This window comes from Acanthopagrus latus, chromosome 2 (assembly GCF_904848185.1).
Source record: "Acanthopagrus latus isolate v.2019 chromosome 2, fAcaLat1.1, whole genome shotgun sequence".
NCBI lineage: Eukaryota > Metazoa > Chordata > Actinopteri > Spariformes > Sparidae > Acanthopagrus > Acanthopagrus latus.
Genome location: NC_051040.1, coordinates 31,483,402 through 31,771,759, shown reverse-complemented (window position 1 = coordinate 31,771,759; position 288,358 = coordinate 31,483,402). Strand labels below are relative to the sequence as shown.

At 40.9% G+C, this 288,358-nt stretch overlaps 6 protein-coding genes across 14 annotated transcripts in view; 3 read left to right on the top strand and 3 right to left on the bottom strand.

Annotated features, from left to right (window-relative positions):
- The window catches only part of cuedc1b (CUE domain containing 1b), a 51,201-nt gene extending 15,550 nt beyond the window's left edge, over positions 1 to 35,651 (bottom strand). The window contains exons 1-4 of one of the 2 annotated variants that reach the window (XM_037073659.1): positions 35,453 to 35,651; positions 11,384 to 12,007; positions 7,363 to 7,490; positions 799 to 925 (exon numbers count right to left, since the gene is read on the bottom strand). In XM_037073659.1, the coding sequence (XP_036929554.1) occupies positions 799 to 925; positions 7,363 to 7,490; positions 11,384 to 11,677 (549 nt within the window). In that variant the 5' untranslated portion in view covers positions 11,678 to 12,007; positions 35,453 to 35,651. The remainder of the gene's footprint in view (positions 1 to 798; positions 926 to 7,362; positions 7,491 to 11,383; positions 12,008 to 35,452) is intronic. The other variant, XM_037073650.1, reaches the window with a different exon arrangement.
- Positions 35,652 to 37,697: 2,046 nt separating this feature from the next.
- On the bottom strand, positions 37,698 to 70,651 carry akap1b (A kinase (PRKA) anchor protein 1b). 2 transcript variants are annotated; one of them, XM_037073553.1, is made up of 11 exons: positions 70,480 to 70,651; positions 62,696 to 64,290; positions 60,066 to 60,190; positions 59,094 to 59,220; positions 57,267 to 57,394; positions 55,553 to 55,730; positions 50,362 to 50,512; positions 42,974 to 43,041; positions 42,650 to 42,723; positions 42,501 to 42,566; positions 37,698 to 41,812 (listed from the first exon to the last, which is right to left on the bottom strand). In XM_037073553.1, exons 2-11 carry the CDS (start codon positions 64,263 to 64,265, stop codon positions 41,750 to 41,752), a joined length of 2,550 nt encoding a protein of 849 aa, XP_036929448.1. In that variant the 5' UTR covers positions 64,266 to 64,290; positions 70,480 to 70,651; the 3' UTR covers positions 37,698 to 41,749. The 2 variants fall into 2 exon arrangements, with proteins under 2 accessions (XP_036929448.1, XP_036929455.1); XM_037073560.1 differs by lacking the exon at positions 70,480 to 70,651 and adding an exon at positions 68,882 to 69,015.
- Positions 70,652 to 100,657: 30,006 nt separating this feature from the next.
- Positions 100,658 to 260,564, bottom strand: nf1a (neurofibromin 1a). 7 transcript variants are annotated; one of them, XM_037073420.1, is made up of 58 exons: positions 260,322 to 260,564; positions 231,281 to 231,424; positions 221,693 to 221,776; positions 219,325 to 219,393; positions 217,628 to 217,818; positions 216,508 to 216,614; positions 215,487 to 215,554; positions 215,146 to 215,221; positions 214,275 to 214,432; positions 214,011 to 214,184; positions 213,677 to 213,805; positions 213,490 to 213,564; positions 213,271 to 213,402; positions 207,257 to 207,394; positions 207,026 to 207,139; positions 204,070 to 204,149; positions 202,014 to 202,137; positions 200,254 to 200,500; positions 197,562 to 197,635; positions 196,471 to 196,554; positions 194,196 to 194,585; positions 193,475 to 193,614; positions 192,685 to 192,807; positions 190,581 to 190,664; positions 190,309 to 190,425; positions 184,742 to 184,923; positions 184,418 to 184,629; positions 184,179 to 184,340; positions 183,958 to 184,055; positions 182,709 to 182,844; positions 179,256 to 179,318; positions 170,610 to 170,768; positions 168,226 to 168,323; positions 167,531 to 167,677; positions 167,265 to 167,411; positions 161,303 to 161,413; positions 134,215 to 134,647; positions 133,727 to 134,067; positions 133,406 to 133,608; positions 132,638 to 132,831; positions 132,425 to 132,565; positions 124,371 to 124,650; positions 123,900 to 124,114; positions 122,894 to 122,955; positions 120,630 to 120,771; positions 116,913 to 117,014; positions 116,513 to 116,653; positions 115,521 to 115,647; positions 114,989 to 115,120; positions 114,579 to 114,714; positions 113,677 to 113,837; positions 113,444 to 113,566; positions 113,236 to 113,354; positions 113,007 to 113,107; positions 111,066 to 111,208; positions 110,793 to 110,839; positions 108,043 to 108,259; positions 100,658 to 105,694 (listed from the first exon to the last, which is right to left on the bottom strand). In XM_037073420.1, the coding sequence occupies exons 1-58, from the start codon at positions 260,379 to 260,381 to the stop codon at positions 105,552 to 105,554; spliced, it is 8,400 nt and encodes a 2,799-aa protein (XP_036929315.1). In that variant the 5' UTR covers positions 260,382 to 260,564; the 3' UTR covers positions 100,658 to 105,551. The 7 variants fall into 7 exon arrangements, with proteins under 7 accessions (XP_036929315.1, XP_036929324.1, XP_036929332.1 ...); XM_037073429.1 differs by having other exon boundaries at positions 194,196 to 194,582; XM_037073437.1 differs by lacking the exon at positions 179,256 to 179,318.
- Positions 129,235 to 136,750, top strand: LOC119005792. Its single transcript, XM_037073758.1, has 3 exons — positions 129,235 to 129,356; positions 134,851 to 135,013; positions 135,286 to 136,750. The coding sequence occupies exon 3, from the start codon at positions 135,292 to 135,294 to the stop codon at positions 135,949 to 135,951; it is 660 nt and encodes a 219-aa protein (XP_036929653.1). The 5' UTR covers positions 129,235 to 129,356; positions 134,851 to 135,013; positions 135,286 to 135,291; the 3' UTR covers positions 135,952 to 136,750.
- LOC119005739 (cell wall protein DAN4) lies at positions 138,010 to 142,353 on the top strand. Its single transcript, XM_037073625.1, has 2 exons — positions 138,010 to 138,151; positions 138,662 to 142,353. The coding sequence occupies exon 2, from the start codon at positions 138,698 to 138,700 to the stop codon at positions 139,943 to 139,945; it is 1,248 nt and encodes a 415-aa protein (XP_036929520.1). The 5' UTR covers positions 138,010 to 138,151; positions 138,662 to 138,697; the 3' UTR covers positions 139,946 to 142,353.
- Positions 146,379 to 155,495, top strand: omgb (oligodendrocyte myelin glycoprotein b). The gene is made up of 3 exons (XM_037073637.1): positions 146,379 to 147,873; positions 149,704 to 149,916; positions 151,277 to 155,495. Exons 1-3 carry the CDS (start codon positions 147,869 to 147,871, stop codon positions 152,265 to 152,267), a joined length of 1,209 nt encoding a protein of 402 aa, XP_036929532.1. The 5' UTR covers positions 146,379 to 147,868; the 3' UTR covers positions 152,268 to 155,495.
- Positions 260,565 to 288,358: the final 27,794 nt, after the last annotated feature.

The following is a 288,358-nucleotide window of genomic DNA, read 5'->3' as shown; positions in this document are numbered from 1 at the left end:
GAAAGACAAGTGAAGTTACTGATTATTACATCAATCAGTGCTGTTTGGCTATGGAACACTTATCCAGAAGATGATGAAGTTGTTTTAAAAAGTCTTAATACTATTCTGAGTGGGACACACCGTTTTTCCTGGAGCTGATAACAGAAGTTACTGATGAGTGAGACATCTTGCTTCTTTCTGATCTCTGATGAGTTGCACATGTGCAGTACCTTTCAGGCTGCTGACTAGGCTCAGACCACACACAAGCCACAGACAACAGTTTCTTTGTTTAATATCTTTGACTTCAGTTTCTTTTTCAAAACTCTTGACAGAGATGGATGGAAAGATTAATGAACCAATGATCTTGACCAACATGTGTTCCCTGGGGGCATTAAATATCCATGACAACATCAGGGTCCACTGACCCAGGAGTAAATCCCAGTAATTTGCACATTGGACGCAGAAGCTCAATGTTAGCGGGCGTAAGTGTTTTTTTGTGTGTGAAAGGGGTATTCTACTCCTTTGTATCTGGTACAATATTAGCAATTTTTCAATGGAATCTAAACTCTCTAGTTCTAGACCCCCCTGTTCATAAGTATCAAAAAAAGGAGCCACTTTTGTGCCCTCTTGGCAACAAGACATCACACAAGGACCAGTAGTTCCTTTGCACTCACCAAGTGACACTCTAATTATGACTAGTAATTACACTACAACCCCTGTAACATCTTTATCTACACACAACAATGCTTAAATTGTTGAGGCGTCAATGCTTTAAAACCAAATGCACCCACAGGTGTATGCTGACTTTTTTTTTTTTACCTTTATACTGTCTAACTGCTGTGGCAGGATCCGCAAGAAATCATCTGGGAGATTTCCAAGCAAAGGAGGGTTCCAGTTCCGGTAGCTTCTGACCTGCTGGTGACCTGGAGGTGGCTCTGCTTCAAATCTATGAGAGCCCATAGAGTAACAAGACACATCAATAATTCTATCAATCTCATTAGGTACATAATAAAGTCATTTCTAGCAATCTCAAATAACTATTAATTATTTAAATAATTTAAATTACCCACACAAAATCGCATAGGGTGTCCAGGACAAGGAAACTTCATTAACAGAGAAAACAAATATCATGAGTGAAGAAATGCCTGATGGTTTCTTGCCGATAAACAAGATAAACATAGAAAGATTGTAACATTGTCATACAAATCAAGCAGGCTGACTGAATATCTGTTATAGAGGTTATATTAAGGGTTTTTAGAGTATTCCCTTTTCTTTAGTTTGTTGATTTGACTTTTGCAAATATATATTTTTGCAAAGTTACAAAGCCCCAAGTCCACACCGAAGGGAGTTATGGTCTCAGACAGATTAGACTGCTCCCTGAACTGTCTAAAACACTTTGTCATTAGTCCAGCCTTTTCTTCTTTTATGTATACATCACTATGTAACACAGCACACCTCTAGCAAGGGGACCATCCTCCGCCTAGGTGACAGCCCTGGCGGCCGCACTGTGCCAGTGCTATACAAGAATGTGGAAGATACAAGCAAACAACAAATATTTTTGAAATTTGACAACTTAACAAAAATAGAATTTTGTCTGTGTATTTTACTCTTCAACTAACTTTTGAAGTTCAAGAACAGACTGATGCCAACTGTCTGTGACCTGACATCAAACATGACTGCCTTAAGTTTTGCTATGTTTTATGTTGCTTCACTATTTTGATTTGTAGTTTAGCCTTTGTGTTTGACTGTTGCTCAGCTAATGTGGCAACTCTAAGGCAAATTAGGACTAATAATGTAATACTGAGGACGACTCAAGATAAACTTATGGACTGCAATTTTTGATAAAGGTTTAAGTGTTTGTTTGGTACAGACCCTAAAAAAGGTCACATCATGATTTAAACAGATTTTTCATGAAAATTAAAATCTTAATGTAAAATATGCCCAAAACATTATTTTGACACAATGCAATTGTCAGTCAGCTCACAATTACATTATATGTCACAAGAATGTTTTAACCACATTGTGTAGCCCTACAGCTTGCTGTTTGTTTACATTGCATACACTGCAGCACCAGCACAGCAACTGTTAGCTTGGTTGTTATAGAAAGCCATTTTGCTTCAGGACCCTTGCCGATATGTGTGTGTGCATTGCTACTGTGCCCTGACGGTGATATGGCTTTGAATAAAAAATATTTCATTTGCTAGGTATCTACAGTCATGGAAAAAATTATTAGACCACCCTTGTTTTCTTCAATTTCTTGTTCATTTTAATACCTGGTACCACTAAAGGTATAATACAATGAACACGACAAAAAATGCAGCTGATCACATAATACTTTATGTCCTATTTGACATTCTTACGCTTAATTGTATTCCCAGGGTATATAAGAGGCCATTTCATGTCATAAGCAGCACTGCACATGCAAAGGCTTAGAGTGGTTTCCTGCTTACATTCAAACCATAGCACAACTCAGAAGTTGTCAGCTCTCACATAATGCCTAAAACAAAAGAATTATGTGAAGCCACAAAGGCAGCCATCTTGGCACTGCTGGAAATTGGCATGAGTGAGAGACAGGTAGCAAAAAAACTAAAGATCTCCAAGACAGCTGTTCATTACAACAAGAAAAAACAAGCCGAACACGGCACTACCAAATTGCTACCTGGCCGCGGCAGGAAACGTCTCTCTACCCCACGAGATGACCGTGCACTCGTCCGTTCCTGTGTCAGGAATCGTCGTCAGACCTCCAGGGACCTTCAAAATGAGTGGGCACTGTCGAGAAATGTGACTTGTTCGGCAAGGACAGTTCGAAACCGACTTGTTGAAGCTGGTCTGAAGTCACACAGAGCACGGAAGAAGCCCTTCATCAACGAAAGGCACAGGAAGGCCCGGTTACTCTTTGCTAGGGATCACAAGGATTGGACTGTTGATGATTGGGCTAAGGTTCTCTTCAGTGATGAATCCAATTTTGAGTTGATGCCCACTCCAGCTAACTTACTGGTTAGGAGGAGGCCTGGAGAAGCCTACAAACCAGACTGTCTTGCCCCTACAGTAAAACATGGGGGTAGATCAGTGATGATCTGGGGTTGTTTCAGTATGAGTGGAACAGGGCAAATGCAATTGTGTGAAGGGCGAATGAACCAGGTCATGTACAGGGCTACTCTTGAAAACAGTCTTCTTCCATCAGCTGGAAAACTCTTTCCTGCCTCGAATGACTGGATTTTCCAACAAGACAATGCCCCTTGCCACACAGCAAGGTCAGTTAAAGCCTGGATGGAGAACCACAACATTCGCACCATGCCTTGGCCTGCTCAATCACCAGATCTGAATCCAGTTGAAAACCTATGAAAACTCATCAAACTCAAAATGGAGAACCACAAGCCCAAAAACAAAGCAAATTTGTTTGAATTTGTGCAACAGGAATGGGCTGCTGTGACAGCAGAACAATGTCAGAAGCTGGTGGAGAGCATGCCAAGACGCATGGCTTCAGTCATCAAAAACAATGGTTACGCAATCAAGTACTAACTCCTGTGTGTATCATGTGTTTAAAGCAAACAGAAAAGAAAACATGGAATGCTTAAAAGCAGTGTTTTTGGCAGTACAGTGCCATAGCTATTGATGTAAGAACTTAAGTGATTTTGGTTACTATCAAGAAAACCATGGAAAATGGCTAGATATCAGCTCTTAAATTAAACTCTTACGAGCTATTTTTGTTGTTATCATTATATTTGTCCAAACAAATGTACCTTTAGTTGAACCAGGCATTAAAATGAACAAGAAATTGAAGAAAACAAGGGTGGTCTGATAATTTTTTCCATGACTGTATATGAAACTTTGATTAACACCCAGCAGTTAGCCTGCTAACACAATAAAAAGATTGTTACTGTAACAGAGCTGTAATGTTAGTGGCCTGCTGGGCATTGAGGCTGAGGCTAAAAACATCCTTTCATATGTTCAGTGCTGCATTACCGTGGAGAAGCAGTGGCGGTAAAAGGGGTGGCTGAACTTGATATCTGTCGACTCTAGATGGCAGCAGAGTGCTGGAGATCTGATGAGTACAGTAAAATCCTGATATAGTTTACTTTATACCGCATTTGACTATAATGTTTCAAACATGTTCATTGGGAACCCAATCACTTAACAGAGAAATTAACAGTTGACAGTTATGTTTCCTTTGTTTTTTACAGAAGGTGAGAAAAAGTAAGCTTCCTTAGCCTCTCAGATGTTCCCAGAATTGTTAAAATAAGATCTGGGTCTAGTCGAATCCCCAAAATCAACGAAAAGAAATCAAATATTTCATGCCAATAGTTTTGAGGTTTGGGGCAGAGTGCGAAACTATGAGATAGGGTAACCCCCATGGACTCACATTTCTCACACAAAGGAGAGAGTTTAGGAAATATTTTATGCAGCTTTGTTTGGGAGTAATGTAGTAATATTTTAAATTGAATCAAACAGTGTCAGGCGTTTATAGAACATTCATGGATGTGCTCCAAACTCTCTTCCCACACGTTGGGAGGTATCAGGGCTCCGAACTCTCTTTCCCACTCCTCTTTTATCCAGTCCAATCAGGGGAAGGCACGTGTTTTGTAGTATCTCATATAGTTGCGAGATTATTTAGCGTGGATTGGGGAACAGATTAAATAAACTGCATTTGACTATAATGTGGTGCAATGGCAGAGTGGCACTTTCTGTGTTTAAAGTGTAAAGTAAATGTATATGACTGCGTCAGCTGATATTTAACTCTAACAGCTCCTCTGTGAACTAAGTTAAAAATGGATATGTAACCTTAAGTTAAGCCTATAAATGGCACATGCAATCTGAGGTATACCCAGGCATTGACTGGCCATCTGGCGTACCAGGCAATGCTGGTGTGCTGATGCATGTTTTTGGGCCGGGCTGTCATAACTGAATCAAAAAAGTATATTATAAATCATTTTTATCCACCGCGACGCCCATTGGTTGATTTTCTTGAAGGACATTGGGCTAATCCAATGAAATCTCTCAGCTCTCCGCTTTTTTTTTTTTAATTCAAGTTTTTTCTAAGAGCACAATTTAGAGGGGACAGCCCAGTGGTCCATCTTCAATATAGACATCGGTCTGAACCAATCAGGATATAGTACAAAAGAGGCCCCACCCCTCCCTGCGCTGTCCCCCACTGTAACTCCCACTAGTTTCACAGTGTTGAGCGTGAGGAGCGGCAACGTGGATCAACCAAAGAGAAAGAAACTGGGCGCGGAGAAGTTGCGTGCTAAAAGACTGAAAAATCTCACTGTAGATGCTGCAATGTGCAAAGATTGGGGGGCAGACAATTCATGCTGCTCAGGTTCGGGCTTAAAAACCTCTGGGCCAGGTCGGGTTGTAACTTTCAGGCCCGTTGAGAGCTCTAATTACATGAGAATGATGAGCAATGGCGATTGATTAGTATCAATACTAACTGGTATTGAATACTTCCCAAAATCTGGTAGCCACGGCACCTTATTCTGATAAAATAGTGAATGGTCAAGGTTGAGAAGTGTTGATGAGCAGCAAGTGTCCATTTTAGGCTTATCATAGCATTTTAGATATTTAGGTTAAAGATGTGTTGAAAAGCTGCATAGTTTGAATTTGTAGCTATCCTCTATGCTGTGGTTAATCATGTTTTAGAAAACTGATTTTAAAAAAAGCTTTGCAATTTAAGCATTACTAAAGTAAGTGTAAAAAAAGTATCAAAGTTTTATTAGCAAAATGTTTGCCCACATTGAATAAGAGTAAGACAGTGTCAAATGCTTTTAAGACATAGTTGCTTTGCATGAGTTTATAAAGCAGTCCTGTTTTTAACCTGATACAAATGCATGTTCTAGTTTTTAAAGGAGGGAGCACCTTTTAACCTAGAATTGAGCTGCTATATTAGGGAAATTTAGAAAATACATATCAGCGATGATTTCAATAAAAAGGATACAAGAATTGAACTACACAGAGCAGACAAAAGTGGTGGAGTTAACAACAGATGCTAAGCTTCAGAGATTTAGGACGTTGATGATGCATTATGCTTGAAATAGGTTTTACCAAAGGAGGTAGAACTATGTGTTGACTAAATGTACTTATTTGCTTTCCACAGTGATTATTTGATAGACTTCTAAAGTCAGTAGGGGTGTAACATATTTGTTCATAGGACTGACAGGGTTTGTGAGCGTTTTTTCCAGTCAAGTGAGTAAACATATGCACACCTTGCCACAATAATTAGAGTTGGGTTTGGGATAATAGTAAAATACATTCCTTCAGGGAGTGCCTACATAAATTACTAGTCAGTTGTGCTCTGCTAATCATGAGGGGCCGGTCTAAGCCAAAAATGCCAGGGACGATTTTTTGAAAGCAGCCTCTCTAAACATTACTACAGTGTACATGCATTGTGAACCTGCCTATGAAGGTGCATCTTACTATATGAATACTGAACCTCTATGTAACAGGTAAAACACTGCGACATTGACTTTAGGGCAACATTCATTTCTGCTGAGGTACAGAGGTACAGCACAACGAGCCAGCCAGGAACCGATAAAAAAGGCCTCTCCATTATCTAATAGGCTTTGCTATGAAGTTATGTTGCTCTGAGCTTATACGTATAATATTTTGAAATAACAGTAGTAATAGCACTGGTAAAAAACTGTAATTATCTATCTATTTATTTATTTATTTATTTTTTAAAAATAACTTCTCCCCCCCGTCTGCAGCGCCCCTCGTGGATGATGCCGCCCTTAACATTCACCTATGCAGCATATGCCAATGGACCAACTCTGGTCTAAATCCACTCGCGTGGATTGTGAATCCGAGAGCATGGATTTTCACTTCCATTTATTTTTTTTTACCATGTGACCCTTGAGGGGCTCCGCAGTTAGAGTCAATTTGGAAATAAAAAAGCATGTCTGGTTCCAGAGGGGAGAGAGACAAACTCCCTGATCGGTTCACTGTAGTCTGGACTGCTCACATGTGCCACCTGGTGGTTGTTGATGAACATTGCAGCTAATGCAAAATCAAAAACCGGCTGGAAAAAAAAAGTTCCCCTTCTTCTTCTTGGCACCATTAATGCTGCAGTAATGGCATCATCTTAAAGGAGAAACATCTGTAAGGATCAGATTCCTGCTCTTACTTGTACAGTGGTGAAGTTTTTGGTTTACAAGCGGCATGCAGCTAAGTGAAAGCTAAAATCAGAGCTGACCAGTGATGGTGAACAACGTTGGCTCAGGGCTCTGTGCTTTGTACTTGTACTATACTTGGACAACTATTACAGGTTACAAATTGTCTACTTGCTAGTTTTTTATCATAATTATTGTAATTAAATCAAATGCACCCGAACAGCTCTCCATATGAACTGTATAAATTATGTAACTGTGGTTGAGTTCCTATCCTTACCTTGGTGGCGGTGTTGGTGGGGCTTCTGGGTATTTCCTGTCATAAATGTGCATATCGTATGCTGGTGGAGAGTAGACTGGAGGCGGTTCCTCATCTGAACTGTCAGGTTCCAGTGTTCTCTCCAGGATCTAGAAAGAAACAGACAGCAGTATTTTAAACACACCGACCCTCATGTGCTTGCCATTTTGTGAGAATTCCACTTTGACTCCAATCAGAATCAGTTATCTGTAGCTTATGCCACAGTCAAATATAACAAGATGAATTTAGACCCTGCCATCACCTTCTAGTTACTGAGGTAGACAGCCAGAAAATGGATGTTCTGCAGCACTCCATACAGGGTTGGAATCCTTCTAGTGACTGAATTTAGATGTTTGGACGACAGTTGAGTAATAACTGAATCTCTTCAAAAATCAATAAGTGTTGGGGTAAGCAGCATCTTTAACAGGTCACTGAAACTCTCGCCAAATATGAGTCAAACCTTCGTGTGAAAGCGTAATTGCAACAAAAGAGGCACTTTTAAGATTTACCATATTTCGTTTTCGTATCAAACTCATTTTAAATGGGAGTGCTAGGGGCAAATTAGCGTTTGCATTGTTTCTTATATGAGGCTCCTTTTTCAACTTCAAGGTCATTATTGTTTTTCGGTAATGACAAAACAATGAGTTATCTGTGCATTTATATGGAACCAAGCTTTAGGAGCGGACTGCACTAACTGTCCTCAGTGTTCTGTCACATTCAGAGATGAAGGAGGCAACATCTGCTAACGTGAGTTGTTCAAAAACTCTCTTTTTAGTAAGCTCTGTGTACACAAACAATGTTTTCAATGCTGGTGTTCATGTGTAGTGACCCTGGTGATACTACCAGCAAAGTTTCATGTTGTGTCGAGATTTATTAGTGTTTTAAAAATAGCGATTCTGATGCTATTGCTAATTTCCACAAATAAAATAATGTATAGGAAGCCCTGAGAAAGTTTTACAATGATTAGTATTATATGTTTCATTAGACTATAACTAATAACATCTAGAGAAGGCAAGTTCTGAAGAACATGCGGATGTGAATGCTCCCTGTTGACCAGCTGAAGCCAAATGCGGATCGCTGGCTGTGAAAACTTTGAATAATGTCCACAATATTTAAAAACTGTGAAATAATGTAGGCTAAAACCAAACTGAATTGGTGGCTTTAATTTATTTGAGGTTCCGTCTGAAGGCTAATAGGCTTTGCTATGAAGTTATGTTGCTGTGGGCTTATACGTATAATATTTTGAAATAACAGTAGTAATAGCACTGGTAAAAAAAATTGTAATTATCTAACTTTTTTTTTTTTTTTTCAAAAAATAACTTCTTCCCCCGTCTGCAGCGCCCCTCGTGGATGATGCCGCCCTTAACATCCACCTATGCATCATATGCCAAGGGACCAACTCTGGTCTAAATCCACTCGTGTGGACTGTGAATCCGAGAACATGGATTTCCACATCCATTTTTTTTTTTTACCATGTGACCCTTGAGGGGCTCCACAGTTACGGATTGAGTCAATTTGGAAATAAAACAGCATTTCATTTGAAGAGAATGAAGCTTCTGTAATAGTTGGGTAAGAATGAAGCATTAAAAATAGAATACAAGCTTTGAGACAAACTGCAATGCTGACTTGAATATGTGTTGAAAAGCAGCTGATGGAGTATAAAGAGATGTTACAGTGAGAATGAATCCAATACTCTGAATCCGACTGAGAAATTCAATAAATCTCAATATATCAATGATTGGGAACATTTCAATATTTGAATGGAGTTCCTGGCTTGAATGAATGAAAAGATGATAGTTAAATACAGTTAAAATGTTGGGAAATATACTGTGTGTGTTTGTGTGCATGTGGGTGCACGCTTAATCAGGGCCATATATGTGTGTGTACATGTGATGCCAATGCATGTAAAAGTGTGAAAACTGAGGATTTTTGAAGATTCTGTAATCTGCTTGAATGGGAAAAAATGGGCGAAAAACGTAAAATATCTCTGAAATTATGAATGATAACAATTAGAAAAACAGATGCGATCGATTCCCAATTGAGATGAATATTCTGTGTTTGAATGGAATTAATCAGTTTAAAAATGTTGAAGGAGTTAAAGGCCAAACCTTCTGACCTGGAAGATATAATAATAAAACAGGAGAACATATGTTGTGAATGCCTCCTGCCTCCTGCATTCACAACCAACTAGTCTAGTCTTTCCAGGCATACAGGATCCCTGTCCTTAAGGATTCGGGACTATTACTCGTGATGTAGGTCTGCATTACAATTAGTGATGCATGATAAATATCAGCCAATAAATTATCAGCCTAATACTGGGAAATGTATATAGAATGGCTATACAGTGTATTTTGTGTATAGTACAATTATAGCTGATGAATGGAGCTAATGATATAGAGCCAAACTGACTTTAACAAGTGCAGCATTTACATACTCCCACAAAGTAGGTGGTAGCATGCTCCTCTAAAGCTGGTTTGCAATCCATCAGTGCACACACAGTGCTTTTACATGCACAGCTTAGTCAGATTACAGCCATAGTTCGACTATGCTACTCAATCGGACAACTGCAATTGTCTGAGTATACATGCCGGTGAGAAAATCCAATTATTGGCCGAAGCGTGTCATACCCCATTATTATAGGTGGCACTGTACCCATTTCAACTAGTGGTAATAGAGCCACCGCCAGCTGACCTCTTTATATCCCAGCAACAACAAACTCTGCCTCGGCATTCGAGAAAGATGGTCTACAAAGAGCGAGGAGAAGCTACATCTTTGTACATTTCGTATATGGCGTACATGATAATTACACAAACTAGATGCACAATGGCGCTCTTGCTTGCAGTGATTTCAGAGGAAAGACGCTGCCGCCATCCTTCTACTTCCAGCTCACGGCTCTGGGAAAAAAATCTCGAGCCTGCGCAGAACGCAAAATCCGAATCCAATCTAATGGAATTTATACATGCAGGAGTAATGCGACTATGAATCAAATAATCAAGGTGTTTTAATACGACTATAAGAAATCCAATCCAGTATGATCGCACTAACCCAATAATTCGGTTTTCTTGAGTGTCATGTAAACATAATGTAGACTAGAAAGCACAACGTGTAGTTGCCGGTGTGTACTTTCTACACAGAGGAAGACAATTTTATTGCAATTTAATCACACAGTGGACAGACAGCGGAGCACCTTCTCTCACAGGCTGCTCCAGCTCCGTTGTCGAAAGGACAGATACAGGAAATCTTTCCTGCCACATGCCATCAGACTTTATAACAATAGTTAAATAATCTGGTCTTTCCATACAGTCCATACGCACTTTATCTTTTTTTTCTGTTTTTCTTTCCTGCTACATGCCATCAAACTGTACAATAATAGTTATATAATCTGGTCATCTAATACAGTACATGCACACTTTATCTGTTTTTCTTATGCCCACCGGTCCACTGCTGATTATTTATCTGTTTCACTGCACCTTATATTTTATTTTATTTTTTGCACTATAATGACTATCTCTTTTTATACATTATCTATACTGTGTATATTTGTACATTGCATTTTATACTGTAATTAATATGTTATTTCTTCTTTTTATTTCAGTGTGTTGCTTATATCTTTTATGTATGTAAATGCTGCTGCTACGCCAAAATTTCCCAGCTTGGGATTAATAAAGTATATCTATCTATCTGTCTATCTATCTATCTATCTATCTATCTATCTATCTATCTATCTATCTATCTTTATGAGACATGCTTCACAGGAGTTTATTAAGAGGTACAGAAAAACAAATCATCCATATTTGCTCACTTCATTTTCGCATTAATTCTGTACCCACTGTGCTATAGGTTAGGAACTTTTAAAATACAGAAATACCAAATTAACATTTATCTTATCAGTCTTGGCCATGACAGCTAATTATCGGTTATCAGTGTCAGGTGAGAAAAAAAATTGCCATTGTGCATCCCTAATTAAAATCACCAGTTGTGCCCATGGACCCTTTCCACTGACCTCTGGTGGAATGCTGTCATCTGAGTCCGAGCTGTCATCTGAGCCCTGTCCATCAATGCTCATCTGGAGCAGCTGGTCAATGGTAGCATCCACAGCTCCATTGTTGGAGCGCAGCACACACTCAATCACCTCATAGTCCATAGAGGGAAACATGGTCTTGAAGTCCTCCATGGCCTGGTTGAACTCGAGGCGTCGGACCTGCCGGTTGGGCCTGCTGTTGTTAAGCTGCCCACCACCACCTCCACTGCTTCTAGAGCCTCCATTGCTGCTGCTGCGCCTGAACAGACTAGTCATCCTCAGGGCCTGGCCACGTTAGGTGCTGCCAACCTAGCAACAGGATGGCTCGTCTAATTTCTCAACAACACAATCACTTTGGCCCCTTCAGTCTCACTCGCTTTTGACTTTATCCCTGCTCAATTTCTCATTCTTACACAAACATGGCAGTCTATTGATGGGAGTTCAGAACAACATCCATTCAGCATGGCTCACTATACTGTATGGTGTCCAAGGACTGGAGTATTCAGGTGGTGACAGAAATTAAATTGCCAAGGTCCTGTCACCAGGCAGAGATCAGAGACAAAATCCACCGGGCAACATACATAGCTACATCACAGTCATCAGCACCTAGAGAGAGAGAAAAGAGGCGGTGTGTTAGTAAGACCTGCCCATACAAACGTTAAATTGTTCAAAACCTCACATTTGAAAAGTCAATGCGCTGTGTAAAATGTAAACAAACAAAAACAGATGGCAATCAATTACAAACAACCTGTGTGTATAGACAAGAGTTTTACAGTGTGTTCCTAAGTCCATTTACTAATATTCTTTAAACAATCATGAACAACAATCAACCCCATCCTTGTTCATGAACCACTGACAAAATGTATATAGAATTGGTAATAATGCCACACGAAATGTTTGGGTAAATCAAGCTTTTATAGCCCAATTAATTTCATTAAAATCTGCTGACTAAAGCTGCTGTAAGCACCACCACTGTTTTGTGCTTTGTGGTCATTTTCAAACAGTTTGTTTACTGCGTGCCAAGTTGGTGCTTATGCATTGCTCTGTGTACATTAATGGAGCTGGGTAACAAAAGGGCAGTGATTTGACTGACAAAATGTGAATCAATTCTGGGTCTTGTCTGATGACCTGAATCATATACTTTAAGGGGGAATCCCTAACCATCTAAAACCATTAAATCCACTGTTGCTCTGTGTGTGTAAATGCAGAGAAGCAGAGCTTCAGAAAGATCTTTCATTTCAGGTTTCAGAAAGCCCAAAGATAGTGTTGTTGCATCATGCATTGGAAAACAGCTGTAACATTCTTGCACATACTGTATAAGGTAGAAGAACATTAAAATATGGTATTCTGGAGAGTTCTGGTGATAGAAGCTAGCCGACACCTTCTTTTAATCTTTTCTTATCTGATCTAGCAATTCCTGTCTTCCCTTCCCGCTTCACTGGGTGTTCATTGTAACTGGTGGCTGCCGAGTGCCACATGGCAGTACCAGGCCCCATCCACAGCTGATAAACAGAGCCCCTCTCTTAGCCTCCCGGTCAGACAAGGAGTAAACAAGTTTCCTGCTGTAATAGCCATTGCCTTTACGTAACACTGAAGCTGTGTGTGTGTGTGTGTGTGTGTGTGTGTGTGTGTGTGTGTGTGTGTGTGTGTGTGTGTGTGTGCACAAAGAACAAAAGACAATTAATGAATGTGTTAAAAACAGTCCAATGTAATAGAGTTGGGCAATCTTTCCATATTGCTATTCTTCAATTAAGGTTAAAGAAGATCGCCAATAGGCGATCTGATTGCCATGGGGCAGTGGAAGTGGGGTGAGGTACACACAGCATACTGTGAAATGCCACCATGGTCTCACCGATGTCAACCCTTCTCATTAATGGTTAGAACTATACACAGCACAACTTAAACAAAAAATGAGCCTGCACAAAGCAGCTCTGGATCCATAATGTTAACTACTCTTTTGAAACGCAGAGCACTTATCACTCTTGCTGAGAAACGTAACTAAGTGGGAAGACCTGCGACATGGGATGTAACGGTATGAAAATTTGACATCGTGGTAATAGTGACCAAAATTATCACGGTTATCAGTATACCACGGTATTTTTTAAAATGTCTTCAAAATGTTGAAAAAACACTGATAAGGACTTCCGGTGGTGACACGCCCAAGATGGCTGCATAGGTGAAACGGGCCGAGCCAGCTTAGCTAATTTCCCCATTTATTCATAAATACGATCTGCCAACGTGCAGTGGCGAAACAGCAACCCAAAAGAAGTATATCGGTAAGAAGTCATTATTTTACTCGTAACGCCTCACAAAATCAACGTAACAAAAACACAGAGGAGACGGCGGATACAATTAAGATGGCGGACTCATCTCCACAAGACGCTACAACCGTGATGACTGAACTGCAGGGTATCAAGAATATCCTCGTGAGCCTAGCTGCGGAAGTCTCGGGAGTAAAAAGAGGAGTAGAGGCGGTGAACGAAATAGTGAAAAGCCTGGGTAGCAGAATTACCGAGGCAGAATCGAGAATATCCAAGCTGGAGGATGAAGAGGCAAAACGGGCCCCGGTGGTGAATGACCTAGAGAGGCAGAATCACGTACTGAAGGAGACAATAACAGCGCTGGAAGGTTTCTCCCGGCGTCAAAACATACGCATCGTAGGTGTTAAAGAAGGACTGGAGGGTCGCGACTGGGATGGCTTTATGAAAACTCTATCGGAGGGTGCAATAATGTGGTAAAAAGAAAAAAAATCCTCACATACCTAAAGCAAAAAAAGGCTGATATAGCCCTCATCCAAGAAACCCATCTTAATGATGAGGAAGCAGCAAAACTCAAAAGAGAATGGGTCGGACAAGAATATCGTAGTACATTTTTCTCGAGAAAAAGAGGAGTGAGTATTTTGATAAGGAAAAATATAGACTGCCAAATACACAAACATGTCTCACATAAGGAAGGTAGGTGGGTTATATTGGATGTCACGTTAGGGGGTCAAAGAATGACTATTGCTAATGTTTATGCTCCTAATTCTGTTATCCCAGATTTTTTTCATGAAGTCTGTAACCTAATAAGAAATATGGGGAACAATAATATAATTATTGGAGGGGATTTTAATCAAATGAGGGATTTAATAATGGATAAAACTTATCAATCTACTCAAACTAACACTACTGGTGTAATGGCAATAGATGTCTTGTCAGAAGAGTTGGGTCTTGTTGATATTTGGAGACTATTGCATCCAAATGAAAAGGACTTTACTTTTTTTTCACATCCCCACTCAAGTTACTCTAGGATTGACTACTTTCTCTTATCCCGTGATATGGTCAGCCAGGTGCTGAATTCTACAATTGGAAATATAGTGCTATCAGACCATGCACCGAACCGAATTTGCCCTTTTCTGTACCAGGCAGAAATATTTTGAGCAGGGAGAGCGTGCTGGTAAAGTACTGGCACACAGAGTAAAACAAATACAATCTCAAAATGTTATTCCATCGATTTTTGATAAAGACAATAACCTTCTTACGAACAAAAGAGACATAAATACCACCTTTAGGGAATTTTATCAATTGTATACATCTCAGGGTGGGACAGACAAAAACAAATTAGAAAGTTTTTTTTCCTCAATTGAAATTCCTACCCTAACACAGGATGGGAGAGCACTTTTGGAGGGTGATATCTCCGTCGTAGATGAAGTTAAAAAAGCAATCAGAAGCCTCAGGAAAGAAAAGGCCCCTGGAAACGATGGGTTCTCAGTAGATTTTTACCAGAAATTCATAGACGATCTTGCCCCTAGATTACTAGTCGTATATCAAGATAAGTTTCAAAGAGGTAGAGGTGGAAGCATGAGGGAAGCAGTTATTACACTACTGCATAAAAAGGGAAGAGATCCACAGCAGTGTGCTAATTATCGCCCTATATCTTTGATTAATGTGGATGAGAAAATTCTCGCTAAAATCTTAACAACTAGATTGGAAGAAGTGGTCCCATTTCTTATTCATCAAGATCAGGTGGGGTTTATGCGGGGTAGGAGCTCTGCAGACAACCTTTGAAGACTGTTACACATTATGTGGATGACAAGAAATTATGATACACCAACGGTTGCCTTTTCATTAGACGGGGAAAAGGTGTTTGATAAAGTGGAGTTCCCTTTCTTGTTTTATACGCTAGAAAAATTTGGATTTGGTCCAATATCTAGGAAGTGGGTGGAATTAATGTACTTGGATCCATCAGCCACAGTCTTAACTAACGGGATTATGTCTCCACAAATCAGATTAAATCGTGGTGTTCGGCAAGGATCGCCTCTATCACCTCTAATCTTCGCCATATTTCTTGAACCCTTGGCCCTGCGGGCTAACTCAACTATACAGGGTGTGCAGGCGGGTCAAGAAGAACACAAGCTCCTGTTGTATGCAGATGATCTGTTATTGATATCTAGTAACCCTGAATCCTCAGTCCCAGAAATTTGTTCAGTTATAAATCTGTTCTCAGAGGTATCTGGTTATACTGTTAACTGGTCAAAATCAGAAGCCATGCCGTTATCACAACTGTGCCCCCCAGATATTAGAAAGAACTGGAAATTCAGATGAATGCCTGAAGGATTAACATATTTGGGCATCAAATTAATGCCAGGTCTGGAAAAAATAATGGAAGCCAACATTTCTCCAGTTATTCAGAAAACTCAAACTCTGTTAAAAAATTGGGATAAGTTGAATATTTCCCTGTTGGGCAGACTCAGTCTAGTTAAAATAATTTTAACTCCCAAGATCAATTACATCATTTCCATGTTACCGCTAAAATTTCCCTCCCCATTACCTAAAACATACAACAGTATGATAGAGAAGTTTATATGGGCAGGAAAAAAACCCATGTTTAATCGGACTAAGTTATATGTTGCAAAAGACAAGGGGGGTTTAGCATTATCACGAATAGACTAGTGTCATTTATCATTTTCTTTATCGCAGTTATCTAAAATTCACCTGCCGCCTACAAGGATCCCTCTGTGGGTCAGGACAGAAGAGCAACTGGTGCATCCTTTTTCTGTGGAGGACTTCCTCTCACAAACAGAGAGACCAGTCCCCTCCCAAGACCCGGTAATGGCTTTTGCCAGAAAGTCATGGAAAATTGCTCATCAAATGACAAATACTGATCCATATTTATCAAGCCTTTCCTCCATATGGTATAACAAGAAATTGTTAATTGATAAGAAAAGTATCTTTTGGAACAAATGGATCAGATCTGGGATTCATATTCTTGAGGATGTGATGGGAGATGAAAACCCCGCATTATGTTTGTTGGGATTACTTCCAGATAACATTCAAATATCGAAACACCAAAAACTTTGGTGTCGTCTAGCTATGAGAACAGGGTGCAGGATAACTTTACGCCACTGGAAATCTCCCACTCAATCCACTTTTAAGGAGTGGGTACAGGTTCTAAGTTCAATGGCCAGCTATGAGCGGGTCACCTATAGAGTGGCTGGGAGGGAAGACCTATTTAACGAGGTGTGGGGCCCATTCCTAGCTCATTTGCTGGAAATGTGAGGATGTTGCCATCCATCTGCATTTTTCTTTTTTTTTTTTTTTTTAGAGGCTGGTACAGGATTGGTATAATATGTAGACTTCCTAGGGTGTTTTGTGTTTTGTTTTGTCTTGCTTTGTCTCGTTTTGTGGATCTTGCTTTGTACATTGTTGCTGGTCTGCATTTATTTTTTTTGTTGTTTTGTTGCTATTTGTAAGAAGAAAAAGAAAAAAAAAAAAGACTGGGCAGAAAGATACTGATAAATACATACAAGATGTAAAAAAAAAAAAAGAAAAGAAAAAACACTGATAAATTGAAATAATTTCATCAAGATTTATATTTAAATATATTTATTATATATCAAGATAGTACAAATCCAAACCCTTAACAAAACACTGCCAAATCAACATTAAATAATTATAAAGAATGTATCAAAACTGTGCAAAATAGGTCATTGGCTTTTTTCGATGAGGGCACATAAGCAGCCTATTTTTAAAACATGTCCTTTATTGTCTGCATTACAGAGGTAGAATGAGATGTAGTGGCAGCAGCACTCGATTGGCCAGCAGACCCTCTCTGCGAAAAAAATGAATAGAAAATGTCATCATTAATTATTACTGTCATTGTTACTTAAAGGGATATTCCGGTGTAAGTTTAATCCATGTTCTAACACACCTTGACACTGAGTATGACCCCCTTCGAGAGATAAAGTTTGCGGCGCGCTAGCTTACGTAGTTTTAGCATCCTCAGAAATGACCGCACAACAACAATACGCTGCAGTAAATGGGTCCAAGTATAAACACAAACACAAAGCCACAAATAATGCTCAGAACAGAACCAAACTTCAGCAATATTACAAACAGGGTCCCAGCACGTTTCAAGGCATCAAACATTTGATATTGTTGTCGGCTTTGTCGGAAAACCTGCTGAGCCACAGGTAGATGTTGCTCTGGTGAACAGAGCTAAGATGAAAGTCAGTCATCTCAGTCAGTTTGTATTCACTAACTCAGTCCACCCAGTACGTGTTTGTCTCAAATCCTCCTCACTGCAACTCTGCATCAATATTTGGGGAATTATTAGGTCGACTTTAAAAAGTGAAATCTACTATTGAGAAGCGGTTCAGATAACGTGCCAAATCACAGATCAACTTTGTTCAGTTATACCACCATCTGGTAAGTTTAAATTAGTGACACCAGCAAATTAGACAGAGAAAACTCGACATACATCATGCACACAAGCTTTAATTTACCTTGCATTCGCTGAACAGTTGATGGTGATGGTTGTAAAGTGAAAGTAAGTAAATTGGATGTGATGCTGCCCCTCGCACCAACTTTCTTCTTGCAGCTCCTGCAGATAGGACTGCCATCCTCGCCCAGCTGCCCCTGAGTATTCTTATAACAACCACAATACGCCCAGACTTCAGATTTGGTTTCTTTGAAGTTGGAAAAATGCCATGAGGGCCCCTACAATCACATCCTCCCTCCGCCATGTCTTCTTCACTACATAACAAGCGCACATTGCACGTTGCACGCTGCACATGCACTGCAAGTTTTCCACACCGTGGTTACCGACCACGGCGGTTACCACAGTAATTAAAACTTAAACGGTAACCTTCACCGTCGGGAATTTTACTGTGGTATACCGTGACACTGGTAACCATTTCACCCCTAAGAGGGACTACTTTTACTCATCATGCCAAAGACAAAGGAAATCAGTCTTGAGCTCTGAAAGAAGATAGTGGAGGCTCATGATAAGAGGGAAGGCTCTGCTGCCATTCCAAGCGTTTCAGTGTCTAGAACTGCGGTATGTTGCATCATTGCCAAGTACAAGAATACAAATTCTGTTAAGAAACAAACCAGGGCGTGGTCGTAAGCACACTCTGGAGAGGAAAATAGTCAGAGATGTCAGCAAGAAGCCCTGGACATCTGTCAAGACGACTGTTGCTGAGCTGGCCTCTTCTGGAGTTGATGTTTCAAGCAACACAGTTGTGAGGGCTCTTCATCGTTGAGGGACTCAGGGCCATCGTCCCAGAAGAACCCCTTTACTCAAAGAGCAGCACATCACAGCCAGACTGAGGTTTGCCCGTGAACATTTGAAAGGTAAAGATGAGTTTTGGGAGTCTGTGCTTTGGTCTGATGAGACTAAACTGGAACTGTTTGGGCACATGGATGTGGTGTATGTTTGGTGAAGAAAGGGAGAGGCCTTCAACCCTAAGAACACAGTTCCCACAGTTAAACATGGTGGTGGGAGCATCATGCTGTGGGGCTGTTTTGCAGCCTCAGGCACAGGGAGCCTTGTTTGGGTGCATAACATCATTAAAAAAGAAAATGATGTTCAAATTTTGAGGGATAACATGATAACTGCTCATAGTCTAGCCTTAGGTCATTGCTGGGTCTACCAACAAGACAATGACCCAAAGCATACATCGAAATTGGTCCACAGTTCCTGAAGAATACCAAAACCAAGGTCCTGGAGTGGCCCACACAGAGCCAAGACGTCAATCCTACTGAGAATCTGAATTGAGACTGAATTAGAGCCAACTCCAAAAGGCATAGGTGTGGGGGCCCTGACGAGAGATCAGAGAGCTTATTCACCTTCAAAAGTGTCACAAAATGTGTTCCAAACCACTGTGGTAAACTTTTCGCTGCTCTAATAGCTTTATCTACATAGGCCGACAACGGCCATGGATTGTTCTTCTTTTTCATGCACTGTTATCTCGTGATAATGACTTATTATCTGGTTATCTCGATTGTTCTCGTGATAACGGATTAATTTATTATGTTATCTCCACTTCACAAAGATTGCTTTATCGTGATAATGAATCAATAACGTGTTCGTCTTGTTTTCAACCTAAAGAGCTGCCATGAACGGCTTCCGTAGGTAAGTTACACTTTACGTTTGTACTTGACTGGGTTTGTTTAGGGGCTCCCATCTATCTAGCTGCTTCAGCTAAGGTCAGATAAATGTAAGCGTTAACTTAGCAATGTAATGGACTTAAGGTTATGGAGTGCGACTGACAGACACGCAGTAACTTGGCTCGTCACTGACTGTCTGAGAAAATACTAAAAGAAACGACTAAAAGTTAACCCAAACTCACTTTTATACTTGGAAAAGTCCTGGGAAAATATGACACGAAAAAACAACAAACAAGGACAACAATCTCCGAGTGAAACAACAACACAGCTATGACCGACCCTAGCCAGGATGCTAACAACAACCACGAGGAGGCTAGCAGACCGTCAAGTACTGAGATACTGAATGCAATACGCTCGATGAAGAAGGATTATGGCCAACGACCAGCTGACATGCTAGAGGCTATTAACAGCATAAAGGGAGATTTGTTGTCCCAGTCGAGGAGAATTGGCGAAACTGAGGAGAGAATATCGCCTGTGGAGGAGGATGTCACCACTCTCCGACAAAAAGTTAAACAACTGGAAGGTACAACAGAGATGTTGCCCAATAAAATCCAAGATCAAGAGGACAGGACAAGACACTCTAACCTGAGACTGATTGGTCTCCCTGAGAAAACCTTGGGCCCTGACACATGCAATTTTCTGGAAAACTGACTTCGGAAGCTACTGGGCGACACTCTTACACCCAGCCCTGTGATTGAGCATGCACACCAGATCGGCCAAGCTAACCCAAGCCGGTCTTCAGTGCCCAGACCAATTATTATCAAATTTCTGAACTATAAAGACCGTGAAAATACACTCAAAGCAGCCAGGAGACAGAGGGAGGTGCGTTACAATGATCAGCGGGTCAGCTTTTTTCCAGAACTGTCAACTGAGACCCGACAGCATCAACATCTATTCGATGGCGTGAAGGGGAAGCTCCGTGCCCTGAACATCCACTACAGGCTGCTCTACCCCACTCAGCTTGTTATTACCCATTACGGCAGGCGCCTTGTCTTCACGTCCGTCTCCAAAGCACAGGATTTCCTTCACAACATTCCATCACAACAATCCACCGGCACTCCGCAGGAATCTGTCTTTTTATCAAAATCTTTTTCTTTCTATATCATCCTACCCTGGTCAATACACAATTGGTGGTGATTTTAACTCTGTGTTAGACCCGACACAGGATTGTTCAACTGGTATTGATGCCTCTCATCAACAAACAAAAATTATCAAAAAGTTCATGAGTGACCTAAACTTGACTTGCTTTTAAATTTGACATGGGCTACTGTCAAAAATTGAGAAATGTTGGTATGACAGTATACTTCTCCTTGATAATACAACTACCTAATGTAATGCCCTCACCCCCTAGATTTCATTTTCAGTCTAGTTGGCTTCAAAACCTAGAATTTGTAAAGTATATTGATGGGAAAATAGAGGAGTACTTCTCTCTAAATACAAACCAAACCAGTGCGTCTGTAAAATGGGAGGCATTCAAGGCCTATTTAAGGGGTGAGATCATAATCTATACTACATGCAAATCCAAAAAATATTATTCACAGCTTAACACTTTTGAACAAAAAGTTAAAAAATTAGAGCAAGAAATTCATCACAGTGACACCCCAGAAAAACAACAAGAGCTCCTCTTACTGAAATCTACAATGAGTACAATGAGCTAACCACCAACAAAATAGCTTCCAGTTTATGGTGGTTAAAACAATCATACTATGACCAGGGAGAGAAGCTGGAAAGCTGTTAGCAAGGAGGTTGAAAAGAACACAAACTGATGGAGCTATAAATTCAGTTAAGTGACAAGATGGGAAAATCCTGATCGATCCATCTGAAATAAACACTGCTTTAAAGAGTTTTATGAGGATTTGTATAAATCAGAATATGGCCCACTAAACAGCTCAGGAAAACAAAAGGAGTTTTTGGATAAACTCCATTTTCCAACATTAACTGAAGAAGCTAAAACTGATCTTGATAAACATGTATGTGTTGAAGAATTATCAGAAGCAATGAGAGGCTTGAGCAGTGGACAGGCACCTGGGCCCGATGGCCTGCCCATAGAACTATATAAAACATTTGCAGGAAAATTCTTACCCCATCTCTTAGAGATGTTTAATGAATCATATGAAAAGGGAATTTTGCCCCCATCTTTAAGAGCTGCTGTTATTTCCCTCCTTTTAAAGCCGGGCAGATGTCCCTTAGATAGAACATCGTATCGACCCATATCTTTAATGTCTTGTTATACTTAGATACTATGTAAGGCTTTGGCCAAGCGGATAGAATTACTAATACCGACCCTGATCACCAAAGACCAGAATGGATTCGTACTTGGTAGTCTAGCTTTTCACAATACACGTTGGCTGCTGAATATTCTATATGTCAAACAAAATGCCAGAGACCATGCGATCCTGTCATTAGATGCCAAAAAGACGTTTGACAGGGTCGAGTGGAGCTATCAGAATCAGAATCAGAAATCCTTTAATGTCCCGCAGACGGGGAAATTTGTTTGTCACAGCAGCGACAGAATATTACAAAAACAGAAACATATTACAGAACAGTACAGGGTGAGGTCTATAGGCTATTGGGAGCGGTGCTGGTTGTAAAGTCTGACAGCTGAAGGAGCTGCCCAGTGCTGTGATAGTGTCCTGCAGGGGGTTGGACTCCTGCACCAGCAGCGATGACAGCTTGTCCATCAAAACAACCTATATAACCTACCTATTTGACGTTTTAAAAAGACTTGGTTTGGGAGAAAAATACCCTAAATGGATTCAATTATTGTATACTAATCCAGTAGCAGAAATTGCTACTAACAACTAATCAAATTTCAAAGCCTCTTAATCTTAGTAGGTCTACACGCCAAGGCTGTCCTATGAGCCCTTTGTTATTTTTATTTGCTGTTGAACCCTTAGCCATGGCAATTCGTCAGTCATCTGACATTACGGGCATGACTATTGGTAAGACAGAACACCATCAGTCTCTTTTTGCTGATGATATTGTTTTGTTTTTGACAAAGCTAGGAACTTCACTTAAGGCTCTCAACAATCTGCTGAAGATATTTGGACAATTCTCTGGTTATAAAAACAATGAAAAAAAATGTGCTTTGCTAATATTGAACAGGGAAGAGAGAGAAGGTCCCCAGATCCACACTCAGTTCACTAATACTCCGGAAGGATTTACTTACCTAGGCATTAGAATATCACCTGTCATTGAAGACATAACACCACTCAATTATAACCCACTGGTTAAATCCATAGGAGAATCTCTAGAGAAATGGAATGTGATGCCCATCTCTATGATAGGACATATAAATATTATTAAGATGTCTGTACTGCCCAAGTTTTTGTATCTTTTTCAGGTGATTCCACTTCCCCTGCCTGCCTCTTTTTTCCTCTACCCTAAAGAAGAACTTTACCTGCTTCATTTGGAGCAACAAGCGCCCTAGACTATGTCTGTCTCTCTTTTATCTGCCCTATGAATGTGGTGGGCTTAAACTGCCTAATATGAAGCTATATTACTGGGCAGCCCAACTCCGGGCAGCCGTATATTACTTTCATACAACAGAGGTTCCAGCTTGGGTAAAGATAGAAAATAATGCAATAGAACTTCCATTGTGTCAGTACCCCTATTCATCGCAAGCTAAAATACTTGGAAAACGCACACAAAATCCTTTCCTCAAAAATACTGTGATAGTATGGCACGAAGCCCACACTTTTTTAAATGACATCCCCAAACTGTCTGGTTTCACACCTATATGAGGAAATGAAAACTTCACTCCTGGGAGGCGTGATATGGGATTCATACAATGGATGGAGAGAGGATTAAGTAAAATAAATGATCTTTATGATGAAGGCATTTTGATGTCATTCACACAATTAAAGAATAAATTTAACCTACCTGGGAAACATCACTTTAAATACATGCAACTAAGAAGCTTCATATACTCCCAGATTAAAACTACCTCAGAACCCTCATTATCTACTACTGAACAACTCATGGTAAACAACCTACATGGCAGGGGTCAGATATCAATCTTTTATGGTTTGCTATTACCATGTTCTAAAGAAAACTCTCTCTCTTATCTATCTGCATGGAAAGATGATCTTCAATCAGACATCAGTATAGAGGACTAGGAGGAGGCGTGTCTTCTGGCTCAAACTCAAACTATAAACACAAGATGCAAACTCCTACAGTATAAATGGTTGCTTAGAGCTTATATCACCCCTGTTAAATTGCACCACTTTGATCCTAATATTCCTGACTACTGCACCAAATGTATGGAAGAAGTTGGCACCCTATTACATTGTATGTGGAGCTGTCAAAAACTGCAGATATTCTGGAAAGAGGTTCTCAACATAATTTCGAAACTCACAGAAAAGGTTGTTCCAGTTGAAGAAAAGATATGTTTGTTGCACATATATCCTGAGAATTTCCCAGCGAGTGTAAAAAAATGTTAACTAATTCATTTTTGTCTGTTGCAAGCTAAACATGTGATTGCTTTAAAATGGAAGGAGATCCAGAGACCTACCTTGGGACAATGGATTACAGAGCTGTCATCTAATTTGGCACTTTAAAAGCTGACTTACATGGCAAGATGAAAACTTGAGGACTTTAAAAAGATGTGGTCATCTTTTCTAACCTTCATGAATAACCTGAATGTGCAACCTAGAACTGGACAAGATCTGTTGCTGCCACCTTTATGACCTTAAAATGGCTCAATAGTGGTTCCATGGCTGGAGTAGTAGTACTGTGAAGTAGAAATAGAGATGAAGAGGAGGACCGAATTATAGACCTGTTGTTCTGTGCATATTGGTGGTCACTGGAATATATGCAAGCTGAATATGTAATGCACATTTTGATATTATTATCAAAACTTTATTTACCATAGATCTTATTGTGGGTGGGAGGAGGGTGGGTTAGAAGGGTTTGTGTTTATGTTTTTGTGTGTTATACTGTTGTTGTTGCAAGCTGAATATGTAATGCACATTTTGATATTATTATCAAAACTTTATTTACCATAGATCTTATCGTGGGTGGGAGGAGGGTGGGTTAGAAGGGTTTCTGTTTATGTTTTTGTGTGTTATACTGTTGTTGTTATGTGTATGAACACATGTTCATTAAAATGGAAAATCAATTTAAAAAATGAAGGAAAAAAACGTAGCAATGTAATTTGAAACGTAATTAATGTTTATTGATTAATTTAACATTACGGTACACATTATTAATTAATTTGTTATCACCAGAAAACAGTCTTTGCTATATGGAGATAACGAAATAAATTAATTCGTTATCATGAGAAAATAACCTTTGTTATATCAAGACTAGAAAAATTCATGGCCGTCCTCGGCTTCCATATTTATCAGCACCACCAGTTTTGTACACAACAAAGCACACTGAAAGATATTTCACAGTAAAAAAAAAAAACAAAAAAAAAAACAAAGAAAAAGATGCCTTGAACAATGTCCTTCACATCAAATCTGCGGTGTATCTGTGCATTTATTGTTTGTATACAATTTGTTTTTACTTTTCTGTTTTCCATCTAAAAATAATACAATAAAAGTAGCCTGCCATGACCTAAGCATGTGCAAAATGTGTCTTTGAATTGTCTTTGGCAATGAATGATTGGACAGTGTTTCCCCTATATGCATCCAACAACGGTGCACCTCAGCTGCTGAAATTTGAACAGCTCTGCAGAATTTGTATTTTTTTTTTCAAGAGAGCAGAGGCAAGGAGGTGTGGCGAGGGCTGCATTTATCTTACTGTCAGTCTATAGTACTTTGCACTACAGATGCTTCATATACATACAGGTCAATTAATACACCTGCTTATAAGAATATAAGCGGAAAAGTGAGGACACATTCCTATGAGTTTAGAAACTAACGTTAAATCATTTTGTGCTGTCACAAACTGAGTAAAGCATAGAAATGTAGAGGACTCCAACTTTAGAAACTTGAGTTGATTTCTTTTCTCACTGCTGATGCTTCATATTCAGGTTAATTCACACACACACACACACGCACACGCACACGCACACACACACAAGTAAAGCGTAAAGCATATAAACAAGGAACTCAAATATGTCAGATCGGCAAGTATAATGACAAGCATCAGGTAGATGTCAACACTGAAGCAAGCAATGCTTAACACAGTCAGAAACTTTCCTACAACTGTGAGTGTCGCACAGTAACATTACAGCCAACACAGTCATCCATCCATCCATCATCTGTAACCACTAATCTTTTACATGAGTGAATCCCCAGCTGTAAAAGGGTGAAATTTTATACAGCAAGGCTGAACACAAAACTTTTTCCCCACTGGCCCACTTGGCCAGTAGATCAGATGTTTATTGGCCAAAAAAAGAAAATTATGTTATTCTGGTGATTTATTACACATAATATATACACAACAGTCAAGTTTTGTTTAGATTTTGTTGTTTTCCTTCAGTTACTGTTATGTAATGTTGTTATAATTACACAAATATACAAAATATAAAATCAGGCACATGTAAATCAATGTGGTGTATGAATGTATGTTTCTCCACATTTCTACAGTGTTAATTCTGTTCTCTTCTCACTGTGTATTCCATACTGTTTGACTTGATTCATTATAACAATGGACTGTGTTGACAGGAAGTTATTTTATTTTGAAGTAACCTATTCAGTGTCTTTATCACTAGCTTTGGTGGTGTTTTAAATACAATACATCAGGTGCAAAAGTCAATTGGTTTACCTTGTTCTCTGTAAAACTGCTGCAGATTTACGAGTAAGGTGTTCAGTTTGAACAACACCTGTTTGGTTGTTATTCAAAGCTTCCACTAAACAACACTCATTAGCCTAGAGCAGGGGTCACCAACCTTTTTGAAACTTAGAGCTACTTCATGGGTACTGAGTCATATGAAGGGCTACCAGTTTGATACACTCTTCTGAAATAACAAATCTGCTCAGTTTGCCTTTAGTTATATGTGATTATTAATGATTAATCATACTCATCTATGTGAAGACACTGATCACATTAATGATCTCTCACAATAATTATCAACAATGACTTAACAAGTTGGGAAACAGATAATATCAATATTCAATTTTCATTTTTAGAACAGGCCTGAGGGCTACTCATGTGGTCCTTGGGGGCTACCTGGTGCCCGCGGGCACCGTGTTGGTGACCCCTGGCCTAGAGTAACACCATCATCTCTTCACCAGGTTCACTGTAGCTGTCACTTTATGTGTGTGTGTCTGTCCCATTTCCAAATGATGAAACTCCAGAAACATGTCTCAGCATAGTTTTTTGTCTGTTCATTCACTGAGGCCATGCAGCCAAATTACAGACTAATGGTAAGGACATCCGGATCTTCTTGTATGCACTCACTGGCACAGACAGGCCAGTTACTAGCCAATAAACCTGCCCTGTGGAAGATTTTGCTAGCTCTGGGCCATGGGTTATGTTGGACTCTGTGCACTACGCAGTATAACAACAAGTCAGTGAAATTTGGGGATTATGCTGTCAATTAGGAAGCACTAGTGATTGTGAATCAGTTTCACCTGCTTTGGTGCAAATGAAGGTCACAACAGGTGCAATGGAGAGGCCAAAGTAAGTCAACCCCCAAAAAGGGGATGTTTTTGCATGTGGTGGCCACGAACAGTTGCTCTCTCTGTATCGATATCCTGCCTGACTGATTCCTCTCTAGTTTTGCTTATGTCTTTGTCACTGCTGGTAGCATGAGGCAGTACCTGTAGCCCAACCAGGTTGCACAGATAACCCATTTTCTCCAGGATGGCACAGCCATATGTGCAGTCATAAGAAGGTTGTCTCCCAGCAGCGCCTCGGGAGCATGGAGGAGATACCAGGAGACTGGCTGTTACTCTAAGAGAACAGGACAGGGCTGTAGAAGGGCATCAAACCAGCAGCAGGACCAGTATCTGCTCCTTTGTTGGAGGAGGAACAGCAGGAGCACTGCCAGAGCCACATGAAATGACTTCCAGCAGGTTACTGGTGTGCATGTTTCTGACCAAACTGTCAGAAACTGAGTCCATGAGGGTGGCATGAGGCAGAATTACAACATAATATGAATGTATTATAAAGTATCTATCTATACATTATGCTATATAAGAAATAAGAAAAAGCAAACCCTTAAAGAGTGTGTTTTGACAAGATGAATATGGGTTTTGAAGAAGTTTCTGTCTCTCTGCTTGGAAGAAAGGTGCTAGCTACAGTGTGTTGATGCTATGACCTGCACCTTCTTCCTGTGCACTTCTGTTTGACAGTGTGCCTGCAGTGCATGGCTGCCTTTGTTTGCATAGTTCATAGCTGTTTTTATACTGGGCACTGATGTGCCGGCAATTGTGTGAAATGGGTGGAGGTGTTGATGACCTGCACTGTTGTGCGACCCACAGCCGGGTCAGTCCATCACTTCATCTGCAGACATTAAGATGAACAACTGGACAGCTGCTGAGATCCAGGAGATGCAGCATCTCCTCGGTCTCTGTAGCTGTCTTCGTTGTCCGCTTGTTGTTGTAGCAGAAAGCTACGAGTGGTCACTATTTTTAAATTAAAAGCCCCCAGCTAAGACCCCAGTTCTAAACTCCAATGGGGTGCAATGTAAAGCTCTTATTTTGAAGACAAATTCGTTATCTTTCTGACAGAGAATGCAACATACTTTACCTTCAACCTCCTGGGGTTTTCATAAGCTGTAAGCCATAATCATCAAAATTATAACAAAGGCTTTAAATATCTCGCTTTACATGTAATGAGTCAATATAATAAATTAGTTTCACCTTTTAAGTTGAATTACCCAAATAAATGAACTTTGGCATACTATTCTAATTTTTCGAGTTTCACCTGTGTATTGGTGCAGCGGTGCATTGGTTGCCGCCATGGCCATGCACTCAAAGATAACTTCCCAACATCATTTTATCAATCTGCACATAAGGACCAAGCTAAATTTTGCACACAATCCAGGACTCTCTGTCCTCAGAGGGAGTGTGTGTCTATAGTGAATGGGACATAATTGCATACCAGCAGAGGGGAAAAAAAGAGTCAGAGTGGTCTTTCACTTGACTAGCTACACTGGTACAAGACCAGTGAGCACATACCCTAATGTCAGCTCGCGACTGAACTAGTCAGCAATAGTTACTACATGGTAGTACTAATGCCACACTCACATCTGATTCATAAACTACACTAAGCCTCAGATGTCAATTGTCTGCTCTGCAAGTTTGAGATCAAAATGTCTTGCCACATGACCATTAAAGTCAAAATGTATATTTACCATTTCTGCTGATTTTCATATATATTTTCCCCTGATTTCATTGCTTTCCTCTACCTTGTGCTGCTTACCTAAAACAGCAACATTAATCTGTAATTTAGTTGCAGTGTTTCCCACACATTAATTGATCAACATTGGCTGCCACATATTGATTTTCTATTATTGAAGGTGTGCATCCTGTTCTTACTCAAGACAGCACACCCATCAGTGAATAGCATGATGTTATATACTCCAATTCAGTGGATGGCAGGGTGGTTTTTAGTCGGCCAGTAAAACCAATGAGCAATTCGGTTCGTTACAATTTGGAAAGTCTGGAAGAGTGATTACATTCTATCAAGGATGCCATGATTTCGATTTTAAATCGAAATTGACCGAAATTAAGTCACAATCTCGAACTTCAAATTAAAAAAAATGGGATCATCAATGCTGCCACACCACCATGTCACGTCCGGTCAGCCTGCCAAGCGGAAAAAACACACACACGGTAAGTGCTGAAGTGCTGCGAGTCAAGCTCCTCTAAACTTAGCTACTAGCTACGCCAGTAGCTATTAGCTACAGCCAATAACCCTAACCCTAACCCACAATAGCATGGTGTTACACCATTCCTGTTCGGCTCCCGGACTGTGGTCGGGAAGCACGGGGGAGATGATTTCCTCCAGGGCCGAAGTTTGTGTTTACCTTCGGGGTGAACCACTTTCATGTATTAAGCTGGTCAGGAAATAATACCAGGGAGCTTTGCTGTATCTGGAGGGGCCATCACCTTTATTCACAGCCAGACTGCAGCCTATATTGTACACTTTATTGCTGTCACTACTACTGCTACTCCTTTCACTTCTCCTTCCTCTCCCATTCATTCACTGTATGCACGTACGCACGCTCCCTCACTCTGGCTCACCCACTCACACCTCATGCACACACACCTCAAGCACCACCCTATTCCTGAAAGGGGCTACGTCACTCTTACAACAATGGCAACTGCAGATGCTGGAGACCCATCAACAGAATTTGAACCCCCTCCTCTTTCACTGAAGTTGCAGGTGTGGAAGTATTTTGGATTTCCAGAGAGTTATGTTGACAACGTTTGCTTGTCGACAAAAAAGCCACAGTTTGCAAGTCCTGCAGAAACTAGATGACAGGTTATTTTGTTTAAGTTTCCAATTGACTGAAGATATAAGTCATTGTTACATTATGTTGTTAATAAATGTTTTAAGTTTGACAATGTAGTGTGATACATTGCGAACAAAGGTAAGATATATAGCATAAAAGTCTAGTCTAAAAATGGAATAGCAATCTGTGCTTAAAAAAAAAAAAGAATGTGACCTTAGAATCAAAAATTGAATCAAATTGAGGATTTGGAGAATCGTGACACCCCTACATTCTATCCTCCATCCAAGTTAGCCAGGCACTAAACCGGAAGTTAGCCTCGGTCAGCGGAAGTCTCGAGTGCGCATGCTCTATGGCAGTGGTCCACAACCATCGGGTAGCGGACCAGTACCGGTCTGTGGGTCGTTTGCTACCGGGCTGCATAGAAAGAATAAATACGTTATTTTATCTCCATTATACTGATGATCGTACTCGAAAAGTTGTTTTATTTTGAAAAACAGACTGCTGGAGACTGCAAATGACGGTGGCCTTGAAGTACGTTATCTTTATTAAGTTACAGAGTAGACTGGAGAAAGGAATACACTTCGGGTGTTTATGTACAGAAGTTAGTTAACTGAGATGCCTACTAAAATGTCTTAGAAATCTTACCACAAGGATTAAACTTACACTTTGGTCTAAGTCTATACCTTGTCATTTCGATGTTGATTCTTGAGTGTCTGATTCCATTCAGGATTGATTTCCAATTTTTTGCCCAACATGGGCATTTTTCCACTGATTGGGGACTGCTAATTTTGAATGTGGACCCAAGCCCAATCATTTTTTTTTATGTCAGAGCACGGATAAGCGGAAAGAAAACAAAATGTCAGAGCACAATTTGTGGCAGTTCTCAGATACACGCGAACATCACGTAATGTTCGCAGTCCAACGGGAACATGTAACATCTGCAATATGACCATTTTACGAGGGGGTAACAAAAGAGCTGCATTTAATACTACACATTTGATAAGATAAAATATTACAGAGAAGGTAATTAAATTAATTGCTCTGGATATCCAGCTCATAAGGGTTTTCTTCGTCACCTGGAGTTGCACTACCATCTCTGCATTCGTGGAGATGCTGAAATAGACAAGCAACACGTCCACATCATTTTATGTGACAACATAAGGAATATGTAAAAAGTAGAGGTGGAATGGTTCACAAAATCCACGGTTCGGTTCATATCACGGTTTTGTGGTCACGGTTTTCGGTTCGGTATACGCTGATCGTTAGGAAAATCAATTATGTCTTGTATAGTCAGGTTAAAACTGAAAAGAATGAGGCAGTCTGACATTTGCTACATCATTGTGACAGTCTAAGGTTAAAAGTAGGTAGATTCTGGCACTGCAAGAGAGGTGATATTGCTAGTTCCAACATGCTTTTCATTTATTTGGCAAGGAAAGTTATCTTTAACAAATGCTAAGAACAAATAGTTATTCACTGTCACTAATGTAATGTAATGGGCAGTCACAGTCAGGAAACTTTCAGTAGCCCTGGAGTAGAGCTGGTAAATACAGTTCCTTTTAGGGATTTGAGTCGTTATGAGTCTTTCACTAAACTGAACTGGGTTGTGCGAGTCACTTGAGTCAGTATTGCTAATCACCATGGAAACTCAGTCCTAGCCCACTGTCTCTTAACCAATAACGTAGTAAAAAACACAATGCAATAAAACATTATATCCATGATTGGAAAAATAAAAGAGATACTAAAATAAAATAAAACAAAATAAAACAAAAAATGGAGTACTGAGGTAGGAATGGTGTAAATATATAAAGTCCCCAAATACAGATAATAGCATACTTACAATATACTTTTTAATATTCATATATAATATTTATATATAAATGATTTTATTTAGCAAAAATTGATTGACGTAATTTCATTTTATTATGCTACATTTATACACCAAACCTACAGTAGCCTCTGGCTACCTGCAGAACATTGTGTAACATTATGTTATTTCAGAAGTGGAAGAATGGCTTCTGTTGTACAATGACAGGTATGTGCCTTTCACACTGACTGGAGGAAGTCTAACCCAGAGACTTCACTCGCTTGTCTGCTACTCATTCAGAATGTAGCCGGCTGTTTGCGCTCTCCTGCTCTGACTCAAGTCGCAGGCGTTTCTGGCATCACGGCTCGCGAGCTAGTGCTATGACGAGTCGGCTGTGTTTCCAGCATTGAAACTCGCAAGCTAGCCCATAAACATAATATATAAAATATACGTAGACGCCTCATAGACTGACGCTGCCTATTGGAGCTGACATATCAGCGCAGCCGCCATCTTGGATGCGACACCAATGCGACCCCACAGCATTTATTTCTACTGAGGAAGGTGTATCCACAACTACAATAATCATAACCTCCTGAATTTTTACCGGATTTTCACACAGTTACAAACGCCAGAGATTTAGTTATGATACAGGGCGCTGTCACAAAAATTATTTAAAAAAAATAAATAAATAAAAAAATCGTAATCCCCCATGATGTGGTAACAACACAGCGCCGGTTATTGCAACCATAAACTGCACAAAATACGGTCATAGTTGCTCGCTCTCCATTGATTCCAATTGACTCTGGTGCTAGCCTACAGTGAGGAGACCCAACCAAGATGGTGGCGACGAGGGATTACGTTCCAGCACGCTATGAGGCGTCTACGTATATTATGTCTATGAGCTAGCCCGCAAGCCGCGATGCCGGAAACACAGCCGACTCGTAGGTCTTCTTCTTGTTTATTGGCGGTTGGCATCCAGCTCAGTACGCCCCCTGCTGCTCTGGAGTGTACACACTTCGCCTCCTCAGTAAATGAGAAAAAGAAGTTGCGCGTGCCTTTGAACCGAGCGGTACACACGCGCCCCGAACTGTGACAAGCGTACCGAACGGGACAGATTTTTTTGATGAACCGTTCCACCCCTAGTAAAAAGCAGTGGATGATATGGAGGTACCAAGCGTGGGCTGCGTGTCACACACACTTCAGCTGGCTGCATATGAGGGTCTACTGTCACAGTACAGCGTCACAGACTCAGCTGCTAACACTAGGAAGGTGGAGACAAATGTTGTTGTTTTAACAAAATAAAAAAAAACTATCAAGAACAGCTTGGATGCAAGTACTTTTTTTTCTTAACGCTGCTGTATTATCCAAGAAAATATTAGTTTAAGGCTAAGTATCAGATCGGGACTCAGTATCGGCATTTACTAAATATTGAAAGACTCAGATTGGGGTAAAAAAAAAAAAAAAAAAACCTGATCGGGGCATCCCTACTTAAAACGTGTCATATCATATTCACATGTACCAAATGTCATGCCTTGAGGCAGAGGGGCCAGTGATGTAGAGTGTAGAGTGAAACCACTGGATATATTCAAATGAGGGGGACACAGCATTTCAACATCTGTAAATTAGTCACTGCTCTTAAGGAGTACATGGGACAATTTCCAGCTCCAGCAGTGTTTGTGATGAAAAAAAAACCTGACATCTTTGCAGGGAAGTTGGGCCATCTGCAACTGTGTTTGTGGTGTATGTTTTGTTTTGAGTTAACTTACAGGAGTTTCTTTCTAGAGGTCAGCCACCACCAGACTCCCAGAGACAGCATCTACAGATACTACTGAGCACCAATGTGTGTAGAGGGGTATATTGATAGGCAGTGGACCAAACCACTATGACGCATCTGAAGGGGAGAACCAATCTTTAAAAACTTGATAGTTTCAAGCCATTTTACAAGTTTTAATTACACATTTTATATTTTTCAAAATTATATGTTTACAATGATGCTAATCAGGGGGACAAGTCCCTGTTCCAACCAGGAAGTGGTTTTATTTAGAGCTAAATATATCTGCACCTACTGCACTTACTACCTCAGTTCACACCCTAAAGCCTTCCCTAAAAAGTGATTTCTGTAGCTCTAAACTTCAGACAGTACCCAGCAAAAACAGGCCAGTGGTAATGGAAGCTGCCCTGGCAGGTATGTGGCATCTGCCCTAAACAACTGTAGGTGGCAATGGCAGGTCTTTGGCTGCTACAACCAGTAAGTGGCAGATGCTAGAAATAGTGTAAGCATCTGTGGCAGGTCAGTGGCAGCAGAGCCTGCCACAGGAAGGAACCATCTGCTGCTGCCACAATTTGAGCTTGCTGTCAAAATTATGGACTCCCATTGAATGATTTAAGATTCGAAATGCAAATGTAATTACTATTACATTAATAATTGTAAGGAAATATGTTTTTTCAGAAGTAATCTTGCAAATGGTGGGCCCTGGTCAGCATGAGCTGATGCTATTTGGGGGGCATTAGCATGGAAAAGTTGGGAGCCTATGATCTAGTTCACATAGGAAGCAGCTGTAGCTAACTGCCTAACATCCAGTTCAGTAGCTTGTTTGTATGTTTATTTCAAATAAGTTAAACTGTGCAAAAAGGAGACATTTTAAGATATAAAGTTTTTAAAGGAAATTATTCGATTTTACTTAAATGCTTTGTGCCTCGTGTTTAACTTGCATATATTCCAAAATAAAAAGTAGGCTAGACCGTGAGTGGCTGTAGAGGCTAACCTGTTTTATCCCGTAATGTTACCCGTATTTGCCGATAACCAAGGTGTAATATATTCTTCTTTATTTAGTCTGGCATAACGTTAACGTTTCCATACATTGACGTTACTCCAAGTGTCTCTCTTTTCATGTGCTCGTTTTCTTTCTCTGATAAATTGCTGCTAACTAGCTAACGGTACTTTACAGCTACTAGCCAACTCGGAATAGACAAATGTTTATCCAAGTATCTTGATTATTTGCCCAAACATTTTTTTAAACAATACTACAACGGTGACACTGTGCTACTATCGCTTATGTCAGCAGCGACCTTGTGTTAGTTAGACAAGCTTTAGCGACGGTATGTTAGCTTTTACAGCTAACTAATCCAACCAGCTATCTAAGGTCTTCCGGACAGGGGGTTGTCATCTACAAGGCCTCGGCCAGTGACTCGCACTCGCAGCATCCAGCATAAATAATCTTGGTCTAAATATGTCATCGAATTCAAGACGTGAATGTTACGAATTCTAGTCATTTACAGGGTAAGAAATGCATACTACTGAAGACATGACCGCCTTTTCCATCGCGATGTTGGTGTTTACGAATCAGACTGGTAAGCCAGACCTAATATTTACACCAGACCCTGTCCATAAAGCTGTGCATTGTCAAACACGTCCTTCGGGCTGCGAAAAACAACGGAGCAACGCTAGCTGCAACGTTACTCACTGTCAGAGGCGCAGAGGGTCCAGCTGAACGGATCATCCACACAGCCTGCCAAAGTGTCGAGAGGAAGCACAGCTGAGCAGCGGGACGGCGGATTTTAGCATTGTAATGGAAACCAGATGGAAACTGTCCTTTCACACACCAGCAGATATGCCATAAAACTCAGCTGGCAACCGGATGTGTCAGATAGCCGGAACATATTCAACTCTTCGAAATAAAATACGTATTTTTGTGTACACAGTGGGTAATGTTATATATGTTACAGATTATACGATACAATGTGTAAATCATATATTAAAATAATCAACACCCAAGTCGTAGATACGTAACGTTATACATTGCTGTGATACAAACACCCCATCATATAAGTGAAAGGGTTTTTTGTATTGAGAGTAGTCCAGTGATAATAAGCGTTTATATATAAGGGGAGCAGCCACCCACTGATGCAAAGTTGCATGATATTATTAAGTTTTGGTTTAATCAGCCATACAGAAGTGACTGCTTAAATAAACGGAGCACTTAACTTTTCAATAATGTTGTTTGACAAGGACAGCTTTGGACTTTTTAAGTGGATTTTCTTTTTTGGACTTTTTTTTTTTTTTTGATGGATCCAGGCCAAGAACAAAACATCTGCTCCTATGTACAGATCACTATGAAATGTGAATAAATATATAAATCTTATTCTGGTATGTTCAAAAACTCGTCGGGTCTAACTAACCATTTCCCACCCCACTGAATATTATTGTGAATTCTAGTGTAAGTCCTAAAATACAGTATATACGACATACCAAATATGAATATTGGAAATACTGGTATAACATGACGCGCGCATTAAATGTAGAATATTGTCATTTGATGTAATAGTATAGCTGAAAAAAAAGGCACCCTGCGAATAAATATTTCAGTGTGAGCATCATATAGCTACTGGAAAAGGACAGAATATCAGACAAATTATCTACTGTCAGAAACAGTAAATGAAATTGCTGAGATAAAGTTTACACTGTACTAAGTAGGAAATACACATATGATTGTGATCAGTGCCTCGATATTCTTTTTAAACAGGCGTTACAAGTTTATTTTGAAAGCCAAATTACTTTACTTCCTGTCCTATTTCATGCAGCTTCACCCTTGGGTTCTTGAAGTAGCACAGCAGATGAATGAACAGTAGATATGCAATAACAGAGGTTACCAATAAATGGGCAATTGGAAAAAGTGACATGGATTTCAGCGACAAGCTGTTCCTGTTGGGAGCTTAGATTTTCCCACAATGTATGTTCAGGCAACCACTCTGTGATAAACTCGAAGCTTCTGATATTCAGTTGTAACTGAGACTGTGTCAGATGGATGGAAGGTAATTTAAGGTAATTAAAATGTGAGAAAATTTGTGGAAGTATTCAGTATCAGTTATGGTCATATTAAGACCAAGATATTCATTTTGTATGATGATTCTGTCAATGTGGACAGTGTGGCTGTTGATTACAGATTTTTACTTGCCACCTGTTCATAGCAGGATTTGAGTAATGCAAAACCAGCCAGATTCTACCGAACTCGGATCAGCTAAACAGCTGATCCGAGTTCGAAATCTCAGTGTGTGTTTACACACTGAGATTTTAAATTAAGATATTTAAAATATGTGTGATTTCATACCGATTACTTAGGACCTCCCAATTCATGGCATGTATTTTTCCTGAAAGAAATCATGTAAATACTTACATTAGATTCATTGAAGGTTATGCATTTTTAAAGTTTGGCCCCCTGATTTATATTTCATTTTTCTTGTGAGTCTTATAAATTAAAAAAGTTTCAAGGAAATTAAAATAGTGTTTCTATGGAAAATCTATTATCAAAATATGTTTAAAAATCTGTGACAGTCATTAATTTAGGCAGGATCATGTAACTTGTTGACGTGATAGAGCTATAATAATACTACACAGAATAACATTTTGGTTGAAAGACAGGGAAAACAAGTGGAGATTCTATATTTTTAAAAATGAAAGATTATTAATTTGGGTCCTCTGCAGTGGCATTAGATTTGAGCCCATGGCCCCTTCACTGCATGCCATCCCTTCTCTCCCTTCCCCATTTCTTTATAAACACTGTAGACTTTTCCATTTAAGTGAAGGCTAAAAGCCGAGCATCTTTTTAAAATGGTTAATAGTTATTCATTTAAAACGGTAACCTATCTATATCCATCTACCTTCAATAAAGTCTACATGAATGAAGACTTGGAAAAAGAAAGTACCATAAACACTTTCAATAACTTTTATTTTTCCTCCTAATAGATCTGTACAATCAACAAATCACACTTCAGATGAGCCTAACAAAAACTGACCTGTACATGTTATAAGCTTTTGGGCACAAGAGCGTAACACCCATTTAAATAATCAAATGATGATTTAAAACACTTAAAAATCAGTCCCATAGCTTGAGAACGTTGAGTGACTGGAAGAGGGGAGGCAGGATGAACCAGAACAAACCAAACAGAAACAAAAGAAATAATAACAATAATCATGTTCCCTTTATATCTCTCTCCAGTGTAATAGAAAAGTACAGTCAAATATCTTATTTACAGTGAAATGAACAAAACTCTAATTTGATCAAACAGGTGTTGCAAGGATCTCTGGGTTGTTGTCTTTAAGAGGGGATATACTTGCATGGCATATTTAATCTGGATTTTAAAAACGATGTTGATTTACAACAGAGGAAGGATGCGCACAAGCCAACAACAGACAATATGGCTACTGCTCCAATTCCAGCACCAACATGTGGACACCTTCAAGAACTCATACATGTTATGTAATACAAAATGCCTAATTTCTTAAATATCAGTTTTTTTTTTCAAAGCACAATCATGCCCCCCCCCCCTTTATTAATCACTAATCAAACACCAAATTAACCATTCCTGAGATACATTATTAAAGTTCTGTATTATTAAGGAGCAAGTGTTATTCACCTATTGACAACCAGTATGCAGTTAACTTTCTTTTGTCAAAATGGAACACTTAGAGGCCAGCCCTTTCCCATCATGTCCTTCAGTTTGTCAAAATAAAGCTGCCTTATTGCTAGAGTAACAGTGATTTCATTTCCACTGAAGAGACTCAATAAAAAAAGAGAAAAGACCTCAGAAATGCATCAAGTTAATGTTATTTAGTACAGTCATAATGGAAAGCAATCCCTTACACAGTTCATTCAGCCCTTTCAGGCCGGATCTTACACTGCCATATATGAATTGCAAACACATAGGTTTAATAGGTCTGACTTCATGACACTGGATAAACATGATTCAATGTCTGAAAAAAATAAACCTATACTACAGTGTCAAGACACATTCAGAAAAAAATGCTATTGTAACATGTTGAGGGACTGTGACTCTCCCTGCTCAGCAGGATCCTTTTCTTCAGATGTGGTTTAACTAATCCAGAGGGGTGTTTCATAAAATCAACAGTGTCAAAAAACAGATTTACTTCATTAAATCAGGCTGACTTTCAATTTGAATTTTGATTTGAAAAATAGCCCTCCATGTTAGCATCACCTTTGTCTGGTTCACTGTCAGGCTGAGCTTTCCCTTAAGGTCCTACATCTGCGCTGTCTTTACATATCTGTTAACTTCACTAAGAACTGATATCACCTGTGCTTTATTTCCATGTTCATAAACCATGGGTTATGGGAGTTTGATTGTGTCCAAGTAATAACTTCTGCTCTTCTGACACTTGTTCATGAAACAGCCTTAAGGATGACCTGATGCCAAGCAGACAGCTAAAATGATCTTGTCAACTGTCAACCAGCAGTTTATTTGCTAGACTTGGACTGGATGTTCTTGAGTGACATTACGCTTTTATTTTGGAATTAAGGCAAAACATTAATGCAGTAACTCATAATTACACCATAACATTTTGATCATTCTCAATAAGGACGCTCTTCCCATCTTGGCGCTGTACCATGAAGTGAAATTTAAGGGTAGGCTGCCTTCCTTTTGGCCCAACTTAAGTTTTCCCACATCACAAACTGGCTCATTTTAAACCAGGGGAGAATACCATGACAACAACTAATGTGTTTATAGATCAGTGGAATTATTTTGTTGTTCCAGGTTGTCCAGGTTTCCACTCTGGGTTCAAGCCAGAGCTTCTACCAAGTAAGTTATAATTTTTCACAATAAATAGCCCATACACTGAATGATCATTCTATCGGCATTTTGATTGCACAAAGATCTTTAAATTCCTGACAGCATTTGCTTTTACACCGAAACGAGGCAACTTTGTGATGAAAACTGACAAAATTTGACCAAAAAAAAAAGTCTTAAAAAAGGTCAGGTTTTTTCTTTTCCTCTTTGCTTTAGCAGCAATACACAACAGAACTGTTTATGTATATCACAGATCTAGGATTTTTGTTAAAACAAGGAGAAAATATTCTATGTCAGGCAAAATAAGTAACACATCACAATGTCTACTATTTATGTACTTAGCCTTACTCGTATTTTGTTTCATATTCTGCTCAAGTTGCACATATATTACATACGTTTTTCCCTCAAAGAATATACTTTTTTGTACCCCCCCCCCCCCCCCAGCCCAGTGAAGCCACTGATTCCAAAGAGAGCCTGACTATGTAAAACTTTCTTCTTCTATGATTCTTCTTCCATTTCTCAGGTTTGTACCAGAGTTGTTACTAGGCCTTTGAAGAAGTCCAGGCTTGTGTCAAATCATTAACAACCAAAGTTAACTCACATGTGAAGAAAAAGGCCACATGAAGGCTGATAGGAGACAGACCACAGACACTTCCAACACTCAGTTTACCAAAAATGTCCACACAGTGAAGAGCATAGAACTCATAGAACAGAGATGTTCCTGGCAGTTTACAATGCACACCAATGACACAAACTGATGTTAACTGGATTTTAGACAGTTAATACGCACTAAAAAGCAGCACTGCAAACTTAATCTTGTGTAGTGTTCTTTTCCCCATGTAAGTCTGAGTTTTTAGTGGTTCCCTCATTGCATTAAGAGTTCAACTTTCCACTATAATAGTGAGACTCTGCTCACACATTTCGGTTACAGAGACAGTAACTGTAAATCTGTTAACCTGGAACTCTAGCAGCTTTGTTTCCTTTCAGATGTAAATTTTACCAAGTGTTTTAATAGATTTAGACAAACTGACTGTTATGCAAATTTCATATGAAGTTCCCAAAGTCCAGAATTTGTATAATGAATTCTAAATGTTAAAAGGAGAATCTTTTGTGCAATTTAAAAAAAAAAAATAATACTCGTTCAGGTCTTCAGGGACTCTAAACTTTGGGATTGGAAGTGCCATGAAAAAAAAAATCAGCATCAATCTTTACATTTATGTCAGTCTTTCAAAACAGAATGCATGTATGCATTTGGCGATTTCAAACTGTGTCGTCAGCCATGTTGCCTTGCTATCAAAGAAAGTGAAAGAAAGTCTTGCCCAACCAAGTTTCAATTTGAAAAGCTTTTCAACTGGATATATTCTGGTAGGCTGGAAGTCCTGGCACTTCTGTAACACAGTGCTATTTGGTGGAAAAGGTTGCACTAAGGCAACCCCATCCCTCTTCTTTCCTATTCAGGAGTTGCAACAGCAGCAGCTCTTGATGTCTGTTGAGGCCACAGGGCTGGGGCAGACCAACTGGGTGCTCTGTGCTCCATAAGGGGCCATCCTCTGACCTCTCCCTCTTGGTGTGCCAACATCCAGCTCTCTCTATAGGAATTGTCTCCCACATTATATCCAGTCAAGCACCCCCTAAAATCAACTTGAAATGTATAGTCCTAGAGACAACTATAGCCAGTTGGTGTCAATGAAACTCAAAACTATGTGTCTCCAGGTGTCTACAAAGACTGATGGAGGTGCGTCCTTTCATACAGCATGATGATCCACAGTCAGTGAGAAAAGGCCCAGAGCAAAAGTTATGGTAGGATGAGGGAGGGAAAATATTGGTTGAACCTTTATTCAATTACAATATAGATTTTTTTTTTTTTTTTTTTAATGTTTTTACAGGTATCTCTTCCTTTCCATCTTTAAGTTCATTGTGGGTACAAGAACCACAGAAGATAGTTGTGTTATTTTTGAAGCAGTGCTGTGTTCTGGTAGATTATGCCTGCAAACAATTTTTAATTTATTTTCAAAGGAATCAGGGAGCGCAACAAAAAAAAAAAAAAAAAAAAGAAGAAGAAAGGAAAAACAATCTTTTTTGATCCGATGGTGTGTCTGTGTGGGCTAGGACCCCAGGAGGACCGGTTTCCTTGCTGATCACAACAAAATGGGGGGATGAGGTCAGAGCATGAAAGGAGTTCAAAATCCATCCACCCAAACACCCAGGCCCCTCTCCGCCACAGTGCGGTTCACTGATATTATCTGGAAGAGAAAGATTCAGATGATTTAACAAAAAATTTGATTTTTTTGTGTGTTTTAATGCTTATATTGATGTACTCAACAGCTCACATGGCAAATTCAGGCCTTTCCAACTACAGAATCTTTTTTTTTTTAAATATTCTTTTGGCCTTTTCTGGCTTTATTGACAGTACAGCTGAAGAGTGTGACAGGAAACGGGGTAAGAGAGGGGGAGTGACACGCAGCAAAGGGGCCCGGCTCAGGAGTCGAACCCGGGTCTGCTGCAGAGCCTCGGCACATGGGTCCCGCGCTACCAGCTGAGCTAAGCGGCGCTCCCAACTACAGAATCTTAATCACCCATCTACTGCTGTGAGTTTCAGCTACACTTTTTGCTTAATTGTGTTCTGTTTTTGTTTTTTTACCAATGTAAGTAAAATTCTACATTTCCCGCAAATGAATCACGTCTACTTATTTTCTTACCTATTGTTAGAATTTGTGAAATATACCCCATGTGTTGAAACAGCAGGTAGAATTATCATGTGCAACTGTCCTCCTTGCTTGGATCTGTACAGCTATTCCACATGGCTACTGAAATCCTCACCCTTCAAACTACCAACATATAAAACCCTAAGGCTGCAAGTATGTGCCACATACAGTAAGGATTGTTAAACTATGAAGGTAATTTGCAAACAAGGTGTATCCATCACTGTACCTCATCTCCAACCATGTTCCACAAGTGGACAAGTGGGAGGCCTGTGTTGTTATCATAGTTTGAGACCTTTACAGAGAGAAAGACAAATGCTCAGTTAGTTTGAGTGGACTTAGACACTCTGGAATGAACAGTTAGGAAGATGGATTTACCTGTGCAAGCAACGCCACTCCTCTGGTCATTTCCTCTAATGCTGATGTGGCCTCCGGTGAAAAACGATCCTCTCCTGATGAAGGATATTAGACATCATGTAAGAAAAATCAAATATGGACACGAATTCCATACAATATCTGCACAATTTTAAAGGAAAAATAAAACTAGCCCATTTAAAATTAAGTGCCACTGAAGAACTAGAATTACATTTGTATGCATTCTGAAAGTGGACAACAAACTGGACAACTAATACGGCCATTGTCAAAATGGTGCTGGATGCTTAGCTCCAGGTTTTAAAATTATGTGTCAACACAATGTTGTACCTGGAAGTGGGGCGATGTTATCAAGCAATACTTCAGCACCTTGAAACGGTAGTGTTACAAAATCAGACCTGGAAAATAAAAATGAGCAATCTGTTAAAGAAAATATGTGGAAATATATATCATACAGTATACACTTATACACACACATGGTAGTTATACAACTATACATATTTCACATATGATAATCCATAATTATAAATTGAAAGTCTTACTTTTTATGCCAACCCTTTTTTCAGCATGTTCTTGAACCACTGGAACAGTAGTTCCTGTTATGACCCCTACAGGGTCTGACTTTAGCAGCTTTGCCATAGCATACCACAACCACAAGCCACATCTCTCTCTGAACAATGCCTTTTCAACAGCTTTGTGTTTTAAAAGTAAGATAAGGTCATGGTGAAGCTTAGAATCAGAATTGTAACATTTCACCCTATGGTGGTGGGAGAGAAAAGGTTAGGGTGTCACTGAAAAAAGAAACCGATTCATCCTCAGAGAACACTTAAGGTATGTTATGGATACATGGGGTAAGATAACAGATCACATTTGTTTAGATGTAGAATTTAAACCCTTTGCCCATGTTTGTAAATGTGTAATGTATACATTTACATGAACTCCAAATTGAAACTTACTAATCAGTTTATACATCTTATATGTATGCATTCAAGTGCTTCAGTAAACTGTCAGTATGTCACTGCTCTTTATTCAATTTCTGGAAATAAACTTAATTGCACTAAAAGTCTGACAAGGTGCAATGCTGATGCTCCTTGTCATTCACTGCCTCTTGAAAAGACAGTACAGTACAGAATTCACAGAGAAGTAGGAGCTTGAGAAAGTGACGGACATTAATCTGGCTGATCTTCCTTTTGTAATTTATGCATGTTTCATGCTGCACAATTACTGTGAGGCTTCCAAGGACATGGTAGACGACAACAATGTTGCTGCGGCAATTCAACACGACAGGGAAAACCAGCCGGACACAGAAGCAGCCACCAGAGGAGACTGCATGACATCAGAAGAGAAGAGGGTCAGGTGAATCCTCACTCAATTCCTGTATCCATTAAAGGGACAATCTTCTCTCCATTGTGTGTGTGTGCGTGGGGTTGTGAATATAACAGTATAACATTGTATGACATCTCAATGTTTAACGTTCTCATTATCATAGTCAAAATATTGTAAACTATGTCCATCACAGACTCAAAAACTGTGTGCTCCTTACATGCCAGTACTTAGGCAGTATGTTTTGGCTATATTTCAAGGTGTTAAGCATTTATTTTACAACACGTTAAAGCAAATGTGTTTACAGTTTTCTGTTCTTTACATTGTACACATTTATAAGTCACTTGGATGTACTGACATTGCCAAGTGTAAATGTTAGTTGTTTGGTAGAATGCCATTATCCACATAAAGAATCAGAAATTCTAAATGGTCTTGTGTGAACGCTTTCTATAATAGGTTGATCTGGTTTGACCCATACTGAATAATCACAGACACACATCTTCATTTTTCAGACATTTTACTTCTGAAGAGATCTGACATTTGACAGAAAAAAAATCAAATTGTCTGTTTTCAGACAAGCATAGTAGTACAAATAAGTGGCATCTGTAGTGAAAATTGTAAAATAAAGTAAAGGCATATTTCAAGTAAACTTAGACTTCAAGAGGAATTCACAAATTGACAAAAGTAATGCATATAAGCTGCCCCTTCAAAAGTCACTTTTGAAGTTAAAAAAAAAACAAACAACAACAACAAAAAAAAACACTTTTCAAGTAAAGAAATACTTCAAGAGCCCTTAACTCGAGGCTACCTATATAGAACCCATTTTTAAACTCTTGGTACAAAAATATTGGATATGCTGAGGGTAACATTTCAAACTAAAAAAAACAAGTCCCCAAAATACAATAGCGATTGGCAAAATCTTTTTTTTTTTTTTTTACAAATCACAACTGCACATCAATTCAAACTTTTTATACCAATATCTCTAATATTCTTTAAGGGCTTGGGTGTATGAATACTGACCCTGCATGCACTAAACAGGTTTGTATGTCAAATCAGTTATGTTGCCGAGTGGCACTGCATTGGGTGCTCTGTTGTCAGTCGACAAGTTGGATGGGAATGAGCTCTGAATTGGCACTGAATTTAGGAAATAGTGTGAGTGTTGTGGTGGCCAGGGTTCTAAATCAACCACCGCCAACCCGCCAAATGCGGGTTAAAAATCCTTTTGCTGGATGTTAATAAAAACTTACTAGCCAGTTTGGTCAGTGATGCATGAGGCAATCATGTCAGTCAGATCCGCACTACCGTTCTCGCTCCCTGGGCAGTACTGACTACATTTCCCATGAACACTGTCGTGATGCTACGTGATGAGACACCCATTGGCTGCACGCAGGCAGTGCAACTCATCAGCATGAGAAACAGAAAACACAAAGAAGAAGAAAAAGAATGAATGAACAGAACAGAAACTATCAAAAGAAGGGAGGGAGCTAGCTAAAATAAATTAAAAAGTAGCCTAAACTTAAACTAAATGCGGCGGTGGTTGGTTGGACAGATGTCTGGGGGCGAGAAGAGGAAGGAGGCAGGGGATGAGATTGAGAATTTCAACAACATTGTGTGCGAAATGAAAAAAAAGACAGTTCAATGTCAAATGGGTGATGGGTCGTGAATGGCTTGTGTTTGATCACGAAAATGTCTCCATGTTTTGAAGGGACTGCTGCATGTACGCAAAAGAAAAAAAACAAAACAAACAATTTCGTAGTGGGAACTACCGTATTTTCACGACCATAAGGGGCACCTAAACGTCTCAAATTTTCTCCAAAATGTGCGGGGCGCCCTATAGTGCAGTGCGCCTAATGTGTTGTTTTTTTGTAAGGCGGATTACATGAGAACGTTGAAGGGTGAAGTGTGAGCGTTATTGTTGTTGTTGTAAGGCGGAGGTAACAGAGGACTAGATGAGAACGTTGTGCCGGTATGTGCGTCATTGTTTTGGCAACCCCGATAATGGCAAAGAGACACGCTTACGAAGCACAGTTTAAACTGAAAGCTGTCAGTTACGCGGTGGAACATGGGAATCGAGCAGCCGCGAGGGAATACAATATCAATGAATCCATGGTTCGCAAGTGGAGGAAGATGGAAAACGAGCTGCGACAGGTCAAGAAGACGCAGCTGAGTTTCCGCGGACACAAGGCGAGATGGCCCGAGTCGGAAGACCGACTCAAGCAATGGATTGCCGGTCAAAGGACAGCTGGAAGAAGCGTCTCTACAGTCACCATACGACTAAGGGCAGTAACGCTAGCGGAAGAAATGATAATTGAACATTTTCAAGGAGGTCTGTCTTGGTGCTTTCGCTTCATGAAACGGTGCCATCTTTCCATCCGGGCCAGGATTTCAATAAAGCACAACCAAACTCAGTTTTGCTCCCGCTGCCTTTTTAAATACACACACTAGCATGCATGTTTTACCGGTGTGTTTTACCATGCCCGCGCCCTATGGTCCAGTGCGCCTTATGTATTTGTTAAATACAGAAAAAGCACCCGTAACTGAAACCGCGCCCTATAACCCGGTGCGCCCTATGGTCGTGAAAATATGGTAATCATTTTAAAGTCGAGGCTGTAAAGGACCATGAGAGTGCCCGGAGTCATCAGGAGAGCCTAAGGATTAAATCTACCAAAACAAGTCGTATTGAAGAGAGCCTTGCTGGGAGAAGCCTTTCTTTATTAAAAAAATGTGAGCTGGAGAAGATGCAGCTACTTTTTCGAAATGTCCACGCCATCGGAAAAAAGGGCAGGCCTTTCACCGACTTTGCATGGATGTGAGTAAGTGAATTAACGTTAACATTACTATTTACATGTTTCAGAATCAGTGCATTTAATACAATACAGAGTGACATACATGCTTCCACAGAGAGTGCTGAAGAAATTTAATGCAGTAGAGCTCTGAAATTATCAAAATTAAAAATAAATGATTTTTTTGTTGTATGTATATGTACTGTATGTGTATGTATTGTACTCGGATTGTGTTAATAAAATCCAAAATGTTAAAATAATTCATTAAGCGGCACTCATCTCTCTTATCAAATCTCTCTTATCTTCACTGGAAAAAATTTGGCTGGTGGAAATTCTGATTGGCTGGTAATCAAAAAAATTAAAGGTCCCATATCATAAAAAACACATTTTCTCTGGTCTCTACATATATAAGCTGGTCCTCCCTGAGCCTGCCAACTCCCAGAATGAGGAAAACAAGTGATTCCTTCATGGTCTCTGCAGCCCACCCACTGGTAACAGAACAACAGAAGAGACAGTGGTTGTGTTTCATTTTTAACAACAACGTGCCGGCTACGGTTCGTGTTAGCTTGTGTGTGTGTGTTAATCGCCTCACATCGGACTACATCAGTAACGAGGGTCAGTACAAAGCTGGCTTTGCCTCGACACTGACCCTCGTAAAAGGATCAGTCCCGACCATACCGGATCCAGCAACTGCACCCGAGCCACTGAAAAGTGTCGCCGCGGTTTAATAGTATTTATAGTTGCCTACGAGTATGGTGAAGTCAGCTGAGAATCAGCTAACTAGTTAGCTCCACTTCGGTCCACTACGCAATGGAGTCTGAAGCGAGTTTAATGTTAATGATATTACAATGGAGCTTGGTTGTCTCTGTAAAAAGTCTGGAAACGTGCAGACTGGAGACAGAGATGATGCTAACAGTGTCCAAGAGTTTGGAGACTGTGTTGGAGACAAACACAGCTTTCGCTAGCTGTTAGCCATTAGCTTCATGGTAGTAACTGTAACAACAGATACGAACAAACTAACATAACAGACACACTAACCATTCTGAAACGTCCTGCTGCAGCCGCAGAGTCTGTACTTCTTGAGGAGCCTCTCCTTCTGGGTCCCATTCTGGGTCAAACTGGTTCGGTTGAACAAATAATTCTCCGCGAGCCATAGCAATACACATATATACACATCCACCGTAAACATTAGCACAATGCTACTGCCAATGCAAGGGGAATCCTCTCCTTGAGAGTGATTTAGCAGGCAGGGCTCTCCAAGTAGGCATTGACAGATGGAGCTCATTGGCATTTAAAGGTGCAGGCACAGAAACAGACGGCTTTGAATAGAGCAACTTTTAGACAGCTGAAATTCAGGACCATGATGAGTTTGGGGCAATGCATATCGAATACAGAGCTGTTGGACCTCTGACAGCTGTGTGAAATTGATGAAAAACTGTATAATATGGGACCTTTAATTTAGAACCCTGGTGGTGTTGTGTGTGAATACACAGATCCACAACGACCTCTTCCCTCAAATGGGATATTGTAATGTGGAGGTGGCGGTGTCTGCACAACTTGCCGCAGGAAAGCAAACCCATCTGCAATCGATGATGTTAGCCTATCCAGGGTATTTATTATTTTAGAGAAATTCTCGGATGCCTTATTTTTTGAGTTCTCAATAATTTCCACGAGTTTCTTCTTGCCATTTCTGTCATCCTCAATGGCATTCAGCCACTGGGCCTCTGCAGGCAGCATCCTCTTTATCCGTTCATGCTGGTGTCCCTTCAGTTTAGCCTTTACAGAGCAGACCAAAGAAAATGTATCAAAACATGCTCATTTCCAGAAGTAGACCTATCCAAAAATAATCACATTTGATATTACCATCTTGAATGACGGCCTATATTTCCCTCAGCATAATCAGTCTATGAACAATTACTTAAAACTAAATGTCACGATTCACAACAGACTATATGAATACAGAAATTAAAAACACACTTTCATTGGAAGGCTAATCTCCCCAAAATGTACATCTGAGACACAGGAAATCTTTTTTACCAATGGATGTTAAAGATGTTAATGATGCTAATGTTGTTGTACTGTTATAGCACATGAGGACAAGTGATGCAACTTCATCTTTTTTTAATTTTTGCCTTTGCTACTACTTTTTTTATGTGTATGTTTACACACTATGGACGGAACTATTGTGACAGGCATTTCCTTCAGGATGAATTACTCTGATGAATTATTTCTTATCTTATATTTCACATATATACATTCTGCACAGCCCCATTCCTCCCTTCCCCAGCCTGGATTAAATTCACTTCAAACCTTGTTGCACTACCATCACTATCATAGAGCACCTTACCGAACATAATTGAATCACAGGGTCAGTCCCTGCCCTGTCACCCTTTCTCACACAGCCTCAGCACATTGATGTGGACTTTGATGTTATTAAGTATCCTTTTCATTGTATCTTTATTGACTATATTATTCATATAGATCTCTTTTTTACAATCCGTCTTATGTTGTATGTGTATGTATTGTGTGATGTCTCTATCTTTAAGCTACTAGGACCCTGAATTTCCCCTAGGAGATCAATAAAGTATCTATCTATCTATCTATCTATCTATCTATCTATCTATCTATCTATCTATCTATCTATCTATCTATCTATCTATCTATCTATCTATCTATCTATCCAAAAAAAAAACAATACATACATAACAATGATATGACAATAAATACATACCTGAAGCAGGTCTCTCCTCTGCTTCAGTGTGGGGGTGATGGCCACACTTCCATCAACATCTTGAATGTCTACTTCAAGACTTCCACTAAGGACGAAGCAGATGTGGCGATGGAAGGAGGGATGGAATCCTTCGCTGTCTGTCCACATGAACAAATCTTGCGCCATATTTGTTGTTTTGAAAGGAACAGGAAGTTGCTCTTGATATTCATTGTTGCCGATTTGAGGATTCAGATTGGCTTGCATGGCTTTATCCTTCTCCCTACACTGTCACCCATAGGTTTTGCATAGTTATAATGGGGCTCGACAGCGTATTTATGTGGGTTGATGTAAATGACAACTTTTTGGAAAACGATGTTATACACAATGTTATTATTGAAACAGAGGGGGGTGAATATTTGTTTTTTTAAATACCCGGCTATGTGTAAATGTGGCCTTGGTCTCTGAATGACTGCCAGTACAATAATGCAATAACAATTAAGTCAGATAAAAAAAATAAAAAAAAATAAAAAAATCAAGCAATAAAACCTCCTCACGTTGGTTTTTAGTAGAAAACAACCCTCTAAATCAAATTCAGAAATTCATTTCTATGATCATATGCATAGAGTATAGATGGTTACTCAGACAGGTATTGGACTTGGTTCAACACTCAAACAAAATTCAGCAGGCATATGTATTTTAAACCATCTTCAGTCTAGGACTACTCCTGAATCCAGTTCAATGAAACTGTCCCAGGTGGCAGAATCAGACATGCTTTCGTACAGCTGTTGATCAGGATAGGAGGGAAACCATACTCAGAGAACCACATGACCTCATGTATTCTCTATGGTGCTGTTCTTTTGGACTACATCCTTTTTTATACTTGTGCGACGTCTGACACTCACCTTATTTGCCGCAGTGAGTCAATCTTAACTCTGTCATAGCCCCCATAATCAACGTATCTGATCTCCACTTCACTGGTTTCTTTATAGAAGGTGATGACCTGAGCTCGCCACCAAGCTCCTTCCACTGCTGGAGCTGCACAGATCACACCAACTGAACACAAGGACAGAAGTACTGTTAAAACCAAAAAGTACAGCATATGGTGAGCAGTAGACAAGGTAGTTATATTCAAAATTGCATCAGCATTTGTCACCTGGGTCTCATGTCATTCGGACAGACCAATGTGGAGATATGCAACACTTTGTGTTTTGGGCAAAATGTACAGGAAGTTATTAAATAACTTGAGTATTGTTTGGAATATTAAAATTATCAATAACTCTTTGCACACAGCATCTGTGGACCCTCCTGACAAAGTTTAGTGGAAATGGGTGAAATCGCCTGGGAGGAATTCGGAAAAGTAGGTTTGTGACATTTGGCGAATTTGTGGAAAAAAAAACAGTAAGCGGAAATGGACGTGGCCTATATGACGATATTCAGCACAATTCAGTTAACGCGTAGATAAAAGGTTTTTGAATGTGCGACAAAGTACATGAGTTAGAAGCCAAAACGCACATTCCTTGATTATAGCACCACCTATATTGGACTGCACCTAATTTCGTTGTACCTGTTATATTGACAATAAAGATATTCTATATTTTATTCTAGTGGTGGAAATGGAGGACGACAATAGATTATGAAATTTTTTCGGCAGGTGTGATGTTTATTTCAGGTTTGGTGAGTTTTGGGGTATGGCCAGGCAGTGAAAAATGGGATCATTTGGGACGAAAAAGTCGTCATTTGAAAAACTTTTATTTGAATGCTTTTATTGTAAGCAAAATGTTTATGTTTATAAACCCTTCACCTTCAAACTCACTTGAAATACTAAATAAAAGTGCCTCCTCTTGACAAATAATGTGTTCCTAACCTTTTTTGATAAAGCATTTCTGTAAACATAAATAGAACATGTCATATTGCATGCTATTACAAAAAAATCAATTTCCGTACCATCAAACTTGTGTAGAACTGCATGGTTTGGCTGGACCATAGGTCTGTTGTAAAACAACAGTGGAGTAAAATGACACCCCCTCCACCTCTCTAGCAATCCTTTCATGAGTATATTTGTAAAGGTAAGGCAAAGCAGCAAAATACTTGTGGCTTGGTGGCACATCCCTTGGGTCCAAAGTTTCAGCATCTGGATAGTCCACAGCTTTTCCATTGGGCACATATCTGTAGTGATATGTAAGGCGACTGCATCTGTAATAGCTGCTTTGTCATATGGGTCACAATGAGAAAATGAGCCCGTAATGTTGGCTGCTTTTTAGCAGGTGTTTGTGGGCAGCCACAGTCTTGTGCTTCTCATAGTGAGAAGCACGCCTCTGTTTGACATGTGGAAATAATCTGGTTGTGTTGCTTTCAGTTGCATCCGCCATCAAACAAACTTTGCAGTGGACAACAGATTATCAATTCTGTTTATTAAGGTATTTATTCTGAGCCTGAACAAGATCTGGTGGTAACTTTGACAGCACTGAGTCTGTGTGGGTAGGACTCAGTCAGGATTGCTCATCTGGAAACTGCAATTTTACTCTATTCTTCTTTGCAAAACTACTCAGGCTGTCAGGCTGCACAGGGATCGGGTGTGAGCAGCCCTTTTCAAGTCCAGCCACAAATTCTCTATTGGATTGTGGTCTGGCCTTTGACTCGGCCACACCATAACATTCACCTTGTTGTCTTTAATTCGTGTCTGTGTAGCTTTTGCTGTATGCTTCAACTCATTGTCTCACTGAAAAATACATCTTCTACCGAGTCATAGTTATCTTGCACACTGAATCAGGTTGTCTTCTAGGATTTACATATAATTTTGCTGTGTTTGGTGTATGCCAAACATAGTGTCTGGTCTGATGAGACAAAAACGAAACTTTTTGGCAGTTTAATGAGCTTTCTTCAACAGTGGCTTTCTCTTTGCCACTCTCCCAACAGGCTTTGACTGGTGAAGAACCCGGACAACAGTTGTTGTATGCAGAGTCTCTTACCCACGACTACTCTGTAGGAGTTGTCTTTGGTGGCCCTTCTCTGACCATTCTCCTTGCATGATCACTCAGTTTATGAGGACGGCCTGCTCTAGGGAGATTTAAACATGTGCCATTAACCTTCCACAGTGTTTCCCATACAGTGAGGAGACTGTGGCGACTCGCCATAGTCTAAAGATGGAATGAAAAAATATTTTCGCCTTTCCAGCACATACCAAAATTCCAGTCAGTCTTTTTTGTTTGCATTACTTTTAATGACTTCAGTAATGCTAATTCAGGGCTGTATTACTGAAAAAAAATAATATAAAGCTATTTTCAAACCTGGAGCAGTGCACTTCATGCCCTAGGAGGCTCCTGCACATGCACACACACGTGCATGTGCACACAAACACATGCACACAAACACACACACGTGGTCTGTGTGTCGCTCCGAAGCAGCCATGAATTAGTTAAAAATGACAAAAATGTCGCCTATGACTGACGGTGAGTTGAAGAGTATCAGAAACATCTAGTTTGTTATTCTATATTCAAAAAAACCCAATTTCATGTAAAACCGTTGGTATAAATAAATCCAGTGTTAGAGAAAGGAAATATTTTACCGTCCTCTTCCACTGCAGACCTTGACGTTATAAGCATGTTGGATATTTAACTTGATAATTAGCTAGAGGATAAAAATGGTCACTTGGATAATTCCTCTCTTGAAAAAAATAATAAAATTATTATTTCTGTACAATAGTAGACAAATTTTCATTCCAAGCCCATGCAGGGGAGTTCATGATGACTGTTTGATAGACACTGTAGCTGCTTGGACAACACTTAAAATATTACATATGATAATATACATCCCTCTATAAAAGCAAGGAATCTGTCTGTCTGTGTGTATGTGCCTCAAATATCTCTGGAGATCAAGATCAGACTGACCTGAACAACATGGCTCAACATGGCTGCTGCGTGGTTCAAGGGTGTACAACGTCGCATCTGTTTGGACTACACTGATACCGTTAATAATTTATTTCAGAAATTCTTTACGAATTCCGCGAGCATTGTTAACCATAGCCATCACAGTCACGTGCGCACCAGAGCCAATCACTGCACACCGTAGCCATGTGCGAACCAGAGCCAATCACTGCACACCGTAGCCATGTGCGAACCAGAGCCAATCACTGCAGCCCGCCTCCACGACACACCTTAAGAAACAAGCGGATTTATACCTGCAGTGGTGTGAGCTGGACTGGGATTTTGCCGGCGGTTCGGTCCCATTTTGTGCATCTAAACTGACTGTTGTGGATTAATGAGACTAAATGGGTCCGGACCAAGTCTTTTCAGGTCTGAGGAGGTCCGGATACATGAGGACAAGAAAGTGGAATTGGAATCTATGGATGTTTGTGTGTAGCTAGCTGCTAGCCCTCCCACACGGCCCACCTCCCGAGTAGACAGACCAGACGCACTGACACGTCCAAAACCGGACTTAGGGTAAATAATGTCGGCCACGCTTTTTCACGGACATTGCCGTCATGTTTGCTTTATGTCTGGTGCAGGAAGAAATGGTAAAAATGGGCTTTTGTCACGAAAGTGTCCAAGCAGCAAGTTTGGTTGCTGAGGAACAGGAAGTTGTGTGAGGGACGCCGGGGATGATACAGACAGCGACAGAGATGGCGAGTTATGAGAGTTAAGAGATTTGTGACATATAGCCTGTTTTGAGTGTATAGTTAGTGTGTTATGTAGTGTTTAGTGTAGTGTGTTTAGTGTGTAGGGGAGTTGTTTTTTTGTGTTAAGATTCAAAACAAGGAGGAGACTGCTGAATGTGGAACAGCCAGGAATGAGCTAAGGAGCCCTGAGCCTGAGGCACTGCATGCATTTAAATGGAAATAGTTATACATAACTTTGTAAATTTCTTGTGCACAATTTTAGCAAACAACTATTTATATTTGCATTATAACTAAAGCAATTGGTTCATTAAACATATTTGTGGTTTTCACAGTAAAAAAATTGAACTTCTTACCTATCCTACTCGGATTTTATGTTATTTTGTGATTTTAGGTCTATAGTGTTAATATAGTATGTAAAAATGAAAAAATAACCGTACTGTCACATCAAACAAGGCAAGGTAACTAGTTTTTAGGGTGAAATATAATGGTGAAATCAAAAGTAGTCAAAAATAGCCAATTATATCGCTGACGTCCCACCTTCAAACACAACCTCATTTGGCCATCCATGAAAAAGCTACTTAAACTCCCACTTTTCTATAGGAATACATGCTTCCTACAGGCAATGCACTAGTTTTATTCAAGCTTTGGTTGGTTGATCAGAAAAGACTTAAAAATGCAATCTAAGTGATAACAGTCAACGGACAGGCCTTCAATTTATAGGCATAATCATAGAAATTTAGTCTCTATTGAGCAAGATGCAATTATCAATTTCATTTCATGTAATTAACATCTGTTGAACAAATTATAAGCCATACTTTAAATGACAAAATGTAAGAAAACACAGGTCGTCTTGCTACAAAGCCTATTCACATGTAGATAGTCGTTATATTTATTTGCTTATATATACACACACATTGTTCATGCTGGTAATTTCAGTAGGCCTGTTAATCCATTTCATATTAACGTGCATAAAACCATTGTAAAAGGTGCACATCACTGAGGAGTATGATATGTAGCAGATTAAAGCAAGAGAAGATTGTAATAGTGTGATTATTCTTTTGGGTTGCAACAGATATCACTGTTGCATTTTTACAGGTTTTAATTTTGACATTTTTATGGCAACACTATTATAATATTGTTATCACTTTAATTTTTTTGCTATTATGGCATTATTGCATTTGGTTGGAGATGTGCAGCATCTTTAATAACATTGCCAACAAACATTATTCCAGCATATTCTAAACTGTAGTTTCCGATTAACTATTTTTCTAATTTTTAAAATTAAATACCTGTCAAATTCCCCTCCCCAACTAGTTGTCATATGTCCATTAATGCAACTACAGGATTTTTTTAGGGTTGTTTAAGATGCCATTCTAGCTGCCTATGGGGTCAAAGATTTACTGGGCAAACCATGTCTAAAACTGCAGATATTATGATGGTATACTTTGACTTTAAACCCACAGTGTGACCAAAGTTACCTTCAGCAGGTGAGGGCAAAGCAGGAGTCCCCGGCTGGGAGTAGCAGAGGAACATCTGCTGGTCAAGGCTTCTCAGAGCATGGTAAGTGGGATGGGTGTGCTGCTGAACAAAGACATGACCAGCTGACACAATGTTTACCACTATCACTTCAACCGTCACTCCACTGGGAAGCAGAAGCTGAGGGGAAAAATTACAGAAGAGAAGAAAAGTGTCAACTCTTCCAGTAAATGGCTTACTGTCTACCCTACAATTAATCTACACATCATCTAAAAAAAGTAGTACATGTCATGGTCACACATCTCCATGCATGTTGCAGTTTACATGCATTTCTGTCAAGACACTTTTTTTTATATACAGTATGTATTAAAGAGAAATCTTTTTTTTTTTTTTTAAAGTGTAGTTATTAAAATGGAAGTTCTCAACATCTTCACTAAGTTCTCTTCACTCTATAAAAATGGTTTCTGATAGAAACATGGTGCAATGCAAATCATCAGCAAAAATAATCTTGCAGCTACTGCTGCACATTACAAGTGTGCAAGTTCACTTTGAAAAACAAAAAGCAGTCAAATTTTGTGTATGTGTTCACATGTTTGGTGAATAAAGCTGATTCTTTTAGAACATATAGAGAATGTACAAATTCTAAAAAAAAACATGGATGATTCAGACACATGTTCAACGTAGAAGCATCTAGGAAAATCTCTACTATCAGCACAGTTTCAAGGTGAGCAGTCAAGGTTACTGTCACCTCTTTCGTATTGGACCAAATCAAATCTGGTTACGGTCTCCCCTTCTGTTTCAAAGTTATGGTGCCTGAGCCCCTAAAACTAAACCAGTTCATTCTTGAGTCAAATTGGACCAATGTGTCAGATTTGAAGAAATTCCCTGAATGTGTTCTGAAGAGATTACATTCACAAAAATGGGATGGACATACATAAAGATGTACAGCCAGACAGGGAACTAAAAGCATAATAAAATAATTTTAAAAAGCAGCATCCTAAATTTCATTATACTAGTGCAGTGCCAGATGCACAGTTTCCTTTGTTTCTGTCCGTTTCGTTTTTTTTCCCCAGAGATCACCAAACATAAAGAAAAGGAGAAATTCAGTGATATCCTATAACATAATGCACTGGTCAAGAAAAACATAGGAATTAAAATACCTTGCGAAGGTTGTAGCGCTTGATGTGGAAGCTTTACTATTAGCCTTACATGTATGGATCTAGATGAAATTATTGCAGCTATCCTGCCTGAAATAAATATAAACCTATCTGCAATTTCTTTGGTTTAATTTTGGGGTTTTTAAATTTTTTTGCATTTTGGAGTTTGACTGGTGGGGAAGTAAGTCAAATAATGAAGAAAAACAAGGGTATAGGGTGAAGGGGCTTTCATCATATATTTTGTCATTGTTGTGTCATTTAATAATCTTGTTCTGACACAAATTTCCTTTTGCTCATCGTTGGCATGATTGCTACATCAGTTACAAACTAAAGTTGTAGGTATTGTTAAGGAAGGCAGCACTGCTACAGATGACACAATCTGATTGTTATAGCAATACAATTATAATCTCCTAGCCATGAAGCCCAGCCATTGCTTTTGGGTTGACATATGCTGAAAAGCATTAAAATGCTGGCATTTTCAGATTTGCAAGCTATATTGTAGCAGCTAAAAGTCTCAAAATAAACAATGGCAAAGAGTAGCCAGAGAGCCTGTCCTTACCCAGGAAGTCATGGGTAGTGATGGTAATGTGAGTGGGGGTGGTGGAGGTGCATACAGGTTGGTAAGGTCCAGATCCTTAAACTTCTTCCCAATCAAGGACAGGGCTTTGTCAACCTGCTGCTGTGTACCTGAAGAAAGATCAAACAAGTCAACGTTTTAGGTGTGGTCCAAAGAGCTCAATAGTTTCTTTGAAATGCTCAGGGCCCGTATTCACAAAGACTTTTATCTTAGCGTTAGTAGTACTCCTAAATTGGACTAAAAGTTTTTATGTAGTAGTCATTTCTTAAAAGCAATTCACAAAGCCGCTGAGACCTACTTTTAGTTATGAAAACAGTGAACTCCTAAACTAGAAGTAACTCTCTGTTGCTATGGATGACGTCATTTTATAAGGACGCACTTAGAGCTGAGTTGTTAGTTGTTGAGTGACAGGGCAGCCCATTGAAAAGTCATTTAGGCTGTGCAATGCATGAAGTGGAAATAAGGAAGCTGCCTACAAGCCCATGACAAAGCCTATGAAAAGATATTGGATAAAGAAATGTATTAATGAGGAGAATTAAATGCACCCCCCCAAACAAAAATGCTTCAGACAAAAATTACAAATTAGAAGATTGCGATGAAAAACGTGAATTGCCAATAAAAGCGGCATTTGCTCAAAAAGCTGCATCAAACCACTCTCCATTAAAATTCGGGAATCGGCTGTTGATCCGGGCCATCTTGCAACAATGTCCAGTATATTGTAACACGTGTCAAAGACATTGATGGAATGCAACTTTTTCTGATTGACAAAAGTCCTATTCGCACAGGACTAGTATAACCTGGGGACCTCCAGTAATTTGTAATAATTGTGGAGGTCATCTGTGATCTTAGTCCCGTGCGAATCTGCTATGTCCGTAATTTGTAAAGTAAAAATTACCGCAAATTACCGTATTTCACCAAACACAGAGGTCATTTGATAATATTAGTCCCATGCGAATCAGCATCTCTGTGATTTGGGGTCGTTTTTTGTTTTTCTTAAGGTTTTTTGTGTTTTCCACACCTTTTTTCCTGCCTTTTTCCGCAGTCGAGAATTATGGAGGTTGCATTGGGAATTATAAATGAAAGTTTTGACAGCATTTTGGGTGCAAATTCAGGAGCTCATCAGAGGAGCGAAATCTCGAAAGATTATTAGATGGATTACATGCATGGCAGCATGCAGTAAGGAACATTTTTCCATCTTTCAACAGGCTCACCACTTATTATATTAAAAATATCCATATCCAACCATTGTGCTGTTCCAGCAAGCGCGTGTGATCGACCTGGGGGATAATGACAGTAAATTCGAGTCCTGTGTGGAGAGCTGTATTTTCCCTGTAGCCAAATACCGGAGTGTTGCCATTTGATGTTGCCAGTGATGACATTTTAACTCCTCCGTTATTGGATTGTTTCGGTTGGTTAGGGATGTTACTGCGTCCCTCACCAACTCAACCACAACTTCAATCCCTTTGCAGTCCATCTGACATCGTTTTAATCGTTCCCTGTCATTTAGCGTCTCCAAAACATTTGGCTGTGACTAGGTCTTAGTGAGTTAGGAGTCCTCTGGACTACCTCTAAGGTCTCCCAGACTTAGGTACTACTTTTAAGCCTAAAATGTTTTGTGAATAACTCTTATGTTCAAAAATTAGCCCATTATTTTTAGACATTGCTCCTAAATTTGCCTGTAAGGAGCTACTTTTAGCCTTGAGATTCTTTGTGAATATGGGCCCAGATTTGTATCATCTAGTAAGAACTCTTCCCTACCCCCCAACCCCTTCAAAACAATGAATATAGGCACCTGGTCCTCTGACTCACCCTCTATGTGACAGATCTGAAACTCCTGTGTATAAGGCAGGGTGGAGATATAGATCTTCGCGCCAGAGTTCTGCTTCAGAAAACTCACGTATCTCCCTTGCTTCCCGATTAATCGCCCTACAAGATGCTGTTAAGACAGGCAGAAGACAATAACAAATCAAAAGAAACGTAAATTCCTACCATTCCTACCTGAAGACTGAGACCAATTTTTGGATCTAAATTAATATTACCCACAATTTGGATTACAGTGTGCACTTGAGAACACGTCACTGAAAATCCAACCAAAATCCTCACAAAGAAATCCATAGTCCAGCAGTATTTGCCCACTAAAACAAAATCATCCACAGTCTTCTATAGGCAACATATAGGTCTAATTTTTCACATCACGTTAGTATCCACTCAGAAATGGCCATCAAATAATCCATTTATACATGTACATTTCTACAAATCTCCCAATAGAGCCCCTTTTAATGCAATCAATAGCCATTTACCTCAAACATGACATGGTCAGACTTAAAGCTGCTCTAAGTGATATATTTTTTTTGAAAGTAGCTGTTAACCGGAGGCTACTCAATGGCTCCAATCTGCAACAGTAACCACTGTTATAAAGTGTTTGATCAGTAACCCGTGTCTGTCCTCCCCCTGCTCATGCAGTAAAATAGAAAGTCCTGTCTGCTCATGAACACAAAGGCCATATCTGGTGATTACTGCTGCATGTTCATATGGTGACACAGAGAGAGGGGAGGGGATTGCCAACTGCAAAATGCACAGCTGGTTAGCTTAATTGATGACAATGTTTTACAGTAGCTTTTAAACTAGCGTTTTGTTAAAGTGTAGAAATCCAGTATGTTAATTCTTAACACAGGACATTAAAAACATTCCACTGTCACTGGTAAATAGGAAGCTTTTCCATTACATTTATTGCTGAAATTATTTGTGGTTTAATCTCTTGTGTCAGTCACCCTGACTCACCTTTGGCACCTCAATTTCCCAGATGATGAGCTCAGAGCTCGAGGAGGCAGCTTGGTTGCTCTGGCTTTCCCCAGCACCCATAGTGCAGCCACTGTCCACTGAGTCCATACTGTTCACATCAGAGCCTGGATGGACAGGTAGGGGTAAACACACAGAAAGCCATCATCACCTTAACCAGCAATAGAGATGTACCGCAATTTGATCTTGTGTAGCCCATTGCTAACTGTGTGCCAGAATTCATAATTTCAGTTGTGTGAGATATTAGCATGACACTGGAATAAACAGTATCTACCTTGTATTTTACATCACAAAATACAAGGTCTCCAATCATGTAGACTATAGCAAACTGTGTTTTCCAAATCGACACTTGGAGTTACCAACTGCTCTCAAAGATTATCTCTGATCTTGGATGAGAATGTCCAGGAGCTTTCTCAAGCCCCTCACTGACTTTTAAACCGTTTACTAAGAACTAATCCATATAGGACATCTGTTTTTTAGTGACTGTAGTTTCCATACTTGTTGACATGACAACTGGGCTAACTGATGGAAAAAAAAAAACACAAAAGAAAACAAGAATGTGACCCCTCAGTTGCATTCCTGCTACTACAGTCAGTAAAGAAAGCATTTACTCAGATTTTGGTAAGAAGTCTTGATGTTTTCTGATCTGCCCTCCTGCTTTTCTAAATTTGCTGTTAACAAAAACTCAACACTGAAAGTGAAACACACTTTGGCATGATGTACATTTCCAACATTGACCACAAGGTTCGCCCCAGACGGTGGAACAACGGTGCTGCGCCACTATACTGCTAGCTCAGCGCCACTATACTCATTTTGAAGTTAGCTGCTTTATAGCAGGTGACGGTGATGAGCGAGCATCCGTCCCCCGGCGGACGCCCCCTCATGCCCCCATCTGACGGTAGCGAGCGTCTTCTCAAAGCACACAAAGGTGGTTGTTAACTCGACAAGTAAAACCAAGTTTCCCCACATGTAGCCATGAGCGCATTCACATAAAAAAGGGGAGGCGAACAGCATATGACCAATGATAAACTTGGTCAAGTCTAATGCCAGATGAGCAGTATATTTTATAAATCAAGAGCAAACTATTGGACAAATAGAGGAAATTAAAACACATACCAGGTCAACGGCAACACAGTTACAGTGACCAAATGCAGGGAAGACGGCTGACAAAAATGAAGTAAACTAAATTTGACTATAATTACATTTGTGCATCCCATTTAATAAAATGTGAAAATATTAAAAGCAGTACTTCCATATCCTGTAACAACTACAAGGTTCCATGTCTGTCGTAAAATAATATCAGCATAAAAAAGCACAGTAATAAGGCTTGACATTGCTTACAGCCAACCGGTAAAAATGAAATGAAGACGGGGGCCCTTTCAACACAGAAGTAATCATAATCTGTACACCAAGCTCCACAGGATTGTGAACAATGATGATATTTTGCAGAGATCTTATTGGTCAGAAGGAAGTGCTTTTACATGTTCTGATCTGTTCTCTTGAAAATGACCTGCTTTGGATAGCATAACTTACTATGGCAATATATACCACAGAAGGAACTGAACCACAGTTGTAGCTAATTAAAACCCAGGGTTAAAGCTGTAGTTACTTGCCTAACAAATTCTGCTTCATAGTATAAATCTCCGGTGCCAGTATTTCAAAACTTGCAATCTGGTTCAGAATGATCGATAGTGATTTCCAAATCCGCAGTCCAACCCCCAGGATCTTGAACAGGAAATAAATGCAAACATCAAAGTTTATCCAAGCCAAACAATAAAATTTTGTCAGATCATTCTGGAATACAGACACCTGGTGTCATGCCTTTTAGACTTGAGAATTTGTAAAAGTTTATAATCCGGTTTAAATGTTATGTGTTGATTTTTTCACTCATCAGGGAACAGCAATTTTGAACATGAACCGAAGGCCAATTTTATTTAATTTTTTACACCAGAGCACAATTTGTGGCAGAAATCATATGCATGCATAATGTTACTCTGGCAAACCTGTGGACCTGTGGACTGCAATACGAGAGAGAAGGTAACTGTGAATCACTCTCTATAGACTCCACTTTCGAGTTACAGCGTGCCACTGTGCGCACTAGTTTGGTGGGTCTCATTCAGCAGAGGATGCAAAACAGACAACCCAAGAGAGGCTCAACGCGTGTGAAATAGACAAGCAACGTGTCCACGTCATTTTACGTGACAACGTAAGCAATATGAAATTAGCAATGGATGACATGGATGTACCAAGCATGGGCTGAACTGAGAATATGAAGCCATATGAAAGTATATACTTTGTTTCAAACAAAATAAAAAACCTATTAAGAACAGCTAGGATGGAGGTACTTTTTTGCAGCTGTATTATCCAGGAAAATATTAGTTAAGGCTAAGTATCAGATCAGGACTCAGTATCGGCATTCACTAAATATTAAAGGAGTCAGATTGGGATGGGTAAAAAAAAAAAATTAACAAACCTAAATCGGGACATCCCTACACTCAAATATCAATACTGGCCAACAAGAAAAAAAATCAAGTGTCTGACTATACTGAGCACACTTCTTAATCACACAATTACTTAGACTAAAAATCAGATTAAATAGATTGATGTCTCACCTCCAGACTGGTCCGTTTCCACTTCACATGTCCCATGAGCTCCATTCCTCAGGCCCAGTCCATTGAGCCTCTTTATGTCACACACAGCATCCACTGAGATTTCTTCAGTTTCAGCCAAAACCATTGCCTCTGTGGCTGTCTCAACCAGTGACTGAGACTGTGTGGCCTCTCTTCCTGACAAGTCTGTAACCTGGATAACATTCATTTGGTTGTCTAACATGCTGTTCTGGAGGTCCTCACTGCTGATGCCATCCTCAGAGTGGCATGTACTGCACGCTGAGTCCTCAGCTACCACAACTGCTTCATCAACTTTCAGTTGCATTATTAGCGAAGGGGCACTTTGCGCTGCTTGGTGTGATGGTGTTGGCCAATGGCCTCTCTGTGCACTATTTGCCTGGTGATCCCTGTGACTGAACAGGGAGCATCCATTTGGCATCCCTTGCTCTTCTTTCTCTACTACCTCTCTAGATTCACAGCCTATCTGTGGGAGGGTGGTCAGTAGATGATGATGCTGCTGTGCTGCTATGATTGGTTCCTGTTGGGAGCATAGTCTGCCACTACCCAGCGGTGTGCTGCCACTGCCGCTGGGCTGGCTGTTGTCTGCAACCTGGCAGCTGGTGACACTAAGGACCTCCTGGGTGGCTGCTGAGATCACCTCATTTATGAGTCCAGATGCTAGAAGTTCCAGGTCCTGCTCCTCACCGCCACTTTGTACCTGTATGTCCAGTGGGGTTGTCGATGGGGTGGTGGAATCTTGGACCGAGGTCAGGGCTGTGGAGGCTTGGGCGTGAAAGGTGGGTGTGCTGGTTAGAATGCGTTGGTGTAAATCTTGCACTGAAGGGGGTGTCTCTAGGGAATCGCCCTCTGATGCGATTACTCTCTGCACTTTGCCTGGAGTGACTGCACAAACAACCATCTCATCTTCTGTATTAACAGAGCTGTGGTGCTTTGAAACTTCTCCCTCTGGCTCAGGTCTCTTTGCATCAGAAAGGTGTGCTGTTACGGGGAAGGAGCTTGTAACTTTGGTAGAGTGGCAGGACAAGATGGCCTCTTCTACTGTTGCTGGATCTTTAACTTTGTGTTCCACCAGCTCCAAGATAGAAGATGAGCTTTTCACTCTGTCTTTCTTGTCTTCCAGTGACACCTGCAGGCTGTCTTCTTTGCTAGGTGATGGCAGGCTAGAGACTGAGGGTTCAGGTACTTTGTCTGGTTTTAGTCTCGCAAGATGAGGGGCAGCTTCTTCAGAGCTTTGTTTCAGTGATGGTGCTGCTTCAGTGTCCTGGATATGGACCTGGGAAATATTTTCATGTTCTTTTCGCTGATTACTGCCCTTTGGAGGTATGTGGGTGGGGCATTCTGTGTCATTTGTGGGGGATACAGTGCCTTTCTCAAGTAAACCATTGCTCCCATCTGCTGGAGATGTTCTAAGGCCCATAGTGGTTGGAGCCCCCTCTTGGCTGTCATGGCTAATGAGCCGCTCTTTCTTCCGCGAAATGTACCACCACCAGCCAATAAGTGCCAGGACTCCAGGCAGTGTGTAGGGCACAACAGAGCGAAACCTCAGAGGCATTTCCTCAGGACGCTAACAGCTACACCTGAAAGTTACAAAAGACAAAACAGATTTGTATTAGCTTAAGTACATTTCATAGTAAATACAATTTATATATACACTTTAGGAAAACTGACAAGGATCCCCCAGTTCAGGTCCAACTGGGAACCTTCATGTAATCTCTCTTCTCTCTTTCATCTCTGATAAAAAAAAGCATACAAATGCACTCCTCATATTGTCTTATTTATTTTGCACTCAGCTGTATATGTGGCAAAACATAAGAGGAGAGAGGAGATTGAGACTTATATGGCTGATACCCAATCCAAAACCAAACTCCAAGATTAGACTCAAATCCTGATACTCAACTGGTTTGGGACATCCCTAATATGAAATATACAAAAGGTGTGACTTGTCTCACCAAGTAACACAAGAAATAGTAGAATGAAGGACATATCAATTCAAGACAGCTAGTACATTCCTACCAATCAGTCCAAAACCATGTTCAGATTGACTTCAGATCTACATTAGAAAACATAGTAATCTCATCATTTGTGACCATGCACACGTTTCAGCTGGATTACCATTGAACATGAATTCTACTAGATTTCTAGTCCTTCGTGAGTCTTGACAGAAACTGTTGCCAAGTTGCTATTGGCAACTGTAACTGATAACACTTTAGGTTCAAGTTTTTGAACATTCTCTTGTCACATTTTCATTACTGAGATGAAATATAACTACATAGTATATCAATCTCTAAAAATGTAAGGTGAGTAAAATGGTAACCATATTTTCAGTTTCTGTAAGCAAGAGCTAATGCCATGTTCGCAGTTTGACAACCATTTTTCAAGGTTTGTGTTGAGTCTTATCGATCTGTTAACATGCCTTCCTCGATTGCAATGTCATCACCTCACCTAAGCCTCAAACACTGAAGTGTTAAAAGGTCCTATTTGGAAGAAAAGTAGTTTCATATTGACACTTTGCGATTGTAGGACAGGTCGGCTTACAGCTGGGTAGCCCTTCTCTTTATTCTTTATTTTGAGACAGCAACACAAATACTCAAGAGGAGAGCAACATATGACCACAGCATTCTGCTGTAAAAGAAAAGTTAACATACAAGACCAGACACTATCCTTTTTTTTTTGTTTGCATAAATGAATAAATGAAAAGACAAAGACCTAAAAGAATGTAACACAAATAGAACACTGAATTAAGACTGGCATGAAGGTCTTTCAGTTACAAAATGTTATTTATTTATTTATTTTTTTTAATTATTATTTATTTATTTTTGGAAATTAGCCAAAATCAAAGACAGAGGAATAGCCCTGTGGAAACACAATTCCTGGTGAGCCTTCTAAGAGGAGGTGACTCTGAGTCCATGTTAAAAAAAGGACATGTGCACATGCCTTTCCTTAACAGACCTGGCCATGTTGGCCTGCACCAGGAGGAATGCATCACATGGGCTGGGTATGACTCAATCACAACCTGCCATGCTTTTTCACACACACACACACACACACACACACACACACACACACACACACACACACACACACACACACACACACTTTTATGCGCATGTTAACTCATATTTCAGCTTTAGTTGCTAAATTCAACATAATGAAGATTATTCCCTCCTCAATTCATGCCCTCAACCCTGATGGACTCGTTGGTACTTTTTTTTTTTTTACCTATGTTTTTGGAATGTACTTCTGTGGCAGGAGTCAGGTGTCCTCTACACTGTCAGATATTGACAACTTTATTATTGATTTTTCATGCTCTTAAATTACTGGAGAATGGGGTTAAGTGTTTGTAACCATTTATATATTTGTGTTAAATCTGTATTGGGTTCATTTTGTGGGGAAGGGGGCTGATCAATCCTGCACAATTAATACTTCAATACTTAAATGCTACTAAACTTGCATTGACTCATTCAAATAAATAAAAAGACAGATACACGTGTAATAATTGCTTGTGTGGTGCTGCTTTTCAGCAGTCAATAAAATTACTGCAAGATGCATTTTTAGTGCCAAAACAGAAGCAACATAATTAACATCAGACATTTAACACCCTGACAGCTAGGAGGCTAAAAAAAACAAGACGCCTAAACACCATCATCCAAATTTCCAGCAATGGAATGGGTGATTCCATCTTCCTAAACTCCTCAAACATCTATTGAAAAGGGTAATGTTTAACAAATCACCATGAATCCTCTCTAGGTGATTACATCAATAACTTCTCTGAAATCTTATGTTTAAATATGCAAAAGATGAAGTATCTAATAATGCAATAACTTCTGTACATTTCCAGAACAGAAATCTGAACATTGGATGAAGTCAGGTTCAAAAACCCTGTTTTATTTTGTAGACAAATTACACCCAACTACTCTAATTACAAGGCAAAAGTCACATTAACATTTAAGAAGTGATCATTGTTGGTATCCTTATAAAATTGTGACAAAAATCACTGGTATTAATTGAGAAAGTTTGGTACTGCTCATCCCCATCCTTACTTTCCAACGCCAACATTTGATCACAAAAAAACAACACCTTTGATATGGCTTTCTAATGAGTGTTAATTATAACAAATGTGTCATTTAAGAAACTCTCTTGACTTATCTGACCTCATTGGGGAGCTATAAAATAAACAACTGGAAATTGTATGTGTCAGTCATCATACTCAACCAATGAATGTTATTCTCAGAGACAAAATCATTATGTTTTCACTTGAGTTTGTTTTTTTTAAAGATTGACAACCATTTCATGTAGTGATGTGAATGGGTGCTCTATTCACATTCACATGAGGGCAGACGCAGATAGAGTCAAGCATGGTCAAAGGGAGGAGAGCAGATGTTCTCAAAAATATAAAATTACATTTTTACTGGAGTGAAGATTCCATCATTTGTGTTTATGATATCAATTGTTAGGACTTAGAATCTGTTTAGTTATACATCAAGACAAGTACAAACAAAACAATGTTTTACAACTGTCTATTCAACTATTGAAAACTAGTCAAATAGAGGAGAAGCATGAAAATTAATGGTTGTTAGATAACAAACGTACCAAATAAAGGGACAAAAAAAGGAAATTCTTACTGAAAATTCTGAAGTAAGCGCATATAAAGCAGATTGCCATTGAGCTAAATCAAACAATGCATAGACTAACAAGAATAAACTGGACTATTATGGTTTATTAGAAAGATCATTTGTGGATGTCAGCACATCCTTGAAGGCATCAACAAGCAGAATTCTGAAAACTTACTGGATAGCCACAGGTCAATCCCAATAGCAGCATCAATGTAGAAAAGAAGGGCATGCCAAATTTATACATTCTATGACAATTAAAATTCCATTATATGCTGTTTAATATATTAATGGTTTAACTGCTGCTGCTCCTAACTGAGGCTACACAATAGATCATATTAAAAAAGGTCAGTATAGAACATTACAGCCATTTGCCATGTAAAGATATAGTGGAGTGATGGCTTCATAATACCCCAGCATTTGCTTTAATCCAAGCCTCTATGTTGCCTGAGTATAAAGGCAGTCCACCACACACATACATGTTCATGCGAGTATGTATGTTGCATCGGAGTCCCTCCTTGTCCTCCCCCTGTACATTTTCAACATGGCAGTCGGGTCACAAACTTTCTCATATTACAGCTCTTTCTGAAAACATATGTGGTGAGAAAAAGGCAGTTCAGTGTAAGGATCCTGATCCACTTTTGATAAGCACTGCATAGAGTGTACAGATGCTGCATACACTGCTAAACTCAAAGCTGATCACAGCATGTTTAACACAACAACACTGTTGGCACCTTTGTACATTGTTGAATTTATGGTTGAACTTAGGCTAACTAAACTACTGGATGCAATTACCTTAGCCATGAACACTTGTTACCAAAACAAGGCTTTTTGTCTAAACTTGCTTTCATGCAGAGTACAGTTGGGCTTATCTTTCAACTTATTTGCATTACAGGAAGAATAATTAAGTGGGGTTTCGCCTGGTGCTGTGGGATTCCTGTGATTTAAGCTTTTTACCTGCAATATCCAAATTGCCAACTATCTAATTCAGTCAAAACCGAAATCTTTCCATGTGGGCACCTGAACCAAAACAGACGAGCCTGTACACGTGTCTAGAAATGGTGGCCCACACTACAATCACCTTGGACAAGGTTACAACAGAAGTTACAAGTAGTGAAACACGTCTAGAGCCCTCGTTATAGGTCAGACTGGTGTTCATTTCTTTCTCTCTCTTTTTTTTCTATTACCTTGCAGTCAAGACTCAGACTGTGACCTTGGTGTTCAGATAGGGGAGTGGCCAGGCAGTATTTACATGTTACAACCCGTGCAACGTGCAAAGAACAGACAACATAAGCAGCTTTCACAATGGATACAGAGCAACCCTCGTCCTGGCACAACTATCGTAATATTTCCGCAGAGACTGATAAAGTCTATGTCTGACAATAACGCACCGCGCTGTTTAATTTTGCTCGCAGTTTAGTGCAAAATATAGCTAGGACGGAAGGCGCCGATGATTCAGTGCTACTAGTCAAGCGTAAACTAACGCTAGCGTGGGTATTAGCCACAACAACGTCAGACTAATCCTTCGATGTAGTTCAAAGCCCAACGAAAATCTTACCATTTCCGTTTCCAAATCTATGACACGATGAGAGGTTGCAACTCGCCAGGTCTGACGTTAACGTTACCATGACCGTCATAATACAAAGTTTTAGCGACGACTTAACATGTGCTAATGTCGGACCTTTCAGCCAGCTACGTGCTAATAACACATACAACGTGACTAAGTGTAGCTCATAATAAATAGTCCCATTGGCGTTGTGACGTGCCTTGAGTAGCTCAGTCCCGGCTTGAAAAACAAACTGGACCACTCCACCAAAACACAGACTTAGGACTGCCGACTCGAATCAGATATAACATCAGTTAGCAAGTACACAACACTATGAATTCAGTCTGTTAGCTATCTAGCTAAAGGTTTGACTGCAATGCAATACGGCAGGGTTCGCTATGCTTATCGACAAGAATGAAATCGTTTTCCTCCAAATTCACTGCTGCAAAACTGTACGCCCCAGCCATCACCATACAACCATTCGTTGAAAGAAAAGGACACAATTAGTGGGCGGCAGCTCAGTTAGCTAGCAAGCAACGAGAACAAGTTGTAGAAACTGAAACTTAGTTATTGTGTCCCACTAGGTGCCTCCTTTGAATGCCGAATCTATCGGAAACAACCTCAGAACTTGTGCTCAGGATTAAAATGCACAACTTTTTGCCAGTATGATGGCACGTGTTAGCCGGCAGATGTCAGGAAGTTTGGCGTAATAGTGTCTAATGAAATCCGGCACCATAAGGTGGCTGTGACCTATCGTTAAATGCTGGAAGCAAAGCATGGCCGGGTAGGAGGCCGCAGTGCAGGAGATACAGTATGAAGCCAACTTAGCAGGCTTGTCCAGCACGTTGGTTACAATGCTAAAACATCGACGAATACGAACAGTAATTACAATGGCGAGCCAGCTAATCACACCTTCGCTCCCCGACATTTCTTTCACCTACAGACCACGAAGGTGGGTTGGTTACATCATTAAAGCCTCGTGTTTAAGGCCACATCAGAGTTTCATTTCACCGACTAAGCGGCGCCTTAGGCCACAACATGACGGTAGTGTATAATACAGCCTTAAACGCAACCAATTGCACCCATGAGGGCTTGTGCAAGACTGACGCAGGGTTAAAGGACATTTTAAGCCCCAGAGTGCTTCTAACGGGCCTCAGACCTTCACGTTAGCTTGCTAGCTGGCCTGGCGAAAATGATAGCCAACTGCATTCTTAACGCTGACAATCTACAAGCATTTCTCTCAATTCAAGACACATGAGCCCGTGGTTAGTGAGTGCATGGACCGCATGAGAGGCGGAATTAGGGTCACCTAAGTTACACAACGGGGAAAGACGCTAGTTAAGTTAGAGAAAGATGAGTAGGCTAGTTGTCCAATGACATGGGATTACTACACGTAGATGGTGACACAGTTAACTGTAGACAGTTTGCAGAGGCGCGTGGAAATGTCAATGAATGGGTTTTTGCACATCGTGAGCGTACTGCGCCCTTGTGTCTTGATTTGAACTAAGTCACGCTGTATGATTATGATGTAGATGGCTAGCGGCTTGCACTGTCTTTCCCCTTGGAGGCTAAATGCGCTCCCCTCTCTCCAGAGTTTTTAGTTTACTTACAGTATTTTATGGTCCTCGGCGCCGCCACGATGAAAGCAATACTATAATGTGAGTTTATCTAATGTGTCCCTGTGGAAAGTCAGCCTCTCTTCCCCACGTGTTGACCGACTAGCACCAGCCTAAAAAAAACACAGACTAAACAGCTGGTCAATTCTCGCGATACCCAGACGTCCAAGCCGCCCGTAGTCTCGCGGCAACTGAGAATGCAGTAAATGTACCTATTTCAGATATGCACCCTTGTATGTTAAACAGATGACAGGCTAACGTGTTGGGCACCCTGTTATAAGCGGGGGAAAGATGGATGTAGATAAGAAAGAAGCAGCGAGAAGAAACCAGAGAGAAAATAAACAGTGAAATAGATGATTGTGAGAACGAAATAGAAATCTACATGACCTGAATTAAATTGATTAGGTCCAAAGGACAAATTTGGAATTCAGTCAGAGAAACATGAAGCCAGCGAGCTGAATTAAGGACAAACTTGGTAATGTCATTCTAGTGGATATTAATGACATGGATTAATCATTGTTGGATGTGTGGCACAGATTCACATTAAATTCTAGCAGCATCCAAATATTACAACATAAAATAGAGTAAAAAGTACAAGTAAAAAGTATAAGGTAGTAGTGCAATGTAAGTAGTGTAAGAAGTGACTTTTGTAAAACACAGTACATTATATATATATATATATATATATATATATATATATATATATATATATATATATATATATATATATATATATATATATATATATATATATATATATGTACTGTGTTTTACAAAAGTCACTTCTCACAGTTGTTACTTTTCCTGAGCACCTTCAGGAAGTGCAGACGCTGCTGTGCCTTCTTGATGACAGCAGAGGTGTTTGCAGACCAGGAAAGGTTAGCAGAGATCACAGTGCCCAGGAAGGTGTAGCTGTGGGCTCTCCCCACCTCAGCACACACCCTTGTGGGGAGCTGTGCTCAGTGTCTGGGTGGAGGACAGGTGGTGTCCCAGTTTGACTGTGTGGGGTTGGTTGGTAAGGAAGTCCTTAATCCAGGAGCAGGTGAGTAGGGGGAGTCCCAGGTCAGACAGTTTGCTGACCAGGATGTAAGGGATGATAGTGTAGAATGCTGAGCTGTAGTCAATGAAGAGCATCCTGACGTAGCTCTCCCGGTGTTCCAGGAGGCTCAACGCGGTGCAGAGTGTGATGGCTACTGCGTCCTCTGTCTACCTGTTCGCTCTGTAAACGAACTGGTAAGAGTCGAAGGAGGGAGGGAGGCAGGTCCTGATGTGGTTTAGGACCAGCCGTTCCAAGCACTTGGTGATGATGGGTATGAGTGCAACTGGGCGGTAGTCCTTGTGGCTGACGATGGTTGATTTCTTTGGTACTGGGATGATGGTGGCTGACTTCAGGCAAGCTGAGATGGTGGACTGAATCAGGGAGAGGCTGAAGATTGTGGTGAAGACCTGTGAGAGTTGTGCAGCACAGGCCCTGAGCACCATCAGAAAAATTTGGGTAGGAAACATGAACTGTATTGTTTTTGTAAGGAGACAGATTAAGACATTGGGGTTTCTGTCCATGGTAAATTGTTGTGCTGCTGAGGTGGAAATTTGAGAGATTAGATATGATTGATGCTGCTTTTGGATAGTGTGGGAATTATTTGAGAGGGAATGTTGAGAGAGGATAATTGTATTTATTAATGGGATGATGTTTAAGGTAGAAAGAACCATTGAAAGTAATAATGCTCAGACTAGTTGCAATTTACCAGTAAGAAGAAGATGATAAGCACCTTATTAACATTTGCATAAAAGTCATGATGGCGATCTCATTAGGTTTGACATAGTAACATGCTCCAGCTGCAAAAACATGCACAGACAATCCTGCACACATGATAACATCCTGGGAACAGACATTGAGATGGTGACATCTTACAAGTGCCTGGGAGCTCACCTGAACAATAAACTGGACTGGACTGATCACACTGCAGCTTGTATGTACAAGAAAGGTCAGAGCAGACTGTATCTGCTGAGGAAGCTCAGGTTAAGCACTCCTGAGGACCTGAGCTTCCTCAAGAGATAAACTTATCAAGAAGGACAGCTCCATCCTGGGATGCCCTCTTGACCCAGTGCTGATGGTGGGAGAGAGGAGGATGATGGAAAAGCTGTCATCTCTGCTGATGAAGGAGTCCCACCACCTGCAGGTCACTGTCACAGCACTGGGCAGCTCCTTCAGCAACAGACTAATACACCCTAAGTATGTGAAAGAGAGGTAGCACAGGTCCTTCCTTCCTGCTGCTGTCAGACTGTACAACCAGCACTGCTCCCAGTAGACCTCACATGTGCACTATGTCAAAAAAAAAACTCTACAGATAACAATTTCTCAATTTGTTTGCACTAACTGGACATTTTTCACACCCATATTTATTATTCATCAACAACAACACACTGTCACACTGCTAACAAGGAACAACACAGCACAGCACTCCACCTGCCTGTCATTTTGCGGACAATAGACTGTTAGACTGTTACATTTTGCCTTCAATATAATTTATTACAATATGCAGTTCACTTAATGAAATAAAAAGGCTGCAAATATTTTTTCTGCCAGTAATGTTTCATATTCTATTTCAGTGTACTAAGGATACCAGAATGATTTGACAAACAATACATTGAAGCAGAAGACTGAAAGCCAAAACACGACAGAAATATCAAGTTCAGTGACTGGCTACAACCTTAATTATGCATAACTTTAAGCCTTAATATAATTTAAACAGGTGAAATGTATAAAAATTCACTCCCGCATAGTTTTTGGACCAGATTGTAAACATTCTGCTGTAAGATTGGGCATTTCACTGTGGGGTGTTATGGGCATTGACTCACTTTTGTATCATGCCTCAGTGAACTGCAGTATTTGGAACTTACTTATATGGTGTCATTCTTTAGCCACCTAAGTTACAACAGAAGAACTAGATAGAAGCAATTTGCATCCAGACATGAAGTGCTTGCATTAATCCCTTCTTTCAGATCCAAATTACTTGCCAAGTGGCAAGGACCCTAAATTGTCACACCGCCAGCTGGCAATATTAACTATAAGGTTTTGTATTCTGGCAAGGGAGGGGCAGCACAGGTTTACTTCCGTAACCTCCTCAAAGCATGTAAAGAGGCAGAGCCTATATCTCTGGGGACCACTAGGGGTGTAAGGAGCCATATCTGTCTATACATTGATTTAACAATTATTGTTGTAATATCAATACTGCAGAGTGACGACATCGATCCATATTGTCATCTTTAGGTTAGGTTACCTTTATTTTGAAATCTGATACTCCCATCCCCTTCACAACAGCGACAGCGCAATAAACAATGGAAATGAGCTCAATTTCAATGAAAGACGGGTCAAGAGATGAAAATAACTGTTATAAGTCTGTTAACTTCTTGCTCTTGCTATGGCATAACTGGCTGCTATGTCTCATGGTTGCAGACTGAAATTCAACTATGACATTCTGTTGGGGGATGCAGTGACTTAAACCTATAGTGAGTAAGACAAGTATACTTAATAATATCTGTGAATAATTACGCTATGAGTAGAGGAAAAGTCTGCTAGCTGCTTGGATAATTTATGCAATGTAAAATGTATTCATACTTTTGTCAAACGACATGTTTTATGTGCTTTAGTGGAGGAAGTTTAAAGTTGATTTTACTGCACTTAACAGTTACAATTATTTATGCATTGTTTTATGCATTTTCTTTTTGGCCAAAAGCAGAAAACAGGTGGCAGTTTCTTTTGTAACTTATCAGGTTAATAAACTTTTTATTAAAATCTTGAAAAATGACAGAGGGCATTCAATGATGTCAGAGCACAAATAAAAAAAACAGAATAGGAGAAAAAAATGTCATAACAAAGGGAAAGAACATCATCACAATGCAAAAATAAAGAATGTATAAATCAAAATGATAACAGATAAGAAGCAATATCACAGAATAAAAACAAAAGGGGCTAAAATTAGCTTGAAAATGATAAGAAACTGCAGCAAACGAACATGACAAAACACAGAAAAAACTGAGGTGCACAAAAGAGAAATGGTAGACAACCATACTGGACTGCGTAGTTAAAGTTATTATTAAACAGTTTTTCAAATTCTGAGGAGTTTGAAATCATTATTATCGGTATTAAACTGACCCAAAGGTATAACCGTATCAAGTTTAACTTTGTAAAGTGTATGGAGCATTTAAACTGAAGGCAGGTTCTCCCAAATGTAGTGTTTACCCAGGGAACTTTAAAATCATATCATGACAGACATTAATGTTGGCAAATGTTGTATAGAATTGATATAATATTGTATCTTGATGAAACTGTTGATTTACACTAAGGAAGGAGATAAATTGGGGCTGAGATACAAAATTCCACCAATACTGCCTCAGTTCTTTGTGATGACAATCTCATACCATAGAGAGCAGATGTTCTTCCCCCTGCAAGGATTCACAAATCTCATACAGCAGCAGATGGAGACTAACCTGGGCGTGACGATGTGTTCACAGCCTTCTCAGTTACCTGAACATACTTATTGTGGATAAACGCGCCCCTCTTCGGAGAACAAGGTACAGATTGATTGTTTTTGAAAGACATTGTGAAGCGTATGACTGTATAAACGATATAACTACTAGGTGTGAGGCTGGGGTAAAAAAGGGAAAACTATGGAAGGGAATGGTGGACCCAAACACAGTAAACTCGGGAGGCAAAGATAAGGGAACAAACAAAAGGCGAGCTTTATTAAAAAGCTGAATACAAAAACAAAAGGCAGACAAAAAAGGGCAAAGGCAAAGTAGCAAACAAGAATCAGACCAAGTAGCAAACAAGAATCAGACAAAGTAGCAAAAGAAACCAGCTTGACAAAGTACAAATCAAAAAATCAAAGTTCAAATCAAACATGGAAAACTCAAAACCAAAAACATACCAAACGGGACAGGAGCATGGAACATGGAGCATGGAGCATGGAGCAGCAAACTACAAACAGACAGAATACAGCAAACAGAATACACAAGACAGAATACAATGACTGGGCAAGGAGTGAGTGGAACACAGAGACTAAATACACAGACACTAATGACATGACGAGGCACAGGTGAGGAGAGAGGAGGAAGGAAGCCAGGTGAGATAATGAGGGGGAGGAGCACAGAGGAACAGACCAGGAGGGAACAAGACAACAGACAGAGGGAGCCAGAGGGGAGAACAAAGGAGAAACTTAAAGGACACATGAGGGCAAGGAAAATCAGACACATGACACACAAGACATGGAAAAAACACAACACAAGACATGATATCAAAACCCAAAACCAAAAACCAGATAAAGAACAAACAGAAACAAGAGTCATGACACTAGGTCTCTGAAACACTTAGAAATGTGCAGTTGGGAAACAGGGTTTCACATGCTGCGTCAGGGTTCCTCCAAAGTTCTGTCTCGGGTTCATTTTTGTTTGCTATGTATGCAAACAGTTTATGTCAAAATGTTACACACAGGTTCATTTGAAGCCAAAGATATTATCTAGTGTTCTTCAGTGACCTTGCAAATACTAATTCAGTGGTAACTTTTTAAGACCATCCTTTCTTCCTGTCTTTCTCTAAGGTTTGCACTGAAATGGGCAAACAAGCCTTTATGTATTTGCAGAGAGTTTTCCAGCGAGAGAGGCTGATCCAAATTAAGGTATTTACAAATATCGTGAGGGGTTTAGTGACAAATTAAAAAGGAATTTATTATCAATCATAAGCTAGGAACGTGTCCTTTTGTGTAAATGGTGGAATTCATTCAAATAGTGTGGTCATACAGCTGTGAAATGATTGAAAGTAAAATGTACTTTAGATACTGAAGCAGACAGGCTGGTATAGCAGTGCCACAAAAACAACTTAACATGTTACAAGAAGGCAGGAATAATTTAGAATTTGCTAGAGATGTTCCAATATATTTTTTTCCTTCCTGATACAAATAACGATACCTTGGCTTTGGGTATCAGCCAATGCAGAGTACCAATCTGATACCAGTGCATGTATAAAGAAAGAAAGAAAGAAAGAAAGAAAGAAAGAAAGAAAGAAAGAAAGAAAGAAAGAAAGAAAGACAGAAAGGAAGAAAGAAAGGAAGAAAGAAGATGTTTTTCTTTCAGCTGTATATACTTCTAACCCTGTATGGATGTAATATGATTGCTGTCATTGTTGTATGGCCTGGCTCATACAATATTCTTTTATTGTCTATTATGACAGTCAGAAGTGGCTTCAATCCCCCAGCTATGAGACTCCTCAATTCAATTGGGATTGAATTACCTTGTATCCTTTAACCTTATCTAAAATATCCCTCATTCCTCAGTGATCGTATTACATCGTCTGATCTGTTCCATACTGAGTCCTGACATAACGTTATACTTCTTTTAAACTGTGATTTGTGTGTATGCTTGTAGTGATCTGGCTATGTGATAACCTCATTAAACAAATAGTGTTAGTGTCTGGTTCATCTTTATGCTTAATGTAGAGTACCTTTCTTGGTGGCTGTCAACTTGCAACATTGCAACAACTAATTAAAAACGTATCAAAAGTCATTCAGACATTTGAGCAGTATCTTGACTGTTCAGATCTGAAGAATCACACTTAATGTCATTAGAACAAAAAATAAATAGAAACGTGTCTATGAGTATGAAATACATATGTGGATTACATACATATTACTTTTAAATTCAGCTTTGATTGATCATTTTTGGCCCAGTACATGTCAAACTGTGACTGAAAAACATCAGTCTCCAGTGATGCATTAATCAAACATGACCAGTTTCACAGGTGTATTCAAGATACACCCATATAAGGTCTGCCACAAAAATGTTAAAGGGATATTCCGGTGTAAGTTTAATCCATAGTCTAATACACCTTGACACTGAGTACGACCCCCCTCGAGAGATAAAGTTTACGGACCTCTAGCTCACATAGTTTTAGCATCCTCAGAAACGACCGAACAACAACAACACAATGCAGCAAATGGGTCCAAGTATAAATCACCATCAAAAAGCCACAAATAATGCTCAGAACAGCACCAAACTTCAGCAACATAAACAAGATCGAAAGCCTTAGCAACAGTTTCTAAGGAGTTGGAACAACAACAGCCATGCAGCATCAGCAGTGTCCTGGAGCTTCAGACACAGCTCATATAGAAGCTGTTCCTCTCTTGTACACACACGACCTCAAAAATGAAAGTGCCAGGAAGGCACACAAACAAAAAGTATTGAAGGAAAGACCAGAGACACTCTTCTCTGACTCCTACAAGAATGGAGACATCAGCAACCTGATCTTCTTCACAGAGCAGCCACTGGCATGGCACTCTGCTATAAAGACCCACTACCCCTCTGTGAAGAAGGAGGGCATCTGTAATGGCTGGAAGCTGAAGCTCAGAGAAGCAGAAGACCCAGACTCCCCCATGACAAAAGTCAACATCTACAAGAATGGGACTGTCATGGTGCAGGGAAACCTCAGGCAGTTTGAGCTGGACTTTTCCCTTATAAAGGACAGAGCCCAGCAGGAGAAGAGCCCCCTGCCTGAAGACACCCATACCCTACCAGACAGAGACATCACCTCCACCCCCACTTGCCATCCCGATGACCAGGAGAGTGAGACCCCTGGACCTGAACAGGCCCAGGACCCCCAGCTGACCGCCATCATCACCGACATGAAGGTGAAGTTCAGTCAGCTGAGAGGGCTGACTAGCCATCAGCTGAGCCAAGAGGAGGCCTGCAACCTCAGCACGGACCCCAGACTTTAAGAAAGAGATAGAAAATTCAGATATCAATGTTTTGCAGGAGACTCGGAGGAGATATGCCCACTGGTTTTCCTTTAGGATATAGAGAAATAATTTTAAGCCAAGGCAGAGATTCAGGAGGGATGTTGATCTGGTACAAGATGAACCTCACACACCCAATCGAATTAATCAAAAAAGTAGATTTTTCAATTTGGATCAAAATAAAAAAAGAGGTGGTCTCCATAGAAAGAGACATATTCATGTGTGCAGCCTATATCCCCCCATCAGATTCCCCTTTTTATAATCAAATTAGCTTCTCCATCCTTGAAGATGAAATCAGCTTCTACCAGACACAAGGAAACGTGCTGATCTGAGATGACCTTAACGCCAGAACAGGCACAGAATCAGTTCTGATCAATGCACAGGGAGACAAACATATACCTGGCCAGATCAACATCCCCTCTCCTTCACACCAAAACAGGAACAACTTTGACAAAACCGTCAACAGAAACGGGCAGCAACTGCTGCAGTTGTGTCACACGCTGAGTCTGTACATCGCCAACGGTCGACTTTAAGGAGAATCCTTTGGTCTCTTTACTCTCCTCTTGGCAACAGCACTGTGGACTACAGCATTACAGACCTGGAGCCCTTCAGTGTAAGAGCATTCACTGTCAGCCCCCTCACACCCTTATCTGACCACAGCAAAATCACCCTATACATTAGGAAGACACCAACTGACCCCCAAGTAGCAGAGCCCATAAAACTCAACCCCTCCAAACAACCTTATAGATGGAGTAGTAATAGTAAGGATGACTACCAGAGAGCCATCACTCATCCAGCAATCCAATCTCAATTAGACCATTTTATCACCACCTCATATCCCCACAGTAACAACGGCCTGAACCAGGCTGTCCAGGATATTAACTCCATATTTGACAGCACAGTGTTTCTATCCAATCTTAAAAAATCTGAATATAACAGTTCAAACTCAGCTAAAGAAAAGTGGTTTGAAAAACACTTTATTATTAAATTAAAAATTATCCAATGAAAAACACTGACAACCTGACAATCATGAGCTCTGCCTCCAGTACTGGGAAACATTGAAATCACACAGAAAAACACTGAAAGCTAATAAGGAGCAGCGTGAACAGCGTCAAGTTGAAGAGATTGAGGAGTCCATTGACCTAAAGAATTTTTGAAAAAAATGGTGTTCATTCAACAAATCTAACAAGGAAGAACTGGCCATTCAAAACGGGGAAATATAGAAGAAACATTTTGAAAATCCATACAGTGCAATCACATTGGATTCAGACCAAAAGAATCTGCTCAACAAACTAGAAATCCTTGAATCAGTCATTAAAGACAACCAAAATCCTTTAGATTATGAGATTAGTGAAGGGGAACTGCTGGCTAAGATCCAGACCCTGAAGCCAAGGAAAGCAAGTGGCCCTGATGGCATTTTAAATGAAATGCTTCAGTTTAGCAGCCAGAAAATCAAGACGGCCATATTGAAATTATTCAATCTGATACTTAACATTGGAAATTTTCCTGACACCTGGAGCCAAGGGTGTCATGACTCTTGTTTGTGTTGTTCTTGTATCTGGTTTTTCCATGTCTTGTGTCTCATGTTTTGCTTTTCCATGCCCTCATGTGTCCTTTCAGTTTCTCCTATGTTCTCCCCTCTGGCTCGCTCTGTCTGTTGTCTTGTTCCCTCCTGGTCTGTTCCTCTGTGCTCCTCCCCCTCGTTATCACACCTGGCTTCCTTCCTCCTCTCTCTCCTCAAATGTTCCTCGTCTTGTAATCAGTGTCTGTGTATTTAGTCTCTGTGTTCCCTTCACTCCCTGTCCGGTCATTTGTTTCTGTTTGTCTTTGCCTGTTCATGCTCCTGTTCATGCTCCTGTCCATGCTCTTCCTGACTGGTATGTTTTGGATTTTGTTTGCATTTTGCATTTTGATTTGAACTTTGGCATTTGGTTTGTACTTTGTCTTGCTTTCTTTTAGTTGCTACTTTGCCTTGCTGTTTTTGATTGTTACTTTGCTACTTTTGGCATCATGGTCTGTTTCTGAAATTACTAGAAAAAGGTATTGGAGGAAAAATCTACAACATTATTAAGACAATGTATATAAATAACTAGACAAATTGCATTTCCTGAGAAAATACAGTGTGAATGCTGAAGGCCGAAGGGAAATCTGCTGAATGTACAGCTGAAAAAGTTGAAAAGTTAAAGGCAGAAAGAGCTTTAAAAGTTGAACATATTGATCGCCGACCAGTTTCTGTAGCGGAACATGAAGCAGAATGTATAAAAAAAAATTTAAAAAAAGCTGCAAGGGTACGAAGATGAATATTTTTAAAAGATGAAAAGGCAGAAAAGCTGAGGAGGGCTGAAAGAGTCAAATCAGGTACCGTCTACTGTCCTCTAGAACTTTAGGCTCAAAATTAACATTGGGGCTTATGGGGCAGCTGCTTCACTTCTTGTCGCTCCAGGGCTTCCACATCCAAAACTGTAACTCCTACATCTAAAATGAGACTATCATCTGAAAGCCAACACGTTTGAGTAAAGGGTTTGGGATCTAAATCAAGCTGAAGAGATTTTTTTTTTTTTTCTCACTTTTGAAGCTGCTCTACACTCTGGGGTGCAGCAGTTGATGATGTCACGCACTCTAGCCGACGCAATACACACCCATTATAAAGTCAGAAGATGGGCTAAAAGTTCTTCAAACTAAAACTGTGATTAGTCCAAAACCGTACAATATCTTTAAAAACTGAATACAAGCCCAATAGTTCACATCTTCAGCATTCACACTAATAAATTCCGGAATAACAATAGTGTGAGTGCCTTCAGCATTCACACTAATAATAAACGAGAAGAAGAAGCATAAGAAACATTAAAAGACCACTCTTCTCTAAAACAATTAAAACATTCGTTTAAAATATTAAAGAGCTCTAAAAGCCTGTAACACTCTAAAAAAAACAGTGGAAAATGGACTCAGGTGATTTACACTAGGGACATTTATTTTTTACAGTGGGATTAAAAACAGAAACCACACTATTCACAGCAATGGCCCCGTGTAGTATTCTCCATTGTAAATCTCCTGGTCTTTTCTTTGATGGTGCTTTATAGAAACTCCTCCAGCATGGTTAATTTCATCCTGTCATCACCGTGTCCTCCTGCTCCTCCAGTCCCTTCTTATTAAAAAACACAACACAATGTTAATAAAAAAAATTGCCAATGGCTGTGTGCAGGTCCAGCTCCGTTTTAAACACCTAGTCCAACAGTTTCCCAGAGGACCCCTCCAGGTTGGCAGTCAGAGTAATCTCTGGGAAGGGGTCTTCCATGTCTGGCTCCTCCACCCTTTCTCCATATTCCTTCAATAAAAGTAGTTCCTCCTCTGTTAAAGCCTTCCTCCATTTGGTCAGCACCAGGTGTATGAGCCTGCTGGACCTCACCCCCAGCCGCTCCGCCACGGCCTCTCCGTCCTGCAGGTCACTCCCTGCCGCCTCCACCACCTGCCTCAGCATCACGACCCCTGCAGCCCTCAGGATCCTCCTCAGTCCTGGAGACAACACGTCCTCCATGTACAGCCTGGCTCCTCCCATGACTAGTTCCTCCAGGAGCCAGTGGAGAGAAACTGCAGTTTCCTTATTTTTCTTTTTATAAACACTCCATGCTTTAAAAAGTTCACAGTAAAAATGAGGTAACTCTGCTGTGTTTAAAAGTCTTACGTCCATTACAAACAATGAGTTGTCGAGTCCCATTTCATCTGCTCTTTTTAAAATCAGTCCTGCCACGTCCCTCCGCACATTCTGATATTCTGTTAAAAACTTTTGTAAAAACTGTTTTCTAAAACTCACCTAATAGTCTGCTCTTTATGTCCACGACACCATGCCCCCCTTCCTCTTTTGGTAAAAAAAGTATTTCTTCTCTGAGACAGTGGAAGTTTCCTCCCCCCAAAAATCTATTAGTTCTCTTTGTATTTTTGTGATCATTGTGTCTAGTGGCTGGACACAGGCCACTCTGTGCCACAGCTGTGAGGCCACCAGGTTATTAATGATGAGAGTCTTTCCTCTGAAGGACAGTTGTGGCAGGACCCACCTAAGTTTTCGTTGGATTTTTTCTAAAACACCCTCCCAATTATTCTTTGTCGCATTCTTACTTCTTAAAAAACACCCCTCGATATTTAAAACCATCCCTTTTCCGGTTTAAATCTCCTGGAGGTTTTAAAAAAAAAAAAAAAAAACCCTCTCCACCTGCCCACCACCAGTGCTTCACTTTTCTCCCAGTTTATGCAGATGATAAAATTCAAAATTCTGTGACAATGTCCTTTGTTCTTTTAATTTCATCCTGCTTTTTGATGTGGTGGAAATTTCTGTCAATAAAAGAGTAAAGTCAGATCTGTCTTTTCGGTAAGTTTAATCCAACCATCTGCAGATGGACTCACCACCCAGTCAAATTCATGAGCCGAGTGAATGAGCCCAGAGTAAAGGAGTGTTCACAATTTATACACAGATATCAACAAGGTCAGGGGAAGAGACAAGCACTCTCGGCGCCAGCAGTGATTAAGCTACACACATACGTACATACGACTATTCCAATCAGACAGGCTTCTCATCGACACAAGACATAAAGTTAAAACTTCATGACGCATGACCTGGGACTCTGTGCGAAGCATAAAACTATCAGACATAAAACATGAGACAAGAGGGCGACTTTCTATCTGAGTTTTGGCTGGTTCGTGACTCTATTACAATCATATAGGGCAGAGGTTAGGTGTTCATACATTTGCATAAGATATCAGTCACATGAAGCAAGTTAGATAAATGTTTTTAAGAAATCATATTCAACAAAATAGTTCAAAATTCATCAACCCATAATGAAAAGGAATTTTCCCATCACATTGATTATAACAATGATGTCATCTGCATAGGCTGATCAAATGTGGTGTCTTTTAAATCCATTTAAAAACAGACCTTCAATGTTTGCTCTTATTTTACACAGCGAGGGTTCAATTGATAGAGAGTACAACATACCCGAGAGGGAGTAGCCCTGTCTCACCCCCCGACACACTTTAAAAGGGGCACTTAGTCCTCCATTTATCTTCAGTACACTCTCAATGTCTCGGTACAAAACCTGTATCATGGATATAAAACCTGGGCCGAGGCCAAAAACCTCCAGTCTTCCAGAGGTAAAGGTGCTCAACCCGGTCAAAAGCCTTTTCCTGGTCTAACAAAATGAGGCCAGTCTCAATGCCCAACGAACCAGAGATGTCCAAAATATCCCGAATTAAGGACACATTGTCCAGAATAGACCTACCAGGCACGCAGTAGGCCTGGTCCTGCTGGACAATGTGGTCCATCACCTCCCTCAGTCTGTTGGCCAGCGCTTTGGATAAAATGTTGTGGTCTGTGCACAGAAGAGATACAGGACGCCAGTTCTTTACCTCTTGCGGATCTCCTTTCTTTGGCAGAAGAGTTATCACTGCCCTCCAGCAACTAAGAGGTAAGATTAGTTCTTTAAAACTTTCATTAAAAACCATTAAAATGTCTGTTCCCAACTCCTTCCTGGGGCCTTGCCTCCCTTCAGACCCTGCAGGGCCATGCTAGATCGTGGAGAGTCAGAGGTTCTTCCAGCTCTGCAGCGATGTTTTCTAGGGTCCTGGGTAGAGTTTCACAGAAAGAATAAAACAGTTCTTCGTGCTCTTGATACCCACTTCTGTAGAGGTCAGCATAAAAAGCTGAAAAACGTCTGCGGATCTCCTCTGGTTTTTTGAGTTCTTGTCCTGTGGCAGATTTGAATTAATCTGTTCTGTCCGTTTTTCTTTTCCAAGTTAAAAAAGAACTTTGATGGTGCATCCATCAGCACGGCACTTTGGAAACGGGAGCGGACCAGCACCCCTGAGCCTTAGTGACAGGTCAATGATAGGTCTTTAAGAGCAGATCTTTTAGACTTGAGATCTTCAATATGATCTCGATTTCCAGTGGATTCTAATAAACTTTGTAACTCCACAATCCCAGTCTCCAGATCCCTCATAGATCTGGCGATGTCCCGTGTGACATTGAGAGTGTACTGTTGACAGGGCTGCTTTATTTCGATTTTCCCACCGTCCCACCACTGTCTTAAAGAATTAAAATCAGGCTTCCTGCTCCTTAAAAACTCCCTAAAAAAAAACCTAAAAACATCCTTAAAATTGGAATCGGATGAGAGAGTGGTGTTAAAATGCCAGTAAGCACTCTGAGGTTTTAGGTTAGTGATAACAACATTACATACAACCAAACAGTGATCAGTAAAACCAACAGGCATTATTTTGCATTTCTTATAAATGGTGTTTTAAAAAAACGGTGTAGTCTGGCCATGGATAAAACATTTCATCCAGAGTGAGTCCAGGTATACTGTCTCTTTTTACCGTTCATCGTCCTCCACACATCTGTGAGCTCATGTCCCTTTAAAAACAGTTCCATTGCACTCTTTGATGGTTTGTGAGGCTCACTGTGATTCCTATCTAAAATATCATTTTCGGTGTAGTTAAATTCCCTTTCCAAAAACAAAAACTCGTCTGCACTGACTTTTCTTAAAACAGAGGTTAAAACCTGTAAAAAAAAATGACTCTGTGTGGTCCAGTGAGAGCGTACACGTTTATTAGAACCAGTTTAAAATGTTCAAAAATTGCTTTCACCACCATCAGTCTGCCCCACCTAAAAGGATGCTGGGGCAAAGTTTTAGAGAAAAGAAGAGCCACGCCCCCGCTGGTGGCTGAGCACCACCTCTCTCCCCCCACTCTATCTTCCAGTCCGACTCATTTCTGGTGTCACTGTGCATTTCCTGTACATACATTGCATCTATTTCCTTCAGGTTCATGAGCTCGTAGAGCAGAGACCTTTTGGATGCTTCCCTCGCCCTGTTAACATTGTTAACACGAGCTAACGTTAAAGTGACTCATGTCGAGGGAAAGAGAGCAGCCAGAGCACCAGCACTGATTTACACATCTTCATCTTCATTGTTCATCTTCTGAACTATTTTCTTTTCAGAGTCTGTACACTTCTGTTCAGTGAAACCTCCTCTTTCTTTACTCCTCATCTGTTGTTGGGCAGAGTTTGCCAACAGGTCCTTATCGGAGAAATAATCCTTCACTTTCATTCCTTTCATATTCTTGGTTTTCTGTAAGAATACTTTGATTTTCCCCACACTGTAACTCTTTCTGTTTCTTTTCATTTTGGAGACTGCAGCTTCCTCATCAGTGTCTTCAGAGTCTTCCTCCATGCAGGATTCAGACTCTGAGCCTCCCTGTTCTTCTGCTTCCTTGTCCTCACTTCCTGCCCCTTTCTTTACCTGAGTATTTCTTCTGTTGCTCTGTGATTTTCTTTTTAAAAGAGGCACTTTTAAAAGCTTGTCCTCGTCTCCCATTTCAAAATCACTCCCTTAAAGCACTTCTTCCTCCACCACTATGTTACCTTTACACTTTCCTTTTTGTTTTACAGCTTCTTTTCCTTCACCTGTCTCACGCTCACCTGACTGTCTCCTGTGCCCTCACCTGTCTCCTCCTGTCCTCTCACACTCACCTGACTGTCTCCTGTACCCTCCCCTGTCTCCTCCTGTCCTCTCACGCTCACCTGACTGTCTCCTGTGCCCTCACCTGTCTCCTCCTGTCCTCTCACACTCACCTGACTGTCTCCTGTACCCTCCCCTGTCTCCTCCTGTCCTCTCACACTTACCTGACTGCCTCCTGTACCCTCACCTGTCTCCTCCAGTCCTCCCATACTCACCTGACTGTTTCCTATATCCTCACCTGTCCCTTCTTGTGCCTCCCTGTCCACCTGTTTCTCCTTTTGCCCCTCATCTGTCCTGTCAAGTTTTTTTTTTTTTTTTTCTGGACATGGACATGCTCTGATCAGGTGTCCCTCCCTACCACACCCAAAACACTTGCTATTGTCAGAGGAAACAAAAACAACATAGTCAAAGTCATCCACTCTGATCTTAAAAGCCAGACTGAGCTCTTCATTCCTGTTGTTCAGGATCATCAGGACGTTTCTTCTGAGACACTAGGTGTTGCAACAGAGGAGACCTGCAGCCTGACGGGAATTTTTTGATCTGTGACACTATCTTTCCGTGTCTGGTCAATTGATTAATTAAAGTTTCATCTTTGATGAAAGGTGGGACATTTGAAATAGTTAGCTTTCTCACCGGTGTGGCGAGCGGCATCACGGAAACATGTCATTCACCGTAACACACTCTCCACCATCGTGTTCAGGGTGCTGTCGAGAAAAATCACCACAGCTCCGTTCATCCGAGCGGCCGATTTCACCCTGCTGTGGCCAACAAGCCTGTCCCACTGCCAGGCTGCAGTCCTCCACCGAGCAGGACGAGGGCAGGAACAGCTTGATGCCGTGCCTTCTCATCAGTCTACTCAGATCCATGCTGGTGTTTCGAATTAACACGGGTCCATGTTAACTGCCGACCGTCAGCCGAATACGTCTGTGGTCACTGTAGCTACAAAAGATTTTGAAAACAGGAAGAGAAGACGTAGCTGTCCTCAGATCTGCCTTTTTGTTCAGGTTTTCTCTGGTCAAAACACACCTGATACGTGTTCGGGCTGCTGTTTGATTAAACGTGTCTGACCCTCAGTCGCTGTATCAAAGTTGCTGGTTGTTACGGAGGACGTTGTAAACAGGAAAATGGAGAGTTGCTCTTCCTGTGAATGTTTATCTCTAATAAACCTTTATTCATTTCATTTTCATTTTTCACATTGTGCATTAACATTCATTGAAAATACACATAAACATATGTATTCCTATGATACATTCACTTCATAACAAAACTTGAAAATCTCTGGGGCATTTTCACTTCTCTGCGAGGTCTCTCTGTCTGTACTATAAGAAGTGGGGGTGGACTCGCTTACACCAGGTGATGGTGCCTGCTCAGCACTTTGACATGTGTGGTGTTTCTGGAGGACTGAGCTCCTGTGGGTGACTCGACTACCACATTGTTACTGTTCTTACTGATTACCATGTGTGGTGTCTGGCTAAATGTCGTTGTGAACTTATCTTGTCCTGCTTCAAAAGCGCCTCGTCTCCCACCTGCACTGGGGACGGTTTGGCTCCACGCTGCTCGTCAGCGAACATTTTGGACTTTTCCTTGCGCTCAGCATCAGTGTCCCGGGCCTCGAGGTCACTCCTCGGTGTACTGATGTCTGGCAGCTTTCCTCTCAGCTTGTGATTGAACAAGAGTTCGGTGGGGCTCCTGCCCGTGGTGGACTGGTCAGTGGATCTGTAGATGGTAACGTACCTCCGTAGTACCTTCTGCCAGTCCAGTCCCTCTGCCTGCGCAATGCGGATCCCTTTCATGATCGATGCGTTTTGCCACTCGACTTCTCCAGTCGCTCCATTAGGTGTTGTCTTCACGTGTTGTATGCTGTTCTCTTGACAGAAGTCCTGGAACTGTGATGACAAGAACTGTGGCCCACAGTCAGACCTGATAGAGACAGGCAGACCGTGACGGCTGAAGATGTTCTCTAAACAGTCTATCATTTTGTCATTTTGTCTGTCGTTGTGGATCGCATGATCTCGTACTCATAGTATCAGCTGTAATAGTCTACAACTACCAGGATAGAATGTCCTGTTGGTAGTCTGTCTCTCAAACAAGTCTGTGGCAATGTGGGCTGTGGGTTGCAATGGCTCTGGTACATCGGGCCACGCTACTAGTTGGCACCCATGGCATGATTTCACATATTTTTCTGTCGCCCATACATTCCCGGCCACCACACCTTTCCCCTCAAATGTTGTTTTGTCCCTACCATGCCTAAGTGTCCTTCATGAGCTAAGGCTAAAGCTCTGTTTTGTAGGGCATGTGGTAGGACAATCCGTGTCCCTCTCAGCACTAACTGCCCAATGGTACACAATTCATTTGCGATACGAGCGTAAGCTGAACACTTTTCAAATTGGCCCGTCTGTATTGCTTTTCTCACCTCAGACAGTTCTTCATCCTCTGTGGAGGCTCTCTCTACCTCCCTCATAGTCAGCAACCTGGGCGTCGCCTGCACTGCCACAAAGCACACGTATTCCTCCACTCCATGTGTGTGTGCCGCCTTCCTCACCGTGTCCCCCAGGAGTCGAGATAGAGGATCAGCAATGTTGTATTTTCCGGCTATGTTGAAAGTCATAGGGTTGGAGGCGGAGCACCCAATGCTCGATCCAGGCACACGGCTATGATCTAGGGCTGTAGATCACCTCCAGGGCCTTATGATCTGTTACCAGGTTGATCCTCTTGCCATATATGTATGGGTGTAGGTGTTCACATGCCCACACTAGTGGCAGGGCCTCACGGTCTGTTTGAGAAAATCTCTTTTCACAGTCTGTGAGGCTCCTGCTCACGTAACATACAGACACCATAGAGCTGTCACTCTGCCTAGTAGCAGTATCCCCTGAGCTGCTATTACTGTAAATTCTGCCTGAGTTTCTCTTTTCCCTGTCTTCACTTCATATGTGAATACTCACTTCACTGGCAGTGGCTCTCTTGATGAGTATGTATATAGTTTATTTGACTTGGATGACTTGCACTTTATCTTTTCTTTCTTTAATCCTTCCCATGTATTTTCATCCACTATGTTGGTTGTAGCCCCTGAGTCAATTAACATTACTAGGTCTACACCCCCCACATTAAATGTCAGTCTATCAGTGCAGCTGTTGTCCTGTACTATAAATGCAAAATCATCTTGCCTTTCTTCATTTCCCTATTCTATATATTTCACTGACCCCTTGCTGGATATAGACTTGCATATTTTGGTGTAGTGGTCTTTTCCCTTGCACTTTCTGCATGTTTGTCCACGTGCTGGGCATTTCTCATCTTTTGCAATGTGGTCTCCGTGCCCACATCTAAAGCACACTTTATCTTTCCCTTTTTCCTCTCCATCACGTTTTCAGCTCCTCTTGTCCCATTTCCCCTTGGATATTTGGTTCACAGTCTCTGTGCCTTCTGTGTCCATGGTGCTACTCACACGCATTGCCGCCATCTGCTGTTCAACTCATTCACACTGCGCAGCGATCTCAAGTGCTCTTGCCAGAGACAACGCTGAGCCCTCCTCGAGCAACTTTCTCTGCACATATTCCGATGTGCATCTGCTCAGAACAGTCTTTGACTGTCTGCCGCAAACGTGTTACAAACTGCTGTACCGTCTCCCCTGTGTTCTGTGATATTTGATAAAAAGACTGGTGTGCGAACGCTTCACCTGAGGTACAAAGTATTCAGTGCATCCACTGCCTTGTTGTAGTCCCTCGGGCCTCCCCTGTCGTCAAGAGTGGAAAAGATATCCTGCACATCTGTCCTGGTGTGATGCAAGAGTAGTGCTCTTCTTCTAATTTTGTCGGGATTGCTGACATTTTCCGCCATAATCAATCGTTTGCCATCTGCGAATAGCTCAAATGCTGTTAGCCACTGGGTCCAGCGAGGACCTAGCGTAGCAGGCTCCTTGTAGCAAGCAAACTTTGGCACAGGGATATTGGCATTCTCCATCTCGTAGACAAACTAAACTCACTTCAGATTTAACTAATACCGAGCTTGTCCTCGTCACCAATGTTACACTCTCAATTGCATGTTATGCAAGTAAAACGAATTAAATCACGCACACACTGTGAGCCAAGTTTCACTATACTTTACTCCATGGTGTCTCCGTAGTGAGTGCACATTACAATGTTGGCCTACTGACGTCATCAGTACATGACAAGTCCCATTTTAACAGTAAACATATATCACAATGGAACAGTTATGATCCAGGGATCTGTGAACAGTCTGGATAACTTTGATAACAGCTTCCAAACACTGAAGACTGTGGCAGCATCAAAAGTGTCACCTCCTCCTCCTCCTCCTCCACAGGAGCTCCAGACCAGGTCACCCATATCCAGTCGACCTCCACCTACACCATACTCTGAATCACCAAAACTCTCCAGCAACCTCGGAGTCCTGAAGGAAGGTATCTCGGTACTCGGACTCAGGGTAGGAAACCAGAGACGTCTGCCACCCAGACATCTTCAGCCTCTCGCCCCCAGATTTCTCGTCCCCTCTCCCCTCTGGACACCACAGACCTAGGGACCCAGAAAAGGAGACCAGAACCTGTTTCACACAACAACATAGAAATAATATTTCTGTGTGATTCCAACTGAAAGTACATCAATATGAAACGTCTCTTCCCAGGCAGAAGATCCAAGATGATTTGGAGTCCCACCATTTCAGAGGCTATAAAGAAGCTGGCCACTACAGACCTCCAGGGTGTTAAACACATCCTGATTCACACTGGAACTAATGACCTCACACACAACAAGGACATACCTCACTCACTGCAACAGGTGGCAGAGAGAGCAACCTCATTGGCCCCCACAGGATAACCATATCCACCCTGTTACCCAGAAGACATGTTCCTCAGCATGAGATCAACAAAATCAATGCTGAAATGTGCTAAAGCCTGCACAGGAATACCAAACATCCATATGGCACATCACACAGAGATCCTCTAGCACCTGTATGACGGCCTACATCTAAGCCAGAGGGGTGTGCGACTGTTCATCAAAGATATTAAAGATACAGCTCTCGACCGCAACAGATCACCACCTCACATCACCAACAAGACCACATCCAACCACCGGAACCTCCCCAGAAGGTTGCAGCACACTAGAGACACCACCAACAATGGCCGGAGCTTTTCACAGAGACTTGGATCCATGTAGCATCATCTTAAGTGATTCTCAGCAGCTGCACTCACTCAAGTTTGCGAACGTGATTCACGTTCATGCTGATTCAGTGACAGCACGAACGTGATTCACGTCCTCAGCAGGTCGTTCGCAAACGAGGGATGCCAGGATGTGAATCACGTTTGCGCTGTGATTCATTCATGATTCGCGAACTGACTGCAGGCAGAGAACTGACGCTGCTCATTCACGCACTGTGCTGAATGTGGCACTGTGTCTCTCACTCAGCCAGGGCAGAAGAGATGATTCACATTCAGTAACCGTGCTGCTAAAATTAGCGCTGTGTTGCTAACATCCGTGTAGCATCATGTTAAGTGATTTTACTGTGCACAGAGGACACTTTCACTGTGTAATAATTTTAGTGCATGTATACCACTCAGAGCAGCTCTGCGTCTCACGAATGTTTGCGCATCGTCCCTCAGTAAGTGATCGTGAACCTTAGAGCTGAATTATTAACTGAATGACGGATCGTTTGGCTGCTTATCAGTTCAGGGAGTTGGAGAGCACTGAACGATTAGGTGAATGAATCCTTTGAAGGAATCATTTTACAGAACAGATTCTAGAGATTCAGTTCAGTAAAAAGAACTGCCGTTCCCATCACTATGCTGCTGTAGCCAGCACCCACTGATCTGAGTCTAAAGCAGATAAGAGACATTGCAACACTACTCTATACTAAATTTCTGAGCTAATCGAATGTAGAATAACATCCTGAATAATTCATCATCACTTGACTTTTTTTTAGTCATATATTTTTGCTTGTAAATCAGTTTTTTTTTCTAGTGGTACACAAATCTCTTAAGGCACAGGAAGTAGCATCTTTTTCAACAAGTAGCTGGAACATTCAGGGCTTATGCTCTTCAGTTTTTGGTTTGAAATCAGCAAACCCTGAATCTCTGAATAATATTAGAAATGTAAATATAATCAAATTGAATGAAACTTGGAATAAAAACAAAAAACAATCTAATTGTCTTAACGATTATATAGAACTTATTATACCCTCTGTAAAACAGAGCCATATTCAGTATGGCAGAGATTCAGGAGGTTTACTCATATGGTACAAAGGAAAATATAAAGATTACATCTCACTAGTTAAAAAAGGTACCAATTACATTTGGATTAATAGTCACTCAAATATTCTGGAAAACAACAGAGATGTCTATTTATGTGCAATATTTATTCCACCCTCAATCTCCCCTTATTATGCAGAGGAGGTTTTTTAGGAACTCCATTAGGAAATTTCCTTCTACCAAAGTTTAGGGTCAATCTTAATATGTGGCGATCTTAATGCCAGAACTGGTAGAGAGCCACTTCATTAACTATGAATGAAACAAACATATCTTCAAATATCCACCTTTGTGCCAAATTTGCATAAACACACAAAGACAAAGCTATGATAGCATGGTCAACAAAACTGGCAAACAGGTACTACAAATGTGGGCTGGGTCTGTACATTGTTAATGGCAGAATCAGAGGAGACTCTCTGGGCAGACTCACACAACGAGCTGTGTTAGGTAGTAGTGTTGTAGATGCCATTACTGACATTGAACCAAAATGCATTCACTGTAACACCGCAACAGCCCCTTTCAGACCATAGCCAAATAATTCTATTTCTGAAAAAGTCACTGTCAACCACTATGAATCCAAACCCTGAGCCAAGGCTGTTTCCTCTACAGGAAATACAAATGGACAGAAGAGAGCACTGCTGCCTATACCGCTGCATTAGACACAAGTTCCAGACAAACAGGAGGGTGGAGGCGAGGACTGGGACCCACTAGAGGCTGACAACAAAATCGAAGGCGTTCTGGAGGCCGGCGATGAAGACAAAGATGTAGGTGTTCTGGGGGCCGGCGACAAAGACGCTCTGGAGGTCTGTGGCGAGGACGAAAGGGCTCTAGAACCCAGCAGATGCGACGTGGGCTGAGACGTACTGGAGGGCAGCGACATGAGCTGAGACGCTCTGGAGGCCGGTGTTTCGGATTAACGCGGGGCTATGTTAACTGGCGACCGTCAGCCGAATGCGTCTGTGGTCACCGTAGCTACAACAGATGTTGAAAACGGAAAGAGAAGACGTAGCTGTCCTCAGATCTGCCTCTTTGTTCAGGTTTTCTCTGGTCAAAACATACCTGATACGTGTTCGGTCTGCTGTTTGATTAAACGTGTCTGACCCTCAGTCGCTGTATCACAGTTGCTGGTTGTTACGGAGGACGTTGTAAACAGGAAAATGGAGCGTTGCTCTTCCTGTGAATGTGTCTATCTCTAATAAACCTTTATTAAAAACACGTACTCGTGACTTCTCCCTGTAAACATGCATCACACAAGGGAACTATAAACCTTGTAAATAAAATAAAAGTTTTAAAAAAAAAAGGAAAAAAAATTTTACCGGACTTGAACTCACATTCACTGTGGGGCAAAAACACAAGCGCAGTAGCCAAACCACTCTGCCAATCAAATCGCTCAGGTGAAATAATAAAAATAATTCTTGGTAAAAACCTTCTATAATGAAGTAAAATGAAATAAAATGCTTGAATGATGGAAAATAACTGAGTCTATATTTTGAGCAGATAAAGAGGAGGACAATTTTCATAAAAATTTTGCATTGTCCAGTTGTTGCATCTTTTGGGCAGCAAGTGTTATTCCTACACATTTAAAGTGGCCTATAACATAATCTTACAGATAAGAACATACACTGATCATGTTTTTGGTGCATAGACACTGTGGTCACAAGCTGTCCTGCCACCTTCTGTGTCCAAAAGGTGTCTGTGCTTATACTAAAAGGTTATGCTGTAAGTGAAATTGTAGTTAGTCTGGTGTAGTGGGTTAGTTGTAATGCTTTTTTTCCCTCACTGAGTCTAAGTTCGAGTCCCATGTTTTATTTATTTATTTTTTTGTTTCGTTTAAAAGGGTTCCATTGTTCTTCTGTGTGAGGAATATTTACTTAAATAGACAGTAAAGACGAGTAAGTGCATTTCATAAAGGTTATGCTTATTTGTGTTATAAATCATCACCGTATAGACACGGTGAACAGACGCTGCGGTCACAAGTTGATCTGGCCTTCTTCTGCGACCCAGAGGTGTGTCCGCTGTGAAGAGAGAAATAGGTCATACTGACAATCACCTGAGCGATTTGATTGGCAGAGTGGTTTGGCTACTGCACTTGTGTTTTTGTCCCTCAGTGAATGTGAGTTCAAGTCCCGTAATTCTTTTTTTTTTTTCCTTCTTTTTTTTTTTTTAACTTTTATTTTATTTACAAGGTTTATAGTTCCCTTGTGTGATGCATGTTTACAGGGAGAAGTCACGAGTACGTGTTTTTAATAAAGGTTTATTAGAGATAGAAACATTCACAGGAAGAGCAACGCTCCATTTTCCTGTTTACAACGTCCTCCGTAACAACCAGCAACTTTGATACAGCGACTGAGGGTCAGACACGTTTAATCAAACAGCAGCCCGAACACGTATCAGGTATGTTTTGACCAGAGAAAACCTGAACAAAGAGGCAGATCTGAGGACAGCTACGTCTTTTCTTTCCGTTTTCAACATCTGTTGTAGCTACGGTGACCACAGACGCATTCGGCTGACGGTCGCCAGTTAACATAGCCCCGCGTTAATCCGAAACACCGGCGACGAAGGTGTAGGCGTGGCCTGGAACTCGCTGGAGGCCGGTGACAAAGGCATAGGCGTGGCCTGGAACTCGCTGGAGGCCGGTGACAAAGGCGTAGGCGCGGCCTGGAACTCGATGGGGGCCAGTGACGAAGGCGCGGCCTGGAACTCACTGGAAGCCGGTGACGAAGGCGCGGCCTGGAACCCACTGAAGGCCGGCAATGAAGGTGCGGCCTGGAATTCGCTGGAGGCCGGCGACAAAGGCGTAGGCGTGGCCTGGAACTCGCTGGAGGCCGGTGACAAAGGCATAGGCGTGGCCTGGAACTCGCTGGAGGCCGGTGACAAAGGCGTAGGCGCGGCCTGGAACTCACTGGAAGCCGGTGACGAAGGCGCGGCCTGGAACCCACTGAAGGCCGGCAATGAAGGTGCGGCCTGGAATTCGCTGGAAGCCGGCGATGAAGTCGTAGGCACAGCCTGGAACCCACTGGAGGCCAGCGACGAAGGCGTAGGCGTAGGCACGAGCTGGAATCCGCTGGAGGCCAGCGACGAAGGCGTAGGCGTAGGCACGAGCTGGAATCCGCTGGAGGCCGGCGACGAAGGCTCAGGGCTACTCAGCTCATTCCTGTCTGTTCCACATTCAGCAGTCTTCTCCTTATTTTGACTCACAACACGAAAAAACGACTCCACTACACACTAAACACACTACACCAAACACTACATAACACACCATCTATACATTCCAAACACGCTAAATGTCACAAATCTTTCAACTCCTCAAAACTCGTCATCTCTGTTGCCGTCTGTATCACCGTCACTGCTACTGTCAATCTTCCTGGCGTCCCTCCCACAACTTCCCCTGTTCTTCAGCAACCAAATCACATGGTTTGCCATATAATTTTGTGATTGGTTGGTGTAGTGCCTTTTTCCACCAATAAGAACGTGTTTTTTAGCTTGCAAAAAGTTGCTGCTTGCGGACACTTCCATGACAAAAGCCCGTTTGTTCCGTTTCTTCCTGCACCAGACACAAAGCAAACGTGGCGGCAATGTTTGCAAAAAAGCGGTTTTGGACGTGCCGGTGCATCTGCCGACTCAGGAGGTGGGCCATGTGGGTGGGCTAGCAGCTAGCTACACACGATCATCCACAGATTCCGATACCACTTTGTTGTCCTCGCGTGTCCAGATCTCATCAGATCGGAACAGACTCGGTCTGGACTCGTTTAGTCTCATTAATCCACAACAGTCAGTTTAGATGCACAGAACAGAACGGGACCGAACCGCCAGCAAAATAGACACACACACACACAGATTCCTTGCTTTTATAGAGAGATATGTGTGCTGTTAAAATTGGAGACAAGCAAACTGAATTCTTCACCCAGAGAAGAGGTGTACGCCAGGGCTGCAATTTAAGTCTGACTCTATTTAATGTGTATATAAATGAACCTGCTGTTGAGTTGGATCAATGTGCTGCTCCTGGCCTCTCCCTCCTAGATAGAGAGGTGAAGTCTCTGTTTTATGCTGATGACCTTACCTTACCTACTGTCTCCTACGGAACTCCCTCCTAACTGCCAAAGTGAGGCACCAGGACCTGGCCGTGAGAGACAGTTTATATTCATAATGTCAAAATGTTTCTTCATGCATTTGATAAATTCACCAAAACATGAAATTCAGTCATTACCCATACTCCCTATGCTCTTGCAAAGTTGGCTGAAGTCTCGATGTCCACAAAACATTTCTGGAGCTTCACAGCAAAACAGCGTTGCAACATTCTCCTAAAAACCTGAAGTAGCTTGTATTAAATGGAAAAAGATGCAGCTGGTCCAGTGTGTTTTTAATTACTTACTTATCTTTTAATTTGTGTAAATTTTATGCTCCTATAGCGCACTTGCTGGCATCAGATTTAAAACCACAGAATCAGCAGTATTTGGGGAAAAAGATGCTATTTATATGTATTACTTATATTTGTATTTAGTACTCATATTCCTTTACATAGTGACCTCAGTTGTGCCCAAGGTTCTCCCACACTTCACACTTGCAACTGAAAATTATATTATATTAATTCAATATTACAGAACAATATAACAATATCAGAATTCCGCTTCCTAATATCTATATCGGAATCTGCCTGAAAAAGTGTATTGGTGGGGCATATTATATATATATATGGGAAAGTCTATTCCAGGGTACTGGAGAGGAGAATTCGGCCGATAGTCGAACCTCGGATTCAGGAGGAACAATGCGGTTTTCGTCCGGGCCGCGAAGCACTGGACCAGCTCCATACCCTCCGCAGGGTGCTCGAGGGTTCATGGGAGTTTGCCCAACCAGTCCACATGTGTTTTGTGGATTTGGAGGAAGCATTCGACCATGTCCCTCGTGGCATCGGGGTCGGAGGCTCTCTGTTAAGGGTAAGGGTCGTACGGACCCTGTACAACCGGAGCAGGAGCTTGGTTCGCATTGCCGACAGTAAGTCAGACCTGTTCCCGGTGCATGTTGGACTCCGGCAGGGCAGCCCTTTGTCACCGGTTCTGTTCATTATTTTTATGGACCGAATTTCTAGGTGCAGCCACGGGCCGGAGGGGATCTGGTTCGGGAGCCACAGGATTTCTCTCTGCTTTTCGTGGATGATGTTGTCTTGTTGGCTCCTTCGAGCCAGGGCCTCCAGCATGTCCTGGGACGGTTTGCAGCCGAGTGTGAAGCAGCTGGGATGAGAATCAGCACCTCCAAGTCCGAGGCCATGGTTCTCGACCGGAAAAAGGTGGCTTGTCCCCTCCGGGTTGTGGGAGAGCTATTGCCTCAGGTGGAGGAGTTCAAGTATCTTGGGGTCTTGTTCACGAGTGAGGGAAGGATGGAGCGTGAGATTGACAGGCGAATCGGTGCGGGGGCCGCAGTAATGCAATCATTGTATTGGTCTGTCGTGGTGAAGAGAGAGCTGAGTCGAAAGGCGAAGCTCTCGATTTACTGGTCAATCTACGTTCCTACCCTCACCTATGGTCACGAACTTTGGGTCATGACCGAAAGAATAAGATCACGGATACAAGTGGCTGAAATGAGTTTCCTCCACAGGGTGGTGGGGTGCTCCCTTAGAGATAGGTTCCTGGCATGTCCTGCCGGGAGGAGACCCCGAGGAAGACCAATATATGAATTGTTTTCTGTGAGAACGTACTGTATATAGACAGCTGTCTGTCTTTCTAAATCATGTCCAATTAATTGAATTTACCACAGGTGGAAGACAATCAAGATGTAAAAACGGAGATCAAGACTCCCAGCCTCTGCGACTAACCCGTTGCAGTGTATCTAGAACACTGCAGTGTGCCTTGTTTTCAATCTACCCAAATTCTCCCATGTGACCCCCTTCCTCTGTGACCTCCACTGGCTTCCTGTCGCAGTCCACATCCGATTCAAGACGATGGTGCTGACCTTCAAGGCTTTCAGCAGAACTGCACCCATCCACCTCTAAACACTGGTCAGACCACATGCCCCAGAGTGAGCACTTTGCTCTGCTACATCAGCCGGCTGGTACCCCCATCACTGAGAGCAAACAAAGCCTGCTCACCAAAGTCGCGACTCTCTGTTTTGGTACCTCAGTGGTGGAATGAACTCCTGACCAATGTCAGAACAGCAGAGTCACTCTCCATCTTCTCCATAAGACTCAAGACTCATTTGTTCAGATTTCACCTTGACCTCGCATAACATGACCCACCCAATGCTCAGAAGAGGGCTTGAAAATTACTTACTTTATCCACAGTGGTACTTTGTGGTTTCTTTCTTGTGACAAAGGGACTAATTGTAGGTCGCTTTGGACAAAAATATCTGCTCAATGCCCTAAATGTGAATGTAAATGTGATCAGTACGCCATATTTTTTCTGCTTTTGCTCTGTCATTAATGAGGATTGAGTGCAGATTTATAAAAGGATTTTAGCATGGGCTGCACATAACAAAATGTGAAAAAAGTGAAGAAGTGGCAATACTTTCTAAATGCACCGAATACAATGTAATGCTGATGCAGTGTTCTCATGAATATATTAATCCACTTTAAAGGTTGTTGGTTGACTGAAAAAAAGTCCAGGACCCTCATTTATCAAGTGCGTACACAGCTGTGTTAATGGATACATAAAATGATTCTGATGCAAAATGAGGAATTTATCATGATCAATTTAACATATTTATTTAGCTCTGACCATTCACATACAGTGCTCAGCGTAAATGAGTACTCCCCCTTCAAAAAGTAATATTTTAAACAATATATCAATGCACACAAAAACAATTTCCAAATGTTGACAAGACTAAGTTTTATATAAGATCTCTTTAACCTATAATATGAAAGTAAGGTTAATAATATAACTTAGAGAACAAAATCTTCCGTTTTACTTAAATTAGGGTGATGCAAAAATGAGTACACCCCACTGAGAGTCTCTGGAGCAAGGCTAAAAGTGAGTCTAATTATTCATTACACAGATGTCCAGCAGACAGTTGACTATAAAAGTGTGTAGAAAACCCCTTCCCATTTCATGTTGTTAGCAATGGCACCACTTGGAAGAGAAATGTCTCAAGACCTGAGAAAGAAAATCATTTCTTTACACTGCAAAGGTGAAGGCTACAAGAAGATCAGCAAAGCTTTACTTATCAGTCAGAATTCTGTAGCAAAAGTGGTACAAAAACTAAATAAAGATGGAACTGCAACCATCTCACAGAGGCGTCCAGGTCGTCCACGGAAGTTAACATCTCGACAGAAGTGTCTTCTGAAAATCGGCATGCAAGTTCACTGCAGTTATTCCAGGAAGTAGAAAGCCAAACTTGGGTGACTATTTCCCGTGACACAATACAGCATACACTGCAGAGGAATGGCATGCATGGGTGCCGTCCCCGACGGAAGCCTCTCCTAAAGCCCAGGCACAAAAAAGCCCATCTAGAATTTGCCAGGGCTCATGCTGACAAAGATGAAGACTTCTGGGACTCTATACTTTGGAGTGATGAGACCAAGATAAATGTTTTTGGAACTGATGTCTTCAAAACTTTATGGCGTTGCAATGGTGAGGAATCCAAAGAAAAATGCATGGTGCCTACAGTGAAACATGGTGGTGGCAGTGTCCTTATGTGGGGTTTCATGAGTGCTGCTTGTTTCGGGGAGCTGCATTTCATTGATGGCATCATGAATTCACAGATGTATTGCTCTATACTGAAAGAAAAGATGCTACCATCAATTGAACCCAACTGAACACCTATGGGGAATTCTGAAGAGACAAGCTGAGCATCACTCTCCATCCAGCATCCAGTCTCTAAAAGTGACCATTCTTGAAGAATGGAAAAAGATTGATGTAGTAAAATGTTTCCAACTTATTCATTCCATGCCTAGGAGACTTGGTGCTGTCATTAAAAATCATGGAGGCCATACAGAGTACTAGATTTAGTATTTTTTGTTGTGGGGTGTACTCATTTTTGCATCACCCTTATTTGAGTAAAACTGAAAAATGTGTAATCTAAGTTATGTTATTGACCTTACTTTCATGTCATAAGTTTAACAGATGTTATATTTGTGTTCATTGAGATATTGTTTGAAATGGTACTTTTCAAAGAGGGTGTACTAATTCACGCTGAGCTCTCTAGCACCCAGTAGAAGAATAGACAAATTGCAAATAGGAAGCACTGCAAGTGTCATAGCACTCATTAGGTATTCTCAACATCTACATTATTTTCTGTATTTTCTTTGATAAACAATAACACAATTTGTAATTTTGTCTAGTTGCAGACATGTAGCCTAATTGGCATCAAAGACTATAACAAACTTCTGTTACAGGCATTTAAAAATGATCTGTTTGTTTGACAGCAGAGAGTGGATTCTGAGCAGATACAGCCTCCCGAATCAGATATGCTACACTTAAGCCATGACTTGGGACTAAAGTTGGCGAAAGAAAGAGAGGAGCTGGATATAGCAATACTAATTTAATCTACAAAAATCTATTAAGTCTTGCTTTTTTGAGATTTGTTTGAAAGCTGCTATATAAATAAGGACTGAGTGATTATTGAAAGGGTGATTGAGAAAGCAAGTCTTCTTAAACATGATGTGTTGTAGAATGAAAACTGGTCTGTGTTATCACACATTTAAACATTGTGGAGAGCAAAACATTTTATTACTAACACTGGAATAGTTCAATTTGTATATTATACAGAAACTAACTGCTTTACAAAAACAAAATGATACAATATCACATGTATGTACAGTGTAGTAAATATACCATCTCAAATTTTACACAAAGTATTTACAATTGTCACACATACTGCATTAAAAACAAAACTCAGACTATTACCCTACAGACATTAGATTTTGCATAACATCAAATAAAACATGCCACATTTTGAGGTTTTTCATCTTTACAAACCCATGACTGTTTTTAAATTAGTGCAAGTCAACCACTTGTTTAAGAGGTTATGGATACATAATCCTTAAAATTTCCATTCACACACAAGTCAAACTAAAACCTGGAAACAATGGCAATCTGCTAACACGGTGCTCAAATAAATCTTGCCTTCATATTTTTCCTGGTTGTTTTAGTTAAAGGTACACTTGCTGATTCTGTTTTGTGGACACCTTTAAGAGGAAAATCAGCAGGTGTAGCTTTAAGAGCAGTTAGATGGTGAAAAGTGGTGAGACGAGATGATGGATTGAGTTATGTGAATCTGTGGAATCTGAAACTGAAATCTGAATAAACATGTACTTTTACAGCTTAAGTGGCCGTGATCCTCAAGTCCCTCTAACCTGAACCTTCATACCCACCCACTAGTCGACCATCACAGCTCCAAACATCTTGTGTATTTACAAAATGTGACTAGTGTCATATAGTCATACTTGACACTGAACTATGGTTTTGCCTATTTACATTGGAAAGAGTTTCATTACATTATAGTTTTCATTACAACAATCTTTACCATATTAGTACATCTGATTGGAAATATTTTTTAGAACTTTCTAAAACAGACATCTGATAGATATCCTGGTTGTGTCCCGTTTACCTTCATAAGAGCAAATTGATTGATAAAAGTGATGGAGGTTTCTGATGGAACAGTTCACCTGCTAAACAATATTCAGATTGGAATCACACCCATGTATACTCATCCTTCCCTTTATGTCGTTCTTTGAGGCTGAATTACAAAATACTTTATCTACGACTGTCTCTAATATCCATGTATCCCTTTCCGTGGAATTCATCTAGTTATCATGTTTTTACTGAATGAGCTGCATGTACAGAAGAAAATAACTCATCTCCTTTGACAACTACAACCCAAGAAAACAAACAGTAGTGAGCTGATTCATAAATGTATCCATAAGGTATCATGAACACGGTGTCAGACTCTGAGCAGCAGATGTGAGGAAACAGTGCTCAGACAAAAAGAAATTCAGAGTTGTACAGCAATGCTCAACTCTTATCATGCATAGGTGATTAGGCAGGATAGAAGCATTTTGACAACCCAACCCTGCAGAGCTGTGGGCAGAGCCTGTGGGTGGAGCACTCATCTGCAAGTCCCATTCTACACGTGATTGAGTGTCCAGTCTATAGCAACATTTGTACACAGCTGCTGTCAGAACTGATTTACAGGCCCAGATCACAGCGTCCGAAGGTCTAAAGCTATTTACTACAAACCATTTGACAATTTCCACAGTAAACCACAGTGTATTAGATCTGTCAGTGTGTTCTACCCTTTAGGCAGCCACTGGTTCCTATTAATTTAATTACAACATCTGAATAAACTTGCAGGCAGTTGCAATCTCTCACAAAGACCATAGTGACTGCTTCTGGTGTAATCGCTGTGTCGGTGTTTTTCTAAGAACATCATTATTAATGTTGCTCAAGGACCAAGGAAAGAGCACAAAATCCACATGCAAGCAAGTCATTGTGGCAGAGTGGGTCACATATAGGACTTTCACTCATGAAACTGGGGTTAGAATCATCTATGGAACGTGATATATTGTTCAGTTACTTTTTTTACAATAAGTTTCCTTGTAATTTTCTTTTTTGTTCTCTGTTGCTGTTTGTTTTTTTAATGTGACATACATACTTGGTTAGATTTAGGAGTAGATAGTTTGGTTTAAAATAGATCCTTTCATCAACAACATATTTAAAAAGAACTTCCCTCCACATGAAGAGGTTGCCTGGTTTTTAGTTTTGTTCTCCTAGTTGCCAAGCTAAGACATTGCAAAAAAGGATTTGTCAGCAGCAATGATGTTTCTTGAACCACAAAATAATATCAGCTTGTGCAACTGCTTTTATTGTCAAAGGGACATTATTGTGACGCAGTGATGCAGATTAAACCTGAACACATACACTGAAGTTGTGAAAGGAATATTGATAGCAAAATTTGAACAGTAAAACATTTGAAGTTAGAGAAAGAATTTACAAAATATAAACTGCTCAGTACTCTCTGGTGAAGAACAAACACAACATTGATCTTAAACTTTTCTGTGGTGGCATTTCTTCTTATTCTTATGCTAACTGTCATAAATACAGATAACAATATATCTGTGTTGAGCTAAGATTGGTTTATGGTGTTCGTTAAGCAGACGTATCTGTTGAGTTCTTGTGCTGATTGTTTTCTCAGTGAGCACTCTTTTATCACAAGCAGTCATTACACAATGTTCGCTGTGATGCCATTAGTTACGTTACACAAGTTTAAACTCTGAACACTGATCTGGGGAAATTATTTAGAATGAATGGAAAACTATAGCTGCCTGTAAGCTTAGAAACAAACTCAACTATCTACTACAGCATGCTTTAGAAAACAATTAGCAAAAATGTATGGTCAAGTGATTTACAGTAAAGTAGCTCAAACCAAAACCTCAAAGAGTATTGTAATGTGCCTGGAAGATGTCTATGAAAGTAGATGGTCTTTTGTGGTGCAAGAGTAGCTGTTTGGAGCTGCTCTCAAAGGAAAAATCCACCATTTTCCACTCTTCTACTGAGAAATCTCTTCAATCTGTGTCCATCTGGATCAGTGATGTGATGACCTGCATCCTGTATGATCAGTGTTGGAGTCTGAGAGACTGAGATCAAATCCAGATATTTACTGTTTATGTTGCATTTGTGAACTAGGAAATAAGAGAATACACTGAACAATAACGTAGAATATTGACTTCAAGTCTTCTGACCACCGACTGAAAGGTGTCTGTAGTTACAAGCAGTCAACTGTCAAGTACTGACAGTTGGTACTAGGTTCTGAGTCTTGTTAGCATCTGTGATCATACATTTTCTGCGCTCAGTTTATTCAAGACGGATGGTGCTCAGATGACATCAAACACCAATGTTTTTGAAAAGATTGGCTTATTTTAAAGTGTGACAGTTTATTTTTGACATTAGAAATAGTGGTTTGAAAGGGGGTCACTTGCTGCCTTTTTTCCTTTTTTTAACCATATCTCACAGTCTGGATGCTGTGACACATTTTGTTCTCTGGTTCTTGGTTCTCAGTAACAATATCCTTATGTAAGAAAATGTGATTTCATCTCTATGTGAACTTTTTTCCCCACTAAAGTGAAATGACGGAAAGCCCCAACACTGTCAAAGCTTATTTTAAGGTGGATTTTCCCTTTAAAGAGCCCAAAGGACAAGGCTCTGATGGTTGCAGGTCCAGCTCAGACTGTTAACATGAAACAAACTGAGGTGTGTGAGTGTGAGAGAGAGAGTAATGGGATCAGACATCACACTGTCCACTGCCTCTGTTCTATTCAAAGGGTTGTTGGAGGTAATCAATAATCTCTTTGTTAACAGGCAACTCAGGAGTTGGCATCATATTGCACCGAGCTGACATAGAGATGTGTTCTCTCTGTTTGCTGTACAAACAAAACTGGTGGTTGACAGAGGAGTTGAGGATTATTGCCTATGTCAAAATTTTCCTTGTCACTTTGTACACAAATTAAAATGCTAGGCTTCTGAAAATACACATATTACTAACAAAAAACATCTAAATAAAAGCAGAACACACAAAAAATGCTTGGAGCTATTTACATGGTTGTGTTTCTCCTAGTGTTTTGCAATCTTCCTGTTAATACAATGAACGTTTCTTTGAAAAGAAGATGTTTGGAAAGTGTTTTAAAAGAAAAAGATTTGTGTTGCACTATCTAGCTGTACAGGATAAATACTTTCAGGCAACAGGGTATATGGTATGATTGTATATTTGACGATCATTGGAGGCCGGTCTTGAGGCAGCTCAGGTGAACTCGTGGTGATATGGACGGCTTGCCTCCATAATTAGTACCTGTTCTTTGTCCACAGCAAGGTTTGACTTTAACTTTACAAATTGTACACATTGAAAAACCCTGACAAAGGCACACCATGGAGAAAACGTCAACATCTAAATTAGCACGAAGGACTAGTTATACATAATCTGTCTATGTAAAATATGTACAGGACTAGGAGAGGGGAGCTGAGATGTCTGAGCAGGTCCAGAATGAAGGTCCTGCCTCACAGATTCACTCCCAACGGCTGCTGTCATTTGGTCCATCTGGCTGACGCTGGAGTGTTTAGGAAGGCCAAGAGACATGTGATGGATTCAATTTCAGCACATGAAGACAGAGTCTCAGGATCCTTTCTGTGTAAACTGTCTGAGAAGTGTCACAATCCATGTCCACTTAGAACCTTGATGTCCAGACTGTAGTTCCTTAAACTTCAGAGGGATTCTTTTCCAACACATGATCTTTGTCACTGCTGAAGTCTCAAACTGGAGGAGAACAGAAAGAAAAAAGTAGATTCTCCTCCACCACAGGTTTTTCAAATGTAAGATTTGAAAAAAAATCTCAAGCAGCACAAAATTCAAGTTTGCCCTTGCTAGAAATCTTCCTCAACACAAAATCACTTGTTCTGCTGCGAGAGCAACAACAATGAAGAAGGAAGAAATAAAAGGAGCAATAAGTAGAGTGCAGCATGAGGCCTGGCAGGCTGGTGGAGGAGTGGTAGAAGTAGAAGAAGCAGGAGGAGGAGGAGGTGGAAGGTGCAGTGGGTGTTCTCTGGCTGATCAGACGATCTTCTTAATGCTGGGTCTCTTGAAACTGCCGGCACTGCGCTGCTTCTGGACCTGACTGGCTGATCCATGGCGAGTACGACCGCCACTGGACAGGGCAGAGCTGGGGGACAGCTGGACGTTCTCCTTATCCACACCTGGAGGAGCACAGGGAGAACACATAACATACTGCATTCCAAGTATGGAATTAGAGGACAACTGAATACAGTAGTGCTGTAAGTGTGGTACCTTCTCAAATAGAATAAGGTCTGTCTAACCATTTCAAGACAGAATCCAAAATCTAAATTAAACATTTCCTCAGACATTTTCCTCAAATCAGTAGTTCACAACTGGTGGGCTATAGTCAAAAAATTGGCCATGAGTTAGTTCTGATTGTATCACACCCATGTGACTCCTTAAATTATGGAGCCCTGGGGGTGACATGGACATGTTTTTTTGTTTTTTTGTTTTTTTTTAACTTTCACATGCCTGAAAGTTGTAACAAAGTCAATAAAGTGTCTTATTGTTATTGTGTAATGTAAGAGGTACATGTAACAGATATTTTGATGATCCACGATGAGTGTCCAGGAGTAGGTTTTATTAGCTATCAAGTTAGCCATGATGATGGAGGAGTTGTCAAGGTAATAGTAGTTTGGTTATAATTAAGTTTTGAAAAAAGCTGCAGCAGTGATTACTGGCAACCAGGACAAACGTTTAACAATGGATGCAGGTGCATATAGTATCATATTCATATGAAAATTTTGACAGAAAACCTCCATTTACTACAAGACCTTCAGTCTTCCACGACATTCTCACACAGACCAAATTCTCTCGGCTTTCACAGCAACACTAAACATTGTATACACCAGATATACTACTGGTCTTTACACCACATGGTGGTGCTGTTGTATAAGGCAAGTTGTAGTAATCACGCTGTGCGTAAGAGGTCAGAGTGCAACAAGATGGCGACTATGTACAATATGACTCTGCTACTGAGAACTGTTACAATATAAGTTGCTGAAGTTAAACGGCACTTGGTCATGATTCCTGCATCACATCATTGTTGAGTTAACACCACAACGTTCATTCAGTTATCCAAGCCAGAGCGCCACTGCATCTCATGACTTACTATCTCGCTCACACAAGAAAAGACATCCATGTCACCTCAAGGGCTCCATATTACATAATCCTTAAAAAATGGCAAAAAATGTACAGAAACTGCACCGTACATTCAAAATGGATGACCTCCTGTTAAGTTTAAAATATGGTTCCATAAGGTGATTGATTTTCAGTCAGGGCATCCTAGATGAGCCAACCAAACTGCGTGAAAATCAAAGGTGGGGGCTTTTACTTTGAAAGCTATTAGAGGGTGGTCCTCCAGTTCGCCACAACCAGTCCTGAGACCCATATCAGATGTCTATTTAACCACTTTTGATGTGTGTGAAAAATCCTAGGACTACACTGGAGTTCTGTAGAATTAGAAACAGAATAATTATTCCCTCAGATACAATAGGGCCATGCACTAGTTAATGCTCAGGCCCTAATGAGCGTTAAGTTAGTTGATATGTGGCCAATGGCCTAATTTTGAAGAACCAGTATAGATCCTGTATCAATTTCAAGGGGATGGTGAAAATAAATTCTGTCAGTATTAGATTATTTCTCATGTTTAAAATCAACACTGATTATGTCTTTCTATTATCAAAATGTTAGTATGCCAGTGTTGCTTTTAAGATATTTTTCTAAAGCTTTTCATTCATAGAACAGCTCAAGAGACAACGGGAAACAGAGTAGAAAGAGGGGGAGTGACATGCAGCAAAGAGCCCCAGGCCGGGACTCGAGCCCTGGGCAGCTGCAGCGAGGACAAAGCCTCTGTCCATTCGCAGGCTCTACCAACTGAGCTGAACAGTGCCCCCAGTGTTGTTTTTAAAAGGTTTATTTTAGCAAACCTTCTCTGAAAGAGATTGTCATTTACATGGTAGCTCATTAATGATCAACCCCAAAGTGTCAACAACCACATGTTCTGTGGTCATCTGTAAAAAACACTATATATGTCAAAGTCTTCCAATTTAAACATCAACATATTACAATTATCTATATAGTTAATTATGCCATTGTAAATTTCATATTATAAACAATAGTTATTAGTCCCACTATCAAACATAGAACACACTATAATATCAAGTTTTTTTTTTTTTTTTTAAATCACCAATTTCAAGTATGGATGTTTTCTCCTCCAGTTCATTATCAACAGGTGGCATTGTAACATAAGCAGATGACTTGCTACCATCTTCCATTTATATACAAATTGAAGTTTTACAGCCCATGTCAGGGGCTTAAATAACATCATAATCTTAAAAACTGTCACCAGTCAGGGAAGTATAAGGGTCTTGGAGGAGAAGCTGTGCTGCAGTGTGGAACTTTCTGGAGAGTGACCAGTGCCCATTTAGTTGATGCAGTGTCAGTATGAGGTTTTGTGTGTGTGTGTGTGTGTGTGTGTATTTGAGACCTGGTGAATGCTGCGAGGTGGCCAGTGAGGTCATGGAGTTGGACAGGTTGAGGTTGGCAGTTATGCTGAGCTGGCTCTGGCTGGTGGGGGGGTAGGGGGAAGTAGGTGTCCTCAGCTGCTCCTCCCCTCGTTCCTCATCAGCCGCTGGCAGGTAGCTGTCAATTAACGCTTCCAGGAACTTGACAATCAGCTCGGCATAGTCAGGTATCTGTGTTTGCTGCACGGTTAGCGCGTGTTGTTTGTGGGAAAGGGGGAGTGGGATGTGGGCAGAACAAAATACATGTTAGACTAATTTTTTAAAGTCAAACAACACAGCTGACTGCACTATTAATGGTCAAATGTGTGTTTAGTCAGTTTAACCTAATGATTCATTTACCGTGTATCCACTGTAAACAAAACAGATTATTACAGCATAATTTTCTATTAAGGAGTTGGGGTCACTGTGAAATACGCAGAAACCTTAACCCCAAAACATGTTGTTGAGGCTTCCTTGACAAACCTTGTAGCCGCAGAGAGTATAAGGTTGGGTCCTCAGGTTCGCAGATTTGTGACGTGCTAGGAGGCTATGATGACAGATACGCTGAGATCCGAAGATGCTTTTGGTGCATTTATTATGTACAAACAGCACAGAGCTATTACAGCGCAGCAAAGATGGATAAACGGAAAAATGAAAACCAGAGGATTAAACAGATAAAAAAAGTGATGAATGAATGAGTGGGTAGTGGTCAACAAAAATTACGGCTACTACCAACCCTGCCTCTCTCATCTGTGTCACAGGTGAGTGCGCACCTTTATGCACACACACTTCCACACGTGCACACGCCCACTCCCACGTGAACCACCGCCTCTACAACACACACACTCTCTCAAGCACACACTGCTCCTCATCTTCATCCTGTATGTCTCCTACACATGTATTTCCTGCTGCCAACAGTTTCTAAATCAAAGTAAAACAAATTAGCTTGCGTGTCAGAGTTAGAATGTTGTTTGAAGAGGGCTTTGGCTGAGATTGGGGAAGACTTAACATCCAGAGTCACGTCTTCTAATTCTGCTGTGATCTGGAGCTGTTTACAGGTGGGAGGATAGCTCAGAGATTACTTGTGAACTTTTGGGAATTTTCCGAGAGTCCAACTTTGCACACCTGAGGGTTGACAGGTGCTGAGGAGAAGACCAAGGGCCAACAAAATCAAAACCGCTGCATATTATCTTAGAAATAACATGATGAAGGTGTGAGAGGCAAAACATTGTCATTCAACTTAATTGCAAGTAAAGTGGACAATATGTGTGGATTCTACTGTAGTCCAATTCATTTTAGCGACAGCATTTTTCAAAATAATAAATAATGATAAAACGTTGTCAGGAGAGATCATAAAAATACCAAAACACTTGAGTGGTGCTTCAAAAATCACCCAGATGGAACTGCTGACAGGAGAACTGTTTTGTGCAATTTATGTAGTGAGGTATTTTTAACCATTAGAGTACTTTCAGCTTAAAATATCACCTCATTTGAAAGCATAGGATGTCTATTTATTAACTGATTCACTCATCTACCAACATCTATTTGAAATGAAACATTTTGCTTACTTATTTACTTGGAATTTACTGTGTCTGACAGAGGTGCTGATCGGGTGGGACACCTGGAGAGCGTCAGGTTTTGCGATTGCCATTTTCAAGGCGCCACATGCAAAAAAATAATTATTAGCATCACAGCTACAAAAATATGCCTGCATTTCAAAATGATAAGCATCTATATTTCATATGAGCTCATTCATGCGTGATTGCGCTCTCCCAGAACTCCCATTCCCCACTCTGGCTTACAGTCATTTTTAAAAATTGCATCCGACTAATCGACTACTGACCAACTTTGGGTGCGGGCCGGCTATAATTTGTGCTACTGTCCGAAAACGGGTTGGATCCTCTAGCTAATTATCAAGCTAAATATCCAACATGCTAGTTAAAGTCAAGGACTGCGGTGGAAGATAATGGTAAAACATTTCCTTTCTCTAACACTGGATTTATTTATGCCAATGTTTTGAAATCAGATTTTTTGTGAATATACACAATAACAAACTGATACTCTTCAACTCACTGTACAGTCAGTCGTAGGCAACATTTTTGTAATTTTCTAACTAATTCATGGCTGCTTCGGAGCGACACACAGACCATCTGTCAGCGTGTGTGTGTGTGAGAGTAGAGGAGCCTCCGAGCACATGAAGCGCACTGCTCCAGGTTTGAAAACATCTTCATTTATTTTTTTTTTCACTAATACAGCCCTGAATTAGCAGTAATGAAGTCATTAAAAGTAATGCAAACAAAAGAGACTGACTGAACGTTGGTATGAGTTGGAAAGGCGGAAATATTTTCACATTCCATAATTAGACTGGTGCGGCAAATTAACTGTGGCAGGCCGCCACAGTCTCGTCAATGTATGGGAAACACTGTTTTTAATTGCTTGACCACCTTAATTGAAATACATTATTCATTCATTTATTATGTATACAGTGTCACAGACAGAGCTGGATACAATGCTGCTCAACTACTAGTTGTGTATTCTGAACTGCTGAGCAATTAATAGATTCAGTATCAACAGATAACCTGCGTTCAAAAGATCCCCCGCCTCAAGCAAACCAATTGGCGGGCTGGTTGCAGAGCTGTCAGGTAATTGCTTAGTAAGCTGAATATTTTCTGTGTAGCAGCCAAGGTGGCTCAGACAAAATGAAAAAATGACAGGAGGAAAGAATAATTTGTACCTTAGAGAAGGGTCCAGCAAACCTCCAAAGTCCATTAAAGCCAAAGCCTGTGAAATTAAGAGGGAGGGAAGTGGTGGAAGAGAGAGATAACAAGGAAGACAGGAGAGGTAGGGTGAAAATGCTTATCTACTCAAAGACACACAGAGTTAACAATTTAAATTAACAGTCACAGCTTTTGGAAAGTTCCTTCTTTGAGCAAAAGACTGTGCCCCAACTGTAAGTCCAATGAAGTTCATGTGCTTGGACAGTACAGAATGTGTCAGCGCTAATTACTTTGTAAATAGGATGGCTGGTACTGGGGGGGTGATTCCTCATGGTACACCACACTCTGGACGATACCGTGGACAGGATTCAGGAGGTTGGTGTCCTGGCACATGGACAGCACAGTGTTGATCTTGGAGTCCAACAGGTTGTGGCTAAGGAGGAGTCATACACACAGACACCTATTGTTTAGTCTGTAAAAGTTATTCTTTATACAAGTGCATGAACACACATTAACTGTTATACTGTGGTATACTGTGAATGAGACTTCTACCTATTGAAAGTATTTTTATATTCGTATGTAGCGTACCGATACTTCAACTAATGGTTCATCTTACATTAAACATTGATGTAGTAACCAGAAAAGCCACATCTTTTAATACCATAGTGAGGTACATATAAGGTGGGTTTATGTTTGGCTCAACAAATGTGCAGACCTTACAGGAAGCCAGTCACACTAACACTCTAAAGTTTGACAGAATGTTTCCTTGTGTCAACGTATGAAGAGCAGCTGCTCTGCCATTTGCCATTTACTCTCCCTAAGGCATACACATCAGACTAGCCCAGGGGTCACCAACCTGGTGCCTGCGGGGACCAGGTAGCCCCCAAGGACCACAAGAGCAGCCCTCAGGCCTGTTCTAAAAATGAAAACTGAATACTGATATTATCTGTTTCTCACCTTAAGTTATTGTTGATAATTATGACGATAATTATATTGTGAGACATCATTAACGTGATCAGTCTTCACATAGATGAGTATCATTAATCATTAATAAACACATATAACTAAAGGTAAACTGAGCAAATGTGTTATTTCAGAAGAGTGTATCAAACTGGTAGCCCTTTGTATGACTCAGTATCCTGGACTAGAGGTTTTCACAGGCTATCTTGAGTTTGTCTCCAAACAGAGGAGCAAGCCCACCAACACGTGATGGATACAACCTCAGTGAACTCTCTAAAAATTGTTTCCCTTCTCGTTACTACCTCCACAACATTGTTAGAAAATCACAAATTATACACTACTGTGTTTTCCATATCGTGTCATTGGTAAGCCAGTCTCAGTGACTGTTACATGGAAACGTGGCTCTTCTTTTAGTTAACCTGTTGAAGGCTGACTTGCATTCTGTGAAACAGTCTGAACAGACCCAAACCCACTGACATAGAAACAAATTCATCTGCAGTAGTCATGGGTGTTTGACGGCTTCAGTTTTGATTGGCTACAGAAACGCCAGCTTTTGGACTGTGTCAGACTATGAAGTTTATCAAAGTAAAAGCCACTGCCTTGTTAATTCCTTTCAATCTCTGTCAAGCAGTGCTTGAACATCATACAGCCGGGTTGAGTTTGAAGGAGAGGCTGAAGTAAGAGATAACTAAAAAGTAACTACCGCTACAATGTGACCGGCGTCCTTGTCTCTACCTGAACCTTGCCAGCTGCTTGCTCAGTACTGTGCATGTGCAACTCTCAACACAGCTGAGAAAGAAGTAAGATGTCTCACTCCTTAGCAACGTTGTTATTAGCGTTCATGATGACAAATGTGACACAAGGACAACACTACACTACAAACACTACATACAAGTCCAAGATGGTGCAAACAGACCCCTGAATAATTGCACCTGATCCAAATTGAGGGTGATCCAAAAAGACTCAAACATGGAGCGACCACCAACACTGGAAACAGTATGCTGCTCCGATATAAACAAGCAGCTATGTGATCAGACCTGGTTTCGAGTCCACTTGGATCCTCTCTGATACCCGATTAGACCACTTACATCATAGGTCAGGTCTCAGGTACTACAAACTGAGTGTACCCATTATGACAACTTTATTAGATTCTAAAAAGAACACAAAGCACAAAGAATTCCATTTCCAAGTATTTCAAGAAACATTGGGAGAAAGTCTGATAGCACATAATACAACCTGACCAAGAGAAATGTTACAGGATGACTACTCACACAACAGGGAAAACCTTTGGGAAGACAACGCTAGCTTCAGCCAAGTACTCGTACAGAATTCGTTGGTCAAAGTCATCAGTGGTATATTTGACCTGAGTAGCCTGGAAAAAAAACAACAATCTGTCAATAAACTGAGTCACTAGCTAGAAAACAAAAAGGGACAGTGTTTGATGACTTTCCATCATGTGCCATTGGTTTTAACTTAGGACCACATAGTGTGTTTCCTCACCAGCACAGTGAGCAGCAGAGCCTGGATCTTTGGGTCAGTCAGCACCTCCTCGTCCAACAGAACATTGGACTCTGATACAGACACCTTGCGAAGGTGAGAGTTTCCAATTCTTTGTGTCTCTATAATGATAACATGGAAGACTTAGATTAAGTATCTCCCCAAACAAATTGCATCATATAAGGTGCAGAAGGAAAGATTGTACTCTCACCTATTTCATAGTCATTCTCTGCTACACGCCTCATCTTGGGAGGTGTGGTAATACCCGACTCCATCTCTGGTCTCTTTGGTGCTTTAGAGTCCGATATGAGATGATCAAAGCTCTTCCTAGTGCCTAACAAACACATTGAAAATTTGCAGGTTTAACATACTAATTTTGCTTTACAATGCTCCACCAAAAGACAGATCAACATGCACTGCACACGCTAAAGGGATAAATCATACCCAAGAGCTTTTTGGTGTTGGCCTGTGAGGGCTGACCCATGTCCAGGCTCATGGACTTGCGAGTTCGTGGGCTGATCTGGCCCACCGTGGGGTACTGATGGGCTGAAAGGTAGCGCTCTGAAACCTGAGGTGACGTCCACGGCTGAGTCTCTCGCAGAGTTCTGACAGGAAAATGGTCAGGTTACAGATAACAACTTGAGGACTCATTTAAAACCTAAAACCTGGACAACAGATGACAGAAACCCATCTATAACACACAGGGATTCTCACTTCTTTTTAATCTTACCTTGTCAAAATTATCTATGAAAGTTAAACACATTTATTGAAGAGAAGTCCATTTTTTATTAGTTTTATTTGTCTGAATGACTGAAAGCTGAGGACAATGCATCAGTGCTTAAAGATGCAAAACTAACTAATGGCTACTTGCTAGCCAGCTAGTAACAAGACTAGTTTACAAGTGTCTGGTTTCAAAAATGTAGCTGAATGTTTTTTCACGTTTAACTTCATAATCATCAGAAAATATATTTTTTGAAAATCTGGGCTATAGTGGCAAAACAAGAGCAGGGGTAGGATTATGAAATACTATGGAAACAAACTGACTGACCTTTATGGCAGTCACTGTGAGGTCAAACCTATTGGCTTTTGCAAAGGGCTCAGTTACAAGAGAAGGAACAGCTGGACACTCCTATGTTGTGCCATGCTCTAGACTGAGCATACAGGAGAGCAGGCATTTGTTCAAACATGCTGTGTACTTTAAACTCTTACTATGCAAATTGATCAGAGGTATTGTAGCAGTAAAACAAACATCCTGCAAACAGAAGTCTACTTCTTCAAGTGGGTAACTCATGTGCCTGCTCATCATTCAACTACATAATTTTTATACCTTCTGTTCACTGCCTCACCTGCAGCTGGGATCAGTGATGTGACTGGAATAGGTGTCCATGGGCACTGGGTCCATGGAGAGGTCAGAAATCAGTAGTGACTTCCTGTGTTTTAAGCTGCAGCGACTTCGGACCTCCTCAGATACAGTGAGCAGTGCTGCACACAATAACAACAACAAGAGATTATGGTCATCATCAACAGCATGCAGACCCAACCCAACAGGTAATGGTTCATGGACTCGCTCTACGTTTATACAGAAAAGGCCATCAGGTGCAAGAACTGACTGGATGCTGCCTACTGATAATGTTGGCATTACAATAAACAACTCTTGTCCAGCTTTTCTTTCATAGCAGAAATCTCCCATGGTGTTATGTGCAAGCAGTGTAGATGTAGATTTATGTATAAAATTGCCACTGAGTGTGTTACATACCAGCCAGATAGGCCACACTATGGGTGTTGACCTCAAACTTGTCACATTTCAGATGCTTGCTGATGAGCGCCAACAGTGTGTGCAGGATTCTCACTGTCCTCGCTACTGTTGTGGGTGATGGGTGTCTATAGCCTACAGACACAAGTTAGAAAGTTAGAAAGACAAACACTCAGGGACAAGATGCTGAACCAGATCTTTTCGGCACATCTGCATTAAAATAATCAGAGACAAACTCCACCCACAGGTAATCCTACATATAGCACTTCTCAGCGAAACACTACCTGAAGTTCACTGTGGCTTCTGTCCTGAAATACTGCAGCTGAACTGAACTATGTGCATAGATTGAAAATAAGTCTCTTAATCACACTGACAGCAGATTTATCTGTGTATTTACCATTGGTCACTGTGTGTTCAAACAAACTACAAACTGTATGTTACTGATATGAACCTCTACAGCTATTGATCCTAACATACTGTACTGAATACTGAATGACTGCCTGCGAATGCTGATCTCTATTAGCAGCTGCTTTACCTTTGAGTAGGTGGCCCACCAGTGCAAAGTTGAAGTTGGCACTGAAGTTCAATCCCACAAAATGATCCATCTGCTTGCAGTGCCATTCTAACGGACGCCTGATCTCCATAAACACTTCTTCTGGACTCTTGAGGAGAAGAGGGTGGTTGGGTCATTGTTTAAAAAACATAAAAATACAATTTTTGCACATAGGTAGGTCTCTTCATGGGTGAGTCTATCCTTATGAAGTTCTTCTTCTTCTTCTTTATTTTCTTTTTTAGAAGAAATGACTTTGTGTCCAGTCTGTTAAAAGGGGCTATTGTATTTCTGATATATTTCACTGTAAGTAGACATCTGCAATCATTCTTACTGTAAGAGGTAGCTAGTCAAGGCAACTTTATTTATATAGCACCAAAAACACACTTCAAAAGCTTGTCAGAGTTGCATGTCTATAAACATTCTCAGTCACCCAGGCCACAGTATATCTAGTGCTCTCTTGACCACACCTCAGCCTGCCCAATCATCCTCCTGGATCCAAACTCTCACATATACTTTGTAATCTGCTTGTCTTGTATAGATATTTTGCCATTGGAATCTGTGTATGCTGTGATTTTGTTGGTCCGTTCTGTACATACGACATCTACTACATGTCTGTCCATCCTGGGAGAGGGATCTCTCCTCTGTGAGGTTTATTCCATTTTTATTCCCTTCTACAAGGGTTTTTGGGGAGTTTTTCCTTACTCTCATCAAGCTTGTCATGCACTGTACAGGTTGTTAAGCCCGCTGAGAGAATGTGACTTGAAACTGACTTAATATTATTTATATATGGGTTAGGTGTAGGGTTAGATGGTATTGTAAGAATGAGTCTGTACAGTACATATGGATTTAGTGTGAAGTCACTTTTAAAATACATGGTTGCATGTGTCCTCATGTGTCTCAGTGTGGTGTGTTCCAAAACCAAATGAGAGAACCAAATGATATTGTTCTTTCTAGATTGTATAGTGTGTGTTTACCTTGTCATTAAAGACGCGCATTGTGTCCAGTGTATGGAGGTTCTGCTCCAGCAGTGCCGTTCCAGCAGAGTAAAGGTTGACTTCATCCAGCTGTAGCACAGCAACTGCCACCCAGAACAGAGCTTTGTGCATGGGAGACTCCTGCAAACATACACATAATGTGTACTAATGAGCTGCTGACTATTCAACTAATTAAGAAGTATTTTTGTAATTTAACTTGGCATTGATATTCCACAAAATAAGACACAGTTATGATGACTGTTCCTATTGAGAAGGTGCCATTCTTCTGCTCACCAACTAAACATGTTCTCTGCTAAGCTTCAACAGAACACTGAGAGGAAAGAGAGAAACAGAATGTGCTTTTGCTGTGCCTAGAATTGGATCTACAGTGGCTGTATACCTTGCTGAGTAGTGGCTGCAGCTTGGTCAGAGCAATGACTGTGGCCTCTATTAACACTTGGCTGTTGTAGTTGTCCGGCCCCTTCAGACAGCTCTCCAGACCCTGACGGAAGGAACAGGAGAAAGAAGTAGGGATTATACCAAATCTGTGACACAATACAACAAAAAGAAATACTTATCAGGAAAAAAAGGGGTTTAAACTGTGTAGTCACCATACTGATTCACTGTTACATACACCAAAAAATTCAAAGTAATGTACTACACATTATATTCATATTAAAAGTCGTGTTTTCAGAACAAAAAGTGAGAAGAAAATCTCTAAAGTTTTGGGATCATAATCTTTTTATCCAAAATCCACTGGATAATGTCAGAAACAGATAACCTCACAGTTACTACGAAAAAAGAAATACACAGCCATGATGATACACACAGCTCATAGGAAGAGGATTATCATTTGCAAAATAAAAATAATCATTACTGTTTATGGCATGTCTGGTTCACTGCAACTTCACAACACAAGTAAGGCTATTTTTTAAAAATATATTCAATTCATATTCGTGGTGGAGGAGTTTGAGCACCCGAATGATCCTAGGAGCTATGTTGTCCGGGGCTTAATGCCCCTGGTAGGGTCTCCCAAGGCAAACAGGTCCTAGGTGACAGGTCAGACTAAGATCAGTTCAAAAGCCCGTGATGACAGAGCTAAGATCGAGGATGCGTACGTCGCCCGGATTGGCGTTACCGGGGCCCCACCCTGGAGCCAAGCCTGGGGTTGGGTCTCGCAGGCGAGCGCCTGGTGGCCGGGTCTTTGCCCACGGGACCCGGCCAGGCGCAGCCCGAAGGAGCGACGTGGGCCCGCCCTCCTGTGGGCTCACCACTCGCAGGAGGGTTCAGAAGGGGCGGGTGCGGTGTGATTTGGGTGGCGGTCGTGGGCGGGGGCCCCGGCGACCCAATCCCCGGATGGTGACTCTAGCCATGGGGACATGGAATGTCACCTCACTGGGGGGGAAGAGCCTGAGCTGGTGCGAGAGGTTGAGCGGTACCGACTAGAGATAGTTGGGCTCTCCTCTACGCACAGTCTGGGCTCTGGAACTGAACTCCTTGAGAGAGGCTGGACTCTCTTCTATTCTGGAGTTGCCCGCGGTGAGAGGCGGCGAGCTGGTGTGGGCTTGCTTATAGCTCCTCGGCTCAGCCGCCATGTGTTGGGGTTTACTCCAGTGAACGAGAGGGTCGTTTCCCTGCGCCTTCGGGTTGGGGATAGGTCTCTCACTGTTGTTTCGGCTTATGGGCCGAACGGCAGTGCAGAGTACCCGGCCTTCTTGGAGTCCCTGGGAGGGGTACTGGAGAGTGCTCCAACCGGGGACTCCGTCGTTCTTCTGGGGGACTTCAACGCTCACGTGGGCAACGACAATGTTACCTGGAGGGGAGTGATTGGGAGGAACGGCCTCCCCGATCTGAACCAGAGTGGTGTTTTGTTACTGGACTTCTGTGCTAGTCACAGTTTGTCCATAACGAACACCATGTTCAAGCATAAGGGTATCCATATGTGCACATGGCACCAGGACACCCTAGGCCGGAGGTCAATGATCGACTTTGTGGTCGTGTCATCTGGCCTCCGGCCGTATGTCTTGGACACTCGGGTGAAGAGAGGGGCTGAGCTGTCAACTGATCACCACCTGGTGGTGAGTCAGATCCGTTGGCAGGGGAGGAAGCTGGACAGACCTGGCAGGCCCAAACGTATTGTGAGGGTCTGCTGGGAACCTCTGGCAGAACCCTCTGTCAAAGGGGTCTTTAACTCCCACCTCCGGGAGAGCTTGGACCTGATCCCAAGGGAGGCTGGGGACATTGAGTCCGAATGGACCATGTTCTCCACCTCTATTGTTGACGCGGCTGTTCGAAGCTGTGGCCGTAGGGTCTCCGGTGCCTGTCGTGGCGGCAATCCCCGAACCTGGTGGTGGACTCCGGAAGTAAGGGATGCTGTCAAGCTGAAGAAGTCCTACCGAGCCTGGCTGGCCCGGGGGACTCCTGAAGCAGCTGACGGGTACCGGCAGGCCAGGCGAGCGGCAGCACGGGCAGTCGCGGAAGCAAAAACTCGGGTCTGGGAAAAGTTCGGAGAGGCCATGGAGGAGGACTATCGGTCAGCCTCGAGGAAATTCTGGCAAACCATCCGGCGCCTCAGGAGGGGGAAGCAGTTCTCCACCAACACTGTTTACAGTGGAGGTGGGGAGCTGTTGACCTCGACTGGGGATATTGTCGGGCGGTGGAAGGAATACTTCGAGGATCTCCTCAATCCCACTGACATGTCTTCCATAGAGGAAGCAGAGGCTGGGGACTCAGAGGTTGACTCATTCATCACCCAAGCCGAAGTCACCGAGGTAGTCGGGAAGCTCCTCGGTGGCAAAGCACCGGGGGTGGATGAGATCCGCCCTGAGTACCTCAAGTCTCTGGATGTTGTAGGGCTGTCTTGGTTGACACGTCTCTGCAACATTACATGGCAGTCGGGGACAGTGCCTTTGGACTGGCAGACCGGGGTGGTGGTCCCCCTATTTAAAAAGGGGGACCGGAGGGTGTGCGCCAACTATCGGGGGATCCCACTCCTCAGCCTCCCTGGGAAAGTCTATTCCAGGGTACTGGAGAGGAGAATTCGGCCGATAGTCGAACCTCGGATCCAGGAAGAACAATGCGGTTTTCGTCCAGGCAGCGGAACACTGGACCAGCTCCATACCCTCCGCAGGGTGCTCGAGGGTTCATGGGAGTTTGCCCAACCAGTCCACATGTGTTTTGTGGATTTGGAGAAGGCATTCGACCGTGTCCCTCATGGCATTCTGTGGGAGGTGCTCCGGGAGTACGGGGTCGGAGGCCCTCTGTTAAGGGCCGTACGGTCCCTGTACGAGCGGAGCAGGAGCTTGGTTCGCATTGCCGGCAGTAAGTCAGACCTGTTCCCGGTGCATGTTGGACTCCGGCAGGGCTGCCCTTTGTCACCGGTTCTGTTCATTATTTTCATGGACAGAATTTCTAGGCGCAGCCACGGGCTGGAGGGGATCTGGTTTGGGAGCCACAGGATTTCATCTCTGCTTTTCGTGGATGATGTGGTCTTGTTGGCTCCTTCGAGCCGGGACCTCCAGCATGTCCTGGGGCGGTTTGCAGCCGAGTGTGAAGTGGCTGGGATGACACTCAGCACCTCCAAATCCGAGGCCATGGTTCTCGACCGGAAAAAGGTGGTTTGTCCCCTCCGGGTTGGGGGAGAGCTACTGCCTCAGGTGGAGGAGTTTAAGTATCTTGGGGTCTTGTTCACGAGTGAGGGAAGGCTGGAGCGTGAGATTGACAGGTGGATCGGTGCGGCGGCCGCAGTAATGCGGTCGTTATACCGCTCTGTCGTGGTGAAGAGAGAGCTGAGTCGAAAGGCGAAGCTCTTGATTTACCGGTCAATCTACGTTCCTACCCTCACCTATGGTCATGAACTTTGGGTCATGACCGAAAGAATAAGATCCCGGATACAAGCGGCCTGAAATTGTGGGAGGAGTCAGCAGGAGAAATTCATATTTAGTGGGCCGCATGACAAGGAAGTAAACCTGGAAGCTTCAAACTTGTTCTCATTGGACTGAACTGTTGCCATCTTCGGGTCTGGTGTATAGATCTGCTAGAAATCTATGACTGAACATGTTCATGGGTAATAGCATAGGTTTGACAGAGAGGGTTGTATAAGTGAACGTGTGCTCACCCGATCTATGCTGAGGAGAGGGCTGGCCTTGCTGAGGATTCGGATGATCTGCTTTATCTGGCCATGGCTCACCCTCTTGCTGATGCAGCCAAAAACCACCAGTGCTCTTGGCTGGAGAGATGGGTTGTACTGGAATGCAAACCTGGAATCAAAACACACAGACAAATACATCACCGATTCTTGAGACTCATCCCAAGAAGAAAAGTGCTAATTCCGCTGAAAACGAAGAACATTTAAAGTGTACAATATTTACATATTTTTGTTTCGAATTTTGTTATTTATATGATTATATGTCAGCCCAGTACCCACAAAAACAGTTGGCCCAGAAAAAAAAGAGAACAATGTTTTGGTCCCCGACATCAGATCCATCCATACTTACAAAGAAGTGTCGATCTGTGAGGTAAGAAATTAACCAGTTAAGAACAGTACCAGAGAGGCTGACCAGGTTTTTCAGTCTATTTAATAAAATGTGATACTACTGTACTGAAGGCAGCGGTTAGATCCAGTGGTACCAAGACTCTGAGCATATGGTTATCCAAGTTGCACCTGATGTCATTTAAAATCTTTAAAAGGGTTGTCTCTGTACTGTGGTTTGTCCTGAAACCAGACTGATACTTCTCTAAAATGTTATTTGCGATTTAAAAATCATTTACTTGATTGAGGCTAAGACTTTTGTAAATCAAAAACTCTGAAAGCTCACTTTTCTAATCATAGACGCAGAGAGTCCTAAGGTGTTCTGAGCAGACTTTTACACTTGCGGTTCTTGTTTTCGATGTTAAAGTCGTTCTCTTATTTGTGTGTGTGTGCGCTAATGAGGGGCAGTTAGATGGAGGTGTTCTCTTTCCTCTTTTGACCAGCGATCCCAGATGTGGATGAGGGTAACTATGCTTCGTTTGGGGAAGCTTTGGGTGGGGGGTTTGTTTGTGTATTTGTTAACTGTTCATGTTATTGTTTTTTGTTTGGGACTGGCTGCCAGACTGAATGTTAAGTTTGTATCTCATTTCAATGCAAAAGGTACCATATGTGAATAATGATCAGGATTTCATGTCCGTGGTCTCTTGGAACATAGGCGAATTAGGTCACCCAGTTAAACGAGGCAAAGTTTTTTCGCATCTGAAATCATTGAAATCTGACATCATATTTTTACAAGAAACTCACGTTAAGGCCACTCAGCACAAGAAACTCAGGGCTAATTGGATCTCACAGGTCTATCAGTTACCATTCACATCAAAAGCCCGAGGAGTTGCCATTCTCTTCCGGAAGACTGTGCCTTTTCGATTTCAATCATCTACAACCAACCCAAACGGCAGGTTTATAATTGTAACGAGACATATCAATTCATTCCCTGTTACATTAGTGAATATATATGGGCTGAACACGGATGACCCAGCTTTATTTTGTAAGGTGTTTGATCTGATCCCAGACAATGACTCAAGCCACAAAGTGATAGGGGGCGATTTTAATTGCTACCTGGACCCATATTTAGATGTCTTCTGCCCCCCGCCCCCTAACATTCTCACTGTATGAACCCTTAACAATTTGTTGAAGACAAAGAAGGTGGTGGATATTTGGCGACTGCAGCACCCATCTGATCGGGATTACTCTTTTTATTCACATGTACACAGATCATACGCAAGGATCGACTATTTTATAGCCGATTCAAGATTAATTTCTAACATTAACCACACTAAATATCACAACATAATTATTTCCAATCATAGTCATGTTACTCTTAATCTTAGATTGTGTTCCTCTAGACAAGCCTATAGTTGGCGTTTTAACCCTTATCTTCTTGAAGATCAGGATTTTAAAACACATATCACTATGCACATATCACAGATCCTAGACACCAACGACAATGGGGAGGTCAATGACACAACACTGTGGGAAACACTCAAAGTGTATATTAGAGGGCAAATTATTTCTTATGAAGCAACACTGAAAAGGACTCAGCGAGGCAGACTGTTGCTGTTTTTGTTTCTCCGTGGAAAGTCAATGCGGGGGGAGGGTAGAGCCCACTATGAACTATGGGAGCCCATGGGGAGTGGCGGCGGAGCAAGTTAAAGAGAAATCAATCTTATTTATTTTTAAATCGTCGTAAACCACAAACTCGAATTAATCGATTTTACCAATTTATCGCCCAGCCCTATTTTAGATTTCTTAATATTAAACTTTTTCTTTTCAAAATTGAAACAGTGACACACATTCCATAATGCACGTTCATGTTCCTAACAAAGATGCATGAGAATGGAGGAGGTTCATACTTCTGTGCGAGCTCTGTCCACTGGTCTAACCACTTGCAGGCGGGGATGTCCCTCATACAAGCCTGGAGGAAAAAAACATTTTTAATGTCACAGATTTGTTAAAATAAAAAATAAAAATAAGTTGTCAGTGTGTTGAAAACACAAGACCCTACAACCTCAACAGGACAAGATCAGAGAATACCACATTTGGCTGATAACCTCCCACACAAAGTCTCCTAATCAATCATTTAAACTGTAGCAGCTTAATACTGATAATAGTGATTAAGAATTGCTTGCTGCATTTCAGCCTTGTTCCATTTCTTTTTTTTTTTTTTTTAGATTCAAATTAAGCATTTAACAAATTAAACAGATTGTGGTAAATTCTGTTGTCCCAGAGTACTATAGAGCCCCCTAAGCGTTATATGTTTTAAAACTACATTTGTGTTCCCTTGCAGTACTGTTTTCCTCCAGAGCCGCTCCTCATTGTGCATGTCTCTGGGCTTTTAAGAGCTGACAGCCTACCAGCTGACCAGCTCTCCACTGCCATCCCTCTGCCATCCTGCCTGTTTGCTCTACCTAACAAGCCCAGAGCAACAGCTCACAATCAGCTGTATCGCCTGCTGTTTGGTGTACCAACCAGCCAAACAACCATGAGAAAAGCTCAGGCACAGCTCCCTCTCTTCCTCTAGTTCTACAGTAGGACTACCAGGGTACATATAGGTATGGACACAGGAGGACATCTGAGATCTGGCACTTGGCCATGGATCATGCCATGCTGAGTGTAACTGATGCTCATTATTTCCTAACTGTCGCTAAGGGGTTAATGGATTATGACCTTATTGCCCCATCTGTAAACACAAGAACACCTTTGCTCTTGAGAGGTAAAACAAAAGTAGTCCTAAAAAAAAAAACAGAATTCATAAACCTTAGGGGGCTCTGTAGGATGCAGACACGTTATTCATGAAACAAATGTGTTGGGGAAACAGAGAAGTGAAAAACAGAAGCTGATTTGATCTTTTCTGCTGACCTCCATGATCTCCAGTAATGCCTCAGTAACAGTCTCCAGGGAGGACAGGGCAAATGTCTCCCTCTCATAGGAGCCTGGTGAGAAGGAGCGGTCTCTGTAGCTGGAGCGGAAGGCGATGACAGCGGCTGACTTGACTTTGCTGATACCAAACAGCAGGTAGAACTTGGGCAGGGAGAACTCAGTAAGGCTCAGCCTCAGAACCTGCTTTGTCTCCTCTGAAAACATTGAACACAGCATCCAACATACATTTTTATAGGACACAAATTGCTTGCATTTTTTGTATGTGCGTCCACTGTGGTGCCTGTTGCCCATTGCTAACTATAGTTTGAGTCTGCTTAGCTTTCAGAATGTCTCATGTAAGTCATCTATACCATTTCAGTACACACTATGAGTGCTGAATTTAGGACAAGACATATCAACACTAGGACAGTAGGCTGCTGGTCTAATCAAACAGTTGAAGTAAGTCCTCACCACTAAAGTTGAGCTGCGAGCAGGTGCAGAGGGAGTGGATGATGTTGATAACCAAACCGTGGGTGGATGCCCTGAGGGACAGTGGCCCAGTGGCTACCAGCAGGGTTACCACATGGAACAGATAGGGCAGGTGGGCTGCCACATCCAGGGAGTTGTTGAATGACAGCATGAGCATGTAGCGTGCCAATATGGCAATGTCATCCCACATCAAGTGCTGCTCCAGTGTTGGTGTTGGCGACAAGCACGTCTTGTCTATGATCTTACACATCCGACCAATAACCTAAGACAGAAAAAAGAGAAGACAAACATTGACAATGTATAGACAAAAGCCAAATTTGTCATAGAAAACAAATAGAACCCTCTGCCAATACTTGAGCTTTCCTTGATCACAATGGCCTAAAACGTCAATGGATAAATATCCCATACAGGATCAACACATCAGAATCAGAATTCCTTTATTTGTGCCATAACCGGGGAAATGTCTTTGTCACAGCAGCCAAAGGACAGTAATATTACAAGAAAAATAATAATAGTATAGTATATTACAGTACAATAAAAAGGTCAGAAACAGAATAGACTCGTATATGCATGATATTGTACAATATGAACATGTAATTATAAACAGTGTGGCAGTGTATTATTAACAAATAATAAATTGGGGGGTATTAAAAAAAATAGAAATGTGTGTTGTGTATAGAGTTTGTATTGCACAGTGCAGAGTACAGGGTGAGGTCTACTTGGAGCAGTGCTGGATGTACAATCTGGCAGCAGCAGGAAGGAAGGACCTGTGATACCTCTCCTTCACACATTTAGGGTGTATTAGTCTGTTGCTGAAGGAGCTGCCCAGTGCTGTGAGGGTGACCTGCAGGGGGTGGGTCTCACCTTGTCCATCATCCTGCTCTCTCCCACCACCTGCACTGAGTCAAGAGGGCATCCCAGGATGGAGCTGGCCTTCTTTAGAAGTTTATCAAGTCTCCTCCTGTCTGCTGCCGAGATGCTGCTGCTCCAGCAGACTACTCCATAGAAAATGGCTGATGCCACCACAGAGTCATAGAAAGAGGTCTGGATGGTCTCATCAAGGTCCTCGTCCCTGATCAGACCAATGATAGCAGAATCGTCAGAAAACTTTTGTAGATGGCTGAGAGGTGATTGGTGGGAGAAGTCTGCCATGTACAGGCTGAACAGGAAAGGGGCCACGACTGTTCCCTGTGGGGCCTCACGTACTGTGACCGGTTGGTGAGGTATTCAAGGATCCAGGAATTGAGGTGTTGGTCCATCCCTGTGCGCTTCAGCTTGTCCCCAAAAAGTGCAGGCTGTATGGTGGTGAAAGCACTGGAGAAATCAAAGAACACAATCCTGCACAGTGCTTCCAGGCTTTTCCAAGAGAGACAGTGATCTGTCCAGGAGGAAGATGATGGCGGCGTCCATTCCGAAGCCGGGTTGGTGGGCAAACTGGAGTGTGTGGAGATGGACAAGGACCAGCTAGTCCAGGGTCATCATCAAGTGTGAAGTGAGAGCAACTGGTCTGTAAGCTGTTGGAGTCCTTAGGGTGAGGGGTCTTTTGCACTGGTACATACAATACATCAAGGCCGCAACACATATGGCCATACAGCTCCAGGGATTCTGCCAGTCTAGTATAGGCCTGGTGGCCCACCTAGCCTAAATTGACCGCCTAACGTATTGAAGCATTGAGAATACCACTTTTAAATGTTGGGTTAATAAGGTGACAAACTTACAGAAAACGGTGGAACTCAACTGTGAGGGCGTGCAGCACCCGGTACATTGCCAACACTCTAGAATTTGTCTTGAAATCCAACTTCAAAAAGGCAAGTGGTTGCAAGTATGCTTTGACTCAAATACTTTTTCAAGAGGAACATGAAGTGTACTGTGATACTTCTATGCCATCAGACAGATACTTAGTGGAGCAGTAAACTTATGCAGTATCAAACAATATCAGTTGAACCACACACCATGCAGAACTTAAAGAGTGTCAACCAACCATGAGGTCAAGAAAATTAGTCAGTGCTCCGTCTTTTTCTGTACCCGTTCAGCATCTTGGACAGCAATGGCTTTCCCTGGACCCCAAACGGTTCAGCAGAGACACACTGCTGGCGGCATCATCTTAATAACAACGCTGCGTAGCACTCCATCTTCCCTTCATTTTTGATTCTCAAACAGGCAGGCGACTGATGAAATTGCTTTCAAAACAATGAATTAGTTAACACAATTAGTAGTTTATCCTAAGTCTCAGACAAGTCTTATATTGTGTTTCAGTGGACTAAGGACACCACTGAATGGTTTGGCAAACAGGTATGGAGGTAGAAGATTAAAAATATTGATTAAAAAATATTGTCCGTTTTTTCATGAATTCAATCCAGATTCAATTCTGAAACATGATTATGACTCAAATCAGTCTGGAGTTTTGAGAAGAAAAAAGGTGGACTTTGCCAGAATATTTGAGGGAGCACAGCTCCCAGGTCCTTCCTTCTTCCTCTCTGCTGAGCTGTAGCCCTGCCTTCAAGGCCCCTCCCCACAGAGGAGCCTGCAAGCTTGTAAACACGGTAACAGAGGACCCCAGATAACCAAGATGGCTCATTTAAAACGACAGCAACAGCATAAGCTTTGACTGTTCTATTTCTGAGAAACACAACTAAATTACAATGATGAGTGCCACATGCCAATCACTGTAGATATCCTGAGAAATAAACAATCATCATCACATTGCGGTAGACAGAGTTACCAGCTAATCATTCAAGTAATCAGCATCATCATGCTGCCTTTCTGAAGCATGAGTAACGTTATTTCTCTAAACCAATTCAACTGCTTCAGAGCGTACTGAACACTAACTTTATAACTGCCCAGTCACCTGAAAGACACTCTTGCTAACCAGTAGCTATAAGGACAGGCTAAACACCGGAGTCAGCATACAAGCTAACAAGGGAGATTTACCAACAAGCTACGCATCTCAACTGCAACACTGTATGGCCATATGTGCTATTGCGAGTATTACTAAATTGCTGCCACCACAGCCTTGTGGTTAAAACACAGATTGAAACATCAAGCAGGGGTCCATACTTGTCCAGCAGTTCTTGGCTCGGTCCAATTCTTTCTTTTTCCACGGCTTTTCGTCGTCAGTTGTCTTATTTCTTCTCTTAGACGGGGCAATGGTGGGACATTTCTCTGCTCTGTTGCTTATCTGCCATAGTTTACAGTTTGGGCTTGAACTTGAATGTATCTGACCACGTAAGAGCAGGCACTGCATCTGTGTGGGGGGAGGGGCACTGCACAGCACACACTGCGCAAAGGAAGGTGGCTGCCAGCAATGTATGCATGAGAATGATTGATACTTCTCAGACACTCCCCTTGACTCTGACTGGTTGTGTTGATCCGGGAATGGTGGATTCTTTCAAATCAAATTACAGCCACTGGGTGGAGCCACAGACAGATTTTTACACAGCTGACCTGTATCTTATTCTACTGTCAGATCATAACGACAATTTAAGCAAATATAACAAAAAATAGTTACAGACTACAGCTTTAAGTACAGACTTAAAGGTCTAATTTGTTTCCGATATTCATAAATTCATCATCTTAGAAAGCATACACTGAACTTTTAAATACCTGGAGGCAATTTTTCTTTCATCCTGTTACCAGTTGCCCTTTTTTTCTTTTCCTTAAATCAGATCCCAAAAAGCAGATTTCTGATAAACACAACAGACATTGGTGAAGGAACTGAATGTAGAATTTAAGAATGAGGTTTGGGATGAATATCTGACAGGCATATATAGCCCCTTTAACAAACGATTACTGGACAATATTCAGAGAATCAGATCAGGATATTGTCCATATTTGCTTGTTCACACATGCGAACCACAACAGAAGACTGTCCATGCCAGACATCTTCACACGTGTTGGAAATACTCTGTATGGTTTGGGTGAGGGGCAGCGCATTGGTGGGATGCTTCAGTTTGCTCCCTAATGATGACTGTTTTTGCTTGACATTACAGCTACATGCATTAGGACATATTTGCAATGTCAATGAAAGAGTGGACAGTAACATACAGGCAAGCAGAGAAGAGTACAAAGCAGCTACACTCCAAGATCCCACCGCAGAAAGAGAGACCAAGCAGGGAAATATTCTGGCCAGATGTTTTGTAGAACTTTTCGCGATGAGCAGTTTAAATTGCTCCGTGAATGTCAGACATTATTTAGAGTTAAGTTTTAAATACAGTTAAAAAATGTATTAATCTGGAATAATGTAATCTTCTTTGTTGTCTAAAATGACTGAAACAACTTTACTGGGAATGTATTAATTTTAATTTACCCCAAGCACCTGTTTCCAAGTTAGCAATCATGCTGCAAAAATCTGAACAATGTCAGACCGACTGACAAATATGTGAATAACTGCAATTAGCACTCAATGTCTTTTTGGATATGGAGCTGATACATATGACAATATGGCTATGGTTAGTGCCAGTTAGAAAATAGCATTGTTCAATTCTTGGGTGACAAAGAGTTCAAGAGCAGCAGACAAGGCCCCATTGTGCTCAGTAGGTTGTCCTACCATGACATCAGACTGTGACCCTATGTATAACACCAGCAAAAACACTCATGTATCATACTACAGTATGTGTACATGTACACTTGTTAATTTGATGACCCTATAGTAAATTCACAATTCTACATTGGTAAAACTACAGAAAGTCACTAAGAGGAGGAGAATTTAATCTTAAACACTGACTGGATTTTTCAGTCAACAATCTTCACAATGGCTACTATTCAGTGCAGTACTGTTGTCTGCCATAATAGGAGCCAGGGCCTGACTTTTCTATTGTGTCTGCTTGTCTATGTTGTGTTTGTTTATCTGAGTAGCGGGCAGAATTTAGATCCAGAGCACACAGATGATGGATACTGAGTGGATGAATTTGTCTCTTTGGATAGTCTAAGGACTGGTTCACAGGTTTGGATTTATTGCTCCATAAGCAAGTAAGTCACTATTGCATTTAACACAAATTTCTCACAACAGTGTCAAACTACTGGTGGGCGTACTGAGCGCAGCTACCAATGGAAAAGTTCAGTTGATTGATTGATCTTGTCAACTGGCTATATATAATAAAATCCTGCCAATGCATGAATTATCAAGCGTAACACTTTAATAATATAGAATGTATTAGTCAGACTAGATGTTTTAACAGGTCGGCAGTAAGATTTCAAGACACAAGTACAGGTTACAGCTATGTTGCCTAAAATACTATGGCAAACTGGCCTAGGTAGCTGAAAATGGTGGTATTTGTATTCAGTCATGCAATCTCAAGAGGAAAGTAAAACTGAAGGGATGTGAAAAAAAACTGAGGCATTTTTAAAATTCAAGCATTCTGGTGCATTTTAAGATTAAAGTGGAGGTAACACCATTCCAGCTCTATCTGTTGTGTCAAAAGAAGTTGTCAGTGGCACAGCAGAGATGCACTAAACTATAGTAATTCAGTTCACCTCTTAACATACCGGTGCATTTCTGTATTTTGGCCAGAATCAGGTTAACAAGTGTTTGCTCTTGCTGCTTAATCTTTTTCTTCCTCAAGCAGAGTGAAACCTCACCCATAGGTGTAACACATACTGTCAGTTGATGCATTGGCACATACTACCTGATCCATACAGACAAAAGCAGTTGAGGTGTAGTAGCAGCCAATACTGAATATCCTTATTGTTGATATTTGCTTTAAATGTAAACTTGCCCCACCTTATTGCAAATGTGGTTTAAAATAAGGGTGAACACAATGCAAGATATACTGGTGTGTGTAACTTCAAAGGAGTAGATGTTATGACATGCATCATGTGCTGCAGGCTACACTGTCCTGAGAAGGAAATCACTCACATTGTTGAGGCAGTTTAGTTGAACAAGCTGATTTTATTGTGACATAGTTAAACAGTAGCATTTACAGTGGAAGCAACTGAGAACAAAAAGGGCTGATCTCAGTTTGTACCTACCTTGTATCTATGTTTGCTCAGGGTGAGCATGGGTGAGATGATCAAATTGTACTTAGAGTGATAACACCATGCAGAGGTTTTGTTGATGAAGGTTCTCAGTCATTCAGTAATTCTAGGTGCTGTATCGTAGGTAACTGGACGCGTTTCAGAGGCCATCCATATGGAAATGCTTTTGTGTGTAAACGCACATGTTTTACAGCGTGTTGGCTGAACATCCAAATGGTTCCTGTAAACGCAGTGCCTGTAAGAGAGACAGCAGAGTCTTGTCCAAAGTGAACAGCAGAGTCTTGACCCGAGGAGTTGGCCCTCCTGTGTTGTGCCATTCGTTAATGGAGAGGTTGTTTTGTCTCCCCAATGTACAAATCTGTGCAGTCCTGGCTGCATTGAACATTATAAACTATATTACCTTGTTTATGCCTGCGTGTTTTGTCCTTAGGATGGACAAGTTTCTTCCTCAGTGTGTTGGTAGGTTCAAAGTGAACCAGGATAGGATGTTTATTGAAGGTCCTCCTGAGTCTCCTCCTTGATGTCTGCGCTGGATCTTTTAGAGGTTTTGACAAAGGTCAAGCTTGGGTAGCCACAGATTTTCAGTGCTCCATTGATGTGCTTCTGTTCCTTCTGCTTCCCCTCCGTCTTACTGAGAATGTTCTCAGCCTGATGGTTTAAGGTTCTGATGACCCTAAGCCTGTGTTCCTGTGGGTGATGAGAGTTGAACAGCAAGTACTGGTCTGTGTGTGTAGGTACACACTGTACACCTCAGTGGTGAGGCTTCTTCAGTGTGTACTGCACAGTTCAAGAGGGGCAGACTGTCTCCTCTGATATCGTCCCCTGTGAACCTGATGTTATTGTCCACAGCATTTATATATTCTGTGTCCACAGCATTTATATGTTCTGTGAAGGCTTACACTTCCCCTGTTCGGATTTTGACCCAGGTGTCTTCCACATACCTGAACCAAAGTCTAGGAGCAGGTCCTGTGAAGGTCATTAAGGCTCTGCTCTCAAATTCTTCCACACAGAGGTTGGCCACTATTGGGAACACTGAGTTTGTGGTACAGTTGTGCTGCTGTCTGTAGAAACTTCCACTGTACTGGAAGTAGGTGGTCATCATACAGAGGTGGCGTAAGGCACAAATATGGTTTGGACTGAAGTTTGTACAGAGTGCTGTTCTGTAGAAAATATTTCTTCACCATCTTTACCATTTCTTGAATGTATGTATGTAAAAAGTGAGGTGACATCAGATTAAACTATTGTTTCATCTTGTATATTATTTTGAGCTGTCACAGACTTCAGAGAGTAAAGCACAGAAACACAGAGCACTCCAGCTTTTAACTTTAGAAACTTAAGTTGTATTTTCATCTCACTAGTGACACTTCATATCCAGGTCAATTCACATGCACAGGTGAGCATTATGCATATGAACTTGTGCTTACCTGAATATGTCAGCTCAACTATTATAACAATAATGTCAACATTCAGGCAAGTAATGCTGAACACGGACTAATGGTTATCATTCTGAGCGGAAGAAAAAAACTCCCCTGCAACTTAACTTAAGTGTGGTACAGAGCGTTACAATATAATACACTCTGCTCTATCGATTGGAGAGACGGCTTTCAGTCATTGGTTTCAATGCATGCAGTAATGCCACTGAAGCAAATATGGTGGCATATTTAATAAGTAAAACTGAAAGCTGTGGTTATAACCCTGAGAGAATAGAGGAAACTCTCCAGTGGGCACAATTCAACTTTTATCTTCTGAAATAAATATTTTTAGACAGCTCTGATGGAGCTCAGTATTTATCAGGAGGATGGCTGCTTTACACCAAACAATTTCACAGTATGAACCCTTTGGGTGTGTCAGCAGACTTGCAATCAAAACATCACTATTGCACACAGATCGATCCTCCTCCTTATATGGCAGCAAAGGTGAGTGTCACAAATAAGACTTTGATCATTTCAATAGGGTGATCAGATGTCAAAAAACAAAATATGTCCATGATAACATGTAAGTTGAGTAAAGGTAACTCTATTGATATGTTCCAGAATGTACTAGCTCAGAGTAGGGAGTCTCACCTTGCTGGACACCAGTTTCACATTCCCTGAAGCCAGAGCCACTGCTGTATCAGCCATGACCTCTGCTTTGATGGAGCCCAGGCCTCCTGTGGCACTTGTCTTAATAAAGCTGTCCAACACTACATCCAACAGGTCTGTTATCTGAATACAAGGAGAAAGTTAGAGGTCAAGTCCAAGTTTTTACTTACCAAGCTGTTAGTGTGGTAGACTCACCTGGCCCAGGCTACCCCAGATCTTGGCCTGGATGGAGGGATACATCTGCTTTTCATTGATAGTCATAGTGATGAGTTTGTCCAAAATTGCAGTAACACGCTGGCGCTTTGCGTCATCATTGTGCTTACAGAAGCGGACCAGGTTGAGCAGCCATGGTGTCATATACTCCAGGCAGAGATGTTTCAGCTCAATACCTGCAATAGAAATATGACACTAATTACACATCTTGTGGTTTACTTGCATGATTATCAGGAAGTCAGCAATATGGCCTGGAGATGTGGAATGGAGGAGCTGTATTTACCCAGCAGGGAAGGTCTAAAGAAATTATGCCATCGTTTGGATTATAGTATATATTGGATCCAGTTTAACACACACAATACTTGCAAATTATAACACACACTGTATTACCAATTTCAGACTTAAGTTAATTTGCTTGCTCTAGTTTACATTGTAGTAATCACAGAAATTGTTCTGTTGTACTACCCACTTAATCATTATATCCACATTTACTTATGATTACTGATAAAAAATCTAAGAGGCTTAATATTTTGTGAAAGTATTTTTGGTCATCCCCTACATTGTGGATATTGAGGTTTTTAGTCAAAGACATCATGATTTTTGAATATGACATCCAGTTCTCGAATTTATGAAAAGCTTTTGATGAGATTTCAAAGCATAAATATTTATAAATGTGTTTTGTGATACAGCCTAAAAAATTTGAAGTATTATTTTAAGGCCACATGGCCTCGCCCCACTAAGAGGACTTACTGGACTTGCTGAAGCCTGAAATGCACTCCTCCAGAAACTCCAGCGTCAGATGGGGCTCATTGGCAGCCAAAGTCTTGCTGATGGAGACTATGAAAAGGGTGTTGTTGGCTGGGATGCAGAGGCCTGACGTCTCTAGCAGCTGGCCCTCTATCTTAAGGTTGAAGGTGCAGGTCAAAGCACACAATAGATTGTAAGCTGCAGACCTGGATGTGGGATGAACAACAAGTTAGTGGTATTTTTTTCACAACAGCTTAGGTAAACATGTTTTTCTTGCGTAAAAAGATGTTGTGAGAGTAACTCTACATGCCCTGCAGGACTGACCTGAGGCTTGGATCAGAACTGCCCAGGTTCAGCAGAGCAATGTTGAGCAGAGTGCCAGGGACATCTTTCGGGCGGATCTTGGTATGCTGTGGAATGGAATCAGGCTGTGACAGTTCCCAGCGTGTCCGGATGTGGATGATGGACTGAACGATGGCGTCACACTCCTGGTGCATGAATGTCAGCGGAGTGCCCTGGTTTGCCATTGTGAGTGTGAACTGGCTTTCATCGACAAGGCAGATCTCTTCAATCTCTGAGGCATAGTAGACATCGTTGAGGAAGACGGGCTGGCCAAGGACACGTGTCCGCTCAGCTGAAGTCACCTGAACTGCTGTTGAGCCCACCTGATCAGCAAGAAAATGTACAGTGCTTTAAGAAACTAAGGGTTTGCTCTCATTTGTTATCAGTGCTTACTTTCTCTAATCTAATCCTTTCAGTCTTCAAGTATGCATAGCTCCTTTTAGTACAAACTGCTATGGCTCATTCCTCACCTTTATTGAAACCTTGGTGTCTTTGTGGGCAAGCTTGAGGGCATTGTGGAACACTTTAAGGTCTTCCTCCAGGGTCAGTGTGGCTGCAGGCAGCTTCTGTTGGTCCGGTTCGATGTGCTCGGCTAGTTTAGCAGGAGAGTCAATGAACTGAAGCCGTTTGCTGCCCTTCAATCCTGTCAGGAGCCGCTCATGGTACTTGGTATACTCCCTTACCCAGGTGTTGCAGTTGTAGACAAAAACAGCTGCTACGTTCTCATAGGCAAAGCCAGGAAAGACGACGAACCACTTGGACAGGAAGTCGGTCTTGAAGCGATTGCTAGGTCCTACATGTGTTAAGTCTACCACTATCTCGTAGGGCTTAGCGTAGTAGGGTTTGAGGGTGAGGAGGACATGGTAGATGAGCAAGTCACCATTAATCTGGCCTGTTTTGAACCTAAAGAAAAGGGAACATGTCAGAAGAGTACAAATTAATATTCAGGCCATCTGTAACAATTGGTGCATCATTGTGTTTGCAGTTAGCTGTGTACACATGAGCCTGCCAAAAATGTGTTCATAGCATGCGACATGTGAGACTAACAAAAGCCATTTTGGTTTCTGATGAACTGCACTTCTTTTTTGTCTCTCATTTCTTGTAAGTTCTCAAGCACCTGTGGTATCAAACCGAAGGCCCTGAAATAACCAGACCAGAAAAAGACACAGAAAGGGGGTCAGGAAGTGAGTTCAGAGCATCTCAAGAGTCTGACTGCAGAAGGCATCTCACTGTATCCCTCCATCAAGACCTCAAATAAGACTACTTGAAGTAAGTATTGTCAAAACAACATCTTTGATCAAACTTAAATGTACTATTTTAGTGAATGTAAATGAAAAATCAATAAGTAGCATGCTTAATTGTAAAATCAACTTTCTGGTCCTAATTATTTGCAATGACTCTGTGTAAGTACCTAAGTAGTAGCTTGTTCAGGGCTAAGCACAAATTAGTACACTTGCATTTACCTTAAACAGTTTAGTTTCAGTCTGTAAAATTGTTTCTGAATGTGAGTTCTCTTTCTAAATTAGTTTTTATAATTTCAGATCATAATGGAAAGCACCAGAACCTCTCTCTGGCTGTTTCTCCTGCTAAACCAGCTACCATTATGTCCTACGGATGCAGACCAACACCTTTCAGCCACGCAGCTTTATTCACACACAACAGAAGGTCATGTTGGCAGCTCAACCCCTGATGTGGAGCCAAGCCTCACTACCATTGACCACACAAACTCTGATACAGACACAAATGGCACTCGTGGTGACTGCTTGATCGACACGGAGATGGGCCTGATTGCTATAAGTTCAGCAGGGGGGCTGATTGTCTGCTTGCTAGTTGCCACCGTGGTACTGGCATTCCAGGTCTGCAGCCTTCAGCGCCGGGTTTACGCCCCCCGAACTTCTCGGTCTAACATGGACTTGGTGACCAGTACAGGCTACTGGGGCACTGACCAGCCAGATGTCGGGGGACTGGTCGGTCCGTGTGATGCCAGTGTCATGCTTGAGGAGGTGAGAGCCGACAGCAATATGGAGGAAGACAAGCAGGCTGAAATACGAGAGGCAAGGGAGGAGGCTAGAGCAGGACTTGAGGAAGGGACCATAGCAATGGCTTTTGATCCTAAGGAGAGGGCCTGTTATATGCCGAGCTCCAGCACCATGGACTCCTGTCTGGAGGTTCCCAGGGATCTAGAGGACATGCCCCTTGTTGTGTGAGATAATCTGACATCGGTAAAATACAGCCCTTGACACAAGTAGCAACTTCTCAGTTCTGCTACGTTGTGGCTTAATTTTGTTTATTTCACCTTAAAGAATTGAAACCTCAATATAGTGAGGGTTGCCTGGGTATTGTCTGAAATTTGAAATATTAGTGCCAATACAACTTAGTTTTCCTACATATTCAAAGGGAGTAAGTAAGTAAACAAGTTTATAAATGGTACGATGTATTTAATGCCAGCTTTCAAGAATCAAGTTGTATTGAATTTTTTTTCAGTAACAAAAAAGTATTGTGGTTCAACACGTCACCCTTGTAATGTGTATATATTTTGATGTATAATGCTACCAGTGGAATTTCAAATTCAAAACATCTATACCTTTGAGAAAAAGGGCATAAGCAGTTTAATCACACATAACATTTTATGCTACACATTCTTTACACACTTGCTTAACGAAATCAACACATCTCAAGCCTGTTTGATTTGGCTCAACTGTCTTGTTTCACAACATAGTTAGGCAGAATCTAAGTAGTTCAACACATTTTTTTGGCGATACCAGTATCTAAGCCCTGAACTCACACCAGGGATGTCATGCTTTGCCAATGCCATGTTGAAATGATGGTAATAAAGTTGTGTACAATATCTGCTAACAGTCCCTATTGTACTTATAAATCTCTGTTGAACTCTGCTTCTGTTCATTTAGCTGTCTGCGATCTCTTACCTGTTGACTTTCTCATACTACTGTTCTATCATTGTTTTTGCGTACAAGATGCACAGCCCAATAACATGTCAGGTTTAAATAAAAGGATTTACATTGTACCAATGTCTTTCATTTCAAATTAATATTCAGAAATTAAGTTTCTGTCCCCTTATTTATATTGGATTCTTCAGGGAGAGAAGAGTTATTACAAAAGAATTTAAGCATTGCTGCGATAAGAGTGAGTGGTAGAACAGGACAAAAATATATCATTTATTATCATCATTATTATTGAAATTAAATAATGGGAAGGACTAGATGTGACTAATCTAAAATTTTAGTTGCAATCATAAAGACTAGGGCTGCCCCAAATAATCGACCAAAAACTCATTAGCTGACCAAAATTTAATTGGTCGATTGGTCGCAGGAAAAAAAACAAACAAAAACAACAACAACAACAAAAAAACATTTGGAGCCGTGTGTCAAAATGTGTCAAAATTAAGTCAAAATCTATGTGACTGGTGGCTGGCCTGTGTATAAAAGGCTGGAGGGCTTTTAATTTGAAGGGCCAGATACAGGCAGCCTTGACACTCACTCACTGTAAGTGTTTATTTTTTTTAACACGGAAGGTCGCTTCAACATTGCGGTTAGACAGCTAACAATTAATAGTCAACCATGTCGGAAAAGGCGTCTAAAATATGGGATCATTTTGCTTTTTGCATAGCTTTTTTTGCAAGAAGACCGTGGCATCCCACAAACACCTGCTATAAAGCAGCTAACACTGAACATGAGTATAGTGGTGCTGAGCTAGCAGTATAGCGGCACAGCGCAGTTGTTCCATCGTCTGGGGAGAACCCTGTATATGCGTCGATTAATCGACTAATCGCTCTAAATGACGACCAGTGGTCGACCAAGCAAATCCTTGGACAGGGGCAGCCCTAATAAAGACATACATTTTAGAAGATTTAACATTTTGTCCTCGCCTTTAGAATGTGGGTTTGGCTTCATTAGAATGAGTCTCATGTCGTAATCACCGCTAAAAAAAGTATAAGTGGGGCTCTTTGAGTCAACGTGGTCTATGACACAGTGGAATAAAAAACTCTGTGAGCTGCAACGAGCAGCTTACGAGTGTGCAAGCCATCAGGTCTGCATGTACAGTACATTTATACATTATTTTGTCTTGAGATCAAGACAAGTTTGAAATATTCGATTTTTATGTTTTCTATTAAGCATTTTAATAGGGCTTTATGTGACACATGCACTGCTATGTTTAGCACAGCAGACTGAGAAAGCATAGGGGTTGTCATCAGTTTCATAGTCACACTTCCTGTAAGTGAGGCAAGAATCAGTCTCAAGGTTTCAGCAGTGAGGAGCAATCCATGCACCTTGTTCCTGCCATAGAGACATCTCGCCTGTCAGGCAACAGCATTTCCTTCAACTATTTCACTTTTAATATCCTGGAATAACACAGCTAACGTGTTACAGAGGTTCTCTGTGTAAACTGGTAAGTACATTTTAATCATTTGAATTATCAATATAGCCTTAGGTCCACCTTATATCCGCTTTAGATTAATGTCAAGTGTTATGGATAGCAAAACTTTATACAGACAACATGTATATATTTGAGTGATTGAGACATTCCCAACACCACAACTAAAACAATCAGTACCTAAGTGCCTTAGAGCGATTTGTGACTGAGAAATTATCATAAAGTTGCTTAAAAAAACTAGAAAAAAGATGTTATAAAAGATGCTCTTGCTTTCTTGATTTAACTGAAGTGAAGAAATGAATGCAAGATATATGCAGCAGTTGACTGCAGTGCAATAAATATACATAGTATATACCCTTGAAACATCTGCCTATTTAGGGACATTTTAAGGGAACTGTTGCAACACCAGGTTTCACAACACTAAGCCGTTTTTGCTCAAACTCATTTGAACTATTTCCTCATTTGGGTTATTGCTTCAGACTGTATGCTGTGCATCTCTGATAAAAATAACCTCCTCTGTTCTAGCTACAGAGAGACAGCAACAGGAGCCAGAAGAAAACAATGATCATCATATTTGTAAGCCTAATTTTTATATGCTTGCTGCCAAAGACAGCAAGCACAGTAACATCTGGCCAGAATCAAAGCTTCACAAATGTGATGACAGGAGGGCTGACCAGACAGGGGACGTCCAGCTCAAACCAACTCTCAGAGGTCGCAGGTCGTGGCATCACACAGTCTATTATAGTGAATCCAACAGCTGAAAAAACTACCAAACCAATGACTGAATCTTTGCACACAAGTCCTTCTAAAACTGCTTCAACAACACCCTCTCAAACATCCACACCAAATATTCAAACAGCACCAACTCTGATCAGTTCCTCATTATCTCAGTTTAACAGCTCCACAGAGGACATGAAGCCCACGACGGAAGTCTCAATATTAACAACAGTGGTATTCCGTTCATCCACGAAACATTCAATACTACGGAGCTCCACCCCAAGCCAAGACACAGGAAAGACGGTGGCCTCCCAATTCACTATTGATAAACTTCCCTATCCATCTACTGGTCTAACACAACCTACAGACCTCATCTTGACGACGACCACATCTACCAAGACTGATGAACACAAGTCTACAAGTACAAGTCCAGCCACAGGTTTATACACGACAAAGAAACCATTCATCCACAGCACCAAGGCAAAAAAAAGACAAGATTCTCCATATGTAAACAGAACAAACCACAGCAAAGCAGTCGCAGGACTGATAGGTGGTGCCCTGGTATTAATGACGGTTGGATTCCTGCTCATTTATGTAAAGAAACGGAAGCTTCAACGGCAGCAGATAAAAACTACTGATTGGGCTGGTCCTTCACCGTTTCTAGAGAGTGGAGCTGACAATGGCCAGGTGACACTAAGGTCATCTAACCGAATTTCCTTCTCCAGCTTCCTGCCTCTAAGGCTGTCCAAAAGGCTGTCCTTGCTCCCGGAAACAGATGAGGAGTTAAAAGACATAAGACTGGGAACGACATTTGGGGATGAACATGGCAAGGGCATGTCTGGTCAAGAGGAGGATGGAAATGATGGACAAGACAGCAATAGGAGTGCAGTAGTTGTTATAGAAAGCACAGGAGAAGCTCCAGAGACAGACATAAACTCTGTTTCTCTATCCTCTTCCCAAACTACTGACTCACTGTGCAAAAATAACAATGTAGAAGTTATAAACCTCAGTGGAGCCCATCCTGCAAATCCCTCTACTTCATCTGGAGCTGTGGAAAATGCACAGCTGAATGATAGCCTGGGGCAACCTTGACTAAACTTACTCCCCACAGCCCCCAACGCATCCTCTTGCATTGGCTTGTAGACAGTTTCCTCTGTGACAGAGAACACAGGAAACTGACTAAATGACTAACATGACATGAGAGAAGTGACGTTAAAGTAGGTTGCTACAGCAAAGAGGAAGAAGTATAAAACATCAGTATAATATCAACAAAGAAGATCAACATTCACATTTTTAGATCTTCAGTTATGCACAAAAAACTTAAGATCTAAAAATGTGAATGAGGATACTTGGCATCACAATGCACAGGACTATGTGAGACCTCATTGGACAGTGCACAAGATTATGTCACACAAACGGGTGATGCAATGACACCCCCAAACTGCCACACAACCGTACTAATAATCATTGCAAGTCTGGATTCTGTCTATTCATCGGCACACAAAAAGAATAAGTATATATAGGGGTGAAACACTTTGACTTGAGTGTTGAGTAATAGCTGTGGATGTCATCAACCAAATAAAAACCATTGTGTTATCTACATCTTGGGTTAGATATGATGATGAAAAGGGTATGCTTATGTTTTATCTGACATAGAAGTTACAGTAAGGTGGCTGCCACAGACAAGAAACATGGACCAACACCCTCTGCAACAGAGTTACACATCTTTGAATTTCATAACTCATGTTTCAAAACTTTCATAACAAAAGATGACATTTCTCAAAATCATGTATGTACAGTCATAAGTGACACCATATTTAAGGCCTGTGTAATAAGTAACAAAAATGGCATTACATATTGTGTGCTTACAGGAGAACCTGTACTAGTGTGTCAGTGAAAGCTAAAATACAGACCCAGCATTTTTCAGCTGCATCTACCACTGACTGTTACGAGTTAAGGCTTTAATTTGTTAACTGCAATGTTTGATATGGTTCAATGATTTTCATAATGTGCCACTTGTAGGCTGTAGTTACTTAAGTGTATTTAATCTAGTTGTTTGGTCATCTTTTTCCTGATAAAGAGATGTTTGTTACATTCCTCTAAATGTGTATTTTTATATCTTCAATTGATTTTGTGTTTCTTTTGTTTTTCTGAATGTTAAGCAATGACAAAAAGCATTGTGAAATTGGTTTCTGCCACATGTATCAATCACTGTGTATACTGCCATTTTCGCTCGCCTAAGATTTCATTTTACGACTTAGGAAGTCATTGTATTGATACTTATATACCAACCTGATGGAGTGCCATGATGTGTTTTGTTGTTCTGATGAAAGAACAGTGATTATGTCATGAACACTTCTAATTGAATCAAAATATAATTTAAACAAGTCTCAATTTAGAATAGTTGTCTTTAAAAGCATCATTTGCTTTTTTAAAATTATTTTATACACATTTAATATCAAGTCACATGGTAATTGCTCTGATCATGCTTAGAAGTCACTTCAGCATCAGGAGCTCAAGCTGATGTCTATCCACTCAAATGCTTTCTTAGGAAGTCAATTACATCAAATGTCCCTTATGATCACTTTTACTCCATCCTATTTTTGTGAAATATCACTGTAGAGCTTGAAAAAACAAAGGTGCTTTAAACTACGTTAATTGATCTTCTAGTACTGACATAGTGCCACCATATCAAAGGGGAATTTTGGTATTTTTAAACCTGGGCCCCAGATTTACAAGGTTTGGTCTGTTAATGATTCATATTCGTACCAAATTTTATCAGTCAGTCCTGTAGTTCATGTCAGCTGCCAGCCACATCAAGGTTGTGATGGCTGCATCACAGTCCTTTGGGGCAACAGAGATTGTCAAAGTTCCTTCCACTTAAAGTACTTGCTTTTGCCAGGCTGAGGTTGTTATTGTATGTGTCAGACTCACAAAAAGACAGAAAGAAAAGGATCACAATGCTGTCAGAGATGGAGTTTACCTAGAAGAACTGTCAGCAGTAATATTTCCAAAGTCATGACCTATCATTTAACTGAGTTTGACAACCGAGATGAGGCAACAACTGTAACAACTTACCTCTCACAAAATTTCAGTAGACTAGTGTTTCTGGTTAGGAATATGATCTTTTTATTCAAAAAAGAGGTTTCAAAAAGGTTTTTCTCTACATGAACAGTTACCATAATATTGTTAGACACTTAAAATAACAACATCACTCAAAAACCACTGTCAGTGGCAAAAACAAGCACTTATAGTCATTTATAGACATTGCTGATGGTTAGAGTTGCCCTGAAGGATTATGATGCAGCCACTGCAGCAGTGTTGCAGCTGCCAGCTGAGGTGATGGTAAACATTAATCATGTACACACCAGTGGGGCAAATGTACAGTGGGGCAAATAAGTATTTAGTCAACCACCAATTGTGCAAGTTCTCCTACTTGAAAAGATTAGAGAGGCCTGTAATTGTCAACATGGGTAAACCTCAACCATGAGAGACAGAATGTGGAAAAAAAAAACAGAAAATCACATTGTTTGATTTTTAAAGAATTTATTTCCAAATTAGAGTGGAAAATAAGTATTTGGTCAGCTACAAAGAAGCAAGATTTCTGGCTGTCAAAGAGGTCTAACTTCTTCTAATGAGGTCTAACGAGGCTCCACTTGTTACCTGTATTAATGGCACCTGTTTTAACTCATTATTGGTATAAAAGACCTCAGTCAGTCACACTCCAAACTCCACTATGGCCAAGACCAAAGAGCTGTCGAAGGACACCAGAGACAAAATTGTAGACCTGCACCAGGCTGGGAAGACTGAATCTGTAATAGGTAAAACGCTTGGTGTAAAGAAATCAACTGCGGGAGCAATTATTAGAAAATGGAAGACATACAAGACCACTGATAATCTCCCTCGATCTGGGGCTCCATGCAAGATCTCACCCCGTGGCGTCAAAATGATAACAAGAACGGTGAGCAAAAATCCCAGAACCACACGGGGGGACCTAGTGAATGACCTACAGAGAGCTGGGACCACAGTAACAAAGGCTACTATCAGTAACACAATGCGCCGCCAGGGACTCAAATCCTGCACTGCCAGACGTGTCCCCCTGCTGAAGCCAGTACACGTCCAGGCCCGTCTGCGGTTTGCTAGAGAGCATTTGGATGATCCAGAAGAGGACTGGGAGAATGTGTTATGGTCAGATGAAACCAAAATAGAACTTTTTGGTAGAAACACAGGTTCTCGTGTTTGGAGGAGAAAGAACACTGAATTGCATCCGAAGAACACCATACCCACTGTGAAGCATGGGGGTGGAAACATCATGCTTTGGGGCTGTTTTTCTGCAAAGGGACCAGGACGACTGATCTGTGTAAAGGAAAGAATGAATGGGGCCATGTATCGAGAGATTTTGAGTGAAAATCTCCTTCCATCAGCAAGGGCATTGAAGATGAGACGTGGCTGGGTCTTTCAGCATGACAATGATCCCAAACACACAGCCAGGGCAACAAAGGAGTGGCTTCGTAAGAAGCATTTCAAGGTCCTGGAGTGGCCTAGCCAGTCTCCAGATCTCAACCCCATAGAAAATCTGTGGAGGGAGTTGAAAGTCCGTGTTGCCCAACGACAGCCCCAAAACATCACTGCTCTAGAGGAGATCTGCATGGAGGAATGGGCCAAAATACCAGCAACAGTGTGTGAAAAGCTTGTGAAGAGTTACAGAAAACGTTTGGCCTCCGTTATTGCCAACAAAGGGTACATAACAAAGTATTGAGATGAACTTTTGGTATTGACCAAATACTTATTTTCCACCATGATTTGCAAATAAATTCTTTAAAAATCAAACAATGTGATTTTCTGGGTTTTTTTTTCCACATTCTGTCTCTCATGGTTGAGGTTTACCCATGTTGACAATTACAGGCCTCTCTAATCTTTTCAAGTGGGAGAAATTGCACAATTAGTGGTTGACTAAATACTTATTTGCCCCACTGTATACAGAGAGCCCAGGTGTAAACATTTTAAATCACATTTAAAAATAAATAAATAAATAAATTCCCCTTAAGTTGACTCGTGTAGTGCCTGTAGGAAGTCTGTATTCCTATACTTAAGTAGCTTTTTCATGGATGGCCAAATGAGGCTGTGTTAGAAGGTGGGACTTCAGGGATATTTAGGTTTGTTGTGAAATCCGATATTCCAGGGTTTAATTGGCCGTTTTTGACTATTTTTGATTTAGCCATTATATTTCACTTTAATAACTATTTACTTGGTTTAATTATTATCAGCACAACGTCACGTGTGACTGTACAGTTACAATATGCAATATAAGTTGTTATTTGCTAAATATGTGCATACATTTTTAAAATTTACAAAGTTATATGTAACTATTTACATTTAAATGCAGGCAATGCTCAGGTCTGCCTGAGCTCCTTCTACACACTAAACACACTACACCAAACACTACATAGCACACTAACTACACACTCCAAACACGCTAAATTTCACAAATCTCTCAACTCTCAACATCACTGTCGGTCTCTACACTGACCGTCGCTGCCTGTCATTCATCCGCCTACGTCCCTCCTACATCTTCCTGTTCCTCAACAACCAAACTTGCTGCTTGGACACTTTCATAACAAAACCCAGCTGTCCGGTTTTGGACCTGCCGGTGCGTCCGTCGACTCAGGAGGTGAGCCATGGAGTTGGGCTAGCAGCTAGCTACACACGAACATCCACAGATTACGATTTGTTTAGTCTCATTTATCCACAACAGTCAGTTTAGATGCACACAACAGAACAGGACCGAACCGCCAGCTAAATCCTGGTCCAGCTCGGGCTGCTGCAGGTATAAATCTGCTTGTTGTCGTGGGTTTGAGCTTTGCAGTGATTGGCTCTGGTGCGCACGTGGCTACGGTGTGCAGTGAATTGGCGAGTTCACGATCATGCAGCAGCAGTGCCTAAAACGTGATGCATGCTGGTTAAAATGTGTCCACGACGACCTGGATGGGAGTGGTTTCTACGCCGCATCTGATGTCACAAGATCTTAAGTTATCACGGGAGCAAGGCAGCTGCAGAGCAGTCGCGCAGTTGCTCTCCAGGTGCTGCGCGACCCTAGACCCTCCTTCATGACATCAGGACTTTGCCCTAATTGGCTCTCATCTACGCTGACATATCTGACGTGTGTTTCGATGAATTTCCATATCCATAAGCGCCTTGTTTGTACTCAAATATCAAATACTTTCAGATAAGTTGCAGCTGTGTGGCCGCACCTATGGGGTAGTCAACATGAAGAAAACTATAAAATCCTAAATGTAATGCAACAACCCTGAAAGATGTCTCAATAAACTCAATGTCACTCTACTTGTGGTGATGATGGAGAAGTGGTTAACTGCGGTGTCCAGTGTTATCTGTACTATCAGATGTATTTCACTCATTGTTGCTATAAGAAAGTGCATCATCTTATGTGTCTATAGTTATGCATATTGGTTAAATGTAGTCAGCAAAATCCCCTCAGCTGTGATATAATCATGCACCTAAGCACAGTTGTCATCATAATAATGAATAACTGTTGTAACTGTATTGTATTGTTATTGGGCAAGACTACTATAATGTACCAGATAGACAAAGTTCAAATTTATTTAATGGTGACATTACAAGGACAACGGATCATGAGCATTTACAGTAAGACAACATTTAGGCTATTCATCTACTCTTGATAAACCTGGACCACTGCGTGACCATTTTGAAGTGAAGCAATTACAAAATATCCAAATCTGAAGTTGTTATTGTGACAACGCTGTCACATTCTGTTGTCTCTAACATAGACAGATAGACAGACAGACAGACATAACTAATCAGATAAATGCACCCTCTGCAAAAGACGCAGTTGACACGGGTCTAGATCCCCCGTCATCTGCATGGAACACAGCAGCAGTTCCACTGCTCTATTCCCTCAGCACACAAGTTTTGATGGACAACTATTTTGAACATCTCAGATTGAATAATTTCCGAAGGAGATTAATATGAGAAAAAGGCCAGCAAAGTTCCCACAGCATCAGATAAGAAAGCTGATTACCGTCATTGTTGATTTTCCTCAAACATTAATGGAATTTCAATTTCCTCCACTTCTAGAAGGCAAACACCACAAGCTCAGCCAAGTCACATCATGTCTTCGGGAAGAGACAGTGTCCGACTTCATAGCAGCGTTTGTAGCCCCGCCCCTGCAGTCGCCAGCAGATCTTGCTACTGTAGTCAGTCAGCAGGTGTTCACCTTGAATGCGCCGATTGGCTCTGGTGCGCACGCGACTGTGGTGGCTACGGTTAGCAATGTTAGCAGAATTGGTAAAGCATTTATGAAATAAATTATTAACGGTATCATTGCAGTCCAAACAAATGCGACATGGCACACCCTTGAACCAAGCAGCAGCCATGTGGAAACTCTCAGGTCAGTCTGATCCTGATCTGCAGAGATATTTGAGGAACACATAAACAGACAGACAGACAGACAGACAGACAGACAGACAGACAGACAGACAGACAGAGATTCCTTGCTTTTACAGAGACGTATGACTATCGCCTATTTACATATTCAGCTAACATGGAGCAACATTTGCATGAATTCGAGCAGGAAAAAACACTCAGCTGATAACTGTGCGTTCTTGACTACCACAGATCCTTTCATATCTATTCACATTGCCAATTCATGTGGAATTATAAAAGCACTGGGGCTGGGCGATAGATCAATATACACTGATCAGCTTTAGCAGCTACTTATACTCATTATACTCTTAACGCTGCTTTGAATAAATCAACAAATGGTGTATATGAAAAACAAATATAACAGCCAACAAAAAATTCACATGCCAGCAGAAATATGCCTCTCAACTCAAGTTTTATTTTTTAAAGAACAAAATCTGACATTTTTGGTCAACATCACAGGAACTTCAGAGGCACTTGGGCACAAACATGTGAACATGTAGGTCATGTCTGTAGATGCATCTATATCCAACATGTACATGCTCAAATATGGCCATGGTTGGGCTGGTGCGTTCGGGAGCACATCGGGGGTAGTGGAAGGGTTGTCCATGACGTGCTTGTGCCATATGAGCACTGCCTTGCTTGGCATAACGACCCACCCACTCTGTGAAGCATTTGAGTGCTGCCAGGGCAAGCCAATCAGAGGCAATCTTGGCTTAGAATGTCATGACATGCTTCATGCCTTTTGAAAAATAAAACAACATTTATATTATATAGGTCTTTTTTTTAATTAAAAAAAAAAAATTCATGTTATTAGCCAAAATTGTAGTTTGTAAATTGAGTAGTTAAACAACTGGCTTTCCATAAAAGGGTGCACATGGTCTGCAACAATGCTTAGGTAGGTGGTACGTGTCAAACATCCACATGGGTGCCTTTTTCCCACAGTGCATCCTGGTGCCATCTATTCCGCAGAAAAGCGACGCATATGCACCCCGATATAGATATCGCTCAAAAATATCGGGAGATTTGATTTTACAATCCTGTATTAGCTTTTATGGGGTTCTTTAAGGAGATTTCCAATCATCAATATATTGTGCATTCCCATATAGCCTAAAAATATCACATTATTTTATATAGGGCATATCCTCCAGCCCTAAAAAGTATGCATTATAGCTGCTTGAATCCAGGTAGTACTTGATAAAACTGGACACACACACACACACACACACACACACACACCTCATTCCAGCTCTTGCTTGCCTCGTCAGCAGCAGAGTGGGCTGGCTCGCTGCTGCAATTCTCTTGTCTCCCTCTCTCCCTCCCCTCCATGCATCTCCTTCTCCTAACCCACACTTCCAGTTGCATCTGGAGCCTGCAGAGCTGTGAGCAATATAGGGCAGTTGCTAGCAGGCAGCATGTTTAACACCAGACAACAACAGCCAGAAAAAAGAGACTGAGACCATTACCTTCAACCATCAGAAAACCTTTAAAGCATAAGGGAACTGGAGGAGGACACAAGAGGAGAAAAGGCGAGATGACAGACCGACACTAGAAAGGATGAGGTGAGTGATCTGAAATTCAAAGATAAAGAAAAGCGTACAACCCATATACACCTGATGGGAAGGGCAGTGAGCCATCTCATTCGGAATCCTGCTAATGCAGTACACTACCATGTAATGTTGTGCTGGCACATGAGGAAACTACTCCTTGCTCATTTCAGCATTTAAGCAAACACAACGTCTTATAGTGTTGTAAGACACAATCACAGCAGGCATCAACTGCCATAAACCGAATAACGCAACAGCAAAGGTAAATTTATGGAACACATTTCAAGGGTGTTAACATGTTCCACAGTTCTGTCTTTAAAACACAAACACACATGGACCTTGAGTGATTAGCTCAAAACAGCTGCAGTCACGGACACAGTGTATCAACCTAAATGGACTCAGTCTCACTGCAGCACTCGGAGCTCCAGTCCCACTGGCAGAGCTTCAAACCGGCTAGCATTCAGGATGACTGGCACCCTTATATAATGCATCAGGAGCAGAAAAGCTAAGCTATCTGTCCGATTCCAGAAACCAGTCCTCACAGGAAGCCAGATGGATAGCATGGGTCTGATGTGTTTATATTCAAAACAGTCAGACTGCCCTACATTTCTGCTGCAGTCACATGCATCAAAGGCTAATTGTTCTCACACTGGTGATTCCATAATACATACCATCAGTGGTATTACATTGACAGCTCAAGGCTCATGTTATTCATACACAGTGGCTCAGCTAGTCCAGGACTGTAGCCTCAGTTTTGGTCAGAATGGAAGTTTCAAACTAATTATTGACACTGCAACAAAGACATTAGGGGGTGGGTAAATTCAAGTTTGAAGTGGATTCCAGTTTTTAGTGCACCAAGAACTTGATCTGAGCATGTTCCATGCCTTCAAAATGCTGACTGCTGAATAGGTTGAATGTTAGGCCACAGTCGAAGATAGCCAAAAACAGTACCGGTACCATAAAAAATAGAAGACATAACATACCTAATTTTAAGCTAGAATGTCATTCAGTAGTGTGCATACCTTTGTCAAGGCAGTTCCCTTGTGTACTTACTTACTCATAAATAGCAGCCACCTAAATAGGCCTATCATGCAATGTTAAAGAAAGTGAGAAAAGAATCCTGGATCCATCCATCCCCAGATCAGAACCAAAATTTAATGGGGTCAATTCTGGGCCGAAACCCATCACTGATTCAAGTTTTGTGGAAAGCTGTTTAGTAGCTCTTGTGTAATACTGTTGACAAACCAACCAACCAACCAACACACATATAAACAAGGGTGAAAAGGTAACCTCCTTGGCAGAGACAGCAAAATATTGATGTCAGAAAGCATTACAACAATGTAATTCCTTCACAGTGTTGTATGGAGATATTTTGGAATTCAACTGTAGTTCGTACTTTGTGTCACTGAATAATTTTCCTAGCTATCCTATATATATATATATATATATATATATATATATATATATATATATATATATATATATATATATATATATATATATATATATATATATATATATATATATATATATGATATGACATATGATGTATACTTGCTTGGTTAAAATAATTCTAAAGCCAGCACACCCCAGGATTTTCTGTACCACTAACAAGCAGTCAGAAATATGTAAGAAATCCAGTGTTCATACAAGTATCACAATGGGGCTGTTTACACTGAGAAGAGAGCAGAATTTGATTAACCGAACTCTAATAATTGTAGTTACCTTAACATATATGTGATTTTGAAAGCATTATACATCAAAAAGTGCGCAACATGGTACTATGTATTATCTTTTCTAACAATCAATTCAAGATGTGTAACCTATTTAACTTTCATCCTATAGAGCCCTGAACATGCCTGCCTGCTCTGCCTCCCTGCTTTGCCTGCCCCTCCTGCTGCTATGTGGGCTGCTGGGCAGTTGGGTGCTGTCCATCTGTCCACCTGTGTGCTTCTGCAGCCGGGGACACCGTGTGGTAGACTGCTCCTCACGGGGCCTAACCAAACTACCGTCTGGTCTGCAGCACAACATCCGCTTTCTCAACCTCTCCTTTAATAGGTGAGTAGCTGCAGCTCTGAAATGTCATTTGGTTCATCGTGTGATCTTCCACAACGACTGAATATATGCAGTAGGTATGAGAATGTACAAAGTTAGTTCTAAAATCATAAAGAAAGTCCAAAAAAATGTTTTCTTTCTAAGAAAGGTGACGGTCAATTTAATTTGGAGTTTGCTTCTCCAGCAAAAAAAATAATAAATTCAATAAAAAAAAACTCCTCAGGGATATTTACATGTAGCAGCCTTCTGTCCATCTATTTTTTCAAAAAATTCATACCATTTAGTTTACAAGCTAGCTATGCTGACTAAAAATGATAGTGATGATGTCTAGGCTTAATCTGAGAGATGAGAGCAGTTCTTCATCTCATCAAATGTTTTCAAATGCACAATGTTAGGTGTCAGGGTGATAGCAGTAATTATACTGTCGTGGGGAAGCACTATGGGTGCATGTATGGAACTTCTGAAGGGGGTAACAACTCATTCCGTTTTTTACAAATGAAAACACATAAGCAACTTCAATAGAGCACATACCTTTGCTAAGGCCCAACAGTCCCCTTTGATTCAACAACAGTCACATTTCTCAATCCCCATTTTATCAGCTGAACATTGTTGGTGTGGCAGATTTCCGTCCCGATTTGTTACCGTACAGCGGCAGAAACAGACCACCCTCTGTGAAAGTATTTAAATCTTCCAGATCTGGATGATTTTTAGGATCTGTATCCAACTGCACTCATTCATAGATACGGTACCAGTCACTTAAATACACCTATTTTTTTTCAATCACAATCTATGCATTATTCTCTGCAAAATAATTGTGGGAATGGTGTTTTTTTAAAAATATATTTTCAATGTTAAAGGAAGTAAAATATCCTGGATCAGTCCCGTTTTCTGTATCCACGCTCAAAGTTAATGGGGTCTTTTCTGGGCTGAGACCCAACCAAGTTAAGTTTGGTGGAAATTTGTTCAGTAGATTTTGTGTGATCCTGGTGACAAACCACCAACAAACCAAAAAACTAGTAGGCTCGGCAAACTTTTCTACTTAGTCACGGAAGTGGTTCTACCTTTCTTGGTCAGGTCTAAGAAGTAGCTTATGATGGCTAATATTTAGCAAACTGAGTGTAGCAATGCTATGTAACTAACACCACCAAATTAATAACTTTACAGTTCCAACATATTTCAGCATTTTCCATTTAACTCTCATTTAAGGACACAATGACTGCTGTTCAATCGAAGTTATATTTACAATACACGACCTTCTATGATTAATTTGTTATTAAAACTAGTTTTCTTATATCATGCTGTTCAACCTCTCTAATAAACAGTCAAATAAATAAGTTTTTTCAACATTACACTCTCCTGAAAGTTTGCAGGCTCTGGATGATCAGCTCAGTCAATATGCCCACCTGCGAAGCCTGGACCTGTCCTACAACCGCCTGGAGAGCCTGCCCTCCTCCTTGCCACGCTCTTTGTGGGACATCAGAGCGGCAGGGAACCATCTACGCTCGTTGGACAAAAACGACACCGCTTACCACTGGAACCTGAGAGTACTGGACTTATCAGATAATGAGCTGGAGAGAGTGGTATTCATCAACAACACACTGCCAAGTCTTCAAGCTCTCAATCTCAGTCACAACAGATTTTGGACTGTGCCAACGAATATGCCACACAACTTAGAGAACATTGATCTGTCGCATAACTATTTGGCGCAGATCCTGCCTGGATCGTTGGATCGGCTACCAAGGCTGACTCATTTCTATTTGCATGCAAATCGCTTCTCCTGGTTGCCTGAAGGGATATTTGATCAGCTGAAGGTGTTGGAGGTGATGACTCTTGGGGATAACCCCTGGGCTTGTGAAGAAGAAGAAAACATAACAAGGCTCCTGAGATGGTCTGAGCAGACCCGAGCAACTGTCTTTGGATGCCCCTGTTATACAAGACCCATCTGTGGGAAAACCCATTCGCCAACACCAGGGAGGGACTGGCACTCTGTACTGTTTACAGAGCCACCACTCTGGGTTAACAGCAGAGGTGATGGGCATGGTGTCCTATCACCTGCAAGAATTGCAGAGGTCACATCTAGTTACCAGGCAAAATCTGCACTTTTCGAGACAGGAGTTTATCAGGACAAAAGAGGAATGAATGAATCTGGGGATCACATGGAATTTGTCTGGACAGCTTCCACAAGTTTGGATAGTGTCTCAACGTACACAAGCACAACAACAAGACCACAGTCTTCAACCAAGAAGCCTAAAGTAGCTAACTCAGAAAATAACGGTCAGGGACTTCTTATGGAGAATCCACAAACTGTCATCATGACTATATTAGTCATGGCAACAGCATTAAACACCATGTGAACTACCTTGACAGGACACGGAATACACTACTACCCAGATGATATACGATGAATGTGTGATCAAGTACCTCCAATTAGCAGCTCCATTTTCATTTCCTTTAATAAACTGTGGCGATGGTTACTGCCTGCTTTAACCGTCATCAAGTGTATAACCATCCCTTCAACAAGCTCAACATGTGCAATGTGACAATGTCTCTCAAAATCCTGTACAGGACCATGAACTGTATAAACCTACAATATCTGATTATGTGGTTCAACTTGAGTGCTAATATCAATGCTCAATTCTCAGTATAATGCTTGCACACTGACAGACTGCTCTGATCTATGCTTTCTTCGTTGTAGTGATGCTTGTGCCATACTTAGTCTGATGAGCCATTTCAAATAAGACTGAAAATAGACATTACATTATCCCTATCTGCACACCAAGCTGCCTCTGTCAGCAAGTGAGGAAGGAGCCTAAAATGTCTTTACTGTACAACAAAACATGAGAAAAGTTGCTAATAAAGGGCTACTGAGATAAAGGGATTACAAAGTAAAACAGAGTAGTCATAGGTGGTCTCCTGTGAAGATTGAATAAATATTAAAAGAAATCCAGTACAGTTCAATAAGTCCTCTATGAGTCCTATGTGCAACAAAGAAATACCAAAGTACAAGAGATAAATAAACTGTCAATAAATGTAGCTGTCTAACTCTGCCTTTTTAACATGATTAAGTTACTAGTCACTTTGCAGACTTGTGTTGACAGGCTGTAAATTGTGACATGCACCTAAGCAGACAGTGTTGTGGGCAGGACATTGGTCATTGGAGTACTTTAACAAATGCAATAATCAGTCTATCAATGAACAAAGGGTTTGCATATTTCCTTTCACACAAAGAAAAAACAGTGGAAAGTCAGCGGTGGCCGGTGGATCCTGAGCTGAAAATATTAAGCAGGTCAAGGGGCCTAAACTATAAAACTGTGGGCAGGTTTCATGTCATAACATGGCTTCGAAACACAAAGTGCTTACGGACGAAAATATCTGATTCTTGACACAGTGCGAAATCACATCCTACCCCAGTTTTGTTTTAAAATAACAATCAACCTCGAAATGCGAGCTACATGTAACACCCACAGTCGCTTAAAAACTGTCAGTGAAATGCCACTAATTAATATTCATTCACACTGACTGCATAAAGATGAACACAGAAAACACAGGGAAAAACATAACTGTCCAACATGAAAGTGGATGCCAAAAGCACACAGACAAGGTTTCTGAGAACTGCCTGATCACTTGAAAGACACTTTTGCTAACCAGTAGCCATAAAGACAGAGCTGGAGTTAGCATACAAGCTAACAAGCTATGTAGCTTGACTGCAACATCGTACGGCAATATGTGCTATTGCCAATATTACTGTAACCGCTGCCACCATTGCCTTGTGGTTAAAACATAGAATGAAACATACATAAAGCAAGGACCCTTACTTATCCAGCAGAAAAGTGTCTAATTCTGTGTTACTCTTGAGAATTTACAAATCCCACAGCTCCCTAAACCTCTGAATGACGCTACGATATTTATCCTAGTTTTCTTTCAGGCTTGGTCCAATTCTTTCTTTTTACACTGCTTTTCTTCATCAGTCTTCCTATTTCTTGATGTGGGCAATGGTGGGGCATTTTTCGGCTTTGTTGTTGATGTTGGATTTTTACACAGCTGACCTGTATCTTATTCTACTGTCAGATCATAATGACTATTTTAGCAAATGTAACAACAACAGGGGGGTTATTATGCTGCAAGGTCTTAGTTGAAATCTATTATCCCAAATGTTGGTTTTTCTTTTAGTTGTGTGTTTCTGATTACACTTTCATAAGACAAAATATTAATCAAGATGGATGAAAATTCTCAAGACAAATAGAAGTTTTTCCAAGATCCAAAAAATAATGTATGATGACATTTCCTGGTAAAGGGTCAACAGAACTGCTTATACACTGAGGCCTTATCATAAAGAGCCTACCCATGCACACTAGGGTAATTAACAGGAGACTAATACATGACCCTGCTTTGTAGTGAAAGATACATCCAACAGTTCAAAGCAAAACCACATTAACATAAGGTAAGCTAAGAGAAAATGGAAAGAGTTTGTTATAACAAATGTAACTTACTGACCTTTAAAAATAGACAAACCTGTATGGTGCAATGTGCTTTTTTGTTGAAACTACACTACACCAAAAAACACTTTCAAATACATCAGATGAACTAATTATTCAAGTTGAAAATATTTACTTCTTATGTAAACTGTATAATTTGTTGAGAACAAAATGATGTAACAACAGTCAATGGAAACTAAAATCATCAACCCACTGTGAGCTGGATAAAAATCACACTGAAAATCAAAGTTAAAAATGACTCAGTGGTGTGAGTGGCCCTCAAGCACCTTTAAGCATCCCTGATAACATCTGGCCATATTCCTGATGAGTCGGCGGATGGTGTTTTCTACCAGAATCTTCTACCAGACCTGGATCAGGGTATCAGTGAGATCCTGGACAGTCTGTGATGGTACTTGGCAGCATTGGATGCACTGATACACAACATCCCATAGCTGCTGCTCAATTGGATTAAGGTCAGGGGAACGAGAGGGCCAGTTGATGACATCAATGCCTTCATCATCCAGGAACTGCCGACAGACTCTGGCCACATGAGGCCGGGCATAGTCCTGCACCAGGAGGAACCTGTTACCCAACATCAGTCAGGGTACCATTGGCTCTGACATGGAGGTCTGTGCGACCCTTTAAAGACCATCACTGACCTACTGCCAAACCGGTCATGCTGGATGATGTTACAGGTAGCATAATGTCCCCCACTATGTCTCCTGACTCTTTTACACCTGTAACATGTGCTTTGAGTGAACCCACACTTTCTGTGAAGAGAACAGGGTGCCAATGACAAATCTGTCAGTTCTGCCAGTTTGCAAGTGGAAATTAGACCTTGCAGTAGCGGTACAGAACTTTTTTTTTTTTTTTTTATTAATGTTATTCCGAATATGCAAATAGAACATGGCTTCCTGATTGCTATTTAACAAATTATTTGAATAACATGTGTTTATACATTTTCTTGAACTGGTTGATATTTGGACTTTGCTTGAGTTCCTCACTTAGGTTGTTCCATAGCTTGACACCAGAAATAGATATACAGAAACTTCTCAAGGTTTTTCATCTGTTTATTCTTTTGAAGTTATGTTCCCCTCTTAATTGATAATCTCCCTCCCAATTTCTAAATAAATTTTGTATATTTTCTGGTAATTGTCTGTTTTTTGCCCTGTACATGATAATTGCTGTTTGGTAAGACACAATGTCAGTGAATTTCAGTAGTTTTGATTGTATAAAAAGTGGATTTGTATGTTCCAAGTAGCTGACCTTATGAATAGTCCTTATTACTCTTTTCTGCAGGATAGTAAGTGACCGTAATGAAGTTTTGTAAGTGTTTCCCCAAACCTCAGCACAGTAATGCATATATGGCAAGACCAGTGAACAGTACAGTGTGCGAAGAGAATTATGATCCAGTAATTGTTTTGCTTTGTGTATGACTGCAATGCTTCTTGAAACTTTGGACTGAACATGTTTGATGTGTGGTTTCCAACTCAGTCTGTCATCTACTATAACCCCAAGAAATCTGTTTTCGTGCACCCTTTCAATTTCAACCCCATCTAATTCTACTCGCACTTTTGTGTTCCTTGTGCATTTGCCAAACAACATGAACTTAGTCTTACTTACATTTAATGATAATTTATTCCAGTCAAACCATGTCTTTAGTTTTTTCATTTCCTCGTTTATAACTGTTTCCACTGGTTTAATGTTTTCTCCTGAGCCAAAAATATTTGTGTCATCCACGAAATTGACCTATTGCATCTGTGATTTCCTCTATTGATTCCATTATTGCCTGTGATGTTGATCTGTTAACCCTAAACCCATACTGACTCTCTGAAAATAATTTGTATTTTTCCAAAAATGCATCCATTCTATTGTTAAAAAGCCTTTCCAATATTTTTGAGAGCTGTGGCAGTATTGAGACAGGTCTGTAGTTTGTAAAGTTGTGCTTGCTCCCAGTTTTATATATCGGAATGACTTTAGCAATTTTCATCTGGTTAGGAAATGTACCAGTTTGAAAAGACAAATTGCAGATGTGTGCTAATAGCTTTGATACCCCTTCAATGACCTGTTTAATTAATGACATATCAATGCCATTATGATCTGTAGATGTTTTATTGTACACATTTTTACTATGTTGATAATTTCATTTTCCTCTATCGCTTTCAGGAACATTGAGTGGGGATTCCTTATTATTAGTTTATCCATGTAGTCTCCAACTGGCCCTGGACTTGGGATGTTTTTCGCTAGCTCAGGACCAACATCTACAAAGAACTGATTAAAACTATTTGCCACCTCATCCATATTATAATTTTCGTTATTAATTATAACAAAATATTTAGGCAATTTGTTTTGTTTAGCACCATCTCTAATAGTATTGTTTAGCATGTTCCATATCCCTTTCATATTGTTTGTTATCTTCTAATTTCTTTTTATAGTATTCTTTTTTGCTTAATCTTATAATATTAGTTAACTTATTCTTATATCTTTTATATTTATCTTCTGCCTCTTTTGTTCTTTGTGTTATGAAATTCCTGTAGAGTAAATTTTTCTTTTTACATGCATTTCTAAAACATTTAGTTAACCATGGATTGCTCTTATGTGCTAGTTTTTATTATATCTCTTAATGGGACAGTGCTTATCATATAATGAAGTGAATGTAATCAATAATTTGTTGTATGTATTATTTACATCTGTTTCATTATATATTGCATCCCAGTCCTTTGCCATTAATTTGTGTTTTAGAGTAGCTATTGTCTCCTCTGTTCTAATTCGTCTATATTGTTTATGTTCCTCTATTTCAATTCTATTATAATTATTGTCATATACTGTGAATACTGGAAGGTGGTCAGTGATATCACTAATTAATAACCCACTTATTGTCTTATTCTCTATTACATTGGTAAATATGTTATCTATCAGAGTTGCACTATGAGATGTTATTCTGCTGGGTCTAGTGATGGTAGGAAAGAGACTCAAACTATGCATTGAGTTTAAAAAATCTTCAATACTTTTCTGATTGTTGGGGTTTAGTATATCGATATTATAATCCCCACAAATGAAGATATTTTTGTTACCCATTTTTATTACCATGCTTTCTATCCATTCCTTGAAATTATCTATATTAGAACCCGGAACTCTATATATACACAACTGAAAATGACATCTTTTTTCTTTTCAATACAAATCTGTATTGAGAGACATTCAAGAAGGCTATCACCTGTGTCATAGCTTCTACAATCTTGAAAGTCAAGTTCAGATCAACATATATTGCAACACCACCACCTCCTTTGCTCTGTCTGTTTTTATATATAAATTCATAGCCCTCCATCTCAAAATTCATCCCCTTTTCAGTGGTAATCCAGGTTTCAGAGATAGCGATTATGTTAAATGGCTGTTGGAATGTATGCAGATAATCCCTGATACTGTTAAAGATTGTATATAAACTTCGGCTATTGAAGTGTATTATAGATAGTTTATCCTTTGCCATAATATCATCATAATACTGATCATTGTTATAGTAATAACATGTATTGTTTATGATAGAGAAGAAGTTATTGTCTGGATCGATATCCTGTTGTCCCGTTGTCAAATGAACTGCTTTCACTGTATTCAAATGTTGTTAGTTCCAGTTGTTGGTGTTCTTGAATCCACTGCATTACGTGTCCATTGTCACTTATTGTAGGTTGATCTCTGTCACTGAGCATAATGTTTGTGTTTGTGCTGTTACCTCCATTCCATCTCAAGACCTCTCCAGTCTATGTTCATAATGGGGATACTCATTCCAGTTTTTCCAGTTTCTCCATGTTCCTCACCATCAGTACCTTGGCCTCTTCTGGTGATCCGTTAAGCTTGATGACAATTTTGCAGTTTCTTGTCCATGTGCTCTGGATTTTTTTCATTCTTCTCAGATAATGTGCTTTCTTAGCAATGTCAGCATTGGTCTTCGTCAGATGTTCATTGATGTACACATCTGTACCTTTGAGCATCTTGCCCTTTTTCAGGAGTGCAACTTTGTGCTTCCTGCTAATGAATCTCAGTATGACCACTGGTTTGTCATTGTTTCTTCTGGGTAGCAGATGGCAAGCTTCAACCTGGTTTAAGTCCAGAGCAATCCCTTTTGACTGCAGAAATGTAGCCACCTGTTGCTCGGTTGAGCTTGCGTCCAGCTCACATCCGGGTTCCCCTTCGCTGCTTGCAGTCACCGCCCTTGCATAGGACCGTGGATTTATTGGTATTCCAGTAATGACAATATCATTCATCCTGGTGTACTCTTCGAGGTCGGCAACCCGATTTTCCAGGTAGGCAAGCCGCTTGTCCTTCTCTGCATTTTGCAAACGGAGCACCTTCACCTCGTCAACCAGTTTCAAGATGTTTTTCTGCTGCGTCCTCACAGCAGAAACTTCCTCTGATAGGAAGTTGAGTGATTTTTTAATGTCATCGACTTCCTCCGTGGTCAGGGTCAGGGTTTTTTTCGGCCCCATTATGCTCCGTTTGATTGGTGCCAGCTGACGACTTGATCAGCTCTTCACCGGCAGATCAGCTGTTAGCTGGCAGCTAGCCAACTCACCAGTATGCAACCTACTTCTCCTCCTGTCCTTTCTGAGCTTTAAGTCATAATGAAGTGAAATATTCTTCATGAGCTCGTCACTGAAGCTTGTGGATGTGGCACAGGAGCCACTTGAGGTTTATTGTTGTATTGACTTGAAAGTTGAATTATCAGTACTAGGCCGCTCTTATCCCATGAATGGACTGAGTGTTTCTCTATTTCCAACCACTCCAAAACACTGAGAAGTTCTCTCTAGCTGATAGCAGTTACAGAAGTCACATTCTCCATTCAGTGTTTCCCACTCATTAACTTATTTGTAGTGGTCTGCCATGATATCAATATCAATATCACATATATTGATTTTCCTATTTTGGAGCTGCTTTCTGTTCTCACTCAAGACAGTGCACCCATCAGTGAATAGCATGATGTTATAAACTCCGATACAATGGATGGCAGTGTGGTTTCTAGTCCGCCAATAAAACCGTCGAAGAGGAGGAGGACTATTTAAAGCAGTTGGCTTGACTGCAACTTCCTCTGTAAATAAGACAGCTGACCTCATCATCAAGGCCAAGCTAACATTGTGAAAGATATGTCTGTAAAATGGCAATAAAAGCCTCACAACCCCAGTGAATTGAGTTGTTTTACTGTCAGAATTTGAGCAAGTGGGTCCAGTCGAGTCCAGAAGAGCCGCCCCATCTAAGTTAGCTTGCTAAACTGGAAGTTAGTTGACTCGGTTGGTGGAAGTCTTGAGTGCGCATGCTCTAGGGCACCCCAGCTGGACAGCCACCGCCACTATTGAAGTCTGATTATGTGGGAAACACTGCCATTCATTCACATGAGATCACTAATTTTGGGTTTATGTATGTTACATCTTTGAGTCAGGACCTTCTTTATTTGAATCAGGCAGCTCATAAAAAATTACGTTTCAGATTTAGCAGCTAGAGCTTTTATTTGACTATGTCATACTTATCTCTCTATAAAAGCAAGGAATCTATGTGTGCGTGCGTGCGTGCATGCGTTCCTCAAATATCTCTGCGGACCAGGATCAGACTGATCTGAGAGTTTCAACATGGCTGCTGCTTGGTTCAAGGGTGTGCAACATCGCATTTGTTTGGACTGCCATGATACCATTAATAAATTATTTCATAAATGCTTTACAAATTCCGCAAGCATTGTCCACCGGAGCCACCACAGTCACGTGCGCACCAGAGCCAATCACTGCAGCGCTCACTTCCACGACATACCTTAAGAAACAAGCAGATTTATACCTGCAGCAGCGCGAGCTGGACTGGGATTTTGCCGGCGGTTCGGTCCCGTTCTGTTCTGTGCATTTATACTGACTGTGGAAACTGTTGTGGATTAATGAGACTAAACAAGTCCGGACCGAGACTTTTCAGGTCTGAGGAGATCCGGATACGCCAGGACAACAAAGTGGAATTGGAATCTGTGGATGTTCATGTGTAGCAAGCTGCTAGCCCAACCCCATGGCCCACCTCCCGAGTCGACAGACCAGATGCACCGGCACGTCTAAAACCGGACTTAGGGTAAATAATGTCCTCCACGCTTTTTCGTGAACATTGCCGTCACGTTTGGCCGCCGGCTGTGATGCAGACAGCAACAGAGATGACCAGTTTTGAGAGTTGAGAGATTTGTGACATATAGCCTATTTTGAGTGTATAGTTAGTGTGTTATATAGTGTTTAGTGTAGTGTGTTTTTTGTGTTGTGAGTCAAAACAAGGAGGAGACTGCTGAATGTGAAACAGACAGGAATGAGCTGAGGAGCCCTGAGCCGCCATTGCCTGCATTTAAATGTAAATAGTTACATATAACTTTGTAAATTTCAAAAACTTGTGCACAAATTTAGCAAACAACAATTTATATCTGCATTATAACTAATGCAATTGGTTATGCAATATGCAAACTTATTTGTGGTTTTCACAGTAAAAAAATCTAACTTTTTCCTACTCTGATTTTATGTTATTTTGTGATTTTAGGTCCATAGCGTTAATATAGTATGTCAAAATGAAAAAATAACTGTACAGTCACACATATGAAGTTGTGCAAGGTTGCACAAGGCAAGGTTAGTAGTTTTTACGGCGAAATATAATGGTAAAATCAGAAGTAGTCAAAAACAGCCAATTATATCCCTGACGTCCCACCTTCAAACACAACCTCATCTGGCCATCCATGAAAAAGCTACTTACCTCCCAGTTTTCTATAGGAATACATGCAATACGGGCAATGCGCTAGTATTGTGAATGCAGAGACACAAACAAAATCCTACACTGGCCTGTCTCAAAAATGTCTTCTTACACTTCTAAATAGCAATCTTTCGGTTGTAATGACTTTGTATGTTTGAGTTTTTTACCTGCGGGCCACGTAGTAGAACACTGGGTTCCCAGTCTTGGAGGTTCCTGCCTGGTAGAAGATGTTGAGGGTCTTTAAAGCTTTGAACTCCTCCTTCTCATGGACCTGGTGCCTACAGAACAAAGCAGAGACCTGAGAATCAGTCACACCTATTTAAATGTGTCAGGGTCTATGACCTGGTACTGCTGTTTCATACATTAGGTTGTATTAGAGTAAGATGATGCATTATTCTATCAGTAGGTTATATCTTAAATCTCAGTGGGATTCTATTCAGTCTATTCATAGCATTTGACTGAATATGAATTTGGCTTGGGGTTCATACCAAGCTCTAAAAAGCAACTTGGCATGAACTTCAAAGCATGAAGTCATGGTGACTTTGGCTTGGAGGAACAAAAGAGGAATAGGAAACTAACCTAAACACAGGAAGTCCATTTAAAATTACATCTGAAAGACTTCAGGACTTCAGGTTTTTTGCCACCTGATGAGACGATAGGCGGCAAAAAAGAGGAGCTCCTGACCAAATAACAAAAAAAGACGAAAGAAACCCCATAACTGCAACTCGAAGTGACAAGAGTAGGTCATGAGCAGAACACAAAGTACGAAAGGAAGAGAAAAAAAGACATGAGTTGAAAAACAGCCCAGAAAGATGCAGGTCGAAGCGGAACATGAACAGGTAACTCAGGTAATGACACTGAGAACCTAGCTGGGTGAAAGTGTGGCAAGCTAGCCTACAGGGTGGCTTAGATAACAGGAAGGCTAAAATTGAGCGTGGATGCTAAATTAAGATAAAATTGGCAAGCAAATTGAGGACAATCTGAAAGGAGTTGAAACAAGGGCTGACAGCTTTCGAGAGGTTGCGAATAGAAAATTCAGGACCGTGGATGTAGATTTGTGGGCTCAAAAGAAAGACATTGAGATGCTGAAGGAGCGTACGGTCGAGTCAAGGAGTGGAGTACCGAGGTCCAGGGAATACTTACAGCTTCACAGGAACAACAAAGCAAACCCCAAGATAAGGTATCTGACTCAGAAGGGAGATCAAGAAGAAATGATATGGGACAGAGAGAATGGCAGGTGTCAGACCCGGGAGAGGAAAGACCTACACTGCTGCAGAGACTTGAGGCTGCATGCAAGTTGACCAGATTTGGAGACGGGAGATAAGAGTGAAGAAAAGACAGCGAGACACGAAGGGGAGTGAGAGGAGAGAGGGAGGTGAGAAGGTGAAAAACCACAGGGACCTGAAATGGACAGAGCACATACAGAAAGCCTACTGCTTTTTATTACAGCTAGTTATTTTGTTCCCTGATTGACCTTTTGGACTACTACAGTCAGTAAGTAAGACACAAAATTGGTATGAATTCTAAGTTACCTCAATTTTGGAGATCAAGGATTTTTTTTTTTGCTCTGTCTAGCTGAATTGCACATATGTGGTATTTTTTCTTATTCCTTCTTCTCATTAAAGAAGTGTTCATGTATCAGATTATAAGCAGAAGGACACACAGGACCACTTGTGGGCAGAGGGTTTAAAGAGAATATGGAAAATGTCCACAAAGTCCAGGTCAGGAGCTCTGGAGTTTAATTTGAAAGTTGGATGATTATAGTGAGCTTGGGAGATTACCTGTTGCGGAGATCTCTGCCTCTATGGGGGGCCCTTTAACTAGGAGAGGCTTCAACGCCAACTCACCAGCAGGGAAAAGGGGGACAAGTGTAAAACCCCCAAACACCTTGCAAGACCAAGTTTTGTTCCTTAATATATATATATATATATATATATATATATATATATATATTTTTTTTTTTATCTAAGCAGTTGCTATTATATCACTGATTGTGTTTTGTAATATGAGTGACAGACAGATGCTCTGAGGGGAAATATTAACATTGTTAATGATATGAAAGAGAAAAGCTGAATTAGAAACTGTGTGAAATATGAAATAAAGAAATTTATGATATAGAGGGGAGGTATGTGGCAGTGAAGGGGAAAATGGAGGGACAAATGGTAACACTAATCAATGTGTATTCACCACCCAACAGTGAGTAGACATTCTTTGAGACACTGTTTGATATCGTAGCTCTGGAAATGGAGGGAGCCCTACTCTGCAGGGGGGACTTTACTATGGTACTAAACTACAACCTAGACACGGCAAGTACGAGGAAAACTAGCACGCACATCTCTAGATACATGAAATTACAACTGAAAGAACTAGGAATCACCGACATATGGAGTGACATACATACACCAGATAGAGACTAAATACAAAAACACAAGTGGAGACAAACTGTTACATGCTCCCTCTCTGCTGGCCAGGATGTGTCACTGTAGCTGGTGGTTGGCCTTTTTCTTTGCCAGGTGATAGAAGTCTGGCTGATCGGGAGAATCCAATAAGAGGGGGTGGGACACTGGGCTCTTGTCTCTCTCTCTTGCTCATGCTCTTACTTCAGTCCACCAGACAAGGTGTGCAGTCAGTCAGCTGGGAGGTCGGCTGAGGTAGTATGATTTTGACTCATGTTTTTCTGATGGGTGCAGTTGTCAAGTTTTCATTTCAATTAGGTTAGGTTCCTCTGTTGTGTTAGTCTAGAGCAGTGATTCTCAAACTGTGGGCCGTGCCGCCCTGGTGGGGCGCGGTGAGGTGTCGGGGGGCAGGACGCAAAGGTCTATTTCCACTGGTTATGTGTCCGCTGTGTTACATCCACCACGCCAGCGGACCTGATAGGTTTCACTTTCACTTTAACACAGTCTGAGTTAACATCCAGCAGGTCCGCTGCGCTGCATATCTGCTCTGTCCCAGCTCTGGCAGTCCGGAGTCCTCCAGAACATAGCTGGCAGATGCCGGAGCAAGACGCAGCAATTCAGCTGAATTTTGCACCGAGCAGACCAGAAGTAAAGCAAAATAACAATAAAACTTCTGGTTACTTTTCAAAATAAAATATTCCATGTTGATACCAGCACACAAATCTAAAAAAAAAGAGACAAACACAAGCTCTTTTGCAAATCCTTCGGTCAGGAACTATGGAGCAGGAAATATGACGATGCTTACATAGCCCTTGGGTTTACCGTGAACACAGTTGGAAATGAGGAAAGACCTGTTTGTGTTTTATGCCGAAAAACTATTGCAGGACAGCATGAAACCATTTTGATAATCAGGTGATTGTATGCAGAATGCTGCAACTCATACAGTGGTTTATAGAGATAAATAAATAAATATTATCAGATTCTCAATAGTATATCAATTCAGGGGGGGCCTGAAAAAATTTCTGTCCTCTAGGGGGGGCATGAGAAAAAATAATTGAGGACCACTGGTCTAGAGGGTTTAGCCCCAGTTCTGATGGCCCTGCTGGGTTGGACTGGGAGGCTGCTCGTTTATTTATTTTGGCAGGCCCATCAGTTTGTTTTTGTTTGATTGTTAACTACTCAAGTTACATTCTTTTAAACTGCAACTTGTTTGTTTGTCTTGTGTTAGACCTCACTTGGAGGGGATCGGAGCAGAGTAGAAAACTGTAGGATTGGAGTTACAGACTTGTCTGTCCATAGTGCAATAAAACGTGAAGTGAATTAGGGCTGTGCGATAAATTGTTAAAATCGATTAATTTGAGTTATAATAAAAATAAATAAATAAAATTTTCAGATAAGATTTTCTCTTTAACTTGCTCCACCGCCGCTCCCCATGGGCTCCTGTAGTTCATAGTGGGCTCTGCCCTCCCTGCATTGACTTTCCACAGAGAAACAAACACAACATGCAGCAAGCTAAGAGCTTGTTCCTAAAAAGGCACTGTCTCATTAGTAGCTTGGTTTTGTGGCGTCAGACCTCGAACAAACCACGGTCCACTGCAAAATTTGTTTGAAGGCTGCTGGAACTAAAGGCAGTGGACCGACACAGTATCCCAGTGGAACACTTGTTGTTCACTACGAGATGCACAGGAGCGCAGCAGCCCACAAACACCTGCTATAACGCAGCCAACATTAGCGGAATCATTTAATCATTCCATATGAGAAGAAAGGATCCCGGTGGCCAGCTGTTACGGATGCAGTCAGGCTGCATATAACTAAAGATATGGTGCCCATATAGTGGAGCCGGAGGTTCACCCACATGATCGACCCCAGGTTTGTGCTATGAAGCCACAGCGGGTCCTCTGCAGAGGAAGCACACAAGCTCGTCTTCCTGGCCAAAAATGTGATAGAAAGACAGCAAGCACACACCTCATGTCCTGTACATCTACCAACACGTGATGATAACTATGCAGATGTTTAATTTAGTTTACATATATTCAGAGACATACAATTCTTTTGTAAACAAAAGGCACCTTTTGCAAGATATTTAATGAAACTTATGTTCACACTTAATACCAATGGGGAAACGGAACTGTTTTTATAATAGCAAGCAATCGAACATGTTAAATTTCTGTTTACAAACACATTTTATCAGAAAGGGACACATTCTTTTCATTGATTGTCTCTGTAGTGACAGCTAGTGTATGTGTAGGTGTGAGTGTTTGTGTGTCTGCGTGTGTATGTGCAAGTGTGTGTATGAGTGTGTATGTATTTGTGTATGTCTGTGCATGTCTGTGGGGGTGGGATGGTTGGGTTGGGTTCTTCTTATTTGCTTCTCTTGATTTTATTTGCTATTTCTCTTTTTCTGCTGTAGTTTGTTTTTTTGTTTTTTTAAATCTATGTAAGGCACTTTGAACTGCTTTCTTTGTATGAAAGGTTCCATATAAATAAAGATTGATTTGATTTGAAAAGGATGAACTTTTATTCAATTTTTTAAGTGAGTTTGAAGGTGCATTGTTAACAACAGCAGGGCAAATTTGTTAAAATAAAAGCATTAAAATAAATCCAATGCAATTTCTTTGTCATTTGAAGTTTGTTTTTGAAAAGGAAAAAAATGATTAAAATCGTAAACCGAGTTTGGTGTGAAAAATTCGGAGATTCAATTTCAGGCTATATCGCCCAGCCCTACAGTGAATCTAACCAGTAGAGACAGGAACACCGTCTGGAGGCTGAATGTCAGCCTTTTGAATAATAATGTGGTGGAAGAAATAAAGAGATATAATCACATACAGGGAGGAAAATGATGACGGGGAAGTGAACCCAACTATTCTATGGGAAGCACTGAAGGCTGCAATAAGAGGTAAACTAACAGCACAAACAGCAGCCCTCAAAAGAACCAGACTGGAACGCTACACAAACTTAACTGGGCAACTAAAAGAACTAGAAAGACAGCATAAAAGTACAAACCATCGAGTGACACTTAACATGGTCAAAGAAATTAAGAGGGAAGGTAGATGGTAACTGGATTAAGAAATGTTAACTAGAAGGGCGTGCTGTCTATCTCCGACACTTTTTGACATCTTTATTGAACCATTGGCTCAGGCAATTATGCAGAATCAGAATATCAGGGGGGTGGAGTTATAAGGTGCAGAAAACAAATTGGGTTTATTTGTGCACTACTTGATAGCATATAAAGGACATCCAGAAGCACTATTCAGGGTATGAACTGAACGTGACAAAGACACAGACAACAGAAGGAGAAAAACTCTCTCTACGATCTTTTGTCACTTCTGAGAATTACAAAATAATGTAACTGGTAGAGCCACAGCATTTGCTAGCTGTGTAGCCGCAGTTTTTTTTCTCCAGTACCAAGAATGAGCTGGTTAGAGAGAAAAAACACCCAAAATCTATTTTGTTTTACTATTAGTCAGTCACTAACAATGCAATGCAAAATTGAGTTTTTTTAGACATCAAAATGCAGACTTGAGAGTCAGAATGTGACAGAGTGTTGGCTCCAATGCAATAAAGTAAACAGTGAGTGTGGAAGAATGCCAATGGAGAAAATGAACGCTTCCTGAAGTCTTTGAGATTATAAATCAGATGCACATTTTTTTGAGCAAATATGAGGCAGTAGTTAAGTTTTGAAACACATTTCCCACTGAGGGTTCCTAAAGTGAACACAGGCTGGTAGATATACCTGGTCATGAATTCCTCAAACTTGGAGCTGGTCAGGTTGAGACTAGACCAGTGAGTGTCAGCTACAGGTTTGTGTTCAGGAGGTCCCAGATAGGCCAGCAGAGTCGCCATCTTGTCAAAAGGTCGCCTGCCAACGGCCTTGTGGTCCCTGGAAATTATAATTAATGAATGATATTAATGAAGAAATAATGTCTAAAATGACTTCATTATCAAGATAATGTGGCAGAACTAAAAAGTGTTCTGCTTTATCAAATAATCTATTCTGACCTGTTACTGGAGAGGTACTGGCCAATCCTCTCCTGGTTATTCCACAGCAGGCGGTGAAGGGCCAGCACATTGCCGTCACTGATAAAGGACAGACTGTGGTTGACTGAGTCGCTGGGCGGAGAGTCAGATGCAATGTCTAAGAAAAACCTGGTGTGGAGTGGAGAGAGGACACGCTCAATCAATAGATACTTTACACCAGGCATTTCCCTGCTTTAACTAGACATACTCTGTGGCAGTCTTTGACACTAGTGGTGTTGTAGGACAATGTTGTCATTCGAAGAGTTTTGTGTTCTTGTACATCAAGTTCTAGGACACCTTTAGGGTGTGTTGCACCAAAAAAGATGAATTTATATTATTAGATTAGTTTAATGAGAGTTTTGCAAAACTAGGTTAAAATGAGTAAATCCAAATTTAAAATGAAAAGATCTTCTATTATCTACTATGTTTTTTTAAAAAAATTTTTTTATCTCTTTCCTTTCCTCCAAAGTCTGCACAGAGAAAATCCATGTTAGTTTGATGGCTCAGCAGAAGCCCTAAGTTCTCACTTGGCTGACTTTCTGGCAAACAGTGGCATTGTGTAGGCTAAACAGGTCTCCATCTACCATATGGAAAAAAAAAAAGACTGAAGCAAGACTGAACACATCTGTGGCCAGAGACTGAATGATGTCTGTCGCACCATGCTCCAGGTGTCTTACCTTCTAGCTGAATCAAAGTTGCTCTTCACAAAGTCATTAAAAGGCCTCATGTGCTCTTCTTTTGTAAACAGGACATGGTTTGCGATGCTCTGCAGAATCTGTAGGACACGACAGAGATTCAGTACACACTTATTCAAACAATACAACTGCTAGACTACGCAGGCGTTCACCACTCAAGTTAATGACATTACACATTATAATGCTGAGTTTTGTTTACTTTTACTTTCGTTAGATTTAGTAGTACGCCATCACTGGAATTTGTGGCCACAGTGCCTGCAGTTCAGTAAGAGTTACATAGTCTTGCTTAGACTCATGATGTGTTTGCAGTCAAACACAGTAACTGGCCCAAATCTTACTCACAGCTTAAGAAGTTAAAGTTGGACTTCTGGGTTTCTGAAGTCTTGCTCTCTCATGTGATGATTGTGCAAGTACCTATTGCAAGTAGCGATTCACACTTTGTACTTGATTTGTAACAGTTACTTCCCAGGAATTCTTGTCAAAAAAGAAGTTTGACCTTGACACAAAACAGTGGACAAGTTATAAAAGGATGTTCATTCCTTTTTTCTTCCTGCTATTTTTGGCAGTGGTAGGGCAGCAAATTCCTGGATTCCACCACATTTTCAATTTCAATCCATATTTTAAAATAATTTAAGATCTAGGATCTCCAGCAAGTTGTACTCACTTACAGATAGCAGTCACCTAAATAAGCCTGATCAGCAACATCCATGCATCATTCCCTGAGGAATTAACCAAAACTCCTAACTCGCAATGTTAAAGAAAGTGAAAAAAAATCCTTGATCTGTCCATTTATTCAAATGCAGAACAAAAGTTAACCTTTATTCTGGACCGAAACCCATTCTTTATCCAAGTTTCACTGAAATCCCTTTACTAGATTTTGTGTAATCCTGCTGACAAACCAATCAACCAACCACCCAACCAACATACATGGGTGAAAACATAACCTCCGTGGTGGAGGTATGTGTTTCTAAATCCAACTGATATCACGCATGTTACTTTTACCCACTGTGGCTGTTAAGTCCCAACCCTCATAAAAAGTTGGACATTCAACATACCGAAGAGAAAGTAAATTAAGCAGAGCTAACTATAGCAAATCTATGGCTCCTACATTGCCTACACACATATTGACCCCTTAAAATACTGAAAAAATATTACTATGCCATTTATAATATTAAAAAAAGACAAGAAAGGGTTTATAATGAAACGTTCACTCTGTCTGTGCAGCCTTGTTTATTCACTGTGTCCATAGAAAGGGTGATGAAAGCAGACATCAAGGTATGGCTTAATGAAAGATAATCTATTTACTTATAACTAGTAACTACATCACTATATAACTCATACATGTTCAGACAAGCTTAACATTTGGTTGTTGTATACAGGCATTTTTAAAATAGTACTGCATTTTCTTTCTAACTAATTTGGTCACTGACATCTGGATTTGGTACAGTAAGAAGCATTTGGGGCAGAACTGCTTTGTAGGTTGGGACATGCAGGTGTGAAGGCAGCTCTGTGTAAGAGTGTATGCTCAGTTGCACATCATACTTCTTCTACTTGCTTCCATGACATTAAGCTTGCTCTGGGTTGTTCTGACACGGTGGTAAACAATTTTTGTGGCTGCTTGCTCTAAACGCCATGATATATACTATGCTTGTATTATCAATCTATGTTTTTGAAATGTATAGCTTTCTATTTCAGCTTTCTATTTTGGAGAAGAATGTTTTCTAAATGTTAAATATGAGAGTAAACTTTGGTGAGGATCCTTGGGAAATAGTGTACAGTGGATTTAATGTTGAACATAATACTAAGGTTTGGGTTTAGTTTCAACACTGCTGTTGATGACAAAAGGCTGTAAAATTATGAATGTGACAGCAGTCGTAATTTGCCAGTCTTTGCCAGTCACAATGACGAATCTAATAAAATCTATGTATTTTACACTTTTGTAAAAAAAATTCTTAGACATTAAGACACGAACTTGTAGTGAGTAAAGCTGGATCACTCAAGATTCCACAGCTCTAATAAGATTTATTGTGTTGTTGTCTTGTCAGTCAGTTTTCCCTTCTCTCCCAACCCAGCATATCCTTCATTGCATGCTGCACTTGCTGTTCTTATCCTTCCTTTTTTCTGTGTTTATTGGCAGATCTCAAACAAATTGTAAAGAAGATTAGACCATCAAAACAATTCAACTATGTATTATCTAATGTTGCATGCTTATCAATCATCTGTAACATATTTTCATATAAACAACTACTATGGAGTGATCTAGTACATTTATTTCTCCCTCCAAGACTATTTTTTCAAATGCCATTACACAACAGTAAACTTAATATTCAGTGTCCCTCTCGTCATCTCATACTGAATGGCATTACCTTGGACATGAGTTTGAGACCCCGTTCTATCCTGGGCAGGGGCTTTTTGTCCAGGATGCCAGCCTCATAGGGAGACACAATAGCTGGGTTGACGAAGCGTAGAAACATGGCACTGCCCACTGCACCAATGCTGTTCTGTGGGAACCGCTGACTCACAACCTGTTTGAAGGATGAATGGAGCAGGGCAAGACATAGGAGGGGAAAATAAAGGGGAAATGTGGAATAGATGGAAAAGAAGGGAAAGGTTTGAGCAGGGAACCAGGTTTGAGCAAATGGAAGGAGAAAATATTGAAAACAGGTTTAATTACATTAAGAGCCATGGAGGGAATGATGGGAATAACAAAATATACATGTAGCAACATGTGTAACAGAGCAGAGTAAGGTGAGCTATTATGAAAACAGTAAACAATGTCAGGTTTAAGAGGAGGAACAGTGGAGGAAGACATATGAAGTGAGACTTAGACACAATCTCAGTTCATTTTGGGCTGTAACAAGCGCAAGAGAGGGTCTCACTCGAGCTGCAGCCCAAGAAAAAGAAAAGAAAGGGAGAGTAGGACAAGAAACCCAACCAACTCCTCTCTGTTGGTGAAAAATGAAAACTGGAATCATCACAAAAAAGAAGGCGTGCCATGATACAGATGAGCCATGAGTTGAGCATCCAGGTATATAGCAACCCGCAAATCACATCTTGGTTTAAGAAGGCTTACAACATAATGTCACAAGTTCCAGATCAGACAAGTCATAAATAAACATACTCAAACTAAATTGGATGAGCAAATGAAGGCAAACTGTGTCTGTTGTAAACATCCAACATCCAGACCAAACTCCTGCTCCAGCTTGAACTTACACTACCAAATCTGTGTGCACAGTTTTCCTGTATACAGACGGATTGTTGCAATAATTTTGATTATGAAGTACTTATGAATGGGGATATGTTTAGAAAGACACAAACTTACAATGGTAAAATAACAATTAAAGCACACTGCTGCTGACGAGGAAAAAATAAATAATAAAAAATAGCCCTATCCCTTCATCTGTTGCCTAAATACAAGCCCTGATAACATAGAGAATATTGAAAAAAATATATGCTAAAACTCAACATAAGTAATTTAGTAAATAGAATCATTTTTGTTTTATAACCATGTTTTCTTTCTTTTAAATATCCACATTTGTCTTTTCCTTCCAGGAGTTTTCACTGCTTTCTGACATTGTAGTGGGCACTGTGGACAAAGTCACAGCAGACTGAAAGCCCTAATGTAATAATTTCCTGAAAATGTAGTAACGCCTGAAAATGTAATAAAATTTGCACATAATTCGATTTAAAATGTAATAAATCCCAATAATGTAATAACTTCACCAATAATGTAATAAAACACCCTGAGTGATCTTGTATTTTTACCGATAATGTAATACCTTATTGCATTATTGGGAATTTATTACATTTTCAGGTGGGTCTTTTGTTTTTCTTTTTCAAAAGTGATAATGTAATACTTGACAGATAATGTAATATATATATGTTAATTTTCAGTCCAGAGTTCTACATTTTTTGTTTTAAGAATCTAAGAATGTTATATACACAGGATTTGAAACATCAGATTGCAGACCTTGAGTACCATACAGCCATATGCATATGTGCAGATACTCAGGGACATGAAACTACATCCTGGTCCTATTGAGTGGGTGATGGACTTACCTCCTTGGGAGACCAGAATTCCAGCTCAGATAAGCTTCTGAGCAGCCCTGGAGACCCCAGGTAACTCTTCCCTAAACGTACCTCTTCACTTCACAGATTTCCAACAAATTACTCCCCCATGAAAACAACCACAAACCAACAAAACAACTTTCAGTGACACTTCATTTGAAGAGGGTATACACAAGCATTAATAGCACCTACATACACATTACATGACACCTGACATAAATACAGGCCAACATATCCACTCATTAATGGTTATTATACCACTTTCTGTGTCAAATTGACATCTTACTCTATGTCGAGTGACATAGTGGTCAGCTGACATACTGTCATACTTACATTACCTAAAAAAAATATAGCTTTTAATAAACATTCTCCATATTCAACATTTAATTAACTTCTAATTATCATGTAAGGTGTGGTCAATAACAAAAATCTAGCCTGTAGCCTACCATTTTATCATCATATTCAATCAAACTATTTTCTGATAGACATGTAGCCACATGGTCAATAAAAACTAGTCTAGAGCCTACCACTATACCACCATTATCAAACTTTTTCTGGAATCCTACAGAAATCTGAAGGTACTGATGCTGAGACACTGCATACTCACTTACCAAGTGATCATATAAAGAGAGAAAGCTTCAATGCTGCAAGACATATTTTCAGCTAGCCACCACTGAGAGAGATCCTGAACATTTTCTCCCTTGCAGGCCCTCTAGTGGCCAGGATGACGGCGTCCGAGATGATCAACATATCAAAAGCATAATTCTTATAACGAAACTAGTGACGATATAATGGAAAATCCAATTGCAGAAATGACGTCATGTCAACAAAATGGGATTTAAATGAACCCCAAAAAGGAGTTTGAAAAATAATCATGTCAGCTGTCATGAAGTTTTGTCATTTTGATGCTGACATTTTTATTTAACCTTTATTTATACAGCTAAACCTCATAACATACTATCAGTATGACAGTATGTCAGCTGACCACTATGTCACTCGACATAGAGTAAGATGTCAATTTGACACAGAAAGTGGTATAATAACCATTAAAGAGTGAATATGTTGGCCTATATTTATGTCAGGTGTCATGTAATGTGTATGTAGGTGCTATCAATGCTTGTGTATACCCTATTCAAATGAAGTGTTACTAAGAGTTGTTTTGTTGGTTTGTGGTTGTTTTCATGAGGGAGTAATTTGTTGGAAATCTGTGAAGTGAAGAGGTACGTTTAGGGAAGAGTTACCTGGGGTCTCCAGTGCTGCTCAGAAGCTTTTCTGAGCTGGAATTCTGGTCTCCCAAGGAGGTAAGTCCATCACCCATTCAGTAGGACCAGGATGTAGTTTCATGTCCCTGAGTATCTGCACATATGCATATGGCTGTATAGTACTCAAGGTCTGCAATCTAACCCAATAGTCAATCTGATGTTTCAAATCCAGTGTATATAACATTCTTAGATTCTTAAAACAAAAAATGTAGAACTCTGGACTGAAAATTAACATATATATATTACATTATCTGTCAAGTATTACATTATCACTTTTGAAAAACTTACACCCTGGAGCCCTGCATTAGCTACTATGAATTCCACTGGTTAAATGTTGTCACTTTGGCCAAAATTATTCATATCGACAAATGCATCTTTAAAAATCTCCTCCACTTGTATACTCAGTACAATTCTACCCCGAAAATGATTAATAAAAGTCTGGTCTTTTTGGGAGGAGTACCAGTTCAAAGTAAAGTAAATGGTACATTGTTACAAAAATGAAGACAACAAAGAACACCATTCAGAAGGAGCCATATCCGATAAAAGGAGTATTGATATTAACCCACAAAAACACATACAGTATCCAAAATTTGCATGCATGAGCACACACAACCATACATTCACTTTCCAATGAACCAGAGTTTTACCTTATGGAGTTTTTTTCTCTTTTAAAGTGATCATTTCAAGCACATTTTCAGTTTACATAAACTAGACTACGATGGCTTTGTTTTTACCATAAAAGTAGGGAAGGTATTTGATGGAATCATTCAGTAGAATGCATGACAATGTACAGCTGCAGATAACTACAGATTAGTAATTTTCCGGGTGATCCAGGAAACTGGGAATCCCGCTATATCTTACAAATGAAGCTATGGTATTGATCAAATACATGTTAGCATGGTGTAAGTGCTAGACATACAGTCAGGTCCATAAATATTGGGACATCGACACAATTCTCTTCTTTTTGGCTCTATACACCAGTACAATGGATCTGAAAAGAAACAAACAAGATGTGCTTTAACTGCAGACTTCCAGCTTTAATTTGAGGGTATTTCCATCCAAATCAGTGTATGTGTAGGAATTACAACACTTTCTATACATCACACCTACTTTTTAGGGGACCAAAAGTAATGAGACAATTGACTCAAAAGCTATTTCATGTACAGGTGTGGGCTACTCCCTCGTTATCCAATCTTCAATTAAGCAGGTAAAAGGTATGGAGTTGATTCCAGGTGTGACACTTGCATTTGGAATCTGTTGCTGTTACCTCTAAAGATGAGATCCAAGGAGCTTTCACTGTCAGTGAAGCAAGCCATCATTAGGCTGAAAAAACAAAACAAACCCATCAGAGAAATAGCGAAAACATTAAGTGTGGCCAAATCAACTGTTTGGAACATTCTCACAAAGAAAGAATGCACTGGTGAGCTCAGCAACACCAAAAGACCTGGAAGACCATGGAAAACAACTGTGGTGGACGACAGAAGATTTCTTTCCCTGGTGAAGAAAAACCCCTTCACAACAGCTGGCCAGATCAAGAACACTCTCCAGGAGGCAGGTGTGTGTGTTTCAAAGTCAACAATCAAAAGGAGACTTCACCAGAGTGAATACAGGGGGTTCACCACAAGATGTAAACCATTGGTGAGCCTCAAAAACAGGAAGACCAGATTAGAATTTGCCAAGTAACACCTAAAACAGCCTTTACAGTTCTGGCAGAACATACTATGGACAGATAAGACCAAAATCAACTTGTACCACAGTGATGGGAGGAGAAGAGTGAGGAGAAGGAGAGGAACTGCTCATGACCCAAAACATACCACCTCATCAGTGAAGCATGGTGGTGGTAGTGTCATGGCATGGACATGTATGGCTGCCACTGGAACTGGTTCCCTTGTATTTAATGATGATGTAACTGCTGACAAAAGCAACAGGATGAATTCTGAAGTGTTTCGAGCAATTTTATCTGCTCATATTGGCCAAATGCTGCAAAACTCATCGGACGGCGCTTCACAGTGCAGATGGACAATGACACGAAGCATACTGCTAAAACAACCAAAGAGTGTTTTAAGTCAAATAAGTGGAATGTTATGCAATGGCCAAGTCAATCACCTGACCTGAATCCGACTGAGCATGCATTTCACTTGCTGAAGACCAAACTGAAGGGAAAATGTCCCAAGAACAAGCAGGAGCTGAAGACTGTTGCAGTAGAGGCCTGGCAGAGCATCACCAGGGATGAAACCCAGCGTCTGGTGATGTCTATGCCTTCCAGACTTCAGGCTGTAATTGACTGCAAAGAATTTGCAACCAAGTATTAAACACTGAAAGTTCGATTTATTATTGTTAATTTGTCCCATTTCTTTTGGTCCCTTAAAAAGTAGGAATCATATATAGAAAGTGTTGTAATTCCTACACCTACACTGATTTGGATGGAAATACCCTCAAATTAAAGCTGAAAGTCTGCAGTTAAAGCACATCTTGTTTGTTTCATTTCAAATCCATTGTAGTGGTGTATAGAGCCAAAAAGAAGAGAACAGTGTCGATGTCCCAATATTTATGGACCTGACTGTATGTGTTGATTAGGAATAATCTAAACTAAATTACAAATTAAGTTTTACTAAAAATCCCTAAGGAAATGTTTACACGTTTGCCATGTTTTCATTTAATGGCAATAGATTAAACGGCTGCATACAAACAGGAGGCCTTATAGAAAAAATCACAACAAGCTTATCCATGAATTCATTGTCTCAAGAACATCCCTTCTGCCCCAGACCTCAATAACATATGTCAGATCACTTTAATCTTTTCTGTTTTCGTTGAATCATTCATCATTAAAAGGGAATACATGAAACAGTAGCCCTTTTTAGATAGAAAAGGCAGCACATTTGCTCCAAGGTAAGTGCGGCAATCTGCCGCACTGTCTTTCTAAAACGGAGGCACAATATTCCTCCTAATCCAAAAGCCGCCTCTGAGATGTGATGTGTGTGAAGCTCGATGTTGGGCAGTGAACAGTGACCAAGAATTTGTCTTGACATTGCACCTCATTGGAGTTTAGAACTGGGTGCTTAGCTACAGAGACCGAGGAGACGCTGCATCTCCCGGATCTCTGCGGCTGTCCAGTTGATAGAGATCAAGGGAATACATTTCACATCATACAATGTATAACACTACTGTTGATGCTGCCCACTATGACAAGATTAACAGAGAACTTAATTACTATAATGGCTCTATATTAATAATGTGCTAATGTACAGAGAAAAGAGCAGTGAAACTGGAATACTGTTGCACTCACACAACACCATTCAGAACTATTCAGTTCTGTGCAGTCTACAGTACAGTGATTAGACATGCCAATAAAACATGGCACCACTGCTTAAGCTGGAATGAAAAGGAACAGAACAATGAGGTATACATTTCTTTACAAGATGTCCATGATGTAGAGACTGGTAAGAAAACAGGGAGCGAGGATGCAAAAAACATCCTTCTCCAGTTTCATCATTGGATGCAATGACCATGCAACTGGTACTGGATTTTCACACGGATAAAGAGTCCAATTTCAGGATTACTTTAACGGTCCCTTTAAGTGGCAATCTGTGAAATCAAATTCACCAGAATTTTAATATAAAGAATTAAAATATATAGCTAACCGTGTGAATAAACAACAGTGTTCATATTATGTCAAAGACGTACGGTGGCCCTGAGGCACAAAACACAACAGCAAATCACAAAACATAACTGCAAATCAAAAACACAACAACAAATCAGAAGACACAACTAGTCAATATGACCGCTTATGGCCAAAATAGGTAAAACATCATAAAACAAACATCATCATATCCATGTCCTGCATCAAAATGTTCTCTAATATCAGCCCGTATGTCGTCACTGGCGGCGCTCTTGTTTTGAAAACATGTAAGTCATGTCCTTCCAGTTCAAAGGACGGACCAGTCCAATCAGTGACGATTCATGTCGGCCGAGGGTACCTACCTTTTCTGTTTTGGTTAATGTGTTGTGTTTTCTGATTTGCGGTTGTATTTTCTGATTTGCCATTGTGTTTTCTGTTTTGTTGTCGTGTTTTCTGATTTGCTGTTGTGTTTTGCACTTCAGGGCCACCGTAAAGACGCCTATGTGCTGTGTTGCAGACATGTCCACTGAAATTAGCAAGCTAATCAGCTAGCCCCAGTGCATCCTGTCTCATAATAACACTTTCTACCTCGAGATGATAGTCTGATAGCCTCCATACTTTCAGCTGGAGATGTAGAGCAGCAAATTCACTACTAAGTCAAACAAGTAACAAAATAAAGTTGCAAAATGTCAAGAAAGGTAGATGTTTTTACAACTACAGAATTTTCCTACACATCTTCTGAGAGTTTCTCTCTTTCACCAAGATGTGTTTAAGTGCCTCGTTAACTCACAGTAACAAACGCTCGTCATCAACTAAACAAAACTCAACAAAACATTCTTGGTCTGTCTTTCCGCAATCACCTCTGGTGTGGTTGAAATAAATCCTCAATTCATTCAAGTGAATTCAGGTAAGATGTTAAATCATTCCAGTGCTACATGATGGCTGATCCAGGTTCCTTCAGGGCTGTGTGTGGCTATGTATAACAGTGGGTCAGGGTTAAAGTGCAAAGGCAGAAAACTTCAGACATACTAATAAAGCTTGTCAATTCATTTCAGTAATCTCACCATGAACAATACAGATACCTCCTTGAGTGTTGTGAATCTGTTTTTCTCAAAAATTAGAGGCCTAATCTGATTTTGGCCAGAAACAACTCAGCTCAGTTCAGATCTACGCACTATGCAGTGTATATAGGGTCGGATTACAGTTTCAATCAGGCATACTGCCCAAATTTGCTGAGCTCCTATTTCAATGCTGTGATGAATGTCTTCATTTTTATATTTTGATCACAAAATATGAAAAAATTTAGGGAACATTATTAGGCCCCTTTACATGAAATTACTTTCAAATGGAAGATTTTAGAGGCAAAAGCGAGACATTTGATGGCAAGTCCAATTTAAAGTGATGTCCACTAATAATCTAAAGTAAGAATTTAAGCGAAATGGGGGCAAGTCTGAGTGCAAGTGGCATGGCTCTGAGGGATAGGACTGGAAACAAATTTGAATTTAGAAAATCACACTCTTAAATAAGAACATTGCTCATTGTGTATGGTGGGAGAAAGGACCATACAGCTGAAGAATCCAACCCATAAAAAAGGGAGGCAAGTTTATCAGAATATTTCATCTAAAGACCATTCATGTCATTTATCAAGCCATGTTGGCTTGTGAGGCATGCAGGTTTGTGTGTGTGAGAGGCTGATCTATTAGACTGATTCATAAAAAATGGGGTAACATGACTTGAGTGTAGATGAAATGTTCTGAGAAAATGTCTCCAGAAGAGCAAAGAGAGAGTCCAGTAAGAAAAAAGAGAATGTCACAGTTTCCTGAGAACTGTTAATTGAAAATACATCAGATGGTGCCGATATTAGTACAATGATTTTAAGAGAGGGTTTTACACAAAGCTGAATATGAAGAAAATATAAAAAAAAACATTTGCAGAGAAACACCAAATTAAAACCAACTTTTTAAAAATGAAGAAATGAAAAAATCAAATGAATAAATGCAAAAAAGGCTTTTTTTTGCTTTAGGGGAAAAGTGTCTGAGGGAAAGGAGATTCTCCAAACTTACTGCTTTTTTGTTTTCCTTTTTTTCTTTTACTGTTGCTTTATTCAGTAGAGAGTGGCAAGTAGCCTACAGAACAGAGATGAGCACAATCATGGTCACAGCACCAGCTATACACACACACACACACACACACACACACACACACACACACACACACCCTACAACCCCCCCCCCCACCACCACCACCACCACACACACACACCCACCCCTCTAACCCTTGGAGGGACACACAGTCAATCTAGTGAGACAGAAAAATCAAAACTGCATTACAACAGTGGTCATCACTGCTCAGGGGACTTAAAGCGTGTCAGTGCATGCGCTGGTGTGGTTTGACTTCAGCAGACTGTATTAGTGTGAGATTTTGTTTTTGTGTGTGTGTGTATGTGTGTGTGTGTGTGTGTGTGTGTGTGTGTGTGCACCACACGTGTGTGCGCATACACACAGATGCAAAAAATCTAAGATGTCAACAAATGGAAAATACTGAATCTAGGATAAAAAACTCAGACCACTTATAATGGGTGTGAATATGAAGCAGTCTGTATTAGTAAAACAATGTAACATATTACCCATAAAGAGCATTCATTGTGTTGAGTGTAAATAGACAGCTGTGGAGCTTTCTTTTTCACTGTAGTAAAGGCAAGGTGGCAGCAGCAGTAGTGTGAAGCTGCTTTTCATTCAGGAGGAAAGGACAGTCAAACTCAGTGTTCAGTAGAAAAAAAAAAAAAAAAAAAAAAAATAAATAAATACTGGCCAGTCTCTTTTCATCTTCCCATGCTGTGATCACACCTAATCAATTGGTAGTTTTCGACATGGACAGTAGGAAAATGTCCCTGCCAAACTTTTGAGCTCCATAATCCATACAACTCATCCAGCGTCATTTAAGTCTCTGAAAGCCCTGAGATCCAAAACTGATTTGAAAAGTTGTTATTTGAGCGCGTTATTTACAGCTCGTGCAACCACTTGAGATGGGATGGGCACTAATGTGTTCAGCTTAGCAGTTATGGTAAAGATTTATTAAAGTGTATAAACAACATCTTTTAAAAATCAACTGGGGGCTTCCTGAGACTTTAAATTTAACCAGAGGGTTTCCATCAAGATTTAGGTGAATAGATAATGTCTGAATTTGTATTTTTAGTTGGACTGTTCCTTCGATTGGAAAGTTGCATACAAAGCTGCCACGGTGGCTGATCTCTGCAAAAAGAATGTCATATTGGTAGATAGAGCAAGAAATGATAGCTGAGATTCCTGACCTGATCTGGCAACCCTCTGGCCAAATTCACTGTCTGTGAGATGAATGTGCAGCAGCAGAGTGGAAGCAGATGGTATTCATAATAGCTGAAAGGATCCAAACATCAAAGACTAAAACAATACCATCTTCAAAATTGTCATATTTCAGTCTTGAAGTGTTGACTCATTTGTGTTCATCAGGGAACTTAATATTGTCGGTGAAAATGCCCCAGTAAGCAACAGAGTGAGGACATCATGGAGGACGTTCTTTTGTAAAAGATCTAATGTCTGAAGAAAAAACAAACCTACACACTGAACCGTTCACAGCCACTTTGGGTTTCATTTGTGAAGCAAATGCAGATCACTGCTATGCCAGTGCTGAATGTATGTGCGTAATTCTTTGTGATAATAGTTGTTTATGGACTAACAGATATAATGCAGATATGAGCTGTTAATCTTCTACCGGGGAGCACCCTGTTAGGGTTAAGGTATCACAGTGACAGGAAACGATCTAGTGTACTTCCAGTCAGACTTCTGCTGCATGTTGTTCCTGTATCCCTCTCTCCTGTTATTTTCCTTTCACAAAAGAATCCTAACTTACAGGCATCTGATAGTGATCAGCTGACATGCCAGGAAAGAGTACAGATTTGAATATGATTTTTCAACAGAGTAGTCTCGGTTTACAACAGTAATGCTCAGGATTAGGTGTGATCACAGTTTTGATATTTTTCAGCAACACGTGTCTGACAGGGGAATCACTGCAGTGCAGTCTTGGAGAATGTGCCCCAGTACCCTATAAAACCTGAAACAGAGCCTGCCTTACTCTATCAGAGCATTTTTTGCTTCATCCAGAGCTGCATTTCACAAGCTTCTGCCATCATCAGTAGGCCCCCTCTCGGCTGGATCTTAATATGTGATCTCAATCTGGATAGCTTACTTCAGTAACAGCGTGCAAATTTGTAATTTTTTTCTCAAACTGCTGTCAGACAACTGAACAATTATAAATGTTGATAGATGCTCTTAACATCTTTAATAAAACAAAACAACTGAGTTGGTAAATCAGCTATATTGAAATTTAAAACATGACATCAAAAGTTATGAGCAACCAAAGAATTGTATATGCTACCAGATGTTGGAAAGCTAAAAGCCTTATCTTATCTAATCAGTAACTTAATTATTTACTCCACACATGGAAAATGTGTTCCAATTCCCCAAGTTCTGCAGAACAACAAATGAACGATCAAAGATGTGTGAAGTCATTTTGGTAAAATTTCCCTTTTTTGGTGTTGCCCAGACAGTCCCTGCACACTCACCTGGCCGCAACTGCACTTTAAGACCAAAGCAGTCTGTACAGCTCGTTTGGATAAAAATAAGGTTGTAGCTTGTTGTTTATTATGAATGACTCTGGCACTTTTTGTGTTTTGACAATGGTTTGCTTGTAAGTTATTCATCCTGGAAGTTAAAGAGGTAATAATAAGTTAAATAATAATAAGTTAAAGAGATAATGTCAGTAAACAAAAGCAAGAAGCAGACTTTGCCTATCCCGCAGGAATGCTCCACACAAAACACAGATGTAAGGCAGCGCTTTTTACATATTTGATATTTTTACACATTACATAAGGAAATGATGATGGGCATTTAATTGGAAAATAAATTTGACATTTTATGGACCAAATCATCAATTACTTTCAACAATACTTGTCAGCATATTGGTTAATGAATATCATTCTCAGCTGCAGCCTTTCTGCTGCCGTTGCCTATTGGATGGGTCTTCTGGTCCAGCTGGAAAGCTGCTTTTCTGGCACACTACAAGGTAAGGTCAGTAAAAAAATACTGTCATGATGGCAAAAGCTAGGAAAAGGAGCTGCTGTTTTGGGATTACATACAAGTTTATTGTCCCATGGTGCCTTGTTGGTTTTCTGCTCTGACTTATTTTTAATGATGAGGAGGAAACACTGAGCATGTGGAGCTTTGGGAATATGAAAATGATCAAACAGAAAGGTCTCGATTCATTGGTCAAGCAGAATGTATATAGTTAAAAGGTATGTATAGCTGTGCACGGATGCGTGTAATGTAGTCAGCAGTGAGTGGAGCAGCATCAGGAGACCTCATAGTGGAGAGGCAGGAGCTTGAAATGCGCAAGTGACACTGCATACACACACACAGGTAAGAGCAGAGAGGCTGGGTGAGCAGCTGGGGGCCATAGTGGATTGAGAGAGGAGGGTCTACCTGGTAAAGACAGTGGCAGACACTGCGAAGCTGGGGGGGGAACTCGCTGGAGGAACCAATGATGGCCTGGAAGAACCGCTCGGTGATCTGCAGCAAGTTCCTCTGGTTCTCCTCCAGGTTCTCACCTTGTTCCAGCCTAACAAACAAACAAGAAGCTCCTGTCAGCGAGGCTTTTAATTATTGTGCAAAGAGGTGCAATGTGCAATAGCCCAGGACAAAAACTTCTAACAAGTAGTCTTAAAAAACATTCCCTCCTGTAAGTGAAACAATGTCAGTAACAAGTATGACTTCATAAAGTCAGAGATTCTTCAGTGCTAATTACAACCATGTCAACACCACTGTAGAAGAAAATAATTTTGCTGTAATTACTTTTGTTATATATTATTTGATTTGGTGTCTTCCCTTCTACATGAGAATGAGCTCAGTTATGTTGTACATAACTGTCGTCACGTTTTTACACGACAAATGTGCCAGAAACAGTTGTGACAGATGAGAAAACATTAAACCCAGTGTGAAAGATGTCACTGCAAAGGATAAATTCTTTTGACAATCATCACAACCCTTGCAACATTACTTGTTTCACCGTCATAATTTGAACCATTCAGTCCAGTAACATTTGGTAAGGAATTTTGAAGAGCTGCACGATTAAATCATACTTCAAGTTAGCCGGCTCAGATGGTGATCCAGGTATTTTCATACGCAGGAAATCAAGCTTTTAGGCTTCAAAACACCACTGAGTAGCTTTCAGAGGAATGAAAGGGGCTCTACCCCCAACACCAGTCCATTAATACAATGTCCTACATGTACTGAATCCTAAATTCCTTCCTTATGTATGTGCCACCATTGAATGTTGATAAAGCACCATCACTTCAAGCGGCAGTATTTGGTGTGTTCATTCAGGTTTTAATTTAGATCAAAGTCAAGCCAAAGTGATAAAAACCTGTGTCTAGTGCGGAGTCAATTACATTACAATTACAATTACACATTCCCATTGCACCCAAAAGCTTGATTGTAGCAGCATCCCTGTTGTCAACTTCTGTCTCGACTGGTCACTGAATGAAACTCATCTGAGCCATCCACAATATTGGACCTGAAGGATACATTTCTCCTACACCACCATTAGGCATTTAACAGAAACTCTGATGATTACTGACCCGCTTTCCATCACTATAGTGTGGGAAGGATTTGCAAATGGGCAATGTTAAGATCTCCATTTTTTCTGCATATGGCCAAAGCTGCAGGTACTCACCTGGTGGGATCCACCTCAAAGCTGATGTGTTCAGGGGTAGTGATGACCCCTCTTAATAAAGGCTCCAGTAGCTTTTGCAAGTATGCAGCACCATATACCTGACATAAAACAACAGAATACTTTTTAAATACAAATACAATATGTACTTTTAGGGAGACGTCTCATGCCAGACGTAGGCATTTCTAATACAGTACATGGCTGGAGTCGTGTGTGATTTCTACCTTGAAACAGAAGGTCATTATTTTGCTGGCAAGGCTGTTTCCTCTGAAGAGAGTCTGCATGGAGTCAGCCAGCTCCACCTCTTTAGAGAACATGTTCCACAGCAGCTGGTAAAGTAGGTGGCGGGAGTCAAACAGTGTCACCAGGACTCGGGCTAGCTCATCCTGGAAATACAACAGATATATAGATAAGCATTATGCCCACTGTCAAAGTAATTATTGTATCAAGAGGAGATACACACCCACTGGGACCCAGGAACGACATTAGCCAGTGCCATGGCGATGGGCAGCTCTCCCTGGTCTCCCATCATGGTGACTAGCTCTACAAGCCTCTCAAAGCGATCAGCCAGAACTGTCTCTGCCAGCGTGTCGAACTCTGTTCCCTGCTGCAGGATCTTGGTCAGCACTTCCATGAAGGTGGCTCGAGTCTGCAGGTCCTTGTGGTAACCCAGACCTGGGAAGGAAGAAATGGACACTGGTAGTCCTGACAAAACTCTGTTTGTATCTGATATGTAGAAGGCAACATTTCTTTAAATGCTGCAGCTTCTCAGTTGTGGCTGGCTTACCGATAGAGTGCATGAGACCACTGTCTACATTAGCATTGAGCAGGTTGGACATGGCCAGTACGGTGCAGTGGCGAAGGGAGGCCAGGCGGCGGGACATTCCTCTCTTTCGTCCCCCCACTGCTTGGCCCTCATCCTCAACCTCACTGCAGTCATTCAGTAGGTTCATGAACAAGGTGAAGTACCTGCAAACCACCACAAACAACAATCAAAATCTTCTATTAAAAGGCAAAGTTTGTCCTACATTTTCATAATGCCTGCAGATTAAAATCAGAAAGTACCCAGTAAACTCACTATCAATATGTCCTGGGAAGGCACCTTTGAAATCATACCTATAAAAAACATGTCCCGTCATCACTCAGTCGCCATAAAGTGGACCAACAGGCAAAGGGACTTAGTTATTTGTGTTCAAGTTGTCAGTTCATTTGAGAGAGGACTTTTTCTGGTCCATTTCAGCTCTGGTGGGGTCTCTATCCTCAATCTATTCACATTTAGTTCCTGTGAAGCTCCTGCAGACCTTTACAGCTTTCACTTATGTGCTGTTCACTGATGACTGCTGCTTTGTGCATCCATACTAGCTGTTCATATCTATTTTGATTTTATTTTTTATGTTGACCTCCTTGACAGCCAGAGCCTCGTCCCACTCATAATTTCTAATGAAAACCAACCAACACTCCCTGCACTTTATTAGTAAAAATAAAAGTGTCAACATCAGAATCTATTGGGCAACTTTTGGAAGATAACGATTATTCTCACATTATAATCATGATTATTCGGTTGGGCCCTATTTGTTTCAATGGCACCTGTCTGTGATGGGATATATTAGGCAGCAACTGTTCATCTAGTCCTCCAAGTTGATGTGTCGGTAGCAGTAAAAATGGGCAAGCATAAAGATCTGAGTGGCTAGACCAGCTAAGAGATAGGCCTGCATGATATGAGGAAAATCTGCAATGTGCGATAACACTGTTCAGTACTGCGATGACGATATAACTCGCAATAAATAAACAAATATTGAAGTTTGCATATTATTAACTATACAGTTAATGATTGGCTAACGTTAGTTTTGAATTGTTCATGTAGGTCTTTATGGTTGTATTGCAGGTGGTACCTGTGTTTGTAAAGCCCCCACACACCGCCCAGACTCAAACCAACAGCTGACTGCCTTTATCCAACCACTCGGTTGCCTCTTGTCGACCCGTTCGGCAGAAAAGTGCATTGAACACACCGCTTCGACGTGCTGCCAACGCCACAGTAGCGTGTACGATCTCCGCTTGCGCGAGATGCAATAAGCGGGTGGCGCTAGTGTGTAAACAAGACGCTGGACGAGAGGTTCACGCACGCAGCTCTCTTTACTTTCGATCAAAACGAAACTTAACTATTTCAGACAAAAACAGCTTCATACTTAACATGAAGCGAGGCATTACCAAACAAACACAGATTAATTCATCCTGAACGGACATAACAGCCAGTCTGTGCCAGTCCTGCAAAGCATGACAACGGGAATGACGGAACGGAGTGCATAGAAAACCAACGCGCACACAGTATTCCGCCCCTCCCACACACCGTGCTGATTCGCTAGCACACCGCCAATCAGAGAATCCTTTGGCTCAGACGTCCGACGGCCCTCCTCCTCTGACTTCTCATATTGAGTCGGAGCAGACAATGTCCCAGCAGCTCCGAAAGCTTCCAGCGCAGCCGAACACACCGAACAAATTTGTTCCCGACCTCGTCCGAGACTCTCCAAATGCTTCAGACGTCCAACGGGTGGGCCGGTGTGTTCCTGCCTTTAACTTGCGGCAAAAAACTTGAGCCCTATTTAGTTAGAGACTGTCTTAGAAACTGCCGCGATCGCCAGTAAAGGCATGCAGGACTGATGATCTACAGCAGCCGACTGGCAGCCGTTCAGGAACTGAGCTCTGAGGGAATGGAAGAGCCGAAATCTGCGCTGATGCAGTTAACATTTGCTTAGCTTTAGCCACACGGTTGGCACAAAGAGACTCCGTTAATGTCTGGAGGTGATGATTGTGAATGTGTTCAAAATATTATTGGTGTTTGCTAAGAAGAAAGGGTGATGGTAGTGTTTGTTATCCATGTGAAGTGGGCCCTGCTAATTTCTAAGGCTTTTAACATGCTGATTTAAATAATTGCATTTTGGTAATGGGGTAAATATGGTACAATGCTTAAATAATTGCACTCTAAAAATATTGTAAAATAATTATGAGAAAATGTTTAAGTAGTGATTTTAAATATGGGTAAAATATATGTACTATAACTTTTTAAAAAAATACTATAAATACTATAAATATATATATAAAAAACTGGGTTTAAAAATGGCTTAATAAATATGATAAAATGTGTTAAAAACCAATGTGAACAGTGGTGTGTATTATCTATATTTTCAGGAAATGTGGAACTGCCAAAATAAAAGGAGGAAAAATGGAAAAGTGTTTGGTCACTGAGTGAAATCCAGTTCATCATTTCAGGGTAGATGAATCAGGCCCCTTTTCAAGCGGGGAATCTGCACGAAAAACATTAGAAGATTCAACAGTAATGTTAATGTAATGTAATGTAATGAAACCAGACGGGACATTTCCAACATGCAAATAGGTGGTTTCTCTTGTGTTACCGTGGCAATACTTATTGTTATGTATGTTGTTATTGTTATGCTTGTTGTTATGTATTATCATAACATTATTTGCCATTTATCTGATGGAAATAAATAAGTATCTATACTTGCAATTCATTTTAAACTTAATGCTATCAGTCAGGTCAGTAAAAAAAAAAAAAAACCCTGCTTAATTATCTCGACACTACTATATGGGCTAAAATTAGCAACCTATGCTCTTACCCTCCCAGTCCACATTGATATAAGAGGAGCAGTACTTCACTGCTGCACAATTTTCAAAGAGAGTAATACGTCATTGAAATACATCAAAAAATGCAGGAGTATCATATACAAGCCAGTTAGTCACCAAAACACCAGTAGAGGTTTTTTTCTGCCTATTATGAAGAAAAAGACCATAATACAGTCTCATAACTCTCTATGAAAGTAAAAATTCATGCAGAAAGATAGAACTGTCAGTAGCTGTACTGCATGGTGCCTCCAGCTGATCAATGAGAAATGACACTGCCTCCAAGCAGGATGTAGAACTTAATCAATTAGCAATATAAATCATCACGTTATAACATGAACATTTTTAAGTTGATACAACATAAATGATGACATTTTAAGCTGAAACTTTACACTTAATACGTGATAATTTTGTTCTTTTTTTTCCTTGTGTGGCAGCTAAGTGCTTTCCATAGCACCAACCTCCAGGGTTGAAAAAAGAAGCCCATGCAGAAGTACCAAAAACTGCAGTCCCTCAAATGACACACAGCCCCCATCTGTATCAACGGAACGGAGGCTGAGTGTGTCACCAGCTTCAAGTTTCTGGGTGTCCACATCTCCGAGGACCTCTGTTTGACCCTCAACACCTCCACTGTGATCAAGAAGGCTCACCAGCATCTTTTCTTCCTGAGGAGACTTAAGAAGTTCCATCTCTCTCCTCAGATTCTGGTGAACTTCTACCGCTGCACGATCGAGAGTATCCTTACCAACTGTGTCGCAGTTTGGGCAGTTTTCACCACCCTCTGCAGTGCTTTCCGGTCAGACAAAGAGCACTTGCCACACCAATGCATCACCGGTACCTCACTCCCCTCCATCGAGGCTCTCCAGAGAAAGCCATGTCTGCGAAAGGTGCTTAGCATCGCCAAGGACTGTTCTCACCCTAACCAAAGATTGTCCACCCTCCTCTGCTCCGGGAGGCACTACAGGTCACTCCATACCCAAAGCAGCAGGTTCAGGGGAAGCTTTTTCCCTGTGTCTGTCACCCTACTGAACTCCACACCAGCCGGCTCCTTCTCTCAGTCATTGATCCCCCCCGACCCCACCCAGAAACTGCACTACTCATGACTATTTCACTCTTCATCTATACCCCACCTTTAGTACTGCTAATTACACTTACACTGTACAAACTGTATCTTCATTTAGAACTGCCAGTAATATTTATAGTGTGCATACTGTACCTAGACCAGCTTCCACGCCATTTATATACTGTACATACTTAAATATCTGCACTATTTGCACTGTACATAGTACTTTGCACTTGACTGCTTTTTTTCACTTCTGGATAGATACTAGCTTCATTTTGTTGTCTCTGTACTTGTGTTGTGCACAATGAAAAAAAGTTTAATTTAATCTAATCATCAAACATGTTGCGTGTGGGAGCCTTTTGCATAATCTTAGTTAGGATACTGGACACATAATATGTCTTTCTATGCGGCTACATAGACTAAAAGACTGGAAGGACAGGGGCTGGTGTTTTGCATTAACAAGCAACCTAACCAGCAGATAGTAGCTCTGGAGAAGTCAGAGCTTTTGGAGCCCAAAGCTTCTGTAGGAGAACACAGAGAATCCAGGAGAGTAGAGTTTGTGTTTTTGAGAATAAAAACTGTATTTATCTTCACTCTTGCCCACCATAACAAGCCACTGGAGGTACAGAAATTCAATGTCATGTCCCAGAACTAGACAAGACAGAGACACAGACAGGATAACCAAGAAACCAAGTATCTGGTGAGTTCTACTTGGGTCAGATTGAACTCAAAAGACACACTGCGCTGTATGTTGCTTGCTATCTTGCAGCTAATGTACAAGGTATTCTGGCTCTTTGAGGCAGATAAACCATTTTCCGTTCATTGTGTGAACACTGACAGCTTGTTGGTATTAGCTAGTGTGGTATCTTCTAGCTAATTAGGCTTGCTTCAGTTCCACCCACGCTCTGCCTCCATTTTGATAGCTGGTAGTTAGGTGGAGTCGGGCACTGCCAAAATAGCTACGGACATCACAGGTGCTCTATTCACTTTCTTATACAATCAATGATTTCTACACATGAACACTTGATTTTTTGTAAAATTCAGATACATTAACATAGTTAGTCTGTCTTGCTCACTGCGCTGACACGAACACACAGTGGAAAAAAAATTAAAATTAAATTAAAAATTATTGATTAAATAAAAATCCAGACCAACCCTGCTTCTTTTATAAGGGAAGCCATGCGTTTGCATACCAGCTGTACGTATGATTTACAGTAACCGGGTTACTACCGTGCATATAAACACCGTGAGTGAATTCTACTCATCTGCTAACATCCCTCTGATGGGCTGTCCCACTGCTAACTGTCAAACTAACTGATTCCTCCCAGAACTCTGCGTGTACACAAATGTCTGTACTGAGCTACATGATTGGAAGGACAGGTATATGCTCTGCTTATCATTTTAAAAATATAACATCAGATTTTGTAGTAATTTGGTAATTAGTGGTATTCATGATTGACCATTCTTCATTTACACTCCTACTCTGCACACAACTCTGTGCCCACATAAATATATTCAGATACATGTCCTCCACTTCAATGTCACATTTTTTGATAGATAGTGATAGAAAGATTTTCCCTGATAAAAACAGAGGGTGTGTGCTCCATCATATGACTGTCAACAGTTGCTAAGGGTTAGTGCAAGTGTGTTCTTACTTTAGGAAGAGCTGAGATTTAGCCTCCATCAGTTCTACTCCATCTCCCTCCTCTGGCTGCAGAGGAAGACCAGCTAAAAGAGACACTACTGCCTCCATACTGGCCTGGTCCAGGTCCCTACATGCACACACACACACACACACACACACACACACACACACACACACACACACACACACACACACACACACACACACGACAACAGTGAGGAGGGAGCCCCTTCAGTTCCCAAGAATGTATTAGTTGACCGGAGCACATAAACAGGACTGTACCTAGTCAGACACTTGATGTCATCATCAGCAGCTTGGTTTGAGGTTCCCATCACCCAGTCAGTCAGATACTCCACCATCTTGTTCCTATAAACAAAAGAGGAAGACGACAGCATGAATGAAACCTTCCAAAAGGGCGAAGGGGAAATAAAATAGTGTCCGTGGGACAAGTGAGGAAAACACAAAATGCAGGGTTTTAATTTGTAATTACTTCCTTACCCAGTGATGTTGATAGTTTTTTCGATATAGTGAGTCCCTGGGACCAACAGTTGGTCATTTGAGTGGGTCCTTGGGAAATCTAATGGGTTCCCAACAAAAATGATTTGACTCCTGACAAATTATTGAACTCATAATTTAAGTTACATGGTTATAATTATGGTTATACTATATGGTTGATGAAAATGTATCTGAAAATAAACAAATACATTCAGAAATTTAAAACACTGCCACCTCTAGGGCTGCCACCTGAAAGTTGATGAGACAGACTGAGATTGAAGTTGTCAGTAAGAGTACATCCCAAAAACAGGACAAAACATGGAAGCATACAAAAATGCAGAGAGACAACACCTCAATGACGAATTATATGTTAGGGAACCATACTTTACTTTAAACTACTGCACAAGTAAAAAAGTCCTACTAGCAACATGTGCTGGTGGTTAGCAAATTAGGGGCACCAAATCCGAATCTGGTCTGGGGCACGAAAATGTGTAGCACTGGCGCTTTTAACTATGCGCGGGACGCACATTTAATAGTCACTGAAATCACAGCTGAAATAGAAAAGCGTCAAAAGGTGTGCCTGAGGCTGCAGGTAAAACATACTGATGTAGGATGAGAAAAAAGTGTAGTGTGGTGCTGAACTGGGAAAAAAAAAGAAATAGTTGAATCACTGTACTGCACAGCAGAAATCTGATTTGAGTGGTGAATCTTAAGTTGGGTAAAGCCCTGTCAAATCATCATCCTGGTACACCTGTCTTCAAAATTCATCTGAAAGTTTATTTCTTTGGTTTCAACAAGGTACATCTCCTGATCGGAAAAGCATCATCCATAACATCATCAGGAGAGTATACAGAATCGATCAGAGCTGATTATTCCTGATAGTGACCCAGTTACCAATACCAAGTTTTGACCATCATGTCAAGGCGATTGAGATATGAGCACAGAATGCAGGTGGTCTGAAACCGTGACCAGCAGATCTTTTGTTTCCTTCAAAAATATTTCTAATATGGTTGGTCACAATGTAACGCTATCAGGGGGGAAAAAAATGGTCCATCCTCCGGACGCATGGTTAGTGACTTCACTGCGTCCTTTCAGATTTTAATGCGTCACAGATGCAGAATGTGTAACAAGCAAAGTCACTGCTTCCACTTTGAATTTGTTTCATTAACATCTTTATACTGTATACTGGCCAGAGTTCAGAAAAAGCCTATCCAAATATGTTTTAAGATGTATAAAAAATAGTCTACTTTGAATAATTTGCATCTGATATGGTTTTTCAACCAATTAATTAGATTTTCTTGTTAACATCCTTCAAATATATCTATTCCTTTTCCCCCTAATTTTGAAATCTATAAATAAAATCACTCATAAAATAATAGCTTGTTTGTCAAATCATATTGGAGTAAATCCTAGGAGGACAGGGGGCATCAGTCCCATCCTGGGAAAAATAAAATTTGCCTCCCCTGTATATCACTGTGGCCACAACTAGCAGTGTTGGCAGGAGCAATGTTGTTTTCCTTAGCGACAGAGTTAACAGAGTTATAGCATTATTTTTGGTGTCCAACTCAGGATACATATAGTTGCGCCCTCCGAAGTTATTACTACAGATTCAGATTCTTTAAAACAACTGGCTCTTCACACTTCATATTTAATTAATTTTCAAATGTCCAAAAAAATGTGAGTGTGTGACACCTCTGCCACAGCTCAATGTTCTGTTCTACATAGTGAAGCCCAAACATTTAATTGTAGGAACAAGAAATACACACTTCTGACTGGAGGGTCTTAGTCAAAAAGGGGCAGCTGGTGTGGAGCCATCAAGGTGACCTTATAATAGACCTGTAAACATATAGAGGGATGTATGTATGCCTAACAATCAGCCGTTGTCACTGACCTGAACTTCATCTCCTGGCAGAAAGACAGGTCATCACGTCTCTCCATCATCACCTCCACCAGCTGGCATAGCTTGGTTTTGATCTGGATCGCATGAACAACGTTGCCAAGGATGCGCACGTACCTGATAGATGGAGCACAGGCCGGTACACCTCAGATCACTACCTTCTGTCTTAAAGTCATAATACAATGAAAATTGCCTGTCAGCATGTTCACCAATTTTCAACAAGTTCTGGCATCTAAAAGCATTTAGAGGAAGTTGATACTTCAAGCACAATAAATTCAAAGCCTGAGTAGGCTTTCTTTTTCAGTCATTCACTGGTGTTTTAAACACTGAATGTTGTATTTCCAAATGTTCCGTTTCCTAATTTTCAACTACAGAGAAGAATAAAGTTGAATAATCTTATTCTATAGGAATTTAAAAAATAGATGACAAATACAGGATGTTCAAAATGTACTGGTCATTTTTCTTTTGGTCAGATGAGAATATGATATGAAGGCAATTTTTCAACAGAAGACCAACTATGGGCCACCAACACCATTCTTAATGTATCATTTCAACAATAAACAGTCTGCAGGAAAAAGTCCCAGCGGTCACCAAAGGCTGTTGCCAAAATCACCACATCACAACTTAGGTATCATAACCTTTTACTTTCGATGCAGATCTTCTGCCAATTCAATATCCAGTGCACTGCACAGAGTCTGAAGGAAGACTGGACACAAGTTGTAGCAATATAGGTGAGCACTGCTAACTCCACTGAGACAGATACTGGGCCATTGGGAGTACTAACCTGACCAAGTTAAGCATCATGGTCTCGATGCTGGCCTGTCCCAGGTGTTCAGAGCTGCCCTCAGTGTGGTTATCTAACAGGTTCTTCATGATGGCTATGGTCTGCTCCACAAACTGGGTGTTAGTGTCGTTGATAGGGACCTGGACACAAGAGAACCACCAAGTTAATTTCACTTTGAAAAAAAAAAAATAATAATAAAAAATAAAAAACTAGGGTACCATTCACATGTTAAAACACCACCCACCAAAAATACACAATATTACCACAATATGGCAGGCTCATTAACCCTCTTTAAATATTAGAGGCTTTGGCATTGGGAACAAAGGATCAGACACTTATCACAAGACATGCTGTTACAAACCAGAGTTTATAGATTTTATGCAGATGGTGTCACTTTTCAACTAATACATCAAACAAAATGAAATGATGAAGCAGAAAGCAGATACAGTCCAAGAAACTTCAAGATTCATAACAGTTTGGAAATCCTTATTCATAAATGAATGAATGTGGGACTGGGTTAATATTTGTCCACCAACAATGTCATAAGTGTATACTATTTGTACTTAACAAATTCAGTTCAGTAAGTGTACACATACAAGGAATTTGACTCCAGTTACTCCTGATGTACTTTCACAAAATTCCAAGCCAAACTGTGAGTTTTCAAGTATTGAAAACTATGGTAAGTATTAATTTTTAAAAGAACATTCATAGCACTACTCACTGGTCCCTGTGTGTCAAAGAACTTCCCAATGCTGTTCCTCAGCTTGTTGAAGAGCATGGGGTAGAGGGCGGGGCTGAGCTCCAGCCCCAGCAAGTCTTTGACGTTAGTGCGAACATGGAGGCCGACCCTGTCGTGGCCACAGACCAGCAGGGCCAGCAGCCGGTCCAGGAAGCGGCTGACAGGTGTCTCACTTGAGGCTGATGAAGAGCAGGAGGAAGCCGAGGTCACTGGGTTGGACACATCGCAGGGGCCCATAGAGATCATGGAGTGTTTGCGCTCACTCATAGGGCCCATAGGTGGGCTGTAGGTGGCTGGGCCAGGAGTGCTGCGCTGCTGTAGACATACACCACCCAGAGCACACAGGAAGCCCGTCATGTTGATCCACTCCTGCTGTGGGGGGATATAAAAACACTGAAGACCAGGAGCACAATACCACAGAAACAGTATCAGTGCATCAGTGTGTATTATTCTACACCGTTTCTCTATACACAATGCAGTTTCACACATTCGCGTGGTTGCCACAAACGCAGTGGGCCCTGGTTCGAATCCGAATGGAGGACCTTTACTGAAAGTCACCTCCCATCTCTCTCCCCTTTCTGATCTATCCACTGTCAAATAAAGGTGTCTATGCCTAAAAAAAAATAGTATCTTTTAAGATTTCATTAAACTCTTCGAACTAGCTTTTTTTTTCTTTTTTAAGTTTTTTTTTATCTTTATTGATAGAACAGCTTGAAGATATGACAGGAAACAGGTTGAGAGAGAGGGGTAGTGACACGCAGCAAAGGGCCCCAGGTCGGGACTCGAACCCAGAGCTGCTGCAGAGGACAAAGCTTATGTACATGGGATGCCTGCTCTATCCAACTAGTTTTAAACATAGAAGATCCCCTGCAGCTGTGTGCAGGTGGATTGGAGAAGAGCAGGAGCTGATCATTAGTGTGAATGCTGCAAGCATCAGAGTTTTAGCTTGAAGATTTTTTAGCATGTCTTCACATTTTATAAAGGGTGTGTATTGCGCGAGCTACAGTGCGTGACATCATCGCTAGAGTGCAGAGCAGCTGGAAATATTGGAGGAAAAATTATTTTCAGCTTGATTTACGGCCCACACTTTATAGATATTTGGGCCATGATCATTACACTTTTTGCTAGACTCAGAGGAGTTTGTGAGGTGTTTGCCCATTCATTCTTCTGGGGCCATTATCAGCTTGGTTCTGCTACTGCTTCAGCATATGCTCAGCTAGAGAAAGTGTTCAGCTATCAAAATGATCAGCTTTTTAAGCTCATTCTGCCAAACATGTTTTTGCCTTTCTGCCTTTTCAGCTTTTGAAAAACTCAAATTCAAATTCCTCACCATTCATTCCTACAGTTTAATGCATTTCAGGCAGCTATTTTCCATTATATTCAGCAGATTTCCAAAATCATTTCAGCCATCAGCACTCACATTGTATATATTCGCAGGAAATGCAAATGGTTCTAGTTTGCCTGGGAAGCTGTCTGCTTGTGTCTGTCTTAAATGATTTAACTCAAATACTTAACAGCTCTATTATCCCACTTCCATTAATCAACTCAGAAAGTTTACAAAAATCAGTTTATACAGGTATCTAAACAGATAGTGGGGGGGGGGGGGGGGGTTTAGTTTATTTTGTTATAAAGTTGACATTTGTATAAAATGATTGTGATGTCATCAGGCTGCAACTGAACTCTGTGATGTTTTTTTTTTCTGAATTTAACTCACTGCTTTCTTGAAACATCCCATTTACTAACACCCTCACACCTCCACCTGCTGACCTATGAGCTGCAGGACCTCCTGGTGTGTCTACCTCTCTCCCTGTGTGTATATTTTGTGTCTATTATGAGTCTTACTATGTCTCTGCATCTCCTTTTCACTTGATATTGAGAATTTTAGCAACAATGAAATGGGTGTATTTGTATCTGCTGTATGTTTGAGTACGGTGGTACCATCTGGGACAATTCACAAAATGGTTAAGACAGGTCTCTTAACAGCTTGAACTTTGATGACAATGGATGCCAATTCAACAAGTCTTGTAATCTGCACTAAACTTTTTGTTTCCCTGTGCTGTGAACTATGCTGCCATGTAACAGCCCATGCATTTTACCAGCAAGTATGATGTCTTTAGACACACAGCAAACACTGGACACTCCTCTAAGTTTAAACTGCATCACACCAGTTTCGTCTGAAATATAATATTTGCTCATAACTCCACACTCAAAAAAACAGAGGTATCCAGAAGAGACATCCCTTCAGTAACATGCTTACCTGCCCATCATCTGCCTTGTTTTTGGGGAAGCTGAGAATCTGCTTGGTAGCCTGGTCCCATTTAGAATATGTGTCCTCCCAAGCCTGAAGATGGAAACAACAGACAATGAACTGGACATCAACAATAGCGCACAAACGGGCGAGGAGAAAACGACTAATGTAAAATGTTAACCTGACATCTTATGAGTAGTAGAACTATAATTGACAGAATACACCAACATATGCATGTTTGTAAAAAAAAAAAGACTATTAAATAGGCCCAACTCATATATTTTCTTCAAAACTGCACCTGGATACAGTACCTTCTCTCAAGCTCAATTAAATAAATCTTAAAATAAGGTGCCACCAGACAGAGCACACACAAATATCATCCAATTGAAAATAGATTGCAGCATAATATACACTGCAGTTAAAAGTTTGTCTCCCTGGATCAGACAATGGAGCTTCCGTGTTGTTATTTTTGTATTTATAATCATCAACTACAATATTGGACTTTAAACCAGTGCAGCAGATCTATATAACACACAGTGTCATCAACTCGAGTAACATCCATGTTTCTGCTCCGCTCTATGGTCTGTGTGGACTACTGCTGTGAAACACAGGCAGGCAGCAGAGGAGAAAGGCATTAGAAAGCATGAATATAAATGAGGGAAAAAGCAGTAAAGACCATCACAATGAGCTACGTTGAAAGGAGTGTTTATAAATTAGGTAAATAACATAAAATATGAAGTTTTCCTATTTCAGTTCAGGCTGGCAGAATCAGATATCTCTGACACTGACCAGCTGGTCGCTATAAATTGTCAGTCATGCCTCACATGTGATGGGCAGCTACAACATGACCTGCCTGCAAATGATTTCAGTTATAGAGTGGAGATTTTTCATAAAAATAGTTTCTTAGAAGACTTTAACACTCTATTTATGATTCTCCAACTAATTTCTCAAACAAATATGCATTGCTTTCTTCATTTCATTTTATAAAACAAATATGTGAATTCTGACACCACACAAGAATCATCTACCAGTGATCAGTGAAGGTGAACCATGGAGGTAACCAAACAGTAAAACCTGCTAAAGTTTGAGCTGAATTTTACCTCAATGTTCCCTGGTGTGGGGTGCTCTACCCTCCTTAGCAAAGCCATAACTCTCTTCTGCAAAGTGGACCGGCCTGTGGAGACAGAAACCAAACTGTTTATGGAACTTAACAGTTAAAGTCCTCAAGTTAGCAACACAGGTAGCACTTAAAGTTCCAGAGGGAGGAATGACATTCTGCCTGTGGGTCCCAACTGGGTATTAGGAGGCATTTAGAGAGAGATTTAATGATACACCATAAGTATTATATTCCTAATATCCACCTGGTGTTTTTTAACATCCGAAATACAGTATGTGTATATGGATAGCAAGTGCCCAACTCTTGCAGTTAACGTCTATGTTGTTCCTTTTCTACGGCTGACAGATGATCTAAATAACTTTGTGAGAGGAAATTTTCTGGCTTTTGTCATGTCCCTGCTCAAAGTCTAGTATGAATTGCGTCTAGGTCTACTGTTTTGCCCTCCAGATCAATGAGAGGGTTACGTGACTGAAAACTATGAATTAATAGCTCACTTTCTAACAGTAATTTTCCATCCATTTTTAAACATGCTGCGGTCCAGACCTCTCGTAATGAAGCAAGGACTAAAAGCCTTATCTGGATCCCACTGTTCAAGTTTGGCCCAATTTCTAAACTTCTGTTTTTATCCAAAGTCTTAGAGAAAACGGCTTCAACTCATATATTTATGTGTCATAATAACATCTTTGACAAGTTCCAGTCAGGGTTTACAGCATTACATTGCACAGAAAGCAGGCCTCCTCAAGGTAATGAATTATCTCTTTTTAGCAGCCAAAAAAGGAGAGAGCAGTTTTAATTCTTTTAGATACAAGTGTTGCTTTTGATACAGCGGATCATGCCATTTTAAAGGTCCCATATAAAACTGTTTTTTCATCAATTTCACACAGCTGTCAGAGGTCCAACAGCTCTGTATTCGATATGCACTGTCCAAAACTCATCAGTGGCTCTGAATTCAGCTGTCTAAAAGTTGCTCTACAGAGCTCTATTCAGAGCCGTCTGTTTCTGTGCCTGCACCTTTAAATGCTAATGAGCGCCGTCTGTCTACGCCTACTTGGAGAGCCCTGCCTGCTACATCACTCTCAGGGAGAGGATGCCCCTTGCGTTAGCAGTAGCATTGTGCTAATGTTTACGGTGGATGTATATATGTATCGCTATGGCTGCAGAGATTTTTTCGTTCAACCAAACTAGTTTGACCCAGAATGGGACCCAGAAGGAGAGGCTCCTGAAGAAGTACATTTCAGAATGATTAGTGTGTCTGTATGATGTTAGTTTGTTCCTATGTGTTATTACATTTACTACCATGAAGCTAATGGCTAACAGCTAGCGAAAGTTGTGTTTGTCTCCAACTCAGTCTCCAAACTATTGGACACTGTTAGTCTCTGTCTCTAGTCTGTACGTTTCCAGACTTTTTACTGTGACAACCAAGCTCCATTGTAATATCATTAACATTAAACTCGCTTCAAACGCCATTACATAGCGGACCGAAGCGGAGCTAACTAGTTAGCCAATTCAATTCAATCCAGCTGACTTCACCATCCTCGTAGGCAACTATAAATACTATTAAGCCGCGGCGACACTTTTCGGTGGCTTGGGTGCAGTTGCTGGGTCCGGTATGGTTGAGACTGATCCTTTTACGAGGGTCAGTGTCGAGGCAAAGACAGCTTTGTACTGACGCTCTTTACTGAAGCAGTCCGATGTGAAGTGATTGGCACACACACACACAAGCTAACACGAAACGTAGCCGGCACATTGTCTTAAAATATGAAATGCAACCACTGTCTCCTCTGTCGTTCTGTAGCTGGGACAGAATATAGGCACTGATGTTGATTTTTACAACCAACAACAGAGCTATTTGCGTGTCTAGCTTTGAGTGACGACATTGTGAAATACTGCTGTCTCACTGCTGGACACACCGAACTTCACCTCGGGGGTGACCGCCCCCCCTCTCAGATATCTCCTATCACCGTGCAGAGGAGGTCGGCCTATGATAATGACTCCTTTATTTACATAACGCAATCGAGTAATCGAATCGAATCGTGGGGGCAGTGAAAATGCACACCTCTAATCATTATCATATCATTAATAATAATATAATTATTATCTCAGATAAGCATTCAACAATATTACACATATTTAACAAGCATTTTTAAAAGAAACAAAACACAAAACACTTAACACACAAATGCTTAAGACTGAATAAAATCAGGAACATGGCAACTTGTTATTTAAAAAACAGTTGTCACAATAAACTGTGTGTTCACAAGGTAGACATTGTAATTGGAGTCAAATTATAATTTGCATATAGAAAAAAAAAACTTAAACTACCGTCATCAACTACTCAACTGCTGTTGCCTCACTGGTAAAATGTATGGCATTCATTCTGCCGTGGTCAAAAGTCTGTTCCACAGTGTTAAACAACTTTATGTATATGCCCCTCAATTCCTTTCCATTGCAAAATTTTGGAGGTTCTTTGGTCCACGCCATGTTGCTTTAGAATGTTTCAAGAAAATCATGGCAGTGTTTTTTATATAATCCCAACAGAGATCGTAACCTCCTTTGTGGAGTAAAAAACTAATTATCAGAAGGTGAGGTTCAGTGCTAAACATTAAGCAAAGTTGTTGTATTCAAGATGACAAACTTTATCAACTGAAGTTGAATAGGATGAGAATAGCACTAACCTGTTCCCATCATGTTGCTGACAGAGGCCAGTTCACTGAAGGTGGCGTAGTTGGGAAGAATGCTCTGGACAGGCACCTCATCAGTGGCACTGCGGATGTCAGCCTCCTCACAGAGGTGACGGAAACACGACATGGCCACCAGCACTGCCTCTGTGTCTGGACTCCACAGGAACATGTAGAGACATACCTCCAGCTTCGTCTGCGCTTGCCGACAGATGGGAATGCCACCACCCATAGTGGCACACTCCTGTAACGAGCAAGGACCAAATCCACAGTGTATTGTTTCCCTTAAAGACAAGATTCCCTATCAAATCCTTTCCTTCCTTTCCTTTTCCTAATCCTTTTCCCAGCAAACACACAACTAACAATCTGCTTCAGAGTCAGTAGCCCCCATTCACACAGCACCCATTCTCTGTGTGAAAGTTTCAGATGCAGAGAGGAGGGAAAATTTTGCTCCGGCTCTGATGCGCTTACACTATCAGAGCAGCAGCAAGGTGAGCTGAGGTCAGTGTGAATGGATAAGACGGCGGCGTGGAGATGGGGCATGTCGATCTGATGGTGTTCGTAGTCTGACAGCTAAACAGATCCTTCACTCATCAAATAAAAGAGAAATGACCTGTAAAGCAAAGTTATGGGATGAAACAACAGTAATGTAGTAACTGATAGTGTCTTTAGCATCTTACATAAAGAAGAAAATACCAAAGTTATACAGGAAAATGCCTCCATCATCCTGTCTGTCCCACTGACTCTTCTGTGTCTGTCTCCTTCCAGTGATGTGTTTTTTAGTTACTGTCTTCACAGCGACAGTCAACCCTCCAGACAGAGACTTCAGTTATAAAACAATGTAATTTAGAACGAAAAACACAACTGTCACTTTCCAGGATGTTTGGTGGGTCAGGATCTTAATCACACAAATTATAACAGCATCCATATGATTATAAACAGTCAGCAGATACATGATGAGATTAACAGGAGACACCAGAGAAACATCTTGAAAAAAACTCCACACGGATGTCAATGTCATCATGACATGTACCGCCACGCCTCTTTTTGATCCATAGCGCCGGTGTGCAGTATGAACTGACACACTAGTGCAGCTTCATGCCACAGCTCCTTGGTTCAGTGTGAACAAACACATGCAGAGAATTGGCGAGCCTTCACTGCAGAGATAATGCAGAGTCTTTGTGTGAAATAAACTACTTTGCTTAGCCAGTAAGTGACCTACTACAGTGTAAAGGCCCCCACACACCACCCAGACTCAAATCAACAACTGCCTTTATCCGACCACTCTGTTTCCTCTTGTCTGACCCGTTCAGCAGAAAAGTTGCATTGAACACATCGCTGCGACGTGCTGCCAACTCCACAGAAGCATGTACCTTCTGTACTTGCGCGAGATGCAATAAATGGGTGGCGCCAGTGTATAAAAAAGACACTGGATGAGAGGTTTATGCACGCAGCTCCCTTTACTTTCGATCAAAATAAAACATAACTATTTCAGACAAAAACAGCATGTTCGCATGTTGAATCGGAGCAGACAACGTCTGAACACGCCGAACATATTTGTTCCTGACCTCTTCTGAGTCTCCCCAAATGCTTCAGACGTCCAACGGTTGGGCTGGTGTGTTCCTGCCTTAATTGCCAATGATTTTCCCAAAGGAGGGATGTGAACTTAGTTCAGTTGATGACAAGTTGCTCATAACCTGCCTGCTGACTCTTTTTGTGACCAACAAATCAACCTGGTGCTACACATTGGACTGTACCTTGTTTTTGAGCAGAAACTTATTCCTGCAGATGAGGATCTCCCTCAGCCACTTCAGGACTTCTGTCCCATTAACCATTTGCTGGCCAATCAGTTTGCGGCAGATAAGAAAGAGCACCTGTGAACTGAAGTAAGAAGCATAGAAGGAGAGAGGTCATTGTCCTGTAAACTCCAAAAATATGTTTAAAACACCAAGACCCATAAATATTTGCCATTTCTCACACAATTGTGACATTCATTGTTGTTTGCTGATGTACAGGTTATATCACTAGAAATGAACTTTCTCCAAAGTCTTAATATTTTCCATATTCCATAATATTTGCTCAATGCTCATAACAAATAAATCACGTTTATCTCACAAAAAATGTACCTGTGTAAAAATGTTTAAAGACGGTGGCAAAATCAGATACGATCTGCTGGAACGTATACATGCAGGAGTAATGCGACTATCAATTGAATAATCTGGGTGCTTTAATTTGACTATGAGAAATCCGATCTGGTCCGACTTTAGTCAGACTAAGGTGTATACATGCATCGTAAAGATCTGACCATAGTCGGACTAATCTAGTAATTCGGTTTTCTTAAGTGTCATGTAAACGCACTGACTGGTATCACCCATGTTCACACAAGTGTCAATGAGGGACAGGGCGGGCTCTAACGGCCTGCCTGTCACTCTCACACGGCGGGAAAAACAGAGACACAGGCACCCTGCTCCAAGTGGCAATGCTGGAGAGAGCCAAATGCTCAATGGTGTGAGAATCGATGGGGACGATGCTTGCTGCCACAAGCGCTACAAGTCTTCTGCATGTAAGGGCGGAAATATGAGCAATCTTTCAAAACAGTACCTCATATACAGATAAAGGCAGTTTTCAACAGCCTAGCTCGTAGTTTCTGTCCCATTTTCCCATCCACCCCAGGTATGTTATGCTAGAAGGAGCCCACACAGAGTTAAGAAAATTGTACAAACATGGGCTTGTAGCCAATGGTACCTATAAGTTAGCAAAATGTTCAGCTACGCGGTAATGAATTTACTGAAATGGTAAAAAAAAACATCATTCAAACTGTCATTCAGATACACTCAGACTCAAGAATAATTACATACAGCAATTAGGCTACTAATTTAGATTTTTTCTAAACAACAGCTTGGATGATGCTTTCACCATTTTAGACAGAATTCATGAATGCATAGCTAAATATTCAGCTGACTAATAGTAATGGCCATTTACCCATGCATGCATGTATGTATGTACTGCTCATTTGAGCTACACATGTTACCACTGTATTCATTGTTGCTGTGAGTAATAACTTAATTTGTCTTACATTTCTTTAATCCCAACATTATAGAGTCACTTATAGTGAATTTTTAAAAAAAACAGGTGTTTATTTGATTTATTATCACTATATACTCTATTATTGCTATTTGTTAAAAATAGAGCTGGCACAGTATTCCTGAATGTTTTATAGAGTAGAAGAGAATAAAGCAATTGTTCATTCCGTTCTTAAATAGTTACAAAGAGGTAACAAAAACGACAAATAAGAGTACCGTTAAAGTACTGGACAGATAAGCAGCACTGGTAAGACTACTGTTAAAACTTTAACAGTGTGACTCTTCGTTTACCAACCATGCCCACCGATCAGATGTGGCCCATGTTGGCAGCAATTCATATCTTCAAGTTCTCGTTTTTTCATTAGATCAGTTAATATTCTGATGGTACATCAATGTGGTAATGCTCAATAACATTTTTTAAATCTATTATACAGTGAACACTAAAATCGCAAAATCACTTAGAAAAATTCATTCAGCCCTAGTTCCTAAGTTATAATTTTCACAAAAATGGAATGTTAGGATGGACAAACATACAACCCAAGAGCATAAAACCTCCAGCCACAGCCACTGCTGGTGCAAAGGCATACAGATTGATCAACAGTTGCTGCAAAGCTACTGTGTCAACCTAACCAGAAAATGATTGTTGAGTCACATCAGACAACTGTAGTTCCATGGCTTTGACTGTGTACTAAAGCAAGGCATTACTTTAAGCAAATACAAAAAGAAGTACCTGATGTCCCAGAACGTCTCTATGGGAGCGTCAGGATTCCACAGCTCTATGGTCTCTGGCTGGTGCAGAACTAACAGAGCCTAGAAGGAGACATGGAAGGACATGGCAGAAGACAGGCAAAAAAAGAGAGGAGTAAGAAATAAGAACCAGGGGGAGGAGACAAAACAATGATTTGTGCTAAGTGGAGACTTTACAGTAAAAACTAAATTAATGCACAATAGCGAAATGTCTTAAGATTAGTTACTAATTTTAAGTTACTTACAAGTGATCAGGAGTCTGATTTAATAATTTTGCATATGCACAAAACAGGGCCTTAAAGAGGCACATGCCACTTGACCATTAATACATTCTACTGATTCTCTATATACATATATATATATATATATATATATATATATATATATATATATATATATATATATATATATATATATATATATATATATATATCTATATATATATATACATACATATATATATACATATATATATACATATATATATACATATATATATATATATATATATATATATATATATATATATATGTATATATATATGTATATATGTGTGTGTGTGTGTGTGTGTGTGTGTGTGTGTGTGTGTGTGTGTGTGTATGTGTGTGTATGTATGTATGAGCTCTCTCTCGACCCCGCCCCTCACCTCATCACCACATAAGGCCATATGCGTTTCACAGACAGTCTGAAATTGCAGAACTTAAATGTTAGGCTACTGAAACATTGTAACAGTAGCCTAAGGGTTAATATTAATATCAAATCACATAATTTCAAACAGAGAGTTGTTTTAGTTTTTTTCTGCTTCTTTGTTTGTCCAAATTCATTGTATCAACGTGGCATTTGTACAATTCTGATCTGTGTGCGTGAGATTCTGGTCAGTGAAGCACAGAGGGGGGAAAAAAAACACAAAGAAAAAAAGAGGAAAAAAAACAGGCGCGTTGTTGTTTTAGTTACAGCTGCAGCAAGTTTGCTAGCAGGAGAAATGGATCGACTGCTTAAAAGAAAAAGTGTTCCAGCACACGACAGTCAGCAGCAGCAGCAGCAGCGGTCCCAAGATCAGCCACCAGAACCACCACCTGAGAAACATATGGCTCTGGGGCCGACACCGGCGGCTGATAAAGGTTCGAGGCTCTGTAAATATCAGCCCAACTTTTTGAAATATGGGCTTTTCCTGCACAACCGTCCCGCAGCTGTGACAAGAGCGTTGTTGTGACGTTCTTTTTCACGTTTAAGCTCTCAGCAACATAGTTGTTTAAAATTAAACACAGGCTGTTTTTCTCCCCAGTGTGTTTTGTTAAGGCTTCCTAATTATCACGTGCTGGTTATCATTTCATTTCATTAAAAAGAAAAATAAAGTTTGCGTTATTTGTTTACATTTTAACTACCAGCTCAACTACCAGCAATATGATGGGATGTCGCGACCTCACATGAAAAGTTAGCCTCTCAAAAAATCCAGATAAGATGATAAAGAAACTAATAGCTGAAGTGTGATCATAAGTGCTTGTCTGATTTGTAAATGCGACGTAGCCTATGGTGTATTGATCGGGTGATGTTTCAGCACTGCGGACAGTGCTTTATCCATCATGCGTTCACATCGGCGTGGGAGTGTGTGTGGGGGGGTCACAGACAGCAATGCATGTTAAATTGGGGGTCACGACTCAAAAAGGTTGAGAACCACTGGTGTAGGGAGCTGATTGGTTCCTGCCTTGAAGACAGGAGTTTAAGAGCCGGCTGCTCTCGCACATAGAGCCCCCACTCCAAAGAGGGTCCATCGTTATTTCTTTGTTCTTCGTCTCTCCAATCACAGAAAACAACAGATTTTGCCCATTCCTATTTTTGGTGCATCCATGCTAACCATTTACGACATTGAGCAAACAGCCACAGGTCGGACTCAAAATCTGGGCTGCTGCAGCCAGGACAGAGCCTCTGTACGTGGGACATGCGCTCTACCAACTGAGCTACCAGCACGCCCCTTGTCTTCCTATGATTTCCCTCTTCTGAGCACAACGGCCTAATCAGAGTGAAAAACCATGTTTCTGGAGTTACACTTTAATGAACAGATAGTACACATACAGTATATTCTTGATGCCCTTATGTGTCATTTGTAAGTTATGGTAAGAATTTGAAGGATGCTCCAAAACTATAGGGGGCACACATATCACCAAAGTCACCCACAACTGCTGCTCTTTTCCAGCTATCGTTGGCTGTAGCTAGCTACCTGTAGCTAAGTTGCAAGCTCGTGGCTCAGTTAGCCATGGAGCCAAAGTTGCATTAGTGTTTGCCTGGCCCAGGTTTGGATCGCCAGACTATGACTGATATTAGAAGACATGGCAGGCGGGCACAGGAGAAGCATGAAGCAGCAGAGGTGAGAGAGAGTTGGACATCAGGCGTGTAGAGCTGGGATATTTTTATATCTTACTTGCTGAACTGAGGATTTATTTTAAACCAACCAGAGATTATTGTGGAAAGACAAATAACGACTTTAATTTCTTGTCATGTTTGTTTTTGCAGCTATTCCGAGTTCAGTAAAGTAAAGAACCTTGAACTTAGATGGTTCATTGTTATATTTTTCTGTTCTGTAGGGGAAATTTGTGTAAAAATGTTTCATCCATTTATTACAGTGAAAACGAGGGCTTGAGGAAGGTAGCAAACTTGCCTGGTGTATCTCTCCTAGGTGAAGTATGATTTTTGAGGGACAAAGTGGTATTCAAATTTGGACAATTTGCCCTTGTATTTTGCTATTATTTTGTATTTGTGCTTGATTGTGCCCGTTGCCATGATGACCTAATTAATTAAGCTTTATTGAGAAACTGTGACTGAAAAACAAGAAAACACCTCTTCTTCAAAGACAAAATTTTACAAATTGTACTTTTGTCCTCTGTCATGAAAATAAGAGCTATTAGTTTTGCATTAAGTGAATGACTGGGTTTTATGCTGACCTCCATGGCTTCTTGTGACAGCTGGGTGGTGTTGGTTAGAGGCACAAGCTGCACCAGGCCAGTGATGAGCTCTGCTGTGCTGCTCTGCATCTCTGGAGCTTGCTTCACTGGGTTCTAATAAACAAAATACACATATACACACACAGACACATGGACACACAGGATTAGAAGCAAGTTAAAAAATGTATCTGGGTGTATCTGCATGTGATCTGAATATGGTGGCAGACTCACATGCAACATGAGTTTGGGGTCAGCGTGGATGAGTTTGACCAGAGCAAGAAGGAGGCACTTATAACTTCGAGTGTCAAGTTCTGTGGCTTTCTCTTTGAATTTAAGGCTGGTGGTCATCTTCCCTTTGAATGTTAAACTCTGTGGGGGGAGGGCAACAGACAACAGAGAAGATTCACATTAGATTTAAACACATAGCTGGAATTCATCCTGTTAACATATTCTTTGGATGATAAAATGTAGTTTGAAAGCTGTTTCCAGTCTGAATAAATTCAGTGAAATTAACTTCTGAGTAGAATTTAATTATGTTGACGTTTGTACTCATTCAATTTAGGAAACAAACACAATGTTACAGAAAAATATCATAGACATCTGAAAGTACAAACAGGGATGCAGAAAAGTATATTCCAAAAGACACAGCAGTAGCTGTAAAATTACTGTGAGCTGAACAGACTTTTAAAAACAAGTTTGTTTGAGTGGGCGACAAGGGTCGTTACAGGCTGGCCGCAGTTGCGAGATGTCACTGCAACCTGCTTGGGTCCTAATCCAGAAAGGATTACTACTACTACTTATGCTATTGTTTGAACGGTACAAACATTTAAGGTAACCTGTTTTTTGAGACAACAGAAAAGTGATTGAAAATATCCTAAACTCGTGGTGTGTTTTTTGGTCAACTTTCTAAAATGTATTATATTATAACATTGCTGGTAGAGTGGGAACAAAAGGAGAGAGAAACAAATAAAGTGATTCTGAAGAAAGATTGATTTTTCGAGTCTCATTCTCGGGTCATCATCATTTAGCTGCAAAATCAACTGGAAAAAGACATCCTTAAACTGCAGTTTGGTCTGATTTAGACCCAGGAAATCTGGATGACTAGGATTGTCATCATATCAGTACCACAATAGCAGCCATGAGCGATATCCCAGAGATGAAGGTGTTGCCAAGCAACGGTAAACACCTTTAGCCCTTGAAGCTAATGTCTCCTAGCATACTACTATTGGCAGATAATAAAACCGACAGTTAAAATATCATCTCCTGCTCTCATCTTAACAATTTTATCATCCAGACTCATTTCTTACTGCAAAGTAGTAACAATGCTACATCAATTTGTCTCAATTTACTTACATTTGAGATCACATGAGAGAAATCAGGTGATGTGCTGCATGGGATTTTAAAAGTCCTATAGCATGAGCCCAGCTGTAGGCAGTTTGTGAGGTTGATCATTGCACCACAACAAATTGCAATAGCTTGGCTCCCATGCAACCCCCACAAGTTCATTCAAAATAAGCACACCTCTTTCTCACTCACGCAAGGAGGCCAGTCTGGTAAGATACCTAACTCATGTTATCAGAGAACCGGGGTTACCTTTTAACCTAGGGTTCTCTTTCAAACAGTCGCCCTGTATCTCACTATGGGGCTTTACTGAACATGGGGCACTGAGCTCTCTCACTTGAGGTGTGCAGATCCATAGGGGGGTGACCATAATGTGCCTAAATCTGACTGATAAACTCCAGATGGACTTTCCATTCCCCATGAAGAGCATCGCCTCTGGAAAGCAAGTCGGCCCCACAAAGTCCCAGGAGGTGAGTGTCTCTGAGTGACAGGTGGTGCACACTGCTCCACAAAATCAGTCTGTGAGCCAGTATGTACAGACGAGGGGTCCGGAGTCCACCCTGATGGTTGATGTACATTACAACAGATATACTGAGCTTCCACTGATGAAGTGCTACCACACAATTCAGAGAGACCCCTATGTGGGTGGTCCAGGCTGAGGGATGGAACCCAATGTTTAAAGCCCCTCAGGTATAGACGGCCTAATGGGATGACAACTACAGCTGATGCATCAGTCCCAGCAGCCGTTGCAATCTTCTGAAGGGTAACAACTTTACCCTGTGGAATTCTCTGTGCTGACAGGTGAGCTGTGAGGGACACCGAGTCAAGGGTCAGAGCAAAGAGAGAGATTATCTGACTGAGTCAGAATACTCTTTTCCTGATTCACTCAGATGAGGTGCAGAAGGAGCAACTCTGTGTGCTCTAGCGCCTCCTGACTAGACTCTGCAGCCAGAAGCCAGTCCTAGATGTATGATACATTGTAGCAATGCGTATGCCCTGCTTCCTGAGAGATGGGCTCAAGGAGAGCCTGTGGAACAGGACCAATATACTCATAGATTGTGCACTGGAAGTACTTCCTGTGAGGAGAATATATTGGTATGTGATAGTCATCCTTCAGGTCAACTGAAGTGAACCTGTCACCTGGGCACACAAAACACATCAGGGCAGTATGTGTCCACATTCTGAACCTGTAAGACATAAGGTGTCTGTTCAAGGCCCACTGGTCGAGGATCGGTCAGAGTCCAGTCTCCCCCTTTTTTGGCATGAGGAAATACCTTATGCAAAACCCGGACTGGCTCTCCCTCCAATGTATGTAATGTATTTGTATTGCCTCTTTTGTTAAAAGTGATGATATCTCCTCTTGGAGTAGCTGGGCTGAGTCCCCCCAAGCAAGGGAATGCACAATCCCTATGAATCGATGTGGGGCAATGGCAAACTGGGGGCTGTATCCCATCTATTGTCTACTGCACCCAAACTAATGCCCCAGTTTCCACCCCTCTTTCTTTACATTCTTTGCATTGCAAGTCACAGTAGCCCCTGCCACTGGAGTGTGAGAGGTGGAGAGGGACTTATTCTTGCATTGTTTATCAACAGTGTATTACTTTGTGCATTTTGTATGCATTAGTGCACTTTGCAACATGCATGGTTGCATTGGGGACAACTTTTGAGATACATGAGAGCACTTTGTGAGACATACAGGAAGCATGTGAATGGCTATAGCTGGTGAAGTCTCTCTTCTTTTTCATGGGGCAGGAAACTGTAGGGACCAACTTGGGCCCTGTAAGCAGCATGGAGGCTACACCAGGCTCAGGAACAAAGCTGAGAGAGGCGAACTTGATTGAACTAGACCTGCTTCCTCCTCCTCGGTCCCTGGGAGGGGGTGGAGGGGCTCCTTAAGCCACCGCCAAGTAAAAGTAAAAAGTGAAAGTATTTTCATGTGCAGGGCCCCTTGCTCAGGGGGTCTGGGTTGATTCTGTGCTGGTGGCTGAGGACCTGGGCATCTGGGGACCTTGAATTCTGAGCCACTGGACTACTGGGTCACAGCTGTAGTAAAGACCTGGCGGGGGTGGGAGCGTTTCTTTCATAGAAAGCATTGCTGCAGAGCTGCTCCCTCTGTCTTCTTCTCCTCACACCACTGTTGCATGGTTGCAACAGACTGTGGGGGCATGTGGTAAATTCATTTTTCCTTCATGTCCAAATAGTCAAAGGCTGACCCACCCTGGACTGGGTGAGCAGTAGGGCTGAAATTAACGATTATTTTGGTTGTTGACTAATCTATTGATTATTTTTTCAATTAGTCGATTAGTCACGATTATTTTGGCATCATCTGTTTTGACTGGTTTTACCTCATATTCTCGGAGCAAATTAAAAACCCATGAAACATGCATTTGAAAACATAATATTTTGAAACACAATTGAATCAATTAATACTAATTATTACAGTTTTTAATTGATTACACATCTTCAAAAAAAAATATATTGTTATGTTATAAATCATTGCATTAAGTGGAGGTTTACTATTCAGTGTTTTATCCAACTTATATCATTACTGTTTGGTATGGATTTAATATCCTACACAAGAAGTATTACTGATATTGTTGGTGTCAGACAAAAACTTCTTATTTTTAGATTTAGGTCTAAAGATTTAGATTTTACTGTCCACCCTTCATGTCTGTACACATTATTAACCAATGAACGTGCTTAAAGAGATCGTCTTCAGTCGGCCTCTTGTCTAACGACACATGGGGGAGCATGGGTTCACAACAACCACACTTATTGTTGTCATTCAAGATCTGTTGCATTTTTAATAACTATGAATTTTAATAAATCACTTTTTGGTTGTACACTAATTGATGAACGTGTCTAAAAAGTGCAAATCGTTTCAGTTTGATTTGCTTGTACGTTTGTAGGCTGCTACAGAGTAGAGTTTAGATTCTATGACCCAGACTGTTTTTTTTTAAAATACATTTTTGTAATAACTCAAAATAATGACTGTATTTCCAGCTAAAAAACGCGCATCTCTCTCCTCCCTCCATGTTGTTTGTGCCGCTGCGTGGTTTTACATGTGAGTGAGTGTCCTCGTGCTGAAAACGTGACCTGTCACACACGTGACATCACTCCCCTAGACGCAAGAAGAAAGCAAAAATACATATTTTTATTAAGGAAGATGAAAAAAATAATAGTAGCGCACAGTGTCTTGAATAAGTAACTTTGATCTGATTACTGGTTTGTTCATATTAAAGCGGTAGATAACTCATCACTGAGAAAAGTGGTCAGTTCATAATTACAGCTTATGTGTCTGGCCAGGCTGGGCCGGGCTAGGACTCAACGTGCATGGGTCGGGTTGGGCTTGATTTTTTGGACCGATCTAAGCTGTACTACAGAGTCACATGTAAATTTAATATCATATATTGAAGATATAGGCGGTTACCGCCCAAAAAATGTTCCCACACGTTGGACGTGTATGGTCTCACTTTCCTGCTCACCTCAACATGTTCCGCCATCATTCATATTCGTCTGCTACTTCTAGTAGCAGTGCTTAATTGATCTTTTTTTTCCTTTTTTTTAAAGATGATGATAATAATAATAATATTAATAACAATAATAAATATGATGCGTCAACGCAAACATTTTGCATCAACTCTTAAATTTTATTGTCGACATGATTGATTATGTCGACTAATCGTTGTAGCCCTAGTGAGCAGCAGAGAAGGAATTCTGCCAATAGGACATTATCTCCTCCAAACATTCAGGGATGATGGGTAGGTGCTGCCTGCCATTTTGCTTATGGCAGCCTCTTTCCCTCATAGTGGGACACTGAAGTTTCTGCACCTTTAGCCATGGGATATCTAGCTTTTCAGCTGCGCTTCTTCATATTTCATACAATCAATGCCTCTGGTAAGTGGGGGAGAGGCCCTGTTTGGTGCAAAGGCAGAATCATCATCGTCGTGCCCCTTGGAGGGAAGAATGTCAGATAAAGCATCTGAGTCACTTGCCTCCGTGTCATTGTCCAGCAGTGAGCCGAAATGTTTAGCTGGCAGGCAAACATCAAATCCCTTGGGCAGGGGAGTTTAGCCCCAGCTCAAACCTAGCATGGCGGGGACCTCACCCTCGAGCCACCACTGTTGTCAACAGAGGGTCCCTGGTGCCAAGGCTCGTTGTTTTACTGCTTGGCAACAGGATAACAGATGAGCTACGGTTAGATGTGCCGTTAAACGACACAGAAAAATTAGTACCCACTGATCAAGTGGTTAGCTCAATCTCTGGACAGTTTAGTTAATGGTCCCATTGCCAGTAATGTTGGGGGAAGTGTTTTTCGAATGAGCTGATGAAGATGCATCACCATGTATCCCATAGCGAGATACCGAGTTTGAAAGAGAACTCGATATTTTATTAAATGGACATCTCTGGGGACATTTTCATCGGAAGCCAATGTCTGCATCCATAAATAATAACTGTTACAGCAAGCCCAGATAATCAGCCAAGATCTGGGGAGGCTGTCAACTTAACTACACAACTCGGAGAGGTATGTGCAGCAGAGTCAATAAATGCCTTATCTTAAAGTTGCCATGTTGTAGATTACAACAAACGTGTAAGGCACTGCAGATGTATAAATGTTTTGTTTATGCAGCAACATAGATCATAGAGGATGCCATACACTGAGATGTATTGCAATGCCACGAGAATTGTTTTGTAACCTAATCATTGACAGCTGAATAGTAATCAAATCAAATCGTGAGAACATACAGATCACAGCAAATTTACAAGTCAGTTTTGTAATTCTGGGATACTTTTATGGTCAACTTCTGAATTTTTAGGTTTAGAGCTTAAACTGATATTAGTCAATTATCTTGGTGACTAGGATTTGTTCAGTGTAGTAAAGCAAGGTGTTACTGTCCTCTCACCGGTGTCATACGTAGTGGAGCGTGGGTGCCAACTCCTTGGATCACCCGGTTGAGGGTGTCTGAGAACATAAAGCGTAGCTCTCCAGAGTAGCAGTACACTGCATCGATCTTAGGCCACCAGTCCAGATGGGACTGAAAGCAGACAACACAGGACAAGGTATAACAATTGAAGGGAAGCTATGCTGTTGTCACTCGTGTGAAGAAGTTCTGCAGACTTACATTGGTGATTATTCTGTGCAATGAGTTGACCAAGACAAAGTGAAAAGTGGAGGGGGAGGAGGAAGCCAAACAGACCTTCAGAACAAATACAAAACATTAATGAGAATTAGCCAGAGCTATATGTATTATGTTCCAAGTAGGGGAATCATTACAAAAAACAAGTGAATATCACTTTTTTCCGTAACACCTTAAAGTGCTGGTTGTTATGAGGATTGATGCGGAAACAGGAGACAAAGCAGTCCATCATGAGCTCCACGTCAGCATTCTGGCTGCCTGTCCCCCTCCAGAAGGGTTTGGCTGGGTTGAACAGCAGTGCCTGGTGGGACAGGGAGGGTCAGTCGATAGCACATTTCTGGTGAGATATACTGTACCTAAGAACAGTCACAATATTCCCACAATAAATAATAACTTGTGGTCATGTATATACACACTTTACACATAAATCCAATCGACAAAATAATTTTCGGCTTTTTTAATTTCAAATGATTTTATCCTTTAGCTTCTGTGACCAAATGCCAGACCTTGAGATCCATGACGATGGACTGAACTAGAAGGAAAATGGTTGAGTGATCCTCCCAGTTGATGTAGGTAGAAGCTTTACACAGTTTGACACAGGCGATGGCAGCACTCTCCATCAACTGCTTGCTGCCTCCTTGGCCAGCTAAGGCTTTCCGCAAACTGTCCAAAAACAGTTTCTGGTGACACAACAGGACAAGAAAGGGGGTTTGAGTGCTGGAGTCAGTCTCTGCTCTGTCTGTCTGTGTGTGTGTATTATTTTTTGACACCTTGTTTGCCTTGCTGTCCTCCACCGTGTCTTTAGAGATGGTGTGGGTGATCTCTGGACAGAGGATGAGGAGGATGATCTGCAGTGGCCACACAGCTGCCTTCCTTTTAGCACTCTCTGCAAAGCTGTCCACCAGGTCAAACAACTTCTCTGCAGCTTCTGAATGGACAGACAAAGCCAAACAGACAGACAGCCAAAAGACAGACAGACAGACAGACACTCTTCAGGGCTGTGGAGCATTCAAAAAACCATTACAACAATCATGCTAAACATTTCGCAACTGCTGACCCAGTCCCTGACATTGCATTGGAGGCTGATGACCTCCCTGTCTTCACTAGCAGCAGTTAGGCAATTCTGCATTTTTTAATGACATTTCTGCCAAGACAATTCCAGTTTTCAGCTACGTTATCAGCCCTACATGGTGTGCCGGCTTTGGGTGAGGCCAGGAAGGACCCGTGCCTGGTGGGGATAACAGTTATGGAAGAATGATACCAGGGTAAATTCAAAACTGTGACTACTGTGTATCATTACTCTCCTATAAGGACAAACATGGCCATACTTACACTCTACATATTGTTTGAATGCAGCTGAAGTGTATAATTCATCCTTTCCACTGATGTTTGAAGTTATCTCACAAACAGCTTTGCCTACAGTCAAAATGTTTTATCATCTTAAGCTCTCAAATCATCTGCATTGATGAAAATGACAGTTGTCTTTACATTGTTATCTGTGAAGCCTTATATTGTTTGGAAAAACTGATTTAATCAACTCAAGTCAAATCATGGGTAGAATGTGAGACTGACTCATTGACTCTTTGTTCAAAGAAACCAGCCAAATTAAAATTAGAATGAATGCTTTCAATCAACTCATACCTGCCATATCTGCCTGCGGTCGCTGGTACAGCATGGTGAACTCATCTGGGTAGTTCTCCACCCAGTTCCAAAATGCCTGTAGAGAGAGAGCAGTATAAGAGAGTGTATTAGTATATGTCACATGTAATGAGAAAATGTACACAGTTGATCTATCCACTTAGGATAAGGCCAACTGACAGCACCCAAGCATTTCTCTGCAAACAAACGTTAACAAAGGCTCAATGATTGATATATTAGCTGTTCAGCAGTATAGCGCCTATAATCACTTTAGTTACTTTGACTGTACACCACTAGATTTGAATGTAAAATGGTTTAAGACAGAAACAGGGCAGTAGATGTACCTTTTCTAAACTGTTGATGACTGCAAGCTGGGCAGGCTTCTTGAGAGCTCTAAACTTCAGGACAGTTTCTGCAAAAAAAAACCAAACAGGATTACAGAAAAACACAACAGAACTGATCACAGATCAGAAACCTCTATTTAAAAATTTCTGGCTTAATAGATCAGAAATTCTTTGTATTAAGAACTCCCTAAGTAGCACTGACCAGGTCCTTTACCAAGCCCAGTCAACAATGCTTGGTTAAAGATACCCTACAACAGCTCTCAGAAAATAAGACAGAAATACATGTCTGCCAACTTATAATAAATAACTTAAACCACCATGGAGTGTGTTTGTTTAGGAAATTATGAGTTATGAACAGTATCAGAAATACATTCGATACTGCCTAAAAAGCTGGAGCAGTTAACTAATTTATGCAGTGACCCAATACAACATGATTTATTTATCAGAAGTGGGATCCTGCGGTTTCTTTACTCTATTATCATTTATTACTTTAGCTAGTAGTGGGAAAATAAAATCACCCTTAGATGTTGAAGAGATAATTATGATTACATTTTTGCTTGAATGAAAGAAATGGGTTTAAGACAAATTAAAAGTTATCTGTACACTGAAAAAAAGAAAAAGGAATAAAGGAATAAACCAGAATTTGGGAGAAAAAAGCTGTGTCTTGATCTCAGATGCTTCAGTGCTTGTACTGACATCTTTAATCCCTAAAGTTAACCAAACATATTTTAGCTGAACATACAACAGGACTCCGCTGCTCACAGGCTGCTAACAGCTAACAGCTAACAAGCTCTCCTCCAGCTGTTTCTCCAATATAAATAAGCATTACCTATTGGTTTAATCCAGCCAACATATGCCACATATCCTGCCAGCAAGCCATTTGTTACCAAGGGGACAGATGGTGCCAGCCAGTGATAAAAGCTATGAGCCAATACATAAAGTTCAGGTATTGAAATCAAGGAGGTGAAAATGGTATGGGAACATCTGTAAATGTAAACCTGTAAAAACTTAACAAGTTTACCTTGCAGCAGTCTCTTCAGCTTGGAGCAGTCCACATTGATGTACTGCATCAGCTCTATGTCATGAACATCCACATTGTCATCTGAGCACACAGTCAGCTCCTGTAGCCTGAGGAGATGGACAAAAGCACAGATGAATTATGCTGCTTCAATGCAAACACATCCAGAAAGTATAACATGAAATCGTTTAACCTTGAAGTGAAAATGAATTACTGCTCACACAATAGGGTTGGGCATATGATGACAAATAATGTACAACTGTATAAATGTGTACAGTCTGTAGAGATTTGTGTTGAGCTAGTCCTTAAACTGTATTCACACAATGGCATTCAAACCATATGCACATGTACCCGCGACTGTAGCTGTATGCATGTATGCTGTACGTATCAAACGTCTAAATTAGTTAATTAATTGCACATTCACTAGATTTAACCCTGAAAAAAATCACAGTGCAAACTCTGATTGAGCCCATGTGGGATTAGAGCAGGTAATTGCCTAAATAATTCACAGAGAGCCAGTGGGCATGTTGATGATGTACAGATTGTAGCTCCATCATAATCTATACTGTGTGATAAACTCGACAAAAACACTAAAAAGTTTTTGATTACAGCCGAGTCCTCAACTTCCTCCCAATCTAACTAGACATTCCCCTTGCATAAACCAAATGGGAGTATTTCTAGTTGGTGAGAATGTGTGTGACAGGGACAACAGAAATCTGCTATATAGACTAGATTATCTGGGCCAAGGTTTTTGGCCATATAGCTCATTCCATGCACACAACTTCTTATGCTTGCACTTGTACATGTTGAAACGATTATCATGATATCAAATTGCTATTTTCTGATAGGCAAATGAATATACAAATGTAAATTATCCAAAAATGATGTGTTCAGCTGTTAATGCATTGCATAAAACAATGTATAATGCAAAAATCTCATGTTTTAGAATCTGGTATCAGTACATTTTTTCTTGAAACACATAACTGCCAATTAAAATTATGTCAACTATTCAATTAACTGACTAATTATATTAGCTCTACTAGCCAATAAAATTAGCTACCGATGATCACAGAGACAGCACCTAAAAGATGGCTAGGGCTCTGGAGTATTGCTCAGAAAATACCTGGTGGATATGCGGCTGAAGACCGCGTTGAAGTTGTTGCAGCTCAAAGAGAAGAGGACAGCTGAGGCTGAGGACCGGAGCTCAGCAGCGTGTTGGTGGCCCTCACGGTACGTATGGATAAAATGGCAGATCTCTGGCAGCAGCTGTTTGACCAGCATGGTTTCATCAAGGCGCAAGCAGTCCTTGGATTGCTGAGTAGGGAGGACAGAGAGGTGGAACACTGTCAGAATAACGGGCCTTAATCTGTTTCACTGATTTGTTCCTCCAAGTTGAAAATAAGGAGAGGCTGTGGATCAGCAGTCAGCACCCCAAAGAACAAGTCAAAATATGAGGGCAGATTTGTTACTGAATGGCCCGTTACTAACAGTAATGGAAACAGACGTGGGTGATGAAAACAGAGGGCGAGTATGTAGAGCAGTGTGGCTCGTGTCTATTGGCTGCGCTGATGCTCTCAGTTCCACTGATGAATGTCAGTGAAGTTGAACTTCTTTTACACAAGATGCTGGTATAACCTCTTCTACTGCTGTTCAGAATGACTCACTTGTCAGCTCACACATCTGTCAGTAGCCAATTGTGAGAGAGAATTTACACCTGAACTCTGACCAGGATACCCACTTTTTTTTAAAAACTCTATGATAATGATTATGATAAAAGACATTAAAATGTGAGTCTCACAGATCAAAACATCTCATGTGGCTTTTATAGTAGGTTAGTGTGGGGTTGGCTTTTTTCTCTGCTGAGCTAGTTTAGACCCGCCTACATCACCATTTAAAATGCATCACACCATCAAATCCATTCCACTTGCACATTAAAAATACATAATGTAAAATACATGATTGCATAAGTATTCAACCCCTTTATAGTGACTGCCCTAATTCAACAGAGGACCAACCAACTGGTGCTAGCAGTCTAACAATTAGTGAAATAAAGATCACCTGGGTGCAGTGAATGGGTCTCTAGTGATTGTAGTAAAGACATCTGTGTGTGGAAGGTCCCATCACTGGTTAATGAGTATTCCTGGCTACAATTACACCATGAACACTCCAAGGAGCTCCGTGAAAAGGTTATTGAAAAGTATAAGTTAAGGGGATCGATACAAAAACATGGTTAAGTCAATGAACATCCTCATCAGTTAAATCCATCATTAAGTAATGGAAGAGATGTGGCATGTGTAAATCTGCCTAGAGCAGGCCATGCTCACAAACTGAGTGTCCGTGCAAGGGGACTAGTGAGGGAGGCCACCAAGACACCTATGACTAATCTAAAAGCTCCAGAAGCTGGATACAACTGCTGCCCTGGTTCTTCACCACTCAAAGCTTTACAGGAGAAGGGCAAAGAGAAAGCCACTGCTGAAGAAAGCTCATTAAATGTTCTATTAAAGTAGAAGTAAATAAAAACGTCAGACACATCTTTCAGGCCAATCGCTAGAATTAAATTTGAGCAGCTATATTTTCTGCACATATCATGAGCTACAAATGTTATTGGCTTTTCCACAAAGTGTCACATCAGGATCACATTACATGCATATTAAGTGACTTTCATGTCGGTAGGTGGGAGGGAAGATTTTCTCTGTTGTTACAGATCACTTCTCTTTGATATGTAGCCTGAAGCCAGCACTAGACCCACTAGTTGGGCACTCAAATGGCAAGAATTCACCATCACAGTGGAACATTGAAGAGGAAAGTACAATACTGTACCTGATGCATTGTCAAGAGTGTCTGCTGATCTTTCCAACTGCTTTCTGCCCACCTGTGCCACCATGTAACCTTTGAAAAGAGAAGTTCACAAGGACTTGCACGTTTCAGATGAGGAAATCTGGAAGTCCAGCAGAATGACCCGGAAATATAAAAGCTATATCAAACCATCCTGGAATCTGGAGAACAGTGCGTCAACCCTGTTACGCAAGGCACAATTCTGGAGGCAAAGGTTTACAGGATTGTGCAACATCCAACTAATACAATGAACCAAGTCTATATACCACTTCCTCCATTCTGAGGGCACTTGGGAAATTAGAAAACCTTTTAATGGCCCCAGAGCCTGGCCTGCTGGCCCAACATGAGTTTGGATGCAAAGAATGTGCAGTCCAGTCAAACCTGCCAAATACGAACATACACAAACCTGAAAATCAATGACTCCCTAGCAAACTACAACAAACTGTTATCAAGAGACTATGGAAAATGTTAGAACTGGGTCCTTTTCCAAGAATCTCAAGAGGCCATCTTCTAATCCTTGTTGATTACAATCCCCGGCGAAAGAGTTATTTCCTTTAAGATAGGCCCACAGCAGAAATAGTTGCACTGACTCTAACCAAGAAGATTCTCACTTGTTCGGCGTTACCCAGCTACATTCTTTTGGAACAAAGGAACCCAGTTAATCTCATCAGTGTATCATTCACAAACCAACCTCAACGAACAAGTTAACAGAGGTCTCAAGGCCATAATTGCCTCCTATATCAGAGAAAAGCACAAAACCTGGGACAAATACCTGCCTGTGTTTTCTTTTGCCTTGAACACCACTGTGCATGAGTTCACTGGAGTGAGCCTGGCAGAACTCAACATGAACCGTGTCTCACCCAGCCGAGAAAATGGTCTCCAGTCACCTTGGAAGGGAGTTCAAACAACTCTCACATCTCTGAGCAGCGAGTATCAAACATACAGTACATACTCATGCCCAGTATAAAAGTGTCTTCATCTCCACATCACATTGATAACTTAGTTGTGTTCAGTCTCTGACAGCTTTTATTTGACTGATTTTCTTTTGTTTTTCTATGCTTGAAATAAAATATATCAAAATATAGAGGAAGCTAAGCTCAAGAAATGCAAATAACAATGGCACTGCAGTAACTGAGTGTGCTGTAGCATGTCATGGTAGAAGGCATAGCAGTCGTGACGGTCAGCCATCTGCTATATAAATTTATAACACTGTGTTATTGTGTTACAATATTTCCATGGTCACCGCTCTGTAGTCTCACTCAATGTCCCACCTGCAGCACTGTTTCTGTTGCATCTGTTTGGTTACACATCACAAGTCATAGCCTATCAACACTATATACTCCTGTACTTGACAGTCAAAGAAAGACTGGAGCTGCTTCGATAACAGCAGAGCTGTGTGTCAATGGACAGGCCATAGATTTAGCAGACCTTGCAATAAATATCCCAAACTATCTATGATCTATCTATATAATGAGAAGAGTGTCCATCTTCTCAGTTATACCAATGAAAATGTCCAAGAACAGCCAACAGGATAATCATGACTTTTATAAAATTAAGGTGGCAGTAAAACAGTATTTCACACTGTGATGGTTACATTTTGCAATTAATGTGTAGATCATATGCATGTCAAACTGTGGGCGGTGATACAGATCAAGGATAAAGGATAAAGTTCTACTGCAACATATTAATACAAAGACAGGGAAGAGGTGCCTGTCTGCTCATTTTAGATATGGTACCTTATCACTGCCAATTGAAGTAGGCAGATATAAAAGGTAGTCCTGAAGAGCTATGTATGTGTTTCTGTGATCTTGATGAATTTAATTTTCTGTTCATTTGAGAAAGTATTTGTTTGAAAAATATCAGGTGAAGAATCCTTATTTATTTTAGTTGTCTGAACGCTACATGTTGAGTTGCCTCTTAAAAAAGGAGGAGATCTGTCTTGGCCAGATTTATAAAAAATAGATGGCTAATAAGAAAGACAACATTGTTTCAACATAGCAAAGAACACTAGTGACAATCTGTACAGGAAACCGAGAGCTGTTCCTATACAATCTTCACACAAAATGCCTGCAATGTAATCCGAGGTTCATGGAGGAACCTCCCATTGATGAAGACAGTGTGATGTGTGATGGAGGATAAGTAAATTAACAGTGGTTTGTGTCTTGGTGAGCACATACACAGCAACTGAGATACTGAATTGCTTTATTTTATCGCAAGGATGGGGGGTAATAGCCTACTCTCAACACAAAGGCTTGAGACAAGCTCAGATCATTTACACAATTTTGAAAGATTCTTTTAAAAATGTTTTGTTTTCTACAAGTCAAGACAGCAGCGTTAAGAGGGGAAGACTCACCCCAGCCAAGCACTTCTCCAGCGTGTCCAGGATGATGAGCTGGGAGAGGTAGAGGTTCTTCTCTGAAGCTTCTCCAAATATCCGCTGTGGAGACAGTCACAGTCAAACAGCATCTACAGCATTAGGAACCCTCAGGGTTAGTGTTTTTTTTATCTAACAAATTCATGTCACATTATTGATTGGGATCAATAAACGAGCCCGGTGACTTCACTTTCAAGTCACTTGTTTCTAGATATGAAATCCTGTTCAATTTATGCACAGCATTAAACTGATTTTAGGCGTAGTCTTTTTTCTGTATTGTTCATGTTCAACATTCTCAAACTAGGTATTCTAAAGCTAAAGCTGGGTATACACTTTATGATTTGAGCCCGTTTCTGACCAAATTTCTGTGCCGCATTAACTCATCTTAGAGTCAGACTGAAATTCATCTTCGTGTCATTTGCCATGCCAATAGGTTAATGAGGACTGATCAACTGTGGGCGTTGGGAAGAATGTCCAAGATTTGAACTTTCCTCAAGCTCTACGTAATTGAATCAATCAATCAATCAACCAATTAATCAATCAGACTTTATTTATGGAGCACTTTTAATACATCATAAGTTAGCACAAAGTGCTTTACAGAATTAAAACAGCGACAATTTCAACCCCCCCCATACATACACACACACACACCCACACACATTTACACCCACACACAAACACACGTATTCAGCTACTTATAAACACAGAAAGTGACATAAAAGAGTGAGTAATAATAAGTAAATAAATGATAATAAATAAAAAAGGGCACTAACAACAGGTATTGCGGAACTGAGGAAATGCTATCATTGATGTATTCTACTGAGGAGACACTAGAGGCAGTAAAATAAGATGAAATAATAAACACTAACACTAAAACTAAGACTGATAAAATACTAAAGGAGGTTAAAAGTCTAAAACTGCTATGAAATCAATAATATAAATAAGTTAATCGTGAATAAAGTAAAACAAGATAAAACAGAATAATTAAAGTAAATAGATTCTCCAGTGAAGCAGAGCCAAGAGTCCATTCCACATGGTCAGAAATGTTTTTTTTTCTCATTACCCCTGTGCAAAGTAGCAAAAAGAGTGCCAAGGCAAATAGGGCGGGGTACCGAACTTTGGTTCTTTTATGGCACCAAACGAAATGCTTCGGTAGTACCAAGTATCAAAATATGCCTAGTCTTTCGGTACCAGTTTCAGTCCCCAGAGGTTAATCACGTGATCAAGATCTGGTACTGCTGGCAGTGATTGGCTGTAACATTAAATATTATTGTGGCATGCAGGAAAAATACATATGTGGTGACCAGAGACATTCTGTGATTACACCAACAGACAGGGTTCATGTGTATCTGTGTTGTGAACTGTAGTTGTGTGTGTCGTCGAACCGGTTAAAAAATGCCACCAAGGTCAAAAGCGTGGCTCCATTTTAGCAAAATTGATGCCAATCGTAGGCGATGCAATATATGCAAAAAAAATCACTGTTGCTAAGGCCAGCAACACGACTAATTTGATGAAGCAGCAGAAAGTTGCTCCGTGTTTGACTGCAAGAGGAGCGGACCACAGCCATCCTCCTCTCAGCATTTAAGTCCAGCTGTGGATGTTACAGAGCCCGAGCGGCCTGAGTCAAAATCTCCAGCACTGGACTCCGGGGTGTAACATTATCTTAAGATATTAGTGTGTAGCTTTATTTTATGGCTATGTAACTAGCTAAATCAAAAGCCAACTAGAGATTGACAGTAACAGATAAAGTTTAGCTTGTAAAGATGTGCTCATCAGTTGGGTTGCCTGGTTAAACAGCTCACCTAATGTTCACTGTTCTGTTTATCTTCTCCTCACAGTCGACACCATCAGCCACGAGCGGGCTTGTCTAGGTCCTGAGAAAGCAGATATGTTGATTTTTCTGAAGAAAAACTGCCAAGTGAAAAGGTCCTCAGTATGTAGCAGTGACCATTAGATACTGACTTGTCACCTGTTGGCAAGTGTTCTTTTGCATTGGAAATTATTCGCTGTTTATTTTTTTTAATTTTCTTTTTGTTAGAACTGATATTATAAAATTGGAAAAAAGTATCGCTCAGGAACCGGTATCGAAGTGAAGGTATCGGTGTTGGTACCGGTTTCGAAAGTTTTTGACTGCTACCCAGCCCTAATGGCGACACAATGTGTCATGTGGATATAAAGCGTCCAGTCCATCCATGCTGGTCAAGCTGTGATAATAGCAGGTAGGTCTCTTAAATGTTTTTGTCTCCGATGATTATGACCAATATAAACAAAGAAGTGCTGGCAGGAAATATTATGACATTTTAGTATTACTTTTTTCTGTTGGGATTTAGTTACAAGGTGTGTGTGAGCAACACAACACAGCGAGCAACAGAACGAGGGCAAGAGAGAGAGTTTGTATTTACTCAGGTTATCTTTGTCTGATATCAAAATTTGTTTGATGATCTGAAACATTAAAAGTGTGACAAAAAAGCAAAAACAAAAGAAAACTGTAATGGGACAACAACTTTTCACAGCACTGTAAATTGTGAGTTTGGCTTAACCTCATAATCTACTCGTACGGTATGACATGGAATTAAACAACATTTCTACAATTGTGCAGAGCTTAAGAACAGCAGCCTATAAAGCTGACAAAAGTGGTGTAACCAGGTGAAGTGAATGGTTGGGTCAATCAGCTTCTGTGTCTTGATATGGGTACCATGTCTTTCAAGCAAGTGAATTTCCAGCCAATCTATGGCTTACATCACCTTCATCAGATTTAATAATTTCATACAGGCAGCAAGAGCAGGCCATCCATTAATCAAAAGATCTGTGGTTCAACCCCTGGCTCCTGCAAGTCTGCATGTGGAAGTGTTCTCGTGACCCAAAATTGTTCCTGGTGGCTGCTCCATCAGTGTTTGACTGTTCCTACTCCATCTGATGCAGACCTCATATTGAAATAAAATTGACCTCACAGATCATGCGTAACATTTCAATGACTGCTGAATGACTGCAAACAAAATAACAGAAATTACTATGTCTTGAGTCAGGGGTTGTCACGTGTGATGATGAAAGGTGAAATGTCTTTAAGAAACTGAAACATGTCCAGTTAGCTATGATACAGCACTTAAAATGACCATGACCTTGATGAATGAGAACCTTCATCAACATATGCATTGCATTAATTGTGATGCCTACCCTAGCCCCATTCACACTGCTGTTTGGATGTGGGGATCCTGTGCCAATTCTCCGCCTCCTCCTCTGTGTGAAAGTTTCAGAGGCGGCAAGGGGTGAAATTTCGCTCCAGTGCTGATACTCCTCTGGAGGTAGTATCAGAGGTCCATCACTGGCAAAAGTCTTTAGCTCACCAGATGTTTGTGTTGGAAATAAATCTCTGCGACGGTCAGCCCTCCAGACTGAGACTCCCCAGCCTCTCTCCCCGCGAGTGACAGAGTCAGACAGCGTCCTGATGGCAACTGTGTAATTTAGAGTGAAAAATTTAACTTTGTCCCTTTCCAGGATGTTTGGTGGGTCAGGATCTCAATCACAACACATTATAACAGCAGCCATATGATTATAAACTGTCCGCGGGTTTAGAATGACAGGGGAAACACCTTGAAAACACACAGATGTCATCATGATGTGTACCATCACGGCTTTTTAAGAGCTGCAGCACTGGCTTTCTGTGTGAATTACACAGTGGTTCGTCTTCACGGCTGCACTGCTTGGCTCTGTGTGAACAACTAATGGCAGAGAATTCGCAAACCACCACTGCGGCAATAATGCGGTCTCTCTGTGTGAAAAGGGCTACTGTTTAAAGCCACTATATACAGGCTATTCCCATCAAATTGGCATTATATTGATGTGAAAACTACTTCTTTGTGAAAACCTTAGAGCCACTTAAAATACAGATTGGGGAGGGGGGGGGACGTCCCGCTTTCTCAGCCAATAAATTCAATTTTTGACTGACTAAATCTCAATTTTTGGCTACATTTGCCGGGAAACATGTCTGGCACTACAAGGAATACTAATTCATGAGAGGCAACGCGTAGTAATCGTCCCGAAGCAAAAAAAGCCCCTCATGGCTAACACAGAGGCTAGCATGGATGATGGCAACAGCATGTCGTTTGAGGAAAACATGGCTAACATAGTCCCCAAAACGGTTAGTGAAAAGATTGGCGCTCTCATGGAGCAGAAGCTTACAGAATTACACTCTATTCTGGACAAGCTAAGCAGCCGCGTTGAGGACAACACTAAGCGAATAACTGAGACTGAGAACCGCATCTCTGATGGCCAGGATCGTACAACCACTCTTGAAAACGAGCTAGCCAAACTTGAATGAGTAATGATCTTAACAGAGCGAGCTGAGGACGGCGAGAACAGGAGCCGCAGAGATAACATACAAATTATCTGCCTTAAGGAAGGTGCAGAGGGGAACCAGGCTGTTACGTTTTTTGGGACCTGGCTTCCAGACATACTGGGACTGGATACCAAGCGAGGCTAGATTAGAATTGACTGGGCACACAGAGCCTTAGGCCCGACGCAGAAAAATTATTATCGACCTGTTATCATCAAGTTGCACAATTTTAGTGACAAACAACGGATCCTCACTGCTGTCTGAGAGGACCACGGTTCCAGGTGTGCTACCTGGCCAGCTTCTGTTTCATCCTCAAAAGGGAGCAATGCTCCTTCAAAAGCCCATGGGAAGCAGAGGACTTTCTGAGCAAGAATGCAGGGTTCTCCCCAGATGGTGGAATAACAGCGCTGCGCCCATATACTGCTAGCTCAGCGCTACTATACTCATTTTCAATGTTAGTTGCTTTATAGCGGTTTGTGGGCTGCCGCGGTCTTCTCGGTCTTCTCTGACGAGGTCCGACACCACAAAACCAAGCTACTAACGAGACAGTGCCGTTTTAGGAACGAGCTCTTGGCTCGCTGCATGATGTTGTGTTTGTTTCTCTGTAGGAGGTCAATGCAGGGGTGGAGCCCACTATGAACTACAGGAGCCCATGAGGAGCGCCTGAGGAGCAATTTAAATGAAAGCAATTCCCCTTCCCCCCTGGCTGACGGTGAGGAGCACTGGTGGAGCAAGAATGGTTAATTCCGTGAGCGGAATGAGGATCACATACAGTGGTCTATACACGGTTTACACAGCAGACACAGAAACTGAACTTTTGCCGTATGGAAGATGAGGAATATCTAACTGCAGCCTGTGGGTGGTGTGATTTTCTCTCGCGGATGGGAGGATACCTCTCTGCCTCACCTCATCTAGGTATTCTAGTCTTCTTATAATTCAAAAAGTTTGGTCAAATTTTCTTCTCCATACCCTCTTAGGAGGTGACTTTAACTGTACACCTAACCCGAATATTGATAAGTCTCCCCCCAAAACTACTTTCTCCAGCAAAGAAACTAAAATTGACAAAAAACGTAAAGATCTAGATTTATATGATGTTTGGAGGGTGTTACACCCCCTAGATAAAGATTACACATTCTTCTCAAATCCCCACCAGGTCTTTTCCAGAATAGACTACTTCTTGTCTTCAAGGACAGTTCTGGGCAGGATACTGAACTGTACAATCGATACCAAGTTTCTTTCTGAACACTCCCCTATCAGTGTAACTATCTCTCCTCCTTATCCAGCCTGCAGGGACTAGAGGCTTGACCCTACTCTGCTAAGTAACCATTCTTTTATTGAGTATATTATATCTGAATGGCAGCAGTTTATTTCTTTAAATTAAACCTCAGATATTAGTCCTTCTACTCTGTGGGAAGTTGGCAAAGCATATATATGTGGGGCTATTATATCTTATACATCAGCACAGAAGAAAGATGCCCTTAAAAGATAGTTTGATTTAGAAAAGACAATAGGCAACCTGGAAGCACAGTTCAAGAAATCGTATAACAGTTATCTGGCGAATCAGCTGGACGCAGCTCGCTCTGTCTTTAATCTGCTCTTAAACAGAAAAGCAGAGACACAGATTTGTTTTGCCAAACATAGACTATCTGAATCAGGCAATAAGCCAGGTCGGCTGCTGGCTCGCCTTGCCCATGGTAAAACTGAGCACCAATGTAATCCCTTCTCTCATAGACAGAAATGGAGTTAGGTGCCTCAAATCATCTGAAATAAACGAAGTAGTGAAACTGTTTTACAAGGACCACTATTGCACATCGTCTTCTGAGATTAGGGCATTTACAGACATGTACTTGGACTCCTTTAATAGGGGGTTGTCTCCCCCTACATTAGGCATCGCTAACATCTCAGTTATTCTGAAGAGGGATAAGCCTTCTGTCATGTGTGGTTCTTATAGACCAATCAGTTTGATTTCTGTTGACAGCAAACTGTTGTCAAAACTTCTGGCCAGGCGCCTAGAGAAATTACTCCCCACACTTATAATTTCAGATCAGTCAGGCTTTGTTCATGGGTGCTATTCAACCAGTAATGTGTGACTGCTTTTGAATATTATACAGTTCACCTCACAATATTAGCAGAAGGCACTAGCCGTCCCACTGGATGCGGAAAAGGCCTTTGATAGGGTTGAGTGGGGCTATCTGTTTGATATTTTGGGGAGATTTGGTTTAGGGGGGGACTTCCTTAAATGGATCCAAACCATTTGCCACTCACCCACAGCCCTCAGTCCATTCCTCTTTGCCTTAAGTAACACAAAATTGCATTGTACGCGGATGATATCCTTGTGTTTTTGTGCTCCCCTCAACGATCAATTTCTGCAATTATGGATATTTTCAATAAGTTTAGTAACATATCTGGTTAAAAAATACATTTTAGCAAATCTGAAGCTATGCCACTGGGAGCCCTGGATACTACAGAGGTTCGGGAAAATGGATGGTTGAGATCTGGCATTATTTATTTGGGGATAAAGGTCTCCTCAGACTTGAGGGATCTGCAAAAATTAAATTTTGCCCCAATATGTAGTTAAGAGAGACCTGGAGCGACAGCAGAATGTACCCCTTTCCCTGCTTGGTCAAATCAGTCTTATTAAGATGAATGTGCTCCCTTGACTATTATACCCTTTGCAAATGCTCCCCTTATATCTATCAAAGAAAATCAACCTAGACTTAGAGAGGGCGTTCTCCAAATATGCTTGGCAAGGCAGGAAACCTAGGCAAAGGCTTAAGATACTACAATTACCTACAGACATGGGTGGACTTTCTATGCCTAATAAGCTGTTTTATAACTGGGCCTGTCATGCATGCCACTTCTGGCTTTGGTTTCATTCCTCTGTTAAAAGAGAGACATGTATTGATTCCTGGGCTTGCCACCCTTATTCCCCATGGAGCTTAATGACATGTGAAGCAAAGAAGATAAATCCAGAAGCAAAAAGCAACCTTATCATTTACAACAGTATCATAATAAGGCATGATTTATCCAAATACATGGGTAGGAAGAATGTGAAGTCTGTACTGTTTCCCATAACTCAAAATACTGATTTCCCTGCAGGTGTCAGCTCACCCACGATCATCTCTTGGAGGGACAAGGGAATTCATGTAATTGGCTATCTATTGAGAGAAAATATCTTACTGTCATTCCAGCAGTTACAGAGGACATTCAATATTACCAGGCACCATTTTTTGGGGGTATTTACAGACTAGGTACATTAGCCCTAATTTATCAAATGAACGTACAGCAGAAAACCGTGCGTACGACCATTTCCACGCAAGGTTCAGCATTTATCAGATTGGAAGAGAGCAGAAGCTACGATCAGATTTCACGTCAGGTCTGAGCTCATGTACGCAAATCTGAGTCGGTGGATTTGCGATGCAACACAGCAAAATCTTGCTGAGTCTGAAAATAATTATTAAACAAACCTCAGCTGTCATTAAGCATAAGAAGTCACATATTTAGAACAGATCAAAATGGATTCGAAAACAAACAATAATAAAAAAGCCCACGTTTTTACTGATACCACTTTTTTTTGTAAAATGAAATATGATAGGCTAAACAGCCTAACATGACAACTAATTAAAGTAATACCTAATAACCACGCTGGCAAACCCTGCTACAGAGCAGGGCATGTGAGCAGAGTGGAGCGCAGAGCGCACAAAGTCAGAATGCAGAGCGGCTTTTAATACAAAGGCCAGTGCAATGGTTCCGTTCCGATACCGCTCTCCACGAGTCTAGGGCATGCACAAGTCCACACAGACTCACGTGTGCCTTTGAGGGTTAGCCTACATCAGAGGTCACTCGTTTGGTCTGGTATAACTTTGAGTGATGGAGTGAAGCAGCGAACACCCACGTAAGCGGGGAGCGGAAATTCTCACATGCTCTGCTACAGAGCAGGAGCGCAGATTCAATAGTGCACACACACACACACACACACACACACACACACACACACACACACACACACACACACACACACACGGGTCACAGTGGAGCTGCTTCGGGTTGCTGCAGGGCAGATGGCTCCGTCTCGGACCAGCAGGGGGAACGCTGCTGTATACCCCAGAGAAAGTGTGCAATATTATTTTGGCCTGTTCAGTTTTGTACAACATTGCATTAGTGAATGGAGTGCCTTTGATGTGCCGGCACTGCCAGGATGCCGATCTCCATCTCAGAAAAGTTTCTCTTCTTGTCAGTGTTTCTTCTCTCCATGTTTGACCTCAGTGGGCGAGGCCTCTGAACCAGGCATATTTAGGGGCGTAACATGTTAATGACAATCGAATTCAGCCGCCATATTTATCAAGACCCGATCATTCGTATGTTGTATGGAATTGGTCAGATACGAATGTTTCATAAATCACACGTGTGTCCTGTTGTAAGACCAATTCTGCACTCAGATCTGCACCTGTTTTCATGCAAGATTGATAAATGAGGGCCTTTGTGTCTTCACAGACTGCCTCTGTCTCTGCTAACATCTCTTACAGTGATGTTGAAAAATTTCTTCTAGAACGCAAAAACAGAAAACATTTTATAACATCATTTTACTCACTCCTTAGTTCTTCAGTCTCATACGATTTACCTGACTTCTCTCATAGATGGGAAAAAGACTTAAACATTGGATATATTGAGAATGATTGGCAGGCTCTGTGTAACAAGTGCAACTTTGAAAAGGGTACATATTTCCTCAACTTGTGTTTACATACTGTGGATTGAAACAAACTAGAATTAACGCTTCCTTTTTTTCTGTATTTATAACTTTGTATAGTATGTGCTGTCTAATGGGTCAGGGTGTTGTTTTGTATTTTGTAAAAACAATAAAATGTGGTAAGAAAAAAAAATACAGATATTGGATCATTTATATATTGACGCCGTTGAATGATTTTAACTGTTTGTCTGCATTCTGCAGTTACAAACTAAATGGAAAAAAAGCAAATAACTGACAATGGCTAGGTGTGGCAGGATTTCAACTTCTTTCTTTTTTAAAACTTTACAAAAGTACTTCTGTCACTTTATGTCAAAGAAGAAGTTTGTAGTGCGACACCATGCCTTCAAGCCAGCAGTGTAGCTGGGAAGGTGTCTCTTCACCATTAACAGCAATTACCACAACAACCAATAACTCTTTCAACAGTGACAAAACTATAGAATCTGTCCATTTCCTGCTCCACACACAAAGAAGGAAGGAGCCCACTCACCATGTTATTGACATTTTTGAGGATGGTGGTGAGGCCACTGATGACAAGCGAAAACTTATACTTGGAGATGTTGATCAGACATTCCTTGTTGTGTTCTGTGCTGACTTTGGTGTGAGTGTTCTGGTGTCCAACTTTGATGGGAAGCTGAAAGAAAAAACAAGGTAGGATGAGGACGATGATGATTAATGTAATACCATGAGCTGAACAGTGTATTAGCTGCATCATCATCATTACAGACTTACACAGTGTTTGTGAACACTGTTTGATTTGTTGTTCATGCTGCAATCATTACATAGTGCAGAATCCAAATTAAATCAGACTGAACATATCCTCAAAATATTTGATAAGCGCAATGTGTTTTGAGTTGGCATCTTAGTGTTAAATGGAACATATGAAAAACTCACTTTTTCAGTGCTTGTGCACATATATATGAGTATCTGGATTTCCTACTAACTTACCAATCGTTAAACAAGACATCTGTCAGTTTTATCTGGGCTGCCTCAGCCAGAAAACATGGGTCTAAAGAATCCTTTGAATCAAGAAGATTTTGGCCCCTTTTTGACTTAAGTTCTGACTAATTACAAAAACCCTTAGAGGGAGGCACATGTATGAAACAGAAATAGTAATTACCTGAAATAAACTCAACAAACGTGTACTATAGGCCCAGCTGACCTTGATTTTACTGCTGAGTTTCAAGGGAAGATGAGCAATGCTTGCACAGAGGTATTACAGGGCATGGATGCTACTGGGTTGGAGCAATATCCAGTTTTTGATACAGTTAAATCTTCCCCAAATTGTCTGCTGTACACTTTATTACCACCAGTTGATTACAAGTCAAATGGTAAGGCTTTGAGGGAGACACAAATTGTTTTTCTGCATTGCTGTAGTGCAATTGAACAACATCATTTCCTAATTCCAATTCAAGGTGAAGCATTTATTACATTTAATTTATTTGTTGAAAAGTTAATCATTAATTTAACAATATATAACAAAAGTGCAATGCCAAAAATGGGCATAAAACTGTATTTTACAGACAGCAACATTTGGCTACTCTTCTAACTCATTCTGGGTTTTCACCAGAATACCAAGCCTACTTACTTTTTCAGGCTTAAGCAGGAGATGTAACAGACTTAAAACTTGGCCTGCAGGGCTGAACACCTGTTTCGGGCCACCCTTGACATTGGTGGAAAGTGGATGGAATCTGAATCTTCATTTCTATTAATCAGGAGTTGTGTCAATGAAATTTTTCCCCTCCAGATACTGATAGCGATACCTGATAGCCTAGCGTGTCGACTCAGCAAAGACATGAGGCACATGTCAGTAGTAAAACTGATAGCTGCGTGACCTTCAGCCTAAATTAAAGGTGTTCCCTCGCTGTCTCATAAAGTTTGGGGAGAGCTATTTTATCATGCTCTTTTGCATGATGCATCTTCAAATGCATTATAAGGTTGCTGGTGTTCATATTGGCAACACTCGTGCCACCCCTCGAAATTCAGCCCTGCATAGTGCACATATCCATTTTACTGAAGGGGTTATCTCAAGTGGAATATCGCCAAATAGCTGACATGTTGCTAGCTCCACCTGACTCTCGTGAAATTAACTTATTTGCCGTTACAGTTAAAAACAGTAGTTGCAAAGGGCAGCACAACGCAACTCCCTGTGTTCATTTCTAGAGCACTGAAAATAATTTATTTCCGGTTAGTGAGGTCAAGCAGAGCTAACAGGGAAGTAGCAGGGTCCCATAAGTATAATGTAGAGACTGCAGTCTGTGTTGATCTGTGTAAGGATGCCTTGCAACTTTGCTCATTTGCTTTAAATTGAGGGTCATAGCACTAATGTTACTGTTGGGAGATATGTCTGAGGGAGGCAGATATCAGCAGCAGGTGAAAAAAAGTGCACTCTATATTTTAAAAGTGGACAACTCATGACGCATGTATGGTTTTATGAACCTGATGGGAGGAATAAGTTGGATGAGACACATGCTGTGTGTAACTTCTGGCTGACAACAAGTATCAACCACGTTCGCCATTTTCTTATGAAGCCAACATCTGCAGATATAAGGAAGAAAAGAGAAATAAAACAGAAAAAGAAAACAACGAGCCCAGCTGTTGAGTCATTAACTGAGGAGGCATTGTCAACTTTGCTGTCATGCTCGTGATGATTGCGGCATTCAATGTCAATGTCAATCACAGCACACATGTAATAATCTGCCGACAGATTTATGTTTTGTTTTGAATTATTTATATACTCAAGTAGGTCAGATACTGTGTTACATATTTTATACATTTGTAATCTGATTTATAATGGGCAAATTTTTAGAACCTTTAAAAAAATTAATATAGTATAGTATAAAATTGATTCTGAGCACTGAGATGCATCAAGATGCATTGAGAATCATATTGATTTCAATTTGCTGACAGGTGAATCATAATCCAAGTGAATTGCAAATGAAGTGAAGATTCACAGCTCTATCAACCACAGGATACTACTGGTCTATCTGCACCAAAGGATAAGATAACTGATCAAAACAAAACTGATTAAATTCAGTCATTATCTGCTCACTCTCATGTTGATGGAAAGTTGGGTTAAGTTATGTAGTCGACAAAATATTTTCTGATCTTCACAGCAAAACAGTGTTGCAGAATTGTCTGAAAACAACTGAAATAGATGTGGACTTCAATAAAGTTGATAAAATGGTGCCATAGTACTCATCCGATATAATCCAAGACTCCAAAAGCCCAGGAACCCCAGTCTGATTTGAAAAGATGGACATGCTCGATGCACCAGGCATGTTTTCAAATGGGTCGCAAATCCATTCCTTTGCATTTCGTGGGTCATTAGTCATTGGAAATTAAAGCTCGAACTCTTTTGAAAGCACAGATAGGTGATCTTGCAGCAGGTGGGAGAAGGAGGGCCCAGGCTCAGTCTCTTCCCAAATCCCTGCTGGTATTTGAAATGTGTCAAATGTCCCTACGTTCATTCGCCATCCCACAGCTCCAGTTTAGCTTTGAATGCAGCCACTTTATCAGCCAACTTGAAGTCAGATTTCAACCTTCCCTGAAATTACAGACTGAGTTCATTGAGCAGGTTCCAATTCCATATCAGGTTGACTATTTCACACAAGTAAGCAAGTTTTGCGACCCAATCTTTGTACCTGACAAGTGCTGTCAGTGGGGAAATCTCTGCAGCAGCTCTCATAATTCAAACACTCCAGCGATCTCACTTTAGATAGCCATGTTACTTCTGTGTGTAAGGGAAGGTGTTTGTGCACTGCATCCATCTCCTCACAAAGCTGCTCAAAATGTATTAACAAACCAATCACATCATTCAATACAGTGTTAAGTTTAGGTGTTAATTTTCGGCTAGCCAGCATTTTACTGTGAATAACAGTGCAAAGACACAAATTCAGGTGCAACCTCTTCAACCACTGTAGTGAAACCAGTCATGGCAGCAACTCCATCCAAAAGGACCAATTCAGTTTTCCTGAGATGTAATCATTCACAGCTTTGAATAGTTCTGCAGCTGTCATGTTGGCAAGAATAATGCACATAACATATCCTCATGCACATCCTCCTGGAATACAGTATCTCACAAAAGTGAGTACACCCGTCACATTTCTTCAAATATTTTTTTTTAACATCTTTTCATGGGACCACACTGAAGAAATAGCACTTCGACACAAAGTAGTCAGTGTACAGCTTGTATAATAGTGTAAAGTTACTGTACCCTCAAAATAACTTGACACAGACATTAATGTCTGAACCACTGGCAACAAAAGTGAGTACAAAATGTCCAAATTGGGCCCAAAGTGTGAATAGTTTGTGTGGCCCCCATTATTTTCCAGCAGTGCCTTAACACTCTCGGGCATGGAGTTCACCAGAGCTTCACTGGTTGCCACTGGGATCCTCTTCCACTCCTCCATGATGACGTCACGGAGCTGGTGGATGTTAAAGACCTTGCACTCCTCCACCTTCCATTTGAGGAAGACTCACAGATGCTCAATAGGGTTTAGGTCTGGAGAAATGCTTGGCCAGTCCATCACCTTTACCCTCAGCTTCTTTAGCAAGGCAGTGGTTACCTTGGAGGTGCATTTGGGGTCATTATCATGTTGGAATACTTCCCTGCGGCCCGGTTTCTGAAGGGAAGGGATCATGCTCTGTTTCAGTGTGTCACAGTACATGTTGGCATGCATGGTTCTCTCAATGTACTGCAGTTCACCAGTGCTGCCAGCACTCATGCAGCCCCAGACCATGACACTCCCACCATCATGCTTGACTGTAGGCAAGACAAACTTTTCTTTGTACTCCTCACCCAGTTGCTGCCACACTTGCTTGACACCATCTGAACCAAATAAGTTTATCTTGGTCTCATCAGACCACAGGACATGGTTCCAGTAATCCGTGTCCTTAGTCTGCTTGTCTTCAACAAACTGTCTGCGAGCTTTCTTGTGCATCATCACACAACAGTGTGTCTCAAGTTCCAAAGTGTTCAATCACTTTTTCGTTTCTTAACATGTCTCTGTAGCGATAGGGGTAAGGTTACTTTAGAGACAGGACAGAAGATACCATCAAAGAAGTATAATGACAACAGGCTTGGTTAAGGTAAGATCACACAATGTGAATGGCATTCTCAATCCCATTAAGCGGGAAGGTATGTCATGGTGGGGGGGAAGATTTGAGGGGAGTGAATTCACCCTTTTTAATGTATATGCACCGCTTGGAGCAAACTGGTATTTTGTAAGACACACATTCAATTTAATGTTAACTAAAGCCCAGGGTCTAATGATCTGTGGAGGAGACAAATGTCAGACTGAGCAGCAAGTTGGACTCATCCTGGGGGTCCAGCCCTCCAGACAGCTCACTTAGCAGGAAAATCAACTTTTGCAAAAGTCGAGTAAAGTTGATGTTTGCAGGGAATTATATCCCTCATTAAGAGATTTCACCATCGCCCCACTCTGCCCATTCCCCAGTCGATTACTTCTGAATGTTGTTATATATATATACACTATATTACCAAAAGTATTCGCTCACCCATTCAAATGATCAGAATCAGGTGTTCTAATCACTTGGCCTGGCCCCAGGTGTATAAATTCAAGCACTCAGGCATGCAGACTGTGAAACAAGACATTTGTGAAAGAATGGGCCGCTCTCAGGAGCTCAGTGAATTCCAGCGTGGAACTGTCATAGGATGCCACTTGTGCAACAAATCCAGTCGTGAAATTTCCTCGCTCCTAAATATTCCACAGTCAACTGTCAGCTCTATTATAACAAAATGGAAGCGTTTGGGAACAACAGCAACTCAGCCACGAAGTGGTAGGCCACGTAAAGTGACGGAGAGGGGTCAGCGGATGCTGAAGCGCATAGTGCAAAGAGGTCGCCGACTTTCTGCACAGTCAATTGCTAGAGAGCTACAAACTTCATGTGACCTTCAGATTAGCCCAAGTACAGTACGCAGAGAGCTTCATGGAATGGGTTTCCATGGCCGAGCAGCTGCAGCCAAGCCACACATCACCAAGTGCAATGCAAGGCGTCGGATGCAATGGTGTAAAGCACGCCGTCACTGGCCTCTAGAGCAGTGGAGACGCGTTCTCTGGAGTGATGAATCACGCTTTTCCATCTGGCAATCTGATGGACGAGTCTGGGTTTGGAGGTTGCCAGGAGAACGGTACATTTCAGATTGCATTGTGCCAACTGTGAAATTTGGTGGAGGAGGAATTATGGTATGGGGTTGTTTTTCAGGAGCTGAGCTTGGCCCCTTAGTTCCAGTGAAAGGAACATTGAATGCTTCAGGATACCAAAACATTTTGGACAATTCCATGCTCCCAACCTTGTGGGAACAGTTTGGAGCGGGCCCCTTCCTCTTCCAACATGACTGTGCACCAGTGCACAAAGCAAGGTCCATAAAGACGTGGATGACAGAGTCTGGTGTGGATGAACTTGACTGGCCTGCACAGAGTCCTGACCTGAACCCGATAGAACACCTTTGGGATGAATTAGAGCGGAGACTGAGAGCCAGGCCTTCTCGACCAACATCAGTGTGTGACCTCACCAATGTTGTTGTTATATATATATATATATATATATATATATATATATATATATATATATAGGGTCTAACTGCCCAGTACAGATGGAAATAAATCTGAATTTTAAAAGGAGGATTTCGTCATGGTGACGTATCGTTTTTATACTGAATGGGAAGATGAAAGAAGAGATGAAGGAGGAAATAGGAAAATATTTGTAAGAAAACAACAATGATGAGGTTCCCCACCTCTGGGATGCTTGCAAAGCAGAGCTACAGGGGAAAATTATTGCTGAAACAGCTCCATTGAAAAAAAATAAATAACAGGATTAGTCAATTTAGAAGTACAATTAAAAAGGCTACAAAGGAAACATAAGACAACTTTGGAACCAAATCTCGACCAAGAAATGCAACAGGTAAAAAGTCAAATAAACAACATCCAAACACAAAACATAATTAAAAATGTGCGGTTCTTGAAACGGAAACATTATGAGGTGGGTAGTAAATGTACACTCAGCCGATGAGGAATGAGGAACAAGCAACATCGCTGCTTGGGGGGCTGGACCTCCCAACATTGTCTGACGCCCAAAACAAGGCGTAAGGCCGAAATTACTAGCAAAGAACTGAACAAGGCTATTTCTGGGCTCAAGACCAATAAAAGCCCTGGGCCAGGCGGGTACACAGCTGAGTGCTATAAGGGTACTCAGAGAGGGGAGACATCCCCCTCCCCTCGAGAAGCATTATAACAGTTGTACCTCAGCAGGGGGGATATGGGCTGGACTGTTCATATTACAGACCTGTGTGTCTCTTAAACCAGGTTTACAAGATTTCTGCCTCAATTCTAGCTAAAAGACTAGAGAAAATTCTGCCTGGGATCATTCACCTTTATCAAACTGGTTTCATAACACATGGCCAAACCCAAGACAACATCAGAAGTACTCCATATGTAATTCACCAGATAAACCAGGAGCAAACTGAAGCAGCCATAATGGGTTTAGATGCAAAAAAGCTTTGACTTGGTAAATTAATTTGTTTCATTTCTACATAAAACCCTGCAAAAGTTTCAATTTCATGACTGTTTCATACAGAAAATTTAGGCTCTTTATGACAAACTGATAGCGAGAATAAAACTAAATGGCTCTCATTCACGGTCCTTTGAATTGGAGTGTGGCTGCCACCGGGGGGGGCCCCATCAGTCCCTTATTGTTTGCGCCTTTTATAGAGCCTCTGGCTCAACTGATCATAGTCGGGGAGCCAAAGTCTAAAAAATAGGTTGAACCTGACATGGTCTGGCATACTTTTTATTTGTGTTTTTTTCTGTTAACTTTGACCCTAAGAACCAATAAATTGGAGGGTCTGCTTTGCCGGAAATATCGCGAAAATTTTTTTTTGGCTATTTTAGTGTATGCACCCTATATTTTTTATCAGAAAAATGTGAAAAATGATTTTTTTTTCCTCAACTCCTCAGTGGGTTGGTTAGGCTGTCAATAAATGGATTCCAGATACACAGAACACATGTGCTGACAACATCCACTGAAAAAATAACTCTTAAAACACATTTCTACATGATTTTGCATCAATTTAATGCAAAAAAATTAGGCGTTTTCTTACTCTTCTCCAATATTTTTATCTTTACTTCACTGGCAATCAATTATTCCTCCAAGTTATGACATCAGTCAATACGCCATTATTTTCACCAAACAGTATACTCATTCCACAGAAAAAAATATAAAAATCCAACCAAAATCAATGGATCTGTGGAGATTTCACTACTAGTTGGCGATCAACAGGCTCAGAACCTCAATAGAACTTCACACATTAGTCTATTTGCCAGCCCATAGAGCCCCATTGTGAACCTAGAAATGTTAAGTACACCAAAGTTTTATGGTAGGAATGTACAGTATGGGTCCTCACCATTAAGAAACTGCTGGATGCTAGCTTGCGTATGTTTGGCTATTTGCATAATTAGTAATAAACGCATATATGGGCAATATTTCAGCAACTGCTTGGCCGATTTGGACAATATTGGCATGGTTTTGGGGGTTATTGAGAATGCGGAATTCATTTCTGAAATTTTCAAAATTCGAAATGGCAGTTGAAACCAAAAGAGGCCATATTTCAACTCCCAGTGGGCCGATTTTTATGAAATTTGAGTCAATTTAGAAGTTTTAGCTGAATCTATATAAACAAACTGTAGGATATTTATTAACACAATTATCCAAATGATGCAGAATATGTACATTTTAATTAACATAACATTACACTCTGAGGTGACATTGAGATAACAAAAGCAAGTACCATATCAAACTAGAATACTATGACTATGGTTAAATAATGTAGAAAAAGGAGTATAATGCAAGTTACAGGTAGTATATAACAGTCCTGCAGTACAGGTACAGGTTTTAAAACACAAGTATAGCCAAAAATATCAAAGCAGAAAACTCTGTGCACTAGTTACACAACGTGTTACAACTAGAAAACTTTCATCAAGCAAGAGCGCCTTGCACTTCTGCTACTCTGCACTATATAACCATATATACATCATCAACATCATTTGGGAGGTTGTTGCACTTTCATTATATCTCGTTCGTATCTGGCGAGGTTCAGAGATGCAAACTTCCTGTGGTTGTACAGAGCCAGGAAAAAAACCCTAACTGCCTCTCTGATTTGCAAGTCAGTAACTCCCTCCTCTCTGATGAAGTGAAGCAAGCCACCAGGTAATACTGTCATGGCCATGAGCGCAGACACCTTCCCTTTACCAACGGGATAGGAGGTGGTGTCAAACCCAGAGAGAAAGTGCATAGCCAGGATGGACCAACAGTGCTCATCAAGATTCTCTACTGTAGAACTGATGTTGAGAATAGTGCCATCCCATCTCTCCATCTGCAGGAGACATGTGATACCCACCCTCCAGCTCCAATAGACCATGATCACAAACAACAGTGTCATCACTGAGAATATGGACAGTTTAAGCACCACACCTGGCTGCATCGAACATGTGTTAGGTGAGGGAGATATCAGCTTCATCATGAGTGACAATCCTGTTTGCTCTGCTGACCATCTCTATGTGATCTCCTATGTTGTATGTGCACAGGAGCTTGCCTAGCCTCCGCTTGTTTGTCTTGTCCTTCATCACTTTATCGCAGTTAGGTCAGTGAGAGTTGGTACTCTGTTGAGGTCTCTCCAGCTCTTCTCTGCCTCTCGTGGTCTTTGGCAGACTCGTACCGGTCAAAGATAACAAATGTTTGGGTGATGTAGCTATCAAGCCTGCGCCCCAAGCTGGCTGCGAGGTCTGCCACAGCGCCTGACGATGGCCACACCACGTGGGAGATGAGCTGCGATGTATCAACGAGTACAACGTCTGGTGGGTGGAGATTGGGAACGATTCCAAGACACTGAGCAATCACAGACTTGTTACTGTTTCTGAGGCATCCATACTCATTGATGATGGATGCAGGGACCGGGCCAAGCTTGTAGTAAAAGAAAGTAGAGAGCTCCGTTCTTGTCTTGCTCCCCACCACCAGCAGCCAAGCAAACAATGCCACAAGGTCACGTATGATCTTCTCATTGTCCTTCACTCCTTTTGTCTTGAATTTCATTGTCACCACCTTATTTGAGATGGGTGCATGAAATCCCCCAGGAAGCGATGAAGAGAAAAGTGTGCTCATGTCCTGTCCGATCGTAGCAGTCTCTGTGGTGAGTGGGTGAGAGTTTTCCCATAGCACTCTCATACCCTCTTCTTTGTGTCTGTTGGGCTTCATTGTCTTTTCCAACTCTTCAGCATCATCGTGCATCTCATCAAGTGACTTGGAGAGATGGGAGCAGATGCTGAAACATTGCATCCACACTGCAACCTGCTCAGGGTTGGTGGAGATGCCTTTCATGCCTCCTACTCCCTTCCCTTGCTTGATGCATGTCTGCTCCGCAAACATATCTCCACTCACTGCAGCTGCACCATCTGAATGGTGGCACACATGGCTTCTAGCGAGGAGGTCACCCTTGGCAGTAGCAGGAGGGTGCTGCATGTCACGCAGATGCCATGTGATCCATGTTGAGTAGTTCTGATGACCATAGGGCAGCATCTCTTAAAGGCATTGTTGTTGCAGCAGCCAGTCATCCTCTCTTTCTGCCTGCCAGAACTTGCGCTCTATTAGGATTGGGGTGATGAAGCAAAGTAGGCTAACTTTTTTCGGTAGTACTGGTAACATTAACTGTTGATGTATTAATTACTGTGGATTAAGTCTCTGGATTTTACGCAAACAAACTCTTACCATATTTTAACAATTTAAACCACCCCAAGAGATGGTTGAAAAGTAGGCTATAGAGATATTAGTCTATATATATAACATTTTAAAAATGAGATATGCACTATAAAAAAGCAATTGAATCCTGCAAATTGAAGCAAATTGAATCCTGCAAATCGGGGCACCACTCATGAAGATTATACTAAATCAGTCTGATAAAAATGTACTGAACATTTTACAACTCTGATTAATAATTAACTTAATAACTACAAGCGAACTTAACATTCACTCCTGTACAATATTAAATAGACAGCAAGAAGGTTGAAAAGTCTTTCATTTAACACAAAGAAGGAAAACACACAATCTAACTAACATGTACCATATACGTGTGTGGGGTTGTGTGTGTGTGTCTGTGTGTACGTCTGGCAGAACAAAGAAACAATGGCGCTGACTCAGTGCATTTACACAACAATCAAGAAAACTGAATTACTGGGTTAGTCCGACTATGATCAGATTTCTAAGATGCATGTATAAGCACCACCTAGCGTACTGGGGTATGACATGCTTCGGCCAATAATTTGATTTTCTCACCAGGATGTGCACTTGGACAATTACAGTTGTCTAATTGAGTAGCATAGACGAACTATGGCTGTAATCCGACTAAGCTGTGCATAAAAATATACTGACTGATATCACATATGGGTGTGATATGCTCTAGCCTCAAGGAATGTGTGTGTGTCTGTGCGTCTGTGTGTTGTGTGTGTGTGTGTGTGTGTGTGTGTGTGTGTGTGTGTGTGTGTGTGTGTGTGTGTGTGTGACATGATGCCAGGTTATAGAGGCTGGTTAGTTGCATGCGGAGACCCTGAGTCTGTGTGAAGCATAATTTGACTAACGTCGAATTAGCCGTCTAGGAAAGCAAACTATCAAGAACTTGACTTGAGGTCACAATAACACCAAAAACAGTGAACAAACACATAATTTGAACACGTGCATCACATCAACCAGGGTTTAAAGTCCTGTGCTTAGCTGTGCTATGCTATGCTATCTAAGCCCAGTTCAGCGTTACCAGTCTTTGAAGAAAAGGTGCTGGTGGTTGCAGGAGAAGGTTGGGGTTTTAATGTTGAACAATGCTGTTCTTGCTGTGCAAGGTTTGATGAAAGTCATCAGAGGAGGAAATTGGTTTCCTTTGCAAGGATAGCAGCTCGGTGCTAATCTGCTTGGTGTTCCTCAGATCCATAGATTGGCAGGACCTCGTGTTGCTGCAGTGAGGAGAAGTTCTTTGGGCCTGCTGCCAAGGCAGCTTGCAGTTCTCCACAGCTTGTTAGGCAGCGCCATGGGGGGAGGTGGAGAGGAGCCCTTGAAGATCCGAAGTTGAAGAACAGAGGACGTTGAGTGAGAGAGAGCGAACAAGGAAGGCACTGGGGTTTTGACTACTTGATCAGCAGGGGGGCCTTTCACCATGATCAATAGTAGCTCAAACCTGAATTTTGCACCTAGGTGTGAAGAATGGGGAATTCTGGGACACTGAGTTCGGTTCGAAGTCCACTTTGAAAGCCACAATGAATGACTTCATCTGTTGGTCCTAACATATCAAAATATAAAAGGCTCTGGTTTGTCTGTCTTTCCATCCAGCCAGTATTCTGCCCATATTCTGTTTAGTGGTAAACAAAACTCACCACCCGACAAGCTTCCATGTTGTGGGGAAGCCCTGTGAGTCGATTACCGAGTGCAGTAGAGCCCCGCAGTAATGATCATCATTGAGCTGCGGAATTCCACTGCACTCGGGATTCGACTCACAGGGCTTCCCCACAACGAGCCTACAGCTGGAGAGGTGAGTTTTGTTTATCTTTTGCGACAAATCCGGCAACGGTATCAAATGTTTGATGAAGTTTGGCGCTGTTCTGAGCATTATTTGTGGCTTTTTGATGGCAGTTTATACTTGGACCCATTTACTGCAATGTATTGTTCTTGTGCTGTCGTTTCTGATGCTAAAACTACGTAAGCTAGCAGTCCGCAAACTTTATCTCTTGAGAGGGGATCCGAATTGGTGTCACGGTGTGTTAGACCATGGATTTAACCGGAATATCCCTTTAATGCAGGGTAATTGGTCTCCATGTGCTGAAGCAGTTCAAAATGCTTTATTGCCTCATTTGACAGCCTATTGCCATATATTATGCAGAGGGGGCTTGGTACAACAGAATCACCTGTCAAGGTATTCCCTTATTTTAAGTATGACTCCTGATATCTTTTGATTAGATGTAGTCTTCTTTTTCTTGGCAGTGGTATGCTCTTGTTCTGTCTCATCATTTGGCCTTTTCCCCTTTGCAAAGTAGCTCTCCAAAGACATCAGTTTTCCACTCATTTTAGATAGCTTGTGGGCATTTTTTGGTAAAAGGTGACTGGTACGTAACAGGTATGCGCCAAGCGCCTGAAGAGGAACAGACAGATTTTATTAAAAGAGAATTGGTTTATCTCAAAATAGAACATCTTTCAGAGTGTGACAGTCAATAAAACAGAAATAAGATAAATTATTTATTCTTTCTGTGCTACCTGGTCCCAAATGACACATGGACCGATACCGGTCAGCAGCCCAGTGGTAGGGGACCACTCTGTTAACTGATGTGAAGCTAAATGAAGCGTCTGTAGCGGAAAATAACATAGGCTGATAGTGAGATATATGCAGCCCTCTTCACTCCTTATCGTCTCTCAGGAGTGGCAGCCACATATCAATAGCAACATGCATTGTAGGGGAATCACTTAGTCGGATTACAGCCATAGTTCGACTATGCAGCTCAATCAGACAACTGCAATTATCCGAGTATACATGCCGGTGAGAAAATCGAATTACTGGCCGAAGCATGTCATACCCCAGTACGCTAGGTGGCACTGTACCCATTTCAACTAGCGGTAATAGAGAGCCACCTCCAGCTGACCTCTTTACATCTCCAGCTACCTCGGCATTCGAGAAAGATGGCATATGAACGTGGAGAACGTGGAGAAGCTACATCTTTGTACACTTCGTATAAGGTGTACATGATAATTACACAAACTAGATGCATAATTGCGCTCTTGCTTGCGGTTATTTTGGAGGAAAGCCGCCGCCACCGCTGCCACCACCGCCACCACCGCCGCCCTTCTACTTCCAGTTTACGGCTCTGGTAAAAAAAAATCTCAAGCCTGCACAGAACACAAAAATCCAATCTGATCCGATGGAACGTATACATGCAGAGTAATGCGACTATCAATCGAATAATCTAGGTGCATTAATCTGACAATGAGAAATCCGATCCGGTCTGATTTAAGTCAGACTAAGGTGTATACATGCATCTTAAAAATCCGATCATAGTTGGACTAACGCAGTAATTCGGCTTTCTTGTGTGTCATGTAAACGAACTGACTGCTATGGGTTTAAATACCAAAGTTATCCTTTCAGCCAACCTAGCTTTCCTTAAATACATTTGTTTGCCTCATGAATACTAATAAATTGCTCAACCTGATCTTGTGAATGTGTCCTGCACTTGGTACATTTATACATGCACAAGACTCTACGGCACTGACCTGAGCAGACGGTGCACCAGCTACTGAGAAAACTGAGTTTCTTTTTTGTCATTATAGACAGGGATAACCCTGCACTAACGTTATGGTCTGATAATTAAACCCTAATTTAGCCTCAAGGCCGATTTTAATGCCATATTTTGGTAGCCACTGGTCACTTAACTTTCCACACCTGCCCAATTTAGTTCACCTTTGAAAAGGAGTTCAAATAACAGCTTTTGGGGAAACAGCTTGACAGAGTGAGCAGGAAGAATGAGGGGGATAAAATCATAGTCACGGGTGTTGGCGTCCACTATGGATCCAAGCTCATGTCTTGAAATGGCAGTACACATTTTGTCAGTTAGCCCTGCTTACAAGTATTTTTTTTTGTAGTTCAGTGACAGCATGGGGAACAAATTCAGTGCTATGATTGGTCAAACTCATCTTCTACTTCTTGTAGTTTTCAGCAGGCTACAAACACTGCCCTATTGCTGCTGCCTCTCGCTATTGGACATGACTATTGCTGCACAACTGCTAAAATTAACAAGGTATCAACACATTTTTACATGTAGTAGCAACACACCAGTTAGGGCTGGTCAATACATCAGCAAAATCGATTAATTCAAGTTTGCGGTTTTGGAGGATTTAAAAAAAATAAATTAAAAAAATTAAATCGTTTTTCTCTTTTGTTTAAAATAAATGTATTTTAAAAAAATGCAAGGTTTTTAATAATGTCTTTGTAATTTGAAGTTTGTTCTTGAATCTTGAATCAGCCCTTCAGACTGAGACTTTAAGGAACTTTCCCCCAGAAAACAGCCTCCCTCCCCTTGAGTGAGAGAGCAAGACAGGTCTGCTTTAAGTGATGCTGATTATGTAATTACATAACTTTTAATGAAGAATGAATAAACACTTTCCAGGATGTTTGGTGGGTCAGGTTCTCCAATCACATTTTAACAGCATCCATATGATTATGTCAATGTCATCATGACATGTACTGTCACACCAATTTTGGATCCACAGCGTTGGCCTGCTGTATGAACTGACACACTGGTATGGCTTTATCTGGAGTTGACTGGGACTGTATACTGTGATCATACAAATGCAGAGAACTGGCGAGCCTAGCCTCAGTGTGAAAACGGCTAATGTGTCACACCTCACTGGGTTCCCTAGTAGTCACGCTGTACAAGCTGAGGTCGGGAGGAATTGCCACTGGCTACTGTATTGTTTTGCAATGGTACATAGACCAATGGCTACTTTTTACACATGCATAGGTCGTGGCTGGCTACTTTTATTACACTAAAGAAGATAAGCAGAAGGACCTCAAGTAGAACTAAAAACAAATTCTATACAAATAATAAATACTGTACTTATCAGATATATTATCAAAGGTAATTGTTCAACTAATTATTTCAAATTCATTTTTAGTATTATGAAACGTATCAGAGTGAACTATATATCGTGATGATATGGTAGCATGAGTTTCCTATTATATGCATTGCCATTGCCACTATGAGCATGTGGTTGTTATATGTTCTGTGCACAGTAAGCATGTCATTATTTTGGATTTTAAATCGAAATCGACTGAAATTAAGTCACAATCTCGAACTTTGTATTTAAAAAATGGAATCGTTGATGTTGCCACACCCCGATCACGTCCGGTTGGCTTGCCAAGTAGGGCTGCAACAAACAATTATTTTGGTTGTCGACTAATCTATTGATTATTTTTTCAATTAGTCGATTAGTCACGATTATTTTGGCAGCATCTGTTTTGACTGGTTTTACCTCATATTCTCAGAGCAAATTAAAAACCCATGAAACATGCATTTGAAAACATAACATTTTGAAACACAACTGGATTTTTAATATATCAATTAAACTAATTAATACTAATTATTACAGTTTTTAATTGATTACACATCTTACAAATGAAGTATTGTTATGTTATAAATCATTGCATTAAGTGGAGGTTTACTATTCAGTGTTTTATCCAACTTATATCATTACTGTTTGGTATTGATTTAATATCCTACACAAGAATTATTACTGATATTGTTGGTGTCAGACAAAAACTTCTTATTTTTAGATTTAGATCTAAAGATTTAGATTTTACTGTCCACCCTTCATGTCTGTACACATTATCAACCAATGAACGTGCTTAAAGAGATCGTCTTCAGTCGGCCTCTTGTCTAACGACACATGGGGGAGCATGGGTTCACAACAACCACACTTATTGTTGTCATTCGAGATCTGTTGCATTTTTAATAACTATGAATTTTAATAAATCACTTTTTGGTTGCATGTGTCTAAAAAAGTGCAAATCCATTTCAGTTTGATTTGCTTGTACGTTTGTAGGCTGCTACAGAGTAGAGTTTAGATTCTATGACCCAGACCGTTTTTTTTTTAATACATTTTTGTAATAACTCAAAATAATGACTGTATTTCCAGCTAAAAAACGCGCATCTCTCTCCTCCCTCCATGTTGTTTGTGCCGCTGCGTGGTTTTACATGTGAGTGCTGAAAACGTGACCTGTCACACACGTGACATCACTCCCCAAGACGCAAGGAGAAAGCAAAAATAATATTTTTATTAAGGAAGATGAAAAAAATAATAGTAGCGCACAGTGTCTTGAATAAGTAACTTTGATCTGATTACTGGTTTGTTCATATTAAAGTGGTAGATAACTCGTCACTGAGAAGTGGTCAGTTCATAATTACAGCTTATGTGTCTGGCCAGGCCAGATCATCACTACCTGAGGGACAGATTGTAATCACACACCTCCACCAGTAGGATACTGTATCCCCATCACTCAGTTAGCCAATTCAACACAGAGTCAAAACATTCACATTCCTGAGTGATATACAATTATTTCAGTGCAATGACGTCTCAAAAATCATCATTTAATAGAAACAACACAGGCAGAGTGCAACAATAACAACAAAAAACAATATTTTGATGTTTGATGTGCACTTCTACTCTCTGCCCTCCCATTCCATGACATGTTTCATATTTATGCTGTGAAGAAGCAATGGAAGATTTTGAGCACAGAAAAATATATTTTGTTAGCACATACATTTTATTTTGAAGATGATTTTCCCCCGGGCAAAACATAATTTCATTTGCAGAAACAGAAATATATTCTATGCTCAATTAATGTATTTGCATGTTTGCTTTTATACATTTTAAAGGTGCAATAATAACCTCTGCACTCTCACAGACTCTTGCCGGCTGCGCTGCAGACTGCTCACTCTTGCTCTCAGTCTCTCCTTCTGTGCACTCAACATCACCTGCACATGGGCTCAAATTAGCACTGCATTAACAAACAGCTAATCTGAATTAGCGTCTGATCTTTAAGTCTCTCACTGGGTTGTCTTTGTTGCACATTTATATCACTGTGCCAAATTGAGTGAGTATTCTCCATCACTGCTGCTGTCTGTTCTCTGCTGCAGCAGCGCAGTTACGTGCGTCTCCAAGTGACACCTCCATCCCGGACGGGTTCAAGTCCAGCGGGCTCCACAGGTGTTTGATATGGTAAATAGCTGCCCGCAGTGTCTCCAACTTGCTGAGTCGTTTGTCTTCCAGCTCAGAAAGCAGATGCTTTCTGAGCCGCGTATGGCCTTCATTTACGCAGCGCACTCGGTGCCGCTCCTTTTGCAGATGAACGCAGGCTTGAAGCAGTAATCACACACGCCAAGGAGTCCGTGAAAGGTGAAATTCTAGCCGTGCACAGGGTCGAGGTATGTGGCATCCAGGTAGAAGGAGTGTCCGAGTTGGAGCGCAACCTTGTTGTGTGCTCCGGTGTTATCCATGGAGAGGCCGTGGAGAGCAAGCATGGACATATGAAAGTGGCTCCACTAAGGCCTCTCTATGAATTAAACAGGATATAACATGTTTGTTCTTTGTGTTTTTGAGGCTGGAGGTATGGGGGGTGTGATCAGAGGCAGAGAAGTAGCCCTGTCTATCTCATCAAGATACAAATTGTTTACATAATGTTCCTTCCGACGACACTGTGAATTATTGATATTTGGAAACTGACTCAGAGATGGGTAACTGGCAACCAACAGGCTGCATGCAGCCCTTTTCCTCACTCAAAGCGGCCTACGGGGCGACAGTTGGCCATCCCTGCCTTACACACACGAACCTCAAGCACCGCCTTATTCCTAAAAGAGGCTACGTCACTCTTACAACAATGGCAACTGCAGATGCCGGACACCCATCAACAGAACTTGAACCCCCTTCTCTTTCACTGAAGTTGCGTGACCTTAGAATCAAAAGTGTAATCGAATCGCAGGTTTGGCGACACCCCTAGTCCACAGGCATATCCAGTGTGTGTTAGGGCTGTCAAAATTGCTCCAAAATGATGTTTGAATATTCACTCTAAAAAACTACGAGTTCGAGCCATTGGAATATCTATATTTGCAAATTATATCGATATCACGAGGACAAACTAATACAACAAGGCATGACTACTTGTACAGGTATTTTCACGATACGATACCTCGGTTCAGATTGTTAACAAAACTCTCTGAAGCCTGTGCCATTAACGATACTGATTGGCCTCATGTCCTATATGAACGAATCAAGTTTCTTGTGTACGCCTCTTGTTGTACTGCAGACAAAGAGCTTGTGGCAGGCGGTGAAAAATATAAGTGGAGACGTGGCTGTTCTGTGGCAGTTCCAGACATCATGGCATGCTCATTTGGGTGCATATTTTCGAGATGTGCCCTCATGTCGCTAGTGGTGGAATGCTAAGCTAACTGTAGCTTACACAGCTCGCATACAACTTTATCTGCAGGCTCCGTATTTTTGCCGTCTCCTAACCAAAGTCCAAAATATTTCCAAACGGGGATTTTTAGGTTGCTTGGAGTCCAAACCACTCTCTCTGCTGCCGAGTTGGGCTCTTAACTTTCTGCCATTACGTTTTTCTCTCTGCCATCTGCATCTGCCATGGTTTTTGTCATGTCTCACTTTCAGCAGTGAGTGACGCTGTGCAGGTGAGCAACTCTGTGCAACTCCTGTGACCTGTCCCTGACCCGTCATGCCGTGCGCCCACTTGCAAAGCAGCCGCTGTGTTTTTTTCCACAGTCGAATATTAATTTTCACAATCGAATCTCCTGTTTCTTTTTAATATTCAAATATATATTCAAATTTAGGGAATTCGTTGACAGCCCTAGTGTGTGTGTGTATTCTGACTTATGCCACTTTTGGGGGCAAACACCCGAGCCAAGATCATATTTGCATTAAAAATAGGTATACCCAACCTTCAACACTTCAAAAGCAGCCAAAGTCTGCAGACTTGGCAAACCTGTCTGCTGAGTCTGTAAATGGGGCAGGTCAGGGGTATTCAAAACAAAACCAGAGAAGCTTGATACCAACTTACAGAAAGGGAATGTGAGGTAACTTTCTTCTAAGGATATCCTTCCAGAGCAAATAGCTGTTTCATTATATCCAGTGAAACTGAATGTTGTATATTGGACCCTTAAAAGTGATAGATGTCTTGCTAATTATTAGTTACGCTTAGGTACTGGATAGATTTATGGAGATTACTCACGATAGCAATATATCTGGACAAGACTGGGCCAAGAACACAGAGGCTGTGTACAAGAAGGGCCAGAGCCGACTCTATTTCCTGAGGAGACTCAGGTCCTTCAATGTCTGCAACATCATGCTGAGGATGTTCTACCAGTCGGTGGTAGCCAGTGCCATCTTTTTTGGGGTTGTGTGCTGGGGCAGCAGGCTGAGGGCAGCAGACGCCAACAAGATCAGTAGGATCATCAGGAAGGCTGGCTCCGTCCTGGGGGTCCAACTGGACTCTTTGGTGGTGGTGTCTGAGAGGAGGATGCTGTGCAAACTGCATAGTATCCTGGACAACAACATTCACCCTCTCCACCAGGTGCTAAACTCACACAGCAGCACCTTCAGCAGCAGACTCATCCCACCCCGATGTAACACGGAGCGCCTGAGGAAGTCTTTTCTCCCTCAGGCCATCAGACTGTTTAATGCATCCACCTCTGGTCGCGGGAGGGACAGTGGAGACACTGTCACCTGAGCCAAATCAAATCAATATCATTCCCTATCACTTCCATCACTTATTGAGTGTGCACTGGACCCTGTAAATCTCCTGCACTGGACTTAGTAAATTGCTGCTATTTCATGCTGCTGCTAAATTTATCATTTTTATCACCTTATACCACTTGTCACTTTATTCAATCTTATTGTGTACTTTTTATTTCAGTTTTATGCTGCTCACTGTTGGTTTACATTCTGTGTACTTAGTAACTTGTTTATTTATTACTTTACTATTATTTATTACTTTTGTATTCCTTTCTCACTTTGTTTTACTACTGTTGCACGACAATTTCCTTCCCCTTGAATCTTGAATCTTGAATATCTAATCTCTAATAATCTCTAGGAAAATACACATTTGAAAAGTAATTTCATTTTAAGGTCCAAGCACCAAACAGTACAAAGGCCCCATTGGAATTTCTTACAATTATCATTATTTTCATTTGCTGTCTTCTTTTCGGTACTCGTGTATCACACCCAAACCAACGAAAAATCTACTGTTGCCATGACCAAATTTTCCACATCACAAATCTTATCCAACGTTGGCATTATCATTATTACTGGATATCCTAATTTGGCTAATTTTGGTAATTATTGACTCCTGTTTTGTCAATGTTAATTCTTAAATCATACCTGTTGTTGTTTAAATATATCAACAGATATTAGACTGTGTAGGTTACACATGCACAAGCAGCCCCAATTCCCCTTTACATCATGGCGATTATTATGTATATTTTTACGATCAGGTAGGTCAACTTATTAACTATACATTAATTAAGATCAGTATAAATGATGGAATAGTGGTGTTAGAATGTGCCAGAAGCCACCAAATCTGGGCACTTACAGCTAACAGTTTTCCTCAGGTTGCATGCCCCTGGACCCTCTGAGCTGGCTAGTTTTTTACTACTGGCTAGCTACTCCATGTCCTTGCTTGTGTAACTGAAATAGATTAACAAATTGAAATGTATTTAAAACAACTTCAGATCAGCAAAGTGCATAGTAGATTAGGCCACATTTGAAAAAAGTGCAGTGCCAACTTTTACATTTCCTATATTTGACCTGTAAAGCTAAAAATTAAATGTGTTAAACAATGCATTTTTTATGTCTTTATTCTTCGCTTTGTTGATCAGTTTTCACAATTGGTAAAGTAATATGTAAAAGTACTGGGAATAAACAATGCATCTTCTTCTCAGGTATCGTAGGAATGCTCTCCTAAATACCTCTGCTCAAACAGGCTTGGCTTAAACCTTTTTAAGGAAATAAGAGCATTTTTGTGCTTAGCAGTAGCCATAACTAATGAACGGGGCTGGATTTGGAGCTAAAGAGAAACATTTTAGCCCCTTTCACACAGAGACGACGCATTATCTCCGCAGTGGCGGTTCGCCAATTCTCCGCTGTTGGCGATTCACGCAAACCTGGACACCTTAAAGTCTGTGTAAAGCAAATTCAGCCACTATCTTCTAAACACATTAAATAGGTCATAAATGTATTTCCTTAAAACATGTAAAAAGCCGTTCAACCATTTAGAATTTAATTTTGGAGCTAGGCTCACAAACTGTGTTTCAGAAATTATGGCCACGTTACGTAACGCAGCCATGATTTGCATAAACCCAGCTCTGCTGCGGAAGCCATATAAATACATTCAGCGCATTAGCTTTGGAGGTTTTTCCGCATGCTCTCGGGTCTTGGTTAGCATCTCTCTAGTTTGCAGCTAGCTAACCAGTCAACTAAACAGTCATGTCTCCTCCACATCGCTCCTGCATCTTTCCTGGATACCACAGTGTGTAGAGTAACAACACCGTTAGCTTATTTAAGTTTCGTAAAGATGACAACATAAGGAAAAGGTGGATCGATTTTGTCAAAAGGAGCTGCTGTGGAGAGTTAGAAATCACCACCAACACCTGTCTCTGCAGTGTCCACTTAGTTATATATAGTTACAGCGACTGTCACCAGGTAAAGTCTGGGTATCTAAAGAGTCTGTTGACGCTGGTCAGTGGGGCCGAACCGACCCTCTCCGTCCCGGCTTGCATCCTCCCGTCTCCCCGACAGCGCATGCTCTCATCTCTGCCAGCATTATGTGCCCACCTGCGACCGTCCCGCCGACAATAGATGATCCCATCCCCGCCACTGGCCAGACTTTAGATTCTCTGCCCGAGCCCGACCTGAACCGGACCGTGGGCCGGGTTGCGCCAATATTTCCCATCAATATCCTGCCAGCCCTTGATCAAGCATTTGTGTGTGTGTGTGTTTTTTTGTAATAACTCAAAATAATGACTGTATTTCCAGCTACAAAAGGTGCATCTCTCTCCTCCCTCCATGTTGTTTGCGCTTTAATCTGATTAGTGGTTTGGAAATATTACCGCGTTAGATTACTCCTCACTGAAAAAAGTTGTCAGATTAGAGTAAGGCGTTACAGGCATCACTGATTGTGTAGTGTAAGTACAACATGGAGCTTGAGAACATCTGTTATAACAGCCCACTTATTAAAAAAATGTCTGGTTTAAATTGGGCTCGGGCTCATAATCACAGTTAATGTGCCGGGCCGGCTGGGACACAACGTACATGGGCTGGGCTCAGGTCGGGTCCGGCTTGATTTTTTTGGGCCAGGTCTAAGCTCTAGGTGTAAGTGTGTGCGTATGTATGTTATAAATATTGTACATTTTAGCAATTAAATGCATTTTGCTGAAGGTGCAAATCCTGACAGTGATTTTACACTGTGCATTCTGTCGTGCCCATGTAATGTTAGCAAATGTTATTGCATTTAATCATGACATGATTTGGCCTCATTCCCTGAGCCGAGTCCATCTGACAGCACAATGATAATCCCAGGTAATATTTTATGTGCACCAATATAGCTATACCCAAAAAACTGATTGTGTATATATATTTATATTGTATAGTCATATTTTCTACTTTTTAAAATAGTTTATATTGTTAATTTGTTATATTTTCTATTCTTTAAATAGTTTATATTGTTAATTTGTTATATTTTCACTTATTAGTTATTTGATGCATGCACCAATATCACCACAACAAATTCCTCGTATGTGTAACATCGTACTTGGCAATAAAGCTTTTTCTGATTCTGATTCTGATTCTATGACACGGTGTCTGACTAGGAGTCAGTTTCTAGCTCTGATGGCTCAAACAGGTCGAGCTGGGTCCATCTGATGCTGCTGCTAGCTGACATTGTAACTGTAGGTTATGTCCTTGTACAGTTCACGGAGGCTCCCCTCCAGCGCCTCTGTCTGACACGCCCCCAGCGTTTCACAGCAGAGAGAAGTGCTTGTTTTTCCTGATTTTGAGACCTAATTTTACATACTTGGCATTTTTTTTAATCTTTCAAACTTGGCACAGTGGTCAATGACAAGTTTCTATGGTGTGACAAACTCATAACACAAAATTATTTCTGCTTTACGCAGACTTGAAGATGAACCACTGTCTAATTCACACTGAAAGCTGGCGCTGCGACCCTTAAAGGGGTGACAGTACACGTCATGATGATGATGTCTGTGTGTTTTCAAGGTGTTTCCCCCGTGACCTCCTGTCAATCTAAACCCGCTCACTTTATAATCATATGGATGCTGTTAAAATGTGTTGTGATTGAGATCCTGACTCATCAAACATCTTGGAAATGTTACGTTTAAATTATATTATTACATAAAAACCATCTCTAAATAGGACGCTGTCACTCATGGGGACAAACGCTGTTTTCTGGGGGAAAGTTCACTGAAGTATCGGTCTGTGGGGCTGACCGTCGCAAAGACTTTTTTTCATCACGAACACCTGGTGAGTTAAATGTTTTTGCCAGTGACGGACACTGTTTATCGGGCAGAAATGTGATGAAGAGTGTGAATGGGGCTTTTGACTAAGGGTTGGCAACTAAAAAGCGCTGCCACCAATGATCCTGACCCAGTTTTGGGACAAGCATTTGTCACAAACATTCTAATAGCAGAAAACAAGTGCTGTGAATGTGTAGATGAATTACCAGATTAAAATATTAAAGATTTGTTTGATGTTAGCCAAGCTGTTTTCAAAATTATTGTGAAAATGTTAACTTTATTAAAAGGGCACATATTATGAAAAACATGTTTCCTCTGGTCTCTACATATATAAGCTGGTCCTCCCTGAGCCTGCCAACTCCTAGAATGAGGAAAACAAGTGATTCCTGCATGGTCTCTGCAGCCCACCCACTGGTAACACGGCGCTCCTACAGGCTGTTCAGATTCTGCTCCTTTCATTATGTAAGGAAAGGAGTCATTATCATAGGCCGACCTCCTCTGTGCTGTGATAGGAGATATCCGAGAGGGCGGTGTGAATATGCACCGAATAGCCAACCTGAAACTAACTTAACCATCATGTCTTTTTTTTGCAACAGCGCTGAAAATCCCATAGCAGAATGCATAACACACTGACATATCAGATAACCTTCCACAATGATTGCAGGCTTTTTGGTGGAGCTCTGCTTTGAATGAAGTTCCGTTTTGACAAATAAATGGACTACTTGCGGACTGACACGAAGACGAGAATCAGAGGGGCACAAAAAACATTGACAGCGGTGAGCAGTCATTATCACCCATGCCTTACGCAATCCGCCCCCCACCACAAAAAAAAGAAGAAAAAAAAAGAAAAAAATTGATTTACATGATTTACGAGAGCCTCATTTTCAGGTCGGAAAAGCCAGATTTCCGGATTTATCTGAATATTCAGAATTTATCACAACCAGGAGGTCAAGTAGGATGTCCTGTGGCGATATAGGATTTCTGCCTTGACAGGCAACTGGAAGGCGAAGTAGCTAAAGCAGTTAAAGAGGTAGGTCAATCATTGTCACAGACAGATTGAGTGGTCATGAAATAAAGGATGTTAAATTCTTCACAGTGTTCTGTTCATTTACTTTGGGACATAAAAACTGACTACACATGGGCAACGTTTGTCTGCTCTTACTGGTAATTATGAGGAAAAAAAATCATGTTAAGATGTAAGACACCCCTTTATGTACATGGCACCCCTTTATGTTGGCTTGCACTGTTGGTGACTTCACTGTCTGATTTTGCTCACTACTGGTTCGATCTACTGTCAATCAAAAGGCTATCGGTCTATAAGAACACCGGACATTTGCCCTTCCCCCTGTATGTATAAGCAATGGATATTGCATTTGCATGTGTCCTTATGATTATGATGGTGTCTTTTTTTTCATGGCATAGGAGGTAACAATGCTGCTACAGAGTTTGCAGCCCATGCATAGTCAGTGTTTATGTTACAAAGTATATAAACAGAACAATGTGAAGAATTCATCGTCCTATATTTCACGACCGCTCAATCTTTCTGTGACAATGGTTGACCTACCCCTTCAGTTGCTTTTGCAACTTCACCTTCCAGTCAGGGCAGAAATCCTTCACGGCCGGTCCCTGCTCAGAGCACCACTGCAGCACAGTCCTCTCAGAAGCCCATCATAGTGCTGCGGCTATATCGCCACAGGACATCCCACTTGACCTCCTGGCTGTAATAAATTCTGAATATTCAGAAAAAGACATGACGACTTCAGAACTCTGAAATTGCCTCACGAACTACGCTGGTCTAAGGATCAGATCAAGTGTTTTGGCTGCATACAGTGCCTTCCTGGTCATTAAAGTGAAACTCACCAAAATGCAACCTAGACTTTTTTTGTGAATGTATATGAGTCAAACCTTTGTGTAAAAGCATAATTATGACGAAAGAGGCACTTTTAAGATTTACTGTGATTTCGCTTTCGGCTCAAACTCATTTTCAATGGGAGTGCATGGAGCACGCTGGCATCAAAATTTTCCCCAACATACTCGGGGATCGACACGTCTGGGTAGAGTGTATGTGGTTCAGTTGAGCTATGTGTAGAGACCCTGGTGATACTACAAGCAAAGTTTCATGTTGTGTCGAGCCTTCTTAGTCTCCACTGAAAATGAGTTTGAGCCAAAAACAAAAATACGGTCAATCTCAAAAGTGCCTCTTTCGTTGTAACTGTGTTTTTACATGAAGGTTTGACTCATATGCATTCACAAAAATAGCTTAGGTTGCATTTTGGCAAGAGTTTCATTCTAAAACAGACCTACGGCAAAATCTGGCATGAGAAATACAACTATCTTCATTCCCAATTCATTCATTCCCATTTATGAACACGGTATCTAATATCAGTTAACAAGTCGTTTTCCAATTTCCGTTTTTCCACTTCAAAATGGAAGTTGAATGGCTGCAAAGTACACAGACCTCAGCAGCCCCATTCACACTGCCCTTTGAATGCAGGGATCTTGCGCCAATTCTCCGCCTCCTCCTCAGTGTGAAAGTCTCAGAGGCAGCAAGGGGTGAGATTTCACTCCAGAAAACAGCCTCCCTCGCCATGAGTGACAGACAGCGTCCGGTTTACTGATGGTGATTATGTAATTATGCAGTTTAGAGCGAAAAAATTACTTTCTCACTTTCCAGGATGTTTGGTGTGTCAGGATCTCAATCACTACACATTATAACAGCATCCACATGATTATAAATAGTCAGCTGGTACATATTTATATTAACAAAAGGAAACCTGGGAAACACCTTGAAAACACACAGACGTCATCATCATGACGTGTACCGACACACCTGGTTAGGAGCTGCTTGGCTCTGTGTGAACAACCACCAGCGGAGATTTAGCGAACCACCGCTGCAGCGATAATGCTAAAAGGGCTAGTGCATGACATCCTACATCTACATTACTGCAAATGGCTACTTCTTCATCATTTCTAGTCCTTCTAACAATCAGACTACACCAGTCCACAAAATAAAAGCTGCATCTTTTCAAAACATAAACATTACAAAAACAAAGCATTCATCCATCTGCAGTGTCTTACATGTGTGTTGTTACTACTACTGTTGCTGCTACAATAATATTGTTGTCATATGGCAGCTTTAAGATAAGGCATTTATTGACTGAGCTGCACACACCGCTCTCAGAGTTGGACAGCAAAGTTGACAGTGCCTTCTCAGATCTTAGCTTGCCATTATTATTCATGATTGCAGATGTTAAATTAGGTGAAAATGGCTAATGTGATTAATAATCAATGTGAGGCAGAAGTCACGTTTCTCGTCCAGTTTGTGCTTCCTAGCAAGGTCATAAAATCTGACTTGCCTCAAGATGGCTATTTAAAAAATATTCTGCAAGTTTTTGTTTTTATCACCTTGCAGATGATCTTGAATTGTTTTGGCTTTCATTCACAGGTTCAGCATTTCAATTGCTAACCAAATAACTGTACAAATGTAATCACTGTACTGTGTATAATACAAGTAAACTGTCATGCATTACTGTACTTACAACAATCTTACACTTACTTTCTCCATGACTAGTAGCTGAGACTTTTTTTCACTGTTTTAGATTACACATGTTAGCCTGTGGAACATCAAGTTTCACTGTTGCCTCTCGTTGGGTTATTTTTGGCAGTTTTTCATACACTTTGCGGAGACTACTTTTTCACGGAGATAATATTTTTTTCTGGAATGATTTCAATATCCATGCAGTTCCAGGCTCAGGTAGCCAGCCAGAAGCACATGGGTGACCAAGAGGCAAACTATCGGCTAAAAACAAAAAGGAGGAAAAAAACTAGTCAATTAAAATAGTTTTGAATTACTATACTGCACTTATTTATAAATCAAATATGTTACCATGTTATTTGGGGGCTCTCTTTCAAAACAAAAGATGTTTGTGGACAAACTGAAACTTAACTCCAATTTCAGGTGTTTCAGGCGTGAGCAACATGTGTGCATGGCAGAATGAGGGAACATTGTTAAGTCTCATTCATCTCGAATTAAGTCTCCTTTGGTTGACTTCCCTATCATGAAAGTAGTGGCTGCGAGCTATTAAAATGCACCCTTAACTTAAATACATTTTTTGATTTCTCTGTGTTTGACCATTGTGGGAAACATTTAGGATAATATGAGCACAAAACTGAACAAAGCATACCATGAAGTTGTTTTAAAAACCCTTAATGTAGAACTCTTACTTATTATACTTTTAAATAGCACCTGTATAAGAAGGTTTTTGATCCATATTAGCTGTTGATGACTGTATCTGTGACCATATATATATATATATAATTATTAATGTAGTTAATTCAATTCAATGTGCAGAAAAGATTTTAGAATCAAAATTACACTGAATACTTAGTAAGATTAAAACTAAAACAAAGTGACTGGAAGGCTATAGGCTTAGGGTACCAATAACCAAGAACTGGCTGTAACACCTTAAGCTAACTGTAATAATCCAAACTGAGCCGCTTATCCCCAGCTACAATTCAGGATCTGTGACACCTAAGCCAAAGACTTCTACAGACTGAACACAGCCAAATGACTTCTTAATATGAAAACTGATTTTGTTATAGTTTATTTATTACTTTTACTCAACACTTATTTTTGGAGTAATGCAAACTGATTGGGATAACTGACAGAAGAGTCAAATATTACCATTTTAATGGATCAACATTTACTAAAGTGCCAACTCGTAATTGTTAACAGATGAAAATACTTATAGAAATGTTAGCAAACAAAATCCTTATAACAAATTACAGGAAAAATAAGCTTCACTTTCCATATCAAGCAAACTACTTAACAGTGGTTGAGAAATAAGCTGGAAAAGAGAACAGCATTCACTCTTACTGCTTACCTTTCCTCTCACGTTATTTCATTTCTCATATGAATGCAGCGTGCAAATCTAGTCACATCTTATTTGTTTACATTAGATAGCTGGGCCTGCTAATGGTAGCAACATCGCTTACACGACAGACAACGTTAGCACAGGAACTTTAACTGATACACCGACGCTTATGTGCAAGTTCAAATGTCCTTGGTATATTGCTGTATAACGTATTATTCTGCAGTTCACCGGCTGTTGTTTGATTTGTTCAAAACCCAGGATAATGTAGGATACATCTGCTAATTGATCATGGAGACGGCGCTAGCTAAACAGACCTCTTCTTCAGTGTTTAGCAGCCGGGACAACCAATAAAGAACACAAGTAAGTCGAGATATCGCTCCCGACGGCAAAACGCTCCGTGATCTCAATTCTTTTTTCCTTTTTTTCATAGATCATGCCCATGTATAACTGCATTGTTAACTGTATTGGGGCCTCAAGACTGCAAAAGCTTACTACACCCATTCACCGAATCAACCCATCTTACCTGCTCATCAAATCTAGTAATCACGGCCTGGACCCATTCCACTGGTTTGTGAGCCGCCATGGCCGGGCGGAGGGACACCGCAACGCTGTGCTGGTAAATCCAAGCTGTGTGACCGGAGCTGACAGGCTTATTTGTGCATGGAAATCTGCCCTGAATCGATGGGAAAGGACGAAAGGGGCGAGTATTTTTCCCTTTCTGTAGGATTCACCATGCCACCGCCATGACACACCACCGGAAGTCTTCTTCAGAGAAACTGATGGGAGGTGTTTGGAGACCAGGGTCAAGCTTACTGTAATGAAAAAGACCACTTCCAGGTACAAACTTCAAAGTAACAATTGTTGAACGGATATTTTATTTATTTATTTATTTTCCGAATTATTAAGTACACGGACACAAGTGAAATTACCCTCGGACACTCAAGCATATACGTATGTATATATATGCTATGCTAAAAAAAAAAATCCCTATATAACTGTTGATGTGATTTGATTTGAATTTTGTTCTGTATATGTAGTGTGTAGCTTTAGGAAAGTTAATCTGCTGTGAGGGCTGCTGAAACTGTGAACGTTAAAACGTCCTCATTCACAGTTACACAGTTTTATTTTGGAGTAAAGTTTCCGTACTTCCGCTACTAATGTAGAATACTATGGCAATTTGGCAAGTCGTTTGTAGCGCCTGCATAAAGCGCGATCAGGCCTATCAGAATGTACAAAGCATGGACATGATTGTTTTCACCAACACTTCTGAGCTCCCTTAAAAGAATTTACATAATCCAATGCACATAACTTCCAGAGTTGACACTAGCAAATACATTAGCAGCTCACACTTATAACGTTATGTATAGAATGTATCATAATTTAAAAGTTACTTGGACAAGAAAAATGGTCACCTAGCACTTAAAACATAAACATCACATTTGTGAGAGCGGAGAAGGTTAAGTCACATTTAATACAGCTCGGTTTAAAATATTAAGTGACTTATTAAGTTTAACACAATGTCTGAATGAGGTAAAGGCATTAAACACAGAAGACAGCATACTGCACATCTGGAAAGAAACCTTATGAAGACAATGAACACATAGGGAACACGACCATTATAAGAAATCAAGCCAGACTCAGAAGTATTTGACAAGTTATCAAGTTTTATTCAAGTCAAATTAAAGGATGAGGAAGATGAGGGATGAAGGATGAAGTGATGAGGACTGGGCTATTTCGATTACTGAGGTCAGTGCTCCCTGTGTTCTGGGAATGTGTGGGTTTGAACAACTAATTCTAGACCTCCCTAATTCACTATTTGTTATTTACTTATCAATCAACAGCAGTGGACTCTAGTATAAGTTGATCTGCGATATCAGGTAGACCGACTTATGGATCATTATTATTTGTGCATCATCATCATCATCACTGACAGCAGGAGTGTAACAATTGTCAACATCAAAAACACCACACACACCAAATGATTCTGCAAAACTTTAGAATGTTAACTCCTCTTCAGATCATTATCTCCCCCACATTACCAGACACAGTGAGGACACGATCTTTATGTGCTCAATGGTAGCTACAGCTCTCTGTGTTCATTTACAATATTGTAGTGGGGAATATTGTAGGTTATAGGAAATATATATCTCTGAAGTTCCACTATCTGCTGTAGGAGTGTAGGGGGATCATTCCCAAACAAAAGGAAAAGAGGACAGAAGCACTATACCACTGTAATTACAGAATGAAAACATTGAACTCATCCTGATTCTGATCATCTTTTGTACTGTACAGACAGCAGAGGGTGGATGGAGAGGAAGCTGTGCTTCAGGGATTGTTTGCAGTTAGAAGTCTCTGTTACACTTGTTTGGCCTGTGGTTACCCACCACTGCACTAGAATCTTTGCATTACAGTAATGCAGAATATGTAAAATATTTTATAACTTTTAACTTTTATCATTTTTTAAAATCTTTTTTGCATTATAGCTCTCCCATCTTTATTCCAGTACAGCTCTTCCAACTTTATGTATCAGTCATCCCACACTTTATGTCTCTGTTCGTTTATTGTTAATTGTCTTCAATGTATGCACCTTATTCACCAAGACTCATTTCTTGTTGGTGTAAATCCTTCTTGGTAGGGGCGCCGCTTAGCTCGGTTGGTAGCGGGCACATCCCATGTGCCGAGGCTCTGCAGCAGACCCAGGTTCAACTCCTGGCCTGGATCCCTTTGCTGCGTGTCACCCCCCCTCTCTTACCCTGTTTCCTGTCCCACTCTTCAGCTGTACTGTCAATAAAGCCAGAAAAGGCCAAAAAAAAAAAAAAAAAATCCTTCTTGGTAATAAATCTGTTCCTGATTCTGATCTTGGTGAACTTCATCATCATTATCTCTCTGTAGGCTTAAGCAACATTCAACCCACTGCCCACATGTATAATAATGAGTAACATGTAATGTATAATGTGAACTTGTTGCTTTTCTTCTTATTATTTGGAGGTGCACACCACTACCTTCTGTTTCGGAGTACATAGATGCTGTTCTTCTTGAGTCCATGAAGGCAATTTGGTGTTGTATTATTATAATTTCACCAACACTAATATATAGCTGATGCCTGTGCTGGCCAATAATTAGACATAACACTATGTTCTGGCATAAGGTCATTCATAAGTGAACTTGGCACCAGAACACCTTGGGCCAAAGACTGACTTTGCGGTTGCATTATCACAAAGAGAAGAGCTGTCAACTGATCACTACATGGTGTCAAAATGGATGGATGGATGCCTGTTTATTCAAAGCCTTTGTTTGGGAGAATGCTGTAATGTGGTTTTACTGTAACATTAACTTACAGTAACTTCATCAACAGCAGAAGGGTGAGTAGATGATTTTGTCATTTTAGGGTGAACTGGTCCTTCAATCCACTACTAGAACTAGTCCCAGAGAAAAGCTCTATTTCCCTTTGTTATGTTTGATGAAAACTACTGTTATTAGTTGTTTTAACTACATACATTGTAAACTAATGTGCTGCTGTACTCAGCATAACCACAAGGGGACAATGCTTCATAGAACAAAAACATTTACTGTACTTGTCCCACCCTGTGAACTTGTTAATATTCATATCATAAAGTCCCTTTGTGTAAGATCTGAACACTTCTTGAATTTCCACAACACCAACTGAATTCCACGACTGTGGCAACATGAGATAACAACACCAGGATAGTCTTTTACAAATAAAAATATATGCCATCAGCATTCATTAAAAAATCATTTATTCATCTGAAACTGTATAGTTGCAAATCAGTTAAGGCACTGTAATACATCTGTATAGATGTCATGAGTGACACCAAACTATGGTTGTAAATAACTTAACAGAAAAAAACAGGATAACATTCACATTAAATATGAAGAAATTCAGGTGTATTTTTCTTTTTTTCTTTCTTTTTTTTTTTTTACCATACTGGACTTAGGCGAACAGATTCTGTAATTACATTCAGTAAGATACTTTGTAGTCGCATTCAGCTGTTCATACATGGCAGGAGCAAACTGAATCTTTTCTTTTTCCCTTCAACACTTTCCATATATACCATTTCATATGAATAGGTGTGAGTGCTGTCCAAAGAGTGGTACATATCAGAGACCAGGCTCATGTTGCATTGAATCAAATATTTAGACAACCATAGAGTCACAATATGAAAACACTTTTTGACCATTCATTTTTTAACACCTCTGGATAGACTAGCCGTGCACAAGTCCTTTGGTATACCTAATATTGCATCATTTGTAAGACATCAGCAAGAATCCATCTGCTGCTCTAAAATGAATGAAATTTAAAAGGATGTCATCTTCATTCATCTAAAGGCACCAAGGAGCAGCTGTTTCTCAACTCAGTTTGATATGTCTGCAGCTTAAATCCTGCTTTAAGAAAAGAAACACACTTTGAAGGAGGCTTTAAAACTAATGGAAGAGAGGGATGGTTGTCACATGATGGTGGTAATCCTTTGGGTACAGTCACTGTCACTTTTCCAAACCCCATGTCAGTTTGAGACTTCATGCCTACTCGATTGCGCCAGGCCTGGTGGCCACATAGACGAAGACAACAATGATCAGCACCACGACAACCAGAGTAGGAAGGACCACAGTGGCCACCTGCTGTCGGGCTTCCTGCATGGCCTGCTTACGCTCCTTCTTGTCCTTGGATGTTTCTTTTTTTGGTTTGCCTTTGAGCTGCCTCATGATGTCTCCACGATCACTCACTCTGTATATTTGCTGTGCTCACAGGAACCTGACACACAGAAACATATGAGTCAGTTTTCAAGTGTTGTACCAGACAACTAAGCACCAGTTTCCTTGAAGAAAACAATGGACATCACACAAGAACATTTTGGTATTTTTTTCCTGAACCTCCTGCACTTTGTTCTGTCAGCTTTGTTTGTATGAGTGTTCCAAGATTTGGCATACTCTGTTAACTGAGCAAACTTGTTGTACATCGTTCATGATCTGATACTGCTTGGTGACCAGCTAGTTAACTGTCACCTGCTCTGCTCAATTAAAGTGAGCGGTTGGGACAGGAACAGTAAAAAGTGCAGAAAAAAGGCCATGCTGCTGACCTTGCTTGAGTGACGGTCCCTATTAACATTAGAAATTAACTTGTTAGTTACTGTAGATGTAATGATAATACACTAAGATCCTTTTCAAAAAAATTTGTGAATAAATTGGAACAGCAACACTGACACTGGGTGGACGGACGGTAAATCATTATACACTGAATGAGGATGTTCAGTTGCATAGCATGCCTTACAGCAGATTAACCTTCCTAATTAGTTGTTCATTAAATTATACTTGTCTTACATTCTGTTTTGTATATTGCTATTGCTCTTAAATAAAGCAAAAATATAAGGGACAAAAAGTAGTCTTATCCGATTACTTACTTCACCATGCCACAACAATCAGTAGAATACACGATTACCAAAATAATTGATATCTGCAGCCCTAATACAGTCAGGACAAACTACTTAAAGTAAATCTTCCGCTGAGCATTGGATTGTGAGTCAGAATAACCAGAAAAGCACATTGGCTTGCATTCTGCAAAAGGATGCAGTAGGACATCCTGATATTTTTAATATGTTTCTGGTATATCAAATAGTATGGTAGTTTGGTTATTGGAATGCAGCTGAAGTGTTTAGAATTTAAAGTAATTTTACATCCATGTCTGTTAGACTTCATGGAATATATGCAGGTGAAGACTTTGAGGGAATTTAATGAAGGCTTTTAAGGGTAGTTCTTGACAAAATGGAAGTTCCCACTATATTGACATGTATGATTCAAGTGAATAATTTCCAGGGATTTTTAGAGTAGCACAGAGGACTGATAGAGAGCTTTATTACATGGTGCAATGCAATCACCTGCAGATCAACATCAGCAAATCAGTGAGCTTGTGGTGAACTACTGCTGTATGTTTTTAGTCATTAAGTTCTCCGAGAGAAACAAAAAAACAGTCAAATTCCTTACACATGTTCACCTGTTTGGCCAATACAGCTGAGAGAACATATAAAAGCTACCATTTATTCAACCCAGCAGCACAGATGAGCTCTAGAATCACCACAGTTTCCCATGTGTTTGAAGTAGGCCTTTAAAGGCAACTCTGAGATATATGCTTCATGGACAGATGGATGGATGGACAGTCTTATCTGAGAGCACAATGCCTCTGGTCACAGCTGCCACTGGTGAATGCTTTAATAAAGTGAAAGTCTGCTCTAGTCCCCTAAATAGAAGGAAACTTTTCATGGCAGCAGGATTAGGAATGTGATTGATGTGTGATGTTAAACCACCATCTAGTGGACTCATAAGCGCTAGCAGCTGCTTCGAACTTAAAAAGGTTAGCAGTAAGAAGGTGATTGATTGTCATCCCTATTCCTCTTAGTTTATACTGCCTTCCTGGCTGGTATGTGATTTTTGATGAAACCATCTTACTGATATTATTGACCAATTTTAGTTTATCAGCATTGACATATGTTTTGGCCAGTGAGTACTGCCTGAAAAGCTCTTCAATATACTAATTATTCCTTTATAACACAAGATTGGCCTACACTACACAAAAGCACAACCATGATTGCAATTGTTCCCATTTTGAATCCAACTGTTGCACATTTGTCACACATAGCACTCAAATAACCCAACCCCCACCCAGCTTTCAAGTGTCTGACTTTAGATGCAAGGAATAAATGGATATCATTATTTGCTTAGCTGCCATGAAAAGACTGCAATAATCTAAAGTACTATTACTAGCCATGCTCAGTAATGTGCAAATGTAGGCCTACATTTATCCTACATGTATCCAATATGTTAATAACACTGATATAGTATTTTATGCTGCCACCTGGATGGCATTGACAAGTCTAGTAAGCATTACTGTAGTCTGGTAAACCATAAAAAGCAACATGTTTAATTTTGAAGTTGCTGGGCACGCTGTTACTCGAGAGTGCCGCGGCCCAGCAGCAGTCATGTCCCACTGCTTAGATACAAAGCCGTTCCAACTGTTCATTGACAAATAGACTTTGAGTTGACGAGCTGGTAGCGTTACGTACAAGAGTTAGCTAACGTTAGCTATGACCGTGATGTACGGGACGTCTCGGTTGTCTTCCCCATTTTCTCTCTCATGCGATAGAATGTGCTGTTGAAAGTTGGTCCACATTATGGTCCTGTATCCGGTGGCTCCTAACGCTACTTAGCATACGAACTTTAGGAAATGTGAGCTAGTTACACCACTGACAAAATAGTGCTGACGATACAGTAAGATTGGCGTTGAAATATCTTACAGGAAGGGTCAGCAGTTCCACGCTGATAGATTAGTTTTGGTGGGCTCTTCCAGTGTTTCTTCCAGATTCGTCAGGTTTGTTACAGCACAAAGTACAGTAAGTTCAACGCCTGCTGTTCCTTGCAGATTTCGACGTGGCGGTAGTGGAAAGGCTTGTGGAATACCGCTGTCAAGTATGCGTGCATGAAAATGAGGAAACTTCCGGCCATACCCTCCAAAATAAAAAGCTAAAGGCGCCCTCACGTTTAATTTGACTGCATTATTATCATCCCAATACTTGTAGGGTACTGTTGTAAATCCACATCACATGGTAAAGAACTAAACAATGACAGTATTTTTTTTTCCCTATGCTTATTTAAAATATGATTTAAGAGCTGGTCCTGATTTTTGACATCACAATTTTGGAGCCATTTCTGATCCAAAATTCAGCACACACAAGTGTGATGTGGAAACTCGAAGGCTCCAGTACACATACAATAAGGATAGACTTTACAGTGAAATCAGAGAGCAGCTAAACTTGGGAGCTCAGTTCTGTACAGTCTGTTGTAAACAAGTAACATCCTTACCTGTTACTAGAGTTCTCAATGGGCCGGCCGGCCCGTCAAACCCGACCGGACCCGCAGTCGGGCTGAAAATATACGCAAATGAGTTGGGTTGGGTCGGGCTTCCTTTTTCATAAAACACATTTCTTGCAGGTTGTAAATTATATATTGTTTGTTGTGAATCATCGCTGTTCACGTGTGGTGAAGACTAAGTCTGGCTGCTGCTTCATGGGGCAGACGCAGACCTGACCCCACTGCGAAAAGTTATGATAACAAATGTATGAGGGAAAACAATGCAGGAGCGCGGGGGGTCGGGTTCGGCCGGGTTCGGGCAGACAATTCATGCTGGTGTGTCGGGCTGCATCGGGTTCGGGCCTGGGTTGTAATTTTCAGGTCCCTTGAGAATTCTACCTGTTACCCAATGAAGAGCTATCGGAGAAGTCCTTGAACCAGACCTCAAAGCGGAAGTTGCTGGAGCTTAAGTTTGCTGCTGATTACTTTGACAAAGAAAATGTCTTCTGAAGAAAACTCTGTAGTAGGGTTAAACAAACATGTAGTTGTTTGGCCACAATGAGCAGCAGTATGTTTAGAGGAGAGAAGGTGAGACCTTTAACCCCAAGAACATCATACCTACTGCCAAGCATGGTGTTAGCATTATGCTGAGAGCCTGTTTTGCAGCCATTGGATCTGGTGCTCCAAAGAAAGTATATGGAATAATGAAGAAGGAGGATTTTCTCCAATTTCTTCAGGAAAACCTATAATCATCAATCAGAAGACTGGGTTGTGGCTCTGTATGACCACAACTGTATGTGACCCAAATATGAGGTTGGCGCAAAGAGGACACATTATGCATGGCAATTAATAACCGAAGATGGTGACCTGCCAGGTGTGTAGTTTGGGGATGTTTTTTTTATTGAAAAGATTAAGGGCTGAACGACATATATTGCCTGCATTGTAGCATCCTATGTTAGCTGACTGAAAAAAAGATACTGTAATTCTAGAAAAACAGCTGGCTATTTTCAGTGGTGGGTGAATCCACATTTCATGCTCTAATGATTATTTGGGGCAGCTGAAAAGTGTCTGTGGTCGGGATAGACCGATTCTTGGTCTGGTCGATTATTGCACACTATCTGATGTCGTCAGCACTGAATGATCTGAATTTGCTTGCTTAAGTTATCAAATGAAATGGAGTGAAAGTATTAAGTAGCAGAAAATGGAAATACTGACACAATGTACCTTCAGATTGTACACAAGTACAGTACTTGAGTAAATAATAGTTGGTTACATTCCATCATTGGTTATTCTCGACATTGATTGAAATTTTATTTTTCCTGTAAATGTAGATTGGTTCCAGTTGTCAATTATTGGTCTCCTAATAATTATCATTTTTGGTACTAGCCCTGAAAAAAACATATCAGTGACAGCAAATGTGGCCCAGTTACCTTTAAACATATCTTGGCTAGTTTTGGCAAACATATGGCACAGTATGTACTTACAAATCTGGGTGTGAGCCTAAAGGGGCTCATAAATGATACAGCGAATATGACTGAAATATTGTTGAATAACACTGGGCCACTCAAGGTAAAGATGTGGCACAACTAGTACTGGCTAATCTGGATGTGAGCCTAAATTGGCCTAAATATGATGTAGAAAATGTAGCACAGATATTTTAAAACATCTGAAATTAGTTTTAGCAAAACACAGTAAGTACTGACACAATCTGAGTGTGCCCCGTGAGTGGCCCATGTAGTATATGATCTGGCAAATGTGGCAAATATTTTACTACTATTTGGGCCACTCTTATCAAATATAGGGCAGATTAAGAAACAGTCATCTGAGTGTAAATCTAAGGTGGTTCACTTTATACAGGGAAAGATGTTTGATCCCCTTTTGGTACAGTACAGCAAGCATCGGTGAGCTGATTCTAGCTTGAGTCTACCTTATCTGGTTGTGAATTAAAGTAGCAAACATGATAACAATTTAGTCAAATATAAGCAAGGCAGAGTTATAAGGTTATGTCTAATGTGGCCAACATTTGAAATGTCCAGATTTAGGAGAAAATAGGAAACCCTTTTGCTGAATTGAGTCTTGTGTTGTTAATTCAAAAAATTCTGTATCTGTGATGAAATTGCTTTTCTATGTCTGGGAACTAAGCTTGATGTGTTGATCTTCTGATGGTGTGGTAACTTTAGCCTGATTGTGCTTACGATATAACTACGACATGATATAACTATTTGAAGACATATCATATTAGGTACAAAGTGCAGGGTAAATGTATTTATCTTTTTTTTTTTTAACAACACAAGGGATTTAAAAATGTGAGTGCTTTTACACTACATTTTCAGAAAAATAAACACTTAACACATACAATAGAGTGAGCCTGAGGAGTGAAGCTCCTTTTTTTTTTTTTTTTTTTTTTTTTTTGTGGAATCATACAAGTGAAATGATCCGTACTTAGAATTAAGGAAATTCATCAGCTGTGTTCACATCATTCTGTTCAAAATACTCACAGCGTTCGGCCTCCCCTGACATGCTGCAGCTCTTCACCTCACTCTCACACAGGGCCGGCTCGAGGCATAAGAGGACTAAGCAGCTGCTTGGGGCCCCCTGGCCACCAATCAAGAATATTATTTATTTATCTATTGACATATTAAATGAATTAAAGAAGTGACATAAATGAATGAATGAATGAATGAATAAGTCAATTCATTTGTGTCAATAATTGCACAGGTGACTCTGCAGTGGTGGGAGGGGGGCCCCAAATCAAATTCTGCTTAGGGCCCCCAAAAAGCTTGGGCCGGCACTGCTCTCTCTCTCTCTCTCTCTCTCTCTCTCTCTCTCTCTCTCTCTCTCACAGACACGCACACACACACACACACACACACACACACACACACACACACACACTCTCACAAATGGTCACTCTGGTGTCCACAGGGGTTACGACAGCTCGCAACTCTCCTCTCTTATCTGCTTCTACACCGGGTTATGTTCTTTCATCAGCACGTTCCTCGCCCAGTTTTTAGCTTCAGCCTTAGTAACTTGGAGAACTTGGCTCATACAAGTAGTGCTGCAGTTGCAAGTTGCAGCTTACTGCTTCTACTGTTACACTCTGTAGGTATTTGTTGGACCCAAAAGTGGACACAAGGAAGAAAAAGGAGTGCAAGGCAATTTATTCAGTTAGTGTGGGGGAATTTTATGATTCTCCGAGGTCACTCTCACTGTCTCCAAACAATAGGAGGTCATATGTGTCTACAGACGTTAAAGTCTGGATAATGATAGTGATAGTGATAATGAGTCTTCTCATAGTCTTTGCAACCTAGATATTCAGATCTTGCCAAAGTTGTCTGTCCGCTTTTGGGTTTGGGTCTGTCCGCCCCTTGTGTTTCTGGCATAACAATATTAATCATTTTTGACTACTTTTACACGGAGCCTCTGCACACACGTCCTCACATGGCAAAGCACATCCAGAAGTCTCATGTATGTGATAAAAGACTAATTTTAGCTGCCAGCACTAGTAGAATTAAGGGGGCGTTTGTGATAAATATTTAATTTAATATTTCATTGAATTTTGAATTCGTGGTTTGCATCCTGTTTACATTCAAGAAAGCAGTCTTTGAGGACTGATCTAAAAAAGGCGATTCCTCAACATAATAATATTTGGCATTCCCCAAGTCTCAATCCTGGGGCTGTTGCTCTTTAGTCTTTACATTAACGACCTGCCTGAAAGCTGTCTGGGGGCGGGTTGTCAGCTTTATGCAGACGACACCGTCATATATGCATCAGCTAAGACATCTAGTGAGGCAGCTGAGATTTTATCTTCATTTTTGAGCAGGGTATGTCATTGGCTTTATGATAACAAGCTCACTCTAAATAAGTAAAAGACAGTTTTCATGTGTTTCTCCATCAAAACCACACCACAATCAGAGGATTTTTGCATAACACTGCAGGGAGAGGAAATTGAGATGGTAAAGAATTTTAGATATTTGGGTATAATTCTGGATTCCAGACTTAAGTTTGACAAACATCTCAAAAAGATATCAAAAACAACAAAAAACATTTTCAATTTCTTCAAACTAATTAAACATCATATACCAATCAAAGCAGCACAGCTTTATAAACATGCCACGATTTTTTCTCATATGTCATATTATGTTACAGTGTGGAGTCAGGCCTCTCCAACTACAATTTAGTTAATTGCATCTTTGTATAATCAAACCTTAAAAATAATGGCCAAGAAACCAAGAAAGTGGCATCACTGTCACATTTTGAAGCAGTATAATTTGCTTAGTTTTGATAATTTCCTAAAATTTTCTTCTGTCAAACTGGTTTTTAAGTGGTTGCAGAACTTGGCACCAGGGGCATAGCAAGTGGTAACTGTAAAATCTCACACTGTAAGACCTCCTTTGGGCAATCAGCCTTTTCTATAAAGGGTTCCCAGATGTGGAATTCACTACCGACCAAAATAAAACTAACCTGAGACATTAAGATTTTTGATACAAATGTTAAAGTCTGGCTGAAACAAAATCAGAGCTGTATGCATTTTTAATGGGTCATGACTTGGTAAGTTTTTCAGATGTAATGTATATTTTATTGTGTTGTTATGAACTTTGATATTTTTCTTCTTTTTTGAGGTTGAGGGAGAAGGTCAAACTCTCCATGCCATATATTTTGTTTACTATCCCAATCTACTCTGATTTTGCTGGGGCTTCTTTAATGAGCCATTTTCTGGTAATGGCTTTTTTACTGCCTGCGAGCAGTATCTGATGAAGGTATTTGTCACGTCGGTAAAGTTTGGATGGAGTCAAAGTTCAAAAAGTTCAAAGTTGGCTTTATTGTCAATGCTGCAATATGTGCAAGACATACAGAGAATTGAAATTCTGTTACTCTCTATCCACAATGAGTGTAAAAAAAGTAGAAGTAAAAATGAAAAAATAAAGATTTAAATATAGATTTTAAATATATACAGGTGACATCACGGAATGTAAACATGTGAAACATTTGTACATAGTGCAATTTGCAATTTGTTTTTATTTTTATATATATATATATTTTTTTTTCTAAGTGTTCTTTTACTGAGTTTTTACTGAGTTTGTAAAGTGGCTGGTGCCTTTTGGGTGGGGGGGCGGGGGGGGGGTCAGTAATGTCCGTGGAAGGGGGGGCAGTTCTGGGAGAGAGTTCAGCATCCTGGTGGCCTGGTGCATGAAGCTGTCCCTCAGTCTGCTGGTTCTCGCCCGGAGGCTCCTCACCCTCCTCCCGGATGGCAGGAGACTGAAGAGATGGTGGTTGGGGTGGGTGGGGTCGCCCGCAATGCTGAGTGCTTTGCGGGCTAGGCGTGTTTTGTAAATGTCCTGGAGGGAGGGGAGGGGGGTACCGATGATCCTCTCAGCTGCTCTCACTATGCGCTGCAGGGTCTTCTTGCAGGATGCAGTGCAGCTGCCGTACCACACAGTGATGCAGCTGGTCAGGATGCTCTCGGTGGTGCCGCGGTAGAAGGTGCGCATGATGGGGACTGGTGCTCTGGCTCTTCTCAGTCTGCGGAGGAAGTAGAGGCGCTGCTGAGCTTTCCTGGCCAGTGATGCGGTGTTGCTGCTCCAAGAGAGGTCCTCAGAGAGGTGCACACCCAGGAACTTGGTGCTGCTCACTCTCTCCACAGCAGCACCATTGATGGTCAGTGGAAGGTGCTGGGTGGGGGCTCTCCGGAAGTCGACAACAATCTCCTTCGTCTTCATCACGTTCAGAGAGAGGTTGTTGTCTCTGCACCACTTGGCCAGTTGGCTCACCTCGTCCCTGTAGTTTGACTCATCCTAAATACAATATATTGTGCTGAAGTCATACTTGATCTCTACGCCAAATATTTATTTGATCAATATCGACACTGCTACTATTCCCAGCCAGTAAGGCCGTATTACAGCACAGTCCTAAAATATGTGTAAGTGATCAGCCAAGCTGTTCCTGCACCTCCTTCAGCAGAGACCATGCTCTGGTTTGCCACTCTGAAACCATTTTATCTTTGGGGTGATGAAAAACCTAATAATGTTCTTCCACACAAATTCTCTCCATTGACCTGAACTTGAAGCATGTATATGTTAAGCCAGTCCTCCTCTGTGAGAGTTATATTGGCTTCCTTTTCCCATTTAGATTCAACATAAGTTGTAAAGCAGGGGTTCCCAACCTTTTTTGTACCAAGGACCGGCAGAAGCATAAAAAAAAAAATCATGGACCGGTTGGCAATTTATGTCAACTTTAATATACATTGAAGACAAAACAATGCATTTCAAAATGCTATATCATTCTTTTACAGTGCTAAATACACAATGGTTTCATATATTAACCCACCAACAGGTGGTGACAAATGCTTATTTTATGAAAATAACAGCCTATTTCAATGGTCAGACCACTTCAAATTTAGACATTTCGACCCTTTGTATTGCAAAAGACATTAATGTTAATAGGCAAATCACACAGTTATTTCAGCCTGTCATTTCTAAAAGTAGCTAAATGTAGAGATCAGGCTTTACAAATTGTGTCAAATCTTAGACCAAACCACACGAGAAAATACCTGACCAGTCACCAGACCAACAAGAACGGAACAGTTTGTGCATGATCATAATGTGTATATTGATACAGTTCCTCTTCAGCTGCAAAGAAGACTTGTCAGCTGTTCTGTGGTTCCATTAACAATATGCATCCAAAACATATTTCGAAACCAGGATACAATAAATCTAAACATCAAATAGGACCACTTTACAAATATTAATGTCATCAACTTACTGAAATCAGTGTCAGTGAGACCCCTGGGCCTGTCATACCGGGGGGTGATGGGAGACAGTGAGACTTGCAGGGTATTCTTCACATTCAGTCATGGCAGAAAAACCGGCCTCGCACAGATATGACGTTGGGAACGGGAGTAGTGTCTTCAGAGCGAGCGTGCCAATCTCCTTGTATTCTCCCGATGCTTTGATCCAGAAGGATGACAGTGATGTTGAATCAAAGAGTGTTTTCACTCCTCCATCATTCCTGAGCTCAATCAGCTGGTCGTCTTGTTTTGATGGGAGCCGGTCTCGACCATCATCATCTTGAAATGGATCATGCATTCATCCTTTGCCATTCCTTGGGTCCTTTGAAGATAGGAAATAGCGCTCAAACGCAGCAGACAGTGATGTCAGATGGCTGTGTATCAACTCTCCAAGTCCCGCCAGCTCTTCCAAAAAGCTGGACAAGTTGCTGAACATGTCAAAAACACCCCGGTTGACGCGCCGTGCCCAGGTTGCCAGTTTGGCTTTGAATCCCGTGATTTTGTCTGCCAGCCTGAACTTGTCACCCATCCTCACCTGCATCGTCAGATTTAATTCATTCAAAGACATAAAGATTACGCTCAAATATGCTAGTTTTGAGAGCCAGTTCTCGTCACTAAAGTGCTCTGCTAATGGTGACTGTCTGTCATAGAGGAATTTCTTTAACTGCTCCCTTAACTCGAACAATCTGGTTAACGCTTTTCCTTTTGACAACCACCTAACTTCTGTATGTAGAAGAAGGCGCCTGGAATCAGCATCCATGTCCTCGCACAATAATTCAAACATCTGCGAATTCAGTGCATGGGTTTTGATGTGGTTAATGACCCGTATTGTGTCGTTCAGGACTGAGTGGAGTTCAGGGGACATTTTCTTGCTTGCCAGCATCTCGCATTGAAGCATGCAGTAAGTTGCCTCGCATTCCGGCGCCACTTCTTTCAGCTTGGCGGTAAATCCCGACAACCGGCCCGTCATCGCGGCAGCCCCGTCAGTACAGACCCCAACACAAAACTACCAGTCCAGTCTGCCTGCAGCGTATTCCTTCAACACTCTGAGCTGGTGGTTGAGCTCGGAAGTGAAAGACAACAGAGTAAATCTTCATGCGCCTCATCCTGATGCACATATTGGACATACACCAACATTATTGCCTTATTTTCTACATCAGTGGATTCGTCCACTTGTCCACCACAGAGATGCTTTTATTCTGTTCAGCAACTGTCCCTCAATATCAATATCATCGATTCTCCTGGCAACAGTATTGTTGGAAAGTGGAACCTTTCCCACCATGTCAGCTGATTTCCCCCCCAAAAGTTCGAGACAGATGTCTTTTGCAGCGGGCAGTATTAGCTCCTCTCCTATTGTGAAGAGCTTTTAGCTTTGGCAATCCGGTGAACCACGAGATATGAAGCCCTCGTTGCAGCTAAGTTAGCTGATGTTGTGGCTTTTAAAACTTGCCTCTGCAAATCCAACTCATGTTTTTTCCTGTCAAAAAAATCCACTGGTTTAATTTCTGAGAAGGATGCTTTGTAGTTAAGTGCCTTAGGAGTTTGGATGGCTTCATTGCTTTGTTGGCGAGCGTTTCTACACATAAAACACACAATGGTGTTTGCACCTCCGACTCGCCTGTTGCAACAAATCCATATTTTATACAGGAGATGTCATACTTGCGAGTGAAGCTCTGTTTGCTTTTTTTTTTTTTTGGTAGCATCCTCCTCTTGTTCATCACTATTTCTTTTACTTGAACAACCCGCGAAGAAACGGCTCATGGAGGTTTGCTGAGGTCCACTCATCTCTGCATAGACTAATACTGCACCCATAACCTGCATACGGCAGCTGTGTATTGCTAATTCGTCCGGGCGGGTACCAGTGTCAGGAACTTATGATCTGCCAAGCCATCACAGGGGCGCTCATAGACACCCACGGCTGGCCTAATACTGCATTATTAGGCAGTATGTTGTAATTCCTCTGAAGGTCCCTTGCTTTTATCGTTCACCCATCTGTGCGGGTTTGAACTCACATGTGCCACCCATCTTAGTATTTGTGCATTTTTTCCAATCTTAACTTTTTGCATTGTTTGAACCAAATATTATTAGGAGGCATGTCTATTTGGCTTTGATCCGAATCTTTCCATTTTGCAACATAGTGTGGGTATAATGTAGATATCTGTGCTGTGCTGCCTTGAAGTAACTCTCCAGACATGGAAGAGATGTTCCCCCTTTTTCTTTGGGTAACTCTAATGTGCTTAATTTGATCCTGGGATTTTGGCCTTTCCAGATAAATCCAGAAAACATTCTTCTTCTTTTTTTTAACACTTTATTTGTATCTTTTCACTTATCATATACAAACATCTTAGTCTCTGATGTCTCTGATGACCATAGAGAGATAATCTCAACAACCACAAAGAGAAACAACAGAGACAGATCAAACACACATTAGACCCAACAAACTTATCCTAGACACTGGACAGATAAAAGACAAACAAACAAAAACAAAACAAAACAAAACAAACCCCCCCCCCAAAAAATAAGACAATACCAAAAAAACAAACACCTTCGGTGAGTGCACCTGGCATTTCTTATTATAGGACTGAACAAGGGCAGGTATAAACATTCACAGATCCAGTTCAAGACCAGGTAAATTGTTGACGTATGTTATTAAAGGGTCCCAGGTTTTGTGGAATTGGTTGATGGAACCGTTGAGTGTACATCTGATCCTTTCCAGCTTAACGTTCTGCATGACGTCCCGAATCCAGTGATGGTGTGAAGGGGGAGCAACAGCCTTCCATTTAAATAAAATCAAGCGCCTCGCTAATAAGGAAGAAAAGGCAGTGACCCTCTGTAAGTGAGGGACAGATCCGGTTGGATCAGAAAACCACCCAAAAACAGCAACCATTATAAGCACAGGCATTAGAGATAACTTCAAAAAAGGAAGCCCAGAAAGGAACAAATTTCAGACAAGACCAGAACATGTGATAGGAGGTAGCAGGGGCCTGTTTACATCTATCGCATATTGGGTTTCGGACAAGACCAGAACATGTGATAGGAGGTAGCAGGGGCCTGTTTACATCTATCGCATATTGGGTTTGGAAATATTCTTGCTAATTTGACTTTTGAGAAGTGTAACCTGTGTAACACTTTGAACTGTATTAAGGAATGTCTAGAACATATGGAAGAAGAATGGACTCTCGTGAGAGCCATATCCCATTCCTCATCGGCCAACTGGGCCCCCAAGTCATTTTCCCACTGTTCTCTAATATGTGAAATAGGGATACTCTGAATACCAAAACATCTTTTGAACTGATTTATGATGCGTAGTGATTGGGTTACAATTATATTATCCTTGATATTATTAACTAGTGGTGGTAGGGGTGCGCAGAGTAAAGCAGGGAGTGAATGTGGGTTGCTTGTGGCCTTTTCGATTTGGAGCCATGCAGGGATTCTATCATTCCACTCTTTTAACCATAGAGAGATGGCATTAAAATTCCACCAGCTCCCGGCAAAATCCGTTGGTGGACCAGCCAAGACCCTGGAGGGTTTCCTAGCCAGTGGTCTGGTCGCCAGTGGGTCCCAGCCTATGCCTTCGCCACCGGCCGCCAGTGGGTCCCAGCCCAGGCCTTCGCCGCTGGCCTCCAGTGGGTCTCAGCCCACGCCTTTGCCGCCGGCCTCCAGCGGGTTCCAGCCCACGCCTTCGCCTTCACCTTCGTCGCCGGCCTCCAGCAAGTTCCAGGCCGCGCCTACGGCTTCATCGCTGGCCTCCAGCGAGTTCCAGGCTGTGCATACGCCTTCGTTGCCAGCCTCCAGTGCACCTCAACCCACGTCCCCGTCCTCACCACAGACCTCCGGATCGCCTTCGTCCTCGCCACAGACCTCCAGAGTGCCTTCGTCTTCGTCGCCGGCCTCCAGAACGCCTTCATTTTCGTTGTCGGCCTCTAGTGGGACCCAGCCCATGTCCCCGGCCTCTAGTGGGTCCCAGTCCTCGCTTCCACCCTCCTGTTTGTTTGGACCTTGGCCCTCCCCCTGACCCCCTCCACCCTCCCGGCTACAACTCTCTTAATTGGATTTTGATTTCTGGTTTTCTGTCGTTTGATTTGAACTTTGATTTTTTCTTTGTACTTTGTCTTGCCTTTAAGTTGCTACTTTGCCTTGCTGTTTTGGCTGCTACTTTGCTTCTTGCCCACGTTTTGTCTGCCTTTGGCTTTGGTAATCAGCTTTTAAATAAAAGCTTGCCTTTTGTTCCCCTTGATCCTTGCCTTCCTGTGTAACTGCGTTTGGGTCCACCTCCCCTTCCATAGTTTTCCCCTTTAAAACCCCAACCTGACACAGATAACACAGGGTCTGCACAGAGAATGACTCCTGTAATGACACATTACAACCCTTAAATAAATGGTAAATGGTACGTCGTAGTTTGTCTTCTCTCATATAAAGCCTGACATGCCTGACAGTATGCACTTTTTACATTGACTCAGTCTACATGATGTTAATAAGGAAATTATGTTGTTGTTCTATAGGGCTTCGATTAAATCCCTTATAAGATACGGAATTACAACTTGGTTTGGTGACCGGCCTGTAAAACAAAAAGCACAACTGCAGAATCTGATTGGATGGGTGGGAAAAATAATCAGTATGTCACCCCCATCCTCTCTCCAGGAAATCTTTGAGGAGACGGTGAGGAGACAATGCCGCAAAATCTTTCCAGCTAATATGAGTTGTTGCCTTTAGGAAAAATGTATAGGGTACCAAACTGCAAGTTAAATAGATATAAATTGTCCTTCATACCTACCTCCATTAAATTATTAAATAGTGCAAGATAGTGTGTCTGAGTGCATGTATGTGAGTGAGAGATTCATAAAATGATTGTGCAATATAACAGTGGGATAGGGAAGTGCAATAGAATAATAAGAGTGCAGTAAAATGATCAGTGGAATAGAATTAATGATGTTGTATGGGTATATGTGCAACAGGAAGAGCACGTGCAAAAAGTGCAAATGAAAAGTCTCTGTGTTCTGTGCTGATATGAATTTATGCCATATGTAAACAGACTTCCTCCTCTTGTGTTTTGTGTTTTGTAATGAGCTATATGCGAACGTGTGACATTCTCTTGTGTCCAAAACATATTTCTCCTAAGGGAGACGATAAAAAGCAACCAACTAACTGTCAATACCATCCTCTCATGAATATTTTCTGTACACACAGTTAGCATTTTTTTCCTTTTTCCCCATTGAATTCCCAGACTTATTGGTCAAAGAACTTTTTTAGGACTATAATTTTGAATTTTAAGACCAACTAGGGGCTGAACCATTTAAACAGATTCATTTATAAGAGCAATAATAAGACATGAACCCTGAACACCTTCAGAGTAACTTGTGAATGATCTGTAACAGGAAAGTAATTCAATTCTGGATGTTAATTGCTGTTAACAGTTCATCAGAAGTAGTCCAGCAGTGTGAGTCAAAAATTTCCAGTAAACTGACTGATCAGGCAGAATTTACCTGGGATAATTATTGTCACCTAGTCACCCAAGAGGCGTTCAATTGTCGTTTGCGGCATCCACTGCGGCTTGGCTATATCTCCGGAACTTATCCCAAGCACATTCACGGTGGATGCTTTGGTTCTGATCATAGGCGCCGACTTATGTTTTTGCCCGTGGGTGCTCAATTTTTTTTTTTTGTGCTCAAATTAAATGAATACCACCAAGGTAATAATTGTCACAAACTTACTTTTATTGCATAGATAGTCACCAACCACAACTAAATACGACACCATACAGTCTGAAGGCAGCAGTATTATTCACACTTGCATGTATAATTGTACAAGTAACTTATAGCAACACATAAGCAAAAAAAAAAAAAATACACAAATTGGTATTCATCACATAATATTTTTGGACTTCGAGCTTGTAAAATTGATGATTTGGCCCCTAATAAAAGCTTTGAATGCCTCCCACCTAATACTTGCTGATGTTTCTGATTTATTGAAAGAAAAGTATATCTCAATTTGTTCCTCAATGAAAGAGATTAATTCTGGGTCCCGCAGCCATTTTTGTTGTAATCTCCATTTGGGCGGGTCCCTACTCAGACCTCTGATTTTACACATCAATCCTGCAGAAACTAAAAAGTAATCAATTCTGGAATACGACTTATGAGTATTAGAAAAGCATGAATAAAATGATATGTCTCACCATACATCACAGAGATTTAATGACTTAATAAAATGATGTAGAATTTCTCTGCTTTTGTTATGGGATTTATCCACCTTTGATGACATGTCTTTATTGGGGTTAAGAGTACAATTGAAATCTCCTGCTTTTATATATTGACCTGTAAGGGCTGACAAATTAAGAAATACGTTGTTAAAGAATTCAGGGTCATCCTGATTTGGCGCATGTATGTTGACCAAATTAAGAAATTCTGATAAAAACACACCCTGAACTATGAGGTACTGTCATGTCTCCTGTTTGTGTTGTCCTTGTATCTGGTTTTTGGTTTTGGGTTTTGATTTCATGTCCTTTTTTTCTATGTCTTGTTGTGTTATGTGTTTTGTTTTTCCATGTCTTGTGTCTCATGTTTTGATTTTCCTTGCCCTCATGTGTCCTTTAAGTTTCTCCTGTGTTCTCCCCTCTGGCTCCCTCTGTCTGTTGTCTTGTTCCCTCCTGGTCTGTTCCTCTGTGCTCCTCCCCCTCATTATCACACCTGGCTTCCTTCCTCCTCTCTCCTCACCTGTTCCTCGTCATGTCATTAGTGTCTGTGTATTTAGTCTCTGTGTTCCCCTCACTCTTTGCCCGGTCATTGTTTTCTGTTTTCTGTTTACGCTCTTGTCCATGCTCTTGTCCATGCTCTTGTCCATGCTCTTGTCCATGCTCCTGTCCCTGCTCCTCCTGAATGGTATGTGTTCTTTGAATTTTGATTTGTACTTTTCTAGCTGTTTTCTTTTGCTACTTTGTCTCGTTCTTGGTTGTTACTTTGCCTTTTGCCCTGTTTTGTCTGCTTTTGTTTCTGTAATCAGCTTTTTATTAAAGCTCGCCTTTTGTTCCTCCTTATCTTTGCCTCCCGTGTGTACTGCGTTTGGGTCCACCTTTCCCTTCCATAGTTTTCCCTTTAAACCCCAACCTGACAGGTACCTGCCTGCTTTATCAGCAATCACATTGGTAATGTTCAAAGGAATGGATTTGTGAATGAGAGTCGCAACCCTCTTGCTTGAGTATTAAAAGGAGCAGACAGAACCTTACCTTGCCACCTCCTCCTTAATCTAATGTATTCCTTAATAGAGAGATGGGTTTCTTGAAGAAAATGTATTTGAGATTTAATGCTTATCAACCTCATTACCTTTTTAACTTTCTATAATTCTGTAAACCTCTGCAATTCCAAGAAGTAAATGTAATTTGTAATCCTTTGGTCATTGCTAAAAATTGTCATCAACATTGATATCAGAAGGATAAAGTGCAAATTCTGTCTCCAAATCCAAACAGACGAACAAACAAACCAAGAAAAGTAGCTCGAAACAAACCAGACAAAATTCGTCAACACACAAACCCTGTTGCTCCAGAACTGAGCTTACCCCCTCCCCCAAATGTACACTTCAGCAATGTCGAAGACCACATCACACTAGGAGAGGAGTGGTCAAGCTGTGCTGCTTAATAGTTACTTCTCCAGTAAAAGAAACACAACAAAACATAGATATCCTCCCTCCACAAATTATGACAAAGAGAGACCTAAAGCACAAGAGAAGGGGTCAGTAAAGTGAAGCAAATAAACCATCACAATGTCTCAGGTGTTTACATTTCAAGTATCTGGTAAGGTACTGTCTTCCCCAAGGCCTCATTTAAATTATAAGTGTGTACTTTCTTATATACAGAAGGTAAGGAGAAGAAGGAAAAAAAAAAAAGAATGAATGAATGAAAATTTACCTTAGCCAGGTATTGATAATCAGAAGAATAAAGATGTGCACATCTATTAGCAGGACACTTAGTTACTGTTATTAATGTATGCTGTCCCGTATCATAGTAATGTAATAGTAACATGAGCCTTAAAAGCCACATACTTTCCATGGCAAAGTGTTCATTCATTACCATTTTCCTCTTGGATTTGCCTGATAAAAGCCTCTGCTTCGGTGGGTGTTTTAAAAGTTTGTGTGCTGCCCTTGTGTGTAACCACCAGTCGAGCAGGAACAAGGATGTCGTGTCTTATTCCCATATTGCGCAGCTTCTGTCTGACACCATCAAATTTAATCTATTTTTCTCATGTTATCAGAATCAGATCCTGAATCAGATAAAGCTTTATTGCCAAGTACGATGTTACACATACGAGGAATTTGTTGTGGTGATATTGCTGCATGCATCAAATAACTATTAAGTGAAAATATAACAAATTAACAATATAAACTATTTAAAGAATAGAAAATTTAACAAATTAACAATATAAACTATTTTAAAAAGTAGAAAATATAACTATACAATATAAATATATATACACAATCTGTTTTTTGGGTAAAAGGATAAAAGGAGCAGACCGGCTGGCAGTGAACAATTACAAGAATGATGTGCAAATGAAAATGTGCAAATGAATAGGTAGTTCAAGCTGAGCGTTAATGTAACGCATAAAGTTATGGTGCTGTCAGTGTGACAGTAGAGTCAGTGGTAGAGGTGGAGTGTGAGGAGTGTCAGGGGGGATTCAGGCCTTGTTGATAAGGCTGACAGCAGACGGGAAGAAACTGTTCTTGTGGCGTGAGGTTTTGGTCCTGATGGACCGCAGCCTCCTGCCAGAGGGGAGTGTCTCAAAGAGTTTGTGACCGGGATGGGAGGGATCAGCAACAATCTTTCCTGCACGCCTCAGGGTCCTGGAGGTGTACAGGTCCTGAAGAGACGGGAGGTTGCAGCCAATCACATTCTCTGCTGACTGAATGACACGCTGCAGCCTGCCCTTGTCCTTGGCGGTGGCAGCAGCGTACCAGATGGTGATGGAGGAGGTGAGGATGGACTCAATGATGGCTGTGTAGAAGTGCACCATCATTGTCTTTGGCAGACTGAATTTCTGCAGCTGCCGCAGGAAGTACATCCTCTGCTGTGCTTTCTTGATGAGGGAGCTAATGTTCAGCTCCCACTTGAGGTCCTGGGAGATGATTGTTCCCAGGAAGCGGAAAGACTCCACAGTGTCAATAGTGGAGTCACAGAGGGTGATGGGGGCAGGTGAGGCTGAGTTCTTCCTGTAGTCCACAACCATCTCCACTGTCTTTAGAGCATTGAGCTCTAGGCTGTTCTGGTTACACCAGGTCACCAGGTGGTCAACTTCCCACCTGTAGGTGGACTCGTCACCATCAGAGATGAGTCCGATGAGGGTGGTGTCGTCCGCAAACTTCAGGAGCTTGACGGACTGGTGACTCGAGGTGCAGCTGTTGGTGTACAGGGAGAAGAGCAGAGGAGAAAGAACACAGCCCTGGGGGGAACTGGTACTGATAGTCTGTGCATCGGAGATGTGTTTTCCCAGCTTTACACACTGTTTCCTGTCAGACAGGAAGTCAGTAATCCACCTGCAGGTGGAGTCAGGCACGTTCAGCTGGGAGAGCTTCTCCTGTAGCAGAGCTGGGATGATGGTGTTGAAAGCAGAGCTGAAATCCACAAACAGGATCCTGGCGTAGGTTCCTGTAGAGTCCAGGTGCTGGAGGATATAGTGGAGGGCCAGGTTGACAGCATCGTCTACAGACCTGTTGGCTCTGTAGGCAAACTGCAGGGGGTCCAGGAGAGGGTCGGTGATGTCCTTGAGGTGAGAGAGCACAAGGCGCTCAAAGGACTTCATGACCACAGAGGTCAGGGCGACGGGTCTGAAGTCGTTTTATCTTTTAACACATGAACCATATGCAACATATTTAACATTAAAACAAATAAAGGTTGCTCGCCTAATCTAAAAGAGGGCAGATATTGTTTGGTCAATATGTGAGTAACCCTGGACTAGAACACAAAAACTTTAATTATCAGCAACTGCTTTGCTACTTGCGTAAACGATATCCGCAATGCCAAATGGTGCGTTTTGGCCAGCATGCCGAAACTGAGCTACGGGACTCGACATGTGCTCTGACTGTGTCGTGTGCAATGCGCACGCGCAATTCACATTTGACTCAAACTAAAAATATTACCTGCAGGTCATGAAGAAAAAAAAAAACAAATGGAGAGAAATCAAAAACTTTAAATGCAAACATAATGAGTTTCACAATCAAATCAATAATTTTATCCTCTTTTGAATGGCAATTATTTGTTTGAATGAACAACTGCATGTTACACTTTTTTCAGTGTACCTTTGTCAAAGGGCTATGTGCAATTTTTGAATGTGAATGTATGTATGGGTGTGTCTCCTATACAGTTTTGTCTTCCCAGTACAGTGACTCTTTGACATAACAGATGGGACAGCAAATGTCATCTTATCTAAACTTCTATATCTTCCCATGTGGGGGATTTGCCCCCACCTGTGGCTCTTGTGACACCTCAAACAATGTGACATTCTCCCTTCCTCCTCCTGTCCTTACCACTAAGAGAAAGAATATGTAATTTCTCGCAACGTACACACATAATCTTATGAGTGATTTGTTGGAGACTTATGGCTAGTGACCCCGCTATAACATAAGATATGATCTTGCTTGCAATCAAAGTGCATACAAAGCCAACAGTGGCTTATTTCCTGTTTTTCAAATTGTGCGCGTTTGTTGTGTGACTATGATTATCCCCATTTTTGAATTCAAGATACATGATTCAGCAGAACCAGAATCATCATCTCTGAATTTGTGTCTGTATGTAACTTCTTCATATCACATTCGGCCATTTTGAATTCACAAATTCCTGTAGTCTTTTGAATGTGACTTCAACACCAACACCTCTGTCCCAAGGCGTCCCCCAAAGTTCGGTGTTTTGTGCTCTCCTATTCATTCTCTACATAATCCCCCTCTGTCATCATATGGCATCCACCTCTACATTTCCACTGAATTTAGCACAACTGCAACTTACTCAGTTCTGACCAACTGCTTAAGATCTGCATCTTGGATGCAAGATTTTTCTAACTGGATGGTAAATCAGACAACAAATAATTTGCATCAATTTAATGGTATATCGGATCAGCCCAATTGTCTGCAATGTCCAATCAATCACTCATAGTTAATAATGAGGCGCGTCAGCCAGTGTTGGTAGTAACATTAGTAACGAGAAACTTAATACATTATTTTGCAATTCAAGTGATCTATTAATAAGCTACATTATTAAATAAGTATAATCTGTTCTGTAAGAATTTCCACATATTTCTGAGTTCTTTTTATTGCCACTAAAAACAATTGAATAAGTAAATTCCATATGTATTTGCAGTGTTTGTTTCTCTCCTATGTCATGGCAGGCAGTACACATCCACACAGCCATGGTCACAACACAGCCACACGAGGATGTGCTGTGACAACATAAGCTATAGCTCAGGTATCATGTTAGCAGAGAGGGTCATCCACATTTATTTTTAGTGTTGACCTAGCTAACTGGTTCAAGGGTACATATTGAAACATGATGTAATGTAGGCTATATGAGCCTGTTTGTTATTGTTTTCATATAAGCAGCTGCTAAAACTGTTTGTAAGTTTGAAGCAAAAGGGCTTCACAGCTGCTACCTGTCAGGTAAGCGTACCTTTAGTTTCTGTTAACTTTCATCTATATCGGATAATTTCACATTTTTCTTTAGAGTCAAACAGTTAAAAAATACATGTTGTATTGGCTTTAGCCACTTGTTATTATGTTTTGTTATTAAACAGATTAAGAAAAAGATCTGAAGGGGCTTTCATCATTCCTGTTATTATTAGCCTGCAGAATTACAGATTATGGGTCATAGAATATGATATTCAAATTTGGGTGAGTCATTGCATCTAAAGGAGGACATGCAACCTCTGGACAATATAAGCAGCAACATATCAAAGCAACAGGGAGAACGGGGGTTTCATTTTGGTGGTGCAAAAGTACTCTAATGAGTTACTTTTCTCTGTAGAAAAGTTACTTTTAATGGCAGTAGTCTTGTAATTTGACTAGTTACCTTCAAAGTAAGAACACAAATAAGAACTTTGGGATGGCTCACAAAATGGTGGATTAAAACAACTTCCAGTTCAAGCAAAGGTCAAGGAGCAAGGACACAAGTAGAAGTAAGATAATTGGGATGCACCCTCTAAAGACCCTTTGAGAAGAGAATCTGAGGAAGGTAATATCAGAGGAAGTATTATGGGAGGAAGAATATATGTATAAAAATCATCTACTGGTGAACAGCATGGTCAATGCTGTTTTTGTGTTTTTATAATATCTATTTAGAAAGTCATTTATCCCTTTACTTGCTTTTAACTTACTTTCTAAATGCTTTGCTGATGCAGCAATTCCTCAGTCAATCTAAATCTGTGCATGAATTTTTGGTACTATTACATTTAGAAAAGATTTAAGTGAAGACTTTGTTCAAATCATGAACAAAACCTAACATCTGCTCTGGCAGGAACAATTACACTACATGAAATGTTCTCAAAATCTATTTCTGAGGGGAACATTACCCTGCCAGCTCAGCAACACCAATGAAAACACTGGTTAATGTTCCTGGGTCTACCAAGAAAACATCAGCTAAATACTAGCTTAACATAAAGAGTGACAAGTGATTCGCAGTGACTGACTGGTGGTGATCATAAATGTATTTGATTATTTTTATTGAAATTACACAGTTGAGCATCCAGAAATGTTTCATAGGGGTGGCCAGATGTGTCCACTTAAGATCTTGGGGTGACACACTAAAACCAAAAGCAATAACTGAATTTCAGGATTTCTATAATGCTTTTTTAGAAGTTGAGTTGAAAAATCTTGCAAAAAGTTAAGGAATTGACTCCAGAATACTTTGGTTTCTTATTCTTTATTTAATGTTCATCCAATTATCTGATGTGCATAGACTAATGCTGGTGCAGTTAACATTTTTAATGTGTGACAACGTGGTGCAAGGACAACAGCCTACTACTCAATGGGGAGAAGACCAAGGAGATGGTGGTGGATTTCCGCCCACAACGTTGCAGGACCTACAACCCTCTCTTGATAGACGGAACACCACTGGAGAGAGTGAGCAGTTTTAAATACATCAGAATACACATTTCCGAGGATTTATCATGGACTGTACACATTGGACACTGTGGTGAAAAAGGCAAGACAGCGCCTTTATCACCTTAGACAGATGAGCAGATTCAAGGTCTCCCAACGGATCCTGTTTTCCTTCTACTCTGCTGCTGTACAGAGTATACTGACTGGAGCCATATTTGTCTGGTACGGTAAAAGCTCCTGTGGGGACCGACGAGCCCTGCAGAGGGTGGTGAGGTCTGCTGAGCGGACCATGGGTACCACACTTCCCCCTCTGCATGACTTAGACACCAACAGAGCCAGAAGGATTATCAAGGATCCCATCACCACTGCAACAAACTGTGACGCCTGCGCTGTCATAGAACACGCACAGAGAGGATGAGGAACAGTTTTTTTTTACCTGTGGCAATCAGAGCCCTGAACTCTGCACTCTGAACATTATATTATTATATTATTATATTCTATTGTATCTTATTTTACTTACACTGCATTATATTTTTATTTGTACTTAAATTGAGCACAGGAGTACAGTACATGTCACAAAAACATTTCACTGCACATTCTGTATGAGTGTGTGACAAATAAAACCTTTGAATCTTGAATCTTGATCTTGAATATTTTGAGTTCCCATTTGAGTGAACCTTTATAACTATGTATCTGTATATATCTGTGTTGAGCAATTAATTGTTTTTCAACAAATAAGCTTTTGCCTAAAAAGAAAACTATACAACTTAATTTTAAGGAGCACATTTATTGTAATGAACAAAACATTTACTGGAAACAAGCCTACTCAAGTTTAAAACAACCACACTAAC

Bases quoted from the DNA above. Each gene is read 5' to 3' on its own strand.
- akap1b (XM_037073553.1), bottom strand. From the start codon at position 64,265: ATGCCTCTGAGGTTTCGCTCTGTTGTGCCCTACACACTGCCTGGAGTC. The intron at 59,221-60,065 runs GTGAGTCAGGGT...CTGTCTTAACAG, and splicing joins GGGAAATTGAGGTGCCAAAG to CATCTTGTAGGGCGATTAAT. The intron at 41,813-42,500 runs GTACAGTGATGG...TTTCTCTTCCAG, and splicing joins GGAACATGGTTGGAGATGAG to ATAATATCAGTGAACCGCAC.
- LOC119005792 (XM_037073758.1), top strand. From the start codon at position 135,292: ATGGAAAGCACCAGAACCTCTCTCTGGCTGTTTCTCCTGCTAAACCAG.
- LOC119005739 (XM_037073625.1), top strand. From the start codon at position 138,698: ATGATCATCATATTTGTAAGCCTAATTTTTATATGCTTGCTGCCAAAG.
- omgb (XM_037073637.1), top strand. The intron at 149,917-151,276 runs GTGAGTAGCTGC...CTCTCCTGAAAG, and splicing joins CTCAACCTCTCCTTTAATAG to TTTGCAGGCTCTGGATGATC.
- nf1a (XM_037073420.1), bottom strand. From the start codon at position 260,381: ATGGCGGCTCACAAACCAGTGGAATGGGTCCAGGCCGTGATTACTAGA. The intron at 182,845-183,957 runs GTGAGTACCTGC...TTTGTTTGTTAG, and splicing joins TTTGAGGTGGATCCCACCAG to GCTGGAACAAGGTGAGAACC. The intron at 167,678-168,225 runs GTAAGACACCTG...ACTCCACACCAG, and splicing joins AACTTTGATTCAGCTAGAAG to GTTTTTCTTAGACATTGCAT.